The 243,793-nt window shown below is 35.0% G+C and overlaps 2 protein-coding genes across 2 annotated transcripts; one reads left to right on the top strand and one right to left on the bottom strand.

Annotated features, from left to right (window-relative positions):
* Nucleotides 1-3,808: 3,808 nt before the first annotated feature.
* On the bottom strand, nt 3,809-63,511 carry LOC150109943 (ras-related protein rab7). Its single transcript, XM_090397319.1, has 5 exons — nt 63,354-63,511; nt 48,525-48,611; nt 29,750-29,876; nt 17,895-18,113; nt 3,809-5,307 (listed from the first exon to the last, which is right to left on the bottom strand). The coding sequence occupies exons 2-5, from the start codon at nt 48,578-48,580 to the stop codon at nt 5,089-5,091; spliced, it is 621 nt and encodes a 206-aa protein (XP_090253445.1). The 5' UTR covers nt 48,581-48,611; nt 63,354-63,511; the 3' UTR covers nt 3,809-5,088.
* A 41-nt stretch (nt 63,512-63,552) lies between these two features.
* Nucleotides 63,553-172,064, top strand: LOC150109942 (EEF1A lysine methyltransferase 2). Its single transcript, XM_090397318.1, has 7 exons — nt 63,553-63,626; nt 96,847-96,912; nt 112,692-112,809; nt 129,703-129,807; nt 146,876-146,957; nt 158,566-158,718; nt 171,869-172,064. The coding sequence occupies exons 1-7, from the start codon at nt 63,568-63,570 to the stop codon at nt 171,985-171,987; spliced, it is 702 nt and encodes a 233-aa protein (XP_090253444.1). The 5' UTR covers nt 63,553-63,567; the 3' UTR covers nt 171,988-172,064.
* The last annotated feature ends 71,729 nt before the right edge of the window (nt 172,065-243,793 follow it).

Raw genomic sequence — 243,793 nt, 5'->3', positions numbered from 1 at the left:
ATCTTCCACATAGCAAATTTTAGATTTTTGTTAAAGCTCTGGCTAACTTTTATTGTCAACTATTTATGTTACAGATTTATCAAACCGCAAGACAAGAGAACAAATTCATACCTTTTATCTGATTTCATGCCTATGCAATAAATATTTCTATAGACATCAATATCTAATTGAAGTGTATATAAATCTATGTTTTATCATCATCATCAAATTCCTGCGATGTACCCTCAAGGGGTGTACAGGACATGATAGAACTACATGAAAAAAATTACATCATTACTAACTTCCTATCTACAATTTCCAAATCAGTCTGTTACTTGTCAAGACTCCAACATTATTAGATCTTATATTTTTATTGTCTAAGGCACTTTGTACAGTATCAATCCACCTATATCTTGGTCTTCCTCTGGTTCATTTTGCTGCCAACCTGGCAGAGAACACTTATCTTTCCTCTCCCATTCTATTTAAGTGACCATACCACCTGAGATTAGCTCTGCTAACGCATTCCTGGATGCTGACAATGTCAAGTTCTTTCCTAATATCCTCATTTTTAATATGATATTGCCATTGATGCCATCTGTTCATGCCTCTAATCTTTCTCAGGACTCTCATATCTGCAGTCTCTAGTCTTTGGTCAAGTGTTTTACTTCTGACCCAGCTCTCAGATCCATAAGTTAAAACTGGTTTGAACACTGTCTTGTATACAGCTAATTTAGTGTTCCGACTTATTTTTCTCTCTTATTCCATATAAATTTATTCAATTGACTTCCTACCATACCAGCTTTGTTGATTCTGTTGTCTATTTTCATATTTAATTTACCATCTTCACTAAAAATCGTGCCTAAGTAGCTGAAATGTTTTACTTGTTCCACAGGTTCTCCATTCACAATACACTTGACATTTTCAATGATTCTGCCTATTTTCATTGTCTTTGTCTTTTTATTGCTGACCTTCATATCATATCTATTACAACAGTTATTCCATTTAGTCAGAGAATCTTGCAGCGGATTTATTTAGAAGTATAACATCGTCCGCATAAAGTAAAGAGCTGACATTAACATCTCCAATTTTGATATCACGTTTAATACCACTTTCCTTCATAATGTGATCCATATAGATAATGAATAACAGAGGAGATAATGTACATACTTGTCTCACACCAGATTTAACATTAAACCATCTTCCTGTACTTCCTTCAATTCTAACTGCTGACTTACAACTCAAATACAGACTAAGTATTGCTTGATATAATGCCCATTGACACCATATAACTGTAGCATATTAAATAGCTTCTCTCTTGATACCTTGTCATATGCCTTTTCCAAATTGACAAAACTTAAATACAGATCTTTTTTATATTCCCATGCTTTCTCGACTATTTGTCATAAAGTGAAAATCTGATCCTGACAGCCTCTATTTGGCCTGAATCCAGCTTGTTCTTCACCAAGCTTTTCTTCCACACTTCTTCTCAACTGTTTCTCAAATATACTTGCATAGATCTTGCCAGGAACACTCAGTAGGGAAATACCTCTGTAATTCTCACATGCAGTTTTATTTCCCTTTTTATATATGGGTGCTATGAGAGCTCTACTCCAATCATCGAGAATTCATCCCTCTGTCCAGGCTTTCTGAACTATGCAGTGCAGCCACTGTAAGACTCTTATACCACCATACTTCAGCATTTCTGGTCGAATATCATCTACTCCTGCTGCCTTTCCACATTTCAAGCCTTTGATGGCTTTTTCTACTTCAAGTATGAATATGTATTCCTGACTGCAAGCCTGGTCTGTGTTTTTTACCAATGTGCTGTCATCACTGCTTGTTTCATTTAGCAGTTTTTCAAAGTAATTACTCCATACTTCAAGGATATCTTTTTCTCCCATTTTCATGTCATCTTTATCAACTCTAACTCCTTTTACAGTACTCTTTCCTCCATTCCTAAGCTTCTTCAGCAACCTCCAGAATATTTTGCCACCTTCTTGATATTTATTTTCTATATTCTTGCCAAAGTCCTCCTGTGACATTTGTTTAGCTAGTTTTACACAGTGTTTAACATTCTTGCATTTGTCTCTGTATTCTCTAAGAGCACAAGCTGACTTATTTGCCAGGAACGTTTGATATGCTTTCTTCTTTTCCTTCACTGCCTCTTTAACTTCCTGTATCCAGCATGGAGTTCTGATTTTTCTATCCTTGCAGACAACTTCACCACATGCTTCTCTAGCTGAATCAATAGGGCTTTCTTCAAGGCTTGCCTCTGAATCTCCAAGGTTTGATTCCTGTTCTCAAACTCTTTCATTTTTTCTTCAATAATCTTTGTGTATTTTAGTCTACAGTTCACATCTGAGAGCTGAGCTGCTCAACTTTTATTCGCTTTAAAACTTTCTTACATGTCATTCTTTTCAATATGAAATTCAATTTTATCCTGCTCAAGACTAAATAGTGATCACTTCCAATTTCAAATCCTCTATACACTCTGGTGTCCTGCACCAGGGAGAAAACATCACTATCAACAATAACATAGTCAATGAGACTTTTCTTATTCCTTGCCTCTTCTCTCCATGTGAATTTGTGCACATTTTTATGTTGGCATGAATGGAAATTTAAAGAAGTATATGAAATTTCGAATAACCACTCCAATCTTAACAATAATGGTGGCATAAAAATCCCAAGAATTTGAATGGCACACATTCAGTTTTAGAATTTAATTTTAACCTAATAGTAATAATAACCACAGGACTCTAGCTTTGATGCAGTAAGTTTTTTTTTTAAACCAGAAGTCAGGCCAATAGTTATAACGATTGATGAGTAACTTTAACATACCATGTAGATTGTTTCTTTGTATATATATATATATGTATACTTCAGATGATGACCTTAATGTGAAAGTCAAAACATTGAGTTTTTCTTTTGGTTTATATTAAACTACAGTTTTACTCAAATGCAGTAGTTTGTTTCATAATTTTCTTAATTAATTTTTGTAATATTTCACGTTGATTGACTGGGGTTCAAATGTTTGCTGATGATGCAAAGTTAGGTAGAATTATCAGGAGTAGTGCTTGTGTTAATTCTTTACAGGAAGATTTGAAGAGACTTTTGGCTTGGACAAATGAATGGGGTTGCAGTTTTAATATCAATAAATGCAGGGTGTCTCAAAAACTGTGGGATACAGAGATATAAGGCTACATAATGCATTGGTGGAGCTGTACTTCAGGAAGTGGATGAGATTCAAGATCATAGAATTACGAAAAATAAACATATAACTACTTCCTTATCAGGGATAAGGAAGTGGCTGTATATAAGGCATTGGTCAGACCACATATGGACTATTGTGCTCATATTTTGGCCACCTAGTTTTTATTATGATGTAGAAACAATAGAGAGTCCAAAGACAAATAACTAAAGTAATATCAGGACTCTGGAGTGTTGGTTATGACGAGAGAATGTGGATTACAGAGGTTAGCAGATAGGATGAAAAGAGATATGATAGAGACTTTCAAGTTAGTTAAGGAATTCTATCAGATTAATACAGAAGGAATTATAAAAAGAGTGGATGATAAAAACAAGAGGACATCCCCAGAAGTTGTATAAAGATGTGGTGAAGAAGGTTGTGAGGAGAAGATTTTTTACGTATAGAGTCGTTAGTGAGTGGAATACACTGCTGGAGTACATTATGAATGTAGGTAGTATAAATAATTTCGAAGCTTATTATTTGAGTACACCTTCCATGATTAGTGGCATACTCATCCTCATAAAAAAAAAATATAGTAAGCATATACAGACACTAAAATAAATAATAATAATAATAAATAAAACATTTGCCAAGAATGTTTTATGTCAAAAGAAGTATGTCAGACAAGACAATGAAAGTTTATATGAGTTGTCTTAGCATAAATATAAAACCTTCTTATTACAGTACCTCTCAAAGAAGATAATTTTTGTTTTCAATATAAATAATAAACAGAAATTATTATATTTTAACTGTTTGCATACAGATTTATGCTACATAGTCATGAATAAATGACTAGAGCAGTGCGTTTCTAATTAAAACATAAATATGTACAAGAAATTTACAACTATGTATGAATACATAATAGATTATACAAAAGATGTAAATGGACTTTGTATTAAACCTGAGGAGTTTATATGCTAAGTAAAAATCTTCAAATACCAATTTATGGCAATTATCAAATAATATGCTATCATTATTTGGTGAACAAATAATGAACCACCATTAAATTAAAAAAATTAAATAAAAAGTCATGGACATTTCTCTGATTCAGAGAAGGATTATGTTAGTTTTATGTCATATCCTGATTGTTTTGGCATACTTCTTATTGCTTTCTAATGTGCATTATATAATTTATAAGGTAATGAGCATAATGCATTTCATAATTTTATATAAACTATGATATAAAATGAAAATTATATATTTTAGTATCACTAAAATAATATATAACATAAGATAAATACAATAAATGCTACAATCAAATCTTGAAATTCTGCTTTCATTTTTTCTGTAGTTTCCCTACAGTATAAAAATGTTACATTCAGTTTTCATACGCAGAAGATACAATAACTTATTTTCAATAAATTAGCAAAGTACATATTTAAAACAGAAGATTAACTCAGAATTTAGTTAAAGAATTATGACTACAAAATTCATAAATAGTAAACATCAAACATTATTTCTAGAAAAACAATGATATATATATATATATATTATGCTGAAAGAGTTCATTTATCATAATTACTATAAAATTCACAACTGTAAACTGTAAATAAGACAAGAGTTCTTTGCATTAGGAAAGAGATTCACAAACTTCATTCACTTAGTTTCTCTCCTTCCCTTTTTCACATTAACAATTTTAAAATGATTTGTATATGCACAATTGCTGAAATTTGCTTCATGACAGCAAGAATGTTCGTGATTCACTGACCAAAAAAAATGCTTTTAAATAAAACTGCAATTTATAATAAACATTGTAAATTGCAGTTTTAAAAAACAAAATTTTTTAAAACAATAAAGGAATGTTTAACTATTCACAGTAATATACCAAATTTATACCTAAATAATTATGCTTATTTTGGATATTAGCATGCACAGCCTTCATTCCTCTGTGCATGTTCATTCTGCAACTTAATTTGATCTGGAAATTCGTTGTATAGTTCTATTTCTGTTTCTTGTGCAAGAGCAGTCCTTGCTACAGCCTGAAATGCCTGCTCAACGTTAAGAGCTTCCTTAGCACTAGTCTCAAAAAATGGAACATTATTTTTGGTCTGACACCAACCTTGAGCTTTCTTGGTAGAAACCTGTAACAAAAGAAAGTAATTTTTAAATATTTCTGTGTTATTATAATAATATTATTTGAGAAAAACATACAGGAATAAATAAAGTATACAAAGTTTTAAAATTTCAAATTTGATTGTAGCATTTATTGTGTTTATCTTGTGTTATACAGTCCACAGTTAGATACCAAGGACTATGCAGGCTCATTACATGAGGCCCAAAAAAATTCCTTCTATATCTATTCTACAAAATTTTCTTAGTAACTTCTACTTCTGTTTGTCAGATTCCCTCTTTTCTTATCAGTCAAAAATGCCAGGTTGATTTTGCATAATAGAACTAAATAACTGAAAGAGAATTAAGCTAGCTTAGTAGTAAATTACATAATAATCAGTATCTTACTGCTAAACTGTACTCCTAAACACATTCAGTGTAATGCTCCTGGATTCTCTAACAAACCTGAATAACAGCTGTGATGAATTTGGTATAAAAATCACAATACAAAGATCAAACTGTAAAAAAGTTTTTAATTAATATTCTAATATACATTGTCATTTCCTGAAAAATTAAAAGCTATGTATAATCAATGTATAAGCTTATCTACAAGAATTATGATCACCCATGGAGATTCCATCACATGCAAAGCCCATCAATACGGTAAGTTAAAGCTTTATGATGATCCACTCATACGACACTTTTCAATTATAACCAGTGCTCATTTATACAACACTGCATTTGCTCAAAACAATGTTTTAGTGACTAAGTGTGAATCAACTGATGCACAGTTTTCATGAAGTTTAAAACATCACTAGATCTCACTGTATTTTGATGTTTCACTGTGAATTATAAACTGTTTATACATATTATTTTATTTTTGTCAATAATATAGAAAGAAATTTAAAGTAAGGATGCTGTTGTTTCCAGTGACAAGAAGATGTGTAAACCTATTACATTAAATACTAAGATTAAAATTTTAAATTCAGTGATGGGGTATTATACACGAGATAAAAAACAGGCTAAACTCATCATAACACTACTGCTGTTGCAGTTGTTAAAATACAAAGATCAAGTTCTAAGTGAAGTGAAAAGTGCTACATGGATCGTATAGTTCGTAAATGTGATAATATTATAATGAAATGGAGAAACTTTTAATGATGTAGATGATGACAAAACTGGTTGGTATGTGTTCCCTTAAGCCAAGCTATTCAGTATTATGAACTACAGTATTAACCCACGTAGCACTTTTCTTAGAACTTTATGTTTGTATTTTAACAACTGCAACAACAGTAGTGTTTAGTTTATATGGTAAGTTTAGCTTGTTTCTTATCTCATGTATGATACACCATCATTACTAAATTTAAAATTTTAATCTTAATATTTAATGTGATGCAAAAATTAGTCTAAATCTTTCGTTTGTGTAACTGACATAAATGAATGCTTTATTTATGTCATTTATATATATACAGTAAAACCCCGAAGTTATGCAGTAGGTGGGATCAACAAAAAATGCGTAAGTCGAATTTGCGTAACTCGGGGTATAATTTTGCATGTAATTTATATATACAAACATACAATTGGGACCAAAGGTTTACAAAAACACCTATATTTTTTAAGAAATATAATCCTAATTGTAGTTTTTCGTACATAAAAAAAGAAAGTTATTTCGATGTCGATGGTTTCATAAAATCTAATAGATTCGTTTGACAGCATAATGTCTTTTTCTTGTCACGCAAAATTTCTTCACCGCAAGCTAATGATTTTTTTATTCCTTGCCTTGTGGCTACAATTCTTCCTCGTTAGAATCTATGTCCTCCAAAATCTGTAAACCTTTCTTTTATGATTGTTCTTACTGTGGATTCCTGTAGATCGAACTTCTTTGCTAGCTCACAAATTTTCATTCCGCCTTCAAAATCCTTAATAATGTTGAGTTTTGTTTCCAAAGTCAATGTTTTTCTTTTCTTGCTAGCTGTAGAAGAATCGGACTTGCTTCTTTTGGATGACATTATTATTTTTTATGTGATAAAATTTTTATCAAGAACATAACATTAAACAATCGCAAGGTTTGTAGACTATAAAAATCGTGTATGAATGGAGAACACATCAGTGCTTGTTCACAGCATATGCAACACTGGCGAATGCGACCAGCGCCTGAAAGATACTACTAGTGGTGAGGCGTGAAGCAGGACAGGAATACGTACATATAAGAAACCGCATAACTCTGGATTCCCATAAGTCAGGGTATGACTGTATATATAACTGCTTAAAAACATTATTAAAGTAATCTACAAGTGGGAAAAAACAAAGTGATTCACTTTATGATGCTGGTCTGGAACATAATGTCATGTGTCATTAATATGACATATAAAGTAATCCAAGACAAATGGCTCAAGAAATTCAAGTGGTTGTGCTATGAGCACGATGTATAATGCATAAACAATATCCTGGGACTGGAAACTCCATTGTTACAAGATTTTTGAAGCTCTTTCAAAGTAGAGACATTCTATTCACAAAAACACTTTTCAAAGAAAGACGGATTCTAAAATGTTTGTGCCTTTTCAAGTTTTAATTTAATAAACCAATTTAAAAACTTTCAAACAGTCCAAAGGTCAAAATTAAGTAAAAAAAAAAAAAAGTTCAAATTATTGACCTAATTTGAACATCAGTTATTGCTGATGTCATTAAACAAAAATTAGTTAAGGAAATCAAAGGTTTCAAGTAGTGAGTTTTTTTCTAAATGCTTCTATAGATATTTCAAATGAAAAGAAAAGTATTAATTATATGAGATGATAAATTTAAATTTGCAGTTTTAAATTCTATTAATGATGTTTCCTTTCTTTGTTTAATTTGAAACAGTGCTACACATACACACACAAAGAATCCATAGACCAGAATTCATAGTATATGTGAGTACAAATATTTTGTGACTAGATTTAAGTGGAATTTCTGGAGCTCTGGGTATAGCACCCAGATACCCAGATCTTTACAAATCCAATTTTGATTGAATGCCCTCAGAATCCAAGAAATTAGGTATCCTTGCTCAAGGAGTTATATTAGTTCTGAATAAACTGTTTGTCAAATCACAAATGTATTTTGCTTTGGAATACCATTCTTGCAATCGGATATGTGTCACCAAAAGCTCTTTGATGTATACAGAAGGCAAACTGATTGAACAAACAATTTTTTCAAATTCAAAACTTTTTCACACCTGTTACTGCTGATGGCAGTTTCTTTAGACATTTCCCATGGCCATAGTGAGTCAGAGTCAGAATTGGCATCAGTGCACCATCTTCCTCTAAATCTGTTGCATTTCATATTGAAAAGAATATGTAAGTTTTAAAGCGAATAAAAGTTGAGCAGCTCTCAGAAGTGAACTGTAGACTAAAATACACAAACATTATTCAAGAAAAAAAATTAGAGTTTGTGAACAGGAACAAAAATCTTGGAGATTCAGTGGCAAGCCCTGAAGAAAACATTGACTGATTCAGCAAGAGAGGCTTGTGTTGTCTGCAAGGATACAAAGATCAGAACTCCATAGTGGACACAGGAAGTTAAAGAGGTAGTGAAGGAAAAGAAGAAAACATTTCAAAAGTTACTGGCAAATAAGTCAGCTTGTGCTCAAGCTGACTTTATGTTTCTGTATTCTCTGTAAAACACTGTGTAAAACTAGCTAAACAAAAGTCATGGTAAAACTTTGGTAAGAACATAGAAAATAAATATCAAGAAGGTGGCAAGATATTCTGGAGGTTGTTGAAGAAGCTCAGAAATGGAGGAAAGAGTGCTGTAAAAGGAATTAGAGATGATAAAGATGACATGAAAATTGGAGAAAAAGATATCTTTGAAGTATGGAGTAATTACTTCGAAAAATTGCTAAATGAAACAAGCAGTGATGACAGCACAGTGGTAAAAAACACAGACCAGGCATGCAGTCAGGAGTACATATCCATACTTGAAGGGTAGAAAAAGCCATCAAAAGACTGAAATGTGGAAAGGCAGCAGGAGTAGATGATATTTGACCAGAAATGTATGGAGTATAATAATACTCCATACATTTATGGAGGTATGGAGGTATAATAATCTTACAGTGGCTGCACTGCATAGTTCAGAAGGCCTGGACAGAGGGATGAATTCCAGATGATTGGAGTAGAGCTCTAATAGTACCCATATATAAAAAGAGAAATAAAACAGAATGCGAGAATTACAGAGGTATTTCCCTACTGAGTGTTCCTGGCAAGATCTATGCAAGTATACTTGAGAAACGAGAAGAATTGTGGAAGAAAAGCTTGGTGAAGAACAAGCTGGATTCAGGCCAAATAGAGGCTGTCAGGATCAGATCTTCACTTTACGACAAATAGTTGAGAAAGCATGGGAATATAACAAAGATCTCTGTATTTAAGTTTGTTGATCTGGAAAAGGCATATGACAAGGTGCCAATAGAGAAGCTATTCAATACGTTATATGGTGTCTATGGGACATTATATTAAGCAATACTTAGTCTTTATTTAAGTTGCAAGTCAGCAGTTAGAATTGAAGGAAGTACAGGAAGATGGTTTAATGTTAAATTTGGTGTGAGACAAGGATGTACATTAACCCCTCTGTTATTCATTATCTATATGGATCACATTATGAAGGAAAGTGGTATTAAACATGATATCAGAATTGGAGATGTTAATGTCAGCTCTTTGCTTTATGTGGATGATGTTATTCTTCTAAATAAAACCGCTACAAGTCTGCAACATTCCCTGACTAAAGTGAATAACTGTTGTAGATTTGGTATGAAGGTCAGCAATAAAAAGACAAAGACAATGAAAATAGGCAGAATCATTGAAAATGTCAACTGTGTTGTGAACGGGGAACCTGTGGAACAAGTAAAACATTTCAGTTACTTAGGGAAGATTTTTAGTGAAGATGGTAAATTAAATATGGAAATAGTCAACAGAATCAACAAAGCTGGTATGGTAGGAAGTCAATTGAATGAATTCATAATGAATAAGAGAGAAATTAGTCTGAACACTAAATTAACTGTATACAAGACAGTGTTCAAACCTGTTTTAACTTATGGATCTGAGAGCTGGGTAGAAGTAAAACATTTGACCAAAGACTAGACACCACAGATATGAGTGTCCTGAGAAAGATTAGGGGCATGAAAAGATGGCATCAATGACAATATCATATTAAAAACGAGGATATTAGGAAAGAACTTGACATTGTCAGTATCCAGGAATGCATTAGAAGAACTAATCTAAGGTGGTATGGTCACTTAAACAGAATGGGAGAGGAAAGATTAGCAAAACAAGTGTTCTCCTGACCCAGAGGAAGACCAAGATATAGGTGGATTGGTACAGTAAAAAAGTGCCTTAGAACATAAAAATGTAAGATCTGATAATGTTGGAGTCTTGACAGGTAACACTGATTTAAAAGAAAATTGTAGATAGGAAGTTAGTAATGATGTAATTTTTCATGTAGTACTATCATATCCTGTAAACCCCTTGAGTGTAATATATCAGGAAGTTGATGATGATAAAATAGAAATACTAACAAAATGAAGAAAGGAAGTAAATAAAAAAAAATAAGACTAGTACAAGAAGAAAGCATTAGAATGTGGTATCAATCACGATTAAGATTACCTAAAATAACCCCAAACCTGTAAAAATATAGAAGCAGAATGGAAAATTGACATTGTCTGCATCCCGGAATGCATAGGCAGAGCTAATCTCAGGTGGTATGGTCACTTAAACAGAATAGGAGAGAAAAGATTAGCAAAATGAGTGTTCTCTGCTAAGTTGGCAGGAAGTAAAAAGTGCCTTAGAACATAGAAATATAAGATCTGATAATGTTGGAGTCTTGACATGTAACAGACTGATTTGGAGGAAAATTGTAGATAAGAAGTTAGTAAGGTACTAACTATGGATATGATAGTGCAGGATATGAAAGTGTAGTACTATCATATCCCGCACATCAGGAATTTGATGATAAAAATACAGCAAAATGGAAAAAAGGAAGTAAATAAGAAAAAAAAAGACTAAGACATGAAGAAAGCATTAAAATGCAGTATCAATCATAATTAATAGATTACCTAAAAGAACCCCAAATCTGTAAAGATATAGAAACAGAATGGAAAACTTTACTTAACATAATCCATAAAGCAGCCTCTGAATTCCTTGGAAAGAAAAAATTAAAAATCTGGAACAGAGAAATAGAAAATGCAATTAAAAAAAAATGGCATACCAATTACTTCTTCAAAAACATACAAAGGGAACAGATTTATTAATAAAATAGATGTACATGAAGACAAGATATAGCCTACAAAATATTAAGGAAATTAAACAACGAAGAAAGAGATACAAGCACAAATCAACATAATAGAAAAAAACAATGGATAGAACATTATAACAATTTACGGTATGACTCAAATATTCAGTACTGATATAGAACCAATAAAATTCAAGTACTAAGAGAAACAATAAAGATATAAAAAAATAGAAAATCAACCAGATTAGATGGCATAAATACAGAGCTTTGAAAATATGGTGGAGAATGTTTACATCACAGATTCTTAAAATTAATAAATAACTACTGGAGGAAATGTGAGGTTCCATCAGACTGGTTAAAAGCTAAGGTAATATATAGATTTAAGAAAGGAGACAGAGATGATTGTGGAAATGACAGAGGAATAAGTTTATTAAATACAGGTTACAAAATTTACAGTAAAATCCTGAATAAACAACTAATATTGCAAACAATCTGCTCTCAAAAAAAAAAAAAAAAAGGTTTCAGACATGGAAGATTATGTATATACGATATTTATATGTTAAAATGAATTATTAAAAAAAGAAGATAATTTAGAGACTCACATGACCCTTATAGATTACAAGAAAGCTTTTGATAAAACACACAGAGAAAAACTATGGAATATAATGAAAAAACAAAGCTATTCATTTCATTTGGTACAAGCTATACAAAGTTTATATAAAGATACAAAAATACAGTTACAGTTAGGTAATAAATTAACAGAAGAGATTGAAAATAAATTACGGTTGTCAGTGTGGGATGTAGCTTTTCTCCAACTCTATTGAATATATATATTGATCAGATTATAAAAATATGGAAAACAACACTAAAACAAGGTATCCAGTTAACCAGAAGAACTGTTATCAATACAAAGTTGTATGCAGATGATCAGATTATATTACAAGAAAGAGAATGAAGATGACCTTCAAAAATCAGTTTATGAATTAAACAAAATAAGATAACAATAGAATTCAAAAATTTCACAAAAGAAAACCAGTCATGGCATTTAAAGGTTGAGATCATGTTAGATCAAAAATAGTTATAGAAAATAAAATAATAGAACAAATAAAGTTTAATTATTTAGGCTGCATAATAACATATCTAAAAGATACAGATATAGATGAAAAAATAAAGAAATTTCAGAAAATCTGTGGAGCAATTAAAAGGACACTGAATAAAAAAAAACAAGATAAGAAATTCAACTAAAGTTTTATAAAGTGATGGGCCAACTCCCACTCCATCTATTATATGGTTCAGAAACATGAATGGTAAAAAGAAAGATGAAAGAGATGAGATTTTTAAGGACAATTGGACCATATAAGAAATGAAGACATCAGAAAAGAACTAGATAATTATAACATAAATGAAAAGATCAAGGAATATAGAGAGAAATGGAAAGATATCGGCTACCAAAAGTGGTGGATAAATATAGACTAAAGGGAGAGAGAGAGAGAGAGAGAGAGAAACCAGCTGCAAAATGGAAATATCAGAGAAGAAGAAGAAAAGATAAATTAAAATAATGAGTCATAAATCATGTGTATATTACTCCTGTCTTGGTCACAGCTGAAGTATATATTACACTATTCAAGTTCAAAGGAACAATTGTAATAAGTTGCATAGATTAAATAAAATATATATTTAAAATAATTAATTAAAAAACTTATGAACAATTAACAGTGATCACTTCCAAAACTAGGCTATTGGCATACAGTCTGATTGGTTTAGGTTCAGACAGTTTCTTAGCATTTCACATTTCAAAGAAAAAAAGATCCAATTTGAACTTGATGGAGCGAAGTTTTGTCTGGTTCCAAAGAACTCTGTGGTTAGTGTGAATAGCATGAGAAGCAAGGCTAGACCTGTCAGATTATAAAATGTAACTTAGTCTTCATGTTCTTCAATTCTAATCAAGACGGAACGACCAGTCTGTCCAAAATAGGAAAGATGACATGAGCAGATTACTTGATGAGATGCCTGATATGTAATGAATACAACAAAACTACCATTCAAAAAATTATTGATAATTATCATCTTTCTACAAGACTACAATCCAATGTGAAAAGAATTTCAATACCTTACTTTAAAGGAACCTTAGAACAAATAAGAAGGATTCTTTGTAAATTCAATCTATATGCTTTCTTCCTACCATCAACAAAGGATACATTACTGCCTCTTTCCTTACCAGGTTTCTATCAAGTGCCCTCCTCATGTCATCTTTATTATTTTTGACAGATTGGCTGTTCTGACTTGATTAGAATTGAAGAACATCAAGACTATTATGTAAATTTTCAGAATATGATAAGTCTAGCCTTGCTTCTCATGCCATCTGCACTAACCACAGAGTTCTTTGTAATCAGACAAAACTTCACTCCAAGTTCAAATTGGATATTTTTTTCTTTGAAACATGAAATGCTAAGAAATTGTCTGAACCTGAAACAATCAGACTGTATACCAATAGCCTAGTTTTGGAAGTGATCACTGTTAATTGTTCATAAATTTTTAATTAATTATTTTAAATATATATATTTTATTTGATCTATGCAACTTACTACAATTGTTCCTTTGAACTTGAATAGTGTAATATCATATACTTCAGTTGTGACCAAGACACGAGATAATATACACATGATTTACGACTCATTATTTTAATTTATCTTTTCTTCTTCTCTTCAAGGATTAAGCATGTGCCTGTTTCAGCTTCTCTGGTATTTCCATCTTGCAGCTCTTGGGAAGCAGACAGAACTTCTTCAATCCAGCAAACTCAAATTCCATCATCTTTTTTCCTTGAAATGTGAAGTGCTAAGAAATTGTCCAAATGTGGACAATTTCTTCAGAATAGAAGTGACTGCTATTAATTGTTTATAAGTTTTTTTTTTCATCATCATCATCAAATTCCTGACATATACCCTCAAGGGGGTGAACAGGATATGATAATACTACATGAAAAATTTGCATAATTACTAACTTCCTATCTACAATTTTCCTCGAAATCAGTCTATTACTTGTCAAGACTCCAACATTATCATTATCAGATATTATATTTCTATCTTCTAAGGCACATTGTACCATATCAATCCACTTATATATCTTGGTCTTCTTGTGGGTCATTTTCCTGCCAACCAGGCAGAAAACACTTGTTTTACTAATCTTTCCTTGCCCATTCTGTTTAAGTGACCATACCACCTGAGATTAGCTCTGCTAACGCATTCCTGGATGCTCACAATGTCAAGTTCTTTCCTAATATCCTCGTTTTTAATATGATATTGTCATTGATGCCATCTGTTCAAGAATCTAATCTTTCTCAGGACTCTCATATCTGTGGTGTCTAGTCTTTGGTCAAATGTTTTACTTCTGACCCAGCTCTCAGATCCATAAGTTAAAACAGGTTTGAACACTGTCTTGTATACAGTTAATTTAGTGTTCAGACTAATTTCTCTCTTATTCATTATGAATTCATTCAATTGACTTCCTACCATACCAGCTTTGTTGATTCTGTTGACTATTTCCATATTTAATTTACCATCTTCACTAAAAATCTTCCCTAAGTAGCTGAAATGTTTTACTTGTTCCACAGGTTCCCCGTTCACAACACAGTTAACATTTTCAACAATTCCACATATTTTCATTGTCGTTGCCTTTTTTCAATGCTGACCTTCATACCATATCTATTACAACAGTTATTCAATTTAGTCAAGGAATCTTGCAAACTTGTAGTGGATTTATTCAGAAGTATAACATCGTCCACATAAAACAAAGAGCTGACATTAACATCTCCAATTCTGATATCATGTTTAATACCACTATCCTTCATAATGTGATCCATATAGATAATGAATAACAGAGGGGATAATGTACATCCTTGTCTCACACCAGATTTAACATTAAACCATCTTCCTGTACATCCTTCAATTCTAATGGACGACTTACAACTCAAATACAGACTAAGTATTGCTTGATATAATGCCCCATTGACACCGTTATATGGTGTATTAAATAGCTTCTCTCTTGGCACCTTGTCATATACCTTTTCCAGATCGGCAAAACTTAAATACAGATCTTTGTTATATTCCCATGCTTTCTCGACTATTTGTCATAAAGTGAAGATCTGATCCTGACAGTATCTATTTGGTCTGCATCTAGCTTGTTCTTCACCAAGCTTTACTTCCATAATTCTTATCAACCATTTTTCAAGTATACTTGCATAGATCTTGCCAGGAACACTCAGTAGAGAAATACCTCTGTAATGCTCACATTCAGTTTTATTTCCCTTTTTATATATGCACTATTAGAGCTCTACTCCAATCATCCGGAATTTGTCCCTCTGTCCAGGCTTTCTGAACTATGCAGTGCAGCCACTGTAAGTTTTTTATATCACCATACTTCAGCATTATTGGTCGAATATCATCTACTCCTGCTGCCTTTCCATATTTCAAGTCTTTGATGGCTTTTTCTACTTCAATATCTTACCACCTTCTTGATATTTATTTTCTATGTTCTTGCCAAAGTCCTCCCATGACTTTTGTTTAGCTAGTTTTACACAGTGTTTCGCTTTCTTATATTTGTCTCTGTATTCTCTAAGAGCAAAAGCTGACTTATTTGCCAGGAACTTTTCATATGATTTCTTCTTTTCCTTCACTGCCTCTTTAACTTCCTGTGTCCACTATGGAGTTCTGATCTTTGTATCCTTGCAGACAACCTCACCACATGCCTCTCTGGCTGAATCAATCAGGGTTTTCTTCAAGGCTTGTCACTGAATCTCCAAGGTTTGGTTCCTGTTCTCAAACTGTTTCATCGTTTCTTCAATAATCTTTGTATATGTTAGTCTACAGTTCACATCTGAGAGCTGCTCATCTTTTATTCGTTTAAAAACTTTCTTACATGTCATTCTTTTCAATATGAAATTCAATTTTATCCTGCTCAAGACTAAATAATGATCGCTTCCAATTTCAAATCCTCTGTACACTCTGGTGTCCTGCACGAGGGAGAAAACATCACTATCAACAATAACACAGTTAATGAGACTTTTCTTATTCCTTGCCTCTTCTCTCCATGTGAATTTGTGCACATTTTTATGTTGATACATGGTGTTAGTAATAACCAATCCATGTTCTGAGCAGAAATCCAACAGCTTTGCTCTTTTCTCCAAATTTTCCCAAAATATTTTTGTATATCTGACAATTATTTCCTATTTTGCTATTCAGATCCCCAACAAGGACCAACTTTTCCTTTTTCATTGTTGCTTTTTCTAAAGCATCAAAAAATTCCTCCACTTCTACCTTAGTAGAACCTTCTGTGGGACCATAGGCACAAATAAGTCTCATTGTCCAGTTTCCCATTCTCATATTTGCCCACATCACTCTACTTGAGACTGCCTGCCATTCAAGAAGATTAGCCTCATATTTTGTGTTGAATACTATGGCTACTCCTTCTTTTCCTTGATTTTCAAATAATTTTGAAAAAAATCTATGCAACTTATAACAATTGTTCCTTTGAACTCTTAACAGTATAAAATCATATGCTTCAGCTGTGACTGAGACAGGAGTTAATATATGCATGATTAATGACTCATTATTTTGATTCATCTTTAGAACTTACCTTATTATTATTATCATCATTATTATTCACTGATAACTTACAACACTTACCATGGTTTCCCTCCTATTATCTTATTCCTCAGTAATTCTTAGTTCTTGTAAACATTTTTCTGCTTTTTCCAACTACCTGGTCAATTTTCAAATTATTCCTTTTAAACTTAAAATTTCATATGTTAAATTTTCAATGCAATTTGTCTTTACCAGTAAAGGTTGGTTGGTTGATTGGTAGTCTCTGCTACCAATAGCTCATGCAAAATTAAGCATGTTTGAGTGCGGTTAGCAGTTGGAAGGGAATCAATCGTTCAATGCTGTTGGCACACTCTCCCTTGATGAGTCTTTGGACTCCCTAGAGGTGTCACATAATAACAACAACAACAACAATAATTTACAATTGAAATATATATACTTCAAAATGTAATGTAATTTTAGTATACAAGGAAATATGCGTATAGAACCAATCTCAGGTTTTTTTTGCCAATTAATAAAATTTCACTTAGTTTTATAAAGCAATGTTTATTTTTGCACAAATTTTACTCTAATTCAATTTTTGCAAAAACACTGTTACAGCAAAAAAAATGCATAAAAAATTTAAGAAAAAAAATATAATAAAGTGAAAATATATTTAATTCTCCATTAATATAATAAAATAAAATTTTCTTATAATAGGTATTCCAAAATCTTTAAGCATTTTTTTAGTTGCATTATTGAAAATTAATATTATTATTAAAACTTACTGATCTGTTTGACAAGTCCACTTTGTTACCAATAACAACAAATGGGAAGTTTTCTGGATCTCTTGGTGAAGCCTGAATAAGAAATTCATCTCGCCAAGAATCCAGAGATTTAAAGGTGTTAGGAGCTGTAACATCAAATACTAATACACAGCAATCTGCTCCTCGGTAGAATGCAACGCCAAGAGATTGAAATCTTTCTTGTCCAGCAGTATCCCAAATCTGAAATGAATTTTTGTATTGCAACCAACTCAAAAAATAAATAAATATATTAATATATATGTGGGGGGGGGGAGGTGTGCCTGGAAAGTTCTCATAAACACCTAGAACAAAAATGATATTAAAGCGACTGATATGACTGACCACAAGATAGAATATACAAGGATATAAGAACATAAGTCACCTTCATAATTCTGCTATTAGTATTTTCTTTCTTGTGGTTGTATCAGTTGCTTTAATATAATTTTTGTTCTAGGTGTTAGCAAAACTTTCCAGACCCCCCCCCTCCAAGTATACATGTCTCTCTCTCTCTCTCTCTATATATATATATATATATCAATAACATATGCAAAGTTCACCTAAGAATTAGAACTTGATTGATGATAGATATTTACATCACAGAAAGGGCTATGAATATCTGTAGTCTCCCTTTTGATCAGTAATATTTCATACATACTTGATTCAATGCCTCCTAAATATATTTAGATAACAATGTTGCAATGACACATATAAACATGTGAAGAGAAAATAGAAATAAGGGCTATATATCCCACAGAGCAATACAGCAGAAAAAATGTTACAAAAAATAAATAAAACTTAGCAATTTAATATTTAATTTAATTTTTAACATGGCTTCAACCAACAAAAGATTTTTTGTAAACCTATAGTACATTTATAATATGAGTACTATTTAACTATCAAAATAGCACTGCTTGAGTATTCGTTAATTTAATGACAAACTTTAAGTCTAATTTTTAGATTTTCATTTCTCATATTTTGAATGTCAGAATTGAAATATTTGTTACACCTTTAAGAAAAAGTGTGTTTTTATTCTGTTTTCCAATTTTAAGGGAGGAAGGGTAAAACCTCCACAAATCCTACCTGTACCCCATCATGTGTGTGAAATGATGAAGATGTAGGCATAGTATACTCTTCTTCTCTTCCGTCTAAGACGGGTTGAGTTTTCTCTTGAGCAGGATCTTCCAGTCTTCTCTATTCCTTGCTGTTCGAAAAAGTTCCTTATATGTTCTGCATCCCGAGATGTTCTTTATTAATTTCAGCCAGGTAATTCTTGGTCTTCCGGGTCTTCTTTTTTCAGTTGGAAAAGTATTGATTAGGATGTTAGGAAGTCTGTCTGCGTCCATGCGTACAGTGTGTCCAAACCATCTCAGTTGTTGTTTTCTAATTTTTTCTATTATTGTCTTTTTATACAATAGTTCTTGTCTGACTGTGATTGTTTGATTTCTTTTCTATCCAACTTGTTCTATTTATTTTTCTTAAGTATTTCATTTCAAATGCCAGCAGCTTTTTCTCCTATCTTTTTTTAACTATCCACACTTCTGCTCCATAGATGACTGTTGGTATAATTATTGCTTCATATAATTTGATTTTGGCTTGCTTAGATATCTTGTTTTCCAGATTTTCTGTAATTTTCCCATGGTGGTCCATCCTATCACAGAATACTGTGTTTGATTGTTTTGAGTTCATCTATTGTTTCTGTTAGTTTTGATCAAAGGTATATGAAGTTGTCTACTTGTTCTCCGTTCAGGGTGGCTGAGATGGTAGTTCTGTTCCTCCCTATTTTCATCACTTTTGTCTTTTGTATATTTATTGTCATGTCATATGTTTTACAGGTTTCGTTTAGCTTGATGATCAACTTTTGTAGTTCATTTGGGGTTCTTGCAAGAAGGACAAGATCATCTGCATATTTGATATTATTTATGTTTAAACCGTTGACATTGATTCCAGGCTCATTGTCTACTGCCTTCTTTACAACTTCTTGTAGATATATGTTGAATAGGCATGGGGATAATGGGCATCCTTGCATTATTCCTTTTTGGATCTCTATGGGTTCTGTTGTGAGTGTGTCCTTTTTAATTATTGCATTTGTCTTAGAGTAATATTTTATCAGAAACTGTATTATGTATTTGTCTATTGCTTTTTCTAGTAGAATTTTAAGAAGGATTTCTCTTGATGTTATCGAAAGCTTGTTTAAAGTCCACAAAACAACAATATAGTTCTTTATGGTCTTCCCAGCTGAGCTCTGCTAGTTTGTGCAATGTGAAAATTTGGTCTATTGTTGAATAGTTTCCTTGGAAACCAGCTTGTTCTATGCCTATCATTTCTTCATAGGTGTTTTTTTAATCTATTTTGTATAATTCTTATGAATATTTTATGTGAGGGAGTAAATTGATTGGTTTGTAATTTCTGCAGTCTCTTTTGTCTCCTTTCTTGTATATTGGGATGATCTTTCCAGTTTTCCAGTCATCTGGGATCTCTCCTGTTTGTAGTATTTTATAGAATAGAATTGTTAAATATTCTATTGATATGCTGCCTCCATATGACCACAGTTCAGTAGGGATAGTATCAATGCCTGGTGCTTTATTGTTTTTCATCTGTTTTATCGCGTATCTAACTTCTTCTTGTAAAATTTTTGGGTGATCATTATTTTCTTCTATTGTTAGCATTGTAGTTTTGTTTCCTTGGTGGAAGATAGTCTTAAAATGGTTTGACCAGATTTTTCTTATATATTCAATATTCCCGGTTTCAGCCATCTTGTTGTTTATCACTGTTACTGCTTTTGCTGAGAATTCCTTGTAATTTCTCTTACAGTACCATGGAAGACTTTTAGGTTGTTTTGTTGGTATGCTTCTTGGCATTTCTTAGCTTTTTCTTCTAACCATTTTTCTTTGGCTTTTTTGCATAGGTTATCAACTTTATTTTTTAGTGCTCTGTATTTTTCTCTATTCTCTTCATTGTTTTGTTGGTTTACAAGTATCTTGGCCTCTCTTTTCTCTTCTATGGTAGCTATGATTTCTTGGGTTATCCACTGTGTGTTTATTTTGGGTTTGGAACCTAGAGTGTCTTTTGCAATTGATGACACTGTTTCTTTTCCTTCTTCCCAGTATTTTCTGCTGTTCTGGAAGATGGAGGGTTTTAATTTCAAGCACATCTGTTCTAAAAATCAACTTCTGCTTGAGCTATCTTTTAGTTTTGATAGGTTGATGTTTCCTTCTTTTCTGATATTATTTTTTTTGTTGAATTTTATCTTCACTTTGGCAGTTAATATTTCGTGGTCAGTGTCAAAATCAAAACTTCTTAATGTTCGCACATTATTTACTGATCTTTTCCATTGTTTGTTTATGATGATATAGTCTATGCAATTCTTTATATTACCATCTGGGGGATGTCCATGTATATTTATTATTAGGGCGTTGATAGAACAATGTGTTTGTAATCATTAGATTGTTTGCTTTACAGAAGTGGAGTAATTGTTCTCCTCTGTCGTTAAGCTCTCCGTATCCAAATTTCCCCATCACATCCTTTTTGTCTGCTGTGAACTGTCCTATTTTAGCATTAAAATCTCCCATCACTATCACGAGTTCTCTATTTTTGGGAGTATCTATTTCCTGTTGTAGTTCTTCATAGAAATTTTCTATTTCTTCCTCTGAATGGTTACTGTCTGGTGCATATATTTGGATTATTTTAATTGTTTGACCTTTTTCTTTTGCTTAAAGTTTGGCTGTTATTATTCTAGAAGACATTGGATTTATTTCAATTACTGAGTGTGTAAGTTTCTTTTCAATTAATAATGCAACTCCTTCTCTGTGTATGTTATCTTTTCTTCCTGAGAAGTACAGTCTTCCTTCTGGTAAATCTACGAATCCATCTCCACACCAATGTGTCTCTGATAAACCTAAAATACTCCATTTCAGTCTTTTTAAATTTTCCTGGACTAATTGCAATTTTCCAGGTCGGTATAGTGATCTTATGTTGAGGGTGGCTACATGTTTCACATCCTTGGCTGACCACATTGCTGATTTCTCACCTACTCTATGTGGTCTTCGAGTAGGCGCGTTGGTTGTCCCGTACGCAGTGGCACTATCTCGGTTTGAAGACTTTCTCCTGCTCATGAAAGTTACTGGCATAATAATGTAGCCAGCTTGCCATGCCTCTGCTACATCCTTTGGTCCACGGCTCTTTATTCTTTATTCAGAGCAACCCATTTGGGTTTCCCCCATCCGCCACCCGGGGGACACGCCTGGTAGGAGTGTGGTCTCCCCCACAGAAAGTATACTGGAAATGTATATTTCTAGAAGGGCCACCCTAGATATGAAGGCTACATTGATATATCCAGTTACCACAGGAGGTATTTTCAGTTGGGTTTGCAGCTTGCAGAGCATGCTAAACCCAACTGTTCAAAAGGAACCATAGTTTAAAAGACAGGATGGCTATATTGGAAAACTAATCGGAACAGTATAAGTAATATTAAACTAAAAGAGGAACTATTATTGGCACCTGGAATGTATCATCCCTGACAGGAGAAGAAGGATTAATTGAAGAACTCAAAAATAATAAAAATGAAATTTTTTTTTAGGTGGGGGATAAATATCATCGTCCAGTGTGAGACCACTGTCCCACTTATTAGAGGCCTAAAGTGGCTTGACAAAGTTCCAGGTTTGGTTTCTAGAGTAGAGTTTCCAAACTATTAAAAAAAAAAAAAAAAAAAAAAAAAAGCCTAAAGTATCCTGGAGTTTACCATTTTTGGTGTAGCTACAATGTGCCCTATTTTGGTCAGACAGAGAAATGGAAAAGCATGTGACATCATGCATGGCAGAACCAGAGCTCTATCCAATTCTGCTATCCTTGACTATGAAGATTCGATCACTTATCCAGTGATCTGGAACAAATCAGAAAACTTTTTAGATGCTATGATTGAGCCTGAGAGAAGAATTATTGAATCAACAGAAATTGTCCTTATATCTGGTCCACCTTAATACTAACCTTTTGTCACTCCTCAGCTATCCAACTTTGGTGTACATGAGATCATGTCCATGCAAACATGCTCAACAATACTATGGCATCCAGAGCACCTTCAAATGTCAGCAATCGATTTTTAATTTAATTTATTGTTGCTGTTCTCTTATAATGTATATTTTTTATATTTAACTTTTCATGTTATGCACCCATGAAATCTTCTAAGTAGATGAAACTGGTTGTGCATCTAAATAATACGTAGTTTTTTTCTATTTTGTTATTCCTCAGCTTCTAGCATTAATTTTCTTCAATTATATATATAATCAATAAAACAAGAAAAAAAAATCCATAACCTATCCACAGTATCAATGTACTAAGTTTTACAAATCAAACTTCTGTGGGCAGAAGTCACAAAAAAAAACATCAGACAAAGAAAAAAAAGCAATGGTAAGAAGCAAACAAGAAACTACATATTAATATATAATGGAGTAGATAAACATGAAAGGGTAACTAAAGGAGTTGGAATAATGATACATAAAGATATTAGAGAACAAGTACAGTTAGTTCCCACCTTTACAAATTAAATGGTTCCTGGTGACCATTCATAAAGTGGAGTTTATTTGTCTTAGAAATAATGTTATAAGTGAGTTACGTTTGTAAGAAGGAATATATAAAATATAAAATGAATATTAAATGATAAGAAAAGACTTTACTGCCAAAGATTTACATATTTAAAAAAATAATATAAGAAAAAATTTTAAATTAAAAAAAGATTCTTTGAAAAAAAATCAGCTCATTTCTGTATCACCGGGTGAACTGGCAGCCGTTGAGATAGTAGGAGATATATTAGGAAGCTTCGGTGCATCTTTTTTTTTTTTTTTTTTTGTCAAAGAAGGCCTTGAGTGTCATCTGCTTCATTGAATTTCATTTAAATTGCTCGACAGCAAGTAGAAGCATTATTCATTCCATGGGTAAATTTACTAAATCGTTCTAAGTCTGAATCTTGTGAAAGCTTGAGCTTTTTTGAGAAATTTAAATGCTTCTTCTAGGCCTTTTAAAGTGAAAAACCGAGTTGGAGCTTCATATTCATTATCTTCTTTGTCTTTTTTTCCTTCGCTTCTTTCTTTCCTCTAATTCAAGATCATCATCATTGGGTGAGAGTTCCATAGTGTGAGATTGAAGCATCTCATTACCATCACCTTCCGAAACTTCCATTTCCATTTCCGAAACTTCCTTTAGCAGCAGCATTTCCTCCTAATAGTAGAGTAATGCAATCTTTTGATGCTTTAAAACCACTCCAAATTTGCTCATCAAATCTTCCATGTCTAGTGTAAATCTCCCTACCTTGGCATTGAAGTCTCCCATTACTATTAGGATATCCTTTTTTTTTTTTTTGTTTTGTCAATAAGATCATGTGGTTGCTGGTAGAAAGTATCTAGTTTTTCATCTTCATGTGACTGATCTGGAGCTTAAATTTGGATAATTTTGAAATTAAAAAAAAAAAAAAAACCTTTTTTTTCTTTTCCTTTTAATCAAATTGTTATAATTCTTGGACCATGTGGTTCTACGGTTAAGATAGAGTACTACTGTAAGAAATTACTGATTAATATTGTGACTCCCTCTCTGTAGGTGTTATTTTCTCTTACTGAGTAAAATAATTTCCATTCTTCAAATTTACCATGACTTCTCCTGCCAGTGTGTTTTGGCAATACCCATTATATTCCACTTAATCCTTTCAAGCTCTTTCTCCATCAATTTGGTTTTTCCTGGTTTAAGAAGAGTCCTGCTAACGTTAGGAGGTGGATTATTTTTTGAGCTGACCGCATAGCATATTTGTCAACTGTTTCCTGTGATCTAAAAACAGTTGTGTTGGCTGCCCTGGATGCAGCAGCATTATCTTGGCTCAGTAATGATTCTCTATTTGTAGGGAAGTTTTTGGCAATTTTAATTTTGTCACTCCTCTGCTGCATTTGCCTTCTAGCTTTAGCTGGGCATGGTGGGAGAGAAGAACAAAAGTAAAATAGGAAAGGTTCAATAATCACCCCAGCCCTTGAACACTCTAACAGCATTGAGGGGTAAGAATAAAAGGAGGGTAGGGACCAGTCTACAGATAATATAACATATTATCATAAGCTACATGGTAGGACTCTTCACTAAATTTCATTTGTCTCATTAAACTTTTTTAATTACTGAAAATTTAAGTTTTAGAATTTTTGTTTCTACTGTATGTATATCAGATTCATGTCAAAAATGTATTTAATAATGAAATTGGTTAAGTTTTTGTAATTTATTACAATGCAAATGTTATTAAAAAAAATAAGTACCTTGTGATTCGTGTGTTAATCAATTATTATTATAACTTCTCCCAAGCTACCTTTGCCTGAGAAGGAATACCTCTCAGTATTTCATTCTCCTAAATATGAAATACCCTGAAAAAAAAAAAACTACTCATAGAATCCTGCAACTATATATAAAATCAGGCAAGAAAGGTGACCAACATGGTAAGTAATGCAAAAGTCAGATTATAAGAAGAATCTAGCCAAACAGGCCAAAGGAAATCATAAAGAATTCTTTCCTTATGTGGCAAGTAAGAGGAAGAATGGCTATGGAAGAATAACCTATGAGGGGACAGAAGCAGAAAAAATAGTTGCATTACTAAGTGGCCAATTTGCAAGTGTACAATCATCGAAGTGAGGTTATTGCTGTGACATATGTGACAAAGACTGATGTGGAAACAGGGGTGGATGAATTGGAGTTTCTTAAGATATTTCAGAATTTCAATTAGATTAGATGAGATATCAGCATATGCTTTGAGAGAATGTGCAAGGCAATGCCTCTGACTAGGTTCTTCAAGTTTCAGCTCTGGTTGAGTTCCAAGGGAATAAAATAATTCCCTTGCATAAGGGAGGTTCTAAGACTGCAGTAGCAAATTACAGACCAATCAGTATCCACGAAGTGGTGGTAAAAGTACAGGAAAAACTGGTCAAAAAGAGAATTCAAGAATGGGTGGATAAGAATATGATACTGTATGAGGTGCAACATGGCTTGTTATGGGTCAGTTACGTCTTAGTAATTTACTAACTTTTTATAATAGTGAAATTCAACTGATAAGGAGCTGAATTGTATAAAGGAAATGACTACACAATGATTCTGCTGACTTTTGCAGACAGAATATCACATGGAACTCTGTTATGCAAATCAGAACAAATGGAAATGGATACGATACTAGTTATGTGGATAAGAGGGTGGCTGCTGGACGGATATCAAGGAGTGGTATACAAGGAGCAGAATCCAGGCAAAAGAAGGTGATTAGTAGTATGCCACAAGGCTCCGTGCTAGAATCACTACTGTTTAAATTGTACATAAATGATATAGGATATAACCTGAAAGGAAATATTTAGTTGTTTGCTGATGATGCAAAATTAGGTAGAGTAATAGTTAATCAAAGTGATGCGGAAAGCTTGCAGGATGATTTAAATAGGCGGTCAGTATGGGCATCAGTTTAAATGTGGAGAAATGTAAAGTTATGATTTTGGGAAAACTAGATTACAAGCTGTATACCACATTCATGGAACTGTACTCCAGGAAACATAATGAAGGTAGAGATTTAGAGGTGGTGGAAGACAAAGTAAGTTTAGAGGACATACTGCTAACGTAGTTCTAAGATTACTTAACTGTTGAGGAACACACTAATAGAGATAAGAAAGTTGTTATTCCTCTTTATAAGGCATTGATAGGTTTACTATCAGGACCAAACCTGGGTATGTTAGGGATGAGGAAGTGGTAGAGAAGATTCAGAGGTGAGGGACCAAGATGATAAGTAGTCTGTGGAATGTTCCCTATGAGGATTAACTTAGACCTTTGATTTGTTCAAGTCCCATTTCTTCCCCCAGTATGAAATAACTAGCATGTACAGTACATAGTTTGAGATGTAGGTGACCATGTGGTTCCTAGCAAAATAGGAATGCAAGAAGAAGTTGGGGCAGACAGGGAGACACAGCATAAAGTTATCCCTCTTTATAAGGCCTTGATAGGTCCACACCTGGATTACAGTGCCCAGGTAATCCACTGTAATCCAGGTCTCCTGGGTTTGTTAGGGATGAGGAAGTGGTGGAGAAGATTCCACAGACTACTTACCAAGATGATAAGTAGTCTGTGGAATGTCTCTATGAGGATTAACTTAGACCCTTGATTTGTTAAAGTCCCATTTCTTCCCCCAGTATGAAATATGTACTGTAAATTCTTGAAATTTACAGTACATATTTTGAGATGTAGGTGAGCAAAATAGGAATGCAAAAGGAAGTTGGGGTGGACAGGGAGACACAGCATAAGGGGAATAGATGTTTGCAGTAGTAGTGAATGGATGTATTTATGGGAATGGAAGGACAGAATGTAGAAGTAGTAATTGAATCTGAAGAGATATATGAGACATGTGATGATAAAAGTAAGTAGGTATGGGCAGATATGGAGTGACATGGATAGGACTGGTTATATACCTAAAAATGAATTGTTTATTTTTGAATGCCAGAAACATCAGAAATAAGGGAGATGAAATTGTTTCACTTCTTTAACTTTTGTAATGGTTTTTAATTCACAACAAATGAGAAAACAGACAATATATTTATTTACTTATTTTCTGGTTTTTACCTAGCAGCTTCAGAGAATAATTGCAAACAGCAATAATTAGTCATTAGTGTGAACAGTTTAAAATTGTAGTGAGCAAAAGGACAAAATGACCTTCTCTGAGATTATTGATAAATTGACACAGCATACTCAAGGTTTGCAAAATGTTTCAGTAGATGTTGGTTATTTCACATGGAAAGGAAAAATATACAAATAACTAAATGAAGCAGCCATATTCACCCATACTTTAGTCAATCTCTACACAGAATACTTAAAGAACCAACACTCAACATAACCTTAAACCTTTTGATGATGTGTTTGCTATTTGACCAAATTCCATAAACATTAGATACATTTCATGGAACACAGGAATATTATTAGTCGTTAAGTAATAGTTGTTAATAATTGTTAAGTAATTTATTAGTTATTAAGTAATAACTAATAAATTCCTGTGTTCCATGAATTGCTTTTAGTCAAACTTTATTTCATTAAAACATTAGATACATTTTAAGTGCAGAAAAAGAATCTAATAACTGTGTATTCCTTCCTAGATACACTAGTCACCAGCCTTCCAAATGGTTCATTATCTTTTTTTTATTAATTTTTATTTATAAAACTTAGACATACTAAATCTTTACAGACAATCACAGCATTATCCATCTCAACAAATATATCTTAAAATGCTAACATATAGAACCACTAATGATCTTTTAGCACTGAACTTGTCTACCTTTGCCATTTTTTTTTTTTAGTCAATGGTTATAATTTTCAGAAAAGAGAGAAAATGCTAAAACTATCCTCTCCCTTTCCTAATACAAAAGCTAACAGCAAAATTGTTTCATTCCATACATTCAGGGCACATTTGAAAAAATATCCACAGTGGTTAATAAATATCAGCTCCACACCATATATCTAACTGGCAACCCCCCCCCAATTCCATTCACCTAAGAACAAACTCTCTCCTTTATCACATCTAGTATTATATGAAGTGTCCTGTATTTGCGACATGGCTCATTATGGACAAACAGGAAGATCTGTTACAATCTACCACAGAGGACATAGGAAATACATACTTACCATTGTTATGGTAAGTCAAGACTAGCAGACCATCCCTTGAATACTCCTTTACACAGGATCAGATAGAGGGGAAACAAAAGTACTACATAGTAGTCATTACCAGTCAAAGAGACTATTTTTGGAATCAGCAAAAGCTTTGAAACATTTTGCAAACCTTGAGTATGCTGTGTCATTTTATCAAAAATCTCAAAGAAGATCATTTTGTCCTTTTGCTCACTATAATTTTAAACTGTTCACACTAATGACTAATTATTGCTGTTTGCAATTGTTCTCTGAAGCTGCTAGGTAAAAACCAGCAAATAAGTAAATAAATATATTGTGTTTTCTCATTTGCTGTGAATTAAAAACCATTACAAAAGTTAAATAATTTCATCTCCCTTATTTCTGATGTTTCTGGCATTCAAAAATAAACAATTCATTTTTAGGTATATAACCAGTCCTATCCATGTCACTCCATATCTGCCCATACCTACTTACTTTTATCATCACTTGTCTCATATATCTCTTCTGATTCAATTACTACTTCTACATTCTGCCCTTCCATTCCATAAATACATCCATTCACTACTACTGCAAACATCTATTCTCCTTATGCTGTGTCTCCCTGTCCACTCCAACTTCCTCTTACATTCCTATTTTGATCACCTATCTCAAACCACTTCTCCATTTTCACAAGTCTCATCACTTGTCTCATATATCTCTTCTGATTCAATTACTACTTCTACATTCTGCCCTTCCATTCCATAAATACATCCATTCACTACTACTGCAAACATCTATTCTCCTTATGCTGTGTCTCCCTGTCCACTCCAACTTCCTCTTACATTCCTATTTTGATCACCTATCTCAAACCACTTCTCCATTTTCACAAGCACTGCAGTCACTCTTCTGATCTTTTGTATCATCACCACCACCTTCCTCTGATTACATCGCTCATTACACTTCCACTAGTTGACTTGCACCAAATCTATTTACAAGAAACACTCTTTCCATGAATGCTTTCCCCACTTTCCCACATTAACAAATTCATTTCTTTTAACTTAACACAGCTAAGCCAACAAACCTAATATTACTGCTTGATATCTCAACTCATCATTATCATACTTCATGATATAAAATAAAAATCAACAAACTTTAAGGCAAGAAAAAGTGTCTTAGTATAACACTGACTGAAATCTTACCTGCATTGTGACTAATCTGTCATCCACCATCACTTCTTTTGTAAGAAAATCGGCTCCTATTGTAGCTTTATATTGATTACTAAACTTTTTGTTCACATACTGATTCATCAAGGATGTCTTTCCTACTCTGTTGTCAGAAATTTAAATCATTTTAATCTAGACTGCAAATAGTAAATTAACTATTGTAATCTACTTTTATAAGTAGATTTTTAATAAATTTGAATTTTATTTTAAAATTTTAAGCTATTTATTTTTAATCTAAAACTATTTTAAACTAAAGTATGATTATTATTATCACACAAACATTTCCATGGAATTCAGAAGACTCAATTTACATAGCAATACCTAATCATACATCTCCTTCAATTCATTTACTCATAAAGCACTCACAACCAAGTATGGTAACCCATTCACTCATCTGCCATTCTCCCAGAACAAAAAATCTAGTTCTCACTCATTCTGATCACATGCTTTCTCTACTTCTAGGGATATCTCCTTCATCTTTCCATCTACTCATGTACTAAAAAATCTCCTCTGCATCAATCCAATAAAATGCTTTTGAAACTTATACATTTCTGTCATGCAACTTCTGTAACCCTAAATCTGGTCTCTTCACAGACCACACACCATCTTGGTTACTCACCTCTAGATCCTTTTGCCTATACCTCATATGCAAGAAACTTATATGACCAAATCTATGTACAGTAATCTAAATGGATTTATATTAATATAAAAGCATTATAAAGAGAAACTAACTTCTTTAAATTAAACTTCCCAAGAAATCATATTCTTGTTTTATCCTTTTTATCTAGCCAACTTGTATATAGGGGCTCATAACTTCACATTAATTGTATCTGTATTCCTTAATGCAAAGCACACACACACACACCCATTCAGATGTGTATGATGCTATGCATTGTGAGAAGGGCATTATCCAGAGTAGATAGTGCCCTTCTCAATAGTGCCTAGATTCAATATATGAAGAAACATTTTGTTCACATATTGATTCATCAATGGTATGGGAGCAATCAATGGCCTTTCCCATAATGCATAGTATCTGAATGAGTGTGAGTTTTGCATTATAGAGTATAAAGGCAATTAATACAATGAGATGTAAGGATATTTGAAGCCAAAATGTACAATAAGGGAAAGGTATTGAGAATGAAGCTCAATTATGTGAAATTAAATAAATACATTCAATAGCCAAAAATGAAACATGAATATAATCAGAAAACAAAGAAGATGATGAATGGAACGAGTTATATATTTTGAATTAAAATTAGAAAAACTAAAAGTTAAAGAACAAAAGAGAAGCAAAAAGTAGTAAGTATATACAGGGCTGGCAAATGGTAAAATCAGTGCAACACTGACCATGCGCTTACTACGTAGTTTATGTATCAAGAGGAGTTTGGCTGGTTCCAGATTCCTCCTTTTTTTTGGATACTGATCTGACAGCCAATCAGCTACCCAACTTACCCACTCTCATCTGCTTCAATTTAGTTACCAGCTTGCTATGTAGCAGTCTATCAAAGGGCTTTGAAAAATCCAAGTACACCATTACATATCCATTTCCTTTATCAAAGTGAATTTGTCACCTTACAAGATCTTATATCTTCATCATATATAAGATAAAGTATGGCTAGCAAGTTTAAAGGAGGGAGGACAGGACAGTCAGGAGACTCTACTATGAAGCAAAGAGGGTTAATGAGTTACTTATGAATTTTAGGCACACAGTGAGAAAGGAAGGGGACGAAAAACTAAAAGGTTTGAGTTTTTTAATTAATTCAGGTGGCCCAGACATGACTTTTTTTATTTTTTTAAATAAAAGTCTTTTTAATACTTTTTCCCCATTAATGACACCTAGTTTTTGTGTTGGGTGGTGGTAGGAGTTTATGTGTATATATTGGCCAGTATGTGTCAGTTTCCGGTAAAAAGTGAAGGAAAGACAGCCAGAAGGAAGACGTGTGACAGGTGTATCTAGAAATGGAAGCGTGTTCTGTTTTTCAATCTCAATTGTGAACCGTATGCATTTGTGTTGTTTGTTTAGGTGGCTAAGGAAAGCGTCTAGCAGCCATGGGACCAGATCACGAAAACATCGTCAACGTATCTAAGCCAGACTTTGGATTTTAAAGGAGAGGAATCTAGAGCATGTTGCTCAAAATGTTCCATATAAAAGTTAGCAATAGGTGGGGGGATAATGGCGAGCCCATGGCTGTGCCTTCTTTTTGTAGGTAAAAAGCGTTTTGCCATACAAATAACCAGAACATAATACATGTGCAAAGAGTGCAGTTATATCTGGAGGCAATTTTGGTGTGTTTTGTTTGTGCATTTTTGTTAGATCATAAATTCTCGGGAAACGAGTGTAGTGCGGAAGTAATTTTTTGACTGTATCTTCGGGCCATGTAGTAATTGACTTATGTAGTTTCTCTGTTTTCTTTTTTATTCTATTGGTTGGATCGTAGTTAACAAGTTGGTATGTACTATTGTCTGAGACTAGCAGATTCATTTTCTCTAAATTAAGTAGTTCAGTTTAGAATAATGGTGGCACTTCCTTTATCGTCTAGTTATTACGATGTTTGCATTTAATTGTAATGATTTCACCACTGTTAATTCGTGTTTCGTTAAGTTGCTTGTTATTGTTTTCTTATGATTTATATTTAGAATGTTGGCGGTTTCTAAGCGTATTTTATCTGCTATATTATTTGGGATGAATCTTAAGCCTCTTTCAATGTTACATAGAATTGACTGGAAGAGCACCAGTTGATTACATCACACCAAAACATGGTACGCAAATTTAAGGAAGCCTGTGAGATTCTTATCAACCACCCCAATCTGAACAATAATGATGACCTAAAAATCCAAAGCATATGGATATTCTACCCACGGAACCTTTCTTCCCAAGAGTTAACCATAAACAGGACTGTAGATAATCCAGAATCCTAAATCTAATATTGTAATGTTAAAAATAAGACATCATTTTACTGTACAAAAACTGTCTATAAAAAGGAATGTTTCTCTCATATTATCTTAAATAGAATTTAGCTTTGATGTAGTTTCTAATAATTAATTAATTTGTAATTTTATCTGTATTTTTCATTTATTTTTTTCACTAGAGGTCATGCCAGCAGAATAACCAGTGATCAAATCATTGTTTCTTTAGCTTAATGTGTGAAATGTAACTCAGCTCATCCTTGTATATACTCCAGATGATGACCTTAATATGAAGGTCGAAACATGGGGAAATTAAAATAGTTATTTATAACATGGTTGTAAAGTCCATAATTTCTAAAATGAATGCTGATCACCATGCAACACTAAAAGAAAGAATACTTAGCCTTTATTTGAGTTGTAAGTCAGCAGTTAGAATTGAAGGAAGTACAGGAAGGTGGTTCAATGTTAAATCGGGTGTCAGACAAGAATGTACATTATCCCTGTTATTCATTATTTATATGGATCACATTATGAAGGAAAGTGGTATTAATCCTGATATCAAAATTGAAGATGTTAATCTCAGCTCTTTGTTTTATGTGGATGATGTTATACTTCTAAATAAATCTGCTACAAGTCTGCAAGATTCCCTGACTAAATTGAATAACTGTTGTAATAGATATGATATGAAGGTCACAATAACAAGGCAAAGAGAATGAAAATAGGCAGAAAATACCAACTGCATTGTGACTGGAGAACCTATAGAACAAGTAAAACATTTCAGCTACTTAAGCATGATTTTTAGTGAAGATGGTACATTAAATATGGAAATAGACAACAGAATCAACAAAGCTAATATGGTAGGAAGTTAACTGAACAAATTTATATGGAATAAGAAAGAAATTAGTCAAAACACTAAATATGCTGTATAGAAGACAGTGTTCAAGCCAATTTTAACTTATCGATCTGAGCGCTGGGTCAGAAGTAAAACACTTCACCAAAGACTAGAGACCGCAGATAAAAGAGTCCTTAAAAAGATTAGGGGCATGAACTGATGGCATCAACGGCAATATCATATTAAAAATGAGGATAGTAGGAAAGAACTTAACATTGTCAGCATCCAGGAATGTGTTAGCACAGCTAATCTCAGGTGGTATGGTCACTTAAACAGAATGGGAGAGGAAAGATTGGCAAAAGCAAGTGTTTTTCTGCCAGGTTGGCAGGAAAAAGATGAGGAAGACCAAGATATAGGTGGATTGATACGGTACAAAGTGCCTTAGATGATAGAAATATAAGATCTGATAATGTTGGAGTCTTGACAAGTAACAGAATGATTTGGAGGAAAATTGTAGATAGGAAGTTAGCAATGATGTAATTTTTCATATAGTAGTATCATATCATGTACACCCCTTGAGGGCATATATCAGGAATTTGATGATGACATATGGAAGTGAAAGGTCAGAGTTCAGACTGGGGCTTTGACCCAAATATCTTTTAATGGTATCCTAGCGAGGGAAAGAGAGCTATAAGAAGACTACGGAGATGGTGGAAGAATCAGATTAAATAAACGGCAGTAACTCAGAGGCATAGAAGGGCCCAAGACAGGAATGAATGGAAAACTTTAGGAGAGACCTCCATCCAGCAATGAACAGAAAATAGCTGATGACGTGACAAAATATTACATCCTTGTTATCATTCAAGTTTTAACCTAGCACAAGCAAAAAGTGTGCTTGTGAAGTATCTTTATGACTAAGCTTAAAGCTGCTAACTTTACATCAGTTGCTCTTTGTATCCCATAATGCATTTTACATCCTCTTCACAAAATGTCATATTATGGTAGAAGTCACTTTCAAGAGGTTCATTGATGACATTGGTGATCTCGTTCATTACATGGGTTACATGGTGACCCACTAAACATTATCCTAAGCATTCGCACGATACCTGGTATACTATTCCTTGAAATCATTCAACGACAAAGCATTCATGAGTGACTCTTTCAACCTATTTAACAGACTGATCATTCTCCAATAAAATCGTCATAATACTCTTACTCACTTTGCAGTGATGATGATGATGCCTGTGTCATTTTCTCCCACATTAGTTATATACTTGAAAAATTTCCTCTGCATCAATCCCATGAAACTCTTTCAGCAACTTGCAGATGTGGAGAAAATGCATATACATAATTAAGAAGAGAGAGAGAGAGAGAGTGATGCTATCATAGGAGGTGCAATTAAAGAGTGACAAAATCATGTTTCTGGGTACAAAAATCAATCACGTTAGCAAGGTTGTTAGAATGCAAAAGGATAAAGTGAAAGAGTTGATTGTTTTTGTTGGTATGAATGATTTCAAAAGAGAAAAGTATGATATGAGGGAGGACAGCAGAGAGTTACTGAGAGTAGCAAAAGAAAACAGTGAGTTTGTAACAGCAGTATGACAGAGCTGAGTTAAGAAGGATTGCCATAACAGAGAATGAGTCAATGCATAGGTTATGCAGAAGGAATGATGTGGAATTTGTGGATGCGTGGAGTAAGTTTGACGGACAAAAGGACTTATACAAAATGGATGGTTTTACATCTGAAAGGATTTGGTGCTCAGTTAGGTAAAAATGTGCTGTTGAATGAAATGTGTTATGTCATTGTTTTTCCTTATTTTTATATTTCCCTTTCAATCTTTCTATTGCTATTTTACTTCTTCAGATATCGGGCCTAATATACTTACATCTAGGATTGTTTCCTCTTCGGATACTGGCAAATTTATATTATGCTGCGTCTATAGCAGAAAAGATCCTTACTCAAGGAGACAATACTAGATTCTGAGGCATTCTTACACTATATTTTACTTTAATATGGCTGTATAGATTCAGACTGCAGTCGTGACCTAAATCTATGATTATATACACTTTCTAATTCCTTCCTGCCAAAAGAAGTTCTATTTTTATAAGAGTAATTCGGAATTGTAGTCAGGCATGAGTCAGGTATAGAAGTTGAAAGTTTATGAGTCAGGTATAGGCAAATAAATCATGTTTATTGGAATATCAAAGCAAAATACACTAAAGAAATTCAGGCATTCAATTTATCTCAATACTAAATAAGGAAACTCGAGTTAAAAGATCAACAGACTTTAAATTTAAATCAAAGGTTATAAAGCATGTAAGACACAGTGACTGATAATTGGGATAGATAGCAAATAATATGGTGTTAAGCTAAAATTCCTTTCTGCAAGCTATTCATAAGATAATATAACAAACATTCTAATGTTATTCAGTTACTATAAATCTACAATCCTAATCTCGTTATATTAATACAATCACAACAACACAAAGGACCTCTTCCAAACAATTCTTCTTATTCTCAAAAGGAGGCTAACTATCTAATTAGAGTCTGTCCACATAATTTACATTCACAAGTAATTTTCTCTCTTCTAAGGAATTCTAAACACAAAATAGAGTGATTCTACTTTAGCGAACTTTTTTCGATGTCTTTCAGAACTACGTGTATGTCTGGTTACTTTTTGTCTATTGGCTGTCTTTACGGCACCGTAGGGGCTACGCTATCTTCATAATTGCTGCCGATCACGGACTCGATTCTTTGCGTTTCAGGAAACATCTCTATTCCTGTCGATGGGACGTTTCAACGGGGGCTGAAAATTTCACCTTCAGCTCTGCGTGGAATCCTACAACACTCTCAGGAAAGCTCGCCGTCCGACATTGTAGCGCTGACGCTTCATCCCCCTTCTCAAACCACCACCAGCTAACTTCTGAACCAGGAAAACGATAAGAGAAGAGGGAGCTGATATGGCACTCATTCCCTTATATTCTTCGTTCGAGCGCTCCCTTTTGCACACGACCTATAACTTTTCTCCCTTGGGTTCATCCCTTGCTCTCCCCCTTTGCTGTCATACTCTTGTATTCACAGAATTCGCGTCGACATACTTTCCGCATAAGCTACTGCCTCTGGCGTTACACTGGACATGTGTAGTTGTATACCTTCTATGAATTGTTACTTAATATCTATCTGGTGACTCAAAATCATTCTATACAGCTAAAGTGAGGCTAAAATAACATTAACAAATTCCTCTTTTAAGACATTCTCTAATTCAATCTTGGTATGATCACAATAGATTAAAATACATCGTACATAAAATAAAATGCAATTTTATACATATGCGAAGAAGTTTCACTTTAATTTCAGCTGATGTGCAGATATTTCTCATTGTTTGTGTAGTTTAGTATGTTAGACCCTGAATGAATGATTTCTTTGCAAGATTCCTTCATTCGGGATCTAATAAATGAAAATGGATGTACAAAATCAGGGAAACTAGAGACTTTAAGAGGGAAGCTGTTGAGCAAGTACATACACAGATACTAATGAGGCAATTGAATGTAAAAATGTGCATAAAATGTCTAGGTTAGTACCAGTGGTAACAAACCAGAATGCAATAGTAAAAAGCATAAGGACAGCAGTGGGCATAAAGGGATTTTTGTACTTTATGTATACTAATGTGAGGAGCATTCAGAACAAGTGGGAGGAGTTTTTGGCATTGGTTAGTTCATCCTGGCTGACAGAAGATGACATATTGGGATAGAATATGAAGGATATAGTGTGATAGAGAGAAAAGAATGGGGAGGGGGGGGAGTATTATTGATGATAGCCATATTTGCAATCAAAGAGAGTAGGAGTCAAACTAGGAGCCAGTGAAAACAGCACATTTGAGGGAATCTGGTGTGAGATAATAGCAAGCAGAACAAAATATACAGTTGGCTTATATAGACTACATATATATTGCTTAGACCACACAATATAAAGGATAATGAGAATAGTATGAATCAGCAAATAACCTCAATGAGTAGAGGTTGGCAATTATTATGGGGACATCAACTATGGGAACATAGATTGGAAGGAGGAGAGGATACATGGAAGGATGGAAATGGAATTTATGCAGTTATTAAGGAATAACCTGAGGCAGCATATGATGGAATGCACTAGGGGTTTGAGAGTGCTACATCTAGTAACTGCATCAGAGAATTTATCCATAACCAATACGACCTCATTGCCACCAATTGGTGAGTGATCACATGGTATTGACCAGGAGGTCTAAATAAGTAGAATTTTCAGGTTAAGAGGGGAGTGTATGTGGTATTATTGGGATGGTAAGCATGAAAAACTTAGTGCCATGCAATGCCATGTGAAACTACAAGGATCCTGAATAATTGGAGTAGCACACTGCATGCCTAGAGTCAGGACAATAAATCAAGTGGGAGTTAAATGGATGAATACTGTCATTAAACTGGAGCTAAAAAAATAAATAAACTGAGGAGGGAATTCAAGCAGAAAAGTGACTAGTAGGTACATGAGCAGTAAAAAAGTCAAAAGAGTAACTGGTGTGGCAAGAAAGGCAAAAGCAGAGTATAAAAGGAAATTAGCAGTACAGGCCAAAGAAAATCTCAAAGAGTTCTTTCAGTATGTTGCAAGTAAAAGAAGAATGTTCATAGAAGAATGATTTTAATGAATGCTAATGGTAAGGATATTACTGAATCAGGTGAAACAGAATTTTTTTTAATAATTTGATTTTTATGGTGCAAAGACATTAAAGATCGTATTGCATCAGGGCACAGGTCACAGCAGTACATATGGTAACTGGTTAGTAGGACAATCACAAACATCCATGCTCTTGGCAGGATTCAAACACGCACCTATTGGTTGGAGATTGGATATGCTAACTACTTAGCCAACCAGGCTGGTAGTGAAATAAAATTACTAAGTGAATACTTTGGAAGAATATATCATCCAGGTGGAAATATTTGTAGTAACAAGAAAGGCAAAGGCTTATATGGAAACTGAGGTAAACATCGTATGAACTGGAAATTCATACGATGTTACAGAACCTTGATGTGAATGGGGACTATGGGATTAGATAGTATACAAGCTCCAGTTTTATGAGAAGGTGCTAGGGAACTGACAGTGTCTTTGACTACATTGTTTAATCTAAATTTCAGCTCTGAGTATAGTCCAAGGGATGGAAAGAGGAGAAAATAGTGTCAGTGAATAAAGGACGCTCCAAGACTGATATAACAAATTAACAACCAATTAGTATTAGGAGTTGAGTCAAGGTACTGGAGAAGTTGGTCTAGACCAGTGATGGTGAACCTATGACGTGTGTCAGCAATGACACACTTGAGAGTTTCAGGTGACACATCTTGGATGTTGAAAAATATTGGTATTCTGATGAAAAACTGCGATAAATCGTGTAAGATCGCTCTCAGTTAAGGCAAAGGTAGGTTTTGGTTCATTAAACAAATTATATTTTATAGTTAGCCTATTTCTATTTTATTTTGCAGTTAGAGCTAAAGCTCTTATAACAATTTTCTCTTCTACATACTCTTGTGAAACTCTATTTTCTGCCTTAAATAATATCAAATCGAAAGGGAGAAATAGATTGAGCAATGATTTGAGCACTGCCTGTCTATAGTCCTTCTATAAAGTAACTTTCTAGCAGTACTCAGCAACAGAAAATCATTAAATGTGATGTAAGTTTGTAATTTCACTTTATTAAATTAATTATATATTCATATTATACAATTAATAATAATTAATTATACAATTAATTATTAAATTAATTGTATAATATAAATTCATAGATTTTATATCAATGTCCTATTAAATAAATAGCCTAATATGATATGTATAAGTCACCATTGTTGTGTCCCTATTTACGATTATTAAACTTTCAAGTGAATCTCTATATTTTCTTTAATCAAAACTTAACTATGCACGAGATATTACAAAATTCAAATATTTAAGCTTTTTCTCCCCTTAGTGTCCCTAATATTTATATTATACTGCTCCTTTCAGGACATTTAGTTTAAGATATATAATTCGAAAACAAGGAGCAAAATACAAAAATATGTCTGAGCGTGAAACTATTAAAAACTATTGTCTGAGCGTGAAACAGTCGTGACCCTCTATATCGTAACTTAACACATTAATTTCCCACGTGATTAGGTTTGTACATTTTTCAAGTGGTGCATTAGGCAGCAATTTCAGACAACTGTATTATTAATGAACAAAAGTTTATTTAAAATCTTAAACATGGTACAATTCAATTTCTATTATATAAAACACAATTCAATACTAAGAATAAAATTACACAAGCAAAATACAAATATTAGGGCAAAATCCTATATGGGAATTTGCGATCATGCCGTTATAACTATATAACGGCATGATATATAAATACTATATAAATACTAAATAAAAACTATATAAATATACACATATAATCCTGGAACAAATTAACACCTTATTTAACCTTATACTAGTCAGAATTCTATATTGCTATAATACCATGGACATTAATGTTTATATTCAGTTTACCTTATCTAACTTACAAAACAATGTAGGTTAACCTATCCTTTTGCTATGCCCATACATATATTTGACCTTTAAGACACTCTCATATGAAATACCATGTGCATACATAAATCTCTAGCACATGAATGCTTATCAAATAATATAAACTAGTTTACTCTCACTCTACTCTGATTTGTACTAAAGTCCTAGTATATCTTCGACTGTCCAGTAATTAACAATGATTGCAAATATACGCGATTTCAACTGACACAAGATTTTACAGTACCTTTCTAGGACGAACCCTGGTTTTCACAATCTATACCTTTCGTGCTTGAATAAAGGATACATACAGGATCTTCTATTCTATCACTACGGAACTCCTCACGTGGGTGCGGACTTCTGTATGGATTTTCTTTCCCTCGATACAAGTACTGGATGATGAGATACATAGACAATTCCTTCCTTCTTGTAACTATATGGCGTTTCTCATCTCTTGCAATAGGAATACAGGATCGAATTCCCGCACACTTTGTTTCCTTGTTGTGTTGGACGGAGATAACTACTACGCCATCACTCAGGAAAACCCGTGAAGAAACTCTGAGGAAAAAAAGCCTTGGGTGGGGGGGGTCCCTAACCTTTTTACCTGCATGGCTCCTATCGGCACCTTCTTCAATTTCTTCCCCCCCCCTTACTGGAGTCGATCTCATTCACCAATTAAAGTCGTGTTTTTTCTGCCCAAAACATGTTAGTGTCCCTTGCACGCGACTCTCACGTGACGATATCTCACTTCAGGAGTTGACCTCGAGCGATCGTCATTTGTTTTAAGCTAGCCCCTATATTATATTAATCCCTTTTTTAGAATTTACTTGAGTATTTTAATCTCCTTTTTTCAAGTGTTAAACTAGCCTCTCACATACAAATTCTTATCTCTAATCTTCTTTGTCTTAATTAACCTATTTTTTCCATATCCTTTTTTTTTTTTTTTTTGTAATAAGAATCCCTTTTTTATTATTTAGTTAAACAAACAATTTCTGCTATAATTAATTTTCTTGGATGCAAGCATATTTTCTGACTTTGAATATCTTGTATTAGCTACTTACATAGGATTTTACAATTTTATTTTCTTGTTACACCATGATAACTAGATTTTTTACATTCTTGGTTATCAGGGTGTAACACTATCTATGATCATGTAGTTAAATTTATAATGCATGTATGCAAGTGGCACATCAACATCAGTATTTAAAAAAAAAAAAAGATGTTTGACACACCTGGGTAAAAAGGTTCGACATCACTGGTCTAGACCATAGGTTCCCAAAGTGGGCGGTACTGCCCCTAGTGGGCACTGAAGCCTTCTGGGGGGGGGGGGGGGGCTATAGTGAGATCAGAAGCATCTGGGGACATTCAGGTGGTCTAGAGTTCGGTGGCTCTTTATAGAAGAAATTTATAATATATATTTAAAAATTAATTATTTTCGTGATTTTGCGATTAGATAATCATTTAAAATTTAAATATTGCATTTTAATTCATCTTATGCCCGTCTTACACGATCAATTTTTTTTTATCAATTTTCTATTTCAATTATTTAATCATTTGAAAATTTACCATGTCAGATAGAAGTAGATGTCAATTTTCTATGTCAATGAGAAAATAGAGCATGTATATATGTGTGTATAATAGGTTATGCTTGCAGTAGCAAATATATTCATTATATTTCATTTCAAAATATATATAAAATATATAAAAAACACTTTTCTAATTGATTTGTACAAAAATAAACCTAATTTTATATAATTTAATATTACGAGTAAAAATAATAATGGCAAGAAAATAATAAAATCGTAAATTTTAGTTAGCACTAACTTATATTGCTAACTAGAGGGAAAAAACAAAGCAAATATTATTTGAAACTTATTATAGTTTTCTGTGGTTAAGTTTTGTAGGTTTGGTGTTTATATCTTGTGTAATTATTTTATTTATTAATTATTATTTATAATTATTCAGACAATGTCGTGGTCGGACAAACAAAATGCACTTGCGTGCAAAATAAAAAATTGAACGTGTCATACAGGATATTTTAACTTCTATTTTTTATATACTTAAAATTTATTAATTTTTTGCAATTGTAAAAATTGATCGTGCCATACAGGCTTTAGTCTATCCATGCAGCAGACGAGTCTAGCAGTATGTCGGTCAACTATTACGTAGGTAATTCACTCAATTCAGCATGTTTTGACAGGAATATGGGTGCTTGCAGTGACTTGTTCAAAGCACGAGTACGATGGTATCGCAAATAAGTCAATGCATGCAAGTCGATTTGGGCTAGATTTCAAATCTATAAATAGTGGTTTAGGAATAAGTTTCATTATTTTTTTGTGTGCTTTGCCAACAATCATCAGTTGAAAGTGTGATAGATAAGTGGAGTCATACAAAGTGTAAATTAAATCTTTTATTTTTGAATATTTTTGCAAATTTTATTACTTCATTATGTCTGAATATAAGAAGAAATGCTGACAGTACAGTATTGAGTATTTGAAATATGGTTTTATTCACTCTCCTACGAACCAATTATTACCCATGTGCTTGATTTGCTAAAAAGTGTTTTCAAAAAGCAATGAAGCCTTCTAGGCTACAAGAGTATTAGACTAAAATGCATGCCGACAAAAAGGATAAAGATTTGTCCTATTTTCAAGTACTAGAAGAAAAATATTTTAAATGTCTAACCATATCAAAACTTTTTACGTCGTCCACTAAACAAGATAATGACAGATTACAAGCTTCTTATAATATTTCATTATTAATCGCAAAAGCGATTAATAATGAAATATTACAGTGCAATAATTCAGTGCAAAGAAGAATCGATGAAATGCTGAAGACGTTGAAAAATCATTGCGATTATTTGAAGACATGCCAATTTTCCATTCAACTTGATGAATCAACTCTCCCAAATAATGAACCACTACTCTTATCATATGTACGATTCATAAAAGAAGAAAAAGTTTGTCAAGAATTATTATTTGCTAAAAACTTGGAAGCGGATACAAAGGGAGAATCTATGTTTAATATCATGAATAAGTTTTTTCAAGAGAAAGACATTCCTATTCGTAATATTTTGTCTGTTGCTACTGATGGTGCTCCAGCAATGACAGGGTGCCACAAGGGTTTCATAGCGCATTTGAAACAAGCAGTACCAAATGTACTCGCTATACATTGTGTTCTTCATCATCAACATTTGGTTGCAAAAAATTTAAGTGAATGCCTGCACACTTCGCTCCATTACGTTATTAGAGTAGTAAACAAGATTAGAAGCAATTATTGAGTGAATTGTTTAGTCAACTTTGTAGTGAAAACGATGAAGATTTCAATCATTTGCTGCTTCACACAGAAGTTTGCTGGCTTTCAAAAGGTATTTGTCTGAATCGATTTTACAATTTGTTTGATTCAGTACTAGAGTTCCTAGAAAACAGAGACGACGGATTGCAGGCCAACCTGATTACATCCAAAAATGACATTGCTTATTTGACAGACCTCTATAAAATATTTAATGAAGTCAATCTACAGCTACAAGGTGATGAATTGAATTTAATTAAAACAAAAAAACGTTACTGCCGCTTTTGTAGCGAAACTTCTGTTCAAGTGGAATATAGCCACTTTTCAAATTTATCAGCAGTGTCTCTCCAAAAGGAAGATTTACTTACATACTGCCAACACTTGGAGGTTCTCCATGCTGATTTCAAGGATATTCTAAACATGAATGTACCAAATTGGGTTCTAGATCCTTTCTCACATGTAAGTACAGCAGGATCATCAAATTTAGAAGTGGAACTCATAGAACTCACAACAAATGAAGAACTAAAAATAAAATTCAAAAGTGGTTACCAAGAGTTCTGGCTTCAAAAATCAATAACGACACTATACCCTGGATTATGGGAAATAGTGCAGAAATTTTAAATTGCATTTCCATCTTCTTATTTGGCTGAGCGTGGGTTTAGTGCTGTAGTGAATTTACTATCTAAAAAAAGGAACTGATTGCATATAACTGAGCATGGCGATTTTCAGTTTATTATTTAGTTTCAGTTTATTATTTTGACACCTCCAGGGAGTCCAAAGACTCATCGAGGGAGAGTGTGCCGACAGCATCGAACGATTGGTCCCCTTCCAACTACTAACCGCGCTCAAACTTACTTAACTGAGCCATTAGTAGCAGAGGCTCTACCAATCGACCAACATTCGCCAGCAGCATTCAACAGATTTACGACTGTTTTTAACGAAAGTTGAACCCGATATTAACAAACTTTTTAAAAATGCACCAGGCTCATCCTTCACATTAATTTGTTATTTTTTCTTTGTATTTTTACTTTGTAAGTTCGAAATAAACCATCTAATACATTTGATGGTGTTTTAATTATTACAATAAGATTCTTACTAATGTAATGCAATCTCTTAATATGTATTCTGAATTTTCATATTTAAACCATTGTATGAAACTTCACATTAATTTGTTATTTTTGCTTTGTATTTTTACTTTAGAAGTTAGAAATAAACAATTTTGTAATATATTTAATGGTGTTTTAATTATTACAAGAAGATTCTCACTAATGCAATGCAATCTCTTAATTGTATTCCACATTTTCATATTTAAACCATTGTATGAAACTGTGCATAATGTTATTCGTTTCACCAAAATCGGTATAGCAATAACTGTGTTCAAGATGAAGCACATATTCGCCACTTCTTTTTAAAAATTTAACGGCATAAGCAGTAATGTATCATTAGTTGCTATTTACGTCAAAAATATCAAATGGCTTGAACATGGAAGACTGTTATAATGAAGGGCTTTACAAAATTTTTGTCTTGCAAAGTGGGCGGTGGCCCGAAAAAGTTTGGGAACCTATGGTCTAAACCAACTTCTCCCATTTCAAGAGCAAAAAATATTATTAAGAGAGAGAGACCACTAGGGAGTCAGTGGACCACACAACATCCATCTAGCCCTCTCCCCCCTTATTAGCAGGATAGATTGAGGGCATGCAGACTGCATAGTTTTGTGGATAGAAGAAAGACTAAGGAGAGGATATGATCGAGACATTTATGCTGTTGAAGGGTTATCATATTAACACTGAGGAGTTTTTCATATGATAGAATGAAGAAAGGAACGTGTGGCAGGGGCATTCCTGAAAGTTACAAAAGGAAGTGGTAAGTACAAGGGTAAGAAATAATTTTTTTACATACAGAGCAGCAAAAGCATGGAATGCACTATGTGAGAGATTCCTGAAGATGACTTGAAGGAGTGGTATGATACTTTGTACTAACTGGTGTTGACCTCTTGTGAAACTATGGAGGTCAAGGAAATAATAATAATAATATTTCATACAGTGTATGTGTGCATATCTATTTAAAATGTACTTATTAATGATGTATTTAATTATTATTATTATTATTATTACGGGTATCTCCATGGAGTCAGTAGACTCATCGCGGGAGACCCAAACTAGCAAAACAATATCTGTCATATCTCTTCTTGAATTCATTTACAGACGAAGAGCTCACAACTAAGTCAGGCAATGAATTCCACTCATTCACCACCCTCCAGGCAAAAAACCTTGTTCTGACACCTTTGTTAACCACACTCTTCTTTAATTTCCAGAGATGACCTCTTGTTCTTCCATCACTTTCACACAGCTGAAACATTTCCCCTGCATCAATCCTATAAAAACCTTTTAGTAATTTGAATGTTTCTATCATATCCCCTCTTCTTCGCCTATCAACCAATCTCTGCAATCCACAAGCTCTCGATCTATCAATGTAGGGAGCATTTTTTATATCACTCACCAACTTGGTCACTCTTCTCTGAACCCTCTCCACAGCCTCCTCATCTCCAAGGAATCCAGGTGACCAGACCTGAGCACAGTAATCCAAATGTGGAAGTATCAATGCTTTATAAAGGGGAATAATAACCTCTTTATCTCTGGATGTCAGTGTGTTCCTCAACAACCAAGTAATCCTATGTGCAATCTTGGACACCTTAGCAATGTGTCCTCTGAACTTCATCTCCCTATCTACCAATACCCCTAAGTCCCTAGCCTCATCAATCTCTTGGAGTACCTTTCCATCGATGTAGTACACAGCTGGTAATCTTTTAATCCCAAAATGCATGACTTTACACTTTTCCACATTGAACTGACATCCATTTTCTTTTGCCCATTTTACCAGCTTATTTAAATCCTCCTGCAAACTTTCAACATCAGCTTGATTTTTTATTGCACTACACAACTTTGCATCATCAGCAAACAACTGAATATCTCCCTTTAAGCCGTTTCCTATATCATTTATATACAAATTAAACAACATTGGCCCAAGCACAGAGCCCTGAGGCACACCACTGGTCACCTGCCTCATTCTGGACTCGGCTCCTCCATACACCACCTTATGGTATCTCTCCCTGAGCCATTCTCCTATCCATATCACCAATTTAATAACCATTCCCATCTGCTCCAATTTGCGTAACAGTGTTCTATGGGGTATCCTGTCAAAAGCCTTAGCAAAATCCAGAAGTACCACTGTGTAGCCAGTTCCTTTGTCCAACTCAGATGTTATTCTATTATGAATAGTTAATAGATTGCTAAGGCAGGATCTACCTTTAACAAAACCATGTTGGCCTCTATAGAGTATCATATCCTGATCCACCCATTCTTGAATTTTGTCTTTAACCAACTTTTCCAATACTTTTACCACTACTCCTGAGATGGTGATTGGTCTGTAATTCAATACTGCAGTTTTAGAGCCACCCTTATGCAAAGGTACCACTTTGCCTAACTTCCACTCCCTAGGGACCATACCAGAGTTCAAACTTAAGTTAAATATCCAGGTGAGAGGGGTTGACAATTCATTTGCACATTCACGCAACACCCGAGCTGATATTCCATCTAAGCCTACCGCAGTGTTTGCATTTAAGTTTTGCAATATATTTAATACCTCTGATTCTTTAGCTTCAATTCTCACATTAGGTATTGCTGTAGGTATAGAGATATCCTCACTTGGGTGATAGACTTTTGAAAAGTGATCACTCAGTAACTCGACTATTACATCTGATTTTGTCACCTCAATACTATCAGCACCCACTAAGGTTATCCTTCCGAAGTCATTCTTCCTCTTACTTGCCACATAGCGGAAGAACTCTTTGGGATTACCCTTGATCTCTTTGGCTAAGGTCTTCTCATAATCTGATTTAGCTTTTCTTACTATGCTGGTAACCTTCCTAGCTTGAGCCTTGTACTGCTCATGGGTGTCCTGATCGCCTTTCTCCTTGTAAATTCTCCATAACATTTTCTTTTTTTGCAGTTCAAGCTTGATACTACTGCTCATCCATCTAATGCCTGCCTTGTTTGACCTCCTAACCATGGGGACACAATCTGATATTGCTTTCCTCAGATACCCGCTGATTTTATCCCAAGCACTGCTAACATCTTTCCCTTGCAATATGTTCTGCCATGGGATGGCTGCAAGCTCACTCCGAAGCTTGTTATAATTGCCTAACCTGTAGTTCCGTACATACCCCTTCTTAATAGAAAAATCCACAGATTTTGCAACCTCCCAAGTCAATACCACATGATCGCTTTCACCAACTGGAGGTAACGAGGACACCTTACTTATGCATATAACCTCTGAACCAATAACCAGGTCCAACACTCTCACACCACGTGTCCCTTCAGTTACGTGCTGTTTCAAGTAATTATCTCGTAGAAGATGTATGAATTCCATTTCCTTTTTGCTACGTGATATTTCCTCCTTCCAATTGATATCACCGTAATTAAAATCCCCCATAATAATCACCAAGCCTTCACTCATTGCACTAAGTTGCTGATGCATGAATTCAATATCTCCCCCCGTACTCCCTGGCCTATAGCAGCATCCAACTGTATATTTGGTTGCGTTGGTCACTATTTCGCACCAGACTGCCTCAAATGAACTCTCATTCACATGTCTATCATCATGATATACTATTTTCTTTGGCTGCAACACATCAGCTATCATCAACAGTACTCCTCCTCCTGTTCTATCTTCTCTATCCTCCCTGAAAATACTGTACCCATCACATTCAATTCCAGTGACCACATCTTCTGCTGACAGCCAAGTTTCACTAATGCCTACAACTTTTGGTGAGATTTCACTGACTAATGCCATAAATTCTTCTCTCTTATTTCGAATGCTTCTAGCATTGGTATACAAAAATTGCAGATTCCCTCTAGATCTTGTACCGGCTTTAGAACTGATATATAAGTCACTAACTACCGTAGTCCTATGCCGATTTTTAATCAATTATTTAATCAAGTACATATGAATGCCAAACAAATGATATGTATTTGTTTGACATTCATGATTTATCATAACCCTCATTCCCAGAAAGCGACTAACCAAATAAATAAAATAGTAATCATGCACATTAACATAAAAAAGTATTTCACAATACAACACTATTTATTCATGCTGGAACTTACCCACTATCACCAAGAATTATAACTTTTAGCAGCACCTTTTTTCTGGAGGTCATCATTTGATTCAACAAATGTAGATATTGTGAATTTCTAGAGATCCAACAAAACAAAAAGTTGGTATGTGAAATTTTTTACACAACAATTCTGTATATCACTAACCTTGTTATAAAAGTAATATTACTACAAAAGCAATTAAATATAAACATCAATAAACAACAGTGCTGCAACATCTATAGAGTTAAGGGACAAGTTTTTAAAAGCTACATAGTTGGCTGCAATTTTTTGTTTAATATATATATATATAAGATGTACTGCTTAATTCCTTTAAGCTATTTTAATTAACTGTATCAGAACAATTTAAATACACAGAAATAGGTATGCAATGCACAAAAAGCAGGTATTGCAACCAATTGGTTGCAATATTTTCCAGATAAATGAACAAACACAATACACTAGTTTTTAATATAATTTACAATTCAATAACTTATAATTCTTTATAAGTTCACAATATGTTCTTATGCAATATTCATAAGAGCATATCGTGAACAGTGCTTACATGATCATGCCATTTGTACAAAGTAATGGCTGAAAGCGTATACAATTATTCTGCACTGAAGTAAATATTAATTGCAATTATTAAAAAAAAAAGAAGTGTGTAGGCTTATAATTAAAAACTGTGTTGATAACTTATGAACTACAGAATGATTTATTAGAAATAAAATAGGGAAGAAAATTCAGAAATGAAATTTGGTTTATTCTTCATTTGTGGGCCATTTCAGCTGGACTGGTATACGAGGGTTGTTTGAAAAAGTTGGGTAAAAATATAATTACACATCTTTTTGGAAAATATCACTTTATTTCTCAACAATCTCCATCGAGGTCTATACATTTGGTTTAGTGAGTTTCCAATTTTTTCATCCCATCTAAAAAGTAGGATTTGTCAAATTGTGCAAAATAGCCATTGACAGCCTTAATGACATCCTCGTTCAAAGAAAATTTTTTTCCCACTGAGCAAAATTTTTAAGTTTGGGAACAAGAAGTCACAAGAGGCTACGTGCAGAGAATACGGTGGATGTGGAACCAATTCAAACCTCAATTCATGCAATTTTGCCACTGCGATGTTTGGGATGGTGCATTGTTTTGGTGAAAGAGCACTTTTTCGTGTGCCAATCTTGGCCGTTTCTTTCTTCAGTTCTTCTTTTAAATGGTCCACCAATGATGCATAACATCATTATGGCTCCTGTTATTGTCTTACCCTTTAACAAATAGTCATCACCATCATCATCAAATTCCTGCCATGTACCCTCAAGGGGTGTACAGGATATAATAGTACTAAATGAAAAAAATTACATCATTATTAATTTCCTATCTACAATTTTCCTCCAAATCAGTCTGTTACTTGTCAAGACTCCAACATTATCAGATCTTATATTTCTATCGTCTAAAGCATTTTGTACCGTAACAATCCACCTATATCTTGGTCTTCCTCTGGGTCGTTTTGCTGCCGACCTGGCAGAGAACACTTGTTTCGCTAATCTTTCCTCGCCCATTCTGTTTAAGTGACCATACCACCTAAGATTAGCTCTGCTAACGCATTCCTGGATGCTGACAATGTCAAGTTCTTTCCTAATATCGTCATTTTTAATATGATATTGCCATTGATGCCATCTGTTCATGCCTATAATCTTTCTCAGGACTCTCATATCTGTGGTCTCTAGTCTTTGGTCAAGTGTTTTACTTCTGACCCAGCTCTCAGATCCATAAGTTAAAACTGGTTTGAACACTGTCTTGTATACAGCTAATTTAGTGTTCCGACTAATTTCTCTCTTATTCCATATGAATTTATTCAATTGACTTCCCACCATACCAGCTTTGCTGATTCTGTTGTCTATTTCTATATTTAATTTACCATCTTCAGTAAAAATTGTGCCTAAATAGCTGAAATGTTTTACTTGTTCCACCGGTTCTCCATTCACAACACAGTTGACATTTTCAATGATTCTGCCTATTTTCATTGTCTTTGTCTTTTTATTGCTGACCTTCATACCATATCTATTACAACAGCTATTCAATTTAGTCAGAGAATCTTGCAGACTTGTAGCAGATTTATTTAGAAGTATAACATCATCCACATACAGCAAAGAGCTGACATTAACATCTCCAATTTTGATATCATGTTTAATACCACTTTCCTTCATAATGTGATCCATATAGATAATGAATAACAGAGGGGATAATGTACATCCTTGTCTCACACCAGATTTAACATCAAACCATCTTCCTGTACTTCCTTCAATTCTAACTGCTGACTTACAACTCAAATAAAGACTAAGTATTGCTTGATATAATGTCCCATTGACACCATATAACTGCAGCGTATTGAATAGCTTCTCTCTTGGCACCTTGTCATATGCCTTTTCCAGATCGACAAAACTTAAATACAGATCTTTGTTATATTCCCATGCTTTCTCGACTACTTGTCGTAAAGTGAAGATCTGATCCTGACACCCTCTGTTTGGCCTGAATCCAGCTAGTTCTTCACCAATCTTTTCTTCCACAATTCTTCTCAACCGTTTCTCAAGTATACTTGCATAGATCTTGCCAGGAACACTCAGTAGGGAAATACCTCTGTAATTCTCACATGCAGTTTTATTTCCCTTTTTATATATGGGTACTATGAGAGCTCTACTCCAATCATCGGGAATTCGTCCCTCTGTCCAGGCTTTCTGAACTATACAGTGCAGCCACTGTAAGACTCTTATACCACCATGCCATCTTATACCATCCCCCCTTCCAAAAAAAAAAACAATGGCCATCACCTTCCCAGCTGACAAAGCGGTCTTTGCTTTTTTCAGTGCTCTTCCACAAAGCATTGTCCATTGTTCTGACTGCTGCTTGGACTCAGGTGTGTAGTGGTGGATCCAAGTTTCATCTAGTCACGAATCAACACAAAAAATCCTGCAAATTAAAATTAAACATTGCCAAATACTGCAGTAAAATGTCTTTTCACATGCATTTTTGATTGACAGTTAACAATCATGCACACAGCTTTTTCATGTTCAATTTTCATGCAGGATATTACACACCCGTTCAATTGAGATGCCTGCAATCTCATGCACTTTCACTCAGTAGTCTTCCATAACAATACCATGGATTTTGTCAATAATTACCTTCATAGTGACCTCAGACAGGCATCCGGAGCGTGCTTCATCTTCAATGGACTTACAACCACGTTTAAACTTGTTTATCCAAAGAGAAATAGTCTCTGCTGGTGCCGAGTCCCCATGATCTACACTAACTCAGCTTTGTTCTCCACTACTTCAAATAAAAGTGCTTTATCACAGCACAAAACTCGTTTTTCTCCATTTTTATGAAATATGAGAATAGGATTATTTTAAATGTTTGCCAAACAAGAACGACGTTTTGCAGGTGACTAAAATTTTGCCAGGGGTCGTAAAAAAGACGATACATGCCGACACTGGTATGAATAAACGAATTGCATCACCGTCTATTAGAAATTTACCAAACAACCCTCGTATTGAGTTGTGTGATTAATACATTCCTGGAAATTAGCACAAACTAAAAAAAAAAATGTATATCTAAATTTTTTTATAGAAGAATTATTTCTGGAATTTCTAATTACATTAGATATCTCAGAAATAATTTATCATTTAGAATGTGATTACAATGGGAAAAGGTGGCAGTATTGTTTAGGCTGGTGTGCACCTTTTTAATATTTTTTAAAATGTAAAGTTATTTTTATAAATGTGTAATCCAGTTAGATACTTCTTTTGGAGTAATGTATCATTTTTATGTTGAGCATTTTGGGTCTGTATTTACATATAGCATCAGTATATAAAATATTGTTGGGTTTGTCTTTCATCCAACCATATATTTGTTAGCTGTTGGTTGATCCCACATTCAAACAAAGAAAATTTTTATTTACTGCGCCACTCTATGTTTGAAGTTACAAAATTATGGTGAAGGAATCAAGCATCAAATAGCACTACAGGCCAATACTTTCTTAACTATATTTAGGGTTTCTCGCAAGATTCGTATTTTAACGAACGGTGCAATGAAACTGAAATTAGGCAAGCACAAGAATCAAGTTAAACACGATATTTAATTCTCTCACAAAATTATTCTTACATAAGAAACAAGAACTCTATTAAGATCAATACAATTAGAAAATAATTTATACATCCAATAAAGTATTAAGATTCTGTTCAGCTGAGTGCATCATTTACTGCTAGAACTTATATGACTTTCACAATTCACATCCGTTAGGATTTCAACTGTTTCAATTTAAACAATATCAATATTCAGCAAACCATTCAAAAGTTAGTTCTTTTTAGTCTCAGTGAAATATTCGTAAACTTCAATTTATCAAACACTTAACAAGCATCATCAATATTTATCAGAGGATTAAAATAGTTCTTATAAGGCTCAGTCTTGATTTTACATATACGTAGTGAGATAACACATTCAAATTGCAAGACACATTGCATGGTTAGTTCTTAGGTTCTTTACTAATAGGTTTTATATGTGGTGACATCCAGTAAAAATGCTTCTGATTTGTGTTATAGCTGTTTTCACGTTCAGTTCCTCTGGTAAAGAATATCTATTTCAAAATCGGCGGGCGCCATTATTAAAGTAGCGCTCGTAACCAGAGACATACGGAGACCACGGCCGCTATCCTACTCGCAGGCGGAGAGAGAGAGCCAAGCGTCACAGTGACGTTAACCTGATGTTACTTCCGTTTCATCCCCCTTCCGGTGGCGAACGAAGACGAGGTACCCACTCACGCATTAGAGCGTCGGCTGCGGTCTCCCATAGGCTGTCATGTTAAAGAACCGGCCGTGGGAAGGGAAGGAGTCCAATTTTCGAAATGGATTAATTCCCAAACCTGACACGACCCGAAATTTTAGTAAGTTGCGCTATTCCCACTAAAAGGTAAGAAATTACATGACATGCTAATTTCGGAATTTCGTGTCGAGACATTCTCTTTCAAGCTTCGTCAATCTCGATCATATATTATCCTTTCACTCGGGTAAATTCCTTTACAAGATGACAAGAAACTATAAATAAATATGAGTTCGAAGTAAGATCCATTAAAATCGGAACTTTCCAAATCTTTATTACGTCGTACGATCCCAGGTTAGATCACATCTCACGACCTTTCTACACTCTCTCCATTTTCCCTCTCGCTGTTTCTTCCTATATCCACTCTCTCCTTCCTTTTCCCCGCCCAAACTAGTTTTTTTCCACTCGTTCAGTTTACAACGAAAATTCTCACGTGATCGTTATACAGTTCCCCAACGCTAAGGCACGCGCTATCTAAAAATAACTTAGTTTTCTGACAGCAACCAATCAAATCACATTAGCAGAGTCCGTTAAAATTACTTTCACTTTCCGTAACAACAAATAAAATGCATATATTACGGTTCACTTAGGATACATTTACAAGTTATATAAAGAATTTATACAGAATAAATAACAAAAAAATAATAATTTTTTTTAATTTCAATAAAAAAATAACAGTAAGCATTTAATTAAATTAAGGGTATAAAAATCCCTTATTATTTTACAGCCAGTATGCGAAACTCTGAGATCGAAAACTACGATTTAAGAGTTTCATGCCAACGAACTATCGTGTTAATTTAATTAACTTCGCCAGAAAAAATAGTCGTTTGGCTTTTCATCTTAGTAAGCATTTAAATTAGAATTTACTTAGGAGCAAAAGTAGCTCAGGATATGGAATTCATGTTAAATCATGAATAAGTATTAATAATCATAAAATCCTTCATTCACAATTTAACAATATTATCATCATTATTACGTGACACCACCAAGGAGTCCAAAGACTCCAAGGGAGGGTACTTACTCTACAACTCTCTATCTCCACCAACTACAGCGAACTGAATCATCACCAATGGCACCTGATCCACCACCACCACCACTAGAATTTTCACAGACAATCACAAACATCCATGCCCGTGCCTGGATTTGAACCTGCAGCCTTTTGGCTGGAGAGTGGATACGCTAACTACTCAGCCTGTTAACATAATACTGTATTATGTACACTTACATAAAAGGAATAGATTTGCATAGCTACTAATGGTCTATTTATTCAGATTGTTAATTACTTATTAAACACAACTATGAAAATAGGACCACAATTGTGTTTGAAATGGAACAATCATCAATTAAATGATGTGAAACTGTTTTCTAGTGAAGTACTCACTGATGTAACTGGCATGTGAAGAATCAAGCTCATAAAATAGTGCAGTCCTCTGAGGCAATCATTAGACCTAGCATTCTCAAATCCCTAGTACATTCCATCACATGCAGCCTCAGGTGATTATTTCTTGGTAACTGCATACATTCCATTTCCTTTCTCCTATGTATTCTTTTCTCATTCCAGTCTATATTCTCATGGTTAAAGACTCCAATAATAATTATCTGCCTTCAACTCATTCAGCATTATATTACTATAAGCTAAATGAATAAATAAATGTGTCTTGGAGAGTTCTTTATGTAGAAGGAACCATGTTGTCCTCTTGCTATTCCATCAGAAAATCTTGACTCCAAAACTGACATTTAAATTAAACAAATTGGCCATAGGCAAGTCAGTTTTCTTGCACAGTTCTCAATAAGAACACTGGTCAAGTTAATTTGTTTAAATATATCTGCTAATCATAATCTATTTCCCATGGCAAATACCACAACCAACTAAACATTGAAAAGTGACAGTTCTCTTCTGGTTAATTATTCTGAAAAGGCACTTGTCTACTATTCAATGCCCCCTCCCCTCCTCCAAGTCAGGTGAAACATGCTGTGACTTGCAACTTATATTTCATTTCATTCGTTAGATTAGATTTCTAACATCATCCAGTGGGTTGTATTTCAAGAACAAACTGTGTTAGAAAAAGGAATTAGAAATATTCCTTTGATATTTTTTTTTGGAGGGCTGGGCTAAGAAGAATGGATGTCAATTTAATGTGGCAAAATGTAAGGTTATGCATTTTGGGGTGAAAGGATTAGCAGCAGTATACCACATTGGTGGAACTGTACTCCAGGATATTGACGAGGCCAAGGATTTGAAGTTCAAATCACTTGGTTGCTAAAAAAATACTTTGATGAGCAGAGACAAACAAGTTATTGTTCCTCTGTATCGAGCCTTGATAAGACCCCCACCTAGACTACTGTGCCCAAATTTGGGCGCCAGGGTTTCTTCTTGATGAGGAGGAGGTGGAGAGGATCCAGAGATGCGTGACCAAGATGATAGCAGGTCTATGGAATGAACTTTATGAGAACAGGTTGAAGATTTGTGGGTTGCAGAAATTGGTTGATAGGTGGAAAAGGGGTGATATAATTGAGACATTCAAATTACTGAAGGGTTTCTATAAGATTAATTCAGAAGATATTTTTGAGAATAGGACTGGTGGTGGGAGGACTAGGGGCCATCCATGGAAGCTAGGCAAGAGTGTGGTTAGCAAGGGTGTCAGAGCTAGGTTTTTTACTTGGAGAGTGGTGAATGAGTGGAATAAGCTGCCAGAGTCTGTTGTGGGTGCCATGACTGTAAATGAGTTCAAGGCGAAGTATGATAGATACTGTGTGAATGTTGAATAGTTGTAATAAATTTAGTTTAATCCTTTATTCAAGTGCATGCAAACAAACTTTGTGCTTGAAAATATCTTTAGGAGGTAAGGTAAGGCAGTGTAACACCAGGCAACTCTGAGCAAAGGTGGACCAAGCTCTCATCACTCCTTGTCTCAGTATCTTTCATAATGCAAAACACATCTCCTTGCAGACATGTATACTGCCAAGCATTAAGGGAAGGCCCATTACCCAGCCTGGTTTCAACCTTTACTGAGGTCTCGTCAGTGGGAGGTAGACTCAAACGTGGATATACTAAGGATAGGAGAGGTCATATTTGCGTATAGGAGTTGCCAACAAGTGTACCGCCTTATTATTGAATTACTCTGAATTTAGAGAAAGATGTTGGAAGCTTATTTTTCACTTGGTTAGACTATAATAAATTTAGTTTAATCCTTTATCCAAGTATATGCAAACAAAGTTTGCGCCTGAAAATATCTTCAGGACTGAGGTAAGGTAGTGCAACACCAGGCAACTCTGAGCAAAGGTGGAAAGACAAGGAGTGATGAGAGCTTGGTTCACCTTTGCTCAGAGTTGCACTACCTTACCTCAGTCCTGAAGATATTTTCAGGCACAAACTTTGTTTGCATACACTTGGATAAAGGATTAAACTAAATTTATTATAGTCTAACCAAGTGAAAAATACACTTCCAACATCTTTCTCTAAATCCAGAGTAATTTAATAATAAGGTGGTACACCTGTCAGCAACTCCTATAGGTAAATATGACCTCTTCTATTGCTTCTGCCTTAGTATCTCTACGTTTGGATCTGCCTCCCACTGACGAGACCTCAATAAAGATTGAAACCGGTCTGGACAGTGGCCCTTCCCTTAATGCATAGCAGTATACATGTCCACAAGGAGATGTGCTTTGCATCATGGGAGATACTGAGACAAGGAGTAATGAGAGCTTGGTGCACCTTTGCTCGGAGTTGCACTACCTTACCTCAGTCCTGAAAATATTTTCAGGCGCAAACTTTGTTTGCATATACTTGGATAAAGGATTAAACTAAATTTATTATAGTCTAACCAAGTGAAAAATAAACTTACAATTGAATAGTTGTTCTTGACGTTAGGGAGTCCCTAGACTCCCTCGATGAGTCTAGGGGACCCCCTTGGGGTTGCCCGTACTACTACTACTACTAATAATAATAATATTCCTATCAGAACATCATCTTTAGACAGACCTATCAAAACAACAAATCCATTCCTATATTTCTGATATTTGTATATAGAAAAGCAATGCACTGCCAATATTTTCTTATTAGCTTCATTGCTATTAGTTCTCTCTTCATTTTTCTCCTCTGCTCTAACATATCACCCAAGTCCAGTGGCATAGCTAGGTGGGAGGGAGGGGGGGGGAAGTCCGCCCCAGGCAGCACTTTGAAACCTTACCCTATACGTCATTTTGACTTTTTGTAGTAGTTTTGATGTGTATTGAGAGGGGTAGCATACTCAGGGACCACCCCCGGGCGGCAAAAGCTATAGCAACGCCGCTCTCCAAGTCATTATCTAACCTGAGGCCATTCCTGCTATTTTCCATCCTAGCAACTTCTTTGTCGTAACATATTCATCTTGCCCAGAAAGCAGCAAAATGCATCATTTCTTGTTGATATGTAATCCAGCTCTCTGTTATCCAATGTACTCCAAGCCAGCCTGGCTAGCTGAGTAGATCTCTCCAGCAAAGAGGCTGTGATTTTGAGTCTCATCGATGAATATGGTTATTTGTGAATCTTTAGGTGGTAGATGAATATCACTGCTTGGCATGCAATGATATTTACTACAAGTGCTTTGAAAAAGTTCAATGTTTGGTTTGTAGAGCAGAATTTTTGGATTTTTTTTAGCATGAGGCCATCCCTACTATTTCCAATAATTAGTTTCTAATCTATAGTCCATTGATATTAACACACACTAAGAGTTATAAATCACTTTAACAAATTTCTCATAAAAATAACAGGAAAGAAAAAAAACAATTACTGAGGCTGCCATGGTTGGTATCCAATTAAATAAATTAATGTGAAATATGAGAGAATAAGCAAACACTAAATTACCAGTATGAATAATGGTATTTAAACTGATTTTAACATACAGATCTCCTGAGCAAGTTTAGTTATTTAGTCTTTGGATCTTCATTAAACTGGTTGCTGTTTTCAAATGATTATTATTATTATTATTAATCAGGCCTCCATGGAGTCGAAAGACTCATCGTGGGAGGTCCTTCCTAAGAACATAAAGTCTGTCAAGACTCATCGAGGAGAGATCCCCCCCTAAGAAACACAAAGTCTATCATACCACTCCTTAAACTCATTGACCATTCTCGCTCTCACCACTCCATCAGGCAATGCATTCAATGGTTCAACCACCCTCCATGCAAAGAAACCACCCCTCACCCTCTTGCTCTCAGTTTCCTTTCGTAACTTCCAGGGATGGCCTCTTGTCATCACTCCTTCCCGCTGTTCAACCAAGCGAAAGAACTCCCCAGTGTCAACCCTGTAACTACCTCTCAACAGTTTAAAAGTCTCAATCATATCACCTCTCCTTCTTCTATCCACCAAACTCTGCAGTCCACATTCCCTGAGCCAATCCTCATAACTATCCTTGTACAGTCCTGAAACCATCTTTGTCATCCATCTTTGTATCCTTTCCACAGTTAATTTATTCCCTTCAAATCCTGGAGACCAAATCTGAGAACAATAGTCCAAGTGTGGTGATCAGAGACTTATACAACGGAATGATAACCCTCTTATCTCTGCAGGTCAGTGTCCTTCTCATAATTGCAGCAATCCTCTGTGTTACCTTCACCACCTTTGCAATATGTCCCCTAAACTTCAGGTTTCTATCAATCATCAACCCCAGATCTCTTGTCTTCCCTACTTCGTCCAGTATAACTCCTCCCATAGAGTATGCAGCATCCCATCGATGTTTCCCAAACCTCAAGACCTTACATTTTGCTGCATTAAACTGACACCCCAGTTCATTTGCCCATCTATCTAGCTTATTCAAATCCTCTTACAGGGCTACCACATCTGCACTATTACTAATAATCCTTCCTAGCTTCGCATCATCCGCAAACAACTGAATATCCCCTTGCAATCCACTGGCAATGTCATTGATATAAAGGTTAAACAATATAGGTCCTAGTACTGAGCCCTGTGGGACCCCACTTGTAACCCCTCTGCCTCCTTGAAACTGCTCCACCATACACAACTCTCTAATACCTATCAGACAGCCAATCCTGAATCCAGTTGACCAATCTGACATCCAGACCCATGTGCTGCAACTTAAATATCAGCTTATGTGGTACACTATCAAATGCCTTTGCTAAGTCTAAGAAAATTGCAGTATATGCCTTTCCCTCATGTAATGTTCTTGTAACTTTATTATAAAAGGCTAGCATATTGCTAAAACAAGAGTGCCCGTTCACAAATCCAAGTTGTCTCTCACAGATAACATTATCCTCATCTGCCCAATGTTGTATACGGTCCCTCACTACTTTCTCCAAAATCTTAACTACTACTGATGACACACAGACTGGCCTATAATTAGACACTTCCAGTCTGTTACCACCCTTATGCAATGGCACTATTTTACCTTCCTTCCATTCCATGGGCACCTTTGCCGAAGCCAGACTTTCATTGAAAAGCCAGGTTAAAGGCACTTTCAGTTCCCTGGCACATTCTCTCAAAACTCGTGGTGAAATACCATCCAGTCCCAAAGCTTTACTGACATCCAGAGTACTCAGCATTTGAAACACACTCTCCTCCTGTACCTCTAAACCTTGAACCAGCCCTATCCCTCTAGCATTAAAACTGACTCCTCTAGGATGAAATACTCCAATAAAGTGTTCATTGAACAATTCCACTATGTCCTCTGCATCAGTCACTCTATTCCCATTTTTATCCCACAATATCATTCTTCCACAGTCATTTCTCCTCCTACTGGCCACATAGCTAAAAAATTCCCTAGGATTTTCTTTGGATCTTAGGGCCAATCCCCTCTCATATTCCAATTTCGCTTTCCGTACCACACTAGTCACTCTTCTGGCCTGTGTCTTATATTCTTCATGCATCCTCTCTTCACCTGTCTCCTTATATCTCTTCCATAGCCTCTTTTTCACATGCAATTCCTGTTTAATATTGTTTGTCATCCACTTTACTCCAAATTGTACCCTCTTCTTCACTCGTGGTATACAACTTACCATTGCTGCTAACAAATATTCTTTCACAATTTCCCACGCACTAATGATATCCTATCCCGGCCTTCCAATTCCTCCCTCCATGAAACTTCCCGAAGTTGACGTCTAAGACTATTATAATCACCTGCTTTATAATTCCACATAAGTTCCCGTCTCTTTTGACACTCCTGCATGTCTATTCATTTTCCAAGTCAAAACCATATGGTCACTCTCTCCAACTGGTGGGAGAGATGTCATCTCAGTTATTATCAACTCTTCTGATGCTATAACCAAATCCAAAACTCTTGAACCTCTTGTTCCCTCTGTTACATGTTGCCTAAGACATTTGTTCCACAAGAATTCTAGAAATTCCATTCCCCTGTTGCTACATGCATCTTCCTCTCTCCAATTTATACTACTGTGGTTAAAATCCCCCATAACAATCATTCTTCTTGCACTTGCCAAACTTAGCTGTCTAAACATCTCCTGGTCCCCATCCTCTGTGCTCCTGGATCTGTAGCAACACCCCACTAAATATCCTGTCTTACCTACCTCTACTTCACACCATATGCTCTCAAAATCATTTGTCTCACTTCCTTCCAAAGCCTCCACTCTTAGAGGACATAGGTCATCACTTATCATAAGCAGTACCCCACCACCACGCTTTCCCCCCCTATCCTGACAAAAAATGCTATACCCAGTGACTTCTATTCCTGTTATTATATCGCCTTCTGTCAACCACATCTCAGTGATCCCAATAATTTTTGGCCAGGCTGATGCTATCTGCGCCACCAATTCCTCTCCCTTATTCCGGATACTCCTGGCATTAGTATAAAACATATAAATGCCACTGTTTCTATACCCAGCATTATCCCTTCTAGACTCCACTGGGCTCAGTGCTACCTGACATCATCTCCCTTCTCCCAAGTATCCATTCCCACAAGAGGCCACCCCTGCTATCATCCTCCCTGGGACACACTGACTCGTTCAGAACAGCAATCTCTCCAGATGCCTACGTCCTTCCTCATTCAAATGTAAGTGGTCTCTCGCATATAATTCCTCTCTTTCCTCAAATGCACTCCAAGCATCTACATATACCAGTCTTCTCTTGTCACACAGTCTCGCTATTATGCCATTCAATATCACCGCTCTTCTGCTCAGTTCATCATTATCATCATTATCATATGCTCTCAAAATCATTTGTCTCACTTCCTTCCAAAGCCTCCACTCTTAGAGGACATAGGTCATCACTTATCATAAGCAGTACCCCACCACCACGCTTTCCCCCCCTATCCTGACAAAAAATGCTATACCCAGTGACTTCTATTCCTGTTATTATATCGCCTTCTGTCAACCACATCTCAGTGATCCCAATAATTTTTGGCCAGGCTGATGCTATCTGCGCCACCAATTCCTCTCCCTTATTCCGGATACTCCTGGCATTAGTATAAAACATATAAATGCCACTGTTTCTATACCCAGCATTATCCCTTCTAGACTCCACTGGGCTCAGTGCTACCTGACATCATCTCCCTTCTCCCAAGTATCCATTCCCACAAGAGGCCACCCCTGCTATCATCCTCCCTGGGACACACTGACTCGTTCAGAACAGCAATCTCTCCAGATGCCTACGTCCTTCCTCATTCAAATGTAAGTGGTCTCTCGCATATAATTCCTCTCTTTCCTCAAATGCACTCCAAGCATCTACATATACCAGTCTTCTCTTGTCACACAGTCTCGCTATTATGCCATTCAATATCACCGCTCTTCTGCTCAGTTCATCATTATCATACCTAGGCAACACGCACACTATTTTTCCTCTCTCTGTCTTCTTCCGTACAGCCTCAAGCAAAAATCTCATATTTCTCGCTGCCCGACTTACATTACCACTCAAATCATTTGTTCCTACCATCACAATCATCTCATCCACCCTTTCACCTCTCTTAATTGCCATAGCCACCCTTTCTATTGTTCCTCCTGGCAAACACTCCTTACACATCCTATCTTGAACACCATTGAGTCGCCATACATTATACCTCTTACCATTCTCTCTCTCCCCTATTGTTATTACATCAATTCTCCTCAATGAGTCTTCGATGTAATCAAAGACTCATTGAGGGGGGGGGTTATACAGTTAACAATTCAATAAAATATATAAGAAAAAGTACCTCAAAGTACCCCCCCCCCCAAGTTTATAGTTGCTTACTGACAGGATTACCATAAAGGACAATCAAAGATGTATTTTATTTTTATATGTTATGGGTAGATCACAACAGGCTATAAATTCTTGTACATTAGTACTGTGGATGGACTATGTGGGAACTCTGCACTAAGAAACCTTTTAACTTTTTAAAGCTATTTCAGACCTCTAATAAACAAGGGACTTTCTTTGACACACACACCAGTAAAAAATAAAATAAAATAAATCTGCCACCTAAAGACTTTCAGAAACATTCATACCCATAGTTAGATTCAGATCCTAAACTTCACCAACAATCTATTACACCAATGATATAAATATTTAAAAATAAGTAAAAACAGAGTTAATATTAAGTATTAATTTCATTTTAAGCAGAAGAGAGAGAATAGACCTAAAAGATATTGATATACTGATGCAGTCACTACTGCTTTAGAAGAGTAACAGCTGTTCAAATTAAACCCAACAGGTAAAGAATCATTCAGGGAGAAGAGAGGTGAGGAAAAATTGAGAACATCAGCAATTAACCTGTGATGGAGTGAACTATCACAGTATAATGCATACAACTTGATACATTTCAAGATTTCTATTTACTGACGCTCGCATATACGCGATAAAAAAAGGAAAAAATCACTATATATCTTCTATAAAAAGCGTTCCACACTTTTTTTAAAAAAAAGTGTGCTCAATGAACAAAGAAAATTCCACACACAGTTATTGGTATATAGATCTATAACAGCTGACTGATAGGATCTTAACTACTAACGATCATTTCATTAAATAAAATGAACAGTCTTTCTTACCTTATCAGAATTTGTCCTTAGAACAAGCAACAATTACATAAACAATAGTACTTGAAATCAGCGCGCACATAAAAAAAAAAATAAAAACTGTATTGGAAAAAACACAAAAGCCAGAATAAGCAATTGCAAAACGTCGTGTTAATGTTGTAGCACCAAATGCTTTGCAATGAAATAAAAACATTCGAAAAACACCAGATGGCGTTAAACATAAAAGATGGAGTCTTGCGAGGAAAGAGGTGGTGTGGAGTATTCTGTTTTGGGTACCAAAAGTTTGTACGTATCGGTATACATTAATACCCAGAAATAATATTTTGCGTGCAGATTCTGTCACCCGATTCTCTTCAGCAGTTAGTATAAATATGAAAAGGCGTTATCAAATAGTGTATATTATAAAATTACAGTTTTGATAGTATCGCTTAACTAGTATTCCATCAGTGCATAGCATAGTTTTTCATTTTAGGTTTAATATTTTAATAAATTTAGCAGGCGCTGACCTTTTTTTGCACATCTCTTTTATTTGTTTAAACTTGACAGAAAAAAAAAAGCTTTCACAAAGACAAATAAAAAAATACTAGTTATCATAGTTACCTAAAGACCATAGAATTCGTGTGTAGAGGCCTTTATAAAGACCCAAAATAAAGACCATAGATACTATTAACTCAAAAAATGCGCTAACCAATAAAACTTTGGTGTTAATGATTGATGTAAATTTTAAGAAAATGTTTGTACAATAATTAGAAAAATAGAGAAAAGAAATTTAAAGGAAAAAGACCAGTATAATTAACTCACGAATGTAAACTTAAGTCATAATTAGATAAATAAAAGTCACTATGGATTATACTTATGTAATATTTTTGTTGTTAAGCATTGGAGGTGTCACATAATAATTGCAGAATTTTTGCCTATTTTTATTGTAAGTGCCTTATAATAAAAAAGTATAATCCTCAGTGTTTTATTTAACATAATAGTTCATTATGTACTTAACAACTACATGAATCATGTGAGGTAGTAAAAAAATTATTTAGTGATTCTTTAAAGTAAATTTTCAGATGAAGGAAACAAGCCAGAAGAAAGTCTTGACATGTGTACCTTGAGCTCACCATCAATGAAAGGCAGATACTGGCTGCTTACCTGTCTTCAAAAAAAAAAAAAAAGTCAGGGCTCAAGGAGCTCTGTCTACTCCTTTTGGGAAATAAAATAATAAACTGATCAATTTTAGGAAGCAAATATTGGATGCAAAGTATAGGATTGGTGGGGATATTTTAGTTTTAGAGGAGATGAAAGATTTGAGGGTTATGTTGGATAGAGAGGGAGAACAAGAGACCATCTTTGGAAGCTGTATAATAAGGTGGGTTTGAGCAAGCGGTAGGGTGTGGAGTAGATTTTTTGCATGGTGAGTGATGGATGATTGGAATGCATTGCCTGAGAGTGTGATAGGTGGAGGGATAGTGCATAGATGAGGAAAATACATTTAAGTTGAGGTATAATGAGCTGTGCATGTGAGAGTGGGTCTCCCAAGATGAGTCATTTGACTTCATGGAAGTCTGTTAATAATAATAATAATAATAATAATAATAATAGGTGTTGGGCTTATTCAAAGCATGTTATTTAAAATCCAGTTACTAATTTATTGGGAGAGTAGAGCAGAGAGTATTAATCATGCTTTTAAGATGACTATAAAGTTTGTTGTATGCAATACCAATAATTTTAAAATGGCCATTTTCAGAAAGACAACTCTACACAGTTCTAAATACTGCATTCCATATATATGTTTCAGAAATGCAGCAAGGTATATTTCAGGTGAAAAATTATATTGTAATAAAGATAAATAATGTGGCATTATTATTTGTTGACCAAAAATTGGCTGCTTTAGATCTGTAGTGGGGGAGCTTAATTTTGAGCAACATAATTATGATTGGATTCTGCATATACCCATAATTGCCCTTACCCATACTTTTAGCTAATTCTAAACTTTACAAAATGAATAGAATGCAGAATTTTTTTAATGTTATTTTGTCTCTTTGAAATTACCATAAATTTAAACTGTAGATTTTAGAATCAAAGCTTTTTTTTTTAAATGAGTTTTTAAACTAAAATTGAAAAATGAAGCAAATGACGGCTTTTGACATTGAAGTCCAGTAGTTATATACAGAGTTCACCACTATTAGGTTACACAGATTAATCTAGTGAGGTAGCAAAAAAATAAATAAAAAAACTAAAATTATATAGATTATCAGTGTAGGCTTAAGAAAGATTTAATTTTATTGAAATGATCAAAAGATTGGAGATGTTTTCTTTTTTTGGTCTGCTGAAGTGTATATCTTCTATCCTGTCTTTGTTGTTCTTTCAGATAGCTATAAGCTGAAGGAATCAAACAGTATATTGACACAAAAAATAGGGGCTCTAATCTCAGATCACCAGATTATTTTTCTACAGTTCCACCTTATATATTCAGGAAATTCTTTTTATTTAAAATTATTATGTTTAATAGACATATAATGTACAACTGATAATTATTGTTGTGCCTTCCTCAAAAGAAACTTTTCTCGAGTTCATTGATACTGTCATATGCTTCAGAATTTTAAACAATGTTTTTTCTCTCAGATCATTAAACTGTTATTTTGCTTGTGCCTTGATGAAAATCAAAATTCTAGGAAAAATTTGTGATTCCAGATGAAGTTTGACCAACTTGGTAAGGAAATAAGATGAAAAAGTTACTGTTGCTTTTAATCATTATGAAAGGCAGCAAGTTACTGCATAACTGAAGTTATATTAATTTATAAAGTTCTAGTAAATAAATTAGGCATGCTCATTTAAAAAAAATGCTGTTTCATTTTTTAGATATATCTATATTTTATTTGCTAGAAGAAAGATCACAAAACATGCAGCATATTATACAAAATTTCATCAAATTCATAGGTAATTTGAATCCTTACACTATATTCAACATTAATTAGGTGGTCAATTCTGTCTGAAATCATAAAAGCCAATAATGAGATGGCATTATCACAAGACCTTCATGTAGACAAGAAGAGAAATTACTTCTCAATGTGTATTATCAGGGACTGATGTGAAAACAGAGGTTGATGAATTGGAGTTACTTAGGATATTGTAAAATCTCAGTGGAGATTTTACATATGGCTGTTGAATTAAATAGATATCAACTCACATTTTACAAGAATATGTAGGGGAACTGGCAGTGCTTCTGATTAGATTGTTAAAATCTTAGTTGTTTCAAACTCCCAAAGGAGCAGAAAGAGGGGAAAATAATCATAAGGAGGCTCTAAGACTGCAGTAGCGAATTATAGACCAATCAGTATTTCAGGAGTGGTGGTAAAAGTACTGGAAAAGTAGGTCAAAGAGAGAATTCAGGAATAGGTGAATAAGAATATGATACTCTATGAGAGTAGTATACATTTGTGAAGGGGTTAGTCATGTCTTAATAATTTATTACTTTTAATAATATAATGATAGCTGAGTTGGATGAAGGGATTGGCTACATAATGATACTTCTGGATTTGCAAATATCAATATGTTTGACAGAATACCACATGGAACTCTGCTATGCAAATTATAACAAGTAGGAATGGATATGAAACTGGTGATATAAATATAAGGGCAGCTGATGGACAGATACCCAAAAAATACTATATGGAAGAGAAGAATCCAGGCAAAAGTAGATGGCTAGTGGTGTGACAAGGCTCTGTGCTTGGACTACTACTGTTTAATTTATACATAAATGATATAGGAAATAATTTGAAGTGAAATATTTAGTTGTTTGCTTATGATGCAATATTGGTTAGGATAATAGTTAATCAAGACTTTCTTGTGATTCTATAATCATTGTTAATTAAGGAAATATGGAGAGCTTGCAGAATTATTTAAATATGCTGTCAGTATGAGCAAAAGATAATGATTGTCAGAGTAATGTGAAGTTATGCATTTTGGTATACCAGTAGATTATATGATATACCCACATGCATGGAACTGTTGTCGTCTGGTAGCATCCTCTAAAAAAGAGGGTTGAAGCTCTTCTTCATTTGTCTCGGTCTGTTGCCTCTGTCATTCTTAAACCAGTCCATTCCACGATGTCATTAAACCACTCTTTGGTTGGCCTTCCACGTCTTCTCTTCCCTTCAACTTTCTTTTGTAATATAGTTCTTATCAGATGTCCTAAAGAACTTCTCAGAAGATGTCCTGCAAATCTGGTCTTTCTTTGCATAATGTTTTTAAGCAGTGTTCTTTCCATCCCAACTCTTCTTAAAACAAACTTCTTGATTTGATATTCTCTCTGTATAGCTAATCTTTTCCATCCTTCTATAACACTACATTTCCAATTCATTAATTCTTTCCATACCTCTCTTTCTGAGTGTTCATGAATCACTTCCATAACTTGCAATACTCCAGACTGTTGCTTTTAACTATTCCAATTCTCACACCTATTTTAATATTCTTATTTATTAAAATTCTCTTCATTTTCACAAATGAAGAGATTTAGCTTTACCTATTCTATTTCTAATGTCCAACTCTGAAGTTCCTTTCTCTGAGTCCAACTACCTAAATATTGAAATCTTTCCACTAAAATCTTTCCTCCACATCTTATCTTTACATTATCTCCTATTTTTCTCCCCGTTATCATTATCTTAGTCTTCTTTGTGTTAATCTTTAGTCTGTACTCTTTACAGGAGTTTTCAATTCTCTGAACAATTTGTTGTAATCCATTTTTGCTTTCTGCCATCACCACTACATCATCCGTATACCTTAAGTTATTGATGATTCTTCCATTTATTTTTATTCCTTCTTCTACATTCTCAAGTGCCTCTCTAAGCATCTGTTCACTATAAAGGTTAAATAATAATGGTGATAACTTACATCCTTGTGTAACTCCTCTCTCTCCGTCAGGAATTCTCCTGTTTCCTCTCCATTTACACATACTGATGCTGTTTGTGTCCAATATATTTTCTTTAAGATTTACAAACATACGAGTCAATATCAGTATTTTCTAGAATATCAAAAAGCCTTTTATGTTTCACTGTATCAAATGCCTTTTCAAAATCTAGAAACCCCCAAAACACCTTTCTACCATGGTTTAATGTTTTCTCCCCAATAATTCTTAAACAAGTTATAGCCTCTCTGGTTCCTCTGTTGGTTTGGAAACCAAACTGTTCTTCATTCATTTCTTTTTCTATTTTACTCTTAATTCTCTCCAAAATTATTTGTGCCAGAATTTTTGCTGTGTGAGTTATAAGACTTATCATTCTAAAATTATTACAGTCTAAAACTCCCATCTTTTTTGGAATGGGGATAAAAATTTATCTTCTAAACTCCTCTGGTACTTGTCCCAAGAAGGGGGATTTTCCTTCTTGCATCTTTGAATTGCTAGATTCAATTCCTCCCTCATGATGTATAACCTCTGCCCATTATACTCTTTCGTTTGATTTTTTGTTCATGTTAATGTTTTTATAAACACCTTTTATGCCATTTCTTTCTGCCTTTGCTGTTGTGTCTTTACTCATTTCATCTAACCACTCTTCCTTTTTCCTTCTTATTTCTCTTTGTAACTCCCTATTCAAGTCTTTATACTGCCTTTTTCCCTCCTCTGTTTTACTATTAACTAACTTTCTTCTTTTTGTTATTTTTCTCAAAATACTTTCCATTATTCATGAGTTTTTCTTTTCTCTCTTTCCTCCTCTTTTTTTTTAGCTAAATGTAATTCTCTAGCAGTAATTATGCTTTCCTTCAGAATCTTCCATTTGTCATTTATATTATCACTTGTATATTTCTCTCCTTCATTTCTTCCTCTACTTTTTTTGCGAATTTATTTGCCGTATTTGGTATTTTCAGCTGCTCTATATTCCATGATTTATTTTGTTTCTTTGTAATTACTTTTTTTAACTTAATTTTCATCTTAGTTGATAACAATATATGATGTGTATTGCAGTCTGCTCCTGGATATGTTGTCACATCTTTTATATTATTTCTATATCTTTTGTTTATCAAAACATAATCTATCTGATTTCTTTTATTATTTATATCATCCCCTGGGGCTTTCCACTTATACAGTCTTCTTGGATGTTTTTTAAACCAAGTGTTCATAACTGTCAGGTCATGTTTTCTACAGAAATCCAACAACATATGAAGGGTACAGGGGAAAAACAAGTCCAATTTTTGTGAATTCAACCTAATGCTGCCATCTGTTGGGGATTAAAGGAAGGTTTCATCTCATAAATATGACTTTCTGTATAAACAACCTCAATCCAGACAAATGAACGGAGAATATTTCTTAAACTTGGGAAGAACACCCTCAGTCCGAGCAGTTGTATGGAAAAACAACTTCGGTCCAATCACATCAACTATTATCACTATTGCATCAACTGTTATTTTGTTATCAGTGGTTTGTTGAATCACTATTAGTTTTGATTATAGTTTTACTGTTTTGGTTTTACGAGTATTTTAATTGTTTTTTAATAATAAAAAGTAGTGTGAAAATGATAAGTGATTATTCTAATAGTTCTAATGAAAGTGAAGCTGATACTAAAGAAAAACTCACAAAGAAACGAAAAAAGACAGGTAGGACTAGAGATGTAATGAAAATTCTTCGTGCAACAACGCACGAAGTTGGTCCTGACTGTTTATGCAAAAGGTATCGTTGTTTCGAAACTATTCCTGATGTCAAACGAAAAAGAATTATTCATGATTTTTAACTTATTAGGGAACTATAATGACCAAAACTCTATTTAAGTGGACTAATTACAATCCTTCCCATAATGAGAAAGCGTCCTAGAAAAGGAGTTGATGCGAGGGTTAACACGGCTCCATTTGCTTTTCGTGTCAGATTACTGCAAGGCGGCAATGAGGGGAATAGCGAAGATGTCAGAATTTGCCGTAAAGCATTTATTTCTTTGCATGGTATATCTGAAGAACGAGTGAAAAGGATTAAAAACTGTTTGATAAATACTGGTCAGCTACCAGTAAGATAGGCGTGGTAAACACCTAAACAGACCCCACAAAATTTCAGAAGAGACTAAGAACAAAATTAAAAGTTTTATTAAAAGCGATGACGACAACGTTGATGATCATCCAATAGATGATTGAAATAAATGATTATTTTAAAACTACAATATTTTAACTACTTAAATTTTTATTACTTTTTACCATATTTCATTTTTTGTGTATTATTGCTTACTTAATAAAGAAGCACTTACCAACCTTTGTTAGTATAATAATTCTCTTTAGTACCTATTATCTCTAAAACAAGGGATGCGATCTGATCATTATTTATAAATTAAATAATTAATTAATTAAAAAATCAGATATTACCAATCCGATTAATAAAAAAATGTGTATAACAACCATTTTTTTATATAGGATTTACCAGGGAAAAACCACTTCAGTCTGGCCATTTCGACAAAAAGGCCATTATTTGCCATTTTTTTTTTTTTTAATTTTAAGTGCTATTTAAATTAATTGTGCTTAATGTACAATGTACCATAATGTATGAATGTACCATACTATTATTTTGTTATGCTATGTTTTCTTGCATTTTGACAACAAGGAAAATTTAATTACGTTTTTTCGGAAGTCAATATCGTGGACTGAAGTTGTTTTTCCCCTGCACCCTTCATATCTCCTCTTTCATTTCTCACTCCCAATCCATATAACCCAACAATATCTTCTTCTCCTGATTTTTGCATTCATATCACCTGTATTATAATCATATTTTTGGTGTCTTTATATTTCAAACCCTTTTCTATATCACCATACTCTCTCTTTACCTCCTCATAATCACAAGTAGGTAAATATATCTGAATAAGTAAAATATTTCTTGGTTTTTGCTTTCATCTTTACCAAAACTCTGTCTGAGATTTTCCAGTAGCCTTCCACACATCCTGCCATTTGTTTATTCAGTATTATACCTACACCCTTGATGTTTCTCCTCTCCTCCTGAGTAAATTACTCCCATTCCATCCTCTGTTCTAAAATCTCTTTTTCCTTTCTGTCTCACCTAAGCCATTCCCAGAACATCTATTTTCAATCTTAACATCACCATCTTTATAATCTCCAGTCTTCTAGTTTGAAGTAAGGTATTCACATTCCAAGATCCAATGTGAAATTTACTTTTAGCATCTTTTCCATATGTATATTTTCCTTTTTCCTCTTCTCCACCTCCCACAGGCTTTAGTAGAGATGATTCATATGCAATCTTGTCAATATCCAAACTGGAATAAGTGACCTCCCTGGTAGCCAATCGCACAGTTCCGGACCCAGGTGTCCCATCCTGAGCTATGCATCACTCGTCATTTTGATCTTTGCTACTCATCCAAACTAGGGAAAAGTAGAAGCATAGTGGTTTCCCATTGTCTTCTATGCATGAAGAAGTAGAAACATAGAAAGATTCACCCCTAGTCCTTGAATACTCCAATAGCATTAGAGGGAAGAAACAAGAAGAAGAAAAGAAAGAAAGAAGAGTAGGGACTATCCTATAGATAATATACAGATATATATTATGTGAAACAAGGTATGATCCAGCAGGTACCTTGGGTTCGCCACTCCCATACTCACTAAAGTGAGCCCTTGAGGAATTTTCTTCAATAAACTTCAAAATTGAAGTTTAGATATAGGTTGCCTAGGTAGCTCATAGGATTACTTGGTTATTAAAGAATGCACTAACAAGCAAAGATATGGAAGTTATCATTCTGCTTTATAAGGCCTTGATATATCAACATCTGGATTACTGTGCTCGGGCCTGGTCACATGGGTTTCTTGGGGATGAGGAAGTAGAAGAGAGGATCCAGAAGCAAACCAAGATGGTGAATGACCTGTGGAATTCTCCTTATGAGGATAGATTAAAGGTTTGTGGGTTGATGAAAAAGATGTTTCAGCATTTGACTAGAGGGAACAGAGCAATAGGTCATTCTTGAAAGTCAAAGTTTTGTTGGTAAGTATGTAATGGACCAGATTTTTCACTTGGAGAGTGGTGAATTAATGGAATATGTTTGCAGAGTTGATTGTGAGTGCACTGAACTGTTAATGAGTTCAAGGAGAGGAATGATATATATTGTGTAGATAGTTTGGGTGTCTCTTACAGTGAGTCTTCAAACTTCATGAATATCTCATACAATAATAATAATAATTGATTTACTGACTTTGGTTAAATAATAATGATCCAGAACTATTAGACTTTTAGAACTATTGGAAAGCAAAAATATAGAGCTTTGGAAGTTCATTGGAGAATATTTACATCAAAGATTTTTAAAGTTAATAAATATTTCTTGGAGTAAAATGCAAAATTCCATCAGGTTGATCAGCAGCTAAGGATATATCTATATTTAAGAAAGGAGATAAAGATGATTGTAGAATTACAGAGGAATGAGTTCAGTAAATATAGGTTACAAAATATACTATAAAATTTGAATAAAAGACTTAGAAATATTGCAAATAGTCTATTCTCAAAAGAACAAAATGCTTTCAGAATGAAATATCATGTGCAGATACTATTAAAACAAGATCAGAATTTAATTTGGAGATGCATTTAGCCTTCATGAGAAAGCTTTTGGTAAAATATATAATGAAATAATCAGAATATCCAATTATATTTATTATTATTATCATTATATAGGAATCTCCTTGGAGTCAGACAACTTATAGAAGGAGATCTATTATTCACACAGTGCCTGTCATACCTCTCCTTAAACTAATTCACTGACAAAGCACTCACAGTCACCTCTGGCAACTCATTTCACCCATTAACCAGATTCCAAAAAAAAAATCCAATCCTAACACCCTTGCTAATCACACTGTTAGTTTTCATGAGTGATCCTGCATTCTCTCTCTCTCTCTTCCTGCCAAACATTGAAAAAATCTTCAGTGTCCTGTAAAATCCATTTTAATAACTTATATGCTTCTGTCATCTCTCCTTTTTCCACCTGTCAGCTAGTTTTTGAAGGGAAATCCAGGTTCAGATCTATATGCAGTAATCCAGTGTGGCCTTATTAAAGCCGTATAAAGAGGAACAATAACTTTTCTATCCCTGCTTGTTAGTGTGTTCTTGAACAACCACATAATCTAATGGGCTGTTTTGTCAACCTTCACAGTATGCCCTCTAAACATTAACTCTATCCACAATTACCCCCCCCAAGTCTAAGTCCAGTTTCCTGCAGTTCATTTCCATCAATATAATTTACAGCTTCTTTCCAAAGTGAGCCACATTAAACTGGCAGCCATTTACCTTAACCCATACTGCTAGTTTATTTAAGACATGGTGCATGATCTCTACATCACCTTCATTTACCATCCCTCTTCCCAATTTTGTATCATCAGCAAACAACTGAATATTTAGTGTCATATCATTTTCTATAATGTTGATATACAAGTTAAACAACAGTGGACCTCTTACCAAGTTCTGTGGTATACCACTAGTCACCTGCTTCAATTCTTTCATAAACCATTTTTTAAAGTCTATCTATCAGCTACAGTTTAATCCAAATCACCAGATTTATATCCATCTCCATTGCTTCAATGTATCCAACAGTGTTCTATGTGGAATCCTGTCAAATGCCTTTTTGCAAAATTTTGCAGTATCGCTGAGTAGCCACTTCCCTTATCCATCTTCATGATAGCTTTATAATAAAAAGTGAGCAAATTACTAAGATAAGACCTATCCTTCACAAAAACCATGTTGTTCCTTATAGGATATTATATTTGAATCACATAGTCTGGAATTCTGTCATTCACCAATTTCTCCATTACCTAACCACCTTCTGAGATACTTATTGGCCTTAAATTTGATACTTCTCTCTTGGAGGATTCTTTATGCAGTGGGACCGTTTTGCCTCCTTCCACTCGATTAAGCAGCTTGGTCAAGTGAAGCAGATAATTTCTTTGCACATTCTTGTAATGCATGGGCTGATATGCCATAACCATGGCTGTGTTTGCATAAAGTTTCTGCAATATTTGAAGCACCTTCATTTCTTCAACTTTTATTCTTCCATCAGACAATGTCACATCTGGTATTGCAACATAACCACTTATATGGTGTACTCCTGCAAAATGCTCACTCAGTCATTCCACTATTTGGTTTAGTTCTGTAACCTCTCTGTCATCAGCACTTTTTAAAGTCATCCTTACATAGTCTCGTTTCTCCTTTACTTGACACATAGTGAAAGAATTATTTAGGATTTTTAGTCTCATCAGCTAGCTTTTCCTCATAAATAGCTTCGGCATCCTGCTTTTGTCTTGTACCACTCATGCGCATGCTGATCACCTGATTCTTTATATTCTCTTCACAACTTTTTCTTTGCCTGCAGATCCTGCTTAATGATGCTAATCATCCATCTAATTCGTACCTGAGTTACCCTGACTCTGGGTATTATTACTAGGGAGTCAAAGACTCATCAAAGCAATTCACACATCACCTACACTATCTGTCATATATATATATTTTTTTAATAAACTCATTTACGCTGGATGTACTCACTACTTTAACCAGCAAAGTGTTCTACTCACTCACTGCACCACGAGAAAAAAATGTAGTTTTTATCCTTTTCTTAATAGCGAATAAATTTAACTTTCATGGATGGTCCATGTTCACTTTCCATATAATGAAAAATTTTATCTGATGATATCTTATGACACTCATTCAACAGTTTATAGACCTCTATTATATCATTTCCTCTTTTTCCTGCAAACCAAAATCTGCAGTCTACATAAACTAAATTCTCAATATAATCTTTGTAACTCTTCTTTGTACCTTCTTTCCACAGTTTCTTTATCCTTTTGGAACCCAGGAGACTAAATCTGCACACAATCAGGTGTGGTTTTATCAAGGCCTTGTAAAGAGGTAAAATGACTTCCATATCCTCCTTACATGTTAATGTTCATTTCAACATCACAGTTATCCTCTGAGTTGTATTTGCAATTTTTGTTAGGTGATCTTAGAACTTCAATTTTCTATCCACCATAACTCTACTATCTCTCAGTTACTGCAAGCATATCCCCTTCCCCTAATATAAATTGCTTTTGTATATTGCATTGTGCCAAAGTTCATAACTTTGAATTGACCTAGATCATTGGTTCCCAACCGGTGGTACAAGTACCCCCATGAGGGTACGTGTGAGGCCGTTCAGGGGTACATGAAAAATAATCAGTGATGACAGAAAAACAAGTAAAGCAAACAAAATGTTAGTTATGGAACAATAAATGTTAAGTTTGCATCACTGCTTTTATGAATTTTACGAATTCTAGTTATGAACAATAAATGTTAAGTTTGAATCACTGCTTTTACAAATTTTACGAATATTGTAAAATTAAATCTGTGGTTTGTACTTTTAGTGTAGTAATTTTCCTTTCCCAACTCATTATCTCATTTCCACTATCTTACATTATGATAGGCACTGAACAAAAGTGTCAGTATTTAAAAACAGCTATTTTAAAAACAAGGGGTACAATTTATAGGATATGGTTTAAAAGGGGTATTATGGAAAAAGGTTGGGAACCACTAACCTAGATTATCATTTGCCCACACTTCCAGCCTATTCAAATTACCATAAATGTTGTATATCAGCAGACTATCTGATTGCTCTGCTTTTGTATCATTAGCAAACAGCTGAAGATCTCCAGTCAGCCAATCTCTTTCCATTATTATTAACATATAGATTAAATAACATCCAAGGACTGATCCCTGAGTCATAACCACTGATCACCTTAAATCTAGCAGATTCATCCCATATATTCCACTTTCTTATACTTCAACCACCCACTTATCCAAACCACTAGTTTATATTCAATTTCCTTATTCTCTATTTTATGCACACAACCTTTATGTGATATTCTATCAGATGCCTTAGCAAAGTCCAACAGTATCAGAGAGTGCACTCTTTATCAAACTCAGCTGTAACATTATTATTAAATATGAGCAGATTGCTCAAACATGACCTCCCTTTAGTAAACCCATGCCATTCCTTTGAAAGTATATCTTGTTTGTCTATGCATTTCTGTATATGAGTTTTTACCAACTTCTCTGAAATCCTTACAGTTACTCCATAGATACTACTAGGTTGATAGTTAGACACATCAGCCTTTGCACCATCTTTGTGTAATAGGATTATCATATATTCTTTCCATTCCTGTGGAATCATTCCTAAGTAATACTGAAATTGTATTATGCAAACGTGAAGGCCATATCAAGTTTGGCTGAATATTCCTTTAGTATGTGCTGATATCCCATCTGTCCCAATTGCAGATTATTTACCAGTCTGATAGATCTTGATGAAGTAAGCACTGATTTAACTACCTCATCTGCTTCTAATACTATGGTACAGTCTGCATTCAGTAAAGTTATTCTTCCACAGTCATTCTTTCTTTTAGTTTCAACATAATGATAAAATTCTTTTGTGCTTCCTTTAGGCTGTGCACCATATTTTTTTTCATACTTCAACTTAGCTTTTAGTACAATACTCATAACTTGTCTGGCCTGAGTTATATATATTTTATAACTCCTCTTGCTCTTATTCTCATGATATCCCTTCCTCATTATCTTCTTCTTATGGATCTCTTATTTAATGAGAATGCACATCTATTTCACTCCAATTCTATTTGTTCTTTGAACTCTTGGGACATATTCAGATACTGCATCATTTAAGCATCTTTTCAAAGCTCCATGCTCTGCTGATATCCTTCCCATTCAACATCTGATAACATGGAACCAAAGATAGTATTCTCCTGAGTATGTAATCGTTTTCAGATTTGAAGTTCATCATATAACATGTTCTTGATTGGAACATACATATAGTTGGCCACTTCCCAAGCCAGTACAGTAAGATCACTCACCAACCAGTGGCTAAAATAGTCACATCTTCAAATGAGACACCTTCTGACACTGATCAGTAACAGTCTTTGTCCTTGAGTTGCTTCTTTCACAGCCTGCTTGAGAAAGTGGTCTTGCATCAGCTTGGTAAATTCTGCTTTGTTCTTATCAAGTGTTTTCTCTGATACTCAGTCAATATTCAATAGTTTAAGTCACCCTGAATAATCAATACTGGTTTGGTACTCATCTGGGTAATTTAGCAATGCATTTATTCATTCAAGCAAATAACCACCAGGTCTATAGCAACATCCCACCATATGTTTCTTTCCGTTAGCCTCCACTTCACACCAGTATGCAGTCTAATATTCAAACTCTGCTTGACCACCTCCCATGCTTCTCCAACAGCTGAATAGTTCCTCTCAGATCCTTTTCTATATCATTAATGTACAGATTAAATAGTAACAGCCCAAGAACAGAGCTCTGCGCATGCCACTAGTCACAGGCCGTCTACTAATTCTACTCCTGAATAAACTACAGTTTGGTATCTCTCCATCAACCACCCTCTTATCCACTCTCTTCACTAATTTTATATTCATCTCCATGCACTGCAATTTATTAATTAGGATTCCATGCAGTGTCCTGTCAAAAGCTTTGCAAAGTCTGGCAGTAATACTGTAAACCTTGAGTTGCTTCTTTTACAGTCTGCTTGAGAAAGGTGTCTTGCAATAGCTCAGTAAATTCCTTTATCCAACTCAGCCGTCAGTATTATAAAAAGTGAGCATGTAACTGAGGCATGGCTTACCGTTCACAAAATCATGTTCTTTCCCCATCTCTCATATATTCCATTCTGATATTTGGCCACATGGCTCAGATACACTTCATTCATTCTTAACACACCGAAACAACCAACACCCCAGAATCCAGTTCGCCTTGGAAAAAGAGGAAAACAACAGTCTCTCTTTCCTAGACACTCTAATCACTCGCCATCCTGATGGATCCTTGGTATTCTCTGTTTACAGAAAATCCACCCATATATAGGCGGATACATCACCAGCAATTCCCTCCCCCCCACACACACACAACAATATGGGGTTATAAAAACACTATATAACAGGGCAAAATTAATCTGTTCAGATGTCAATGCCCTAACCACTGAACTAAACCACATCCTTAATACTTTCTTAGCCAATGGCTACAACCCCCAAAAAATCCAAAAAATATTAAAACCAGATAACCACAATCCCCCTTCATGACAAAGATTACACAAAATCCATCATCATTCCTTATATCCAGGGCACCTCGGAAAAAAAAATAACCAAAATCTTAAAAACAAAACAAAACATGACCTAACGTCTTGTTACAAACCATATAAAAAATTGGCATCCCTTATCTGCTCCACCAAAGACCAACCACTTTCCCTAGACCTACCTGGGGTATACCAGGTCCCTTGCAGCTGTAAACTGTCCTACTTTGGCCAAACAGGCAGGACAGCAAATGTTAGGATTTCGGAACATAAAGACTACATCCGGTTTCACCAGTGCAGCCACTCTGGGTTTGCAGACCATGCTTTGGATACCTGCCAGAGAATACATTGGAAGAAAGCCACATTAATACACCGCAACAAGTTTAAATATGAAAGATTGTTCATTGAATCAGCCTCAGCTCTTAGGAGCTCCTGCATTAGTGTAGATAAAGTGCAATAGTTCCTTAAGCCCACTGCTGCTTTACACTTTATGCTAACTACCTCATTCTGGTTTGTTACCAGTGGTATTAACTCGAGTATTTTCTGCACACTATTACACTCAGCCATGGATACCTTACCAGTATCCATGCACTCACTTAAAAGCTGCCACTCTGAAAGCTTCAGTTTATATAACCACCACCTCCTGATATCCAAGTAAAATATCGAGCCTAGTGTCAAGCCTGATGTTGTTAGCTATTTCTTATATCTTGGCCATAATTTTGCCATTGCTCTGAAACAAGTACTGTCACTTGACCTAATGTTCAGCATTGAATGCAGTATCCGTAACTGAGTTCTAAAAATTGCTAACAACATAAAGCTTGACATCACAGTTCTTTCTAAATCTTTGCTTTCTAAACGAAATCTGTCATCTTACCAAGTCAGTGCCATCAAGAAACTATGCGACGGTAGCAGTATAGTCATCACCAGTGCTGATAAGGAGTATGCTACTATTATTCTTAATACCAGTGAATACAATTGAAAAATGGATATCATTATCAGAGACTGCACTACAGACCTTAAAATTATGATCTCACAAAATCTCAGATCAAAAAATTGGAAAGTGTTTAAAAAAGTAAAAGTTTCTTCTTGGCATTCTGAAATCACAAAAAGCTCAAAATCCTCACTTCTCTCTCTCTCTCTCTCTCTCCACCCCCTCCCCTTTATATCCAGATTGCCAAAACATCTAAGACTTATAGATACTATATATTTCTTCATAACTACATGAATGATATAGGAAATAACTTGTAGAGAGATATTCAGTTGTTTGCTGATGATGATGTAAAGTTGGATTAGGTAAGGTAATAGTTAATCAAGGTGATGTAGAGAGCTTGCAGGATTATTTAAATAAGCTGACTAGGGATAAAACATAATGTCATTTTAATGTGGAAAAGAAAGTTATGTATTTTGGAAAGCTGTGGACCACAGTGTTGAAACTGTACTCCAGGAAATTGAGTGGTCTTCCTCTTCTTCCCATTCCTTCAATCTTCCCCAACATAACTGCTTTTTCCAGTGATTCATCAGCTCGCCTAATATGTCCAAAGTACATCAACTTCTGTTTAGTGATCATCACTTCCAAGGAGCATTCTATCTTTATATTCTCTAAAACCTTCTTATTGATCATTCTTGCAGTCCATGAGATTCTTATGAATCAATTCATAAGAATTTGTTTCATAATAATTCATAATAATATAATAATAATAATAATTCATAAGAATTCATAATAATTCATTTGAATTTTGATAATTCAAATGAATCGATTCACTTTCTATCTATCTTCTTAATAATCCAGCTTTCACATCCATACAACTCTACTGGAAATACCATTGCTTTGACAATTCTAACCTTCATGGCCTTACTCACACCTCTATCTTTCATAATTTTATTCAGGTTTAACATTGCTTTTTTTCCCATGACTATCCTTCTTTTAATTTCATCTTCACATTTACCATCATTTCTGATTCTGGACCCCAGTAAATCATAACTTTCAACAATTTCTATTTTAAATTGCCAGAAGCCATTACTTTTGTTTTCCTAATGTTTAAATTAAGCCACCTTTGTTACTTTCTGTCTTAACCAATAGAATCAACTGCTCCAGATCTTCCTTAGTTTCTGCTATGAGGGTTGTATCATCTGTATATCTTAAATTACTTATTTTCCTGTCACCAGTCTTAATTCCCTCTGGATCTTTGTCTAAATCAGCCATTCTCATAACATATTCACTATAAATATGTTATGAGAATGGCAGAAAGGTAGGGCGACAGTATACAGCCCTGCTGCATCCCTTTTTCCACTCGAACACTGTCTGTTTCTCTAATGACTGTTTTCACTGAATCATCTTGGTTGTCATCTAGCTCTCTTATCAAGAGAATTCTATGTTCAGGTATTCCCATTGATCTCATTACAATCCACAGTCTGTTGTGATCCATACAATCAAAAGCTTTCTTATAATCAATAAAACAAATGAATACTTCCTTCTGAAATTCTCTTGTTCTTTCCATAATCCATCTCATGTTTGCTATTTGGTCTCTAGTTCCTCTACTTCTCCTAAAGCCTTCCTGTTTTTGGCATTTCTCTATTCAGATATGGCTCCAGCCTTTGTTAGATCACTTTCGGCATAACTTTACTTGCATGTGAAATTAAAGTGATGGTTCTATAATTATAACAGTCTCTGGCATTGATTTTTTTGGGATTGGGATGAATACTGATGTTTTCCAATCTCTAGACCAGTATATTTATTTCCAAACCTGTTGACAAATTTCAGTCAAAATATTCACTACTTTATTCGCAGCTGCTCTCAATAATTCCACTGACACAACATCAGCACCAGGAAATTTTCCTTTTGGCAGCTGTTCCAAAAGGAACTGATATCACTTCAGTTTTCATTATTATGGGTTCCTCAACAAGTTCTCTCCTTTCAAATTCTCCTTCAATATTATCATCTTTCTTATACAAATCCTCTACATATTCTTTCCATTTTTTTTCACTGCTTCTTCTTCCATCAAACATTTTTCCAAATTACTTTTTACAACTTGTAATATAGGAATAAACTTCTCTAATATCATTTATTTTTCTAAACATATCTTTTGTTCTATCCATAAGGCTTTCTTCAATTTGCTTTTGTTTAGATGTTTTTCCTTATCTTTACTAACTTGTCTTTGGAAATAGCCAGGGTTCCTCACAGGATTACTTGGTTACTGAAGCGCACACTAACATGCAGAGATAAGGGAGTTATTATTCCACTTTATAAAGCCTTCAGTGATTAAGATGGCAAATGGTCTGTAGAATGCTCCATAGGAGGAAAGATTCAGGGCTTGTGGATTGCAAAAGTTAAGTCAGTTGTGAGTACTTCGTCTGTTAATGGTTTCAAAGGAAAGGTACAATAGATATTGTTTTGATAGTTTGGGTCTCCTGTGATGAGTCTTAGGAATCCATGGAGGTGCCTGTGCAATATTAATAATCATCTTTATTAATTTATATTTACTGGGAGTCCAGGGACCCATTGTGCAAGGGCACTCTATTCCACTACCCACAACTCATCATCTCCTCTACTTAGTGCTTCAGCTGTAACAGTGATACTACTACTACCATTAACACATTATGCTTTCTACTGTCCACCTCCATCAACTGTATTTTTTATTTGTAAATAGATTTGCCTGTATGTAGGAAGTAAAACCAGAGGTTCTGTGAGGGGAAAAAACCCTTATTATTAATTTAGTTTTTTCTATTTTGTTCATTTATATTTCATGCTAATATCACATAGCCATTTTTGTTTATGTTATTAATTATGTTGTGTAATTGTTCATGAAATTGAATCTGATCTTCTCTTCCCTCCTCTAGATCATTCAGTCCAATTATTGTTAAGTAGCCTCGGTTTATTTTTTGATTGATTTCTGTTATTCTTTCATTTCAATATTTATAGCAAATCTATATCAAATAAATCTGTTTCAAAAATCTGTTTTGAAATAGATTTATGAAGTCAAATCATAATGCCTGCCTGTACCTTTTCATCTCTCTTTGACCCCCACTGTATATGAACATTTTTAATTTCCATGGTTTCTAATTTTTTCTTGGTTTTAGTAATTACTATATTTTTAAATCCTCCTGTATTTATAAGCTGTTCTTATATTCCAAGTCACAGTATAATATATATTTTGTTGTTTCCATTCCATTTTCTGAAGAGTCCATATGAATGTTCATGTTTTGTGGCTTAAAAGTAATCTAAAATTCTCGTGTTAGGTTACTAGCCTGGCAATGGATAATTTAGGTAGGGCTGCTACCTTAAAGCCTGTGGATTTGCCCTCCTACAAATTTGAATCCATTGAAGAAATAGAGTATAAGATTGATACTTTCTCAATCTTAAGATGTTGTACTGGCAGTACTTGATTGCGAGATCCATTTTCATGACAGTGGGTTATATCACAAGAAGATGGGGTTGGCAGATCAGGAGAGGTGATGTTTTGCACATCTTCAATCTTTATGATCCTGTGATTTGTTTGTGTAATGATATGTTAATTTATAGCATGAATAAAGAAATTAAATTCAGATAATGAATTGAATGACACAACATTATATTAGAGAGAGGGGGGGAAGTATGGGGGAATGCACTATTGCCTACCATTTATGAGGTTGAGACTCTCTTAAATCTTAGCAATAGAGAAGCAATCATTCTGATTTATATTTGGGTGGTGTACAAGTATTTCAGCACTCTCTTTAAATAACAACTCAACCTAAACCTGCACTGATGTAAAAGGAAAGCATTGGACCAGAGGATATTGTGGTCAGTGTCTACTCCATGCTGAGCAAGTCCAGATTTTTTAGGTTTATTATTGTTGATGTACTGTAAGATTGGTGTTCTTGTAGTCATTTTTCAATAGAATGTCCTGTATGACTGAAGGCACTTACACTGAATTGTAGACACCAAAAAAAGGAAATAGCATTTGGGGGAGGGTTATCTTTCATTTCATTTCATGGATGATAACCAAGAGGCAATTTTGTTGATAGGAAAAACTGTAGGAACTAAATTGTATCTTTTCAGGATCTTAGCAATCATCTCATCAATGTGCCTATAAATGTATGGGATAGTTCTCATCATACAGATTTGAGGTTTTTGGAGATGGACTTATAAGTGTCCAAGATGCATTTAAACTTCCTTGAGGTGAAGCCATTCTGTAGTATGACGCATTGGATGATGCTCAATTCTTGTTGGAGAGCTTGGGAATTGGTGTAGATACTCTTGAGCAAATATTTGAAGTTGCCTGTTTTTTTTTAAGATGGAAGATGATCTGAATCTTGTGGTATATAGCAGCCTATAAAGGTAAGTTTACGGTGAACAGATGTAACAAGTATTTCAGAAAAGGGGGGATACGGAAAATGAGGATAAATCAACTTCACTCACAAATCAATGGTGAAGTTGATTTGTGGGTGAAGGCAGTTGATTTGCATTATAAATATAGGCAGAGATACTTCTGAGTCTGACCAGATGGCAAACCATCATCTACATATTGTACCCAAAAGGAAGGTTGGAGTTGTATTGAAGAGAATAGGAATTCCTCAGTATGCTGAAAGTTTATTTTTCACTTGGTTAGAGTATAATAAATTTAGTTTAATCCTTTATCCAAGTGTGAGCAAACAAAGTTTGCGCCTGAAAGTATCTTCAGGACTGGGGTAAGGTGGTACAACACCAGGGCAACTCGTTACAAAGGTGGAGCAAGCTACCAACACTCCTGCCTCAGTATCTCCGATAATGCAAAACACATCTCCTTGCGGACATGTCTAATGTTATGCATTAAGTGAAGGGACACTACCCATACTAGTTTCGATCTTTATTGAGGTTTCTTCAGTGGGAGCCAGGCCCAAGTTGAGATACCAGGCAGAAGCTTTGGCAGGTCATCTCTACCTATAGGAGTTGCCAAATGGTGTGCCACCCTTTTTTAATAACTTACTCTGGATTTAGAGAAAGATGTTGAAAGTTTATTTTTCACTTGGTTAGAGTATAATAAATTTAGTTTAATCCTTTATCCAAGTGTGAGCAAACAAAGTTTGCGCCTGAAAGTATCTTCAGGACTGGGGTAAGGTGGTACAACACCAGGGCAACTCGTTACAAAGGTGGAGCAAGCTACCAACACTCCTGCCTCAGTTGCTCCACCTTTGTAACGAGTTGCCCTGGTGTTGTACCACCTTACCCCAGTCCTGAAGATACTTTCAGGCGCAAACTTTGTTTGCTCACACTTGGATAAAGGATTAAACTAAATTTATTATCCTCAGTATGCTCTAAGTAGGAATTGGCCATTGCAGATGACAAGGGGGGGGGGGATCCCATAGCATCTGGAGGGCACTCCTTTGGCAGTATTTGGAGATTGTCAGCCAGAGGTACACTGATAAATAAGGACTAGATATCAATGCTGACCATAAGGTCTTAAGCATTAGGTTTTTTTGTCAATTGCATTGCAAAAATGCTATTTGCTAATTAAAAAAGCTTGCTAGTGAATATCTTTAGTAGTTGTACTATTAATGAAAATTTATTGAGTTTGGTCGCATCCAGGGTCAGCTCTAGGCTTAGTCACAAGAGGCACTGGCTTAGGGGCGCAATGACTATGGAGTGCCAACATCGTAAAAAAAAAAGTAATAATATTAATCAAAGCAATAGTAATAGTTAAAGTGTTGGTAGGGGGGTCACTGTTTGTACTACCAACACCCCCCCCCCCAATGCTCTATATGCACTTTTTTGGCAATGTCTATAAACTGCTTTTAACAATAAAGAATTTTACGATGCCTGTCTTGTCTTACAATGTGTTGATAAAACTGGCCTAGGGGTTGCCACATACCCTTGAGCCGGCACTGGTCACATCTGGAATATACCGATATTGACTGATATTGCAAATTTCTATAAATTTGCTTTTAGCAGTCATACTGTCATTTAATAGTTTAAAAGAACAATTTTAAAGTTTATTAACAGTTGTACTCATGAAAGGTTGTAAACCCATAATACACTAGTACGTGAAATGAGTTTCATGTGCTCATGAGTACATATACATGAAAGATTAAATGATCCAAACTCTGTTCCAGAGAATAAATGTAGTACATATTTCATGCCACTTCAAATTGTAATTGTCAATATAAACAGAATAGTGGTCTCACATGAAGCAATGAAAAATAATTAACAATTAAAATATTCCATAAACATGAGACACTATTCCTATCTAGCAAAAATATGAGATAGATACTATGAGAAAGAAATGGCTAGAAATATAACATATATATAGCTGGATATTACACCATGATAGGTGAGGCCATTCGGTTTATAATTCAGGTTATTTGATCAAAGCGCATACAAATACTTCATGTCTGATTCTCTTGACCTAGCACATCTGTGACACATCTGTGTGTTTCAAAAATTGAAATCATCACTAAATTTCATGTTATTTTAAATATTGAAGTTATTTTATATATCATGAAGGAACATTTGCAAAATGTTCTGGAGATTATTGAAAAAAATGCTGAAAAGGAATCAGAGATGATAAAGGTGTCATAAGAACTGAAGATAAATATATTCTGAATATCCAGAGTAATTACTGTGAAATGTTGCTAAATGAGGATTGTACAAGCAGTGACATCAACACTTCATGTTGAAAATGTCTTTGAAACCACAAAATGTGGAAAGACAGATGGAGTAGCTGATATTATTATTATTACCACCCCAAGACCTCATGGAGTCAAAGACTCATCTGGGAGTCTTTGAGACACACACACACACAGCTCATCATACCATGTTTTAAACACATTCAAACTCTTTGCAGACACCACATTCTCAGGCAAGGCATTCCAATCATTCACAACTCTGCACAAAAAAAACCTGCCTCTCACTCCCCTACTCACACCCTCTTTATACAGTTTTCAGGGATGACCTCTGGTTCTCCTCCGATCTCCCACTATTTTCTGTAGAACCTCTCCAGCATTGATCCTATAACAACCCCTTAATAACTTGTAGGTCTCTATCATATCTCCCCTCTTCCTCCTGTCCACCAGACTCTGCAAGTTGCATCTTCTCAATCTTTCCTCATACTCGACATTCCAGAGGTCAGAAACTACCTTAGTCAGTCTCCTTTGGACCCTTTTCAACATCTCTTCATCCTTCTGAAAACCCGATGACCAAATAATCTGAGCACAATAGTCGATGTGTGGCCTAATCAAAGCCTTATACAACGGAACAAGAATCTTCCTGCTTCTACACATCAGTGTCCTCCGCATCATTCCCAGAAGCCTTTGTGTTGTCTTCACAATTTTGGCGATGTGTCCCCTAAATTTTAGATCCTTATCCATTATCACCCCCAGATCTCTTATTTCCTCTACCTCCAACAATATATTCTCACCAAGCATACATTCTGCATCCCATCTTTGTTTTCCAAATTTTAAAACCTTACATTTTGCAACATTGAACTCGCATCCCCATTTCCATGCCCAATCACTCACTCTATTCAAGTCTTCCTGTAAGGCCACAACATCTTCACTACACTTCATGGTTTGTCCCAACTTTGCATCTTCTGCAAACAACTGAATATCTCCATCCAAATCTTCACCTATATCATTAATATACAAGTTAAACAGTAATGGACCTAAAACAGACCCCCGAGGCACTCCACTAGTGACTTTCCTTTTCCTGGATATTGCTCCCCCATACACAACTTGTTGATACCTATCAGATAGCCAGTCTCCAATCCAATGCACCAATCTAATATCCAACCCCATCTGCTCTAGTTTGACCATCAACCTATCATGAGGTTCTCTATCAAAAGCCTTTGCGAAATCCAAGTGTATTACTGTGTATCCTTTTCCTCTGTCCAAGGAAGCAGTCAATTTATTGTAATAAGTAAGTAGATTACTAAAACATGACCTTCCTTTAGCAAATCCATGCTGCTCATTAAAGATAATACCATTGTTGTCAACCCAACTCTGGATCCTAGTTCTCACAAGCTTCTCCAACAACTTAACCACAACACCTGACACACAGCTAGGTGTATAGTTTGATGCTTGAGTTCGATCACCTCCTTTATGAAGTGGCACAATCTTGCCCTCCTTCCACTCCTTAGGAACTTGACAGAGTGCAAGACTCATATTAAAAAAATATGTCGAGGCAGCTGTCAACTCCCTGGCACATTCTTTCAGAATACGTGGTGATATATTATCAAGTCCCACAGCCTTATTAACATCTAGTTTACTCAACTCCCCAAACACCTCTTGCTCACTTACAGTCAGTCTCTCCTTCCCATCATCAACTGCTCTCAATTTCTCCATGAAGTTACATTCACAAGATTGAAAGATCTTTATGAACTGTTCATTAAATATCTCCACCACACATTCTGCAACAGCTGTCTTTATACCATTTCCTCAAATTTATTGCATAGAAAATAATTATTACCAAATATGAATTAGTATCATCTAAATCTATGTACGGCTTTGTAGATTATATAACTGTAAACACACAAAAATGTAATATAAATTATAAAAAAAATTGTTATTTGAAAACATTTACAAAATTAGAATAATTTTTAATGTGGTTCAAAATATTAGAATAATGCAAAAATAAATGACAAAAATTACAGTCAAAGGGAAACAACATGATAATTAGTACTTTCTTGCATCTCTCCCTCTTAGCTTTTATGACCATTTGTAAACAGTTGGGCTTATTATTTAGAGCAGTTCACGGTCTTTTTTATCAAACATGCCCTTATGGTCTGAAGACTACAAGCAAGTTCATTTTTGTCTCTTGGGGCAACTTCTTGAAAATGTCTCTTCATAATTCCCCACAAATTCTCAATGAGGTTTAAATCTGGTGAGTTTGCCTGCCAAGGAATTACATTGATTTGCCTTTCTTTGATCTATTTAGTAGTGGTCTTGATAGTGTGACAGAAAGCTGAATTTTGCTGAAAAAGGAAATCACCATCACATAAATCTTTCGATGCTGGTAACATAAACTGCTCAAGAATTCTTTGGTACACTTTGGAATTGACTCTTTCGTTGACAGCCTATCCGGAGCCTGCCTCTGCAGTTATATAAGCCTATACCATGACAAAGTTGCAAATTTCACTGAATGTTTCATGTATTTTTTATCAAATGCTTCTTGCTTAAGACACCAAACACATATCCCTTGGTGACAATGGGACACACAAAACATACTTTTATTGCTAAAGTACCTTTTTCCATCCTCTTGACTCCACAATAGTCTTTACTTACACCATCGCACTCTAGCTGCCTTTTGCTTGCAAGTTATAAGTGGCTGTATCTTAGGCACGTATGATTTAAAACCTGATTTGTGAAGTCATCTCAATGTCGTAGATTTAGACATATTCACATCTAGTTCTTTCCATCTCCTGTGAAAATACCTTACTATTGTTATTATTATTATCCTAAGACCTCATCAAAGATGCATCTAGGAGGTCCTTTTGTCATTCATGCAGCTTATCATACCACACCTCAAACACTCAAATTCTCTGCAGACAGCACCCTCTCAGGCAAGGCATTCCAATCATTCACAACTCTGCATGCAAAAAACCTGCTTCTCACTCCCCTGCTCTCACCCTCCTTATACAGCTTCCAGGAATGACTTCTGGTTCTCTCCTGATCTCCCTCCATTTTCTGTAAAATCTCTTCAACATTGATCTATAACAACTTACTAACTTACAGGTCTCTATCATATCATCCTTCTTCCTCCTATCCACTAGACTCTGTAAATTACATTTTCTCAACCTTTCCTCATATTCAACATTCCAGAAATCAGAAACTACCTTAGTCAGTCGCCTATGGATTCTTTCTGACATCTCTTCATCCTTTTGAAAACTAGGGGACCATATCTGTGCACAGTAATCCACTTGTGGCCTAATCAGAGCCTTGTACAATGGAACTAGAATTTTCTTACTTCTACAAGTCATCCTCTGCATTATCCCCAGATTTTGTTATGTTGTCCTCACAATTTTGGCAATTTGTCCCACTTAGATTTCAGATCCTTATCCACTATCACCACAAGATCCCTTCTTTCTTCCACCTCCAACAACATATCCCCACCAAGTGTAAATTCTACATCCCAGCTTTGTTTTCCAAATTTTAAAACCTTACATTTTGTAACATTGAACTCTCATTCCAATTCCTGTGCCCATTCACTTAATCTATTTGAGTCTTCTTGTAAGGCCACAACATCTGCTCTACTACTCATAGTTCATTCCAACTTCACATCATCTGCAAACAACTGAATATCCCCATCCAAATCTTCGTCAGTATCATTAACATACAGGTTAATGTATGTTATGGCCCTAAAACAGATCCCTGAGGCACACCACTAGTCACTTTTCTCTCCTGGGATATTGCTCCCCCATATACAACTTGCAGATAGCAAGTTTCCGATATCCAATGCACTAATCTCCACTCTAGTTTGACTATCAACCTATCGTGATAATTTATCAAAAGCCTATGCAAAATCTAAGTATACTATTGTGTATCCCTCTCCTTGTTCAAATGAAGCCATTACCTTATTGTAATAAATAAGTAGATTACTAAAACTTGATCTCCCTTTAGCAAATCTATGCTGTCCATCAAAGATAATACCATTGTTGTCAACCCAATTCTGGATCCTAGTTCTCACAACACCTCAACTTCAACATCTGACACTCAGATAGGCCTATAATTTGATGCTTGAGTTCTGTCACCTCCCTTATGAAGCGACATAATCTTGTCTTCCTTCTATTTCTTTGGAACTCAACCCAGTGCTAGATCCATTAAACAAATATGTCAAAGTAGATGCCATCTCCCTGGCACATTCTTTCAAAATACGTGGTGATATATATTACCAAGTCCCATAGCCTTATAACAATAAGTTTGTTCATTTCCCCATATACCTCTTGCTCACTTACAGTCAGTCTCTCCTCCTCATCATCATCAACTGCTCTCAAACTCTCCATGATGCCACATTCACAAGAATGAAAGACCTTTATGAACTGCTCATTAAGTATCTCCACTTATTTTCTGCAGCAGTTATTCTTATACCATTTTCTCCAATCAATGTCATCCTTCCATAATCTTTCTTTTTTTTGCTGACTACACATCAAAAGAACTCCTTAGGATTCTTTATAGCTTCATTAGCTAACTGCTATTCATACTGAACCTTTACCAACCAAGTCACCCTACTAGCCCGTTCTTTGTAATCCTCATGGAATTGATTATTACCATTTCTCTCTCCATAATGTCTTTTTCCTCCTGATTGCAAGTTTAATCTCTTCATTCATCCATTTCAAACCATGCTACACTTGCAAGCTGTCTCCTGAACTGCTCATAATCACCAGCCTTGTAGTTCCACATATTCCTTTTTCTCACAGAGGTCCTCACACTGCTGGCAACCACCCAGGTAATCACTTCATTGTTGCTCTCACCAATGGAAGGTGATTTGACATCTCATCTCATTTATAATTACATCCTCTGATGAGATGATTAAATCCAAGACCCTCAATCCTCGTGTGCATCTGTTACATATGTGAGTGGTCTGAAAAGTTCTCGGCCTCGACCATAGATGGCAACACTATTGGCAAGATTTTTTTTCCTAAGTTGGCATCTTTCATAAACATCCATGTGAAATTGCAAGTCATTCTATCAAGTAGTTTGTTTTATACAGCTGCCTGAAGCAAAAGTGTTGTCTGTATCCCTTGAAATTGAGTATCGCACAGTTATAAAATTCTTTGTAAAAGAAGGTCTAATGACAAAAGAAATACGTTCGAAGTTCATAAAAGTTTATGGGCACTCTTCTCCTTTAGTTTCAAAAATTAAGAAATGGGCTACCGAGTTTAAACATGGCTGTACCATCCTTGAAGATGATCCATGTGAAGGACATCCAAAAAGTGTAATAACAACACCAGAAATCATTGATCAAGTGCACACGATATGGTATTGGATGACCGGCGAGTCAAAGTGCATGAAATTGCTGAGACTATAGGCATTTCAAAAGAACGTATAGGATATATTTTGCATGAAGAATTGCAAATGAGAAAGCTTTACGCAAGATGGGTGCTGTGCTTGCTCATAGCAGATCCCAAATGCACTCGCATGAAATCTCTGAAAAGTGCTTGGAGCATTTTAACAAGAATAAAACTGATTTTGTGCATTTATTTATTACTATGGATGAGACTTGGATTCACCATTACACACCAGAATCCAAACAGCAGTGAAAATGGTGGAGAAACCGGTTGTTCAGTGCCAGAAGACAAAGTCGGTTCCATCAGCAGGAAAGGTCACGGCATCGGTGTTTTGGGATGCTAAAGGCCTTTCATTTTAATCGGGAATATTATTCTGATCTTTTAACCAGACTAGATGAAAAAATTCACGAGAAAAGACCCAGTTTGCAGAAGAAAAAAAATCATCTTTCATCAGGACAATGTACCTGCTCACAAAGGTATTTTGGCAACGAAAAAATTAAGGGATCTGCACTATGAATTGTTGGAACATCCACCCTATTCCCTAGATTTGGCTCCCTCTGACTTCTATCTCTTCCCAAAACTAAAACTCTTCCTCGCTGGTCAGCATTTTTCTTCAAATCAAGAGGTGATTGCAGGTGTAAAGGGGTATTTTGCAGATCTTACTGAGATCATGACAGGGACAGGATAATGGTGCTGGAGCATTGCTGAAATAAATGTATTAGTCTTAAGGGAGATTATGTTAAAAAATAAAAAAATTTTGAAATTATAAATTTGTTTTTTCATTGTTAGGCCGAGAACTTTTCAGACCATCCTTGTATTGCCTGAGGTAGTTGTCCATCCAAAATTCAAGAAACTCATTTTCTTTACTTCCAGTTGCTATCTCACACTTGGAAGTGGTTTTTCATTCACGATATTCTTTCATCTCTTGATGTAGTTTACCTTTGATGTAATTACCTTTTGACTGCTATTGCAGCAATTATTTTGAAAACTCAGGTTATTAAAATACTGTCTCAATACTCTACTCACACTTGCTTGAGAACATTTTAATTCCTTAGCTATAAACTGTTGAGTTTAGCTTTCTTTGTGTAGAGACACCATACAAAACTTCTTAGCTTCTGGTATATTTTATCACTCATATGACCCATGCTTAGCAAATGATTAACTGAAATCCATGCACAAACAATTCCTCACATTAGTTAGTCCTGCAGCTACTAAAATATATGCTATTTCTATGCTCTCTTCAAAACCAATCAGAAAAATCTGTGAATATTCTCAATTAAATGAAACATTCTGTGAATGTTTTCAATTAACAGTTGTCTCATAATTTATATTACATTTTTATGTGTTTACATGGTTATATAATATACAAAGTACGTAGATTTAGATGATGCTAATTCATATTTGTTAATAATTATTTTCTATGCAATAAATTAGAATTTCAAATCATTCAACACATTTTCTTTGATTATTCTAATTTTTTGATTTGGAGGTGCATATAGAGGCTGTTGGCTTCATATCAATCGCCTCAGCATCTCATAATGCAACTCAAGAAAGTCATTACGTGGATCATTTTATGAAAGAAAGTAGGCAATAAGCTTGATATTTGAATTAGAGTTTTGAGCTGAGTTTTGCTCTTTGCTTTATGCAGATGATGATAGTGTAAATATTCTTTAATTGAATTGAATGATCAGCTTGAATGAATTCAGCTTGAAAGACCAAAACTATGAAAATAATGGAGAACCTATAGAAAAAGTAAAATATTTCACTTATTTATGCATAACTTTTATTGAAAATGGCAAATTAAATATAGAAATGGACAATAGAATAAGCAAAGTTGATTTTATGGGGGAGCCAGTTGTGGAATATTTATGTTTATGTGGAATAAGAGAGAGAGTGAGAGAGAGATTAACCTAAACAGCATATATGCAGCGTGCCTGTTAAGTAAGGAGACAACAGTTATTATATTAAAACAAAGAACTATATTTGGAATTTTCAATTACACGGATTAAAAATAATCTCCATCTAACTCCACATAACATTTACATTTATCATACAGGTGTTCGAAGAAATGGTGGAAGTCTTGAAATGGTACCTCTTTTAATCTCTGGGTCACACTCCATTGGATGTTTTCAATGTTGGTCCACTTTCAAGGCACACACATTATCTTTGGGTAGATGAAAAAGTCTGTGGGAGCCAAATCTGGTGAATAGGTAGGAATATTCAATCACACAGTTTGACTTGAAGCCAGAAACTGCTTCATAGGTAGTGTACATGCGTGTGTGTGTGTATGTGTGTGTGCATGTTGTCATGCAGCAGAAACCAATTGTGGGACAGTTCTTTCCTTACTGACACCAAGCTGTACAGCAAGTAGCCTAGTGGTTATTCACCTGTCATGGACAACAATTTTCCTAGTTTCACCACATTTTCATTTGGCCATGCAAAAACTGCTGCATCACCCAACTCAGAAGTTGCACCTGCATTTACAACACAGTCAAAACTATAAACACATTTATTACTTTTATTCAAAAGGCTGTCCTGTAAAAAATCAATCTCATTACTTAAAGGGCACAATTTCTATACATGACAGTGTTTTTTAACTTATGATTTGAGAGTTGGGTTAGAATAAAACATTTGATCTCATTATAGGTTTGATGGAATAAATACAGCACATATAAATAATTAAACAACACATTTGATGATTCCTATATTTCATCTCGGTCACTAATATGTCATCAGGAAAACAGTATTAAAATTGCACAAACACTAAGTGGAAAAAATTAGACTGGAAGCCTAAAATTCTATGAGGGTTTCCCTCTATGGGTGCTGTTGGCTTACCTTAGCTGTGTTGGGCAGGAAAAACCTAAGAATTAAAGTTTCTCAAAAACTCTAAAAAAAAGTACAATCGCTGCATGGCATTCAAACCTTATCTAAAGCTCCCGAGGATCCTCTATCCGTTCCCATTGTTTATAAAGTTACTTGTTCACTATAGAAAAATTTTGTTAAGTTTAATACAACTATATTTATTAAGATTAGGCTAGTTTTTTAATTCTTCTGCTAATTCAGAAAAAAAAAGTCTTCTAAATGTGTATTTTTTGTGGTGAAGCATAGTATTTTTTCCCCCCATTTGATTCGGTGCAAGGTATCTAAGACATGGTCAGCAAGCTCTGACTGACCATACTTATATGTGTATTTTTTATGTTATTCTAGCCAAATGTTAGCAGATCTCCTAGTCTGACCATAATATGATAAGTTGCAGGAACAAAGAACTTTGTAAACACTTGGAATTGGAATCCTTTCGAGTGGATGATGGTAGCAGTTTAGAGTTCTGGCTATTTTTTCTGAGATGATCTGGATATAAGGAACAATGATAACATTAGTATAATCAGCATGTCGAGAGGGATGTGAGTAGATGGAGGGAATAATTAATTTGTTGACCATTTTGGCATTGTAGTCAGTGAACAGGAAAGTCTGGCGAATGAAGGAGAGTTCAGCAGTAAGATTAGCCTCAGTAGAACAGAGATTGGAGGCTCTGTTAACAAGGGTTTTGATAGCACCATATTGGCCACATGGCTGAGACACATTAGACTTCTTCTACCTCCATTTCAACAGACAGCAGCTCAGAATCCAGTTCACAGAATCGAGTTCACTATAGAAAAAGAAAATAATAATAGCCTGCCTTTTCTAGATAATCTAATTACATGTCTTCCCAGCAGCACCCTTTCTCAGGTTTACAGAAAACCCATCCACACAGGCAGATACATATCCCCCCCCCCAACAATATGGTGTTATTAAGACTCTTGTTAATAGAACCTCCAATCTCTGTTCTGCTGAGGCTAATCTTATTACTGAACTCTCTTTTATTCACCAAACTTTCCTGCCCACTAACTACAATGCCAAAAAGGTCAACAAATCGTTCTTTATATCCAGGGTACCTCAGAAAAAATAGCCAAAACTCTAAAAAAGTACAATCGCTGCATTGCATTCAAACCTTATCTAAAGCCCCCAAGGATCCTCTATCAGTTCCCAGTGTTTACAAAGTTACTTGTTCCTGCAACTTATCTTATTATGGTCATAATGATCTGCTAACATTCACCTAGAAGACATCTGTTGCCATAAGTATAGTCAGTTAGGGCTTGCTGACTATGCTTCACCATGCACACACAAAAAAAAAAATACATATTTGAAAGACTTTTTTAGAATCAGCAACAGAATTTTTTTAAAAAAAGGACCTAATATTAATAAATATGGTTGTATTAAATTTCCCAAAATTTAGGAACCTAATTCTTATGCCTCTCACCCAACATAGTTAAGGCCAACCAATCTCTCGTAGGACTTCAGGCTTTCAGTCTAATCTTTTCCACTTAGTTTGTGCAAATGTGTGTGTGTGTGTTTTTACAGTTTTAATATTATTTCTCTGATGATGTCTCAGTGACTGAGATGAAACATAGAAGTGATTAAATTTGTTGTTTAATTATTTATTTGTGTTGTATTTATTCCATTAAATCTCATAATGAGTTCAAACCAGCATGTAAATCTAAATAGTTGAAAACATTTGATCAAAGACCACAGACCACATGCATATATGAGAATTTTGAGAAAAATTAGGGTGGGGGTGGTGATTGTTTGGGCAGATGGCACATCAGCTGCAGAATCATATTAAAAATAAGGATATTAGTAAGGAACGTAACATTGTTAGCAATGAAGAATGCTTGCAGAGCTATTCAAAGATGGTACGGTCTCTTAAACAGAATTGAAGGGGAAAGACTAGGAAAACCAAAATCCAGGTGGATTGATGCATTTAGAAGTGCATTAGAAGACCAAAATATATGGTCTGACAATCATGGAGTCCTAGCAAATGACTACTCAAATAACAAATGAGTACTCTTGAGGAAAATTGTTGATAGAAAGTTAGCAATATTATAAACTTAATCATGTAGTAGTATTACCTTCTTAATATCTTATAAATTTGTTATGGGTATATAACAGAAGACATTTGACAATCCAAGATTTGAAGCGAGACATGCAGCTGTTTGGGATGAATGATGCAAAATTTGAATTGCAGAAAGAATTCATGCAGAATTCTGATATGATGTGCCTTCAGATTTATGTCTTCAAATTGGGTTATACTATTAGCAGAGTAGTGAAGATAATAGTTAATTGTTATCAAGCATGTGATTAGAGAGGACGGTAGAGAATTCTAATATGATTTCTCTTCAAAAAATTTACATCTCCAAGATTGGATTGTACTTTCGGCAAATTATTATGGATATATATTAGTTTATTGTCAACAAGCATGTGATTGTGCACTTTAACTAGGAGATAGAATGCAGCATACTGTCTTGATGAAACTAAAACAATATTAATATAAAAATATAAGTGATTCAATATATATGCCTTGAAAGTTTTTCATTGATTTTAATATCTATATAATATTTTTTTTATTGATTCATACTGCAAAACTTGTTTAAATTGATTTATTTTGTAACTTCATAGTTGGAGAGATGCCTATCAGAAAGAACTACAGAATTTCAATGATCATGGAGATGTTGGTGAAGTCTGGTGAGTAACTCACATTTTTTAAGCAGAAGTTTTGCTATCAATTGATAAATCCTTTGTATCAGCACCCGGTGGGGTGTGATAAGTTAGAATTATTAGATAAATTTTTTTGGGTAATTTGTTGAAGTTTACCAGTTAATGTTAATTAGCAGCATACCTAGTAATAAATAATTGTTGCAAACCACGTAAATATCTGGAGCGCATCATCTGTTAGTTCATAATCAGTTATAATCCTCACTTTATAGAAATTTTGTCATCACTAAAGTTCATTAGTAACTAGACTATTCTCTAAAAACTGTTTTAAATAAAATAAACAATTATGCTGGAACTCCAAAGCAGTGTTTCTCTCTCTTAATGTGTGTGTGGGGGAGGGAATTATAAATGATTTGACCTATTATAAATGTCAATAAAATGTTATCATTTAAATGTCACTTTCAGATATCTCCTAAATTCAAGCAACTGATATGGAATCATTCTTGTTCAGATATGAGTGTAGTAAAAAGTCTTCATGAGAATTTTTGAATACTCTTGCAAAGTTAAAGAACTTTAATGAAGAAATACATTTAATATTGCAAAATTGTAAGGTATCCACTTTGGGATGAAAATAATACATACTTTGTGTTATATTGATGGTACGGGGTTACAAAAAATTGACAAGGCTAGGGATTTTGGGGGTGATGGTGGACACAGTTCAGAGGCATGTTAAGGAACACATTGACCTTTGGCAACATTTTGACTACTGTTGCACATATTTGGTCACTCACCTGGGTTTCTTGGGAATCAGGAGGTGGTGGAGAGGATTCAGAGATGAGTGACTAAGTTGGTGACAGGTCTGTGGAATGTTCCCTATGCGGATAGATTGAAGGTTGCAGGTTGCAGAGCTTAGTTGACAAGCAGAGAAGAGGGGACATGACAGAAGCTTATAAGTTACTAAAGACATTTTATAAGATTGACACAAAAGAAATCCTTCAATGCATGATAAGTAGGGATAGAATAAGTGTACATCCCTGGAAGTTGTGTAAGCATGTGGTTAGTAAGGGTGTGTGTGTGTGTGTGTGTGTGTGTGTGTGTGTGTGTGTGTGTACTAGAATTTTTGCTTGGAAGTGGCGAATGAGGAATAATTGATTGCCAGAAGTACAAGATGTTTCACTCATAGCGGCCATGAGTTATCATTTATTATAGACATATACAAGATAGGCATGTAATTGTGGTAGTTCAATGTATTGCATCTTAACAAATACTGGATCTGCCTTCTTCCTGCAGGCACTTGGCAACTTGGCACCATGTTTACATATGTTTCAATTAGCTGAGCAAAGCTGCTGTTGTCAATTGCAGCAATGATGTTCGCTTTCAGTTGCTGGAGTGTGCGTGGTTTATTGGCATAGACCTTTCCCTTTAATATGCTCCACAAGAAGAAGTCTGGGGAACTGAGATCTGAGATCTTGGTAGCCATATTCCTTTGGAGAGTGTGCAATGTTTGAAGAAGCTTGTTACAACTGACATAGACCTTTTGGATGTGTGACAGGTTGCCCCCTGTCTTTCTAGAAGTAGCCACATTGTAATTCAATGCCATCCAACTGATTAACAAATGTCGATAGTTGTGAATGCCCTGAGGAGGTACTCCAGCAATGAGTCTTTTGATTCCATGGAGATACCCCTATAATAATAATTAATCATTTCATTTAATACAGTTGTCAGTGGCATGACCATAGACTAGGGTTCGGCAAACTTTTTAGACCATTTACCCCTTCATGCAATCCTTGATCCCTCATTGACCCCTATCATGTTAAATAAATGAATAAATGTTATCAATAATAAATTTCTCAATTTAAAAATAATAATTCCTTCACCCTTTTCATTGTTTCATTGGTAAATGATGGTATAAATTCAAAATTTAAATACTCTTGCAAATACTATCAGCACTTTTTATTATCAGGGGGAGCCGCCATTATGGGAACTATAAATTTAAAAAAATTACACAGTAAATTCAAAGTTATCAGTGTGGACCGATAACTTTGAATTTATGTGGGTGATAAATGCACACTAGCCCTGATTGTTTCTGTTCTAGATGTCTTCATTGGGGGAGAGTGTGCACTTCTCCCTCGTTGGCTCAGCGATCAGCCAGTTGGCATTGCAAGTTTACTAGGTGTTACTCAAATCGTTTTAGGTGTTTAATTACCCCCTTTTGATCCCTAGACATTTATCAACCCCTTGGATAACCACATTGACCCTGAGGGGGTCAGTATTGACCACTTTGCCATCCCCTGCCATAGACAAAGAACAGTGCATGAATCTAGCTCCTCAGCATTTGTAAATCCATATGATATTTCTTAAAGGGTGGGTGAGGGATTTCCTTACAGATAATATGCACATACAAAAGAAGTCTGAAGACAGAAATTACAACTGTTTAAAGACAGGAATCACATATTGTGTTTCATGATTACATTAATCTGCTTATTGTTAATAATAGTTCTGATTGTCCTTATGCAGGAGATGAATTTCATCACCCAGTGTGAGACCGCTATCTTGCTTATTAGAGGTCTGAAGTGGCTTGAAAGAGAAGGAGATATATATAGTCCAAAAACAGGGTTTTTGGACTATGTAAAAAAATAACATAAGTAAAATTACAAAAAATATATTAAATTTATAAAAATAGAAAATAAAAATCCTTAGCCCACCTTGGTACAAAATGTCCTATAGGTTTGCAAATAACCTTTTGTGGGTGAGAGCAATATAAAAAAAAAAGTTCTATGGTCTCAGTTTTGCAAAATATGTAAGTCTTCTTGAGATTCATTTATCTATATACAACCTATTTATTGCTCTTTGACTGCACTAGCAGTCAAGGAACAATATCATATTTATAGGCAGAAAGTTGAGGTAGGTAAGACTGTCCAAAAGACAGTAGAATGAAGGAATGAATGAAGAGGAAGAAAAGTATTATGTGAGTTTACAGAATTGGAAAAGTGTGAATAGTTGTGACTTGAGTTTTACCAGATGTAAAGAAGAGTGAGGGAATTGCTGATCCTAATTCTCATGACCACTGACTACAGAAATATTTATAGAAAAATTCCTTCTGCAGAAACTGAATGTTTCTGTGAAAGAGAGTGGAGTGCATTAGTAAATGATGGGTCATTAATCAATTCTAATTGCTGATTTTTGTACTGAGTAAGTATTTTTATAGGAGGTTTTCGGAGGTGGTTGATTGTTTTGGATTTATGGCTGAAATAACTAAGGCTGTGAGACCAGTGTGTTGGATCTACTTCTTCTCAATCTATACTTTGGATCCGACATGATTACTATTATGATGTTCTTAACTAATTGATAAGTTGTAAGTTGATTTCTAATTCAAATATAAAGAAAATTTATATTTAAAGACTGCGCCACTTTATATTTGAATTAATTCAAGAATTGAAGATAAACCAACTCTCAACTACCTTTTCTTTATATGTTGTTATTATATATACTGGCCGAGTATATTTAACTTACTTAATTTACCCGCTTTGGTTCAAATATTTTATGAATGGTGCAGTAAAAGAGATTCAGGCAAAATACAACTTTTGATTAACAAAAACAAACATTTAATTTTAAAATCACAATTTTACACTTAACTTCAAATCAGTAATTAAGATATCACAAACATTTTAGCTTCTCTGATAAGTACAATCATACAAACTCAGACAATGGTAAATCTGTTATCTCTATAATACAGTCTTCTCACAGTTCCTTAAGTTCCAATTACAATAAAAATTGCAGTAACACCTCTTTACAAACAAACAAACACTTTTAATTTTACACTTCAGCTAATTCTCTGCAATAGTTACTGTTAGTATAGGGAAATTCTAGGATGAAACTGACACACTTCTCTGTATAGGAATATTGATGGTTAAAATAATCTTACTGATAATCTTCTATCTTCATCAACTTATACACAAACACTTTTTATAACCGTAAACACTTTTAACAATAAATGGCACTCATTAAAATAAATCTTCTAAGCATACATACATACATACATCTTCAAGGCCCACTCTTCCTAATTGGGTTGTGGGGGCAACAGCTGCAAGAGGAACTTCCAATGGTCACAATCCTCTGCCACCAAGCTCAGGTGTTCTGGTGGGATTCCCAAACGTGTCCACCCAAAGTTTTGGATATAATCTATCCAACGAGTCCTTGGCCTTCCACGTGGCCTCCCACCCTCTGGCTTGGCAAAGAGGGCCTGCTGAGGGAGCCTCTCTTCTGTTATTCTGACCAGGTGCCCATACCAGCGTAACTGTGATCTCTCAACACAGAGAAGCAGCGGTTGAGTATTGAGGGTTTCCCGAATTGCAGAGCTTCTGACTCTGTCGAGTTTTGTGAGCCCCGTAACCCCTCGAAGGAACCTCATTTCAGCCGCTTGGATTTGTGTCCGCATTCTTTCGGTCATTACCTAACTCTCATGACCATAGGTGAGAATGGGGACATAGACTTCTAAGCATTAACTGAATTAATTCATGCTCACAATACACATTTTCAGACGTTCTTGCATGAAGCACTACTGATCACTCAGAAATTAAGGTAACACAATAATTCCTTAATTGAGATTTTATATGCACAGTTGTTCATTCCTCTGGCATTCAATTAATTCTTTAGGCACTATAATTCTATCATCATCATCATCATCAAATTCATGCCATGTACCCTCAAGGGGTGTACAGGATATGACAGTACTACATGAAAAAATTACATCATTACTAACTTCCTATCTACAATTTTCCTCCAAATCAGTCTGTTACTTGTCAAGACTCCAACATTATCAGATCTCATATTTCTATCGTCTAAGGCACTTTGTACCGTATCACTCCACCTATATCTTGGTCTTCCTCTGGGTAGTTTTCCTGGCAACCTGGCAGAGAACACTTGTTTTGCTAATCTTTCCTCTCCCATTCTATTTAAGTGACCATACCACTGAGATTAGCTCTGCTAACGCATTCCTGGATGCTGACAATGTCAAGGATATTAGGAAAGAACTTGACTAATGTCAAGTTCTTTCCTAATATCCTCATTTTTAATATGATATTGCCATTGATGCCATCTTTTCATGCCTCTAATCTTTCTCAGGACTCTCATATCTGCGGTCTCTAGTCTTTGGTCAAGTGTTTTACTTCTGACCCAGCTCTCAGATCCATAAGTTAAAACTGGTTCTTTTCAACCGTTTCTCAAGTATACTTGCATAGATCTTGCCAGGAACACTCAGTAGGGAAATACCTCTGTAATTCTCACATGCAGTTTTATTTCCCTTTTTATATATGGGTACTATGAGAGCTCTACTCCAATCATCGGGAATTCGTCCCTCTGTCCAGGTTTTCTGAACTATGCAGTGCAGCCACTGTAAGACTTTTATACCACCATACTTCAGCATTTCTGGTCGAATATCATCTACTCCTGCTGCCTTTCCACATTTCAAGCCTTTGATGGCTTTTTCTACTTCAAGTATGGATATGTATTCCTGACTGCATGCCTGGTCAGTGTTTTTTATCACTGTGCTGTCATCACTGCCTGTTTCATTTAGCAGTTTTTCAAAGTAATTACTCCATACTTCAAGGATATCTTGTTCTCCTGTTTTCATGTCAAGTTTATCATCTCTAACTCCTTTTACAGCACTCTTTCCTCCATTTTTAAGCTTCTTCAACAACCTCCAGAATATCTTACCACCTTCTTGATATTTATTTTCTATATTCTTGCCAAAGTCCTCCCATGACTTTTGTTTAGCTAGTTTTACACAGTGTTTAGCATTCTTGCATTTGTCTCTATATTCTCTACGAGCACAAGGTGACTTATTTGACAGGAACTTTTGATATGCTCTCTTCTTTTCCTTCACTGCCTCTTTAACTTTCTGTGTCCACCAGGGAGTTCTCATTTTTTTATCCTTGCAGACAACCTCACCACATGCCCTTGAAAGGTCGGCGCTGAAATTAAATCTCAACTCAAGTATTGCTAGTCTATATAATAGTCTCTCAGCTGTTTTCCATAGCTATAATTGTTATTCTACAACTTATTAGCTAACTGCTTCTCGACTAGTAGACTTAAATTAGCTGCTTGAGTGACTTGCCAACTCTCTAATATCATGCTCCGATTCCAACTGAATGCCAATCTCTCTCTTTTCCCTCTCTAATTAATATTTTCAGCGTTCTTCCTTTTTATATCTGTTCTTCCTCTCTAAATTGTTCTCGTGATCTCTTTAACTAAAACTCTTTTCAAAAAACCTTCTCCTCACGTACTGTTCCAAACTCGCGCTCGCTTACTTACGTCTCCATGACAACCAAACAAAATATAATAAAATTGAGCTATTGCATAACGTTAAACTTCTACAAACAGGAATAAATAGAGAATATTTACATTTCAATTAATACGCAGTAAAAAATGTTAAATACAAATTCTTAATATTAATATAGTAATAATTAAAATAGCTTAATAATATTTAAATACAGAGTCTAATACTATTATTATATCTTTGATTAATTTTCTAATTATTATTAGAACTTCAAGGAAAATTACATGAATAATAAATCTTAAGCAAGGGACTAACAAATAATATATAAACAAGTCTTGTTTAGTATATGGTAGATTATGTTAAATGTGAATGAAGAACAAAAACATACAAAATAATTTCATTCACAGTTTAACAAGTGTATTGTGTTAAATTGCATGTGTTCTTCTGGCTATTTTGCTGTGTTGTTGGATGAAAAACCAAAGTTTCCAAAAGAAAAAAACCCTTCTGCCTTCATTTGAAACTAGCTAAATCATCTTTGATTGAAAAGTCCTTATAGAGATTTTTCATGTGCTAAATAGGATTCAAACCCAAATCTTTCTATCCAAAGGAAGAGTTCTTAAGGATATCACTCCAAATATGAGAGAAGTAGTTAAGTAAGACTAGTTTTTCCTTTTCTCATCATGTCATACCTTCATATGTTTCTTCTTTTTCTAAGAAATAAAATAGAAATGAATTTTACTAGCATTGAAATTAACAAGGTTATCAGCACTCCATTAAAGAATTGATTTGGAGATCAGTATTTCTACTGAAATCTGTAGATTGGATTTGGAAGGTTATTGAATTATGGAAGTTAAAAGAATAGGTGAAAGAACTGGTATTTGTGGAGCCTTAGCATTAATTTCAAAGTGTGTGAATAAAGATCCATTTGCTGTTCATGTAACACCAAATGAACCTTTATGAACATCAGAATATAGATCATATGATGTGTGTGTATGTGAGGGGGGAGGGTCTGTTCCATAGAATTGAAGTGAAAGGAAGGAATGAATGATGACTAAGTGTAGTAGTAGGTTCAGTGAGTATGCAGTTCAGCTGTAAAGGGATGTTGAGAAGCTGTTGCCTTGATTTCCTGTAGATCTGGCAGAAGTGGTAGGCATAATGGATACTAGTTATGCAGAACACTGGCCATGGAAATAACTGTAAAAGAGAGAGAGAGAGACAATAAGAAACTGATCTATGGAAAAGTGGCTGAAGAGAGTCTCTAAGAGAACTGTCATTAATCAACTGAACTGCTTTTTCTGAATAGCATTAAGAATTTTTAGGGAGGTCTTAAGCACATCACCACAGACATGAGAGCAGTATTCCAATGTTGATCGGATTTTGGGATTTATACAGAGTAATTAATTGTTGAGCATAGAGATACTGTCTTGAGCAGAAAAAGATGCCCAAATTTTTGGAAGCTGATGATGCTATAGAAGTGATATGATTGTGCCAGTAATGGTTTAAGAGTCAGTCCAAGAAGAGAGTTTTGGCCTTGACAATTGAGCTGAACATTATTAAAAGTAAGTTGAGAAGATTTGAGGTCTTTTTTAAGAGAAAACAAACAAAACTGTGTTTTGCTTGTTATTTGATTGAAGTGAAAACAACCTAGTCAACCAAGTTGACTTTGCTATCACTTTAATCAAGGATACTGTGGAGATCAGTGTTCAAGGCACTAATTATAGATGATCTTGAAGCATGAGATTCGTGTGTAGAGGCTTAAGTGCTGTGAGGACATCATGTTGATGGCTTAACGGATTTTTTACAACACTCAAAAAGAATTAAAATAGAATTTAATACTTCCTATATTTCGTCCTAGTCACTAGGACATCTACGGGGATTACAAAAACAATTAATGTAACATGCACACACAAATCTTACAATACTAAGCCCAACCACGTGGGTGACACTAAAGTCCTATCTAGGTGGAGCACCCTCTAAGGGCGGTAGTAGGTGGCCTGGAATGTAAGGTGGGACCCCTGGTGATGTGTGTTTCCCAAATCTTCAGAAGCTTAATGCATCCGTATTTATTAAAATTTGGTTGGTTTCTGAGAGCTGCTGCTGCTTCTAAGAAAAGTCTCTCTTTCTTAAATTTGCTGTGGTGTAGCATGGTGGTTTTCTTCCACGATACTCTGTGGGTGGCGTCCAAAACATGGTCAGCCAAGCCTGAATGGCCATAGTTATGTTTACATATGTAAGACTTGTGTTCCTCCAGGCGGATGGATGCTGATCTGCCTGTCTGTTCAAAGTATGCCAGCTTACAGGAACAGGGTACTTTGTAAACTCCAGGCAGCGAGAGAGGAGGGAGTTGATCTTTCGTAGAACGGATAAAGGTAGCAAGTTTGCAGTAGGGCTTATATGCTGTGTGTAGGTTGTACTTTTTTAGTATCTTGGCTATTTTATCAGATGTGCCACGGATGTAAGGTATGGTGATGGCATTTTTAAAATCTTGTTGACGAGAAGGACGCGGAATGGGGGAGGAACTGATTATTTTTTTGATACTGTGTTTGCTGTAGCCATTGGAGAGGAAAGTGTTCTGTATGTGGTTAAGCTCAGTAGTGAGGGCAGTTCCACTGGAAAAAAGATTGTGGGCTCTCTTGGTAAGAGTTTTGATGATGCCATATTGTTGTGAGGGGTGGTGGTGGGAGAGTTTGTGAATGTATCTGCCTGTGTGTGTGGGTTTTCTGTATACAGTGAAGGCAAGTGTATCATTAGGCAGGCATGTGACTAAGGTATCTAGGAAAGGTAAACAGTTGTTCTTTTCCTTTTCCATAGTAAACTGGATTCTTGGATGTAGGCTATTAAGATGACTGAGGAAGGAGTCTAACGTGTCTGGGCCATGAGGCCAAATAGAGAACACATCATCTACATATCTTAGCCAAAAATATCATTTTTCAAAATCTTCCATATAGCATTCCCTTACCTTCCCTTAGAGGGTGCTCCACCTAGATAGGACTTTAGTGTCACCCACGTGGTTGGGCTTAGTATTGTAAGATTTGTGTATGCATGTTACATTAATTGTTTTTGTAATCCCCGTAGATGTCCTAGTGACTAGGACGAAATATAGGAAGTATTAAATTCTATTTTAATTCTTTTTGAGTGTTGTAAAAAATCGGTTAAGCCTCCAACATGAAGCATGAGATGTTTGAGCACTGCAAGGCTTGTCATATGAGTAGGACAAGTGGAGTTTGCTATCATCAGCAAAACTAATAGGGTTTGAAGTTAATGAGAGCATGTCATTTATATAAATCAGGAAAAGGATTGGTGAAATGACAAAACCCTGAGGGATGCTGGCATTGACGGGAAGATCTGTCTGAGGAGAGAAAACTATCCACCATTAAATGTAGGAATTGATCTGAGAGAAACCTAGCAATCCATTTATATAAGGATGAAGGCAGTACAAATAATGGTAACTTGCTGTGAAGCCTTCCATGCCAGACCTTATCAAAAGACTCAGAGATCTCAAGAACTTTGGCACCAAACCTTTCCATGGAATGGGTCCAAACATGCATCATTTAGGTCAGGAGATCTCCTGTGGATCTAGAATGGCAAAATCCATACTGGTGGTAACTAATTAGATAGCAGATCAGGTGTTGAAGTAGATGACTGTTGATAAGCTTCTCCATTACGTTAGACAAAACTTATGTGAGAGCAATAGGTCAATAGCTTGATGGTAAACATTTATCTACTTTTTTTGGGAACTGGTTGTATATGGTTCTTCTTCTATATTGGGTACCTTGATTTTTACATTGATACTCTAACTTATAGTGAAAAGAATCACAAACCTCTTTAGGTACATAAAAATCTAATATCTGGAAATTCAGTCTCATTATCACAAACACCCAAATTTGTCTGTTCAAAACACCAGTCAAAACCACTACGGCATTTGGAACAAACTATTTACTACTCAACAGTTAATATCATTAATAGGTGTGTGACAACATGATTTTCATTCATGCCATGTAGATCCTAGCATGTCTTTGCTGGTTTTCTTTAAGAATGACAGTATTAGGAAGGAAACTAGCAAAATCATCTAATAGAAACAATTCTGAAGTCAGTTGAGGTGGTTGAGATATCAAGTTAGACATTCATTCTCACCTCTATTCATTGCTCTTGTTCTCTCTGTAGACCAACTAATGGACACAGAGGAAGGGGAAGGCCAAGAAAACAGTTTTGGCAATGCATAAAATTCTTTTTTGAAGATGAGTGAATCATAACCGTAGTTTGCACATAACAGAGCATCTTGGCTCACTTTCACTTAATTAGACTATCTTCATGAGATGCTGCTGTACATATTTGAATATTAACAGTGAGAAGAGTGAGAGTATAGCTTTAAATTAGAAGGAAAATTTACAAATTAATAGACTTGGTTAAGTGTCAGGGAGTAAAACTTATAAGAGTGAAAATCACAAATGTCCAGTTATTATCAAAGTTTGATGAAGTACCCTACATGAGGTAGGCTCTGTGTCCTCTTTACCTTCAAAAAATGCACACAGGTATGTCAAATTAATAATCCTTCTTTAAATATAATCTAATTTAATTAATATCTCTTTAACCTACTTGGATAAAAAGGGCTGCTCCATTACCAAAATAGCTTTGCTTTTTTTCAGTTCGATATACAATTTTAGGTGATTTTGATTTTATCAGATAATTTTAAGTATTATTCCTGTGCTATTTCCACACTGCCATTCTTTTAATACCTCATTTATATATATATATATATATATATATATATATATACACACACACACACGGACAAAGAAATTAGCGCACCAAGAAGGAAGCATAGGATTCAACTGAAATTTTATTGGTGTAATGATACAGGTGAGTGATGCACATGATGGTAAAAACAGAGCTGAAGGACAATTACAAAGGGATCTGTGGTACGCAATCCGGTCATCAATAGCGTGTTGCACCGCCTCGTGCTGTGTTACATACTGCAATACGGTCCGGCATGGTGATGAACAGACACCTGATGTTGTCCTGCAGCAGACTGGCCCACACGTGTTGGACGCTGTGCTCCAAATCCCGGATATTGCAGCACGGTGAGAGCTGGCGTTTCAGCTGCTCCCATACGTGCTCGATAGGGGACAAGTCCAAGGAGTGGGCAGGCCATGGAAGTGTCTGTACATGACGTAAACAGGCCTGGGCAACCCGAGCCGTCTGCGGACGGCATTATCCTGCTGGTATAGCGCTCCTGGTATTCCGGCCAGGAATGGGAAAATGTGGGCTGTAGGATGTCGTCCACATACCGCTGTGTATGTGGACGACATCTCTCGTAGCGGTACTACGAGAGGTGATCAGCTATCGTTGGCTATGCCTGCAGTGCAGGAGGTGTGGCGCTCGATAGCGAAGTCAGGATTGTGTCCTTGACCAGGGGTCCTCCACACCTGGACACGATGATCATCTGTCCCCAAGACAAAGCGCACTCATCGCTGAAGACCACATGTCGTCAGTCTGTGGCATTCCACGTTGCTCTCACCTGGCACCACTGCAAATGGAGTCGGCAATGTTGCAGTGTTGATGGGAGCACATAAAAGGGATGCTTGGATCATAGATTCGCCTCAGCGAGGCATCAGGAAATGGTTCGTGGACACACAGGAGCCCCTACATCTGCCTGTATAGTGGACCGGGTCACCGTGGGATCCCTCCGTGCTTGCCACACAATCCGTTGATCCTCTCTAGCGTTGGTCCTCCTGATCTGACCGGTGCTGCTCTGCCGTGTGGCGGTTCTGGAATGTGTCCACAGCTCCCAACACTGTCGGACGGTATGGTTCGGTACAGAACGGTTCATGTACACGCCTATACGGTGCGCAATCACCCCCTCCGGTTTTAGGGCTGATGATCATACCTCTGTCAAAGTCTGTAAGTTGCTTAAATCGACGTCTCTGGTGTCTACCCAGCATTATTGTCACTCTGTACTCTAGCTTGCGTCGGCCGGTGATTTCCACTTTAATCGGCTATTGACTACACGCCGGCTTTATAAGGCTGCTGGTTCGTGCTTGCAGCACCACTGCAGGGTGTATGGGCATTTTCAATTGCACCAAACTTGGATCATTTGCATACCACCCCGTACTCTAGCTATTTGCTTAGTTTCGCCGTTGTACCATGTTTTCTTCCAGGTGTGCTAATTTCTTTGTCCGTGTGTGTATATCAGAAAAGACTTAAGGCCAGCTATATCCCTTCTTACTCCTCTGTTTATTTTTACATATTCTGTGAATGATTCACTGATTTTTACTATTATATTATTTTTGTATATGTGTATATATATTGACAGTTGATTTTATTAATTGATTAATTAATCAGTTTATAATTTATTAAAATAATTAATTTATTAATTTATGACTTATATGGAGTTACATGACTCTTTGCTGGAGGTCCATCTTAGACAACATAGTCTATTATGCCATTCCTTAAACTTACTGTCTGCATGTTCGAATTTCTGTCAATTATCATCTCACAATCCCTTGCCTCCTTCACTTCCTCTGATGTAGTTCCACGAGTAGTGTATGCATTCTCTCATCAGCAGATCCCAAATTTCAAGACCTTACATTTGTTTGCATTAAACTGAATCTCCATTCATTCTCTCATCTGTCCAGTTTAATCAAATCTTCCTGAAAGATATAACATCAGTACTATTACTAATAGCCCTTCCAAGCTCCACATCAACTACAAAATGTTCTTCCAGGAACAACATCATAAACAAGCTGACAAGCACAGCTTGGGTTGTAAGCCTCAACTCTTAGAACAGCAGGCCCTGTCTGAGGTCTTCCCAGTTGTAGAGCCAAAGTCACCACATGATTCTTGTGGACACAGCTTAACATAATGAGAACCATCTCTGATACCTCAAGATCTACTTGTCTCCTCTCCTATTATTACCTCTTGTCTCCCACATCACTTCTGCTTGCTTCAGATGAGAAAATACTACCAATGAAAGAAATAAAGAAAATGAGAAATATCTTGTTCATCTCAAGATATCTCTCCACTTCCATCTCACTGCCTTACCTCCAGATCTCTCATCTGGCTTGTGGAAATATCACACAATGGTAACCAGGACTGGTGGAGAAGAGTGCAACGAACAATAAATAAGTACCTGATTACAGATCCAACTATCAAACCTCTACATTTCAGTCTATCACAATCGCTCTGAAGCCAGCTGAACAGATTTAGGACCAGGCAAGACAACTGTACCTACTTATTACATCTGCAGAGAATTTCACAGTCACCCTTTTGTGTGTAGCACTCTGCAGACTATACATATCATTGTGATTCCCTCCCCTCACTCCTTTCCTTGAGGAATCAAGAACTTTCATTTATTCCCATATAGTGCATGGTTAGCTGAACTGTCATTCTGTATATAGTTTTGCTTATTAATTTGTTGTATTTTTCCTATATACTAAACAAATTAAAAACTGTAAAACAAACAACTGAACATCTCCCTGCAGTCTAGTGACTTAAAGGATAAACAGCAAAGGTCTCAGTCTTGAATCCCATGGAACATCACTTGTAACCTTCCTTTCCTAGATACTGCTCCTCTGCAAGATAGCCAATTTTCAACCCAATTTGCTAATTCTGATATATTATTTGCAGGTAGTCAAAAGTCAAAGGCTTTTTAATAATGCATGAATAGGATATGAATATTTAGGTTGAATTCTTTCTTTTTTCAATAGCTGTTAAAGTAAAGACCGAATTGATGCATAAGCAACTCTTTATCATGTATTAAGAAGGATATAAATCTGCTTTGTTCGTCTACTAAATGTTTTTCTATACAATTGTTTATTTTCCCTTTCAATATCACTGTATATATATATATGCCGGCCTGGTTGGCCGAGTGGTTAGCGTGTCCGCTCTCCAGCCAAGAGACTGCGGGTTCGAATCCCACTGTGGGCATGGATGCTTGTGATTGTCCTACAAACTTTGTGTGGAAGGGAATCTGTGACCCTACTATTTATTCGAGCGGAAGAAGACATCATTGCCAAAACCATGTGAGGTACGGCAGTGACCATACGGCATCTACGGACATAAAATGTGAAAAAAAAAAACTATATATATATATATATATATATATATATATATATACATTGTATCCAGAATCTAACAGACTTATTCCTCTATAATTTGAACATTCTGATTTATCTCATTTTTTTGGAATAGGCAATATAATAGATTTCTTCCAGTCGTACAGAGCTGTTCCTATATATAAAATTTTATTTAATAGACTCATATATGGAGCCTCTGTAGCTTAGTCAGTATAGACACAGCCTTTTGGTAGGAAGACTTGGGTTCGATTCCCATCCAAGATGTGAGGAACCTTTATCTGGTCTCTTTCAATAAAGGTGAGTTAGACAGTCTCATATGGAGGTAGGAACTTTTTCACCTGGAAAATTGGGTTTTTCGTACCCCAGAACAGGCAAACCATCCCTGTGAACACATACACACAGTCATAAACATTGTTTCTCCCAATGCCAGACTCTGTGACAAGCCAGTTGGGGTTTTCCCACAGTCGCATAATCATAGCAGACCTTGCACCAAGTGGGATAAAAGCACTATAAAGATGAAAAAGAAGACTCATATACAGTTCCAAGCTGGCATATTTAAATAATTCCATATTTATTCAATCTTTTTGTTTTTCATTTCTTTTGAATTTCAGTTAATTCATCTAATGCTATGGTTTCTAATCTGTTACTGTTACTTATTATATTAAGAGTGCTAAAATCATTATCTTATTATAAGTTTTCATAATATCATTCTATTATTTTTTAATTTATTACTTTGTTCTTTAATTTCTTTTTTATGTATATATTTAGAATTTTACATGTTAGTGATTGTGTTCTATTTAAGTGTTTCTTTTCTTTTACATAGTTATTCAATTTTTTTTTTTTTTAATGTTGAGTTCTAATTTCCCTTTTAGCTGTCATTCTTTCTCACATAATTTAGTTTATTTTGGTTATCTTCTGATAACCATTTTCTAAAAGCTTCATTTTTCCCTTTTATTATTTTTACTGGATCTTTGTTTCAATTTCTGATCTGTTTTTTCTTGTGCTGTTTTTCTTTTCGTTGACTCTTCTCTTTAATATTGCATAACTTTTCCTCTGTTCTATTTCAGTATTTTGCATTTACTTCTGTCTTTTGTAAATTTTAATAATTTTCTTTGCTACAGTTTTCTAATGTTTTCTTTCTGTAGCAGTAGTGTTTTAAATACACTTTCTGTTATTTTATTTTATTTGTTTTTATCTTTAGCTATTTTGGCAGTATCATCATGTTTCCAATAACTGCATAATGATTTGTATTTAAATGTAAACTTCACTATTAAACATATATATTCTATTTTCAAAATTATATAAACTGCTTTCAAGTTTTAAAGTCTTAATATAATACATAGAAAATGAGTTAATATTATATAGCTTAAAGATATAACTTCAAAAGAAGTATCAGAAAGTTACTTTTTCTGCCTCTTGATATATATATATACTTTGCTTTATTTCTTGCACTCCAGGTTTGGAAGGAATAGTGTTAAGAAAATTATAACTTGGATAATGTCTTCACCACTTATATCTAAATCAGATCCAATTTTAGATATTGGATGTGGAAATGGATTATTGCTTGTAGAATTGGTAAGTTATATATATTTTTTAAATAAATATTATGCTGTTTGCATTTACATTTAAGCAATTATTTTACTGGCAGTTTTAGAAAACTAATTCTGAAATAGACATTTAAATGTTTTAAATTTAAATTCCTCATGTGATATTTTGTACCAAATATTATTGATGAGTCCTTGCCTCCATGGAGGCAGGGACTCATCAAGGAAGGGACAGGACACATGACCAACACCAGCTTACCTCTTTCTTGAATTCAGTCATGCTACCTGCATACACTGCTTAATGAGAGAAAAATCAAGCTCTCACCCCTTTCATGACTGCATTCATTCTCAACCTCTCATCCTCTTCTATCCTTTAATCCACCTATATCTTGGTCTTCCTCTGGGTCATTTTGCTGCCAACCTCGCAGAGAACACTTGTTTTGCTAATCTTTCTTTGCCCATTCTGTTTAAGTGACCATACCACCTGAGATTAGCTCTGCTAACACATTCCTGGATGCTGACAATGTCAAGTTCTTTCCTAATATCCTCGTTTTTAATATGATATTGCCATTGATGCCATCTGTTCACGCCTATAATCTTTCTCAGGACTCTCGTATCTGTGGTCTCTACTCTTTGGTCAAGTGTTTTACTTCTGACCCAGCTCTCAGATCCAGTAATTAAAACTGGTTTGAACACTATCTTGTATGCAGCTAATTTAGTGTTCCGACTAATTTCTCTCTTATTCCATATGAATTTATTCAGTTGATTTCCCACCATACCAGCTTTGCTGATTCTGTTGTCTATTTCTATATTTAATCTACCATCTTCAGTAAAAATCGTGCCTAAGTAGCTGAAATGTTTTACTTGTTCCACAGGTTCTCCATTCACAACAATTGACATTTTCAATGATTCTGCCTATTTTCATTGTCTTTGTCTTTTTATTGCTGACCTTCATACCATAACTATTACAACAGCTATTCAATTTAGTCAGCGAATCATGCAGACTTGTAGCGGATCTATTTAGAAGTCTAACATCATCCGCATAAAACAAAGAGCTGACATTAACATCTCCAATTTTGATATCATGTTTAATACCACTTTCCTTCATAATGTGATCCATATAGATAATGAATAACAAAGGGGAAAATGTGCATCGTTATCTCACACCAGATTTAACATTAAACCATCGTCCTGTACTTCCGTCAATTCTAATTGCTGACTTACAACTCAAATAAAGATAAGTATTGCATGATATAATGCCCCATTGACACCATATAACTGTAGCGTATTAAATAGCTTCTCTCTTGGCATTAGCGTATTAAATAGCCTCTCTCTGTTCTCGATCTCTTTCATTTTTTCTTCAATAATCTTTGTGTATTTTAGTCTACAGTTCACATCTGAGAGCTGCTCAACTTTTATTCGCTTTAAAACTTTCTTACATGTTATTCTTTTCGATATGAAATTCAATTTTATCCTGCTCAAGACTAAATAGTGATCACTTCCAATTTCAAATCGTCTGTACACTCTGGTGTCCTGCATCACGGAGAAAACATCACTATCAACAATAACATAGTCAATGAGACTTTTCTTATTCTGTGTCTCTTCTCTCCATGTGAATTTGTGCACATTTTTTGTTGGAACATGGTGTTAGTAATAACCAGTCCATGTCCTGAGCAGAAATCCAACAGATATATGCCATTATTATTAGTTTTGCTCTTTTCTCCAAATTTTCCCAAAACATTTTTGTATGTCTGACAATCACTTCCTACTACTGCTATTTAGATCCCCAACAAGGACCAACTTTTCCTTTTTCATTGTGTCAGTAACTTTCTCTAGAAAAATTCCTCCATTCCTACCTTAGTAGAATCTTCTGTGGGACCATAGGCACAAATAAGTCTCATTGTCCAGTTCCCCATTTTCATATTTGCCCACATTACTCTACTTGAGACTGACTGCCATTCAAGAAGATTAGCCTCGTATTTTGTGTTGAATACTATGGCTACTCCTTCTTTTCTTTGATTTTCATTGCCTGAATATAACATTTTGTATTTATTGCTCAGAAAGATCTCACCAGCGTTTGTCTTTTTTGTTTCAGTCACCCCTATTATGTCGATCTGGTACTTATCTAATTCCTCAGCTAGCTCCATTTCTTTGCCATTCAGGCTTCTTATGTTGATAGTACCGATCTTTAACTCTGGTGATGTTGAGTTGGGGTTTGTTTTCAGATTTGTTCCAGTAGCTAACTTTTCGCTGTTCACCCTGGTTCCCTGGCGAAAACAGCGGGGCCTTGTTTAACCGGGCGACGCGACCCCCCCCCCCCAGCTGGCATGAAATTTTGTCATGTTGTGCCATAGGTAGAATTGTTGAAAATGTCAACTGTATTGTGAACGGGGAACCTGTGGAACAAGGAAAACATTTCAGCTACTTAGGCACGATTTTTAGTGAAGATGGTAAGCTAAATATGGAAATAGACAGCAGAATCCACAAAGCTGGTAGGGTAGGAAGTCAGTTGAATAAATTTATATGGAATAAGAGAGAAATTAGTCGGAACACTGAATTAGCTGTATACAAGACAGTGTTCAAACCAGTTTTAACTTATGGATCTGAGAGCTGGGTTAGAAGTAAAACACTTTACCAAAGACTAGAGACCGCAGATATGAGAGTCCTCGTTTTTAATATATCCAGATATTCTGGATATATTAAAAATGAGGATTATTAGGAAAGAACTTGACAATGTCAGCATCTAGGAATGTGTTAGCAGAGCTAATCTCAGGTGGTATGGTCACTTAAACAGAATGGGCGAGGAAAGATTAGCAAAACAAGTTCTCTGTTCTCTGCCAGGTTGGCAGGAAAACGACCCAGAGGAAGACCAAGATATAGGTGGATTGATACGGTACAATGTGCCTTAAACAATAGAAATATAAGATCTAATAATGATAATATTGGAGTCGACACGTAATAGACTGATTTGGAGGAAAATTGTAGATAGTAAGTTAGTTATTTTGTAAATTTTTCATGTAGTACTATCATATCCTGTACAGGTACTTGAGGGTACCTGTCAGGAATTTAATGATGTTGATGATGGCTACCCCCCCAAAAATCCAATAAATATTGAAACCTAAGAATCACAACCCCCCCCCCCCTTCCCCTTTCCTCCACAACAAGGATTACTCTAAATCCATCACCATTCCCTACATCCGAGGCACCTCGGAAAAATTACCAAAATCTTAAAAAAACATGACTTGACCTCCTGTTACAGACCATACAGAAAATTGGCATCCCTTATCTCCTCCACTAAAGACCAACCACTTCCCCTAGATCTACCTGGTGTATACCAGGTCCTTTGCAGCTGTAAACTGTCTTACTTTGGCCAAACAGGCAGGACAGCGAATATCAGAATTTCGGAACACAAGGACTGCAGACTGCATCCATTTTCACAAGTACATACATTCTGGTCTTGCAGACCATGCTCTGGATACACGCCACAGAATACAGTGGAAGAAAGCTACAGTAATACACCGTAGGAAATACAAATTTGAGACTATTTATGGAATCAGCGTCAATTCTAAGAAACTCTCCAAACCTCAACAAATTATCAGCAGAACTTCAGCCCAACGGTTAAGAACACCTACTTATCCCACTAGGGGGGAACCATCAGTACTTTTAGGAGCACAATAGCTTCATCACTTTATTCTCACATACTGTGTTGTAGTGCCTACGTGCACGTGCCTTTTTTGTAAGTTCCTTTTGAAGATGGCAACGTGACGTTGCCAAAATATCAGAAATATTTATTAAATAAACTGCAGCAGTTGATGAGAAAACTGCTGCATTGTTCCCAGCAGAATTTAAAATAATTATTGCAGAGAAAGGTTATCATGCTAAGCAAGTTTTTAATTGTGATGAAACCAGCCTCATTTGGAAGAAAATACCCCAACGGACCTACATTCATAAAACTGTGAAGCAAGCACGAGGCTTTAAAGCATTTAAGGACAAATTGATGCTGGTACTTTGTGGCAACGCAGCTGGTCATATTATTAAACCTGGCCTTATTTACCGAGCACAGAATCCACGTGCCCTTAAAAACAAAAACAAAAGTTGTCTGCCTGTTTTTTGGCAATCAAATCCGAATGCGTGGGTCATGGCCATGTTATTTACAGAGTGGTTCCATCGACGTTTTATTACATAATAAAGTAACACGTAAAAACCACAGTGAAATCTTTAATTAGTAAAAAGACAGATATTTCATCCTAAAAATAATAGTACATCTTCAGTGTCTGTAGCAGTAATAGTAATAGAATACAGGCAAACATTCGGTGGATCACCTATTAAAATACAATTGTTACCGCATGCTAGGAAATAATAGAAATAACAAATTTAATCTATTAAGATAAATGGTTTTTTACATAAGATAAAAGTCTCCCAGATCTTTGAGAGAGACATACAGTCATTTCTATTTAAATCCGGTTGGTGTAAGATAGTTTCACAACTTTCTTTGAATAAATGTTCATATTTGAATCTGCACCTATGGAGGAGAACTGCTTTATCCCACTGGACACCATGAGTAGAGTCAATACTGTGCCGTGCCAGACCAGACTTCAGAGATTTGTTATAATCAATATAATATTGATGTTCTTTTATTCTTTTTTCCAAAGAACGGCCAGTTTGTTCAAAATAAAAGACATCGCATTCGCAAGGTATTTGGTAAACGCCAGCCAAAGATACAGAAGACAGTTTATCCATTGTAAAAGGTAATAAAGAAGTAATTTTGTTGATCGGAATATATGTTGGAATCAGTTGATACTTTTTCAGAATTCTACCTATAGGTTCTGAGATTCCTGGAATATATAGAATAGGAACTCTGCGGACTGTTGAAGAAACTGTAGGTGTTGGAACATAAGAGTCAAGTATTTGTTGGATTTGATTGGAGTTGTAATTATTTGATTCCATTAACTTTTTAATGATGGAAAGTTCTTGTTGTAAGATTATTGGGGAATAGCAAACTTTATGTGCTCTATGAATTAGAGATTTAAGAATGCCAAATTTTTGAGACATGTGGTGCGCACTCTTTTTGTGAATGTATCTGCCAGAAAAGTGGGTTTTCAAAAGACGCTTGTAAGGTACCAGAAGACGTTCTAGTAAGGAGGATGTCCAAAAATGGTAAAGTACCAGAGTTTTCTTTTTCCATAGTGAATTGGATGCATGGATGAAGGTTATTTATTGAAAGTCTATTTTTCACTTGGTTAGAATATAATAAATTTAGTTTAATCCTTTATCCAAGTGTGAGCAAACAAAGTTTGCACCTGAAAGTATCTTCAGGACTGGGGTAAGGTGGTACAACACCAGGACACTCCTTGCAAAGGTGGAGCAAGTTACCAACACTCCTCTCTCTCTGTATCTCCCATAATGCAAAACACATCTCCTTGTGGATATGTCTAATGTTATGCATTAAGGGAAGGGCCACTACCCAGACTAGTTTCGACCTTTATTGAGGTCTCTTCAGTGGGAGCCAGGCCCAAGTGGAGATACCAACCAGAAGCATTAGCAAGGTCTCTACCTATAGGAGTTGCCAAATGGTGTGCCACCTTTTTAATAAATTACTCAGGATTTAGAGAAAGATGTTGAAAGTTTATTTTTCACTTGGTTAGAATATAATAAATTTAGTTTAATCCTTTATCCAAGTGTGAGCATACAAAGTTTGCACCTGAAAGTATCTTCAGGACTGGGGTAAGGAGTGTCCTGGTGTTGTACCACCTTACCCCAGTCATGAAGATACTTTCAGGCACAAACTTTGTTTGCTGGATACTTTTGTTTCATCGTCAGTCTTATTCATAAATACAATGGCTTTTCCTTTATCGGCCTTTGAAATGGATATTGTATTATCTTTTCTTAAAGAAGTTATACCTTTAATTTCAGCATTTGATAAATTGCATGGAGGTAATTTGCTTTTGAATAATACAATATCAATTTCTAAGGCCGATAAAGGAAAAGCCATTGTAATTATGAATAAGACTATGAGACAAAGTAATCCAGCCTATTAGAAGACACCACGACCTACCAAGAGATCACATGTAATCCTACTAATTCGCAAATTAAACAGTTAGATAAATTACTTGATGAGGTTATATGTTGGGATCCAAACTACGTGGATAAAATACGCACCTACTTTGGAAGAACTCCTCGTCTTTATGGACTCCCAAAAATCCATAAAGAATGCTGTCCCGTACAACCTATCGTAAATTGCATTGACTCTCCAACTTATTGGATTGCAAAAGTATTATCACGTTCCTTAAGTACTCTCACTGGTCATTCTAGATCCTGTATAAAAAACTCAACAGATTTTCGTGAAAAAATCAAGGATATAAAAATTACAGATTCTGAAATATTAGTCAGTTTTGACATCATTTCTCTGTTCACCAATATCCCATTAACCGACACAGTCAATTCATTATATGAAGATTACCCTCCAGATATCACAAGGATATTCAAATATGTCATCCACTCAGGTTATTTCAGTCGGAAAAACAAAATCTGCAAACAAATTGAAGGTACTGCCATGGGTAGCCCTCTGTCTCCACCTTTGGCAAACTACTATTTGAAATAATTCGAAGATACTATGTTCTCATCCATTCATCCTCAACTATCTCTTTGGTACCATTACGTCAATGATGTTTTTGCTGTTTGGCCACACACTGAAGATGAACATTTCGCTTTTCTACAACGGATAAATAACCTTCATCCACGCATCCAATTCACTATGGAAAAAGAAAACTCTGGTACTTTACCATTTTTGGACATCCTCCTTACTAGAATGTCTTCTGGTACCTTACAAGCGTCTTTCGAAAACCCACTTTTCTGGCAGATACATTCACAAAAAGAGTGCGCACCACATGTCTCAAAAATTTGGCATTCTTAAATCTCTAATTCATAGAGCACATAAAGTTTGCTATTCCCCAATAATCTTACAACAAGAACTTTCCATCATTAAAAAGTTAATGGAATCAAATAATTACAACTCCAATCAAATTCAACAGATACTTGACTCTTATGTTCCGACACCTACAGTCCGCAGAGTTCCTATTCCATACATTCCAGGAATCTCAGAACCTATAGGTAGAATTCTGAAAAAGTATCAACTGATTCCAACATATATTCCTATGAACAAAATTTCTTCTTTATTACCTTCTACAAAGGATAAACTGTCTTCTCTATCTTTGGCTGGCATTTACCAAATACCTTGCGAATGCGATGTCTCTTATTTTGGACAAACTGGCCGTTCTTTGGAAAAAAGAATAAAAGAACATCAATATTATATTGATTATAACAAACATCTGAAGTCTGGTCTGGCGCAGCATAGTATTGACTCTACTCATAGTGTCCAGTGGGATAAAGCAGTTCTTCTCCATAGATGCAGATTCAAATATGAACGCTTATTCAAAGAAAGTTGTGAAACTATCTTACACTGACCAATTTAAATAGAAATGACTGTATGTCTCTCTCAAAGATCTGGGAGACTTTTATCTTATGTAAAAAACCATTTATCTTAATAGATTAAATTTGTTATTTCTATTATTTCCTAGCATGCGGTAACAATTGTATTTTAATAGGTGATCCACCAAACGTTTGCCTGTATTCCATTCCTATTACTTTTAAAGACACTGAAGATGTACTATTATTTTTAGTACGAAATATCTGTCTTTTTACTAATTAAAGATTTCACTTTGGTTTTTACGTGTTACTTTATTATGTAATTACTATGCCACAGGTTCCACAAAAAATCAGATGTTTTGTTACGGAGGTGAAAAAATTACTTTGAGAGGGAAGGATTACGATTTAAAGCTTTATTGATAATAGACAATGCTCCAAGACACCCTGAGTCACTAGTCACCAAAGATGAAAATTTTCTTCCCACCTAATATGACCTCATTGCTTCAGCCATTTGATCAAGGTTTCATTAGATACTTCAAAGCCGCATATGCTCGGCAGGTTTTCGATATGATTCGTGCAATGGTTGAGGATTTTTCTGTTGTTGGAATCATGGAATGCTGGAAATCATTCACAATTGCAGATGCAGTTGTATTCATCAAGGGAGTAATGGACGAATTGAAACCAGAAAAGGTAACTGTAATGCTGGAAGAATTTGTCTAGTGATGCTGTTCATAATTCCCAAGTTACAGAAGAAAAATTTTAATTTCACAAGAAAATAATTACAAAAATTAAACTCCAACTTTATCTAATAATCTATATGTATGCTTCTCTTTCATTAATTTTCTTAGACATGAACTCTACCAATGTAGAACACATTTTCTGCATCTTGAGACTATACTATAATGGATTATATTGTTATTCTTTATATCACAATTTAATTTTCCACATCTTTTTTTCACTACAGCTCACAAATTTTCTATTCGATTAATGCCAGGAGAATTACCTGGCCACTGAAGCAATTGGATGTTGTGATTTTTGAGGAACTCTCACTTTTTTTGAAGTGTGGCATGGACAAGATCCTGTTGGAAGATGATTTCTTTGTCTTTCTGGATCTGTGGGACCACTCTTTTTCCCTAATATTTTTATGTATTGGTCACGTTCATCATTCCATCAACAGGCACAAGTGAACCTGGACTGTCATGTGTAAAACAATCCCAGATCTTTTTCACTGGATGTTTAGCAGCTTGTTGCAGGTGGGCAGGAGAAGTTTTCTCAGCTGCTTATTTATGAATGTAGGGTGCTCAGCCTCCTTGGACAAAGAAATGGCTCTCTCATCTGAGAATTTGACCTTCCACTTCTCAACAGTCCAATCTTTGTACATTTTTGTCCACTGAAGCCTCTTTTTCTGCATAGCCTTCATCAACAGTTATTTCTTTTTTTTGGCCTATCGGTACACAATAAATAACGGAAAAAACTCACGTAGAAAGATTATTTATTAGTATAATTTTCGCCTGTGTGTCACAGGCATCTTCAGTACATTAAGCTCAAAATTAAACACTAACTGACAATTCCAAAAAGCGCCACCTAAGTAGCTGGTGTAAGATAACTAAAAAGGTCAATAAGTTAAACGCATTTCATCCTAGGATCAAGTTTACCCTAGAAATAGAATCAAATAAGCAGTTAGCCTTTTTAGATCTTCTAATTCTTCGCCAACCAGATGGTAACCTACATTTCTCAGTTTATAGAAAGAAGACTCATACAGGCCATTATATCCGTGCGGAATCTCATCACCATCCCAGTCAAAAGGCAGGAACTATTAAAACACTGGTTCATCGGGCCCACTCCTTTTGTTCTACAGACGATCTTTTACAGAAAGAACTACAATACATAACTTCTTCCTTTCTATCTAATGGTTATAAGAATTGCTTCATTGAAAGAACTTTGAGTAGTTTTAATATGTCTTCCTCTTCAAACACAGAGGAAATAATGCGCATTACTATCCCTTATGTACAAGGCATCAGTGAACGTATAGCAAAAGTTTTAAAACTACTGAATATTTTTGTTGCCTTTCGACCGTTTAGAAAAATCTCCACCTTTCTCACTTCTCCTAAGGACAAGCTTCCACATCTTAATCATCCAGGTGTCTACCAGATTCTGTGCTCTTGTTGATTATCTTATTTCGGACAAACGGGAAGATCTGCCTCTATTCGGCTAGAAGAACACCAATCTTATATTGAATACTTTAAACCTGAAAAGTCTGGACTTTCTGAACATGCCATCTTCACTAGACACAGAGTTCATTGGAGAAAGACCAGAGTTCTTCACAAAAGTGTTTCTCATGGAACGCCTTTATAAAGAAATATGTGAAACTCTACTTCATTCTCCTAACTTAAACAGATCCGATGGCTTACGTCTATCCCCTTTATGGGAGATAGTACTTTACAAATCAGCTGATCTTTCCTAACTTTTTATTGTATTAATTTTTTTTATTATTATTTTTTTTATATTTTTTTTTAGGAAAGTTATTGACCTTTTTAGTTATCTTACACCAGCTACTTAGGTGGCGCTTTTTGGAATTGTCAGTTAGTGTTTAATTTTGAGCTTAATATACTGAAGATGCCTGTGACACACAGGTGAAAATTATACTAATAAATAATCTTTCTACGTGAGTTTTTTCCATTATTTATTGTGTACCGATATGTCTACTCACGGTTTACCTCTTTTAAAACTTTTTTTTGGCCTGTGGGCAGTCCTCCCTGCTTCCAATAATCTTTGATGGATTGTCATGTCGAAAACATTAACCTCCATGCCAGCCAAGGTGGATGAAATAGCGAGACCAAATTGCACTTCTTATCCATGTTATTCAATAGGCGCTACAGAATCATATCCAGATTTAGCTGGACTCTATAGATGGCATGGCCGGTTATGGGGGTTAATTCCACTAGCTGCCAAGTTTCATTTTGCTTTTCCTAACTAGTAAACAATCTTCAATAAGTATAGTTCTCTGTCAGGAGAAAATGTACCTGTCTAACTAAACCTCTTTAAAATTGCATTTACAGTACCCAAACCAAACCACACTCATCAATTTGCCTTTGAGTCATGGATGCGTGCTGAGGAGGAGTACATATTTTTGAACACTTTCTTGGAGATGTATCCATTAAGCTACACAAAATGAATTAAACACTATGAATGTCAAATTGTTTATGCTATTAAAAAATGCACAACACTGTTAATAAACTTTGTAGAGACAGTTAAAACATGTGCAACACTCAACCAAAATAGTGAACTAAAACCAAAAATAGTAAACGAAAACCAAAATTCTTGTGAACTGAGATGAAAACCAAACCAAAACCAAAAAAATTGATGAAAATTCACCTTGTTCAGATTAATTTGTTTGCTACTGTATGTTCTGAGTGAATTGGTTTGAAGAAACAAATAAAGGTCAGTGGGCATGAGCTGGAAGGGGGTCAGGAGTTTCATACCTAGAGAACAACATGATGCATGATTTTGACTGTCAAAAACAAGATAAGATCTTGGATAACAAAGGCAAAATTAAACCCACACACAATGGATAAGACATGGAAAAATTTGATGAAAATTCAGCTGCTTGTAATGCTACCTTGCAATGGATAGAAGGGAATGGAAGAAAATAGTGAAAACTGCATCAGGCATCAACAGGCACTGAACTCATGGGCATTAATGATGTTGATAGCATTAAAATGTTCATTAAAACTTACTGCATGCATCTATATATTTTTCTCCTTTCAAGGAGAAATTCATTAAAATTCAAAAACAAATCATTCTTCCATAATGATTTGTTTTTGAACTTTTCATCCACTTTTTAGAAGTAGAATGTGATTGTTACAATAGGAAATAGTTGAACAGTTGATCATTTTTGCAAGTATTATCCTGTCTTGGCAGAAATAGCATGATACTTCATGCTGTGGTGTAAATTGATTAAAGGATAAAAGTGTGCGATGGTAATTAAAATATTAAGATGCATAACCAGTGGAACTAGGATTGATGGATTAATGAAAAGATTAATTGCATTTGTCAGGATTGTGCAAGTGATAATGGCTTTGGATGTAGTTGTTTTATGTTGCCTTCGACATGAACATTTCTGATAAGACCACACTTTCATAAGATTCTGACATACTCGTTTTTGCTTGTTATTCATAAATCTCTAATTTTCAATAGGAAATATGATAATTGTGTGTGTGTGTGTGTGTGTGTGCGTGTGTGTGTGTGCGCGCGTGTGTGTGTGTGTGCGCGTGCGTGCGTGCGCGCGCGCGCGCGTACATGCATGCACAAACACATACACACACATGTGCACTCCCTCATTGAATTCCATGAACAGTGACATCTTGGCTTCCATTATCCTTTTATGCTTTGATGCTATTAGTTGCTACTCTATATAATAATATATAAAAATGAAGCTTGTAAAAATACAACACATCAACTGAAACAAACACTGCATTCTGAATTAAAGCCATATATAGTTATTAAAGCCATAAAATAACTAATTTTATGCTTTATGCAGTATCATGCTAACACTTTATAAGTATTATAAAAAAAAAATAGTTTATCTTTTTCAAGAAATACATTATGACTAATATTCTGTTTATTTATTTACTAATATTCTGAAATTTATTTATTTATTTAGTAATAATTTTATTTACTAATGTTCGGAAAAAAAAAATTGCTAATGGTGTATGCTTCATTCTTTCTCTGCATTTGACAGGATTTGCAGTGCCTATGCATCCAAAACTTCATGATCATCCCATGCCATAGATGCTGATCTTGTTCTCCCTTAAGACTATGTTCCTCTCATTAAAGGAGAGCATGGAGATCTTCTTTCATGGGATGAATATAGGCTTATTTACAGACTTCATTTTTCTTGCTTGCCATTTAAAAATCCTTCTTTTCCTTATCTTTAATAATAATAGTCTGTTTCATCCTGACACAATCATATCCCATCATTATTCTCATGATAATGGGAATTTATCATGAATTTGGATTCTGTTTTATATATATATCCAGGACTAGAAATCCACTTGCCCACTATGGCTGAGTTATCAGAAACAAGTGATGAGTGAATTTTCAATCTTATTCTGAATGGTGTAAATTTTTTTGAGAGTACATTTTTCTGTTGCCTGCAATCCAAATTTCATCAAGAATATCATCACTGGTGACAATATGTGGGTTTATGGCTATTACCCAGAGTCAAAGGCTTAGTCATCTCCTTTTGCAGATCTTTCAACTCAGCTTTCTGGATCAAAAGAACATCACAACCATACCACACCCACCCTCTTCACCTGATTTTGCTCCATGTGACTTTTTTTTTATTCCTGCAGCTAAAATCTGTTCTTAAAGGAACAAGATATAAAGGTTTTAAGACATAAATGAAATTAATTAGAATGTAACAGAGTAACTTAAAGCCTTTAGAACAGTTCCAGAAATGTTCCAAAAGTGGAAGAAACATTGCAAGCACTGTATCAAGACAGGTGGAGAATATTTCAAAGAGAGATATGTTCCTATATCTCATAAGCTTTTGTATGTATTTTAAATAAATTATATCCCAGAACATTTTGAACAGATCTTGTATGATCTGATTAGGAAAGCAGAGTATTATTAAAATTAATGAAAACATGTACTGTCAACACTGCTGGTCCACCAGACTCTGATCTTATGTTTCACTGATGTCCTTTTAGAACAAAAACATATGATGCAAGTCTATAACCAGCATATAATAAATTTAGTTTAATCCTTTATCCAAGTGTGTGCAAACAAAGTTTGCGCCTGAAAGTATCTTCAGGACTGGGGTAAAGTGGTACAACACCGGGCAACTCCTTGCAAAGGTAGAGCAAGCTACGAACACTCCTATCTCAGTATCTCCCATAATGCAAAACACATCTCCTTGCGGAAATGTATAATGTTATGCATTAAGGGAAGGGCCACTACCCAGACTAGTTTTGACCTTTATTGAGGTCTCTTCAGTGGGAGCCAGGTCGAAGTGGAGATACCAGGCAGAACCATTAGCAAGGTCATCTCCTCCTATAGGAGCTGCCAAACAGTGTGCCACCTTTTTATTAAATTACTCTGGATTTAGAGAAAGATGTTGAAAGTTTATTTTTCACTTGGTTAGAATATAATAAATTTAGTTTAATCCTTTATCCAAATGTGTGCAAACAAAGTTTGCGCCTGAAAGTATCTTCAGGACTGGGGTAAAGTGGTACAACACCGGGCAACTCCTTGCAAAGGTGGAGCAAGCTACCAACACTCCTAACTCAGTATCTCCCCATAATGCAACACTTTGCAAGGAGTTGCCCAGTGTTGTACCACTTTACCCCAGTCCTGAAGATACTTTCAGTTGCAAACTTTGTTTGCACACACTTGGATAAAGGATTAAACTAAATTTATTATAGTCTGACCAAGTGAAAAATAAACTTTCAACATCTTTCTCTAAATCTAGAGTAATTTAATAAAAAGGTGGCACACCATTTGGCAGCTCCTATAGGAGGCGATGACCTTGCTAATGGTTCTGCCTGGTATCTCCACTTGGGCCGGGCTTCCGCTGAAGAGACCTCAATAAAGGTTGAAACTAATCTGGGTAGTGGCCCTTCCCTTAATGCATAACATTATACATATCTGCAAGGAGATGTGTTTTGCATTATGGGAGATACTGAGATAGGAGTGTTGGTAGCTTGCTCCACCCTTGCAAGGAGTTGCCTGGTCCTGGTCAGGACTTTACCCCAGTCCTGAAGATACTTTCAGGCACAAACTTTGTTTGCACACATTTGGATAAAGGATTAAACTAAATTTATTATAGTCTGACCAAGTAAAAAATAAACTTTCAACATCTATATCCAGCAGTTTGACAGTATCGTCCTTTTTTTTTCTTCTTCTAATGGACATCTACTGTTTTTCTTTAATGGTTATATCTCTTAACCTGAAGAAAAGATTATCAGTAACTATGTTCTTCATTCCCAATCTCCTTGAGAAGGCATTCATGGAGTCTCCATTCTGTATGCTTAATTAAAGTTTATCAGGAATATTAGCCAGCTTCCTGATTCTGTAAACTTACATGTTTGCCATTGTTCTTGTTTGTGTCTGCTGTCACACTGGTAAAAGGGAAGTCAACAGTCTACTTAAAAAAAAAAAAAGCAAGATAATTATGTAAATTGCTGGGCTCTTAATATTTTACATTATTATGTTGCTCTTCATAAAAGTCACTTTCCTCTAGGAAGACTACACAGAACTATTAGAACAGGGAGTCAATTGCTCATTGAGGGAGGTCATATATTGCCAATCGACCAACCTTTGCCGGCAAAGGTTGGTCGATTGGCAGAGCCTCTGCTACTAATGGCTCAGTTAAGTAAGTTTGAGCGCGGTTAGTAGTTGGAAGGGGGACAATCGTTCGATGCTGTCGGCACACTCTCCCTCGATGAGTCTTTGGACTCCCTGGAGGTGTCAAAATAATAATAATAATAATAATATATCATCCACAACAGTTGTCATTCCTTCTGTTAAACTCATTCACTCTAGATATACTCACTGCTTTAATAGGCAAAGTGTTCTACTCGCTCACTCAGGGCTCTTGAGATAAAAATCTGGCTTTTACACCTTTCTTAATTTTTATTCTTAATTCTTTATTAACCAATATCCTATGACATCCTCTCAAAAGTTTATAAACCCCTACCATATCACCCCATCTACCAGTGTCTGCAGTCTACATATTCTCAATCTATCCTTAATGATCTACATTCCATAATCCTGATATCATCTTTGTAACTCTTCTTTGCAGCCTTTTCAAAACTTCTTTATCCTTTTGTAATCCAATAGACCATATCTGCACACATTAGTCCAAGTGCAATCATATGAAGGCTTTGTAAAGAAGTAAAATGACTTCCATATCCTTTATCAATGCTCATTTCAACATTCATTTATTCTGTGAGTTGTATTTGCCATTTTGGCTGTGTGACCTTTGAACTTTAAAACTTTCTATCCACCATAACTCGATGATCTCTAGCCTCTTCATTACGCTAAACATAATCCCACCAATATAATATGCTGTTGGATATCACATCACACCAAAGTGCATAACTTTACACTTGCGAATATTGAATTAATCGCCATTATTGTTTGCTCACACTTGATTTTATTGATTAAGATTATTATTGATTTTTATTGATTATTATTTATTTACTCTCTTCTCTGGACATTTTTACCCCTGTCCTTATGCCTTCTTTTATGTAGGTGCTGTCATAAATGCCTTTCAAGATCAAATTTGGTGTCTACAATCTGTCTGCTTTCGTTTAAATCTGCGAAAAAATAAAAAAACAAATAAATTACTTCTGATCAGTATCAGTCTTCAAATATTACTTTTTTCATTTCCTGTTCTTTCATCTACCCCCCCCCCCTTGTTTCCAACCAGCTATCTGCACATTCTACAAATATAAGTTCTCTTTATTGTATGTGATTTATCCAACATGCATATTTGGGACTTGAAGTGTCATGAAAAACCACATTTGGTTTCTGACAAGTGACATGAAAAGATTAATGTTGTTCCATGACATGGTCTAGAGCAGCTTTCCCAGGTCATGTAGTGTTTAGTCCATCCATAGCATTAATATACTATGGGCTTTCAACGTTTTGTGGATTGGATAACCATAATAATGCATGCTTACCAGATTAATTTTAAACTTTGTAAGACTAATTAATAACAATTTGTCCTTGCAAAGTAACAGAATCAAAAATGGATATATATTTTGAGATTCTTTTGAATAATTTCTCTATATTTTCTCATAATTTCTCTATATGTTTGATAGAAACTAAAATTACTATAGATAATAGTAATGAATAGTAATGTTTTGATTTTGTGCTTCTTGATGAATGCAGTTCAAATGATACTGAAGATAATGTACTGTATATAATCTGAAATTATATATCAGTGCACTGGATTTGTAACATAACTGTTATTAATGTTGATGTTCTCTTTATCACATCACAGTGATATGATGTAGACCATATATCAGATGGGACTGCTCATTTGAACTGACACCGACATGGCTGTAGTTCAATTTCAGTAATAGTTATATTTTTACCAGCTGAGCTACTGAAAATTGCAAAAATCTTTACATGTCTGATATATTCACTTGCTATTTTTATCAAGAGCCATGTTGAAAATTACTGGAATAAATATTAAAAAAAAAAAAAAAAAACCCATCAGAAATCAGTGTAATTTATATCTTGTTGAAGTTTAGACAACACAACAGAGCTGCCTTCTTTGAGACAAGAAAGGTTATTATTTTCTCAAGTATCTGCATATTTTAAGTCAAGCTATCAGAATTTCTATGAATGGTGGTGGAATAATGTTTATTCAATTCATGAATATTTTTTGCTTAATTGAAGTATTTTTAATGCAAATTGTAATATAATTGAAATATAAGTAATATTTCAATTGTTTGAACCATGAGCTAACAAATTTCTTTATCTTTAGGCAAGAAGAAACTATACCAATCTGACAGGAGTTGATTATATTGAAGAAGCTGTAGAGCTTGCAAGGTTAATTGCATTTCAGGAAAACCTTCAGATAGTTTATGAGGTCATTTATTTTTTTCATTTTATGTTGTGCCTTATTTTACATACATTGTTCTTATTTATATAGCGAATATAAATAAGAACATTAATTTGGAAGTTTTCTGAGTCTTAGCTATTTTTCTGTTCTCAGACGATTTTTTTTTTTTTTTTTTTTTTTCCCCCCAAGTCCCAGGACTATGCAATTCTGCTCATGAAATTTTTTTTAATATATGTAAATATATTTAAATTTTTATATATATTTTTTAAAAAATGAATTGCTGACATATTAAATGCATCAATAATTGCATGATTAAGCCAGAGTAAATTTTTAGCTAAGCTTTCACATCCAAATTTCTGCATCCATTTTTTTTTTGTTATAGCCACAATATGTTTTTCAAAATTATTCTAAATACTTTGTATTCTTAAGTCCATAATATTTTGAATATCAACTGAAGAACATTTTCTGTATATATATATCTATATATATGTTTATATATGTTAAAGATACCAAGTAATTTTAAACCTGGTTTTACTCCATTTCCCAAGTAAGCAAACAGACTAAAAGTCAAGTTTGCGCCTGCAATTGATGCAAGTCTAACTGATCCCACAGGTAGTGCAGGACCAGGGCAACTCGTGGCAAAGGTGGAACAAGCTCCGATCACTAATCTTAATATTTACCCTTAATGCCAAAACACATCTCCAAGAAGGGGATGTATGATGTTTTGCATTAAAGGCAAGGGGCCACTACCCAGACCGGTTTCGACCTTTATTGAGGTCTCGTCAGTGGGAGCTAGGCTAGAATTAGAAATACCAAGATTTAGTAGTACAGAGCTTGTAAGTATTTCGCCAAAACAAGTTACCATAAGGTGTTTTAACCTTATTAAATAAGAATCTCTGGAGGAGATATAAATGTAGAAAGTATTTTTACCTTGGGTATAAATATGTTAAAGATACCAAGTAATTTTAAACCTGGTTTTACTCCATTTCCCAAGTAAGCAAACAGAAAAATACTTTCTACATTTATATCTCCTCCAGAGATTCTTATTTAATAAGGTTAAAACACCTTATGGTAACTTGTTTTGGCGAAATACTTACAAGCTCTGTACTACTAAATCTTGGTATTTCTAATTCTAGCCTAGCTCCCACTGACGAGACCTCAATAAAGGTCGAAACCGGTCTGGGTAGTGGCCCCTTGCCTTTAATGCAAAACATCATACATCCCCTTCTTGGAGATGTGTTTTGGCATTAAGGGTAAATATTAAGATTAGTGATCGGAGCTTGTTCCACCTTTGCCACGAGTTGCCCTGGTCCTGCACTACCTGTGGGATCAGTTAGACTTGCATCAATTGCAGGCGCAAACTTGACTTTTAGTCTGTTTGCTTACTTGGGAAATGGAGTAAAACCAGGTTTAAAATTACTTGGTATCTTTAACATATTTATACCCAAGGTAAAAATACTTTCTACATCTATATATATATATATATGAACTAATCCTAAATTAAAAATTTTTGCATAATCTGAATAAGCAACAGTACTTTATTACTGTATCTTTTATTTCCAGTACTGGTCCACTCATCCAAAGTAAGTAACACTGAAACAGTGTTCAGTTCTGCTAATTCTTTAATTTTTGATATTTGCTCTTTTTTATGTTCATAGATGTTTGGAATTGGGTATATGACTAATTCTTTGGTGATACACAATTCTGCTTTGCAATTGATTTATGTATAAAAGAACTATTGACAATCATTCGAACTCACATTCCATCTTCAGCAGCAAATATAGATACAATCACTTAATTTTTTTTTGTTTTTCAAACATTTAAAATTGACCGATCAACCTTAATACTTTTTTGAGCTACTTGATGGTTTCTTATTTTCCTCTGCTATTGTTTTAAAATGCGATTCATGTATATGTTCTAAATGCCTTATTAGTTCATTTCTTATTCCTTATATGAAATCTCTTTTGGACAATAATTGCACTGGTAATTCCTCATTTTTATATTTTTTTAAAAAGTTTTCAAACTTCAGATTGATTTATTTTTGCTTTGAAGCTAAAATGAAAATATTAAAATTATAATTATAGAAGTTTAGAGCTGAAAAGGTTTCAATTTTTCAGAAGTATAATGTAAATAATGAAAAATATTTTGGGTCCATCTATATTTTATAGCCAAATATTAAAAGAAACCTTAAAATTTTTCAGAGTTGCGTTGCTTGGACTCTGAAAAATTTTAAAATTTAAAATTTTGCACTACCCAAAAGATTTAAGTTCTTAGAAAGGCTGGCCTGGTTGGCTGCCTTTTTTTTTTTTTAAGTCAAACCTTTATAAACACATGAGCTATGCAATCTCATCAAAGAAGGCTTTGGAGAGCAGAAGTGCTATCCACACATTATAGAGCTTACAGAATGTCCACTAATATATAAAAGAAGCCAAGAGTTCAACCATCTCAGTACCATTCCACCAAAGAATGGTTAATAAGACTTCACAGATAAAATATCAAGGCTACTACATTAACAAAATATAAAGGTTACCTTCAACAAGATTTCTAATCTTCTGAAGTTTCTAGAACCTCCCAAAAAAAGGTCAACTATGCCTGTGGTTTGCACCACATTGGACAAATAGGCAGATTGGGAGAAGTTCACCAATCTGAACACATCAAGAACAGAGAATGAAAGGAAACGCAAATCAGAAGTAGCAGCATGTACAACTGAAACAAAAAAAAAAAAAAAAATATTTTGCCAACTCAAGGTATCATTATCAAAGTTACTTTAAATACACAGCCCCAATTTTGTTCCAGAACCTTCTGCATTAATCATAGTAACTGCAACAGAAATTTAAACATGGAAATGGAAAAGATAGAACTAAAATCACAGCAATCAATCTCTTGAGCAAAATATATTGGTGATTTTTGTCTGTTTGGTCTGTAAATGACTTCAGGATAACAATCTCCAAATTTTGGACAAAATTAATGTAGTCATGCTTGTCAAGATTAGAGAAATATGTTTTGGCTTCTATAATTTTTAATGACTTTTATACACTCTTTGCTTTCCTCCATTTAATCTTGAAGTGATGTCCAAAACATTGTGTAATAATCATGATTTCCATAATGATAGTAGATTATATGTTCGTATGTTTTTAAGGAACAGCTTTTAGCATTTACTCCAATCTATCTAAAATAGGCCAAGTTGCAGATGAATGGCACATAATACATGCATCAAAGAATGGATGAGAGGTGCTAATTTGATGTCTATTTTAAAGTAGCATGAAGGGATCAAAGCTGTATAACTGAGAGGAGACCTGCACATAGCCTTTGTTATTCATTATCTATATGGATCACGTTATGAAGTGGTATTAAATCTGATATCAAAATTGGAAATGTTAATCTCAGCTTTTTCAGAGAACCAACCAGGGCTTCTAACCTAAGGTTCAGTCCTCACTTTCTCGTGGTGCACCTGTTATCTAGGTAGCACCACGGTGCTACCTGGATACTGAACGATGAGGATGGGCTTGCAATTTAGGATTTAGTTGACCGAATTGTATTCTTATTGGCTTAAACCATAATGTAAAATGATGGTTCAACAAGACAGAATTCATTTTGGCTGGTGTCTCACCTGGTTAAACAAGGCCCCTGTTATTTTCGCCAGGATACCAGGGAAAACAGCAAAACGTCAGCTATGGAATGAATCCTGAAAAAGCATCCCAACTCAACATTGCCAATATTCAAGATTGGTACTATCAACATAAAAAGCCTGAAAAATGGAACTAGTTAAAGGAGTTAGGGAAAACAAGGAGTAGCTATAGAATTCACCACTAAATAAGAGGATAATGGATATGGATAATTTTTCTAAGGCATTTGATAGGATACCACACGATAGGCTGTTGTGTAAACTGGAGAATATGGGATTGGAACATAATCTATTGACTTGGATCAGGGATGGTTGACAGACAGATATCAAAAAGTGGTATGCAGTGGGTGTGAATCTGTCAGATTTAAGGTAACCAGTGGTGTACCTCAGGGTTCAGTCCTTGGGCCATTATTCAATCTATACATTAATGACATCAAGCAGTGTCTATCATCAGATTTGCAATTGTTTGCTAATGATGATATGAAGATAGGCAGGGTAATCAGGGATGCTACTGATATTCAGCAATTACAAAATGATTTTGAATAGACTGGAAATCTGGGCTAACGAAAATGGCTGTCAGTTTAATGTTAGTAAGTGTAAAGTTATGCAATCTGGAATGATTAGAGTTCCAGCAGAATATTATATTATTGCGGTTATGCTACAAGAAACTGAAGAGGCAAGGGATCTTGGTGTATTGGTGGATAAGAATTTAAAGTTCAAAGGTCACATAGCAAAAGTTGCAATTACAACTCAGAGGATAATTGCTATGTTGAAGCAAACCTTGACATGTAAGGATAAGGAAGTAATTTTGCCTCTTTATAAGGCTTTGATAAGACCCAACTTGGATTACTGTGCGTAGATTTGATCTCCCGGGTTCCAAGGGGATAAAGAAGCTGTGGAAAGGGAGCAAAGAAGAGTTACAAAGATTATATCCGGATTATGGGATTTAGATTATGAGGACAGATTGCAAGTATGTGGATTACAGACTCTGGTTAACAGGAGAAAGAGGGGTGATATGATAGAGGTCTATAAACTTTTGAATGGGTGTTATAGCATTTCAACTGATGAAATTTTTCATTATATGGAAGGTGGGAAGAGAACACGGGGGGCACCCATGGAAGTTAAATTTATTTGCAGTCAAGAAAGGGATAAGAACTAGGTTTTTTCTCCCGGAGAGCAGTGAGTGAGTGAGTGGAATAATTTGCCCTTACGCGTAGTGAGTGCATCTAGCGTAAATGAATTTAAGGGAAGGTATGATAGCTGGGTTGGGTAGTTTACCGCCTCCTTCGATGAATCCTTGATTCCCTGGAGGTCTCAGATAATAATAATGATAATAATAATAATCTTCTTGAATGGCAGGCAGTCTCAAGTAGAGTGATGTGGGCAAATATGAGAATGGGAAACTGGACAATGAGACTTATTTGTGCCTATGGTCTGATAGAAGGTTCTACTAAGACAGAAGTGGTGGAATTTTTTGAGGCTTTAGAGAAAGCAACTGACACAATGAAAATGGAAAAATTGGTCTTTGTTAGGGATCTAAATAGCAGAGTAGGATATGATCGTCAGACATACAAAAATATTTTGGAAAAATTTGGAGAAAAGAGCAAAGCTAATAATAATGGCAAATACCTGTTAGTTTTCTGCTCAGTAGATGGACTGGTTATTACTAACGCAATGCTCCACCATAAAAATGTGAACAAATTTAGGAGAGAATATCAGGGAATAAGAAAAATCTCATTGACTATGTTATTGTTGAGTGATGTTTACTGAACAATAACATAGTCATTGAGATTCAGGAGCCCTGAAGAAAACATTGATTGATTCAGCCATAGGGATATGTGGTGAGGTTGTTTGCAAGGATAGAAATATCAGAACTCCATGGTTGACACAGGAAGTTAAAGAGGCAGTGAAGGAAAAGACATAAGCATATCAAAAGTTCTTGGAAAATAAGTCAACTTGTGCTCTTTGAAAATACAGAGACAATTGTAAGAAAACTGAACAATTTGTAAAAACTAGCTAAATAAAAGTCATGGGAACACTTGGGTAAGAACATAGAAAATAAATATCAGGAAGGTGGCAACATATTCTGGAGACTGTTGAAAAAGCTCAAAATTGGAGGAAAGAGTGCTGTAAAAGGAATTAGAGATGATAAGGGTGATGACATGAAAACTGGAGAAAAACATATCCTCAAAGTATGGAGTAATTACTTCGAAAAATTGCTAAATGAAACAAGCAGTGACAGCACAGTAGTAAAGAAACACTCAACAGGCATGCAACGAGGAATACATATCCATACTTGAAGTAAAAAAAAGCGATCAAAAGCCTGAAATGTGAAAAGGAAGTGGGAATAGATTATATTTGACCAGAAATGCTCAAGTAAGGAGGTATAAAAGTCCTGCAGTGCCTGCACTGTACTATTCAGAATGCCTGGACAGAGGGACGAATTGCAGATGATTGGAGTAGAGCTCTCATAGTACTCATGAAAAGAGAAATAAAACTGAATGTGAGAATTACAGAGGTATTTCTCTATTGAGTGTTCCTGGTAAGATTTATGCAAGTATACTTGAGAAATGGTTGAGAACATTATAGAAGAGAAGCTTGGTGAAAAACAAGCTGGATTCAGGCTAAATAGAGGCTGTCAGGATCCGATTTTCACCTTATGGCAAATAGTTGAGAAATCATTGAAATATAACAAAGATCTGTATTTAAGTTTTGTAGCTATTCAAAAAGCTGCAGTTATATGGTATCAATGGGGCATTATATCAAGGAATACTTAGTGTTTATTTGAGTTGTAATTCAGCATTTAGAATTGAAGGAAGTACAGTAAGATGGTTTGATTTTAAATCGGGTGTCAGACAAGGATGTACATTATCCCCTCTGTTATTCATTATCTATATGGATCACATTATGAAGTTGGAGTCTTGACAGTTTATATAATAATGTAAGTTTTTCATGTAGTACTGTCATACCCTGTACACTCCTTGAGGGTATATGTCAGGAATTTGATGATGATGAAGATTATTATATTTATTATTATTATCTAAGATCTCCAAGTAGTTAAAAACTCATTAACTGAGACTATAGATCACCTGCACCAGCTGTTATACCTTCTCTTAAACTCATTTATACTGGATGCACTCACTCTTTAACATGCCAACTGTTCCACTGTTCTGTAAGAGAAAAATATAGCTCTCATTCCTTTCACTAACTTAACTTTCACTCATGCTCACTTATCCTCTCACCACTTTCCATACATAACAAAAAAAATTCATCAGTTGATAACCTAATAACACCCTTTTTGAAGTTTATAGGCCTCTATCATGTCATTCCTCTTTCTCCTGTTTGCCATTGTCTGAAATCTACATATTCTCAATCTTTTCTTGTAATCTACATTCTGTAATCCTGATATCATTTTTGTAAACTCTTCTTTACAGCCTATCCACAGCTTCTTTATCTCCTCTGTTCCTAGGAGATCAAATCTGTGCACAGCATTCTAGGTGCAATCATATCAAGATTTTTTTAGGTGGGAGATGAATTTCAGCACCTGATATGAAACAACTGCACCTAAAGTTACTTTAAAAAAGTTACATGTTTGGTCACTAGAGAAGGGTTTCCATCCTATAAAAAATAAGTTAAAAAATAACAAGAAAGGTATGAAATTAATAAAATAGAATCATTAACTCACCACAGTACATATGTACTATAGATTTACAAATAAGCCTTTCATGGATGGGATCCACATAAAAAAATAAATCTTGTAAAGAAGCAAAATGACTTATCCATACATGTCAATGTTTATTTCAACATTGCAATTATTCTCTGAGTTGTATATGCAGTTTGACCAATTGAACTGTAATATCTTATAATCCCAGCAGTATAATATACCATTGGAAATCTTGCCAAAGTGTATAACTTTATGATTGATATAATGATATAACTTTATGATATTGATATAATTGAGCCACTATCATTTCCCACTGTTCCAGCCTATTGAAATTATCCTGTAAGTGCTTTATATCGGTAGCATCCCTGATTGCCCTGCCTTTTTTCTCATTATCAGCAAACGGTTGCACGTTTCTTGTCAGGTCCTATTCAATATTATTAATGTATACATTGACTAACAGTGGTACATGATTTACATCACTAAAGATACCTTAAATCTGGTAGATTCACACTCACCATATATCACTTTCTGATACCTGCTCATCAGCCACCCACTTTTCCAAGTCAGTGGTTTATATTAATAAACAACATAAAATGGATTTAACTTACATTTGCATTTTTACTAGTATAAAATTTTTGCCTCTAGTATCAATGGCATCTTCAGTATGACTTTCAAATAAACAACAAGAACAGAAACTGGTATATTCAACAATGACATGCACACAAACTGCACATACATGATGTAGAGTAATATGGTCTAATTCAACCTTGATGCAAGGATGAACATTTTATACTAATAAAAATACATAAGTTAAATCCATTTAAGGTTAATGTTATTTATTAATTATCATGTCTTTCCTATATGGTGAGTTAGTTTATATTCCAGTCTCATTTTCTCTAATTTGTGCAATAGCCTTTCAAGTGATAGTTCAAGAGTTGTTGTATAGTCTGGATATGAATTTAGCATATATTATGATACCTCATCTGATCCTATTGCTAAATTCATATCCATGCTATGCAACAACTCTTGAACTTCATTTTTATGTACCTCTGTCTCTTCATTCAGTGTAGTAGTGGTGACATTATGTACCTTGTTACATACCTGATTCATAGATCTTAGTGAAGTGTGCACTATACAGTCTCATCTGCTTCTGACTACTGTCTTCATTCTGAAGTTATTCTTTTACTTTGTTGAAAGTTTTTTCACTTGGTAATAAATTAAAGATGCTAAGAAGTTATATTCTTACTTATGTTTGTACAATATTGCCTACCAGTTTTGCTAGTAACTGACTAGCTTTCTCAAGGCTTGTTTTTGCATTTACCATTTTGGTAAATGCAAAAAAGGTTTAAGAATACAAAAAAACGTTAGTACCTGTTAGGTAGCTAAGGTAACACGTTCGTGTGACAAGTCAGTATGAATTGTGACTTCCTACTAAGTGTCATGAACACGCATAATATGATTATTCGCATACTGTAGTTCTGTTGAACTGAGAGAATTAATTAGATTTTTCCAAGTATCGTTCAGCATGGCCCCTTGATTTCTGTTAAGGTTGCTGCCCATATGTAGCACTACTGCTGCTTCTTTGAATAATCGATGTCTGTAATCATTATCTACATAGGGCATAGAGCTGTTATCCCAGTCTATACTGTGGTTCAAAGTTGAAAAGTGATGTGCTAAACCGGAGGTGATCGTTCTGTTGTGATTTACATCTCCAACATGTTCTTTCTGTCTTATTTCCAGGCTTCTTGAAGTTTGTCCAATGTAGGAAAGACCGCACATGCATGGAATATTATACACACCTGGATATTTATAAAATGGAACACTGTCCTAGAAGATCTTAGAACCTGTCTGATGCTAGTAGTTGGTTTAAATACAACCCTGATGTTATGGGCTTTTAATAGTCTCGCAATTTTGGTGGAAATTGAACCAATAAAGGGGATGACTGCTGTTGAAATTTTCTGGGAGACTGTTCTTTCTTGTTGGTTATTTTTGTATAGAAATTTGTTGATGATGTTTCGAGGATAAGCATTTTGATAGTGTTATAGCGATTTGGGACAGTTCTGTCTGAACTTCTTCACCGTCGGAGATAAAGTTTCTGACTCGATTTTTCAACATGTGGATGATGCTCTGTTTATGTGGCCTATGATGGTTTGAAGAGTAATGTGGATATCGTCCAGTGTCCATAGGTTTTTTTGTAAATGGACAGTTTGAAATTGTTACCTTGTCTTTTAACTAGTATGTCTAAGAAGTGTAGTTCGCTGTTTTCTACTTCTAGAGTAAATTTGATTTTATTGTGGAGCGAGTTGATTCTATTGACAAACATATGTAGGTTTTCCATGTTGTCCTACCATATGATGAAGATATCATCCACATATCTCCACCATATTGAAGGTTTAGGAATAATGTTGGTGAAGATTTCATTTCCAAATTTCTCCATGAAAAGGTCTGCACATGGTGGTGACAGAGGGCTGCCCATGGCTAGGCCTTCTAATTGTTGGTAAATCTTGTTAACTTTGAAGAAATTTGATTATAAGCAGTGCTTGAACATCTTTGTAAAACAGGCATAATGGCCAGTCTAGACATAGTATCCTTATTCACGAATGTACCAGTAGAAGAAGTCATGAACATTATCAAAGATCTCTTTCCTGCTGATATTACATATACTTGGATAAGTATTAGCAAAGAATTAAACAAGAATATAATTTCTTGGCATCTTTAATTTAATTTATAATCAAGTGAAAAAACTTTCAACAACTAACCAGAGTATTTTAATAATAAAATATTACATCGTTTTCATTCCGGAAAGAGCCGGAATGAAAAAGGTTAGCTTTATTAGCTTTTTAATAAAAATAAATAATTAAGTTATTTATTTATTTTTATAAAAAAAAAAAAAAGCTAATAAATTATGTTTTTAAACTGCATTAAAATAGTATGTGCGACATCCTATTCTTTCTTCACAAAACTACCAAAGAAAGGATATATTTAAAATAAGCACGGATAGCATAACAAAGTGATCAGGGATAGTGATCATTCCTTAAAATCATTGTAAAGAGGATCGGCGCACATCGGCTTTTTTCTTGATTCAACTTTCATTGCCATAATGTCATCTCAAATTTACCAGATCATTATGTCGTTGCATTCAAGATTTCTTTTGTTACAACTTAAATGTTTAATGTGCAAATAGTTACTTAGGGAAAGAGTCGAATGAAAAAGGTTAGCTTTATTACACAACAGTGGAGGAATGTGATATGGTCCGATGACTTCACATACACACTTTTTGTTGCAAATGGAGGAATACGTGTGGCATCAGCCAAAGGAAGTTTACCAGCCAGATTACTTGTTTCCAACTGTGAAAGGTTTTAGCTGTTGTGTAATCGTCTGGTGCACATTCTCACGGCTTTCTTTAAGGTTTGCATCTGAAATTTTTTTCTTCTTTTCAAACTTTCAGTTTTTCTTAAATAATATTTTTGTATTTAAGTTTATAGTTCACATCCGATAGCTATTCAACTTTGATGAACCAAAATGAACACCCGATGTTTCGTCCTTCATATCAAGGTCGTCATCTGAGCATACACATGCATACAAAGAAATAAGCTGCACTACAATCTACATGGTTTGCTAAAGTTACTGACCAACCTTTACAACAATTATTGGCCTGACCTCTGGTGAGAAAAGAAAAATCTTGACTACATCAAAGCTAGAGCCCTATTATTATTATCTATTGGAAGTTTATTTTCCACTTGGTTAGACTATAATAGATTTAGTTTAATCCTTTACCCAAGCGTAGGCAAACAAAGTTTACCTACACTTTCGACCTCTATCAAGAAATACTAAGAAATAATGCTTTTGCCTTAGTATCAAAACTTCTGGGTCTGGCTCCCACTGACGAGACCCTAATACAGGTTCGAAACCTGTCTTGGTAGTGGCTCTTCCCTTAATGCACAGCATTATACATGTCCACAAGGAGATGTGTTTGCATTATGGGAGATACTGATACAAGAAGTGATGAGAGCTTAGACCCTTTACTACGAGTTGCTTCAGTCCTGAAGATACTTCAGGTGCAAACTTTGTTTGCTTACACTTGCGTAAAGGATTAAATTCATTATTATCTAATTGGTTAAAAATTAAATTGGGCTGGAGAGCAACATGTTTATATATATATATATATATATATATATATATGTAGAAAGTTTTTTACCTTGGGTATAATATACGTTAAAGATACCAAGCTATTTTAAATATAAACTTGGTTTTAATCCATTTCCCAAGTAAGCAAACAGACAAGTAAGTCAAGTTTGCATCTGCAAGTAGTGCAAGTCTGGGTGACCCGCACATAGTGCAAGTCTTAGGCAACTTGTGGTAAAGGTGGAATAAGCTCTGATCACTATTCTTGGTATTTACCCTTAATGCAAGACACATCTCCTTGAGGAGATGTATGATGCTATGCATTAAAGGCAAGGGGCCACTACCCAGACTGGTTTCGACCTTTATTGAGGTCTGATCAGTGGGAGCCAGGCTTTAGAAATACCAAGGTTTAAGTAATACAGAGGTTATAAATATTTTACCAAAACAAGTTACCATAAGGTGCTTTGACCTTATTAAATAAAAATCTCAGGATGAGAGATAGATGTAGAAAGTTTTTTACCTTGGGTGTAATATACGTTAAAGATACCAAGCTATTTTAAATATAAACCTGGTTTTAATCCATTTCCCAAGTAAGCAAACAGACAAGTAAGTCAACTTTGCGCCTGCAAGTAGTGCAAGTTCTTGCAGGTGCAAACTTGACTTACTTGTCTGTTTTCTTACTTGGGAAATGGATTAAAATTCCGACGTCAATAAAGGCCAAAACCGGTTTGGGTAGTGGCCCTTTGCCTTTAATGCATAGCATTATACATCTCCTCAAGGAGATGTGCCTTGCATTAAGTGTAAATACCAAGAATAGTGATCAGAGCTTATTCTACCTTTACCACGAGTTGCCTGAGACTTGCACTATGTGTGTGGGTCACCCAGGCTTGCACTACTTGCAGGCACAAACTTGACTTACTTGTCTGTTTGCTTACTTTGGAAATGGATTGAAACCAGGTTTAAATTTAAAATAGCTTGGTATCTTTAACATACATATATATATATATATATATCCATGGGGGGGGGTGCGGTCAAAGCTGTATAATTGAGAGGAGACCTCCACATAGCCTTTAAAGGAATGCGGAGAACCGACCAGGGCTTCTGACCTAATGTCCAATCCTCACCTTCTCGTGGTGCACCCTGTTGGGTATATACCTGGATACTGAACGGACGAGGATGGGCTGACAATTTGGGATTTAGCTGACCAGATTGTATTCTTATCGATTTAACAAAAATACAAAATGATGGTACAACATGACAAAATTTCATGCCGGCTGGGGGTGTTGCCCAGTTAAACAAGGTCCCCATTGTTTTTGCCAGGGAACAGGGCAAATAACGAAAAGTCAGCTACTGGAACAAATCTGAAAACAAACCCCAACTCAACATCACCAGAGTTAGAGATTGGTACTATCAACATAAGAAGCCTGAATGGTAAGGAAATGGAGCTAGCTGAGGAATTAGATAAGTACCAGATTGACATAATAGGGGTGACTGAAACAAAAAAGACAAAAACTGGTGAGATGTTTCTGAGCAATAAATACAAAATGTTATATTCAGGCAATGACAATCAAGGAAAAGAAGGAGTAGCCATAGTATTCAACACTAAATATGAGGCTAATCTTCTTGAATGGCAGTCAGTCTCAAGTAGAGTGATGAGCAAATATCAGAATGGGGAACTGGACAATGAGACTTATTTGTACCAATGGTCCCACAGACGGTTCTACTAAGGTAGAAGGGGAGGAATTTTTTGAGGCTTTAGAAAAAAGTAACTGACACAATGAAAAAAAAAAGTCGGTCCTTGTTTGGGACTTAAATAGCAGAGTAGGAAATGATTGTCAGACATATAAAAATATTTGGAGAAAATTTGGAGAAAAGAGCAAAGCTAACAATAATGGCAAATACCTGTTGGATTTCTGCTCAGGACATGGACTGGTTATTACTAACACCATGTTCCAACATAAAAATGTGCACAAATTCACATGGAGAGAAGAGGCAAGGAATAAGAAAAGTCTCATTGACTGTGATATTGTTGATAGTGATGTTTTCTCCCTGGTGCAGTACACCAGACTGTACAGAGGGTTTGAAATTGGAAGTGATCACTATTTCGTCTTCAGCAGGATAAAATTGAATTTGATATTGAAAAGAATAACATGTAAGAAAGTTTTAAAGCGAATAAAAGTTGAGCAGCTCTCAGATGTGAACTGTAGACTTAAATACACAAAGATTATTGAAGAAAAATTGAAAGAGTTTGAGAACAGGACCAAACTTTGGATATTGTGGTAAGCCTTGAAGAAAACCCTGATTGATTCAGCCAGAGATGCATGTGGTGAGGTTGTCTGCAAGGATAGAAAAATCAGAACTCCATGGGGGACACTGGAAGTGAAGGAAAAGAAGAAAGCATATCAAAAGTTCCTGTCAAATAAGACTGCTTGTGCTCTTAGAGAATATAGAGACAAATGCAAGAATGCTAAACACTGTGTAAAACTAGCTAAACAAAAGTCATGGGAGGACTTTGGCAAGAATATAGAAAATAAATATCAAGAAGGTGGTAAAATATTCTGGAAGTTGGTTGTTGAAGAAGCTTAAAAATGGAGGTAAGAATGCTGTAAAAGGACTTAGAGATGGTAAAGGTGACATGAAAACGGGAGAAAAAGCTATCTTTTTCTCTTATGGAGTAATTACTTCGAAAAATTGCTAAATGAAACAAGCAGTAATAGCACAGTGGTAAAAAACACTCTACTGTCATACAGTCAGGAATACATATCCATACTTTAAGTAGAAAAAGCTATCAAAGGCATGAAATGTGGAAAGGCAGCAGGAGTAGATGATATTTGACCAGAAATGCTGAAGTATGGTGGTATAAAAGTCTTACAGTGACTGCACTGCATAGTTCAAGAAGTCCCAGACGGAGGCACGAATTCCTGATGATTGGAGTTGGAGTAGAGCTCTCATAGTACTCATATATAAAAAGGGAAATAAAACTAAATGTGAGAATAACAGAGGTATTTCCCTACTGAGTGTTCCTGGCAAGATTTATGCAAGTATACTCGTGAAACTGTTGAGAAGAATTGTTGAAGAAAAGCTTGGTAAAGAACAAGCCAAATAGACGCTGTCAGGATCAGATCTTCACTTTACGACAAATAGTTGAAAAATCATGTCTTTAAGTTTTGTTGATATGGAAAAGGCATATGACAAGGTGCCAAGAGAGAAGCTATTCAATGTGCTACAGTTATATGGTGTCAATGGGGCATTATATCAAGCAATATGTAGTCTTTACAACTGACTTACAATTCTTTTGAGTTGTAAGTCAGCAGTTAGAATTGAAGGAAGTACAGGAAGATGGTTTAATGTTAAATCTGGTGTGAGAGAAGGATGGACATTATCCCCTCTGTTATTCATTATCTATATGGATCACATTATGAAGGAAAGTGGTATTAAACATGATATCAAAATTGGAGATGTTAATGTCAGCTCTTTGCTTTATGCGGATGATGTTATACTTCTAAATAAATCCGCTACAAGTCTGCATGATTCGCTGACTAAATTGAATAACTGTTGTAATAGATATGGTATGAAGATCAGCAATAAAAAAACAAAGACAATGAAAATAGGCAGAATCGTTGAAAATGTCAACTGCATTGTGAATAGAGAACCTGTGGAACAAGTAAAACATTTCAGCTACTTAGGTACGATTTTTAGCGAAGATGATGAAATTAAGTATGAAAATAGACAACAGAATCAACAAAGCTGGTATGGTAGGAAGTCAATTGAATAAATTTATATGGAATAAGAGAGAAATTAGCCAATACACTAAATTAGCTGTATATGAGACAGTGTTCAAACCAGTTTTAACTTATGGATCTGAGAACTGGGTTAGAAGTAAAACACTTGACCAAAGACTAGAGACCGTAGATATGAGAGTCCTGAGAAAGATTAGAAGCGTGAACAGATGTCATCAATGGCAATGCCATATGAAAAACGAGGATAATAGGAAACAACTTGACATTGTTTGCATCCAGGAATGCGTTAGCAGGGCTAATCTTAGGTGGTATGGTCACTTAAACAGAATGGGCGAGGAAAGATTAGCAAAACAAGTGTTCTCTACCAGGTTGGCAAGAAAACGACCCAGAGGAAGACCAAGATATAGGTGGATTGATACAGTATAAAGTGCCTTAGATGATAGAAATATAACATCTGCTAATGTTGGAGTCTTGACAAGTAACAGACTGATTTGGAGGAAAATTGTAGATAGGAAGTTAGTAATGATGTAAATTTTTCATGTAATACTTCATATCCTGTACACCCTTTGAGGGTACATGGCAGGAATTTGATGATGATGATGATATTATAGTTGCTCCTTCTTTTTCCTTGATTCTTATTGCCTGAATATAACATCTCATATTTGTTGCTTAGAAAGATCTCACCTGTTTTTTGCCTTTGTTTTGGTAACACCTGTTATGTTGATCTGGTACTTATCTAATTTTTCTGCTAGTTCTATTTCTTTTCCATTGATGCTTCTTATGTTGTTGGTTCTAATCTTGATCTCTGCTGATGTTGAGTTGGGATTTATTTTCCAGTAGCTGATTTTTTACTGTTTATCCTGGTTCCCCTGATGAAAACAACAGGGACTTGTTTAACTGGATGACGCCCCAGGTGGCATGAAATTTCATCATGCTGTACCATCATTTTGAGTTATGGTTTAAGTCGTAAGAATACAATTTAGTTGTCTAAATCCCAATTTGTCATCCCATCCTCATTCATTCAGTATCCAGGTAGATATCTACCAAGGTGCACCACGAGAAAGTGAGATTGGACCTGATGGTCAGAAGCAGTGTTTGGTTCTCTGCATTCCCCTAAAGGCCGTGTGGATATCTCCTCCTAGTTTTCCAAGCTTGACTCTTAAGCACCCCCAGGATGGAAATAGCAAGAAGATCAGTAAGGCTAGTATGGTAGTTACTGCACATCATCAAACTTATCTGCATAAGAAGTTTGTAAGAAATACGAGAGAGAGTGAGAGAGAGAGAGAGAGAGAGAGATTGGCCAAAACTCCTAAATAGCAGTATACCAAGACAGTAACTCTCCTTTCCCAATCTCAGTGTTGGTTTAGAAATAAAGTAGTTGATCAAAGACTTGAGACTGCAGATATGAGATTGTGAGAAAAATAATGGGTTTGAACATGTTATCAGTGTCAGAATGATATTAAATATGAATATATCAGGAAGGAACTTGATAATGTTAATATTTGAAATGGGTGTGAGTAGAGCTTATCTCAAATGATATATGGTCAGTGAAACAGAATGGTAAAGGAAAGGTCAACAGAAGCAGGAATTTGATTCCAGGAAGGCAGAAAAAAGACCAGAGAATAATGAAGATTTGATGGAATGATGCAGTTAGAAGTGCATTAGAAGACTGAAATCTAAGATCTGACAGTATTGGAGTCCGGACAAGAGATTAATTTGTCAATAAGAAGTCAGTAACAACATAACCGTTTCGTGTAGTAGTATTATTATAATATCCTGTTACATCCCCGAGGATACATATCAGGAATCTAATGATGATTATGATGATAATATAGTGTTTAATAAATATAGAATTTGAACAGTGTATTTCATTTTCACCTATATTGGAAACTTATATTAATTTGGTGTTCACAGTGAAATTATCCCATTTCTTATCAGTAGGTTGCAGATTTTCTTCAGGATCAAAATTCACATTTACTTGATGGTTGGAAGAACCAGAAATATAAAGTTCTTCTAGATAAAGGTATGTTACATTGAGAACCTTGCATTTAATATATGCCCTACTGTAATTTACAGCTTAAAGTTTGACTGAATAAAAAAAAAAAAAATAAATTTTTATTATTTTTTTTATTCAGTCAAACTTTAAACTGTAAATGTTATGAATGAATTGTTATGAATATGGTGGATAGGTAGAAATGTATGCTTTGGATTCAGACTTTTGAGTGTGTCATTGGACAGAAAAGAGAAAGTTTCTCAACCAGGCCAAGCAGATTGTAAATATATAAGTATACAAAAAATTCAGGAAGTAACTTGTTATGTCTAAATACAAATGCCAATAGCATCAGAAACAAGATGATAGAGTTTGTTGCCTTAGTGAATATATATTCTGGCCTAAGATTATTGGCATTAGTGAAGCCTGGCTATCAAAGTCAGATATAGTAACTGGATTTGAGTGTAAAGGTTACAGTAGTTTTAAGAAGGACAGAGGAGATAGGAGAGGTGATGTGGGAATATTACTAATGATATCAAATGATTTGAGTCCAGTTAGAGTAGAAGCATATTAAAGCAATAACAGTAATAGCATTCCATGTAGCAATGAGCTTTAGGTGATCTAGTGTGAAGTCGAGGCTAGCAGGATGAAATATGATAGTTGTTGCTACAGATCTGGAATGAAGAAGAATTTATTGAGCTTTTGCATGACAACTTTCTCAGGTAGCAGATGAAAGAAGCAATCCAAGGTTAAAGAGGATTAGAGTTGATTATAGCATTAAAGGGTCTCAGACAGGAATGTGAGTTTTGCAACCACTTGGTAACAGTGCTCATGCTGTACTGTCCCAGAAAGTAATAACTAACTATACAGATGCTCCAAATAGGACAGGTTATGTGCTGACTACAAAGCTGGAAATTATGACAAACTGAAGAGTCCCCCCATGGTGTCTATTGAATGGGAAGGATATCAACAATGCATGTGAAGCTTTGAAAAAGTGCTTAAATGAGACAGCACCTCAATGTGTCCCTAGAGTTTGAAGAATAAACAGGGTGGAGATGAAAAGATGTGCAATCTTATTATGCAAGAGATCCATAAGATGATGTGAAAGAAATATCATGAGAATAAGAGTGAGCAAGTGAAATTATTAAACATATACATAGGCCAGAAAAGGTGAGAGTTGTTAAAAAAAAAAATGAATGCGGAAGAACAATTTTAGTGAATGGAGACAGTATCTTGAAGACTGTGTGGCAGTGTGAGAGACGGTTAAACAGAGTGAGACAGTAGACAGTAAGATAGAGACAATGGAGACAGTGTGAGAAGCAGATGAGATTATTTAAACAATGAGTGTTCACTTTTCCAAAATCTATCAAATGACACAAAGAAGCTAAAACTACATTTGATATAGAGATAGGTGCATGAAAATGAGGTTTGGGAGCTATCAAACTTTGATATGAATTCAACACTAAGACTAGATGAGGATATCAGCATATATGCTGATATCATTTTTAACACTCTCCTTTGCACTTTCTCCACTGTATCAAAATCACAAGAATTATAAAATAAAGTAAAATAAACTTTATTACTGTAGAATTTTTGCCCAAGTATCATGGCATTGTCAGTATAGGATTACAATGGGCAATTAAACAAAGATAATTCTAAAAAGTGCCACCTGAGTAGCTAATGTAAGATATATAAATAATGTCAATAATTTCCTAACTTATATATATATATATATATATATATATATATATATATATATATATATGTTATATGTTATATATGTATATATATGTTATATGTTATATATGTATATATATGTTATATGTTATATATGTATATATATGTTATATGTTATATATGTGTATATATATAAACAAAATAAAGTTAGTACTTTTTAAATCTGCTAATCTTTACTATCTTCCACAAAGGGGATAAATGTAGACCCTCAGATCTTTAAGTTAGGACAATGAAGTAAAGTTTCAGATATTTCTTTATAAAGATGTTCTATGAAGAAACAACTTTTATGAAGGATTCTTGTCTTGTTCCAATAAATTCTTATTTAGTATTTATTGATAGCATGTTCTGCAAGTCCAGACTGTTCAGGCTCATAGTATTTAATATATGACATATTCTTAGATGAATAAAAGCAGATCTTCCAGTTTGTCCAAAATAAGATAACTCTGAAAAGCAAGTAATCTTGTAGATGCCTGGATAACTGAGAGATGGAAGCTTATCTATAGGAGAAGTGAGAAAGCTGGATTTTTTTTGATGGTACATAAGGCAACAAAAATATTCATTGGTTTAAAAACTTTTGCTATCCATTCAGCAATGCCATGTACACAAGGAATAGGAATGCTAGTTATTTAGCAATATTATTATTATTTGTTATAGTGCTGGATATCAGGGATGCTACCGATATCCAGCACTTACAAAATGATTTAAATAGTCTAGAAATTTGGGCAAACGAAAATGGCTGTCAGTTTCATGTTAGGAGAATACTACCTTTGATTCCATAGTATCAGTTACTGAATGGGAAAAATGTCAGCAGTGCATGGGAATCTTTGAAAAAGTGCTTAAATGAGGCGGTATGGTATCTGAATGTATCCTTAGTGTTCGAAGAATAAATAGGTTGAGAGGGAAATTGATGTGCAACTTTATTAAGCAAGAGATCCACAAGAAGAAGAAGAAGAAGATGATGTGGAAAGAATATTGTGATAATAAATGTGAGAGGAGTAATAAAATATATAAAGCTCGGGCCAGAATAGTAACATGTGTAGAAAGCTAAATCAGAATATGAAAAGAAATTGGCTATGTAAGCTAAAGACAATCCAAAAGAATTTTTTCATTATGCTGAAAGCAAAACAAAGAATGAATGTGGAAGAATAACTTTAATTGAATGCAGAGGTACTCTAGTGTCAGAAGCTAATGAGATTGTTCATTTAATGAGTGTTCACTTTGCTAAAATATATCAACCAGGTGTATGCAGCATGGTGCACAGTACTACGGATACATTGGATGAAGACTTAGAGGTGCATGAAAATGAGGTTCAAGAGCTTGCAGAACCTGGATAACAATTTGTTAATAAAGACAGATGGAATATCAACATGTTTGCTATAGGAATGTTCATCCGAATTGGCTAGGCCTTTCACATGTTTGTATAGCTTGGGTCTCAATTCAGGAATGATACCACAGGAATGGAAGGAATGTACGATAGTTCCATTGCATAAGGGTGGTGCAAAAACTAATGTGTCTAACAACCGACCTATCAGTATCTCTAGTGTGGCAGTAAGATTTTAGAGAAGTTAGTAAGAAAACTCGCATACAGAAATAGGTAGACAAACAAGCTATACTCTGTGAGGAGCAGCATGGGGTTCTAAACGAAGATCATGTTTTAGCAATTTGCTCATATTTTATAACAATGTTACAGCCGAGTTAGATAAAGGGAACGGATACACTTTGATAATGTTGGATTTTTCTAAGGCATTTGGTAGGATACCACACGAAAGGCTGTTGCATAAACTGGAGAATATGGGACTGGAATATAAACTGTTGACTTGGATCAGTGCATGGTTGACAGACAGATATCAAAAAGTGGTATATGGTAAGTGTGAATCTGCTAGATTTAAGGTGACTAATGGTGTACCTCAGGGTTCAGTCCTTGGGCCATTGTTGTTCAATCTATACATAAATGACATTTGGAAGAGTCTAACAGGAGATGTGAAAATTGTTTGCTGGTGATGTGAAGATGGGGCATGACAATCTGGAATGCTACCAATATCCAGCACTTACAAAATGATTTGATTAGGCTGGAAATTTGGCCAATGAAAATGGCTGTCAGTTTAATGTTAGTAAATGTAAAGTTATGTACTTTGGCATGATGAGATTTCCAACAGCATATTATATTAGTGGGGTTCTGCTAAAAGAAACTGATGAGGCTAGGGATTTTGATGTAATGGTGGATAGTAATTTGAAGTTCAAAGGTCACATAGCAAAAGTTATAAATACAACTCAGAGGATACTTGTGATGTTGAAGTGAACGTTAATATGTAAGGAAGTCATTTTGCCTCTTCATAAGGCTTGATAAAACCACACCTGGATTATTATGTGCAGATTTGGTCTCCCAGGTTCCAAGAGGATAAAGAAACTGTGGAAAGGGTGCAAAGAAGAGTTACAAAGATTATATTTGATTATATCAAAGATTATGGGATTTAGATTATGAGGACAGATTGTGAGTATGTGGATTACAGACTCTGGTTAACAGGAGAAAGAGGATGATATGATTGATAGAAGTCTATAAACTTTAAAATGGGTGTTGTAGGATATTGTCTGATGAAATTTTTCATTATATATGAGGGTTGTCTGAAAAGTTCTCAGCCTAACAATGAAAAAACGAATTTATAATTTCAAAATTAGTTTTATTTTTCAACATAATCTCCCTTAAGACTAATACATTTTTTCCAGCGATGCTCCAGTGCCATTATCCCGTTCCTGTAGTGGTTCTTAGTAAAATCTGCAAAATACCCCTGTACAGCTGCAATCACCTCTTGATTCGAAGAAAAATGCTGATCAGCGAGGAAGAGTTTTAGTTTTGGGAAGAGATAGAAGTCAGAGAGAGCCAAATCTGGAGAATAGGGTGGATGTTCCAACAATTCATAGTGGATCCCTTAATTTTCCTATTGCCAAAACACCTTTGTGGGCAGGGGCATTGTCCTGATGAAAGATGATTTTTTTCTTCTGCAAACTGGGTTTTTTCTAACAAATTTTTCCCTCTAGTCTGGTTAAAAGATCGGAATAATATTCCCTGGTTATTGTTTTACCCTTTTCAAGATAATTAATGAATAAATGTTTTAGCATCTCAAAAGACCGATGCCATGACCTTTCCTGCTGATCGAACTGACTTTGGCACTGAACAACCGGCTTCTGTCCACGCTTTTGACTGCTGTTTGGATTCTGGTGTTTAATGATGAATCCAAGTCTCATCCATAGTAATAAATCGACACACAAAATCAGTTTTATTTTTGTTAAAATGCTCCAAGCACTTTTTAGAGATTTTCATGCAAGTGTGTTTTTGATCTGCTGTGAGCAAATGCAGCACCCACCTTGCACAAAGGTTTTTCATTTGCAATTCTTCATGCAAAATATATCCTACACATTCGTTTGAAATGCCTATAGTCTCAGCAATTTCATGCACTTTGACTCGCCGGTCATCCAATACCATATCGTGCACTTGATCAATGGTTTCTGGTGTTGTTACACTCTTTGGACGTCTTTCACATGGATCATCTTGAAGGCTGGTACGGCCACATTTAAACTCGGCATCCCATTTCTTAATTGTCGAAAAACGAAGGAGAAGAGTGCCCATAAACTTTTATGAACTTTGAATGAATTTCTTTTGTCGTTAAGCCTTGTTTTACAAAGAATTTTATAACCACACGATACTCAGTTTTATCCATTTCAAGGGATACAGTCAACACTTCTGCTTTAGACAGCTGTATAAAATAAAGACTTTGTTTTATACGGCTGATAGATAACACATGCATTATCTGTACAAAAGAGTCTAAATTCATTAAAAATTAACATGCACAGTATACATTAGAAAGGTATGAGAGGTAAATCAAATGTAATAACAAAACTAAGGTAGAAGTATTACTTAATATTTATTGAACATTACACTATTCAAATCCAAAAAATTCTTCATCAGACTCAATATTGAATCAATTGCGTTAAAAATTTCATTTGGTATTTCTTCAGCTTCATAATCATTGTCACCAGATACCACTGCATTCAATTGTGCTTTAATGAAACCATTTCTAACACAGTTTTCACTTACAGCAGCCCAACTTTCTACAATCCACGTAACTATATCTTTACATGACGTTCTTTTCATCTGCCCTGTTTTGTTATATTCATGGATGCCATTCAAATTCATTAAAAATTAACATGCACAGTATACATTAGAAAGGTATGAGAGGTAAATCAAATGTAATAACAAAACTAAGGTAGAAGTATTACTTAATATTTATTGAACATTACACTATTCAAATCCAAAAAATTCTTCATCAGACTCAATATTGAATCAAGTGCGTTAAAAATTTCATTTGGTATTTCTTCAGCTTCATAATCATTGTCACCAGATACCACTGCATTCAATTGTGCTTTAATGAAACCATTTCTAACACAGTTTTCACTTACAGCAGCCCAACTTTCTACAATCCACGTAACTATATCTTTACATGACGTTCTTTTTCATCTGCCCTGTTTTGTTATATTCATCGATGCCATTCATCATCCAGTCTTCCCGCTTAGCCCACAAATTTGTCTTTGAATAGTTTATTTACTGCAAGATCAAGGGGTTGGAGTTTTTTTTTAAACCAGCTGGAATGACAGCCAATTTGAAATACAATTGTTTTAACTTCTGCTGTTGTGTGTGCTACACAAATCCAACACTAACAAAGATTTTGGGTTGAAAAATGCCATTTTTCTCTTTCACCACACGTTCTCCAACCAAAATTTCATCACCTTGGAATTTATCCAACCTTTATCATTAGCAGTAACAATAATAGCTTTGGAATCACAACCTTTTGGAACAGTCTTTCTTTTGAAAATCACCATCAGTGGCAGTTTGGAACTATCTGCAGTTACGCGGAGAACCACAGTAAAGTTAGACCTTTCGTGCCCTGTTGTATCAACTGAAACCTCTTTTGCTTGAGCCTTTTGCCATTCATGAATACTACTTTCTCCAACACTGATCAATCTACCAGCTTCACGATTCCCTTTTTCCTTTGCTACTTCTACCACTTCAAGCTTGAACTGCGCTGTATAGGATTTTGTCACCTGAACAAATGGACAAGGTCCACTATCTCCATGTTCTATGCAACAAATGATTAGTTATTTTGAAGAAACAGGATCATTGGGAGTTAAACCTAGCAGTGCTCATAAACCTATCAGTTCACAGCAAATGAATGAAGTTGCTACTGCTGTTGTGGAGTAGGCCATGAACAACAGTGTTAGTTCCTACAGTGCATGTGCTGCTTCAAGACACATGGATATGCCTTGCACAACTGTCTAGAAAATTCTATGAAAGATTCTGCATTTCTATCTCCATTCAAGATAACCCTCACACAGGAGTTGCACCCACTGGAATAATAAATTTAGTTTAATCCTTCATCCAAGTGTAAGCAAGCAAAGTTTGTGCCTGAAAATATCTTCAGGACTGAGGTAAGGTGGTGCAACACCAGGCAACTCCGAGCAAAGGTGGACCAAGCTCTCATCACTCCTTGTCTCAGTATCTCCCATAATGCAAAGTACATCTCCTTGCGGACATGTATACTGCTATGCATTAAGGGAAGGGCCACTACCCAGACCAGTTTCGACTTTTATTGAGGTCTTGTCAGTGGGAGGCAGACCCAAACATGGAGATACTAAGGCAGAAGCAATAGGAGAGGTCTTATTTACCTATACAAGTTGCCAACAGGTGTACCACCTTATTATTGAATTACTCTGGATTTAGAGAAATAAACTTCCTTTAGAAGAATAAACTTCATTTAGAAAAATAAACTAAAGAAATAAAAATAAACTTCCAGCACCCACTGGACTTTGAAAGTCGACTGACATTCACTTTAACATTCCTTTCTCGAGTGGGCTTGGATGGTGCATGGCTGTGGATGATTTTTTGGGGAGATGAGGCTCACTTTGACCTGAACAGAGCTTTGAATGCCACAATTACAGAATATGGGCTACTCAAAACCTGCATGCAATTCAGTAAATTCCTTTGCATTCATCCAAAGTTACTGTCTGGTGTGAGTTTACAGCTTTGTTTATAATTGGACCATTCTTCTTTGAGGATATTTGCCAGTTAGATCCCACAATCTGCTCAGTTGCTGCCAGAGGTATCACAATATGATAAACAATTTTGTTGTGCCATAGCTACAGCAGTACCTGTACACAGATTCAGTCATATTTCATGCATAATGGGACCTCTACACATTGGTTGATCTTTATACGATGTTCTTTGAGACCATTTCACAGAAGCTAGAGTGATCAGCCATGCATTTCCCACTGCTGCATGGCTGCCTTGTTCACCTGATCTGACCCTGGGGATTTCTCAAAGATAGGATTTAACTGGATCATCCTGATAACTTGACAGCACTGAAAGACAGCATAATGCAATATGTGTGCAACATCAGTCCCAACTAGCTGCATTCTGCTTGAACACACTGTGCAAAGGATGCAGTTGGCATACTAGGAAGGGCAGCATATTGAACAGTACAGTTTGTGAATACATAATAGAAGTGAATATAAATGTGTTAATGCTTGTATTGCTTTTCTCCTTACACACACACACACACACACACACACACACACACACACACACACACACACACACAGAAAAATTACCACATCTACATACGATGCATCATCAACACTCTTGATGGCGAATTTACCCTCCCCCCCCTTCCTCAGCTATCACTCCATATGATGTGCAATCAATTCCTGCAAAATTTTACATCTTTGGATCACTGGGTGTCACTCCACAAGGACTTAAATAGGACTTTAATTTTTCTCACCCTGTACATTGTTCAAAGTGTTCCATGAAGAAGTTAGCAATAGCAGGAGAAAGAGGATTGCCCATGGCTGTACCTTCAATTTGATTTTAAAGGAGAAATAACCAGAATGTATTACAGAATGAAATCTACCATAAAAAGGAGATTTAACTGACTGCAGTAATTGGAGAGGAATATCATTATTAAACACAAGTAAAAGACTATAACAAGAATGATATTAGAAAGAATAAAAAAAGAAATAGACCAGAAGCTAAGTTCTATTATAATAATAATAATAATAATAATAATAGAACAGTCATAGAATGACAGTCAAATCTTTATATCAACTTTATTGATTTTTAAAAAGCATTGACAGAAAAGCAATGTAGAAATTAATGTTATATTATGGCATACCATGTAAATTTATCAACATAGTTTAAAAAAATGTATGAAAAATGTAAACTACAATGGAGAACTTTCACAAAGGTTTGAAATTAAAACACGGGTCATCAGGGCTGTATTTTCTCGCCATCAATATTTCTTATTTGTAGATTTGAAAAACACCAAAGGAATACAGTGGAAGAATTTAATAGAACAGCTATGTGACCTAGATTTTGCAGATGATATATAGATGATATGTGTTTACTTGCACATACATAACAATATGAAGGAAAAAAACAATAAAATTCAATGAAGAAGCCTTGACTGTTGGATTAAGAATAAATAAAATAAAAAGAACAAACAAAAAAGAAGACATAGTACTGGATAGTCAAATTTTAAAAACAGTGGAGAACTTGAATTACCTAGGATCAATAATAAACAAGGAGGAGCAGAGGAAGATATAAAACCTAAGACAGAGAGAGAGTACAGAGAATTTTTAACGTTAGGTAAAATATGGAGATCAAAGGAAATGATTTATAAAACAACATCAGATTAATAAAAATGCTAAATCAGTTCTGTTCCGTGTAACAGAAACATGGACAACACAAGCAATTAGGAAATGCTGCAAAGCTTGTTAAATAATTGTTTAAGAAGAATTCTATAAAATGGCCAATAAAGATCCAATAAAGAATTATGCAGAAAACAAAACAAAAACCACTAATGTATGATAGCAGTCAGAGAAAATGGAGATGGAAAAAGCATGTACCAAGAAAACCTGAAAAAAGACAAAGTCAAGCAAGCATTAGACTTGAATCCACAAGGAAATGGAAGAGAGAGATAGACTAAAGATGAGCTGGCAGGTGAGGAATAGAATAAGAGCTCAGGAAGATTGGAAAGAACCAGACACAGACAAATAGAGAAGCACAAAACAGAGTTAGATAGAGATCTGTGGTTGAGGCACTATGCTCCCAATGGAGTGAAGAGGAATAAGTGATCCACTAATCTACTAGATCTGTACCAATACCCAAATATATATGTAATTTTGTTAGACCCCACCTCACACTGGATGGTTTCAAGCTCACTGCCACATGGAAAATTGTTATTGCAGTCATAGGTCTCATTCTAACTGAATTTAAGTCATCCAATATCATTAGCAGTAAACATCCCCTCATCTCATATCCTGTCTATCTGTTCTAAAAATACTGTACCCTTCACACTCAATATCAGTTAGTTATGTCTGTTTCTCTTAGGTCTCACTAATCCCCGTAATCTTAGGTCTTAATGTATTCACCAAGGCAACAAAATATACCCCTTTGTTTCTGATACTCTTAGTATTCATGTACAGACATATGTCACCTATACACTTTTTTTTGTATACTCTTCTCTGTAGTCTCTATAACAGTTGGACAACTTGCAAATCTCTGTTCTTATCTAGTGCCTTACTTATGCAGACATCCTTGCACATGCTTGATAAGTCCAAACTGGACAAACATGAACTCATTCTCTCCCCATCATTTCCATGATAATGCCCATTCCCATCATTAACACAGTTACATAATGTTGTTGCTCTTACACACAGACTCACACCATTCCTCCATCATAATTCAGCTTCCTTGATTCTCTCTGTTTGGTCTCATACCAGTCAATAATTTTTCAAGGCTCCTGATACAAAATGCATTCAAGTATAGGCATGTATGACTGTTTCAAATACAAAAGAGATTTCAGAAAATAATTTGTTTAGTTCTGAAGATGAGGATGAAGATTAAAATCATTGTAATCCTCCATTTTTTCCTTGATATATAATTGTTTTATACCAAAATTCTCTGAAATTGTTTTCTATCAATGTGTGATAAGATGTTATAATTATTTTCAAAAATATGTACTTTTTTTTTTCAGTAAAATAATTTTTTTCTCCCAAAAATGCCCCTAAAATACAGATGCATTTTATATAATACCTGCAAATATGATATGTGTGTGTACGTGTGTGTACGCATGTATGCAGTTGATTTGCACTACATTTTCACTAATGACATGCACAGGGTTTTCATTTAGCACCCTTAATTTCTTACGGAAATAAATAATGAAAATAAATACTGTATAACAGTAAAGTTTATTAATAAAATTTATATATTTTTAGATTTATTAATATTGCAGGTATGTAATGTATTTTTAAATGTTAGAGCAAAAACAATTGCTACTGATTAAGCATGGAGGTGAATTTGGAAATTTGATAAATATTATTATAATATAATTTGAACTATTTGCTATCATATTCTATATTTGAATAAATAAGTGATTACAAAATGAAAGAAATAATATTATTTACATATCTTATATATTCTACTGTAGAATATTTTTAATGAGTTCAGTAGATTAGAAAACACAATTTTAACATGGCATAATTGAAAATTTTGATTATTTTATTTATTTATTTTTATTATTATTTATTATTATGCCCATGGCCCTGTTCCACCTAATTACAGCTCTGATTTTCTTTAGATAAGGAGCACTGACATTACAGAGCTTTTGTACGACTTGTGAGCAGTTTGCTATAGTGGGAGTTTAAGTGAATTTCATTGTGTTTTATTGTATTTTATCATATTTTGTCATTTTTTGAATCATCAAGTAATACCAAAATTGTACTGGCTTTAAAGTTGCATTTAAAAATGTTATTTTATTTTCTATTTTCATAATCACTCTGTTGTAATATTTGTTAGGTACATACGATGCTATTAACCTCTGTCCCAAAGATGCAGAAAAGAAGAGAGCAAGTTATATAGCTAGAGTTATTGAAATTTTACAGCCAGAAGGATTCCTTGTTATTACTTCATGTAACTGGACAGAAGAAGAACTTATTTCACAATTTCAAGGTACTTAACTGAAATCTGGTCATATAAATGTTTCGCATAACAAATTTTTAATTCTTGTAGTACCATGTATGTGAATGAATAAATTTTTCATGTAATAGTAAGAAATTAATCTGTGATACCATTCCATATCATTTTGTGTACTGATTATTATTATTATTATATGGTTTACCCACTCTACTTATTTATTCATGTGGGGTACCCCCCCCCCATTCCTCAACTGCCCTTAGGACTGGTTGAGCCCTCTTAATGAGGGATTAAGTATATATATATTTGACTGTAACCTGTGCGTTCACGGGTCCGGTTTGCCTGCTTACAGGATGAAAAACCCGATAAACTTGGGAAAAACCCTGCTGTCCACGCCCAAGACTGGCTAACTTGACTATGGCTGAGGAAGATCCTTAAGCTCTCACATCGTCGACGCGAATCAAACCTAGGACACTCCTTTCCCAGGCATATGGTTGCGAAGTGCATAGCCACTATGCTAACCGCACGGACATGAAATATATTGAGCAGTAGTTACTATAACCGCTAGTTTGCAAACTGATGGGCTCTTTGTTAAGTCCTTTTGTCTGCGCTGAATCCATCATACCTCTCCTTCAATCCATTAACAGACAAAGCACTCACAACTGACTCTGACAAACCATTCCACTCATTCACTACTCTCCAAGCGAAAAATTTAGTCATTCCACCCCTACTAACTAATCCTTTATTCAACTTCCAGTGATAACTCCTTGTGCTGGTTCCTCTAGCCAGGTGCTGATTATTCATCATCAAATTCTTGACATGTACCCTCAAGGGGTATACTATGATAGTGCCACATGAAAAACTTACATCGTTACTAACTTCCTATCAATAATTTTCCTCCAAATCAATCTGTTAAGACTCCCATATTATGAGATATTATATTTCTATCTTCTAAGCCACTTTTTACTCTGTCAATCCACCTATATCTTGGTCTTACTGTGGGTCTTTTCCAGCCAACCTGGCAGAGAACACTTGTTTTGATAATCTTTCCTCTCCGATTCTGTTTATGCGATCATACCACCTGAGATTAGCTCTACTAGAATATTCCTAACAATGGCAAGTTCTTTCCTAATATCCTCATTTTAATATGATACTGCTACTGATGCCATCTATTCACTAGACTGATCTTTGAGAGAACTCCCATATCTGAAGTCTTCATTCTTTGATCAAGTGTTTTATTTCTAACCCACCTCTCAGATCCATAAGTTAAAATTGGTTAGAACACTGTCTTGTATACTAATTTAGTGTTTTAACTAATTTCTTTCTTATTCCATATAAATTTATTCATCTGACTGCTTACCATACTAGCTTTACTAATTCTGTTATCTATTTTCATATTTAATTTATGTAACATCTTCACTAAAAACTGTGCCTAAATAGCTAAAAAAAGTATTACTTGTTCTAAGTTTGCCATTCAGGATACAGTTGATGTTTTCAATATTTCTGTCTATTTTCATTGTCCTTGTCTTTGCTCATTTTCATACCAAATTTATTACAATAGTTATTCAATTTACTCAAGGAATCTTGTGGACTTGTACTTAATTTATTCAGAAGTATAACATCATCTCTATAAAGTAAAGAGCTGAGATTAACATCTCCATATTTTGATATCAGGTTTAATTCTACTCTCCTTCATAATGTGATCTATATAAATAATGAATAACAGAGAGGGTAATGTACATCCTTGTCTGATACTAGATTTAACACAAAACCATTTTTCTGTACTTCCTTAAATTCTAAAAACTAACATACAGCTCAAATAAAGACTATGTATAGCTTGATATAATGTCCCATTGCACCATATAACTGTAGCTTGGTACTTGGCAATTTTTCATGTGTCTTTTGCAGGTCTACAAAACTTAAATACAGATCTTTATTATATTCCCACATTTTCTCAACTATTTGTCATAAAATGAAAATCTGATGCTGACAACCTCTATTTTTGTCCTGAATTCAGCTTATTTCTCACCAAGCTTCCCTTCTACAATCTTCACAACCATTTCTCAAAGTATACTCGCATAAATCTTACCAGGAACACTCAGTAGGGAAATACCTCTGTAATTCGCACATTCAGTTTTGTTTCCTTTTCTATATATGGGTACTATGAGAGCTGTACTCCAATCATCTGGAATTTGTTCCTCTGTCCAGGTCTTCTGAAATATGTACTGCCTAGTTCAGGGGGTGCTTAAGGGTCAAAGCTGTATAACTGAGAGGAGACCTCCACATAGCCTTTAAAGGAATGCGGAGAACCGACCAGGGCGTCTGACCTAATGTCCAATCCTCACCTTCTCATGGTGCACCCTGTTGGGTATCTACTTGGATACTGAACGAACGAGGATGGGCTGGTAATTTGGGATTTAGACGACCAAATTGTATTCTTATTGGTTAAATCAAAATAAAAAATGATGGTACAACATGACAAAATTTCATGCTGGCTGGGGCGTCGCCCGGTTAAACAAGGACCCCGTTGTTTTCGCCAGGGAACCAGGGCAAACAGCGAAAAGTCAGCTACTGGAACAAATCTGAAAACAAACCCCAACTCAACATCACCAGAGTTAGAGATTGGTACTATCAACATAAGAAGCCTGAATGGTAAGGAAATGGAGCTAGCTGAGGAATTAGATAAGTACCAGATTGACATAATAGGGGTGACTGAAACAAAAAAGACAAAAACTGGTGAGATGTTTCTGAGCAATAAATACAAAATGTTATATTCAGGCAATGACAATCAAGGAAAAGAAGGAGTAGCCATAGTATTCAACACAAAATATGAGGCTAATCTTCTTGAATGGCAGTCAGTCTCAAGTAGAGTGATGTGGGCAAATATGAGAATGGGGAACTGGAAAATGAGACTTATTTGTGCCTATGGTCCCACAGAAGGCTCTACTAAGGTAGAAGTGGAGGAATTTTTTGAGGCTTTAGAAAAAGCAACTGACACAATGAAAAAGGAAAAGTTGGTCCTTGTTGGGGATCTAAATAGCAGAGTAGGAAATGATTGTGAGACATACAAAAATATTTTGAGAAAATTTGGAGAAAAGAGCAAACTTAATAATAATGGCAAATATCTGTTAGATTTCTGCTCAGGACATGGACTTGTTATTACTAACACCATGTTCCAACATAAAAATGTGCACAAATTCACATGGAGAGAAGAGGCTAGGAATAAGAAAAGTCTCATTGACTATGTTATTGTTGATAGTGATGTTTTCTCCCTGGTGCAGGACACCAGAGTGTACAGAGGATTTGAAATTGCAAGTGATCACTATTTAGTCTTGAGCAGGATAAAATTGAATTTCATATTGAAAAGAATAACATGTAAGAAAGTTTTAAAGCGAATAAAAGTTGAGCAGCTCTCAGATATGAACTGTAGACTAAAATACACAAAGATTGTTGAAGAAAAAATGAAAGAGTTCGAGAACAGCAACCAAACCTTGGAGGTGCAGTGACAAACTCTGAGGAAAACATTGATTGATTCTGCCAGAGAGGCATGTGGTGAGGTTGTCTGCAAGGATAAAAAAATGAGAACTCCCTGGTGGACACAGAAAGTTAAAGAGGCAGTGAAGGAAAAGAAGAGAGCATATCAAAAGTTCCTGTCAAATAAGTCACCTTGTGCTCGTAGAGAATATAGAGACAAATGCAAGAATGCTAAACACTGTGTAAAACTAGCTAAACAAAAGTCATGGGAGGACTTTGGCAAGAATATAGAAAATAAATATCAAGAAGGTGGTAAGATATTCTGGAGGTTGTTGAAGAAGCTTAAAAATGGAGGAAAGAGTGCTGTAAAAGGAGTTAGAGATGATAAAGGTGACATGAAAACAGGAGAAAAAGATATCTTTGAAGTATGGAGTAATTACTTTGAAAAACTGCTAAATGAAACCAGCAGTGATGACAGCACAGTGGTAAAAAAACGCTGACCAGGCATGCAGGCAGGAATACATATCCATACTTGAAGTAGAAAAAGCCATCATCATCATCATCAAATTCCTGCCATGTACCCTCAAGGGGTGTATAGGATATGAAAGTACTACATGAAAAATTGGTTAAACCAAAATAAAAAATGATGGTACAACATGACAAAATTTCATGCCGGCTGGGGCATCGCCCGGTTAAACAAGGCCCCCGTTGTTTTCGCCAGGGAACCAGGGCGAACAGCAAAAAAGCCATCAAAGGCTTGAAATGTGGAAAGGCAGCTGGAGTAGATGATATTTGACCAGAAATGCTGAAGTATGGTGGTATAAAAGTCTTACAGTGGCTGCACTGCATAGTCCAGAAAGCCTGGACAGAGGGACGAATTCCCAATGATTGGAGTAGGGCTCTCATAGTACCCATATATAAAAAGGGAAATAAAACTGAATGTGAGAATTACAGAGGTATTTCTCTACTGAGTTTTCCTGGCAAGATCTATGCAAGTATACTTGAGAAACGGTTGAGAAGAATTGTGGAAGAAAAGCTTGGTGAAGAACTAGATGGATTCAGGCCAAACAGAGGCTGTCAGGATCAGGTTTTCACTTTACGACAAATAGTCGAGAAAGCATGGGAATATAACAAAGATCTGTATTTAAGTTTTGTTGATTTGGAAAAGGCATATGACAAGGTGCCAAGAGAGAAGTTATTCAATACGCTGCAGTTATATGGTGTCAATGGGGCATTATATCGAGCTATACTTAGTCTTTATTTGAGTTGTAAGTCAGCAGTTAGAATTGAAGGACGTACAGGAAGATGGTTTAATGTTAAATCTGATGTGAGACAAGGATGTACATTATCCCCTCTGTTATTCATTATCTATATGGATCACATTATGAAGGAAAGTGGTATTAAACATGATATCAAAATTGGAGATGTTAATGTCAGCTCTTTGCTTTATGCGGATGATGTTATACTTCTAAATAAATCCGCTACAAGTCTGCAGGATTCTCTGACTAAATTGAATAACTGTTGTAAAAGATATGGTATGAAGATCAGCAATAAAAAAAAAAAGAGACAATGAAAATAGGCAGAATCATTGAAAATGTCAACTGCATTGTGAATAGAGAACCTGTGGAACAAGTAAAACATTTCAGCTACTTAGGCACGATTTTTACTGAAGATAGTAAATTAAATATAGAAATAGACAACAGAATCAGCCAAGCTGGTATGGTGGGAAGTCAATTGAATAAATTCATATGGAATAAAAGAGAAATTAGTCTAAACACTAAATTAGCAGTATACAAGACAGTGTTCAAACCAGTTTTAACTTATTGATCTGAGAGCTGGGTCAGAAGTAAAACACTTGACCAAAGACTAGAGACCGCAGATATGAGAGTCCTGAGAAAGATTATAGGCGTGAACAGATGGCAATATCATATTAAAAACGAGGATATTGGAAAGAACTTGACATTGTCAGCATCCAGGAATGCGTTAGCAGAGCTAATCTCAGGTGGTATGGTCACTTAAACAGAATGGGCGAGGAAAGATTACCAAAGCAAGTGTTCTCTGCCAGGTTGGCAGCAAAACGACCCAAAGGAAGACCAAGATATAGGTGGATTGATATGGTATAAAGTGCCTTAGACGATAGAAATATAAGATCTGATAATGTTGGAGTCTTGACATGTAACAGACTGATTTGGAGGAAAATTGTAGATAGGAAGTTAGTAATGATGTAGTTTTTTTCATGTAGTACTATCATATCCTGTAAAACCCTTGAGGGTACATGGCAGGAATTTGATGATGATAGTTCAGAAGTGCATAGTCTTGTATTGCAGCCACTGCAAGACTGTGGCTGCCTTTCTACATTTCAAGTTTTTGACGACTTTTTTTCTACTTCAAGTATGGGTATGCATTCCTGATTATACTCCTGTTGAGCGTTTTTTACTACTGTGCTGTTACTGCTTGTTTCATTTAGAAATTTTTCAAAATAATTACTCCATTAATCAAGGAAATCTTTTTCTCCAGTTTTCAATTCACCTTTATCATCTGTAGTTTCTTTTACAGCACTTTTTCCTTTCCTGTGCATTTTCAACAGCCTCCAGAATATTTTCTGTTTTCTTACCAAAGTCTTTCCATGACTTTTGTTTAGCTACTTTTACACAGATTTTAATAATGCTGCAAACCATAAACATTGGAAATTAAATGATTTTTTGAATAGGTGAATAATATTATAACAAGTTTTATAACAAGGTGACGGCAGAACTGGATAAGGGAAATGGGTTTACAATGATACTGCTGGACCTGGCAAAAGCTTTTGACAGGATACCACATGGAATCCTAATCCATAAACTACAACATATGGGAATGGATATAGGGTTGGTGAGATGGATAGGTGGGTGGTTGATGGAGAGATATCAAAGAGTAGTTTATTCAGGAGTAGAGTCCAAAAGATAGCCTGTGACTAGTGGTGTGCTGCAGGGTTCTGTTCTTGGACCACTGCTGTTTAATTTGTTCATTAACGATATAGGAAAGGATCTAAGTGGAACAGTTCATTTGTTCGCTGATGATGCAAAGTTGGGTAGGGCGATAGTGAATGCAGACGATGTCAAAGTCTTGCAGGATGACTTGGATAGATTGGAGTTCTGGGCTAAGGAGAATGGATGTCAATTTAATGTGACAGAATGTAAGGTTATGCATTTTGGGGTGAAAAGATTAGCAGCAGTATACCACATTGGTGGAACTGTACTCCAAGAGATTGATGAGGCCAGGGACTTGGGAGTGTTGGTGGATAGGGAGATGAAGTTTAGGGGGCACATTGCAAAAGTAGCTAAATCAGCTCATCAACTCACTTGGTTGTTGAAAAATACCTTGACGAGCAGAGACAAGCAAGTTATTGTACCTCTGTACCGAGCCCTGATAAGACCTCATCTCGACTACTGTGCCCAGATTTGGTCACCTAGGTTCCTTCTTGATGTGGGAGGAGGTGGAGAGGATCCAGAGGCGAGTGACTAAGATGATAGCAGGTCTATGGAATGAACCATATGAGAACAGGTTGAAGATTTCTGGGTTGCAGAAACTGGTTGATAGGCGGAAAAGGGGAGATATGATTGAGACATTCAAATTGCTAAAGGGATTCTATAGGATTAATTCAGAGGATATTTTTGAGATCAGGACTGGTGGTGGGAGAACTAGGGGACACCTATGGAAGCTGGCAAGAGTGTTGTTAGCAGGGGTTTTAGAGCTGGGTTCTTTACTTTTAGAGTGGTAAATGAGTGGAATAAGCTGCCAGAGTCTGTTGTGGGTGCTATGACAGTGAGCGAGTTCAAGGCAAAGTATGATAGATACTGTGAGAATGTCGAATAGTTGTGTGGATGGAAATGATGTTTAGGGCCTCCCTATAATAATAAAATCAAGACAAACAAATTCTTCATACTCCAGCAATATTGCTGGTTTTAGCTAAAAGTTTTAATTTCTCAATTATACAGTCAGCTATCACTATAGAAAACTTGTGGGGAATAGTTTCTTATAGCGAATAATTTAGAGTGAATTCCCTTTAGAATTACATTATAGCTTTAGGATGTCAGCACTTTTTAGTAGTTATAATAGGTTTACTATAAACTAGAAATGGAGCTAATGGTAAAAGTAGATTAATTCAAACCTATTGCTTAGTACCAAGTCAAATGAAAAATATATAAAATTTGCATCATTTCTCTAAGTGCACTTTTTTCATATTCCATATCTAAAAGTTTAGTTGGATTTAATAGTTTAAAAATCAAAAATTCATAGGTTTATAACAGAAAACTACTGTGTAGGTATTGTGATCTTCTCTTATCAGTGCATGAGTCACTTAAAAAAAGTTGTTGCTACATCATTTGTCATGGTAATTGGTGACAAGTTGATAAGGGGGAAAAAGGAAGTTCTTGACTTTCTTGAACAGCTGAAGGCTGTAGTCTTTAGGTGATATGGAGTGAAGCTATTCCAAAGAAAGAAATGGAAATGAAAGAGGAAGAGAAGTTGGTTCACTTGGTTTGAAGCTGGATAGTAAATCGTTGGCCAGCAGCCACTCAGTCTTAGGAGAAAAACAAAACTGACCAATTCACATAACATTATCTATGAAATTATGAAAAAGAGGCGTAAGGCATACAACAGAGAATAGGTGGGAAAGTATAGAGCATGAATCTGAAAAAAGGATCATCAGTTAATTGGATTGCCCTCTTCTTGGCCAGCATCAAGTTGAAATGTTTTTGATATTCAACTTCAGATGTGTGAACAGTATGTAAAGGTTGGCAGCCACCCATAAATTCTTAAAGGAAAGTTACATTTTGGCCCAAAGAGGTTACCAAAAATGTAAACTTTTTCATCAAACCACTCAGGATATATGAGGTCCCCAAAATTCACAAACTTAATAACTCCCTTCATCCAATTGTTGTCAGCACAGGCAGGCCCACCTAACATTGATACAAATCACATCTATCCCCCATAGCAACTCTCCCTCTTTTTATTAAATGTTTTCTCCACTTTAAAACATTAATAAAACAGGTATTATTTCTGGAAAAATTCCCATGTTACTCCTGTCTCATTAGTCTTTTTCATTTACAAAATAATCACACATACAGGAAGGTAATTTCATAATAACCAATCACACCACCACCACCACAATCACATCCCAGCATTATGGCATCCTCAAAATCACTGAGCCAATGATGGCAGAAGAGCATCTTTCTAAAAATGCTCTTCCTTCTCTTATCTGCCCAGGTGGATAGCAGATCCATTGCACCTGTAACCTACCTTACATAGATGAAACAGGTTGTAAAATGGAAAGAATCCCAGCATTATGGCATCCTCAAAATCACTGAGCCAATGATGGTAGAAGAGCATCTTCTAAAATGCTCTTCCTTCTCTTATCTGCCCAGGTGGATACCAGATCCATTGCACCTGTAAGCTACCTTACATAGATGAAACAGATTGTAAAATGGAAAGAACATAAACAACACATCAAGTACCTTATCATAGAGAAGCAGCTCTTTCTTATTATGATGAAATTTGCCACTGGATTGAATGGAAAGGCACCCAGTCCTGACATTAGACCAAAACATGGTACAAATGTAAATTCAAAGAAGCCTGTGAAATTTCTAGTCCCAAGGATTTGGATGGCTCACCTGAAATCCATATAGCATCTAGAAAAAGAAGAATAACTCACATAGTGAATACCAGAAAAGAAATTTAATTGGATAACAATGCATTAATTTTCAATCTGCAAATAGAAATTTAAAGTAATGAATTACTGCTGATATAGTTTTAGTAATATTTTATTTTATTAATTTTTTAAAACTATTTATGTATTTTCCACAAGAGGTCAGGCTATTGTCAATGGTTGACCAAATAATTATTCTTGGCCCACTGTAGTATGTACCAATGTAACTTGTGATCCAGTGTGTGTGTGTGTGTGTGTGTGTGTGTGTGTATTCATGAAAATGACCTTGATATAAAGGTTGAAACATCAGATTTCATTTTAATTTTAATTAAAGTAAGTTCTTAAACATGGTAGTGTGTTTTTGTAATTATTTAGAATGACTACCAATCACTATGTACACCTGAAAGGAAAAAAGATTCCTAAAGAGTGGTTTATCTTCCTGCACATCCTGAAGTGTATAAAGTTCTTTGTGCCTGCAGTTTGGCCTGGTTTAGACAGACTGGTAGATCAGTTAACATCCTCCTGGAATCTGGCTGCCACTGATGAGTCCTCAATAAAGGTGAAAACTGGTCTGGGTAGTGGCCATTCCCATAATGCATAGCATTATACACATCTGTAAGGGAGTGTGCTTTGCATTATGTGATACTAAGGCAACTGATGTGAAGTCATTAGCCTCTATATACAAGTTGCACAGTCAGGACAATACTTCACGTGCAGACTTTGCTTACATTTGGATAAGGATTAAACCAATAATATAATTTCTTGACATTTTTAATTTATAGTATAACCAAGTGAAAAAACTTTTAACATCTATCATAAGGTGATACACCTTTTCATTATCTATATGCGGAAATATGACCCCTTCATTACTTCAACCTTGGTATCTCTTCTTGGTCTGGTTTCCACTGATGAGTTTTATTTATGTTCATCTTTGGGTCTGCTTGCTTTCTTATTAAAATTAATGAAAATTTGCTGTATGAATGAAAGACTAATAGAAATTAGACTTAAGACATTAAGAGGCCACATAACAATAATTGGTGCATATGCACCAGAAGAGGGAAAAGAAGAAAGTAATATATTTTATAAAGAATTACATAATGCCATAGATAAAACAAACAAAACTATTTACTACTAACTGGAGATTTAAATGCCAGAATAGGAAACAAAAAATACAAAACAAACAGGTAAATTTGGCAAAGATGCATGTAATCAAAATGGTTATAGACTGTGTGATTTTGTCATTTATAATAACATGAGAATAATGAATTCAGTGTTTAAACACAAGGAAATACATAAATATACTTAGTCAGCCAGAGGATACAAATCAGTACTTGACTGTGCTATTGCAAATTTTAAATTAGCAGAGTTAATTTTAGACATAAGAGCATATCGAGGCTTTGAATTAAACTCTGATCATTATATGGTATCAGCAAAAATTCGGTTTAAATCAAAATGACTAAAAATACATAAAATTGAAAATTCTTACCAACCAAGCTACAAAATTTCTTCATTCCAGGATCCCCAAGTTAGACAGCAATATCAAAAATGCACAAACTTGAAAAAAGAAACTACACATGAATCAAGTGACATAGAAGATGAATGGGAAAATTTGAAACAAATTCTCACAAAAGAAGCAACAGAAACCTTAGGAATAAAGTGCAAATGGATTAGAAAAACAGGACTATAAGACTGGAACAAAGAAATAGAAAATATAATAAAAACAAAAAAGGACAATTACCAGAAATGACTAAATTCCAAAGCAATAGAAGCAGATGAAAGAAGAGTATAAAACAAACAGTGCAATTGCAAAACGAGAAGTAAGGAAAAAACATAGAGAGATGGAACAATTTCTTAACAGAACTAGAAAAGGATTTATTTAAGCCACAACCCAAAACATATAAAATAATAAAATACATGGATAAAGAAATAAAAAAAGATAAAAATACGAACAATACATTTAGAAAAATGGGTGACCTATTTCCAAAATTTCTGGACAGATGAAAACAATGAAATAAAATTTTATAAAACAAAGAATTGACCTAACAGAAAATATCATAATGTTAGAACTGAAAAATACAATAAAGAAGATGAAAAATAGAAAAACACCAGGAGACAACAATACAAATATAGAACTATATAGAACTATACAAAAATGCAGGTGAAAAATTTAATGAAAAACTTCTGAAATTTTTTAATATGGTTTGGATGTCTGGAAAAACTCCTAACTCTTGGAAAAAAGCACATGTTTTCCCAATATATAAAAAAAGGAAATAAAGACGATTGCAATAACTATAGAGGAATTAGTCTGTTAAATACAGGATATAAAATATATGCAGGAATATTAAAAGAGAAGCTAAGCAGTAATCTAGAGGACAAACTACTAGAAGAACAAAATGGTTTCCAAAAAGGCCAATCCTGCATAGATCCAATTTTTACTCTAAAATTATTAATAGAAAAGAGAAGAGAATTTCAAAAAGAAACACATGTGGCCTTTATGATTGTGCAAAAGCATTTGACAAAATTTTTTTAAATATTAACCTATTTAAATATACCAAATCAACTTTTACAATCCCTCAAGAAATATATACAGGAAATAAAATAGCAGTTAAATTAGAACACATCTTAGAATGGAAAGATATATCAAGTGGAGTACGACAAGGATGTACCCTCTCACCTCTGCTTTTCAGTATAATATATAAATAAAATTATAACAATCTGGAAACAGTATAACCCATTTGGTATACAAATAACCCCACAAATGAATATAGATACACTACTATTTGCAGATGATCAAATATTATTAGCTACATCAGAAGATGATTTACAAAGATCATTAAAATCATTATATGATATCTCAAAACAATATAATATGACAATAGCTAAAGAAAAAACAAACATAATGGCATTCAAAGGAGAAAACCCAATAAGAAGTAAAATGGTGATAGATAATGAAATATTAGAACAAGTAAATCCTTTCAGATACTTGGGATGTGATTTATTATATGAAGAAGAAGAAGACATGGACACCAAAATATCAAACTTTGTCAAAGTAAATGGCATAATAAATATGAGGGTGGTCTGAAAAGTTCTCGGCCTAAAATGAAAAAAAAAAAATTTATAATTTCAAAATTGTTTTTATTTTTCAACATAATCTCCCTTAAGACTAATACATTTATTCCAGTGATGCTCCAGCACCATTATCCCGTCCCTGTAGTGGTTCTCAGTAAGATCTGTAAAATACCCCTGTACTGCTGCAATCACCTCTTGATTCGAAGAAAAATGTTGACCAGCGAGGAAGAGTTTTAGTTTTGGGAAGAGATAGAAGTCAAAGGGAGCCAAATCTGGGAAATAGGGTGGATATTCCAATAATTCATACATCAGGTCCCTTAATTTTCCTATTGTTTACAGAACACACCTTTGTGGGCAGGGGCATTGTCCTAGTTTGTGCAACAAAGGAAAGACTTTTTCTCAGAGGATTGCAAATGATGCAGCAGCATTTTAACAAGTGTATTAACACTTCATAGGGAATATGTAGAATAATGTGTAAGTTACATGGTTCTACCTTAATACTTTCATGGTGATTATTATTATTTTGGGACACTTGTACAGCTCTGTCTTCACCACTCAACCACCAACTACAGCTAACTGCATCATCATCTACACCAGCACCATCACCTACCATCACCACCACCACTAGTATTTTTACAGACAATTATTATCACAACTTTTCATCACACCCTCATACAGGAAAATTCCTGATATATATATAACACATTTCAGACTATTCAGTTTCACTTGCTTTATGAGCAAGTAGATGTGAAACTATTAAACTCAATAGATAAAGTTCAGTAACGTCTTCTTTACAATTGTTTATATTGAGTAATTTATTTCATTTTCTCAGTGTTTTAGGTATATTTTTGTTTTCAGTTTTGTGCTTTCTTTTTTAAACATTTGAGTGGAGTTATACTTTTTAAACATCACATATGTAATAAGATATACATAATTATATTCTCATTTATTCTTTAGGATTTGTTCTCCACCACCAGATTCCATCTTCAGCTTTTCAGTTTGGCGGAAAAACAGGAAACACTGTAACTTCCTTAATTTTAAAGAAACATTGTAAGACAAATGATGATTTGGGTTAATTTTTAAAATTGTATCTATTTTCATAAATAATGAAGAATTTTGTAATGAAAAGATGTAATAAACTATTTTAGTGTAATGCTAAAAATTGTTTTTGTAAAATGTAGACACACACACACACACACACACATACTGTTCATTGCTAGAAATTTTGTGATTTGATAACTATTTGACTGCTATTTCATTCATAGCATCTTGACTTTATGATGCATGGTAAAAATTTGCAGTTCATTCTGAGCCAAAAATGTTGCTGATGATGGACCTCTTTTTGAATGAAGTTAGAATTAATATGTTTTGATATAAATTATTTGAGTCATTGTTACTTACTTAGAGTTTATTAATAAGTTTGTCGCTAGACGGTGAAGAGTTTAGTGTTGTGCAATGTATGGTAAAGGAGAAAAAAAAGCTAAGTTTCAATATTAATTCATTATAGTGAATTCATTATAATTCAGTATAATGAAAGGAAGGAAAAGTTTCAATATTAATTATTAGTAATTTATTATAACTATAGCAGAAAGTTGTAGTGGAGTAATGTATCCTCCTATGATGAGTCCTTGGAGGTGTCAGGACAATAATAATAATTTTTTTTTAACACTTGATTATGTCTCAGATATAATCAAAAGATATAATGTAAAATGAAGCAATAATACTACATTTTATTTCATGTGACTATAGAATAGATTCTAATTAATATCCATATAATATGCATAATGTGCAATTGATATAACAGCATATTTCATGCATTATTAATAATAATCATTTACTATTGTAGTTCACAGTTACTCAAAGAAATATGATTGCATGTAAATGTTTATTTTTTTTTTTTTTCAAAATTTGACAAAATATGATCAAACAGAGTTTATAATATATACAATTAGCACATAATTTTCCGTTTAGTACAAATATAGTAAATAATAATAATAATTATAATTATAATTTTTTTAATAAATATATATTTCACAGAGAGAGAGAGATTATTATTATCATCATTCAGGCTATCTACAGTTATATGGTTAACACATTGCAATCTGTTTGAAGAGTTCAGTGTTAGTGAAATAATAGCAATATTAATAATAACTATAATAATGTTGATTATGAGGATTAGTTGATTAAACTGTGCTGAGGGGGCTAATCCCACCTACTTCGAAGCTAGGGTTAGCTTTTATGAAGAGAATAGGATTAGCATATACTATTTATATGGTGATTTGTGAAGTATGTTGGTGTTTTAATGTTCTGTAATTGTCTATGTGTTTTAAATTTTGTGTTAGGTTGTTGAGTAGCATGAGTATGAAATGTGATCTCAATGCAGAACCATATGAGTTAAAGGGTCTAGGAGGTGTAAAGAGTTGTTGTGGGTCGTATTATCTGATGTGTTGTCTGTTGTTATGATAGGTGTTATTGAAGTAATTTGTTAATAACATTATGTAGTGTTTCAGATTTTTAATGCCCAGGATTTTGTGTATTGCCATAAGTGTTCGGTTATTGGCTGTTGTATATGAGGCCTCCAAATCACTGTTGAAACAATTTTCCTATGTAATGTTTCTAATTTTATTAGATGGCTGTTTGTTGTGTTTGCTTAGACTGTTATACTGTACCTGAGTAGTGATTTGCAAATACCATGATATGAGTTTTTTTTTTTTTTTTTTTTTTTTTTTTTTTACATTAATGGAATCTTGTCTTTTATTTGGAAGAGTTTTGCTGCAATGTTGTGGCATTATTTAGTATGTAGGTATTCTATATGTTTTGTCTATTTAAGGTGGTAATCTATGTAAAGGCCAAGGTATTTTGCATGTGTTATGGGTGTGATTTCAGGACATTGGCAGCTATTTTTTGTTGTTAATGCAGCAGTATGTGTGTGACAGTATAGCAAAAGTGGTGCTGGGTGAACGATTCTCATTCAATTAACTTGTGTTTTGGTGCTGTTCATTATAATTGAATTTTGATATAAGCAAGTTGTAATTTTGTTTAGGTCTTCTTGTGCTCTCGAGAGTGCCATGTTGATGTCTGTGTGGATTGCTAGTAGTGCGGTGTCACCTGCATACCAATATATTTGATTTCGTGTGGCCAGGATGTGAATGTCATTAATGTATATGTTAAACACAGTAAGTGACAGTATGGCGCCATGTGGGACTTTCTGTACTCCTACTGTAATGTGTGCCTATTTTTGTTACTTGTGTTCTGTTTGAGAGATAGTTCCTGAACCAGGTATGCAGTGTTCCTCTTATTCTACTAAGTATAGTTTAGTCAGCAGTATGTCATGTTCAAGTATATTGAAAGCATTGGTTATGGCAATGTTTTTATTAAGAGCTTTGTTTATGGCATCGACAATATCCTCTAATAGGTAATGGTGCTTTCTGGAAGCCGTATTGGTTTTTTGAGATAATGTTAATTCTGTAAATAGTTCTGTAGTCTGGTGTGTTATTTTTTCAAGAATTTTGGAGATGACTGGTAGGTTAGCTGTTGGTCTATAGTTCTGTGTATCATTTCTTTTACCTTATAAATTGGCACATTATCACAGTTTTTAGTTGTTGTGGAATAATATCAGTGTTGAACATTATGTTCACAAATCTCAGAAGTATGGGATTTATTTGTTCAAAGTGTGTTAAAAGGTCTGTTGAATCTTATTTTGTCTGGAGTGGTCTTTGATTTTAGCTGTAAGAGTGCTTCCTTCAGCTCTTCAGTTCTGTTTTGTTACTGATGGAAAATACATGGTTTGCTGTTGACTTTGTGTTGGAAATTTTTTGTTGATCATTGGTAGATTATCTCTTTTGAGTTGTGTGATATTGTTTGTGAAAGAATAGTTGAATGAGCCTGTGAGTTGGTTCATATCCTGACAAAAGCTTTTTGCAATAAAATCTTGTGCGGAAGTTTTCTTTTTTTGAGTTAGTAATTCATTATAATAATAATAATGATAGCATAAATTTCAGCCTGAGTTGGCAGTGACTGAGTGTCGTTTGTTTATATTTGGAATTTTTTGAGTTTAAAGTATTTTGTGTGTCGTACCATTTCTTTATCTGATATGGGGGCTGCTGTCCCTCTGTTTCCTGTTTCATTGTCGTCCTTCCTGCACCATTCAAAGATTACATATTGCAAAGTATAATACATGATTTTGTAGCATTCTGCATCTGTGGCATGTACACTTCCCATCATATAAAAATGTGGCAGATAAGAGATGGGAGGAGTGCATACTTGCATGAAACATAGACAATGGGAGGAGCTGGCTGATTTTGATATCAGTATCTCAGGTTTCAAGTGTCGCAGTAGCAGTGCTATTGCACCACTGAAATGAGTGTTTGCCTGAAGAGAGTTACAAGCATGTTCGAAGAAAGGGGGGGAGGCATGCATAAGGTGGCTCTGGACTTGATGATCTGAAGAATAGTGACCACTTTGTCAATGAATCTCAAGTGAGGGGAGGATGCCTGAAGAGAGAGAGAGAGAGAGCAAACTAAGAAAAGAGAGATGAGAGGGAGGCAGAGAGAGAGAGAGAGAGAGAGAGAGAGAGAGAGAGAACAGGAAGTGAGAGTGTTGTTGGAGGTAGAGACTGAGGGATGCAGATGAATGAATGAATCTGACTTTCACAGTTAAGTTCAAGGGGAGTGATATATGGAGATTGAGTTATTTAAGTATGCATAATAGAATCTTAGAGGAGTGTTTACCTGAAAGCAAACCCACCCCCTGACATTTGTGGAGCCTTGGACAAGAGTACAAATGGATACTTATATACCACATGTCTAAATATGTTATAAATCAAGCTAATCAACTGTTAAATACAATATATATTATATACATTTATCTTTCTACCTTGACAAATACACTTTCATAATGACTAAATTATTATTGGTTTTTTTTTACTAGAAAAACTGGTTTTTATATGATTGATAGTCAGCAGCATATCAAAGATGACTACATTAAATTATATTGTGTATGCTTGAGTGTTCTGTTGATGAGCCTGTGATGTTTGGATGAGTAATAAAATAGACATATAATTCAAAGTGTATTATATATTTACTCATGAGATTTATTGTTCTGACCTGCAAAATCACTAATCACAGTTTTGTATCTGTTGTTATATTTTAAAGTAAGAGCTTGATTGCTGCAATTGCTCCTCAGCTATATCCAACTTATATATGAAAGCTAGTCGTGGAGTAAGATAACACTATTCTAATTTCATTTTAGTTAGAACGTTTCAGATTCATATCTGTGATGATATGTTGACTTCAAGGATCAACATGTTGTGTATTCTAAAGAATTAAGCTCTGATATATAAAAAAAAATTAAAGTATTTACTGTAAACATGTATACAAACAAATACAAATTCTTAATACTTGACTGTATCTCTCTCTCTAAGGAGATCTGACTTTCCTTATAAAATTAAAAGTACTAAATTAATTTCCAACCTCTTTTAAGACATACAAGTAATTACATGGCCATTCTAAGAATTACTCAATATGAGCTCAGCAATAATTTCTCACACTCTCACAGTTAAATTCAACACTGATAAATAACATTAAACATTTACACATTACAAAGTGAACTGAACACGGTATTCAGCTGAACGTTCTGTAGTTTTACTTGGCCATATGGAAATTTCCATTGTAGCATCTATTTTATCACTGTTCTACATATCTTCCCTTATTTATTTTATTTTTTACTCATTCAATCTGTCTTATTTCTTAAATTCCTTAATTACAATAGCTAAAGATCTCACTTGACAGATATACAGTTAATTCTCTTTTTAAACGTTTTTTTTTTTTTTTTTACATGATTTTGAAATAACACATTTTAGAAAACAAAAGCAATTCTATTTTTACACTGTATATTTTGCTTGCTAAGTTGGCGTTATCAGAATTGAAACCATCAACTTTAAATGCATGCTGGAAAGCTACTTGGCCAGAATATGTGAAAAAGAAACACCCTGTACCTTTGCATAAGACTGAATATCCCAATATCATCAGATTAGCACATGCAGTTAGCGGAGAAGGATTTGATGATTTTTCGCCTGCAGATATTGATGAATTGATGGTTGACAAGGCTGTTAGTGATGAAGAAATAATAGAAGCTGTCCTTGAGAATCTCGATGAAAAAGAAAAAAGTGATGATGATGAGATTCTACTTACTGCAGAATTAATTAAAGAAGGGCTTCAAATGGCTAATAAAATTGCAAAGTCATTTTCTTACACATGATCCAAATACTGAACAAGCTGAACAGTTTAAACGTGAACTGAAGTCACATGTATGGTGCAATATGAAGAATTATACAAAGATCCAGTCAAAACAGGATTTCAATGATTAATTATGGAGTTAATGGTAAAAAAAAATTATCTTCAGAATTATTGGAAATTGCTGCTAATTTAGTTCCTTTTACTGAAGAAAACATTTCACCATTGCAGTATGAACAGGACGGCCAAAGTGTTTCAAGTGATGGAAATGATTTTATTCCAGTTTCACACAAAAGAATGCAGCTACTGTCAGAAAATAACGGTGAGTAAAATTTAACTAATAACCATATGTGCAGGTGTATTTGGACCTTTTTGAATTTCTGTTTTATTAGTGACACACTATTTTCTTTAAGAGATGCATATATATATATATATATATATGTTTTGTTTGAAAATAACTTATTGTTCATATTGGGTTTTCACATCTGGAACCATTCTTTTATTTTTTCATGTGCACTGTATTCTTTTTTACATGATTTTCATTTACAAAATTTTTTCTGGAACCAATCTACCATGTAAATGGAGAATTGGGTGTACTTGAATATTGTCTTCTAGTTACCTGTAGCAAGTTTCTTTAATGTCTATCTTTCATTTTCTGAAGAGGCATGAAGAATAATTGCTCAGACAAAAGAAGTACATTTAATTGAGCAGCTCCAATTATATTTCCAATAAAAGAGCTTCACTGAAGATTCTGTTTTGCTCCTTGGAACATATATCACATGCTTCTCATATACAAAGGCTATACATTATACTGTCCTCCAATTATTAACTTTAGTGTTTCGTATCCTTGGAGAGTAACTTAAGATGGATATAAAACCTTTCCTGAGATTAGAGAACTTAACTTGTTAGTTTATTGTATCTTTCTAGCTCTCTTGCCTTCCTTGCCTGCTCTCTTCTCCCTAGTGTTCCTGTTACCCAGTGACAGCTGTTCTAAAAACAACAACTAATGCTATTTCCATTACCGAGATTCAAAACAAAACTCAAGTGACAACATGGCTGCCATTACTACAGTGCTTGCACGCTCCAAGTATTTGACAAAAAAACACTATGGTAAACAACATAAATTAATTTATAATATGCATACAACATTTCTGTGTTATTGTTATGCTCTTCTGCTTAACCATATGGCAGCTCCAGTAATATTGAGTATATATAACTGCATTACTAAATGTGAACATGTGCATACTGTATGTATATTTTTAGATTACTTTATCACATAACAAAAGTATTCCTCATTAAATAAAATTTTCACTAAGCATATATAAAACTGTAAAAAATTAACATAATAAGCAAAACATTTATGTGAGATTTTTACAGTGTCAAGGACTCATTGAAGGAGGCCACATATTCACGTCTGGCGCTACCATTTAGGCAAACTAAGCAACTGCCTAGGGTGCAAGCCATGAAGGGGTGCAAAACTTCAAGCTATGCTTTATTCATATTTTACTAAAATATCAAAATTAAATAGTGATATATGATTTAGGTATAGATTCTTTTTTCTTATCCCTCACACACCATTTTACTATGTAACTCTTGGTTCTTTTTTGTTCCTTATTGCTATTTAAAATTCAGTTAAGGTAAATATTTTAAAATGTTAACCATTAAATTTCGGTATTTTATAACTTTTTTTTGTAAATGAATTATAACAGAGAATTTTCAAATTAATTAAAAAAGAAAATAAAAAAAGCCTATTAATTATTATTATCATTAATAATTATAATTATTATTAATATTATCTATTAATTTAACCTGAAAGACAATTTTATTTTGTTTAATGTCAATTAGAAACATTTTAGTTTATGAAATAAGGGGTGCAAAATAACCTGGCACCGACAGTGCACATATTACTCACACCACCTGTCATACCTTCTCTTGAATTCATGCCATCTGCACTTGCCACCTCTGAAGGCACATTCCAGTCACATACTGTTCTATATGAGAGAAAAATCTAGTTCTCATCCCCTTCTTGACTGCATTTATTCTCAACTTCCATTGGTACCCTCTCATCCTCTTCCCCATCCTCTGTAAAATGAAAAATTCAATCTACTGTTTTCATCTATGATCCTTTTAGAAGTTTGTAGATTTCTATTTTATTACCCCCCCCCTCTTTCAGTTCACAAATTCCCAAACTCTCCTCATATATATTCCAAAGTCCTAATATCTTTAACGATTTGCCTCCTCACTATTGAATCTGCATCAACTCCTAGGAGACCAGATCTGCACACAGTAGTCTAATTGAGGTCATATCAAAGCTTTGTAAAGCGCAAAATGACTTTCTTATCCTTACATTTCAGTGTTCATTCAGCATTGCAGTTATCCTCTAGTTTGTATTTGCAATATTTGCCATGTGGTCCCTAAGCTTCAACTTCCTATCTACTAAACTCCAAGATTGTTAGATTATGTGGTTTCTTATAGCATAATCCTGCAAATATAATGTGTAATTCAATTTACTGACATTGAACTGAAAGCTATTTTTAATTACAATTTCCTACTTACAATTACATCTTATTCAAATCATTCTACAAGTACTGCATTTCAGGTGCATTCCGGATTACCCATCTTTGCATCATCATCATCAGCAGCAGACAACTGTATGTCTCCTGTCAAATCTTTCACATTGTAATTAATGTAAATATTAAATAACAATGAATCAAGGACTGATCTCTATGTTATAGCACCTGTCACCTCAAATCTTGCAGATTTGGACTGTCATACACTACTTTTTAATATGTGATAGTCAGTCATCCTCTTATCAAAAGTAGCAGTTTATAATCCAATCCCTGTATCTAACTTATACAACAACAACCTTCCATGCTGTATCCTGTCGAAAGCTTTAGCAAAATCCAAAAGTTGCATTGCATATCCATTTTTCTTGTCGCATTCAACTATAACATTATAAAATATGAGCAAGTTACTCAATCATTTACCTTCCTTTAGTAGACCCATGCTATTCATTGCAAAGTAGTATAGATTCTCTGTCAACTCATTTCTGTATGCAGCATCTTCCGAAATCTTTACCACCACTCCTTAGACACATCAGTCTTTGCATCACTCATGTACTATGGGGTTATTATATATTCTTTCTGTTCTATTCAATCTTCTTTTCTCTGTGCTGAAACTCAAATTATACAAATTTTGGAGATGGTGCACATTTCTTTCTGGGAATGCTGCACATCCCTATATGTGCAGCTGTTTGCCATCGATGTGGGATTGGGAAGAACTGTGAGAAGTAGTGATGTTATGGCCTTGCAAGAAGAACTGAATAGACTATGTAAGTGGACAAATGAGTAGAGTTAACAGTTTAATGTTGCGAAGTGTGAGGCCTTGAAATTTGGTAGGCAAGGTTGGATTGCAAAGCATACAATCAATGGGAAAATTTTGAAGGAGGTGGAAGAGATTAGAGATCTGGAGTGATGGTGAACAGATACTTGAAGTTTAGGAATCACATTGCTAGTATTGTAAGAACATCATAGTGGATTATGGCAATAATGAGGAGTTCATTGATGTGCAGAAGCAAAGAGATTAGGCTTTGATTTAGTCCATATGTGGCTTGATCAAAGCAGTGTGCAAAACGTGTGCAGATTTTTCAAGATTTTTTGGTTGCCTGGTGTTTCAAGGGGTTGAAATATATTGCAGAGAGTCAAGAGAAGGTTTATCGAGTTAGTGTGAGGTCTATGGAATGTTCAGATACAAAGAAAGATTGAGGGAATTGGTTGGTTTATTGGCAGAACAGCCAAGTTCATACTGCACCATAGCAAAGGTTACAGCAGTACATAAATAGTCAAAGACAAATTAGCAAACAATATCCATTCTTAAAAATTAAGTTTAGCAATGGTATCTGTTAAAACTCCAAGTTTTATTAGATACTGCATTAAGTGGGATCAATCTACATATGAACAAAATTACAGCAATGCAGTACATAAACAGTCTAAGAGAAATTAGAGTAAGCAATAGGTATGTACAAAAATTAAGTTAAGTAATGCAATATCTACATATAAACAAAATTACAGTCAAATGTGTTTGTTTGTATAAATTAATTCTTTATCATCATCATCAAATTCCTGCCATGTACCCTCAAGGGGTGTACAGGATATAATAGTACTCCATGAAAAAAATTACATCATTACTACCTTCTTATCTACAATTTTCCTCCAAATCAGTCTGTTACTTGTCAAGACTCCAACATTAGCAGATCTTATATTTCTATCGTCTAAGGCACTTTGTACCATATCAATCCACCTATATCTTGGTCTTCCTCTGGGTCGTTTTGCTGCCAACCTGTCAGAGAACACTTGTTTTGCTAATCTTTCTTTGCCCATTCTGTTTAAGTGACCATTGTAAAATTTTTCTCTCTTATTTAAAAAAGAATATTTATTCTCATTTTGTACTCTATAATTAGTCTATATTCTCTTATCTTTACCCCTTATTTTTTTCTTTTAATATCTTTCTTCTATACTAAAACTTTATCTTCAATCTTAAATCTCTTAACTTCAATATCTCTCTTGGCCGATATATACTTATCAGAACGATGCTAGTGTTTTGTGGGACAAAGGAATTACTAATGACAGATACCTATTCCTTTGTCTCACACTGATTCTAATTCCTTTTTCGGATTCAGGGAAAATTTATTTTTCACTGCGCCATCCCGAATCCTAGATTAACAGATAGTGTAGAATCAAGGAATCAGAACACAGTTTAGCATACAATCTTATGTTACTAAGAGTTACATTTGCAGTCGTAGCCTCTCTATAAATAAATCTCCTGCTGTGGTTCGTATTTTATGAGCAAGTGCAACAGAGAAGAAAATCAGGCAAGTCATCGGTTAAAAAAAAGAAACAAAACATTTAATTCAATTGAAACATTGTACATACTATGAATTTACTCTTAATAATTAATCTGCAATTGCTAATGACTGAGCACTAATTACTTGATTCTCTATATCTATCTTAGCATGTATGACAAAGAACTTCAATTAAGGCTTACAAATTATACTTGAAAAATCACACTTATTCTTTAATACTAAGGACAATTATTAGCTGGATTACTAAACTAGCTTCATGTGCTCTTATACAATTTCTTCTCACAATATTCTCACAACCTTTTCTATCATTAAAAGACAATTCTAGGGCACCACATGCTCTCAATGAATTTACTTAACAAAATACTCAAAATTCTCATTATTACTTTATCATTCAATGAAAACTTCCTCTAGAGTCCTTCCTAAATTTTACATATATTCTTCTAATACACACGTATACACATAATAAAACATGGATTGTACGTCACCAATTGCTGGGGCCACTTTACATATCTCGTCGGGACAATTACTTTCGACACCACGTTCCCTCTGCTTTCTATGAGGCATTCTTCAAAGGTTCAATCTGCACTTACGTCTGCCGCCGAAAATAGGTAGATGTTGTTCTCTGATGAACTTGTTCCACATCATAACAACATCTCCGTAAGCATCGGTGAATACTTTCTGCTCAGCTGGTCGCCGACCGGTAAGTCATTGGGAAATCTACGGCAAAGTTCTTCCGTCATTGTCTCGACTTTGCGGAGAATGAGGAGACACCACGAGGAGGCTCCATACACATCAGCAAGACCGCCTAAAACTCTGGAGCGTAACTCCCACAAGAATAAGAGTAAAACTACGCCTAAAGAACAAGAGAGTGCTTCTTTTGCACTGCATGACTGACTTTTTTAAATTGTGCGCCACGTTCACTCCACATCATTGATTACTCCTCCCATTTTCTCAGCATCACCTCATGTCACCCAGTCTTGCATGCCACACATGGAATTCTTAGTCTACTCTTCTGTGCGTATGAATGGGGGGAGGGAACTTACTTGCTTACTAAAGGGTGCACCTGTACTCTTTGATGCACGTGTTTCGATTCCAGCCATTTCTATTTAATCGGATTATCTCTTTCTCCCAGCAATTTATAAGTACTTACACTTAAGCAGTTCAGCAATTCACAATACTTTATAATATCACATATAAAATGAAGGATTCTCAGCTTAGTAATAATTTTAGTGAAATTTACAAGAGTTTCTTATATTCTGATACATCAATAATTGATTCAAATTTGCAAGCCCATGTTAAGTCTGAAGGAAACGTAAATTAATTTAATTTTTGTTTAATTCAGAACTTAACACCCTACCATCTGAGATTAGCTCTGCTAATGCATTCCTGGATGCTGACAATGTCAAGTTCTTTCCTAATATCCTCGTTTTTTAATATGATATTGCCATTGATGCCATCTGTTCATGCCTATAATCTTTCTCAGGACTCTCATATTTGCAGTCTCCAGTCTTTGGTCAAGTGTTTTACTTCTGACCCAGCTCTCAGATCCATAAGTTAAAACTGGTTTGAACACTGTCTTGTATATAGCTAATTTAGTGTTTCAACTAATTTCTCTCTTATTCCGTATGAATTTATTCAATTGACTTCCCATCATACCAACTTTGCTGATTCTGTTGTCTATTTCTATATTTAATTTACCATCTTCACTAAAAATTGTGCCTAAGTAGCTGAAATGTTTTACTTGTTCCACAGGTTCTCCATTCACAACATAGTTGACATTTTCAATGATTCTGCCTATTTTCATTGTCTTTGTCTTTTTATTGCTAACCTTCATACCATATCTATTACAACAGTTTTTCAATTTAGTCAGAGAATCTTGCAGACTTGTAGCGGATTTGTTTAGAAGTATGACATCATCCGCATAAAGCAAAGAGCTGACATTAACATCTCCAATTTTGATATCATGTTTAATACCACTTTCCTTCATAATGTGATCCATATAGATAATGAATAACAGAGGGGATAATGTACATCCTTGTCTTATACCAGATTTAACATTAAACCATCTTCCTGTACTTCCTTCAATTCTTGCTGCTGACTTACAACTCAAATAAAGACTAAGTATAGCTTGATATAATGTCCCATTGATACCATATAGCTGTAGGCGTATTGATTAGCTTCTCTTGGCACCTTGCCATATGCCTTTTCCAAATTGACAAAACTTAAATATATATTTTTGTTATATTCCCATGCTTTTTCCACTATTTGTCGTAAAGTGAGGATCTAATCCTGACAGCCTCTATTTGGCCTGAATCCAGCTTGTTCTTCACCAAGCTTTTCTTCCACAATTCTTCTCAACCATACTTGCATAGATCTTGCCAGGAACACTCAGTAGGGAAATACCTCTGTAATTCTCACATTCAGTTTTATTTCCCTTTTTATATATGGGTACTATGAGAGCTCTACTCCAATCATCGGGAATTCATCCCTCTGTCCAGGCTTTCTGAACTATGCAGTGCAGCCACTGTAAGACTTTTATACCACCATACTTCAGCATTTCTGGTCGAATATCATCTACTCCTGCTGCCTTTCCACATTTCAAGTTTAAGTTTCAATTTATTTAAGTCAATAAATGAATTGTTACAAATATTAATACATTTGCATTGTAGCTGTAAATCAGTTAAGGCAAGTATTGTTGTTGAAATGCACACTGACCAGTTATATATATGTATGAAGATAGAGTCATTTGATTAAGAAGCTACAAAGAATGTCAGTAGTATATGAGAAGTGGTTAGCAATAGTGGAGAGCATACTCAGGTTGAGGAGGATAAACCGATTAAATGAATGTGTAGTGATCTAAAGCATTGTAGAGGGAACATTGTACAGAGAAGACAGCCAGAGAGAAATGGAGAAGAGCTGCTCATCTGCTGCAACCCTCTTGCTAGAGGATGCTACCGGATGACGACGAGAGGGAACATAAACAAAAATGCGACCAACAAGCTCACGATGAATGAATAAAGCACAGACAAGAAAGGCAACTAGGTAAGGAACGCTAAATCAAATTATGAGAGAAAATTAGTTAAGTAGGTCAAAGTAAATCTAAAAGAAGTTTTTTTGTTGTTGTTATGTAGCAAGTAAGAGAAAGGACGATTATGGAGGATAACTTTACTCCATGATGATGATGGTAGGAATGTGACTGAAGCAGAAGAAATAGTTGAGCTACTAAGCCAGGGGTGGAGAACCTTTTTTCTGCCAAGGGCCATTTGGATATTTATAATATCATTCGCGGGCCATACAAAATTATCAACTTAAAAATTAGCCTGCTATATTTGGTCAAACATTTAATTAACTCACCTCTAATGTGATGGCTGGAACTGCTTCTCTTTGGTGAGGCGTGTGATGTTAGCAGGTATTGATGATGTTGCTACTTACAACTTTTCCAGGTTTTTGTCGGTCAGTCTAGAGCGCAGTTGACTCTTTGCATGGTAAGTTTTGAAAAGAACTGCTCACAGCAGTAAGTTGTTCTGAATAGATGCATATATCAATGCATGTCTCAATAAAGTGGGAAATTCATCATAGCTTATGTAATGTTTATAGAACTCAAGCAGTGGGAGGTTATTGTACCTAGCTTTCAGCTCATCATCACTTTGCAGCTGAATGATTTCATGTTGTAGGTTATCAGGCACATCAGTTGGACATTGAACGGTGTAGTAAAGTTGTTCAATTCCATTTGCTTACTTTTCACGTCCTTGAATCTTTCATTAAATGCCTCAATTAGTGTTGCACATTCACCAGCATATTCAAGTGTCATAGAAGGCATTTGTCCTTCCAGGGTGGGGAAATGCACCGTGTTATTCCTTTCAAGTTGCACTTTCCATAGCCTTAATTTAGCTCCAGATGATTTCACGTTTGAAAGCAGGGAGCTGAGAAGCTAGTTGGGACACTGCAGCTTGACATTCAGCTCTGAGAGGTACTTGGTAATGTCCACCAGGAATGCTAGATGACACAGCCACTTGCTATTGAGTTCCCTGACAGGTTTTCCCTTCATCTCCTTGAACTGCTTAACTTCATCCCACAGTTTGTAAAACCTCATGAGCACGTTCCTGCGACTCAGCCACCGCACTTCAAAGTGATAAACAAGATCACCGTACTCAGACTCAAGTTCATTCAGTAACTCCTGAAAACTGGCAGCTGTTAAACCTTCTGCTTAAATTTATGCATGACACTACTCAAGATCATTCAGTAACTGTTTAAACTGGCAGCTGTTAAACCCTCTGCTTTTGACAAAATTTATGCATGACACTACTGTTGTCATCACATTGCTGAGCTGCAACGACTGTGCACAGAGACTTTCTTTCTTGGTGTATGATGCAGTGGCATATAATTAAATCACTTGGATTTAATTATATGCCACTAGCGTTCAAGACTGTGACGATTCAGTTCTTTCTTGCCAAAGGCAATTAACCCTTTTTGCAAGCCACCCATGGCTGGAGCTCCATCTGTAGTAAGGCCATTTAACTTTTCAAATGTTAGCTCATGTTTTTTCATTGATAAAACAAGTCCTCACCTCTTGTTGTGCCATGCATGGCTTCCAGTGACAGCAGTTCCTCGCGCGTGTCAAACTCTGCAGTTATCCCAAGAACGAAACTCCAGTTGAGCAATATTTGTTATGTTAGTTGTCTCGTCACAAGCCAGAGAGAAATTTGGAAATCTCCGGCAGAATTCTTCAATGTTTTTTCAATATCTTGTGCTAAGTCAGTAATCCGATCTAAGATGGTTCTCCAAGACAAACTAACACTCTGAAACAATTTTACTTTGTCTGGTGCTAACAACTCCACAGCAGCCACCATGCAATCTTTCACAAACTCTCCCTTTACATGAGGCCTCAGCTTCGTTGTGACGTAACGTCTCTGTCACAACGAGGCCTAGTGAAAGCAGCTTGTTGATTCCAAACTCCGCTGAAGAGCATTGATTTTATCCGGACGCATTTAGCCTCGCAATTCATTTAGTTTAGCATGTTTTGAGAAGTGGTTAGCAGTAAGCTGTAATGATGCTTCAGATTGTCTTTTTTCATTACTGCTAACGCATCGCCACAAACAAGGCACAAAGTTTGCCTTTGACGTCAATAAAAAAAATACTCATTTGTCCATTTCTCTTGGAAAGATCGACACTCTGCATCAACTTTTCTTTTCTTTGTAGTCGCCATTTGTAGAATTTCACAGCACTTAAATTTTAATAATTATCCAGTATGTGTGTGTGTGAATGTGTGTGTGTGTGTCTGTCTGTGTCGCCAGGGACGCGATTATTTTGCTTTGATCGCTGTTTCTAATCCTGCAGCTTGGATTTGGAACATATCCAACGGTCATACCATCGACTCACGGTCATACGTGTCTGTTCTGTCATATACTCGTATGTGTCCTGTCTATCCCATAATGGACGTTCCTTGCTTGTCCCTCAAAATTTATGCCATTATTATGATTCACTTAATATACATTTATGTTGATATGAAAAAAAGCTCCTAGATTTATTGAATTTCCAGTCCCACCTGCAGTTGCCTTGGCAGGGCCAGACCAATTTATTTCGCTGGCCTTATACGGCCCGTGGGCCGGACGTTCCCCACCCCTGTACGAAGCAATCGCTTAGCATACACAAGGGCATATCATCCAGGTGGAGACTTTGCAGTAGATGTAACAGAGGCTGATGTGAGAATTTAGATAGGCAAACTGGAGGTGCTCATAGCAGTGGGACCGGACTATGTGCAAGAGAATGAGGGACCAGAGTATGTCAGTCAATGTGAAAGACAACTGGCAAACAAAGTTATTTAATATAAGCCTCTAACAAAGTTATTTAATATAAGTCTCAGCTCTAGCAGCGTTCCTGGAGAGTGTAAAGAGGGGTAAGACAATTCTATTACACAAAGTGGTGGTTAAAGCATTGGAAAAGTTTGTTAAATGTAAAATTAAGGAATGTGTTGTTGGAATATGATATTCTAAGGGGGAAGCACTGCTTGTAAAAGGTGGGCCCTGCCTTAGTAATTTAATCACATTTTATAATAAAGTGATAGTGGAAATGGCTACATCACGATACTTTTTGACTTTACAGAGATATTTGACAGAATGTTGTATGGGAAATGATTACAGTATATAAGTTGGAGCAAATGGGCAGTACAGTAACGAGGGTATGAAGTGCCGGTGGCAATTGTCTAACTTGTGCCTCTCCCCCCCAACCCAACGCAAATGTCTAACTTGCGCGTCCCCTAACCGAAAAATGAAAAAAAAATTGAAAAATTTAAATGTAACAAGTTAAATTTTACTAAATGCAATATGTTAAATACTTACTATTAACCCCATCAAAATGAGTTGCAGTGTGCTGCAGAATTTGTATGTCTAAAGCGGCGTATTGCCGAAATTTAAAAATACAATATAAAATAGCGGACTTTTATATTTATTTTTTTTATTTTATTTTTAAAATTTTTTACGCTTTGTGCCCCAAACCTAGTTGCGAGGGCGTGGCGGGTGCCTCTTTCGCCACGCCCTCGTTACGGCACTGCAAATTGGAATGAATATGAGGTTGGTGGCATGGATAGAGGGCGGGGGCTGACAGACATTAAAAGGAAGTGTGAAGTTGAATCTAGGAATAATGAGATTCAGTAGTGGAATGCATCAGTTCTGTCCCAGGTCTGTTATTCTTTAATTTGTATAATTAATGATATAAGGAAAAGTTTAAGGAGGGGGAAATATTCAGTTGTTTGCTGTGGTGCAAAACTAGGGAGGATCAGTGATCTAGTTACATACTGCAGGATGATTTAAATAAATTGGTGGTATGGGCAAGTGCAATGGTTATCAATTTAATGTTGCAAAATGTAAAATAATTCACTTTGGGTTGAAAAGATTACATATTTTGTATTGTATTTATGGTATACTGGATTACAGGAAATTAAAGAGGCTAGGGATTTGGGGGATGATGTTGGACTGAGATTGGAAGTTCAGAGAGCATATTGCAAAATAGCTCAAAGGATTTACTTCGATGCTGATATGCAGTCCTTGCAGAATGATTTTAATAGGCTGGAATTTTGGGCACAGGAAAATGGATATCAGTTCAATATCAGTAAATGTAACGTCATTCACTTCGGCATGATTAGATGTCCAATGTCGTATTATATTGCTGGCAATGGTGTAGCTAGAGCTTTTGCCGCCCGAGGCGATCCCTGAGTTTGCTGCCCCTACTAATACACATCAAAAATACTACAAAAAGTCAAAACGACGTATAGGGAAATAAATTAAAATACTATGTTTATTTTTGAAGTAAAACTTTCATTTTAACATTCTAAAATGTTATTTTCTTGCTTTTTCGGTTAGCAAATTCGTCGATGACATTGGAGAAGTCTATTTCATAGTAATGTAGGTGTTTCTTAATCAATTTTATTTAGAAAAACTCCTCTCACAACTAGAAACACTTACAGCAATTGTGAGGAAAATTCGCAGTAGTATTACAATAGTTGGAACTGAGTTCTCGAGACTGTATTATAGAAGTAACTGCAATAGTTCAAAAATGTTCAAAGAGCCGCCGGGGAGGACCGCCCCCTCTAGCTACGCCTCTGATTGGTGGCATTAGGCTAGAAGAAACTGATGAGGCTAGGAATCCCTGAGTGTTAGTAGATAAGAAATTGAAGTTCAGGGACCATGTAGCAAACATTGTAAATACAATTCAAAAGATAATTGTAATGCCGAAACGAATGTTCATATGTAAAGATATGGATGTCATTTTGCCTTTTTACAAGGTCATGATAAGGCCACTTCACTTGGACTACTGTGTGCAGATCTGCTCTCCTGGTTTCCATTATGATTCTGATATAGTGGAGAAAGTGAAATGGAGAATATTAAAAACTATATTAGAATTGTGGAATACTGATTATGAAGATAGATTGAGAATTTGTAGACTGCAGGCACTAGCAAAAACAAGAAAGAGGGGTGATATGATTGAGACTTACAAACTTCTGAAAGGGTCATGCAGGATTTCAGTTGATGGGATTTTTCAATTTATGGAGGGTAGGGGAAAGGACAAGAGGGCATCCTTAGAAGCTAAGAATGAATGCAGCTAAGAGGGGGGTGAGGGTTAGATTGTTCTCTCATAGGGTGGTGCGTGGTTGGAATGGATTGCCATTGGATGTTGTGAGTGCAAGCAGTGTGAATGAATTCAAGAATAAGTATGATAGAATAAATAATGGTGATCAGTCACATGAAGAATATAAAGAACAAGCAGGGAGAGAGCGACTCAGTTAGTAAAGAAAACAAAAGTAGATTATGAGCAGAAATTGGCAAATCAGGCTAAGAAAAACCCTAGAGAGTTTTTTAGATATGTGGCAAGTAGAAGAAAGAATGATCATGGAAAGATGAAATTAAGGAATGAAAGTGGTAGAATAGTAACTGCTTCAGAAGACATTCTTGAGGTATTCAGTGATCAATTTATAAGGGTGTTTCATCCTGATCACCGTGTAGTCATGAGAAACTTAAGTGTAGAGGACATAGGAGAGGATAGCTTAATTGTGAGTGAACAGGAGGTATTTAAGGAAATAAATAACCTTGATATTAATAAGGCGATATGATTTGATGATATATCACCACACATCTTAAGAAATGTTCCAGGGAACTGGCAGTAGCATTAGCATGCCTGTTTAATAAGAGTTTTGCAACAGCACAGGTTCAAGGAAATGGAAGGAGGGTAAAACTGTTCCACTGCATAAAGATGGTGATCAGGCTGTAGCTTCAAATTATAGGCTAGTCTGTATAATGGAGTTGTGGTGAAGATCCTGAATTGATTGATGAGAAGAAAGATGCAGACATGGGTTGATAACAGCAGTATTCTCTGTTATTATCTGCATGGGTTTGTTAAGAGGAGATCATGTTTCACTAACTTACTTATCTACTATAACAAGGTGACAAATACCTTGGACAAGGGAGATGCCCATACAGTGGTGTACTTGGATTTTGCAAAAGCTTTTGATAAATTACCACATGACAAGCTCCTAAATAAATTGAAACAGATAGGATTGGATAACAGACTTCTGGTGTTGATCACTGACCGGCTGTCGGTTAGGTATCAGAAAGTTGTATATGCGGGTGTGCAGTATCTCGAAAGAGAAAGGTCACCAATGGTGCGCCCGCATGGATCAGTTTTGAGGCCATTGTTGTTGTTCAATTTGTATGTTAATGATATTGAGTTGGGAGTAACTAGTGATATCCAACTGTTTGCGGATGATGATACAAAACTGGGGAGCGCAATGCACAGTTAGGCTGATGTTAATGCCTTACAAGAGGACTTCAATAGATTGCATGAATGGGAAGGTAAGTGGAACTATCAGTTCAATGTTGCCAAGTGTAAGGTTTGAGATTTGGTAAACAACGATGGGATGCAAAGTATACACTTGTTGGGGAAACTTTAACAGAAGTAGAGGAGATGAGAGATCTAGGGGTGATGGTGGAAAAGGACCTGATATTCAGGGGACCACATTGCACAAATTCTGAAGACATCGAATAATGGCATGTGGCCCCTGAATTTCAGGTCCTTATCCACCATTACTCCTAGATCTCTCTCATCTCCTCTACTTCTGTTAAAGTTTTCCCACCAAGTGTATACTTTGGTGGGGGAAAAAGGGTACAGAGAAGATTCACAAAGGTAGTCAGTGATCTTTGGAATGTGGAGTATGAGGACAGATTGAGCAAATGTAAGTTGCAGAGCCTCGTGAATAGGAGGAAGATGGGGGGATATGATTGAGACATATAAGCTGGTCAGGAGTTGTTATCAGGTAGACATGGAAGAGATTTTTCATAGAATGGGAGAGGGGAGTAGAACAAGAGGCCATTGATAGAAACTGTATAAGGAGGGTGTGAGCAAAGGAGTGAGAAGCAGGCTCTTTGCATGAAGGGAGATTGGTGAGTGAAATGCATTGCCTGAGTGTGTTGTGGATGTGGATACATTGAATCAGTTTAAGACGCGGTTGGATGAGCATTGTATGCAATAGTGAGTACCTCTCACGATGAGTCCATGACTCCATGGAGATCAAATGTTAATAATAATAATAATAGCTGGTGCGTGTAGTATGTCCACCCTCCATGAGTCCCTGGAAATCTCTCTAAAAATAAAAATAGCAAATCAGCTAACGTTTATTATTCCCTTATAGGGAGTACGAGAGGCCTTTATACCCTATCTAGCTTTTGAAGACTGAATGGGCAGTTCAATCCTCCGATAGCCAATCAGAGATAGCACGCCCATGTCTATCACTAATTATAGTAGCCACCGATGAATAGGCTGGCAAACAAATGCTGTCATCTCTTGGTACCTAATCCTAACAAGATATGTTACTGTCTGAAATAATGTGAGTACGATGGTCAATTTTCTTGAGTCTCTCAATAATAATAATAATAATAATAATATCACGTCTCCTCTCAAGTAAACTCTGCAACCACAAACCTTCAAACTATTCTCATTGTGAGCATACCACAGACATGTCACAGTTTGGGCATCATCATCATCTCTGAATCCTCTCGACTTCCTGATACCCATGACACCCAGATGACCCAATCTGTGTACTGTGCTCAAGATGTGATCAAATCATAGCCTATAAAGAGGGATAGCAACCTCCTTATTTTTATTTGTCAATGTGTTTTTGTCAGTGGAGATTGAACTGCTCACTTAGTCTCCAAAAGTTAGATAGGGCTAAACGGCCTCGCCTATATTTCCTATACCGGAATGAAAAGGCGTTAGCTGATTTGTCTAAGGCAAAGGATCTGATCTCTGGTATCCTTGCCTTTCCAGAATCCTGTTAATTATTAATTTATTATTATTGTTATTATATGGGCATCTCTGTGGAGTCAAACGACTCATTGCAGGAGACTGACACTAACCGTTATTCACATAATGCCTGTCACACCTCTCCCTGAACTCATTCACCATTGGGCACTCACAACTACCTCTGACAATCCATTCCAATCATCACTAATTAAGCGGCACGCAGTGAAGAGAGACGGCTCTACAAGTGCCGCCATATCGTGGTCCCTAACGCTAACACAATATATTTAATGTCTGAAATAATATGGGTTCTACGGTCGATTTTCTTGAGTTTCCGGGAGAAAAAACCCACTTGCTCGTGTCAAAGTTCGACTAACTCGGGAACCAGTCGAAAAAAGGCTTATAAAAATTTCCTCTAGTCGACAATTTGATTCGAAACAAAGTCTTCCTTCGCGTGGTCAAGCGCCGTGGTATGCAAACGCCACATCCACTGAGCTACACCAAGAAACATAAAGAATTTATACTCCCTTTGGCAATGTGTTTCCAATGCCTTTGATTTTGTTCAGCATGTGAAATTGTAGGTGATAATGAAAACAATAGGTTTTTCTCAACACATTATCAGGTTGATAGCTAACTTGTACAATGAGTAAGAAGCCATAGTAAACAAATATTGGATTAACTGATTGGCTTCAGGTAGACAGTGAAATTAGGTAAGAATGCCTACTCTCTCCTCACTTGTTTAGTATCTATGCTAGGGCATTATTATTTATTATTATTATTATTTCACACCTTCAGGGAGTCCAGAGGCTCATCGAGGGAGGACACCTACTCTACAGCTCCGTCTCCACCACACAATCCACCTGACCGCCTACATCTACACAAACATCCATGCCCACTGCGAGATTCGAACTCGCAGCCTTGTGGCTGGAGAGCGGATACGCTAACCAATCGGCCAGTCAAACTGGCCATCATATGTAACACTGAACGAGTTTAAGACAGAACTTAGGTAGGTGGTAAACTGAGGTATGTTGATACAGCACTCCTTTCTAACGACAGGAAGGAAGGAACAGGACAAATCCTTGACAGAGTTAATGAGATTAGCAAGAACAGATGACTTAAAACTCAACCATAGCAAGACGAAGATTTTGGTTCTGAAAGAAAATACAGACAGCGAAGCTCCTGAGAAATAAGTACCTCTTAACAGAGAAAGAATTGAGGAAGTCAGCAAATTCGAGTACCTAAGATAACCATGTGAAGAATTGCTGTTTCCGAAGACATGAGAAGAAGATTAGGAATGACTTAATCAACAGCTAGAGATTTGTCTAAAATCTGGAAGGATGAAGACCTCTCTCCACAGAAACAAAGTTTAGAATTCTGGATACAGTTGTTTTATCAATAGTGATTTAAGGATATGAAACTTGGAACCTAAAGAAGTTTGATAGGAAAAGGGTAACTGCTTTTGAGATGTGGTGTTACAGAGACTGTTGAAGAGCTCATATACTGAAAGCCAGATAAATGAATAGGTGCAAGAAAGGATGGAAAGGAAAACTCTTCGCAACACGAATGGAAGGTAAAGTTCTTGGGAAAAGAGGAAGTGATTGACCATCAGTGGGATGCGTGAATGATGTTTCTTTAGTGACTGGCTTTTAGAGAGTTAAAGCCTCCAGAAAAGCATACAACAGGACCACCTGGTGAGGAACAGTGTGGCACGTTACCGAAGAGCAGAGTGACTCTAACATCTGATGTCCAATGAATTTATTGATAGAACTATGCACTACTATCTGCATCGCGTCATCTACTTGCATTTTTAATGGCAAAAGGTGAGCAGCGATAATGCTGACTGAAATTTGCAGAGAGTAAACAAGAGTAAAATCAGTTAAAATTATAGCAAAAACGACCCACATATTTTAGCATTTGGGCCTGTCAACTGTTGATATCTTTGTGGTTCATATAGGAATTTCGGTTTACTAACTTTTTTCTTTTCTTTTTTAAAAACGGAATCGTGGTAACCGAATGACTGCTGTTTACTATGGGGTATACATAGCATACATTGTATGTTATATTATATAACATAATATACAATATGCATTAGATTTAACACAATGTTTAGTGTTCTAGCAGGATGGGCTGATTGGACCTGTAGTTCCTTATCTCGTTATTACATCGGCAAAAGAAACTGTTTTATTAAGAGTGATTACTGAGCAATTGACTCGCCATCTGTGGGTTATTATCAGTATTTTTTTTAAAAGAAACAAACAAAAAACTTCTTCTGTTCAGTACGTTTTGTAGGACGTTTGCTTTGTAGCAATTTGTTCCTTGCAATCTACAGATAGGTTGTGGACCATAACAGACTTGGAATATTATTCAGCCTTTGGTTCAACTATTGTGGGCTACTTGTAGTGAGCTTACAACTTACCTGCCCAGTATGATGTTGGGACGTTTGTGTTTTATAGTGTCATGTTCTATGTTTTAGCAAATTAATGGATTAGGGTGATCTGCAGCATTTGCAAAGAATTTTGCAGCTCTTTCGTGTAGGACGGATTTGATCTCAGAGATACTAGCTTCTCGGTGAAACTGTACATTTCTTACGAATCGCCGCGCATTGAACACGATTCATAAGCATTTGGTGTATAACATAGATAATGATTAGCAATTTCTTTAGGAGTAGTTGGGCTGCATCGGTTAAGTAACGAGTATGATTCATATCCCTATTTTCTTTTCAGCCGTTATGATCGATATGGATCGTGAAGCGAAGCACTTTATCTGGTTGTATTGTATTCCAAGAAATGGAGATTCCAAACATATCAACTTCGCCCTCCGGAACACTCGTCTTCTTGTAAATACTACTGCGGTACTGTTGTCTGGAGCGGCATAGATTTTCAATTTTTGTGCCACTGTTCTAGTTGTGAGTTTGTGTTTTTTATTTGCATTTGCTAATCTAGGTCAGAGGGAACATACCATTATTGCAGTGTCGTCTGTGTATATGGCTATGTTGGTAGCAACTGTGCATTGGATGACAGCCGCATAAATGACAAAGGTACTTGTGGTCATACCCTGGGAATGCCGAAATGTTGTAATTTGACGTTCTAACGATCCGATTTCCTGTAGTTTTATTCAGAATTTGCAAACGCTGAGATAGGATTTAACGAGAGTGACAAGTCCTAGTGGGAATTTGACATCAGGAATTTGAAAAGAAGCATATTATCCCACATGTTATAGAATTCTTTGCATTTAACGAAGATCGTGCCTGTATACTAGTTCCAGTTGTATCTATGTTGATGTTCTTCAAGGCTCTTAGGACTCCTTGTTCATTGTAGTGGTTCTAAATTCAACTTGCTTATCAAGGATGAGATTTCATTCATTGGTACATTAAAAAATGAATTAAAATTAATTCAATTTAATTCATTTCTGGACTTATTAGTAATATTCTGTCGGCTGTTTTATCTATTCAGATGTGCAAGTTGATTTGGGTGATAGTTTTGTGGGAACTGTGTTATTTGTTCTAGTTTCTGAATTAAAATTATGTTAGATACTTTCCACCATGGTGAAAAGTAGTCAAATCTTAATATTGCATTAATAATATCTGCAATGTGCTGCAGGCATTTAATGAATTTGCTGAGATTCCAACTGGGGTTGGTATATTTATATTCTTAAGTTTGATGACGATTTCTTGTGTCTCACAAGGGAATATTGATTGAATAGGGTTTCGTACCTTGAGCATTTCAGCGTGTTCTACATCCTGGTACCTTACTGATAAAGTACAGATCAGTATGATGTAGTTTGGACTAAGTTATACTGTTTTTATAGGATGTTGGTAAAAGTATCAGCTTTGTATGTATCAGCTTTGCATCACGATAAACAAGTTCACTGCGAATTTGTGGGAGAAGTTTATAGTCTGTGCTTATAGTTCTTGTTAGTTTCCAGAAGATCCTATATTTAGTGACTGAAGTTTTGTCTTACACTGCTGATTTCGATAGTCCCTTAGTGCATGTTCTTAGTTCGTAGTCCTGTTGAGAGCTTATTGGTGTCCCAGCTTTCTGTGGCATATGCGCCTGGCCCTGTTTCTTTTTGCCGATGAGGCTTTTAATTTCGTATGGCAGTCGGTTAGAGTTTTAACGTTGTATTTTAGAGGTGGCAGATGTTAAGACACTTGTTATCTACATTTCCAAGTTGGAAAGTGAGTAGTCAGTTTATTTTTTATTTTATTACATTCTATATTTTTTAGTCTATGTTCAGACTGGGACAATATTCGTCGTTTAGTTTTATGTATTGACGACTGGGAACCGATCAGGGATATTTTCATGTTCTGAGCCCAGTTGGAGTAAAATGGGTTATGCTCAGAGCTGAGTTTGTTTATCGCATTTATTTGGTATTAAAGTTTTTCTCACCTTTCAGAACAAAAGTGTGGAGCGAGATATTTTAAATGTTAAATATTTAAAATATCCGACATTTAAAATACGCTAGCTGTATTCAGACTCCTCATCCGTGTTTATGCTTTTTATGTAATTGATCTTACATCTTTTGAGATCTGCGGCTACTCCTGTCCATTACTACTTAGCTCACAGGATAATTGAAGGAACTCTTTTCTCATATTGGTTCGTTGATTCCATGGGAGGAGCTGTAGTTTCAGTGAACAATGATTTTCTTTTATTCGTTTATTTCTGCTAACTTTTCCGTCATGTTCCCCATGTTTCCCGAGTCTAATCTGAACCCGGTCTTTTGTATGAAGTCTCAGTGTCAGTTGTCAATCAACAAACTCAAACTCCAGGCTCTTCTGCACGAATTCATTGAGATTTTGACATTACTATCACCTGCCCAAAACCCAGACTTTCCCATTAGGAATAGCCCATTTGGGGTCGGTAATTCTAAAATCACTGACTATATATATATATATATATATATATATATATATATATATATATATATATATATATATATATATATATATATATATATATATATATATATATATATATATATATATATATATATATATATATATATTGTGAGAGTAATATTCCTCTTATTGCATGCCTGAATGACTTGAAATGTGAGTGGGTGGGTGTGTGTGTGCGTGCGTGTTTCACAAATCTTAATAGATCCTTGACCTACTTTACCTGATATTACAGATGCTGTTCTGTTAAATATACTTCCTACCAAATGAGAAATTGTAGTGAAATTGGAAGTTTAACAGTCCGAATTGGGGAAATGATCTACACTCCTACACTCTAAACTGGCCGAGTGGTTAGCGTAACCCGCTCCCTAGCCAAAAGGCTGCATGTTCGAATCCCGCCGTGGGCATGGATGTTTGTAATTGTCCGTGGAAATACAGTGGTGGTGGTCGGCGATAGATGGCGTTGGTGTAGTTGCATGGTTGGTATAGTTGTGTGGAGGAGACAGAATTGTAGAACAGATGCCCTCCCTCGATGAGTCTTTGGACTCCCTGGAGATGACAAATAATAATAAATAATATATATATATATATATATATATATATATAAACTCACTCTATGATATTCACTATGTATAGTGCTGGACCTCTCCCTCTCTCTCTCTCACACACACACATACACACATGTGCTCTGTGTCAAGCTATTCTTTTTACTGTTAATAACTCTTTCCTATAACGTTTTCAATGTTTGCTTATTTCTGTACAACTGTCTCTTATCTTAGGAGCGTTTCTTGAAACTTAAGTGCCTGTTAGATTCGTTTTGTCTGGTGGTCCCTATTATTCTTTCAATCAGACCATTTGCACAGGATACAGAGGTACAAAACATGTCGAAATTTTGTCGTAATAACTATACACTGAATGAATGCAATTTAATGAAATTTGGGATATTGCTATTATTACATCAACTTTCGTAGTCAAAGACTCATCGAGAGAGAGAGAGAGAATTTGTAATTAGTATCTCCACTAAACTTCACTAAACAATTAAAAATTAAGAAATATACATTATATTTTATGGATATTGAATACAAGATACGAACACGGGAATATGCCCAAATGGTTTAATTTCAGTTTTTATTAGACCACTTTCATTGGAGAAATTCATCAAAATGATTTGAACGGATATTAATAGTCCCGCACTGACTGGTTAAATTTCATGAACTTTGTAATTAGTATCTCCACTAAACTCGTCATCTCATTTCAGATTTGACTTTTATCGGACCATTTGTATGGAAAATTAAAAACGAAATTACTTTAAGAATTCAAAACGTAATTTTCAGTAATTAAAATATAGTGGGGATTTTTTAAAAAAAAAAATTCTATGTATTTTTTTTCTGACAGAAATAATATGCCTTGCGTTATTTTTGAATTTAAAAACCATTACTTATATTGTAAAATAGTTTTTATGACATATTTTTCAAAGTATATAAATATTTACATATTAAAAATGCACATACAAATATATTTCATCGTCCGGGTGTAAGTTTACTGCCCGCTTATTGAAAACTTGAAATGGCTTGAAAAAGTTCTGTTTCTTCTCTAGGGCTAATGGACAATGTCAAAATAAATAAAAATACATACAATTAATGGAAAAAATAGAAAACATCCTTAGTCCACCGACGGTACGATATCTTCGTACCGTCGGTGGACTAAGGATGTTTTCTATTTTTTCTATTATGTTTTCTATTATTCTACAGGCTTATATAAAACTTAGATGGGAGCCGCATAAAAATAAAATTAAAAACAAATAAAGAAAAAAATATAATGTTTTTAATTTTATGTGTAATGCGAAAAATCATACTTTCTGTAAGAAAAAAAATAGAAAAGAAATTGTGAATCAAAACATTCCTTTGAAATATAATAGAAACTAATGGCCTTGATGAAGGTGTGCATTTATTTACTACACTCCTCAGTGTTGCTATAATCTAATTTATTTAGAATCGCTAAACGCTTAAGATTTCCTTTTCGACTGCATATTACTCACTTCTGTAACTAGCGAAATGCATTATCAAATAATTAGAGTTTTACTTTGGACAATTCTTTAGGGGAAAAGAATGCTGAGTTTGTTGTGACACTAAGCTGAATAGAACCAATCAGAATCACCACGAGTATTTGCTTGTTTCAGTTAAAAAACAAGAAAAAATATAAGGGTTTTAATAATAAAAAGGCTTTAACAAGTTACACAGGAAAAAGTACAGAAAAAACATTATTGAAATGTTTGTTCACGGCATACTTAAAAATACTTTGCGATACCGAATGCAAGTCTTGTAACAAATGCGGGGCCCACTTGGGAACTCTTTGAAGGTCCCAATTTAAGATAATTAGATATCGGGAAATATGATATTAAACAATATTTAAAAGCATAATGTATTTTATGCATTATACCTTTATAAAAAAAGAAATTAATTATAAAGGAATGCTATTTTGTTCAGCCAAATGTTTCAAAAATATAAAATTTTAAATTTCTTATTTCATCAGATATTGTGGGACATGATTGGTCCTAGTCGATCCAATCTGCTAAAGACCGGCCTTACTGACTTAAAATAAATAAATAAATAAATAAATTATTATGAATATTTTCTTAAAAAAGTAATAAAAATAGTATGTATCAGGTATGTATGTTTTCAAGTGACCTATGAACCTACTTAACAAAACAGCACATCACGTGTAGATTTTGGAAAGACTACATAAAAGAGTACAGACATTTAATTCAAGCATAAGAATTATTATAGTTATTATTATTATTTAGTCTATTAAGTTAAATCGTTAATAGAAATAATCCAGAAAGACTCCCGTGGGAACTAAAGCTGAAAAAAATAAGTTACACCATTTTCAAGCAATCTACAGTATTATTAGACGAACAACGAAAGGCAAAACACAGAAGCAATAAGCAACTGCAATCCGCCATTAAGTAGGTGGTGGCCCTTGCACTGTGATAAAACTCATCTGCCACATAAATACATTTACAAACATGAATTCCACAGAGGAATCGAACCCGCAATCTACTGGTTGTGAGTTTTCCCACCTAGACGTTTTCCATTTGTATTGCTGCATGCCAAGCTGGCATTCATTTATAAAGTCAAAATGCCTTCGTCTTTTTACTAATGTCTACATTTTTATTTTATGCTTACTGGCTTAAATCATTCATTACAGTTTGCCGAAGTATTGAAAATTTTGAGACGTTTTGATAGTTTTTAATTAATTAATTATAATTAAATTTAATTAAATTTTGATTTAATTTTTATCTAAGCATAAATTTTAAATCAGGATGTCCATATTTTACCGCAGCCATCCTAAATATAATTCATATTTAAACTACTTAACCTACTAAAAATGGCGAGGAATATCACTAAAAGTCTATATTCTGACTCATATGGAAAAATATCTTCAAAGTTAGCTCTTTTCATCATTTTCAACAAAAGTCTGAAATTAACACAACATCGAAGAACCAAGATTAAAAAAATAACTAAACATGATGAAATAGAAGAAAAAAAACATTCAGTTTCATCAATTCATTAAAAATGGCTACTCGAAAAAAAATTGTAAAATACTAAATGTTTGAGAGAACGTACAATCGCATTCCTTCTGAAAAATACATAATGGGGTATCAAGATTCTATTTCCTGAGGCAAATCTTGGCGTCATGAGCCCGGAAAAATTACTTCTTGGTAATGAGACCTAATGCAGAGAGTCAAAGAAATTAGATCATCGAGGGAGGAAAAATGTGTGTGAGCTATGGTATGCAAACGTGATAAACATATTAATGTCTTCGAACATAGTTGTGTATGTGGCGAAGAGGTGGAAAATATGCTTTCGGATCGAATCTTTTGAGTATGTCTGGGGAGGGAAAAGAGAAAGTTCTAGAACAAGGCCAAATAGATTGCATATCTAATTATAAGAATAAGGTAGGTGGTAATTTATTATGTCTATAGGCAAATAACAGGAGCATCAGAAACATCAGATGAGCAATTGTTTGCCGATGATGAAAAGATAGACAGGGCAAACAGGGATGCTAGTGATATTTAGTACTTACACAATGTGAATAGGCTGGAAATTTGGACAATCGACAATGGCTATCAGTTTAATGTTAGTGAGTGTAAAGTTCAACTTGGCGTGATGAGATTTTCAGTAGCGTATTGTATTTGCATGGTTATGCTAGTTTAATGAAAGGGTCTTGGTGTATTGGTGGATAGGAATTTGAAATTCAAAGATCACATAGCAAAAGTCGAAATATAACTCAGAGGATAATTGCGATGTTGAAGCGGAGTTTGACATGTAGGGATAAGAAAATCATTCTGCCTCATTACAAGGATTTGATAACACCACACCTGGATTATTGTGCGCAGGGAAACTCAAATTCTTTATCCCCTCGGAATCTGAGTGATTCCAAGGGGATAAAGAAGCTGCGGAAATGGTGCAAGGAAGAGTTACAAAGATTATATCTGGCTTATGGGATTTACGTAATCAGGAGAGATTGCGAATATGTCGATTACAGATTTTGGTTAACAAGAGAAAGAGGGGTGTCGTGATAGGAGGGTGTTGTGATATGTTGTGATAGATTTTTGAATGGATGTTATAGGATATCGTATGATGAAATTTTTCATTATATGAAAGATGGGAGAGAATACGGGAGCAAGGAGTAAGAGCTAGATTTTTCTCCTAGAGAGCAGTGAGTGAGTGAGTGGAATAGCTTGCCTTTAGGGGTAGCGAGTGCATCTAATGGCATTTAAGGAAAGGTATGACAGCTGGTTTGGGTGATTTGTAGCCTCTCGATGAGTCCTTGACTTTCTGGAGGTATTAGATAATAATAATAACAAATCTTACACTGGGCACACTGGAAGAAGTTTTGAAGTTCGCAAAAAAGAGAATACTTGAGTGACGTCGAATTTAAAAGAGAAGATAATAGTGGTGTCAGCGTACGTATTTTCTCTGAACATCAAGAAATGGAATTAAAGAGGTCAGAATGATTATGAGAATTGGAGGAACAGTAGAGACAGTAGATGAATGAGATATAATGAAGCAGAGAAATCATAAGTGAGAATGTCAAAAAGGGGAGCTTCGAGATTAAGCATCCTCTGTCTAGGAATGTCGAATCGCACAAAAGTGCAAATACCACCCTTGTGGACAGAAGGAATTCTATCGGGAATAGTTTGTACATTTAAGATTGTGGTTGTTGTGTCAGAGATTCAGTTATTTTGTTCAGTCAAAAATATTCTTCTTATTATTATTATTGAGAGAGATCTCCAGGCAGTCAGGAACTCATCGTAGAAGGCCATACTATTCGCACCAGCTGTCATACTTGTTCTTGAATTCATTCACGCTACTTGCACACACACACAACATTCAAAGGCAATCCATTCCAGTCGGGCACTACTCTATGAGAGAAAAATCTAGCCTTGACCCCCTCCTGGACAGCATTCATTCTCAACTTCCATGGATGCCCTTATGTCTCCTTTCATCACCCTCCATAAATTGAAAAATTCAATCTACTGTAATTCTGTATAATCCTTCTTTCAGAAGTTTGTAAGTCTCAATCATATCATCTCTCTTTCTCCTGTTTGCTAGTGCTCGAAGCCTACGAAGTCTCAATCTGTCTTCATAATCGGTATTACACATTCCTGATATCATTTTTGACATTGTCCTTTGCTCTCTCTCTCTCCACTGTATCAGAATCACCACGGAATCCGGTAGATCAGATCTACGCGCAATAGTCCAGGTGATATCTTATCAAGGCCTTGTAAAGAGGCAAAATGACTTCCTTATCTTTACATGCCAATGTTTCAACTTTCATTATTCTGTGAGTTGTTTTTATAATTTTTTTCTATATTGCTCTTGAACTTCAATTTACTGTCTACTAAAACTACAAGATCACTAGCCTCATCAGTTTATTAAAGCCTAATCCCACCAATATAATATGATATTGGATATCGACTCAGTCCATATTGCTGAATTCGTATTCAATTTTTACAAAAACGCTAGTACTTCCTCCTCATCTACACGTGTTTCCTCATACGGCGAAGAAGTAGCGGTGAGCTCAATGTTGCATACGAGGGTAGTCTGAAAAGTTCTCGGCCTCGACCATAGTTGCAACATTATCGACACGATTTTTTTTTTCTAAGTTGGTACATCTGCCATAAGCATCTATGTGAAATTGCAAGTCATTCTATCAAGTAGTTTGTTTTATATAGCTGGCTGAAGCAAAAGTGTTGTCTGTATCCCTTGAAATGGATAAAATTGAGTATTGTGCGGTTTTGAAATTCTTTGTAAAAGAAGGTTTAACGCCAAAACAAATCCATTCGAAGCTCATTAAAGTTTATGGGCACTCTTCTCCTTCGATTTCGACAATTAAGAAATGAGTTGTCGAGTTTAAATGTGGCCGTAGCAGCCTTGAAGATAATCCACGTGAAGGACGTCCAAAAAAGTGTAAAACAGCAGAAATCATTGATCAAGTGCACGATATGGTATCGGATGATCGGCGAGTCAAAGTGCGTGAAACTGCTGAGATTATAGGCATTTCAAAAGAACGTGTAGGATATATTTTGCATGAAGAATTGTAAATGAAAAAGCTGTGCGCAAGATGGGTGCCTCGCTTGCTTACAGCAGGTCTAAAATCCACTGGCATGAACATCTCTGAACAGTGCTTGGAGCGTTTTAGCAAGAATAAAATTTGTGCGTCGATTTATTACTATAGATGAGACCATTATACACCAGAATCCAAACAGCAGTGAAAACAGTGGACAAAAGCCGGTTGTACGTCGGTTCCATCAGCAGGAAAAGTCATGGCATCGGTGTTTTGGAATGCTAAAGGCAGTTTGTTTATTAATTATCTTGAAAAGGGTAAAACAATAACCGGGGAATATTATTCTGATCTTTTATCCAGACTAGACGAAAAAATTCGTGAGAAAAGACTCGATTTGAGGAATTAAAAAATCATCTTTCATCAGGACAATGCAGCTGGCCACAAAGGTGTTTTGGCAATTGGAAAATTAAGGGATGAATTGTTAGAACATCCACCCTATTCCCCGGATTTAGTTCCCTCTGACTTCTATCTCTTCCCAAAACTAAAACTCTTCCTCGCTGGTCAGTGTTTTTCTTTGTGTGTGTTTGTGTGTGTGTAACTGAAACAAAATGCAAGCGTGTTGTATTTTAATTTTCTCTAGTTATCTCTCCTTCGTATTTGTTATTACTTGGTGAAGTTGCCGGATGAACTGAAATATAGAGAATAAAGATCTGTCGTAAAAAAATTCCCTTAAATAGTGCATTAAGTTATAAAATTTTTCAGTGATTCCGGTGGTGAGCCTCCATTGCTCAGATAGTATACAAGTGCAGAAGAGCCGTTTGGATGAAAAGATCTGAGCTTGTATTGCGTGTATGACGTGAGGAACATATATCAGTTTTTTTTTCAGCAGAATGGTTAGTTGTCTCAAACGGGGATGGAGGAAGTTCCCCCCCCTTGGAAACTTCTGTTTTTATTCTTTCAAAAGGCCAATCTGTCTAATGAACACATAGATCTAGAGGCATGGATACTTGCCTTTAGGGGATGCAGCAGAGAAGTGGCATGCTGCCTGCATTAGTTCGCCCTGGTCCCTAATCAAAGTCCCTAATCTACTCGTCCATGGGGTAGATGCGGTGATGAAAAAGAATAATTGTAGCAATGAATGATGACACACAAAGAATGTCTACATATCTCAAATATTCTTGGGGATGAGTAAAATCTGAGATATGTGGGCATTCTTTGTGTATATTATTCATTACTACAGTCATTCTTTTTCATCAACTTATATATTCCTTATCATCATCATCATCATACATATCAAGGATTTAGGCCTAGCATGGCCTGTTCCGGCCTTAGAAGTCATCGTTGAATCGTTTAAGAGGACGTCCTGGTTTTCTTTTTCCTAATGGCTTGTATTTTAAGGATTGTTTTGGTAATCTTTCTGTTTTCATTCTTTGAACGTTCCATCCATTTATGTTTATAATTTTTAATTTTTTCTATTACTGGTTCTTGGTTTAATTCTTTCATAATTTCTTCGTTCCTTTTGTGACAAATAGGGTATACTTTGCAGTTTTTCTCATAAACTTCATTTCTGCTGTTGCTAATCTTTGTTTGTCTTTTTGTTTTATTGTCCAGATTTCGCTTCCACACAATAACACTGGTAGGGCCAATGTATTGTATACTTTTAGTCTGGTTTGTTTTTGAACTAGGTTTGGTTTAAATATAGAGTTAATTACACCTGTTATTTTTAAATATTTTGCAATTTTTACGTTTATATCTTTTTCATTTTCATATGTGATCGTACATCCTAGGTAGTTAAATGAATTCACCTGTTCTAAGATCTTGTTATCTATTACTATTTTAGTTCTTGCTGGATCTTGTCCTTTAAAGGCCATGAATATTTCTTATTATTTTCCTTATTTTTGTTATTTCTTATCTTTTACTATACTTTATTCCTTATCATTTGCATAGCAAAGTAATCGAAAGAAAAGAAGAAAAATGATAAAAAAGCGATTTATTGATACAGATAAAAACTGTATAGAAAAACCAGGAAAGAAGTGACCTTAAATAAATGTAGCCTATAATTGAAAGCTGTGGTTGAAGACGGGGTCATCTTTTAACCTTTCAAAATGATGAAAATATAGTATTAAAAACATATCAAACGTACGATGAAAACAAGCCAATCATTGCAAGTAGTACTTTGAAAAACAAAACCACAAAATAATTTTATAAAAAGGAATAACATGCCACAAATTCATTGGTTAAAAAATATATAGTCATGATTGGTATATTGCTATATCGATCCCACCAGAAGAAGAAGAAAACATAATATGGGAATGTTTACTGTGTATCAGTGTATCTTAACCGAGACAGGTTTTCTGGTTCAATAAACGTAACGATCACTAGAGTTTTTTTCTTTAAAATGCTTTTTAAAAATGCGAGGGTATGATGGGGAGGAAAAACAGCACAAAGAAAAGGGAGTGAATATGAATTATTTTCTCTCAGCAAGCTGCTGATTGAAAGATCATTTAGACAGTTGTGACAACTGTCTAAATGATCTGCTACACGTGCACACCGTTAAAGAGCATTGTCATTAAAAAAATAAAAATAAAAATAAATACAGTGGCCTCTGTTTGAGTCAGGTAATGAAATTTGGGTTTCGAGAACTATTTGTTTTCACAAAGTTTGCCTGCATGTGACAAGTAATATTGAGGTTTTTCTTTAGGGTTTTCCCAGGATAGTTTAAAGTCAGAGAAAGAGGAAAAGAATATTGATTATACGACCTATGTGTAATCCATGTCAAAGTGGTGAGCGATGACCACACAAAATATGGCTGGTAAATCACTTTTCCACACATCGACAGGAATTCTTGAGAAATATATATCTTCTGGCTAACACGAAGCATAAAAAAAGAGAGAAAAAAAAATCGAACTTAGAATAATGTATAATGATGCAGGAAGGTTAAGGGTTAAAAAAGAGAGAAAGAAAAATCGAAGTTAGAATAATGTATAATGATGCAGGAAGGTTAAGGGTTAAAAAAGAGAGAAAGAAAAATCGAAGTTAGAATAATGTATAATGATTCAGGAAGATACGCAACAAAAATTAAGACTAATTGTGTTTTATGCATCATTAGTTAACCAGATCATAGATGACAGTCAAGTGAAAATAATGATGAGTGGGTGGTTGCAAATCGCCCACTTTAATTGAATTTTTGCTTACGATACAAAATTAATAGACCATCCTTCATGTTCACATGAATTTTAGAATATAATTCTTTGTTGAAATCTATAAGAACGCCAATCGAATAAATAAATATTGTATAAGCCAATTCGTCAGAGAATTCACACAATGGGCCACAAACGGTGGCTAGTAACGTTTGTAGAGAGAGAGGAGTAAGTAATAGTCGACAGCGAGTGGCGTAGAGCACTCTCGAGATGAATTATTGGTGGCATCACAATACGATAATAATAATGAATTTATCTTGTTGATTCTTTTGGACAAATACGAATACATAAATAGAAAAATTATCAGGTGATATTATTATTATTATTATTATTATTATTATTATAAAATAGCGATAAAATGAATGAACTTCCGGAAACATCTTCTGTTCACAGTATTCGTTATTAGGTTAAGAAATCCATCTGGATGTCAACAGACTCTAACTGATAAATTATATTATAAATTTGTTTTGATTTTAATCTTAAATTACATGTATAATTATGGTCGTTACGTGATTTCAATTGATTAAGATAATATTCAAGATGTTCCACGAGTGAAATGGAATAAATGATTTGTTGAAAATATTCTATACGGCAATAAATAAGCAAGAATAATTACATAGATTACAAAAGCTTTTACCATAAAAATTTAAAGAAAAAGAAAAATGAAGTAGCATCATCATCACTCAAAATTAAATAGCTGTAAAACATGAAGCGCAGTTAAATCAAATTCTATGAATGCGTGCGTGCGTGTGTGTGTGTGTGTGTGTGTGTGTGTGTGTGTGTGTGTGTGTGTGTGTGTGTGTGTGTGTGTGTGTGTGTGTGTGTGTGTGTGTGTGTGTGTGATTATAGAGAGTCTAATGGCCTATGAATGTGAGTGTTGAACCCTCACAACCAGAGAAAACAAGCAGAAGTTGTGGAAATGAATTACTTCAAATGAAGTATTGATGTTTTCCTTCGAAATTTTCCTTTGAAATTTTACAGGGTACCTGTGTAGCCGTCATGAAATGAAATTCATTCAAAAGCTAAGTTGTCCAAAGAAAGACCATTATAGGTTCCTGACTACAGGAATTTTTGGTCTTCCTCTTTGTCCCCTTTCTGGAGGGTGGAGACCAGCTCATAATCAATGGCCATTGTTCTTCTCTTATTCTTTGGACGTGTTCCATGCTATTTCAAAGTACATGCCTCTGTCCTCTCTCTCTATAACAGGCTGTTCAACATCCATACTTCATTTGAAGTAATTCATTTCCACAACTTCTGCTTGTTTTCTCTGGTTGTGAGGGTTCAACACTCACATTCATAGGCCATTAGACTTTCTATAATCACACACACACACACACACACACACACACACACACACACACACACACACACACACACACACACACACACACACACACACACACACACACACACACACACACACACACACACACACTTAGCTTTGGAATGAATTTCATTTCATGAGGGCTACACAGGTACCCTACAGTTTGGAAATAGTGTAAAAAACAAAATAAATAAAATAAAAAATAAACCACTCACAGAAATACTACGGCTTCTGAAAAGGATGCTAAGTTAAATACAAAACTCCTACAATTAATGAGACGTATGAGTTTAAGGGTAAACATCAGTGAGGGTTTCGAAAATTTTCAAGAATGTTCAAATTTTTCAAATTCTGCCTAATTCTAAATTAAATTCAGTGCTCAAAAAAAAAAAAAAAACTTCTATGATAAAGATGACTTTCCGGGTACTACAGTGGTGAGTTCGCAATGCAGGATTTCGAAGAGGCAAAACAATCGACAAGGAGAAGAAATTCAAGGTTCAGTGACATTGACAAGAAGGGTCGTTTTTCTAACTACTCATCCACCAAATGCAAAAAAAAAGTTCATATGTTTTGCTTCGGTTAGTTTTTATGTAATGGTACAAAGAACTTTTAGTCACTCTAAGAAAGAACCTGCTTGTTAATTCTGACAGTTATATTTTTAAGATGTTGCATTTTATTTTCCATAGCGTTATTTTGTGGTTATAATGTGGTTAGAACAGTGTAAGACAATGGAGTTGGAGTGATGGTCTGAAGTACTTTTCCCTAATACTCCTTAGGATTTTGTTTAATAAAGAGAAGAATAAATAGTGCCTACCTGAATTTCGTTGTAGATTAATTATATCCTTCCTCACTCAATCGAGAGAAATCCCATTCAGCACCTTTGGAGTCGACTAACCAGAAAATGTAATGAAACTTATATAATGTACCCAGTCAGACTGTTAAACGGATCTCTCTAGTTATCATTATGTATAGAGATTTTCAATTTTAATAGAGTTTTTTTTTTAATTATAATAATTTAAAAAATGACAGATGCGCAACGAATAAAATTAAGTAAATTATATTAATAAAACAAGAAAAAAAAATATTAAACATTCTACATCACCTCTCTTTCCACCCCAAGATACGATAATATTTATTAGTTATTCTCCGCATATTCATTTCAGCAAGAGAGTCCAGTTTTATAAGCAATGTGGGGAAATATCTACAGAATCCAGTTATCCCCATTTAAAGTTTCATGTTGAGGTTATCATGACCTAATAAACCGATTATCCGTTTTCTGCTACAAATTTATTTATCTGAAAAATGATTTAAAGTTAACCATATACACAAGCAATTAATCTAGTTTACATGTTAGCTTTTTATTATTTTTATAATATTTTTTTTATGAAGCTTACGAGAAAAGTAATGTCTTTTTTTGTACAATCAGTTGCAAGGCAGAAATCTTTTTTGATTGATCTTTGTTTGTGCTGTCAGTTTGATCGATTAGTTACTGGAATTGAATTTTGTGAGTTAACATTTCAAGCCAACCTCGGAGCACCAAGAAAACAAAATAAAGCACAATAAATGTTCGACAACCGAACAAAACGAATAGTTTTGTTTATTTACTTTTTGAATCTTGTAGATTCCATTAATATTTCTTTAGGTCATTAAAATCACGTATCAATGGCATCAATACCATTAAAATGCATTTTAAATTAAATATTATAGATTAAAAATTAAAATTATCAAAAATTTTAAACATATTTTCGAAACCTATAATTTCCGCTAGATAGAATTATTTAATAACAGTGTCTGGAATTATTCTTTCATTTTCTTTCTGAGAAAATATTTTATTTTATTGGCGTTTCAGAATGTATAACATCGTTTATACATTTCTGTCGGCAAGTCGACACCAAGATCCACTTCATAGGAAACGTGTAACCATAATGGTCCATCGACGAAAATCTCTTGAGAATTGTAGTTTCGACATTTATCTTAAAACATGTCTAGAAGACAGATGAATTCTTTATTTAACATTCGAAGAAACGTTTCCACTTTTTTTGTTTTCATATAAAGAAAGGAAACCATAGCTTCCGTCGGTACAAGAAGTGCGAAGTTCTGTACTGATATTTTCTGTTATTGTTATTGTCATATTTACTGATATAGAGTTGTTTTAAATAAATAAATAAAGAGAATAAAATTAGGGAAAAATTTTAAAATAAATGCATTAAAAATGGAAAGTAAAGAACATAAGTATGATTGTAAAAATGCAAACAGTTTTTCTACTATCCGATAGATGGCGCCATCGCAAAATTTTCTAAACAGTTAGAATGCATTCTCTAAATATTTGTTTGCAATCTATTGTGGCTACGGATTTTTTGAAATATTGAATGAACAATACCATTAAGTCGATATGAAGTATTTAATTAATTAATTAAACCGGAGAAAAAATTCAAATGTGAATATAATGCTTTTCTAAATATGTAGTTTATTCCATCTTCTGATTTCATTTTATTTTTTATAATTTATTTATTTTTATAGTTGGAAAAAAATAGGTTGGGGAGAAGACAGAAACTGCATGCAGTGGAAATAAGAAACATAAAAATCGATGAATATCTGAATGCACACTGTTTTCGTATCACAAATGAGATTCTTTATTAGATATGAATCATTTATTCAAAATATCTATTGGAAAAAAGAGATAGAGAGAATATAGGACTATAAGCTCTAAGATACGAAGATAAATGTATGTGTTCTATAACAAAATATTCGACGTAAGGTTCATTTAAAAAACATGGAAAGATAAAGTATTTTCCTTTTTTTTATTAGAATTTTTTTTACCTTTCTGTTGCTTCAGGAGCTGTTACTGTTATTGCGTGAACTGGTGATCAGCAGGACCAACATTAAAATGAATGAAGGACGGTGTATTCAAATAAAATTGCATTCAAATAAATGAAAATAAAGAAACAAGCCTCTTAAGATTTCTCCATATCAAACGTATTCAAAATATGTTTCAAAACTAAATGAAATCTTTTCTAAAAGCGTATTGTAGCAAGATCTGAAAAATTCTTTGGCTATTTTCGTTTCGTGCCATGCCTCTTTCCTTTTGTGGGTTTAAATTTGTTCATTTTACTTTGCAATATGATTATATAGTTTTAGAAATCTTGATCAAAATAGAAGGTTTATTTTGAAGCACACACGGCATCTATTCAGGTAATAGAAGTTAATGAGGGGAGATTCATCTGTAGACGTTTGTTGCGAAGCACGAAAGGACTTATTGACATTTGTTCCCAAATGAGATGAATAAAATGGCAGAAAACATATCTACGAGAATAAAGTTGAAAACTTAATTTCAAGAATGAGTAAGCGTGTAAAATTGTTTAGAACAAAGCTTGAAATCTTTGCGCGTGCTGCGGTAACTTTAAAAAAAAATAATAAACAATAGTTGGAACAAACTCTTTGTGACATGGACAAAAGTACAATTTGTTTTAGGGATTATTTGGGCGTGAAGTTCCGGAACATGAAGCATGAAGTTCAGTCATCATCTCTGTTATAGATTCAAGCACTGATTATTGCAGTTGTTGGTAAATGCAAAACACCACGGACCGGAAGGTGTTCATTAAAGATCCGGCTTTGAAAACGATGCATATGATCTCATTCACAGTTGGTAACTATTCAAAATTCTAATTTTGCATTCAAAGGTTCAGATAGAAAATGTTATTGTATCCAAGCACATTTAAAGACTAGTATTAGGATTTACTAATTTAAAGAACGAGGAGTTTCTCTTAATTAAGCTGCCACTTGAATGATGAATTGACCATGAAAGTCTTCATGAGAAATACCTTTAAATGAATATAATTTTACTTTTAAGTACTCAATAAAGGTGACTGTTGAAGCATTTGGATCACTTGAAGACTCCTTCTATAATCAGGCTCTTCTGTCTTCCAAGAAGTTTTCTTATTTTGCTTTCATAATTTGTTACAGTGCGCATTTGTCTATAACGTCTAAGATTCTAATTAACCGAAACATAAGTTACAGTTTACAATTTATTATTTCTCTTTCATTGCGTTGCTTTCCCAGTATTCATTATTTCCGGTGTCCGCGCGGTTAGCCTAGTGGCTGTGCGCTTCGCAACCATATGACTGGGGAAGGAGTGTCCCAGGTTCGATTCCCGTCGAAGACGTGAGGAATTTGAGGATCTTCCTCAGCCATAGCCAAGTTAGCCGGTCTTGGGCGTAGGGTTTTTTCCGCCAGTTTATCTGGCGTTTTTCATCCTGCAAGCAGGCAAACCGGCCTCGTGAACACACACGGATCTACAGTCATAAATACTTAACCCCCCATGAGGGGGCTCAACTCTCCCCAATAGGGACGGGGGAGAAAAAGGGAGGAAACTCCATACGAATAAATAAATAAATAAAATTATTTCTGGTTCTCACTTAATCTCCATTGTAGTCATTCTCGTGCGAAATTTTTGGCTGATCTTCATGTTTTGCTATATGAGTATGTCATCGCTATCGACAATGGTTTGTTTCTTTGGAGTTGTGCTGTAATTTGAGGCTTTTTTAAAGCGTGAAATTGTAACACTACTTTTACGAACAAATTTTAGGTTGCAGTATGTGACTAGTAGTTGCAAAAGTTAGGAGATCACATTTGCGTGTGATCTCCAAACTTTGAGTGGCGTAGTGGAGTTGAGCGAATTGTGGGTTACTGCTATAGTGTAAAGTGAGGTGAGTCCTGGAAGTGACCTCATATGTATAGTTATCACTCGAGTGCTGTTCTAGTCGTAACCTCAACTAATACATTCAATGACTTTGTATATTTGTTTTGTCATAATCTAAATTGTTCATCTGTATTCTTTGCAGCAACTTGAAGCAGATAGGATTACTCGTTCAAAGATTCTACTCACGAGAATGTCTAAGACAGAAGTTCTACCAAAATTAGTGCTTCAATAGATTTAAAAATTAGGAAAACATCCGTGAATGTCCTGCATAAAGTGAAATAACAGATTCTCAGTATTGCATTTATAATAGACACTACATAACACCTTTGTGAATAAGGCATTCAAAAGTTTTATTGAACTCCCGAATGGACCATGCACTTTCTCGTTTTTCAGTTTTTTTGATAATCCAGTTAACTTCTACAGGCGAGCCTGGCCTAAGGTTATCATGAAAATTTGAATTTTTAATTACTCTGAGCACGCGGGTTATTTGAGACAAAAATGTTTCCCCAAAATATCAGTGAAAATCTCTGCTTTTTATGCGTCATTGTTCGTGATCCCTCAATCACCATGTAGTTGTGAAAGAGGTGTATGATCAGTACAAAGACTTCATCTTTCTCCATAGGTACTGAACTTATGTGTTCAAAGATTGGAACTTTGATTCCTCTTGCTGGTTCTGAAGGTCTTTAAGCCCGTACCAAAGTAGGTTCGCGACCCTATAGAGCTCCTATCTGTCGATTGGCACCATGATTCTGTGAAAGTGACTTCTTGCTCTTTTTTTTATCTTCCATTGAATTTAATGTCTTCTTGGAAACGGTTAGAAAGTGCACGTGTTGCAGTGAAAGTAACGAGTATCAGGGCAATTAATATCTCTTTTTCTAGATCCCGTACGGAGTTGTCAGTTGTTTCGGTTTAGTTTATGATTAGAAATGGGAACAAATCCAAGTCCATGCTGGCTTTATGCCTAGCTGGAGTATGATGAGGCTGTAGTCAGTACAGAGATCATCTATTGCACAGTTGGTAAACACATGTTATGTTCCTTAGCACAATAGCATTCGATGCATCTGGGCAGGTAGTACCACTGCAATGGATAGGTTCGGGATTTCCAATAACTGCAAACATTCAGGTCACTTGCGACTAGTACTGTCTAGTTTGTGTCTCTTTCAGATCAGAGTTAAGTAATCGTTTATATACTCAAAGTAAACCTTAAGACTGGCCTCGTTGGAATATGAATTTTAATCTTAATCTCAAGGTCTATAGATACACAGTTAACAATTTCATTGTGTGCTGTATTACTCCTAATAAAAATCACCATCTGTTGCAGCTGGTTTGTCATTATGGTCGAGGGTGTAGTTCCTAATTATCGGTTTATCAGCAGGACGGAAATGTTTTTCATTGATAAGGATGACATCAGCATAGTACTGTAGGACGAATTCCTGTAGTTCGAGTAATTTATTTTCCAAACCTCGGAAATTCCAACTGACGATCTGTAATGAATTGGAATGGTTATAAGAGTTAGCCATCAAGCAATGTGATAAGGCATACTCAAAGTATGCCTTAAAAAGTTGCAGCGGAGTCTTGTGTGGGAGTGGCCTTGCTAAATTAATTTAGCATTCCCCGTAAAGTGATTACCACTCTAAAGAACGACCGTTGAATTTACTGAGCATTGCACATTGAGTGGCACTGTTTTCGTCGATGGAAATGCCTCCAAGTGTAACTTTCTCTTTCTCTTTCGGAGATTCTGGGCAGGTCACAGTTTTGTGAGTTATCGCAGCCAACATAACTATGTGGCTGCGATAACTTTTGCATCTTCGGTAACTTTCGCTAACGAAAGATAACGGATCTTTCGCTACCAACTTTGCGGTTTTGATTGTTCTCATTTTCAGTGCATCCTTTGTAATTGGCGGGCTGTGAACTGCAGTAGTTTGCTCACTTGGATGTCATGAGTTCAGGTGTATGCAAGATGCAGTTGTATATTTATCTCTACATTTCAGTAGCAAATTTCTCTGCGCATGAGCAAAAGGTAGCCAACGATGACATGGTTTAGTCATCGTTGAATTTACTGAGAATTGCACATTAGGTTGCACTGTTTTCGTCTTGATAACTAAATCCCAAACTTCTTGGAGAGAAATTTCACGCTGCTTATTAATTTCAGTACAAGTGACACAGGACTTTTATTCCCTTTGTGCGTATGCGACTAACCTTTGATGTCTGAAAGCACGGTTTTGTAGTGAATAACCGTTTCTGGTTGTATGTTAACTACTTCCACTGTATTTTTGACTTTGTGGGAAGCTAATCTTACTGAATTTAACAGCGATCGTAACTTCCACCCATTAGTTTTTAGTTTGTATTATAACTGGATGTGTCCGTTCCTCTGTATTTTTGTTAACAGAAGAGATCTTCTGTTTATTTTATTTTACTTTATTTTTACCACGTATTTACTGGTTGGAATTCATCATAACTTACTTCGTGATCTTAGTATGTTCTCAGTAGTAGATTGAAATGTGGACTTTGATGGAGTGCTTAAGATATCTTCAGGACCAAAGTCCGCGATTGCTCAATATAAAATATGCAATTCCCTTTTGCAGTCGAACTACATACTTACCGAACTGGCTACAATCCCAGTCTTCTTTCATTCCTTCCACCTCAATTCTATGAAACAGTCTTCCTTATGAAGCAAAGGATTATAATCTTCACCAGTTCAAGAAGAATATTGCCAGATGATAATATTCTTCTTCTGCCTTTCATGTATCACACACACACACACACACACACACACACACACACACACACACACACACACACACACACACACACACACACACACACACACACACACACACACACACACACACACAGTCCATGTGCATGGACATTTTGAACTATTTTTTCTCACATATTATTTAAAAAGAAGATAATATTTTAATTAAAAAGTCTAATTGATTAGTAAAGTTTAATATATTTTTTCCTTTTAAATCGAATACAATTTTTAGATTATTTTAAAAAAGCAATTTAATAACTTATAAATTAATATTTAATACCAAATTAATAATTTTATAAGTTGCATATAACAATTTAGTAATAGGATATGAATAATGATGTGCTCATTTAGTTTCAAAGTACGTATTGTTGTTTTATGCGATAAGCGCTGAACTGCAAATATTGAATGTTGTAGAAATTTATAAAAAGCTAGTTTTCGCTTGCACCATGCATCACCACCTTCATCATATTACCAGCGGTTCAAACTAGTCTAGAGAATTTTCTTCATTTATATAAACCGGCCATGTTGGGATTGTCCACAGTATTGTCGCGTGTTCTATAGTCATTACTGAATAGAAAATAACCCATTCCTTCCCTTTTTAAAATCTCATTTTGTTTATTTATTTCAATTGTACGATATACTCCTATTTTAAAATAGGAATCGATTCATTGTTACGATACGCAAAAGGATCAAACGAACGGAATTATAATTAATTAAGGTGAATCAGGATTGTAAATTAATTAGGGTTAAGTGGGATGTATGGTGTAGTGTTTTCCTACAATGAGTCTGTGGATTCCATGGCGATTCCACACATAATAATAATAATAATAATAATAATAATAATAATAATAATAATAATAATAATAATAATAATAATAATCTGATGGTAGTGGGCCCAATATCACGGATTCGAATTTCATGACGATATTGCTGTCGATGTTCAAGCTCGTGTAATGATGAAGAATATCTGTTACTCTTGATCTGAGAGGTTACAGATACTCTTAGATCAAGTTAATGTAGCCTCTATGAAAGACATCAAACATTCCACCTGATAACTCATATATTTGTGCCTTAAAAAAAGTAGATTACTTCGAAGTCCTACATGTTTTCTATAGATAAAATAGGAAATAAAGTTTCTATCCAAATGGTATTGAAAACTATACGTAATCAACACATATCCCATCATAACGCACATTTTAGTTTTATTAGCGTTTCTTTTCCTCTAATGATACAGCAAACAAAGGTTTTAATGATTTATAATAATTATTCACAAGCTGCAATGCTGTGATAAGTTAATGGTTACTGAGAGAGTGAAGTCTTCAAAGCTGATGAAAAATTTATACTCCCGACGTCTGCGTTTAAAAGTTAAATCACAAGAATTCTTTCAAAGAATGCTTGAAAGGCAACTGAAGGTTTACATTTGCGAAGTAGCATTTTTTATTTCATTTTTTTTATCACAAAGATGCGTCTAAAGAAATCACTTGAAAAACTTCTTATCCATTGATATCAATGGAAACTTCACAATACCGCAAATAAAATCTGTTTTCCAATCTTTCTTTCTTTTTTTTTATTTTGGAGAAAAGGCCATGTATTATCTACAGGAACGAAAAGTGAGAAAATAAGGAGACAAAAAAAATCATACAACGAAAAGCTTTATTTGCATAATATAAAACACCTAATGTTACTTTATTCACTCGAAATAATGTAACAAGACTGATTATATCGAAATCACACAGCGACACACTGTATCGGTAGCAATGCTTGTGATATATATTCGTACCTAACTGAATTGTTTTTCAAAATCAAAGTTGTTTTGATAAGTTTTGATAACGTTTTAGTGTGGATTAGTGTGTTTGGTTTTTGATCTAAATTCGAATCCCATGTATGATCACAAAGAATATTTAAAGATTTAATGTTTTAATTGGAATCGACATAAGCCAGTTTCACACAGGTTTGACAATTTTCCCTCCGAACATCAAGACACAAAATGGAAAAGTGCGGAAAACTACGTCACAGATGGATAGGGCTGTCGTTTTGTTGGTGGAACGAGGTGTGTAATAATAGCTTGAATTTTAGTGTCAATATCCTCGATTTCCTTTAGATAAAAGGACTTGGTTTTGTATCCTGGACAGGATTAAGACAATCTTTATGAGGACTTTTCAACAGAAGGAGAGTTTGCGAATTTTATATGGAGATGGCAGGGATTTTTACCTCAGAAAACTCGGGCTTTAATCCAACAAAACAGACATCTCTCACAGAAGAACAAACTAGGTAACAGCACATAACGTAATGGCCTCATAACCCTAAATGTTTCGGTTCCCAATTAACGGGACGAAAAATGACTGCCATAACGAACTTTGTTTTTGTACGAATTTTTAAATAACAGATCTTCATTATACAATGAATTAATTTTTATAAAAAAATGATATTTTATGTTAATCCTTCTTTCGGGAGAGTGTTGTAATCAAGAAATTTTAATTTTCCTTTAATTTTAATTCTGCCTTTTTGGTTTCTTAGTTTCTTATCACATTCATATCACTGTTAACGTTCATTGCATTGCTATAATAAAAATAATGGTTTCCGTTCTTTTATTTTATCAATAGCTTTTCAGCTGAGGATAAGCTAGCCATTCCCATACAGTGGTGGAAAGGCACCTCTCCTTCCTCCGCGAAACTCGTTTTTCATCACTCTAAACAAACAAACTGGCCTAGAACATAAGCAGTTGCCAGAAATAATAAACCGACCGCATCGTCTTAGTTCCTTGGTATGTAAATCCAAACAATCTGACCCAAACTTTGGCTTATTTTTTTTTATTGTTCAGTGTTATCAATAATCTTTCATAAGATGTTTACGTGATATGTCAACGTTGCTTATAATATTTTTGTAGTACCTGTTCTACCTGTAAAATCTATAACACAACAGTGCAAGTGTGGACAAGTCATCAGGTACAAAGAAAGAATCCGTTGATGTGTTTCGGAGATCAGGAAGACGAAGTTCTTAGAGAAAACGCTATGGGAAAGATTATTCGATGACTTTATGCTAGCTTTTAATTATCTGGCATGCTAATTAAAAGCATGCTTGTATTGCTACTCCTGGTTATTTATTTATTTTTGTAATGTTGTGTTGTGTTGGTAAAATGCGTTATTTATCATACAAATCTGGTTCTGTATTGCTTAATATACATACTGTTCTACCAAACTTCATAGGACACGTGCAGATATAATAAAACATGTTTGAATAGCAGAAAATGATAAAGTATTGTCTGAGTTTTGTGTGCCTTGGTATGGGCTGAAGCACGCAGAAACTGGATGGTGCAGTATAAATCATTTGTCCATAGAAATCAATGTGCTATGCTTATTTCGTATTGTTAATAATGGTTTGTAGGCCACAGCTCTTCTATAAACATTGATGTCATGCAGCTCTCTACATGTAGTGATATTTGCAGGATTGCTTGTAACTGCTTTCCTCTCCAAACAGATTCTCTATGGTCTGAGAGCGAAATGAAGTAACCAGTGTTCTCTTAGAGTGTTTGCTCCTTCAGTCAGGAGCATCCGTAGCTTGGTCGGTTTAGACGATGAGCTCTGGTTGGAAAGACACCGGATCAATTCCCGTCTAAGATGCGACGATCTTTTATCAAGGATTTTCAACTGAAAGTGAGTTAGCTGGTCTCATATGGGTTTTTCTTAGCGGAAACTCGGGGTTTTTCATCCCTAAAAGCAGACAAACCAGCTATTAGAACACACGCAATTAATAGACACAATACACTGGCCTCATAACCTAGAGTGGGTTGGTTGTATACACCAAATCCTTCGATTATATTAGGTCTACTTCATCATGTTATCGCCTGTTATCTTGAGTAAGCATTAATGTTTAACTACTGTTTAATAGACGTACAGACTGGCGCCATTTTATCCAAATGAAAAGCCGATTGCCATCCCCCTGAAACTGCTAATTCGTTTATATGATCAGGCATACAAGATCGAAACAACGTTCGACTATATCACTCCTCTCCTTTAAAAACTGAAAATTTTCCATCCATCGCATGGATTCTATCACTGATTTCATTAAGTTTATTCTTTATACATATACTGCCTATAAACTAAGAGACATATCTGGTTTAATTTTTAAACCTAATTCATTAATAAACTTAAACTTAAAAGAATTGGGCGATGGACTGAGTCCTTGCCTCTTTATCCCGTCATCTGAATGAAGAGCATCTGTGTGGATGGAGTGTTATTGAGCTACAAGCTCTAGTCATGGCTGGGTAGCGGCAATAGCCTAGCCTCAGTTAAAACTTCATTGGCTACAGCATTTTCATCCGCTACCCTGGAAGTCCTAAAAAGAACTCAAGATCACCTCCTACCAATTCATTAATTTATCTTTCCTTATCCTTATATCCTTATAAGGACTGGCTTAAAGGGGCGAAGCAAGAATGCTTTTCACCTTCCCCGTTATCTGTAGAGGACAGTGTAGGGATAAGGTGTTATTGAGCTATTAAAGTTCTGATCATGGCAGGAGGGTAACAGCAATAGCCGAGCTTCAGTTAGAACTTCATTGGCTACAGCACTGCCATCCATTACCCTCAGTAAAATTATGTTTTTTTAAAAAGGGTGTTTTTAGTAAAACTGTGTTTATAAGATTTTGTAAACTTTTTATTGCTAATAAAAGCTTTATTTGTGAAACATATCTAATTTAAAAATAAATGTTGATCAATATTTATTCTAAAAATATTATATTAAGGTTTAAATACATTGTAATCATTCATGTCGTTTTATACAATCTATGGAGATGATGCAGAGAGTGTTGACAAGAGTTGTGTCTTGGGAAGTGATACACACAACAGACCTACCTGTCTGTCCAAAGTAAGACAATTTGCATGAGCATGGAATTTCATAAACGCCAGGCAACATCAAAGGTGAGAGTTTGTCCTTAGGAGAAGGTAACAAGTTGTAAATTTGGTTGATAGGTTTGTAAGAAGTGGCAAAATTGTATTTCTTCATAATTTTAGAAAGACGTTCGGAGATGCCTTTGACGTAAGGTATGGGAATCCTATGGACTTCTTCCTGTCTGGTTTGATGTGTGGAGAAGTGACTGATGATTGTTTGAGTTGTTTTCGGATTATATCCATTTAGGATGGCTGTATTTTTGATTACTTCTAATTCTTGGTTTAAAGGTTCTTCAGAGGAGCAGAATTTGTGTGCTCTGGAAAATAATGATTTAATAATGCCAGATTTCTGAGATGGATGATGAGCGGAAGAATTGTGAATGTAGCGACCTGGGAATGTAGGCTTGCGAAAGACAGACGTGGCGATGGAACCGTCTTCTTTTCTTTGGATGTGTAAATCCAAAAAGGAGATACCCTGTGGAGATTCGTTTTCTAACGTAAAGTTGATGCGATGAAGAAGAAGGTTAATTGTGTCTAGAAACAGTTGTAATTCATGTTCGGGATGATCCCAGACTACAAATACGTCGTCGACATATCTTAACCAATTTTTTTTGGTTTGGCTTCAAAAGTGAATATTTTTTCTTCAAGGGTGTTCTAGAAACAGGTTTGCTAAGTTCGGTGATAAAGGAGATCCCATTGCTGTTCCTTCTTGCTTGTAAATTTGACCTTTCCAGGTGAAGTAACCTGATGCAATAACAAACTTGAATAATTCAACTACATCAGAGGGAAATGTTTGAGTTAATAATTCTATTGTTTCTTTATGGGGAATGTTTGTGAAGAGGGAGACAATGTCGAAGCTGATTAACAAGTCAGTTTTTGATAGTTGAATGTCTTTAATTTTTGTGTGAAACTCAGTAGAATTTTTGATTGAAGAGACTGAGTGGTCTATGTGAGGGCGGAGAAGGTTAGATAAGAATCTTGATAACTTGTAAGTTGGACTGCTGATACAGTCTACGACAGGTCTAAGTGGAACATTGGTTTTTGTGTAGCTTAGGTAAGCCATAAATTCTAGGAGGTCTTGCATGGTATGTCTTAAGTTTTTTGATTGTTTCTTCATCTAAGGAGGAAGTTTTATTAAGTAGCGTATTTAATTTTCTGAGTTGACGTTTTGTAGGATCATAATCCAATTTGGTGTAAGTATTACGATCTCGAAGAAGCAAATTCATTTTTCGGTCATATGAGTTTGTATCGAGAACCACAGTGGTATTTCCTTTATCAGCTCTGGTAATGATTATGTTTTTATTACTCTTTAAGGAAATAATAGCTTTCAATTCTGATGGTTTAATTATTCTGAAGGTTTGGCATTGTAGATCACTTTAGCTACTTCAAATCGAAGTCTGTTGGCTTCAATATTGGAGAGATGGCTGACGTTTCTTTCTATATTATGAATGAAGTCTAAATATGGGAAACATTTTGGTGAAATCGCAAATTTATGGCCTCTTGCTAGAACATTTAATTTATCTTTTGTTAGTGGATGGTTAGATTAATTGACTACCCATTTTTCCGTTGGTAATTTGTTAGTGATCTTTTTTGATCGATTTAATAGATTAAGGTATTTAATATGTAGAGCACTATTGCTTTTATCAAAAGCTTTTTTCTTGAATTCGTTGAGACAGTTATAATTAATTGTAGCAATTCTTGATTTAACGTATTTGACAAGCCTGTTTCTAGTTCTGTAATATTTAAATTGTTTGTTGCTAATTCATGCTTAGAAACTCGTAACTGATTGAGTAGTAAGGAATGACTTGCTTTTTGATAGATTTTATGGGCTCCTCGTTATTAAAAAAATATCACAAATTAATATCAGAAGTTCTACCAGTTTGCGATCTGAATTCCAAAACTTTTACAGCGATTCCTTCTTAAGGTCGAAATATTCGAACTATATTTGTGAATGATTTTCAGTTTCGGTGATTAGTGTGCAAAAATACGATTCAGTTCGACCAATTTTTATTAGCAGCTAAGGGAGCTAACACATTTGTTAACAATTCCTTCTGATTTTACATGAAATTTATAATCTTTTAGAAGAGCAATCTTTTCTGAGGTAACTAATTTTTTTTTGTTTATTCATCTTTAAGCATTCGTACAATACATATAATATTATAATGTAATAACTATGTATTAACTTATTAAAGTTAAAAAAAGTTTTCGATGAGGAGGGAAAAATTCAGAAAAGCTATTCAATGTTCGTCGGCACCAAGCGTATATAACAAGTATATATACACGTATTACTATAATATAGAGGATTAAAGTTAATATAGTCGTTCTTTCTGATCCTTTGCAAAGGCCATGGGGGAACTACCTCTACTCTCGTAGTCTTCCACCTCTCTCTCTCTCTGTCTCTCGCACGCACGCACACACGCACGCGCGACACACACACACACACACACACACACACACACACACACACACACACACACACACACACACACACACACACACACTAGAACATTGTTACATCTAAAAGCTGGCCTTCTGGTATCGCTCTTTCTTCTAGCTTCTGCACAGATGACCATAACAAATCGTGTCGCCTCTTACAATTGAAAAAAAAAAAACATGGGTCATATGCTCTGTATGCTTGTTCGGCTGACTACTAAATGCTGAAATACTAAAATGTCTTCCTGTCCTGATAGTATCACTTCAATCGTACTCAATGTTATTCTCCAAAATAAATATGGGCATTTATCGTCTCTACAATCTTTTATACTTACCTGGCACTTATCTCAAAACATAAAAGCAAGCATGTATCTAACCTAGTCCAACAAAGTGAGACAGACCAGTTACTCAAGACCCTGTCACTTTAAATCAACTGCTGACTTCTTAACTTACATCACCCATCACTGGACATCTGGCGGTGTTTGGTGATGTAGGTCGCTTTTGATATTTCCAGTGCATTTCATTGCATCTGGTATCGAAACCTACTCAGTAAATTGCCATTATTTACTCTACCTTCCACCTTCTGGAAATGAATATCTACCTTCTTCTCTTCAAACTTATCTATCAAGGCACAAATGCCTCGGGGCTTTGTTCTAACACTTATCGTATTTTTTTCTATTCATAAATGATCCCTTTCACAATAATCACTAATCCCATCCATAGCTTCGCTGATGATAATACGCTTTATTCCTTCTATTCATCTGATAAACTTTGTGCGCTCTCAGACAATTCTAAGCTTAAATATCATTTGCACACGGTGCCTTAAACTCTGATCTCCATACCATCTTTCAATGGAGAAAGGATAACCTGTTTACCTTCAATGATACAAAACGTAGACTAGTCTTTTTTTTTCTCAAAAAAGCAGATCACCACACAGAGCAGCAGACAGGATCAAATCTTGCTCCATGGATCAACAGTTTCCTCTTACCTCTTCTGGCATAAACACATCATATCAACAGCGTTCAGCCTCTAAAAAAACTCTTTTCCACTCAAGAGGCTACTTTGATCCCATACAGCTACTACTAATTATGTGCAAGTTTAATCTGTCCATCCTTAAAGTACTGTTCTTATGTTTAGAGTAGTACATCCAAAACATCCCTAAAATTTGTTGATTCTCTCTCTCTCTCTCTCTCTCTCTCTCTGATAAGTCAAAATCCACTATGTTCAACATTTAGTCAATTAAAGCAACTGTGAAAAAATGGCCCAAAATCGCTTTTATTACAAATATCTAAGTTTATCATAAGTTATATTTTGATCTCATATCTTAGCCAGACTGTAGTTTCGTCCCAGAAATGGTGTGTCAAATAGGCTTTTCACTTTAAATTGTTAACACGTTGGTCATATGTCTTCAAAACGTGTCTTGAAAAAAATAAGTGCCATTAGAACGTGCTTTGTAGAAAAAAACTCCTATTTTCCATTTCTTTGTACATCTAAGTTAAAGATATCATTCGTTAATAACCGATTCTCTCAATATCCCTCGATTACCAGAATATGTAGCGCTGTCTTCATCTGAAGGAGAAACCATTTTTCACACACTTTTATTAAAAATAAAAAAGGGAAACAGTAACCAACCGTTTTAATGATTATAATCAGTTTTTAATTAAGTTGTGAACAATGCATTATAATTTCTTTTGTTCACACGCGCTTTAACTAATTACATAAACATAATATGTACAACATTTGTTTAATATAAATCAGCCTTAAAAATTGAGAAGCACCGCCTTCCTGTAATTTCTGAATCGATATATCAATATATGTTTAACATTGAGCAACCTATAAACTGAAAATTCGTATCTGAATATGTTTGTCACTAAACAAACATATTCATGTTTATCACTAAACATTTAAAAATGAATACTTTCGTTTTGTATATTATATTTATATAGATTAATTAATATCATTTTAATTTAATAAGTATTAATGGGAGTAATAGAATTATTTTTTCTGAGATTTAATCACATGGAAATTGAAGTTGTTTTTTCTCCCCAGAACGCCATTTTAAAAAGTAGCCAACTACTATCACAGCTGTTTACAAGAAGCATTGTCTGGTACTGGTGATGGCGTAACTATTATCCTAGTGATCACATACTAGTCTGCTACAACAAAAGCCCTCGTTCTGGGTTTTGTTCTTTACATAACTCTCTGTTAAAAATTTAATACCAAAAAAAACAAACAAATAATTCAAAATGACAAAATACAACACAAAAAAAAGAAACACGGATTTAATAGTTTGGTCTAAATAAAAAGTGATCGAGTTGTCTACTTAAAAATTCTCGGCTCTCATTTCTGTAATATAACACGTCATCCTGCTAATTCTAATTTTCTTCTAAGGTGTGCGCTGTGAATCTTAAGAAAGCTGTAAGACGAGACTGCATTCATGCAAGTGCACAACAAAAGACATACTCTCTTCTAGAAAAGTAATTAGAGATGCTCGCTCTATTGAAACCCTAGAGTACCTTGAGAGGAAGCTGAATAGTGTTGAGCATTAAAAATTTCCTGCAGTCTCCAAGGGACGGGATGATGAATGTTAGGGAGAAAGATTCCACCATTAGAAATCTTCTTTACTGACTTTTACAAAATAACTTCTACTGTGGATCAAATCAATGGGTTAGGAAAAGTCGTCTCGTATTTCTTGATATTTTGCATAAGAAACGCCTTGAAAGCGTGACAACTGATTTCTTTATAACCATCAAGAAGATTGAGATGTTTTTCTAAGCCAGAAGAAATTCTGTAAATACGCCTGTATTAAAGTTTGTCAAACACTGCTTCTTTTTTTCTCTGAAAGATTAAATGTTGACTATAAATTAAGAGGTTGAAAAGAAAGTTTATGCAACAATCACATGGTTGAGAACAACATCGCTAAAGCGAGTGCGCAAGTCCCATATAGTGGCAATAACTGTACCAGTGGTGGTCTTGGTGGGTGAAACGAACATCTATTCACACAAGAGAGCAAGTAAAAGTGAGGTTGAAGAGCAGTGAAAAGACTTCATTGTTCAACTGACTTTATGAATGGGAAACAATGCTAATGGTTAAAAATCCAGGTTGAAAGAGAATGGAAACAGCCGTTATCCATGATCGTCTCAGACGATCATGGATAACTGTTTATAATTAATGCAAATAAAGCAATGAGATGAGTGTATTGTGCATGGCAATAGATTGTGAGTTTGTCTTTTATGTAGAAAGTAAAGAACCCGTGTTGCTAGAGAAATATCAGTCCATCTCAATTTACGACAGTTTAGCTTGGTCAGGTCTCAAAGGGTTGGAAAATTCCTTGTTAACGGGCGTTGAACTCAAGGACTAATTTATTTTTATTTTTTTTTATGTGACTCTCACCTAAGAAAGGTTGTAAACCTATAGTACATTAATACTATAGAATTATTATCGGAGTACCATAGAATTATGGGATTATTAATTCCATAGAAAAAATGTTTTCTTTTATCTTTAGTCTGGAAACTCTACTTTAGAGAACAAACATTTTTTAAGACATGTCAGCTCTCCAATAGGTAGGACTGTGATCTCACCCTGCAGCTTTCAAAAGAACCTCAGGTGGTCTCACACCCGAAGACTAAAAGACAATTACATACATCCATTCCCAAGGCGTGATTCGAATCAGCAACCTATTGGTTATTATTTATTTAGCGTATATGGCTCACACATGAAAAGTTACATTACATTAATCCTTAATATATATGGACATAGTAATAGACATATGTACAATATAATAAGACATAATCCAGTCATAAAAGAGACACTCAAGAACAGGCTACAACTGAATGTCTAGGTTGATTATCCAGTCGACTGCACTTGGTGTAGCATGGATGAAGTCTGACAGGTTTCCACTCTGCAACCAACAGTTGCAGAGTAAAATGCTAACCACTCAGCTAGGTAGGTGATTAGGTCCATACATGAGTAATACAACATCATTAGAGACAATGGCCTTTCAAGGCAATTTACGTCCACATTTACCACCGGGTATGTTTTAGAAAAGCTTTCTGTGACCAATCAAAGAAAAAGAAATGTGATTTTAGGGAAGTGGACAGTAAGAAACTATTATTATTATTATTATTACTTTATTCGCATAATTTATACACACCCAAAACAAGTTATCATTTAAACAACGATTTGACTGGTGATACAGAACAATTCAAATTCCATCCAAGAATCTAAGAATAGTCCGTCAGGTATAAAATATGGACTGTTCCAAGTAATGCTGTTTTTTGTAGGTCACATGAGGTCACTGCGCTGATGTTTAATTCTTGTAAATAGTTGGACAGCCTCTTTGAAGTTGCATCAAGTGCACCGATAACTATTGGGATGACTTTGGTGTGTTTAAGCCACAGCCGGCCAACTTCGTTTGCCAGATCTCGATATTTAGTAATTTTTTTCCAGTTCTTTGTTGTTAATGTTGTTATCGCTGGGTACTGCGATATCGATAATCCGAACCTGTCGATGTTCGATAATTGTGATGTCAGGTCTATTGTGTTCCAAATGCCGATCAGTTTGTATTCTAAAGTCCCAGAGAACTTTTGCTGTTTCGTTTTCCAATACTTACTGTCTCGATTGTATGCTGCCGCCAGTTATCAGAAGTAGGAAAAGCCATATTTTTTGCATAGATGCCAATGAATTATTTTTGCGACTTCATAATTACGGTATTTATAGTCAGTTTGAGCTATTTTGCTGCAGGCAAAATAGCTCAAAAATAACTTAGATGATCTACAGTTTCATCTTTCTGATCACATAATCTGCATTTGCTGTTATTGATGTTTTAAATTTTTGCTTTGCTTGCATTAATTTGTTATGCTTGTTCTTGAGCTGCTAGAACAAATCCTTCTCTTTCTTTTTTAATATATCCATATTATAACCATTACCACGTCTTGTTTTACTACTCACTTGACAAAGCTTGCAACAAACAAACCACCACAACTCACAGAGCGACGAACTGCAGATAATGGTATATAAAATAATGGCAGATAAAATGCAAAGAAAGAGTCTTGTTGCTCCAGCGAAAAGCAGAACACCTTTAAATCTATTATAGTATAAGATAAGATTAAAAGTATTAAATTTAGTGACGCTGGCATATCAAACACTGCGATAGGCCACAAGCTCAACTTAAATCGCATTATTGTTGTTACAACTGTTAAAGATAAAATTCGTGCCAAGGGGAAAGCGATACAATAAGTATCCGCAAACGTGAAAATCTTATTGAAGAAATGGGAAAATTTCAATGGGGGCAAATGACCAAACCAGACGCATATTCCCAAGCTATCATTATCCTAAATGTTTAGTTAGTGTAACTGACGTAAGTAAATGTAATATAAGTCAATCACATATATGACTCTTAAAAAGGTTACTAGATACAAGTTAAAAAAAAATTAAGGATAGTCATTCGTTATACGACTGTGGTCCGACACCTAACGTGCCCGCACATGCACGCACGCACGCACGCACACACTCACGCACGCACGCACGATAGCATTCGAATAATGCAAGTCGTTATTCGCACGCACACCATTGTGCGTTGTGTCATTGGTCTTTTGGCTGACATTTGGACTCGAAGAGATGAAAAAATTCCTATATCCTTATGACACTTCCTTATGTAATCATAATAACATTGCATTAATGTCAACTGTCAACATTACTGTCCTAAAGGGTGAAGCAGATGCTTTTCATATTCCCCGCTATCCGATGTGGAAAACTGTGAGTGGGAAAAGATTTATGAGCCTGTAGCTCGCCCTGAGTGGGCCTGAGGATTCGTCATTGGAGTTTTGGTTTAAAATAGCTTTTGGACGTCTGTAGTCTGTTGCGTCGTAATTTGCCGCTAGTTGAATTAGATTATTAGGATGCACAGATGCTTTTGCGAAAAACCTAGTTGCTATAGTCTGCATGAAGGTGTAAATACAGGGGATATTTATGTTCCGGTGAAGTTGCACAGCGTGTACGAACCACGGTGCGTTCAGGATCATTCTGAAACATTTATTTTGCACACGTTGTAATTTTAAGATATTGGTATCAGCAGTATGGCTCCAAGCTGGAGAGGCATATATGAGTATAGGACGTCTTTAGATATAGAGTTTTGACATGGGAGCTGAAGGTAAACTTTCTGTCCAACAATACGCCAAGATATTTGATCTCGGTTTGCCATGGGATTTTTGTGTTGAACAAGAGGACGTCTCCAGTAGGAAGCATTGTTCTTCTGACGAAATAGCACGGCTACTCTCTTCTGGGGATTTACTTGAAGTCGCCATTTGGCGAAGTATTGTTCGATTAGCAGTAGATTTTCCTGCAGTTTTTTGATTGCTAGGTGCGGTTTTAAAGATCTAGTTAATATCGCTGTATCATCTGCATATAGGGTTTTGATAGATGACAGAGGGTTGTGCGGGATATCACCCATATATATTGAGAAGAGAGTCGGCGCCTGTAGGGATCTTGTGGGACTCCAGCTATGATGCGTTTTTGAGTTGAGAGTGTGCCATTTAACTTAACTTGCATGCGCCTATCATGGAGGTATGATCTGATCAGATGAACCGCTTCCAATGGTATTCCGGATGTTATCATTTTGTATAGCAAGCCATAATGCCAAACTTTGTCAAATGCACTGGCTATGTCAAGGAAAACGGACCCAGTGTATTGACGCCACTTATATCCCGTGGTGACATATTCCACTAATCTGAAAATCTGTTGTGTGGTGCTGGGCAATTGACGGAACCCAAACTGCTCTTCAGGAAGAATGTTTTGCTTGCGTACTGATTCTTGGAGTCTGGTGAGAATACCTTTCTCAGCAATTTTGCCCAGATTTCAGATAAGGCTGATAGGTCTGTAACTGTGAGGTAATCGCTGATCTTTTCCTGTTTTATGGATTGGGATTATATCCGCCAGCTTCCAGTGGGAACGGAAATATTTGTAGTGCAAGATCGAGTTTATTATGTTAGCCAGATGCACAATAGGTGTTCGAGGTAGTAGTTTTATCACCTTGCTGGTGATTTCGTCAGGTCCAGGAGCCTTTTTATTCTGTAACTTCTTGATTATGTCATATATATCCATATATTTCTGCAGGTGATGTGGGTGCAATTTGACTAAAGTATGTGATAGAAGATTTGAGCGTAGATCTGACGTGTCGGCGGACCTTGTATATGTAATTGAAGTCGAGGTGGTCATAAGAGAGTTTACATTGGCTCTCTAGATTTCTTGCTATTTTGCCTCGGCTTTATCTGCATCGGTATGGATGAGGCCAACATCTGTTTGGAGTGAAGAAATCTTTGTTATATATGATTTTCTCAAAAAGATCAACGCTTTCCATCATTCTATTAAATTCACTCTGGAACTTGAAAGAGAAAAACAACTTCCGTTTTTAGACATCTTAAACAAACTGATGGCAGTTTAAATCTATCGGTCTACAGAAAACCGACCAATACAGGTCGCTACCTACATTTTAACTCCTCTCACCACATATCACATAAACTCATCATTATACACATGTTAAAGAAAAGAGCTATTTGCATCTCAACGGACAACAAGACCCTTCAAGATGAGTTAAAATTTATTTCCAACAATCTGTACTTGAACGGCTATCCAAGAAGACTAGTCAATAAAATCCTTTTCTCTGAACCACCACAAAGAGAACAAGAAGAGATTCAATATATAAAAACGATTGCAATTCCGTATGTAAGTGGCATCTCCAACAAGCTCGCCAATCTCCTCAAACAACACAAAATAAGAGTAGCATTTCAACCTATAAATACTATTCGTAAACTACTAAGATCTCCAAAAAACAACCATCCTTTCTACAAATATGCTGGAGTCTATAATATTCCATGCTCATGTGGCTCTAATTACATCGGACAGACTTCGAGAAGCCTCGAAATCAGGCAAAAGGAGCACATTGGCTATGTCAAAAACAACAGACAGGACATTTCTGGGCTATCGTCTCATTTCTCCACAACTAACCATGTCATCGAGTGGGACAAAAGCTGTACCCCCTACTTAGAGGAAGATTACCATTCAAGAATGTTCAAAGAAGCAGCCACAGTCGCCCGTTCTACTGTGAACCTTAACAGAAATCAAGGCCTAATACTGCCAGAGATATGGAAAACCCTAATCAGAGCCTTAAAAACGGAAGAAATGAACTTTAATACAAACTACAGAAGGTTCCTCAGCAACAGCTAGCTGATCTTGTACACGCGATACGTGTTTCACTCACGTTCGATACTATTTCATTTGTAATAATTTTAGTCAGTTTTGCAGTTACGCATAATTGTGAGAGTGTTTAAACCTATATGTAAGTGCCCTGAAGAAGCCAACAGATAAGTGTGGCGAAACTAGTTGGTCCAGTTAATTAATAAAATATTGATCAACACTTGATCGGTTAACCAAATATTATTATTTACTAATTTATGATCAAGAAAACAACCTTCATGATGAATCTTTGTTATAATTTAATATTAAAATTTTAGAATATGACATACTTAAAAGGGTGTCTAAAATATTTTTATAATTTTGAAATATTATTTTAACTATTATTTATCTGATTAAAAAAGTAATTAAGTTATTTATTTATTTTATAAAAAAAATAATAAATTATGTTTATAAACTGCATTAAAATAATATATGTAACGTCCAATTCTTTCTTCACAGAACAACCAAAGAAAGGATATATTAAAAATAATCACCGATAGCATAACAAGCGATGAGTAAAATTTTAAGTATGCCATAACAAAAACTGTTTATTCACTTATGACATATCTGAAACAAACCTTAAAAATGCATGAGTTCTTTGATATAGACATAAGGAAAGGGGGATGAAATTTTGTGATGTCGTTAGTAAAGGCCGTTAGTAAAATGGAAAGCTGTTGTTTGCATTCACATCATTAGACGTAATAGCCACGTTTAGATATCGGCGCACACAATTATTCTTAGATATCGTTTGGTAATCGACCTATGGCTCGTTTGTTACAAGGCATGTTTATATGCCTATAGCCGAAAGCGCTTTTTCTCGCTTTTTTAAAAGACCAAGTAATGGTGGTTAAACAGCCGAAACAAACCATAGTGGTTGTAAGTGACGGTGCATCACCTTAATGGGCAATCCTGTGACCAAATGACAGGCTGCATTCACTTTAGAAGACTCTGGAAAGCGCTATGTTCATTTGTTTTCATTCCTTAAGATCATTGTAAAGAGGATCAACGCACATCGGCTTTTTTCTTGATTCAACTTTCACTGTTCTAATGTCATCTCGAATTTACCAGATCGTTAAGTCGTTGCATTCAAGATATTTTTTCTGTTACAACTTAAATGTTTAGTGTGCAAATAGTTACTAAGAGAAAGAGCCGAAATGAGTGATATTTTGAAAGAATTATTTTATAGATTAAATAGCTCGAACTATTATTTTTATTTGAAAGGAATTAATTTGTGGTTGAGTTGGGAGGTAAATCAACACATTAATGAATGTATTTTTATATTATTCTTTAGAAATTGGAAAAGACGAAAATGTTATTTTTATTATTTATATTTTTTAAAACAGCATTGATAACTGTTTCAGTGTAAAAGGAATTTGGCCTTTTACACTGCAAGTATGTGTGTGTACGCGCGCGCGCGCGCGCTCGTTATTACTATTATTAATACTTTATTCGAAATCCAACAAATTATTCAATGGAGTAAATATAAAAGTTATTTTAAGCCATTTCAGACTTCCAATAAGTGGCGAAGTGGTCTCGCACCGGACAATGATATTCATCTCTGCTAATGACCATTTCTGTTCGACCACAGATGCGAGAGCGGTAATTGGCAGAGGTGGATGAAACTCTTGGAGGGTAATGGATGGCAATGCTGTAGCTAATGAAGATTTAACTGAGGCTCGGCTATTGCTGTTACCCTCCTGCCATGATCAGAGCTTCATATAGATCAATAATATAGCTCAATAACACCTTATCCCCTACATGGTCCTCTACAGATAACGGGGAATATGAAAAGCATTCTTGCATTGCCCCTTTAAGCCAGTCCTTTTAAGGACTTTAAGATACGAGAGCCGTCGCTGGCAGATTGCCAAGAAGAGTCAATTGATGTTGAAAGGGAGAAAGGAATATGGCGATGTACGAATTCCTCACCAACACACGAAATCACGTGCTTTATATGTAAAATTTTCCAACTGTTTTACACGAAAAATAGTTACCACTTTAAAAACTAGAATTTTCACAAAAGAAAAGCTAATCTTCAGATGTAGAAGAACAAACATTCATCCCACGATACGTGGGATGAGTGAATTATCGAAGGTGAATGAATTTGGCTTCTTCTTCTTACACGCGCAGAAGTGTTGAGTGGCCTCGCGTCTGTGGTCGCACATTACAAATATCCATACTCATGACCGATTCGAACCCGCAGCTTGTTGGCTGAATATGTTAACCTCTACCAACTCCGGCATACTGATCGCCAAACTAATCATCTTCAAAATCCAATCGTGTCATAGCTCAACTTACCTTGTCTAATATCCATATCTGACAACATAAGAATACTTTCTTTAGAATAAGTTTAACCTCATCTCCGTTTTCATAAATATATTTTCTTCTCTGCATGAATAAATTATTCTTTCTCTTGACTTAATGTAGGAGCGAACAATATCTTTGATTAATGATCCTTCTCTTTCCGATTCACTTTACTTTCTCTCAAACAGATGTTTAGTTTCTGCCACATCTATTTTTCAACAGCTATTTTCATGGTCACTATTCATCAAAATTAGCATGTAATCCTCCTATTATCTTTTAAATCTCTTAAGACATATGCTGCTAGTAACAGCCACTTCTACATTAAACTGACTTCATCATCCTTCATCCCGTCTATTAGTACTCCATGGCAAAAACTTCCTTCCTCATGTTATAGAATGCAGTCTGCAGGTATCAAACCCAAATGCTAATAAGTTCTTTCTTCTTCTTCTCAACTTTCTCTTCATCCACGATACTAGTTGTTATGCAATCAAATATTTATGGGATGTTGTATAGTCAAACCTTTCGAAAGAATATATCTAATCTCGTCATCACCTTAATATGGTTGGCTCAAACTTAAAGCAAGGTTGACAAACATCATCATCACGTCAAGGTGATGATGTCTATTCTTCGGGATGATATTTCTAAATGAACATGTTTGTCTATTTTGGGGGTGAAAAGTCACTGCTATCCCGAGTATAACACCAACTAACTTACCTTCATTTTAAGAGTCCTTAAAAACTCTTCTTTGTTTCTAGACGGGATTCGAACCCAGGTCTTTCTTACTACAGGGCATCGCTGTAGTAGGAAAGACCTGGGGTACGGAGGCGCATTCTAGCCAGTGTAATGAATGATTTATTCCTGCTTCTCAATGAGTCTTGCTGCAGTATGATATTTAAAGAAAAATTAGGTTCGTAAAGATCATTGCTTATTGAAATTTTACTGTACACTAGAAAATATGCATGGATTACTTGTTTCTGTTTATCCGATCATCAGGTACTTGCAATAATTGAAGGTTTATTTTGGTAATAGGTACGTCTTATTGTTTATTTGCTGTGATAACATTAACCAAATATACATTATATTTGTATATTGTCTGCACAATATATGTATATTGTCTGCTCTTAGGAATTATTTATGCGTTTCCATTTTATTAACATTGATTTATCGGATTTTTTTCTCTCTCTCTCTCTCTCTCTCTCTCTCTCTCTCTCTCTCTCTCTGTGTGTGTGTGTGTGTGTGTGTGTGTGTGTGTGTGTGTGTGTGTGTGTGTGTGTGTGTGTGTGTGTGTGTGTGTGTGTGTGTGTGTGTGTGTGTGTGTTTGCCCGCGCTTTTATTATTCAGCCTTTTTGGCTGTTCTGAGATTAGAATGGCACTACTGATTCTTATTATTAACATCCAGTCTTTTATGTTTCTTTTATTTATTTATTTTTTATTTGCTCCCGCCGTGGGTGGGAGCAAATAAACGTCATTAGCCCACCCAGGGTACAAATAATATATTTTGTACCGTGGGTGGGCTAATGACTTTTTTTACATGCATATAGAACTAATATGAAACTTTTTCAAGCCACTTTGAGGCACTCAAAAGAGCCTTACACAGAATATCTAGAATTCCTGTCTTTATTTTTAAAGACACACAAAAATAAATTACGCAGTGAACTTGCTTTCAGATTGTAATAAATAAATGAAATGAATTATTTTGAAATATTTAATTGCAAAATTATGCTTTAGAATAACATAGAATTTCTTTTGCATAACCCAATTTTGCTAATTTAATGACTAATTTCCTCCTCTGGGAGAAATTAAACAAGTCGAATATTCTCTTGAAATAATAAATGGGATGCTGGGACCACAACGAGGGCAACTTTAAATTAGGATATCAGAGACGATTCTTCATAAGATCCATCTGGAAGTTACTGTTCGTAAATTTTGAACAAAAATTAAATAATGCAACATAAAAAGCGCATTTATTCAATTTTGGCAGCAAATTGCCAAGGGTATAACGTATTTACGTAATATGGTTTGCATATCTATAAAGTAACACGTATGCCACAGTAAATAACTTTTTATTGCGTAAATATTTCGTTTTATGTATCATAGGACATCATCACTATACTTTTCGAGAAACAAGAATTGAATTAAAAACAGTAGTGCGCATGCTTAGATTGGAATCTCTCTACATATACAGTCGAGTGTTCATGGCTTAAAACTAATGGGCTAAAATTAAAACTAATTAAATTAAAATTAAAATATAGCAGTTAAATTTATTTAATACAATTGAGGATAACAATTTCCCAAAATTTTGGGAATAGTGAGATAGTCGTTTCGATCAAGATTAGGTCTATGGAATAAGGCTTCAACACTTTCTTTATATATACGTTCACGTTTAAAAAATAGATCTGTGTAGCAGTTTCGCATTATTCCATTGGATCCTGTGATTAGTCTTTTAAATTCCATGTTATGCAAGACTAGATTTATGGAGTTTGATGAAAGGGATGTGGTCTTGATGTTTAGAGATGCGTTTATTTACAGATCTTCCTGTTTGTCCATAGTAATACAATTTACAATTTATTATTTTCTATTTTTATTAAGAACATGGTACTTCGTATATACCAGGTAGCGGTGGCCTCACGCCTGGCGATGAAATTCATCTCAAAACAAAGTTGCCAGATTATATTTAAAATATAAGAGCCCGAAACAAAAACAGTGTTTTCTTTTAATCCTTTTATCAAAATTCACTCGTTACGTTGATCCATTAAATGTGCACAAATATTCAGGAGTTAATCACCTCTGATGAAACTGAAAGATTCCATATAAGTACAGAGGAATTTACTTAGCAGGCATTAGAGACAGAGAATAGCAGAGAATTGATGCTGCAGAGTATCACACGTGCTATCATCAATTAATCCACATGATGCCTCAACCAAAAAGACACCAGCCACCGCAATCCTATGGATATGAATCCGAAATTGTGCACTTTATGACAAGATAAAGAGATTTATCAAATACGCGAACAGGAGCATTCTAATCTTGAACAAAAATGGACACACACACACACACACACACACACACACACACACACACACACACACACACACACACACACACACACACACACACACACACACACACACACACACACACACACACACCAGCATAAACAAACGAAATATATAAAGAGAGATAAAATGTAACTACTTCATACTAAAAGTTTTAATTAACAGTTAATGACCAATTTTTGAGGTCATTAACTGTTATGAGTATTAATGAAATGTTATGAGTCCAATTATTTTTCTATAAGTTTGTTGACATGTTTCTGAATTTATTTATCATAGGATACTTAAAAAAACCTGTGAATATGAAATTTGGGAATTCTTCATTTTACACAAAAGTCATATATATTTCCTGATAACATATTAGGTTTTAATAAGCCTTTGTATTCCGTTTAAGGAGTACACTTTACTATCTTGTTTATTATAAAGCCCTTCAGAAATCTCTGTCATCGAGCCAATAAATGAGAAGTTTATAACCTACACTTATTTTGATCATATTCTTAACTTTCTTTTTATGTTCTGAATATATTTTTTTATATTTTTTATTTTCTAGTTCTTATACTTATTGATAATCGGGTTTTACGTCACCGGTTTACTCACACGAAATGACAGAAGGAAAATATCTTTACAAAGAGTGCCTTTCTGTTCAATCCTTGTGCATTTTACATTTTGTGTATGCTTTTTGGCGAAAATAATTCTCTGGCAGTTTAAATAAGAAGCAAAACTACATTCTCCCCATTTAAAGTAATATTAGATGAATAGAAAACGCAGGAGGAAAAGTCTCAGCATTCAGTAACACAGAATTTATCGCTGCTCCGCCAAATCTAGTGCTTCACTTATTTTCTATTCCACCGACTGAAGTGGAATGGCTCACTTCGTGCCTTCCGTTCCGTGAGATGTGCCTCCTTCGAGCGAAAACATTTCTGATACCGGAGTCTGTTGCCACGCGCTGTTTTCCATTGGCAAAAGGTTCGAAGGGCAGCACGAAGAAGTGACTTTTCGTGTTCGCGTTTTAGAAACGACCAAAAATTCACGTGACTCAACAGAAACCTCTATCGATTTGAACATGCAAATTAACTATTTTAAACGCGACTTCGAATCCGAAAATTTTATCGGAATTCATCCTTTTACGCTCTGTGTATTGGTTGACAGCAGACAAATTGTTCTTTGGAGAATAGTGTTTATTCATTCTTTTCTTTAAACCGTTTCTGGAGATCTCTCTCTCTCTCTCTCTCTCTGTGCCTCTCGCTTTCTTTCTCTCTTTTTAATCTTCGTTATGCGCAATCTTCATTTCAGTGAAAAAACTTCGAACACAGTTCATTCTTGCTTCTTTCTTTACATTCTGAACTTCGTATTATACTTCAAAATGTTAAATGATATGAAGGGTAACATGCTGATAAATACAGAAAGAAAATACAACCACCATCCCTGATATATACCCTCAAAGGGTGTACAGAATATGATAGTACTACATGAAAAATTACATCAATACTAATTTAGAAAAAATACAACAAAGTAATTAAATAGCATTTAAATTTTACATTTTACTCATGATTCTGGATCATTGAACTTAGATATGCTAAAACTATTACCAAAAACCAATAATTTATGCAATTAGTTTGGACAGAGATTCCTAATTTCTGTAGAGAAATAAATATTCTTTTATTCTAGTTTTGTATTTGTTTGGGTTAGTTTCACTTCTTATTGATAAAGATAGTTGTTGAATATTTTAGCGCTAAATAAATATAATGTTTGTGCACTGCGTCTTTATTTACTTTAGAAACTATGTATTTTATGCCCTTATGTCTACTAAGGAAAGCATCTTGTTTGATATTTACGTATTCGTTATCATTTTTTTTATAAATAGCAGTAAGGAGTAGTATGTTTAGTATGGTGCATTTATTACACATTGCAGTATCCTTGTATTTGTTTCTTGTTAAGATTCGAATTACTTTAAGATTTTAATTATTTTATTCTGAGTCGAAACTGGAGGTTTCAGTGTAGTGCGATAAATTCCTCCCCAACTTAAAATATTGTAGTGCCCTTCGAATCCATGGAGAATATAATATTCTTAACATAAGAGTATTTAAATTTAGGAATATATTTAAGTATTGAAGTCTGTTTAACATAATCCTTACTTTATTTACCACATCAGTGATGTGCGGTTTTCAACTTAAATTACTATCCATTTTTAATCCCAAATTAGTTATTATATTGACATTTTCTATTTCCGCATAGTTGCAATTTGAATTTGTTCTGCAATTCCAATTATGAAAGAATAATTGTACAGCGTACAATTATTTCGCAAATTAAAATAATATTAAAATTTTATTTCGCAAATTAAAATTTACATATTTAGTTTTCGAGACATTCAGACTGCGTTTATTTGACTGGAACGAATTTGTTACTTTTAAACGATCAGCATTCACTGTGGTTTGCATTTATTCGGCTGTGTCCGTAGAAAAAATTTCTCTACGGACCACATCATCTGCAAAAGTGTTTATTTTACTGTTAAATTTAATATTGCAGAAGTCACCGATATAAATACTAAATAAAATTGATCCGGCAATTAAAACAGTTTTTTAATTGCCATAGCTGTTGTTTATTTTACAATTTGTAATCTAGCAATTAAGTAATTTTTGAACGATTTTGAACTTGCAATTTTTTAAAAATTATTATTATGAAAATTTCAGGGGATACAATGCAAAAGCTTTGCATATATGTACAAATACTGCTAATGTTAATTTATGTTCATCTAGGGAGGTATAAACTGTGTTTGTAAAGTTCAGCAAAGTATGTTCTGTGCTTTGTCTGAATCCAAATTGATTCTTTAAAAAGAAGTTGTTTTTGTGCAAAAATTTCACGAGTCTAATTTTTTAGGAAATTCTCTAATGTTTTCGAAAAGACCAGTAGAAGTGAGATTAGTCTGTAATTTTTCAAGTAATTTTTTCCCTTTTTTTTTTATAAAAGTACTCCGTCTTTTTAAAATCCGAAGGAAGCGTACCTTCAAGAGATAATGCAGCAACCGACACGATAATTATGTGAAATCTGCTTTGTCATAATTTAATTACGATATTATCGATATAAAAGTAGAGTTATATTATGTATATGGTAATGTATGTAGGTCGTACAGTTATATTACAACATTAGTCTCACGAAAGAGTCTGAAATTTTAGCATATTTATTGTCTTAATCGGTCTAAATCAAAGTTGAATTTATGTTGATGCGTGTTGTTTTCATCCAAGCCTCAACATTAGAAGTACCAAGTAAGAATTACGGTAACCATAACGATGCATATTCCCAAGAATTGGTTCGTTAGAGCTAATGACATCAAGGAAGCGCTCACAAGAATCAAACGCCAACCTGTTGGAATTGGCAACTCCATGAAAATAGGACATTGGAGATTCCTGCACTGTTCTCGTATTAGGGTTATTTCTCCCAGGCCACCTCCAAAACGGAAGGATCTGTTTAGGATATATAAGCTCCTGGTCGATAATTTCTTGAAAACAATCACTCCGATAGATATAAACATTTCAGAAGATCCCAATAGAGTTCCATGTTGTCAACATTTTTTTCCAAAAACAGATCTTAGCTGGGACTTAAATCAAATCTCGTAGTTCAAAATTATCAAAATCTCTCATTCTTCCACCTTTTTTTATAAATCCACAACAATTCGGAGCTTTGCTTGATTTTTTTAGTCAGTTACCAAAAATGCCTTTTCGAACAACAGTAACAATTTTTGATATACGTTTTCTCATTTCATAAAATATATTCTATCATACAGAGTAATCTGAATATTGCTTAAGATTTTGTGACAAAGTCTTTAAATACGCTAGCTTAGGAGATTATCAAAGAATCGATGTGCGTGTGTGAGTCTTAACCTTTCATCCTATCCTTGGTTTATAATCAATCGATAATCATAAACCATCTACTGATGGTTTAAAAGCCGTTCTATCATTAAGAACCTTCACAATATTTTAATATTAATATTTAATATTTATTAGCATTAGAAAGTACTACCTCTTCGTTTGCAATTTTAATCTTTAGAGCAATTTCTTCAAACACTCAAGAGTCCATTGCGATATTAAATATTCCTTATACGTTATCAATAAATAATAAATAAAAAAAACTTGAAAATAACCAGCAAGTTTCGCTGCTTTGATACCTAACAGCTTTGTCAAGATCAGTGTTCTCAGTCAACATCAAACAGAAAAAGATTAATTGTGAAATGAATTAATCACTGTAATCTATGCGAAATACAATATCGTGTTGCAAACAGTTTGTTAAAAATTAAAAAGAAAATGATACATTTTTATTTTAAATATTCATATTTTATGATTGCATTTTAAAAAATGCTCCCAAACAAAAATTAAAAAACTCAAAGACAGAAGCATAATTAGTATTTCATCCAGCGAAAAATATTTAGGAGTGAGCGCATTATAAACCCCTTCATTATAGATAAGTTAGCAGGGCATGATTCATAATATTAGACGTTCAATATACAGGATTAAACCTCTTAGTATGCTAGTATCAAAGATAAATAGAGGATCAATCTCGGTAAACTGCAGCTTGCAATAGGAATATGCCACAGTATTGAAAGGTACTGCTACGAGTAGTTTGGACAGACTGGAATTAGTCTCTCAAAAGATCAACACAGTTGAGAACATAAGAAGAAAGAAGATATCTTCCAGATACCATAAGGAAGTTCTCAGTTTTCTAAAAGAACGATCCATTGGATGATCAAGGGATATATAAATGGAACAGGATGCAAACATGGAATAAGGACGTGCCGTGCTAACCAAAAAGATTCTCCTAGAGGCCCTGTCGATTATAGATTATATACTGGTGGTCCATAAGACCCGAAGGGGTTTAAACATTTAATAACTTTTTTATTATTTCTTAATTCTTTTTTTTTTGTTATAATGAATTACACAACCTGGAGATTTTTTATCAGTTATGAAAAATCACATCACATAAATGCTTTTCATTTTGGCTTCGCAAAGGGGGGGGGACTTCGTGATTTATGACACCCTGTACAAGCAGAGAATTCCTAGTCTGTTAATCCAGCAAAAACATTTGTCAAGGATATTTTGAAAAATAATATCCTAATATCCAGTTGATAATTTGAATCTAATTCATATATTGGGTTTCTTGATCGAAAAATTCATTCCTTTAGAAATTATATTTCTCAGTTAGGCTGGTGGCATAGAGAAGTTATTTTCTCTGCATTTCACTATATTTTTTAAATTAAAAAATATAATACACCTTTAATAAGTTCATATCATAATATTACAAATTCTTGTTTTTTGAAACGATACCGTCGAAACCTCAGCAACAGATTTATGCAGGTCAAGATAGAACTACACTATTATGTACCAAGCGCCCCATTCTGGCTGGTGTTCCGCAAGGATCATTACTTGCCCCAATTCTGTTCTCGATATTTATGGCAGCTATTCCACATAATCTAATGTCATCTATCTTGGCCCTCTACGCTAATGACACAACGATACTAACCAGATCTCTTTGCCCACACTTAGTCACCAACAAAACCTACAAATATTACAAAAATGGCTCTCCAATTGGAGATTACAAGTAAATCCCTTAATGGGCATAGCCGTGCTCTTCTCACAGTATCTCCTACAGGGGACATCTTCCTGTTTAACACCAAAATTCCTTGGAAAACAGAAGTCAGATACCTTGGTGTACTGCTGGACAAAAGACTAACCTTCAACCACCACATCAAGAACTCGTGAGCAAAGGCGGCATCAAAAGCCATCGCCCTGCTCTATCCTCTAATAAACAGAAAACATGTAAATTACAGACCAGAATCAAACTGCTCCTCTACAAACTAATGATTCTTCCTATAATCACATATGCTTCTCCAACATGGAGCTATACCGCTGATACTAATATCCTCAAGCTGCAGCGGGTGCAAAAAAGTGCCTTCGTATGACTCTGAACGCCCATGGTTTGTCAGAGATGTTCGACTTCACCGGGACACGGACATACCCTATATATATATATATATATATATATATATATATATATATATACTCTTTCCTTCAGTCTCTTGCAGCAAAGTATTTCTTAAAAACGTCTGCACATTTTCTAATCCACCAGTACAAGCTGCTGACTATGATGAAACGGATCTGTACAAACAAAAGACCTAAAGCTATCCCGATTTCCAGAAATGATCTATAATCCCCTTGCCCTCACAGGGCGAGCATATTGCTCATAAACGTTTTTCTTCACTGTATCCATTCAGACAGCGGGGAATATGAAAAGCATCTTGCTTCACCTTCGGAGTCAGTAAAGTTGAAGTTGAAGATACCGTCGAAGTGAAAGAGCTGACATTTAGAGCTGTATGTATTCAATAAAAGGTGTATATTCAATTAAAGGTATATAAAAACAACTATTGTAATTTTGTGATATGAAATTATTAAAGTTTGTTAAATGTGTTTGAATTGAGGTATCGTTAAAGTATAATAATGGAAAATATCATTTCAAAATCAACGTTATGAAAAACTTTATTGGCACACGAAAATTAAATGAAAACTATGGATATGGCACAAAAAAGAAAAAAACGTTCATTACTTAGATATTTCTTGCTAATTAATAAAAAATAAATGTATAGAATCAACATTAGAAAAAAAT

The sequence above is a fragment of the Typopeltis vanoorti genome, chromosome 1 (assembly GCF_054136105.1).
Source record: "Typopeltis vanoorti isolate ZY-2024b chromosome 1, IOZ_Tvanoo_1.0, whole genome shotgun sequence".
NCBI classification, from domain to species: Eukaryota; Metazoa; Arthropoda; class Arachnida; order Uropygi; family Thelyphonidae; genus Typopeltis; species Typopeltis vanoorti.
The sequence above is the reverse complement of the archived record's forward strand: the minus strand, read 5'-3'. Positions and strand labels throughout refer to the sequence as shown.

What these genes read in the sequence shown, in the direction of transcription:
- LOC150109943 (XM_090397319.1), bottom strand. Translation starts at nt 48,580, where the DNA reads ATGATGACCTCCAGAAAAAAGGTGCTGCTAAAAGTTATAATTCTTGGT. An exon ending in ATAATTCTTGGTGATAGTGG is followed by an intron (nt 29,877 to 48,524) that starts GTAAGTTCCAGC and finishes TTCTGACAACAG; the next exon opens with AGTAGGAAAGACATCCTTGA. An exon ending in TGGACTTGTCAAACAGATCA is followed by an intron (nt 5,308 to 17,894) that starts GTAAGTTTTAAT and finishes CTTTTGTTACAG; the next exon opens with GTTTCTACCAAGAAAGCTCA.
- LOC150109942 (XM_090397318.1), top strand. Translation starts at nt 63,568, where the DNA reads ATGGAGTCTTGCGAGGAAAGAGGTGGTGTGGAGTATTCTGTTTTGGGT. An exon ending in TAAAGTTCTTCTAGATAAAG is followed by an intron (nt 146,958 to 158,565) that starts GTATGTTACATT and finishes AATATTTGTTAG; the next exon opens with GTACATACGATGCTATTAAC. An exon ending in ACTTATTTCACAATTTCAAG is followed by an intron (nt 158,719 to 171,868) that starts GTACTTAACTGA and finishes TTTATTCTTTAG; the next exon opens with GATTTGTTCTCCACCACCAG.